Source organism: Tamandua tetradactyla, chromosome 8, assembly GCF_023851605.1.
Source record: "Tamandua tetradactyla isolate mTamTet1 chromosome 8, mTamTet1.pri, whole genome shotgun sequence".
In the NCBI taxonomy this organism is placed as follows: Eukaryota; Metazoa; Chordata; class Mammalia; order Pilosa; family Myrmecophagidae; genus Tamandua; species Tamandua tetradactyla.
In genome coordinates, this window is record NC_135334.1 from 40,650,853 (window position 1) to 40,924,405 (window position 273,553).

Consider the following 273,553-nt stretch of genomic DNA (forward strand, 5'->3'; position numbering starts at 1 on the left):
TACATTTCTCAGGCTGTGAAAATGTCCAAATTAAGTTATCCAGAGAAAGATAACTTAATTCCAAAGAAAGGGCTTATGAAGTTTGGGGTTTCTCTCTCAGCTGGGAGGGCACCTGGTGACGTCTGCTGGCGTTCTTTCGTTTCATAAGGCTTCCAGGGGCATTTTCCTTCTGCATCTCCAAAGGTCTGGCTGTGTGGGCTGTCTGCACTGAGCTTTTTCCAAAAAATGGATCCCTCTTAAAGGACTCCAGTAAGCAACCAACTTTGGATGAGTGGAGGCACATCTCCATGGAAACATCTAATCAAAATTTACAGTTTTGTAATTTTTGGTGTGTTACTTCTCCATGGAAAAAAAAAAAGATCCCACCCAGTAGTATTGAATGAGGATTAAAGCACATGGCTTTTCTGGGGTATATGAGTTTCAAACTGGCATACCTTATAAGGAGAAAATGTTTCCCAGTTAAGAGCAACACCCTCAGCTTCTACTAGGAACCCTTAGCCATGAGCATGGGATTTGGACCTAGAGTTTGAGAAACAGTTAAGAATAATAATCATAATAAATTATAATTCCTACATCTTAAGGTATTTGGTATGGTCAAATAAGGTAACTTGTAGAAATATGATAATTACAGGATATTAGACATTAATATTAAAAACAGCATATTTTTGTAAAATGGGAGGGGTCTGTTTCTTAGGCAGAGCCTCATGTACCCATGACCCAAGTTTGGACAATTCTGAATTATTCAGTAACAATGTAAGTCTCTAAACAAGATGTCACTGAGAAATTTCATGGCAATGTTGCTTTTAAAAAATGCCTGTAGTTTATCATTTGTTGTTATTTTTGTTTTGGCCTTCAAAACCAATTTCTGAGTTTGACGTTGTAAATTGCAATATTTTCACTTTACCCATGATGGAAACAAGTCTCAAAGTCTTCAAGTAATTCCCACAGTAAATGATAACATAGGATATCAACTCGGTTGTAATTCTTTGCTTTTCAAATTTGCCATTTTCTGCAGGATAGAATAATGAAATTATGAGAAGGAACTTGGGAAATATTTCTGCCTTGAGAATTCTGCTTTAATGACTTTGGAAGATTGATAGGGATTTGGTCAGTAGTTAGTTTTTAGCTCATATCAGGGTTAAACTTCCTAAACAATATTCAAACTTGACCAGGGCTTACCATTGCATTCATGATCAATCACAGGTCCTCACATGCTCTGCTCTGGGTAACACACATAGCTCAATGAAGGATTAGGGCTTTTGTTTTTGTTTTTAAATTTTATTGTGGTAAGATATATGTTAACACACAGTTTCCCATTTCACCATTTTGAATATACAATTCAGTGGTCCTAATTACATTCACATTTTCATGCTACTGTCACATCATCCACTGCATCATCAGTTTTTTTACTAGACAGTACATGGGCTCATGTTGGTATTCTGCAAATCTCATTGCAGTCTGTTCCACAGGCTTCCCTTTGGCCTAGAAAATAGAAGAGCTACATGTTGTTCACGGTTTGGATTTTAAAAGAACAACTAAATCTCAATTCCATATTCTTCCCAGTCAGTGCCATTGAGATTATTTTATAAAGGTCAGAAACCTACTAGCGCCCAGAGAGGAAACAGTGTGGTGAATGTCTTCAGAAGATACAGCACACATGCTTGTTTTCCCCAGTGTGGCTTCAAGCTGCTCAGTGAATTAGCTGCTCCTGAACATGAACTTTTTCTCTCTCAAAAAAACCTAAGGTCACCTAGTGATCGAGGTGCTTAATTTGACCATCCACCATTTAGACCTTGGTGATCTACGGCCAATGAGATGCCTAGCTGTAGATATGCTTAGCTGTTAATCATAGAATGAAGAGGTGCTTAAATACAAGTTGCTACAAGACTCATTTAAAGAGGAGGAATGAATGTTAGTCAAGTCCGAATCCATCAATCACTCTGTTGGCTTTGTGCAGCTGTCTTCAGATGCAGCAGTGCTTTTTCCTGACATTCTTCCACTTAACCCACAACCTGAGAAAATTGATTTCTCTTTAAATTGGCCAGATATAGCACCATTGTGCAGAAACACTGTAGCACAAGAGCTCAAGTGTTAACTAAACAGTTCCTTCAAAGGAACTGATATGTGGCTTCTAATAATATCCTGTGGTGAAAAGTATATCCAAAAGGTGATGTTTAAGATATGGAATACTTTATTTTTACATATATTCTAAGAAGGTTGTGGGAACTATAATCTCAACATGAAATGTAGTACTAGACAGGAGAAAATATGTGGAAAAGTGTGTCATAATAGGATAAGTTTTAAATGAAAATTTTCAAAATGGCCATGTTAACCTAAGGGTATCCTCCTGGTTTAGAGCTTATTTTTTCTTTTACTGAGAAGTTCCTTTTATTAAGAATCATACCATGTCTAGTCTCTGAGTGCAAACCAATACCAATTTCATAAAGTAACAATAGCTCTAGTTTTTTAATAACTTAACCTTTTTTTTTTTTTTAAAGTTACAGGTACCAGAGCAGCTGTTTAGGACTTGTATAGAAATAAATCCTTTATTCATAATTCTCCAAATGTTACATGAATAGGACATAGACACCAGTGTTTGATTAACTTCTAACAGGGTCTTCAGCACTTAGAAGCTAGGTCTAGTTTGGGAGTTTTTTTCCTATTAAAATATGGCAGATTTTTAAAAACTTTATTCAGAGTATCTTAGTGTCATCTTGGTTTGCCTTGGTTCCTTGATTCTGTATTGTTTTCATTTGTGGTAGTATTAGCTTTGCCAGTGGGAAGGCTATATTCATGGCTAGGAAATTATCAATTTTACTTACATTGGAGCTTTTTGTATCCAGATATGGCAAAAAAAATATTGTGTTATTTAGAAAGACTAGTTTTAGATGTGACAGAATTCTCATCTGATTTTTAATTCAGATTATGTCAAATTTAAAATAAGAGTTGCATCGAAACAGTTTCTCATGACTGTAATCGTGACCAAATACCAATAGAAACGTGAGATAGAAACAACCTGGTAGATACTATGGCAGCCACACCATCTGCTCCAATGGCACTAGTGTATCTGGAACTCTGGGGCTCAGAGAGCTTATGTGTTTATTTACCCCATGACAGAGAAATTACCTATAGGAAACCCAGGCTTTCAATATAATTAATGGTTGCTAAGGACCAGGGAAGGTCTAACTGCCATTTTAAAGGGTAAAAAAATGGATGGAATCCTTGAAGCTGCTCTTCTTTTGCACTCTGTTACCAAGATGGAAATCAGGGGAGGTTAAACATATCCCATTTTCTGTAGGAACCATCTTGTTTTCCTTTTATTACTAGCTATTATTCTTTCTCCGCCTCTCTCTGGAAGGCCATTTTCTTGTTTATTCCAGATGGGTAATTCATTTATTGAGCTACTAAACTTTAAGTTTGGGCTTTTCTAAGAAAACTATTACATAAATTTACCTTATAGAAGGTTCTAAGTAAGACTACTCAAATTTCTGGAACCTTTCTGTTCCCTTTAGAGGCTATTATTTCCAAATCCAAATTTATACATTTTTTAAGTGTCCTGCTAAATAAGATTACAAAGTTAACTCAAGGTTTTAAAATTTTGGTTCACAGGACCTAAAATAAAGTGCCTTTATATTGCAGGACTTTAAATCATCCAGTATAAAGTACACTGATCCTTAGATTGACTCCATAGTAAGACAGCACCTAATGTTTATCAGTGTAGGATATGTTTTTGAGCTAAGGTATATGACCACATTTGTACTAGATAAAGGAAATGATCACTATCAAGCTCCACAAAATTAGTGTTCTACTAATGTAATTATACATAGCAAAATTTGAAGTTTTGACTTTTGCTTCAACAGAACTGATGTGTGTCAATGTTGAAGATATTATACAGAAATAAATCATCTTCAAAGACAATCAAATCTTATCAAAATTCACTTCATATGAGAATTTTTTTATTTATAACAGTTAAAATTACAGGCATACACTGTTTGATTAATTGTGGGTTTGGTTCCAGACCACTATAATAAAGCAAGTCACCTGAATTTTCTGGTTTCCCATTGCATATAAAAATTATATTTATACTGTAATCTAAGCATGCAATAACATTGTGTAATTTAAAAACATTTTATTGCTAAAAAATGTTAACCATCATCTGAGCCCTTCAGTGTGTCATAATCTTTTTGTTGATGGAGGGTCTTCTCTAGACGTAGATGGTTGCTGAATGATCAGGGTGATGGTTGCTGCAGGATGGGGTGGCTGTGGCAATTTCTCAAAATAAGACAGCAGTGAAGTTTGCTGTACTGGTTGATTCTTCCTTTCATGAAAGATTTCCCTGTAGAATATGATGCTTTTTGATAGCATTTTATTCACAGTAGAACTTCAAAACTGGAGTCAGTTCTCTCAAACCCAGTCACTGCTTTATCAACTAAATTTATGCAATATTCTTAATTCTTTGTTGTCATTTCAACAATTTTGATAGAATCTATTCAAGGTGAAGATGGTATCTCAAGAAACTATTTTCTTTGCTCATCCATAAAAAGCAACTTCTCATCTAAATGGATGAGTTTTACCATGAGATTCTAGCAATTCAGACACAGGTTCAGGTTCCACTTCTAATTCCAGTTCCCTTGCTATTTCTAACACATTTGCAGTTACTTCCTTGACTGAAGTCTTGAACCCCTCAAAGTCATTCATGAGGGCTGGAGTCAACTTCTTCCAAACATCTATTCATGTTGATACTTTGGCCTCCCATGAATCACAGATGTTGTTAATGGCATCTAGAATGGTGAATCCTTTCCAGAAAGTTTTCAATTGAGTTTGCCCAGACCCATGAGAGCAATCACTATTTACATAGCTATAACCTTATGAAATGCTATTTCTTAAGTAGTAAGACTTGAAAATCTAAATGACTCATTGATCCAGATTGTAGAATGGATGTTGCGTTAGCAGACATGAAAATATCAATCTTGTTGTACATTTTCATCAGAGCTCTTGGGTATCCAGGTACATTGTCAATGAGCAGTAATATTTTGAAGGGAATCTTTTTTTCTGAAGTCTTCAAATATTCAGTAAACCATGTTGTAAACAGATGTTCTGCCATCCAGACTTTACTGTTCATTTAACGAGCACAGGCAGAGTAGATTTAGCATAATTTTTAAGGGTCCTAGAACTTTCCAGTTGGTAAATGAACATCAGCTTCAACTTAGTCACCAGCTGCTTTAGTCCCTAACAAGTGTCAGCCTGTTCTTTGAAACTTTGAAGCCAGGCATCTGTTTCTCTCTAGATGTCAAAGTCCTAAGTGGCGTCTTCTTCAACAGAAGGCTGTTTTGTCTACATTGAAAATGTGTTGTTTAGTCACCTTTGTGAATGATTGTAGCTAGATCTTCTGGATAACTTGCTACAGCTTCTATATCATTACTTGCTACTTCACTTTGCACTTTTTGTGTTAAGAAGATGGTTTCTTTACTTAAACCTCATGAACTAACCTCTGCTAGCGTCAAACTTTTTTCTGTGGCTTCCTTGCCGCTCAGCCTTCACAGAATTGAAGAAAGTTATAGCCTTGCTCTGGATCAGGCTTTGGCTTATGGCAGTGTTGTGGTCAGTTTGATCCTATCCAGACCACTGAAACTTTCTCCATATCAGCAGTAAGGCTGTTTGGCTTTCTTATCATTCTTATGTTCACTGGAGTAGCACTTTTAATTTCTTTTAATAACTTTTCTTTTGCATTCATAATTTGGCTGTTTGGTGCAAGAGGACTTTCAGCCTATCTCAACTTTCACTATGTCTTCCTCATTAAATTTAATCATTTCTAGCTTTTGATTTAAAGTGAGAGACATGGCGACTCTTCCTTTCACTTGAACACTTAGTGGCCATGGGAGGGTTATTAATTGGCCTCAATACAAAATTGTTGTGTCTCAGAGACAAGGGAGGCCTGAGGAGAAGGAGAGAGATGGGGGAACAGCCAGTTGGTAGAGGTTGGTGGAGCAGCTAAAACACATGAAACTTAGTTCACCATCTTATATGGCTGTGGTTCATGGTGCTCCAAAACACTTAAAATAGTAACAGCCAAGATCACTGATCACAGATCACCATAACAGATACAATAATAATGAAAAAGTCTGAAATATTTCAAGAACTACCAAAGAATGACTTAGAGAGACACAAAGTGAGCACGTGCTTTTGGGAAAATGGTGCTGACGGATTTGCTTCAAGCAGAATTGCCACAAACCTTCAATTTGTAAAAATTGCACTATCTGCAAAGCTCAGTGAAGCACAATAAAATGAGGTTGGTTGCCTGTGATAATTTTCACTAATTTAAGTGTTATTATCTTAGAGACCATAAGAGGACATTTTGGGAAAATAAAATCAAAGCCTACTTTTAAGTGTGTTGCGTTCTTCCCAGTTTTTTCTGTGCTGTTACATGTGGTAAAATCATTTAAGAATGAGGAAGGCACGGCTGTGCTTACCACACTGATGGCAATGGTGGTTAAAGTGAAGACAGAAAATTCAAAGAATTATATCCATATTTCAAAAATCTCAAATGCGATGCTTAACTTTAAGAAGGAAAACTATTCTTAAACTTAACCTACCAGTAACTACTATAATCACCTTTTATTACTTTTACTTGTTCTACTGGAAGATCATTAGTAAATCAAAACATGTTTTAAATATCCATTGTTAAACACAACCAAAAAGAGTTTCAGGAAAGAATATATTTGTATCACATAAACAAACAAAAAGGTATTACATAAGAAAAAAATGTAACAATTTATGTAAGTACCTAACATATGAGCATGCTCTTACATCTAAAACAAAAAATAAAAAGGTAACATTGGTAATATATATATTACCAAGTGTGCATTAAAGAATTCTCTAATATAAAACATTTAAAGTGTGGAGAATACTTTTTCAAGATACAGAAAACAATTGTTAAGCTAGGCGCACCCACAATTCATATAAAAACATGCTTGTGAAGATAAAATTCATCTGAGCACTCATTTCTCAGATGTGCAAAAGCCACAAAATAGTTAATCACTGGAAACTGCCTCCTTTTTTGCACTGAGTTCCAACACTGGTATGAATTCTGAATTACACAATTAATGTAGATTGCATCTATTTAATATGAATACTTAAAATAGCAATTTATTTGTAGAAAAATCACTTCCTTATGTTCTTTAAGAAAAGGCACTATATTTAGAAAATAGTTATTACAACAAATTGTGCTTTGGAAGATCTGAAACTCTAAATCAATGTGCTCCACCAATCATAAGTAGATCTAAAAAACCATAACTGAAAAGAACACAAATATTAAAAGTTGATAAATTTAATGATTATAAAATTGGTTTATTGTAAAAGCAATTCAAGAATACCCAGTTAAAGTTTTATCCCAATGCTACGCAATACAACCAAGAAGCAGTTAGACACTTTTACATTAGGAACAAGGACATAAAACAAGAAAGACCACATCAAGGCTGTGATTCAGACTTAAAAAGAGAAAAGTACTCCTGGGGTCTCCTTCAGGTCAGTACAGAGGGTATGTGGTAAGATCAAAGCACTGTGTCAGGTACCACAGTGTTGCTACAACATTGAGGTATAACTGGGAAAATTAAAGTTGAGGGGAAATGAAGAGCTGCACGTTCTTGTTTTGTAGGGTACTTAAGTGATTGAAATTTTAGGAACAATTGCCTTTAATGACAGTGAGATGCAAGACTAGTCTTTATTGAAGAGAAAGAAGCTTATTAAAGTTCTCTATCAAGGTCCCACTAAGTCTTCACACCCTCCCTACCTTCCCACCTTTCTCCTAATCTAAAACTACTCTGCTGATATATAAAATGCAAATCTTAATTTGTGGCTTACTGGCAAATTGTAGGCATTCCTTCCAAGTAGCTTTGATCTTCTCCATATTAAAAAAAACAACGTGCTGTACTATCCATATTCTCAATTATGCACTGTAAATAGAATTTCATTATTGTTCACAAACTCAATGCATTTGCACAGTGGCTATTGTCCCCCAAACTTAATTCAAGATTTAATCTCTCTGCTATTTTCTTAATAAAAGTCAGAGTCAATTATCATGAATGACTGACCTATAAATCATTATATACAACACAGTGATTGCATTTTCTGAGTACTGAAAGTATTTAATATAAAACTTCTTACTTTCAACTTTTGCACTCCTTAATCAAAGGGCCAAAATAATTAGATTTTTTAATTAGAAAAAAAAAATCTGTCTTTCCAAGCTGAGGCTTTTCATAGCAGATTTAGCCAGGAAAGAGATTGTATGTCTGTTATAAACCCTTGAAAATAAGGGCTTATCCTAGAAACACTGAAGGACCCTTAATTACAGAGGTGCTAGCTGGTACCACTATAATTCACAACCAACTATTACTTCATAGCTTATACTGAAAAGTTGATTTATGCTCATTTTGTTCCTTTAAAAAATACTCTTTGGAAACCATTATTACTCCTGTAGACACATACTCTAGTTATATCTCTTCCTGTAAAAATAAAAGTATATCATGATTATCTCTATTTCTTTGCTAAATTCAACTACCAATATACAATTATTAATCTGATTACTTTACCGGCTAACTCATAACCTTACTTACAGTATTCAATACACTGTCCAGGGTCAACTCTCAGCATATAGAAGGAGGAACAAGTCTTGTAAGAAGAAAAACCTTGTAGGCAGTTTTTCAACCTAGTCTTTATATGTTCATTATAAATGAGAACTAAAGAAGAATTTGCTTCCAGAGCTAGTATTTACTTCGACGGTAAACTTCCAAAGCTTAATGAAGTAAACTACTATATAAAGCTTACTTCTTTCATGCACATTATGAGCCTACTCAATGATTTCCCATCAAGACTTAAAATTAGTCCAAGGGAGTAAAAAAGGAAAATAAAGCCATTTTTTGTTTGCTCCTTTCAAATTCATCAGATAATATTTATTGTGTGCCCAGAGGATATAAGGTTCTCCTCTAGACACTATCCATAATAATAGCCTTTTCTAGAATACTAAAGTAACTCAAACACCAGCAGACTGCCCCAACCAGATTAAAACTATCTGTGAAATATAGACTACAGTCATGTATTCTAAATGTATACATTCAAAGCTACCATTTTAAAAATAAACTGAAAATTAGGGAAACCTAAAAAAAAAAAGATATATTCTGCTATCACACTATCATAAACATTTTAAGTGTGTGTGGGTAGATATATAGAGAGCTGATAATCAAGATTTAAATAAGACAGTAAAAAAAAAAAAAAAACAGAAATGTAGATTTCACCAAAAGAACTATAATAACCTTCCCAAGCTACAACTATAAAGAGATTCACTAATATGGGAGTTTGCCTAGGTCCTGACAAAACCAGCCCCCCCAAAAACAAAACAAAACAAAAATCCTATACTAGAGTATGTGGCGATAATTAACATATTTCTATGGAAATTGTCTCATGCCTTATAAGCTCCTAAAATAAAACCAAGTCACTATGTGACTAAAAATAGCACTAGGAGAAAAAAAACACTGAAAGTAAAACAGTCTTTAGCCTTGGTTCCAACTATCTCTTCAAATCAGCATTAAGTACTTAATATCAAATGCAACATTTTTGGCTTGTCAGACTAGTAAGTCATGTTTTTCCACTGGCCAAAGGCAGTTGAAGAAACAATTACTTGAACAAACTAAATGCTGTGACAGGAAGCATTTCACTTCCAAGTGTGAGTATTTAGTTAAAATGATTGGTGAACATCTAATGGGCAAAAGGAATGGCATCCATCATCCAAACAGGCTCACTTTCCCCAGCCCCTTCAAAATGAACAGTAGTTATAATAGCAAAAGAAACAAAAGGGTTTTTTTGTTTGTTTTTGATTCTTTAGAGCCAACTGTGAAAGAGGTCAGCAATATATTAACAGCAGCAATGGACAAGGAAGAGCAAAATAGCAGATGAAAAGAATCTTGCTGGATGTTGGTTCATCTTTTTCTATATTAGCCAGAAGACTGCAACGGACTTATTTGGGAATTTCATGTATATATGTATATATATATATGTATATATACACACACACATATATATATGTGTGTATATAATATATATACACATGTCTTATCTCCTTAGATCCTTCACAGATTTAGAATTCAGTCTACCTGAGGACTCTATAACCAGGTAAGAAAGCTTTCTTTATCTAGCTTGGTGGCAGCCAAAACAGATTCCATGTCATTAAGGATGTCAGAACTCAAAGCTTCCTGCAGACTTGGCATCAGTTCCTCTCCTTCTATGTTCATTCCATCTCCTTCCAGTGTTCCAAGGTCCACGTTTGTCCCAGGGATGGCTTCAAGGTAGTCTGGGAAACGGTTCTGCTGTGAGGGTAGGGTACTTTGGTTGATAGTATCACCTAGTTGGAACAGAGAGAAATAATGTCCTCTTTGGAAAGCTAACATCAGAGCTGCATCATATGAGCACAGAGAAATACAAAAAGAAATCACTCCTGACTGACCTCTGGAACTGATGCCCAGAGTTTATCTTAATCAAAAGTAACCCACAGATAAGTTCCCTTTTGTGTCAACTTTTATTCAGATATTCAGTGAACAGCTTGATGGTTTATTACCATGTACTGAGCACCTATGGGTGACATGAAAAAAATAAAAATCCTCTGAAAGATTATATGCAGCAAGGGGAGAAAGAACAAGTACATTGCACAAGAGCATCATTTACCTGACTGTGGTCTAGATCTGTACCACACAAATAAGATAAAATATAAAAATGAATGATATAGACCGGTCTTTCCCATTAGTATACTTGGGGCAATACTAAAATAAAATAAAAGAACTGGGATGAATACACTATTCTACTCTTGGAGATTCATTCATAATAGCAAAACAAGCTTCCCAGAAATCTGAAAAATAAATCTTTCTAGCTTTGCTTCCAGGTTTCCCAAATTTAGAAGTTTTTTTTTACATATGACAATCTTAATATTCTACAAAACTTTCAATGGAACATACTTTAAGAAAAACATAAAACTAATATAAACATGGAATATCTCTTCCCAACCTTTCACTTTCAACCTATGTTTATCTTTGGGTCTAAGATGCTCCTTTTATCTACCATATCAACAGAAGAGTAGAACATATGGAATAAAAATAAATAATAGGGGGAACAAATGTTAAAATAAATTTAGTTTGAAATGCTAGTGGTAAAGAAAGCGAGGGGTAAGGGGTATGGTATGTATAATCTTTTTTTTCTCTGTTATCGTTTTATTTTTTTTTCTGTTATTTTTTTTCTTTTTCTAAATCGATGCAAATGTTCTAAGAAATGATGAATATGCAACTGTGATAACATTAAGAATTACTGATTATATATGTAGAATGGAATGATATCTTAATGTTTTGTTTGTTAATTTTAATTAATAAAAAAAATCTTTATATACCAGCAAAAAAAAAAACTAATATAAACAAACATATAAATATAATATAAAACGAGTATAAAACCATTAAGTGTTATAGGGGGTTGGAGAAGAAATGAGGAATAGAATAAGGAAAAATTTTGCCAAAGAGATGGGTTTGAAGTGGCTCCCAAGGATGATTACGATTTAGATAGTCAGAAAAGAGGGGGTGGTGTCCATTCTAGGAAGCAGCAAAGCCATGAGCTGGCTGAGCACAGACACAAAAGACTTGTCAAATACTTTCAGAAGAGAGGTTTGCAGTTAAAAAACTAACTGCTAGAAAACTGCTTCATTTTCCTGCCAATTCATGAATTCTGTTAAAGTTGACAATCCAGGGCAACAGTCACAAAGCAAGCTAGCTGCAGAAAAAACAGTTACTTCATTATGTCTATGAGGCAGGTATTTCTTTGCTCCTCCCAAGACTCCTGCAACTATTTCAACAACAGTAGGTGAGCCCCATTACCTAGTCTCTCCCACCTGATTTCCTGAGTCTCACAGAACCTTAGCTGGATCACAAACCTTCAGAAAAAAAGAGGGAGGCAGACACTGACTCACACGTAGAAATCCCTCTCTAAAACTAATTGTGCAAATCTGAAAGAGACTTCTAATAGGGTCTTCAATTGCCTTGCCAATTAACTCAATATTTTACATGCAAAAATAAGAAATGGGGAAATGGGGCAACAGTGGCTCAGCGGCAGAGTTCTCGCCTGCCATGCCAGAGACCGGAATTCAATTCCCGGTGCCTGCCCATGTAAAAAAAAAAAAAAAAAAAAAAAAAAAGAAGAAATGTCATTAGTTTAGTTTTTTTCAAATAAAGATATACATGATACTTAAAACTTGAGAAAGACTTAAATTATAAATTGCCCTAAAGAAACACTGCAGGTGCAATCTGAATTGAGGTTTATAGGACTTTGATTTTCTTCTGAATAATCTTTGTTCACAATAGTTTATTTGACCTGGTGATGATATGACTATCTCTGGCTGCAAGTCAAGCTAGCAAGAGTAATAAAGAACACCAACCTGTATCCATTTCATCAACACTGTTCAGGAAGTCATCTGGAGTTCGAGGGACACTGTAGCTGCTCATGCTTAGTCCACTGTCTGTACTTTCATCTCGAGAGTGATACGTGCCACTACAAAGAATAAGAGGTAAAGACCAATACAACAATTTTAAAGATCAATTCAAAGTAAAAACAAACACCCACTGAGCACCAGCATGATTAGAGGAACAAGAAATCTCCCTTCAGAGCCCATATACTGCTCCTGTGCTACGAAGTGAAATAGGCAAGTCAATTCTAATTAAAGCTGGCAGCTTTACAGGACCAAGATCTCCCTTTAGGCTCTGGGCTTGATGGCAGTAGGGGAAAAGAAAATAATCTTCACATTTGTACACCCAGGTAGTATTCCCAGATAACAAAAGATTATCTGCTTAAGTAGTCCCTCTATAAAACCACTTGAATCTGAGGGAATCCACATATTTCTCTTGCTTCAAGGCCTCAATTCCCCAGGTGATCGTAGTCTGCCTAGGCAGAGAGGTAAAACACATACACTGCAGGTGGGGGGCACTGAGACAGGCCTGCACTAGACTCATGTTAAATTCCCACCTCTTGTGCAGAGAACTTAAGCCAAGGAAAAATCAACCCAAAATAACAAACCAGAATTCCTTTTGGAGGGTGCCAGAACAGATGAGTCACTGCTGATAAGATAACTCCAGTGGCTTAATTGCCTTGATTTTGTTTAGGAGAAAAACAAAACAAAACAGAACCCATACACTTCAGCAGAAGATAGGAACCTTATATTCAAGTTGAAGGAAAGATTTTATAAACCTACAAGTATAGGCCTTAAGTAAAACAGAAAAACCTGAGCCAAGACAAATTTTTATTTTAGGCTCAATGAAAAGTTTCCCAGCTTTACATTAAGGCAGGGTAAACAACATCATCAGAACACTATTTTCATAAATAGGAGAGTTTCTCAAGCTAGCAGCATGTAGACACCAGCTGGCATTGATGGTAAGATTTTGGTGTTTCACTAATTCTAGAAAAGACTTATCAAAAAGTTTGAAATTAAAGCAAATGTTATTCTTATTGGTCTCTGAACAATGTAATGGTGATCACACCTGGACATTTATGTACTTGTTCAATTCACACAAAATTAAAAAAACAAAACAACTAAGCTTTAAAAACAAGCTTTATCAGTTACTCAAGGTTAAAAGTTCAGCACTCAAATTTTTTTCCCTAAGTTATTCAATGCACTTGCCTTATCCCTTACTCCTCCCTCATTCTTCGTGTTGCAACTGCTGGTTTACTTTAATGCTTTGGCCAGATTTTGGTAAGATTCAAAAGTTTCACTCAGGACCAAGAAAACACAAATTCGCCTCTGAGGCCATTTGTATACAATGAAGACATGTCTGGGAGGGTTTCAGGATGTGGTTTTGTTTTGTTTTGTTTTGCCTGCCTTGACCTGGAACAAGGGCCTGGTGCTAGTCATCCCCATACCCACTGCTAAGCATGAGGCATAGGTCAAACACTTAAGAGATCGCTGCAGAATAGATCATTGTACAGAGTTGTGCAGAGTTCATTCCAACCCACAGGGGAAGCATATGGGCATTCCTGAGGATGGAGTTTACGGGGCCATCTTCCTGACCCAGACCTGCTCCCTGAAGAACTCCACCTCCTGCAGCCCAAGCCATTTGATAAACATTCAGAGAGTGTTGGCCATTAGGCTCTGAGGACACAGAGGTGAAAAACAAGGAAAACAAAACCTACAACTGATGCTTTTTTTGAGTAGCTCACTTTTCAGGGAAGGAGATGAACAAATACATAATGAATTACATAAAGATATATCTGAGCAGAATGCTTTCAAAAAAGCGAAGGGTTTCAGAGAGGGGGACATCCAAGTTAGCCTTGAAGGATCTCACAGGTAAAAGGGAGATAGGAGATGTGGCACCACTAGAAGTCAACTCCTTGGTCTCTTAGGGGAACAAAAAGTGTTTAGAACTTAAGTAATGTGTATGTATATGAATGGAACAGTAGGCAACGGGGAACCCATTAAGAATTTTTGAAAATAGAAATGTGATAATCAGATGTGTGTTTTAGAAGTTAGGGTAATGGAGAGAATGGGCATATGGTTCTGCCTTTAGATTAATAACCACTACTCCCTAATCTAAACAGAAAACAGAATCTCAAACAGCAACCCAGTTCTCACCAGAAGTTTTAAGAAAGACTCTTCACAAACAACTCTGAGAAGATATGCAGTCTGTCTGTTTTTCTAAATACTCAAATTTTACACCTGGGCCAATATAGGCCTTCAATATGATGGGTACTGGAACTATACTAATCTGAAACTTTGCTTGTGGAAAAAAACAACAACTAAATTCTGTCGCCAGAGCCTTTCCCAACATGCTTCCATTTATGTTCATGTGACTTTAATTTTGCATAAATACACTCAATTTTTAGTAGAACTTTATAAACCATGTATTTATCAGAAGAGTAAATGCAAATTTAAATTATTTTGACTGCTTTCAAAATCAAATTTCCCTTCTATTTTGTGAGGGTGTGTTTACTGGTTATTTTTCTCTTGGGAGTTGTCTAAAATTGAGAGTGTTGATGATTATATAACTGAGAGGATAATGCGAGACATGGATTGTTGACTTTGAACTTTATAAAGGATGGGAGGTGGCTGAAGGATAAACTGACAGAGAAGCAGATGGCGAACTGTGGTGTATACATTTGATTGAATATTGTGCGGCTACAGAAAGGAACAAAGTTCTGAGGCATGCAATGAGGTAAGTGAACCTGGGGGACATTATGTGATGCAAAATAAGCTAGACACAAAAGGCCAAATATTATATGGTCTCTTTTAGAAAATAATGATAAGAAAATTGGGCTAGATTATAAGTTCTATAGTAGTCACATTTAGTCTGAAGCTGTAATTGTTATTTCTAGATCTTGAGATGCTGTGCTATATATGTATAACCTGGTATTTCCCTGGAACTTTGGGTACCTGTGTGATACCTAAGACTCAGAGTAGGAGTTCTGCAGGTTGAAAATCAGCATTACCAACTGTTAAACAAACTGAAAAACAGATCAGCCTTCAATTAGAGATAAAAATGAAGCCGACTGGGTCAGGACTAAGGTAAATCACAATACAGGGGTAAGGAGGACATTGTATTTTAGAACTTCACCTACCCAATGACACCACAGGAAGAGAGGTTTATTTTGTCCAAAACCTAAATTTTCTAAAGCAAATAATTTAACTCAAATTGGATACATCACTTAACCCAAAACAGGGAGTCCAGAAGAAGAATAAGAGCTTGTATTTCTGTAAAGCTTAATGTAATGCCAGGATCCATCCCAGAGTATAATAAGCAGATAATAAAAAAGTATTGGCTGGCAGGCAGGCCATGGCGGCTCAGCAGGCAGAGTTCTCACCTGCCATGTTGGAGACCTGGGTTCATTCCCAGGGCCTGCCCATGAAAAAAAAAAAAAAAGGATTGGCAAAATCCCTTAAGGGAAGGGAGAAAAAAGATGTAACTATTAAACTTTCCCACTGGGACAACCCTGATACTGTCTCAAACATTAGGGACTCCCAAGCTTTGATCTTGTGCAGCTTTTTAATGAAGTGGAGAAGCTAAGCCTAATCTACAGAAAACCTCTTTTCTTGCTCAGATGTGGTCTTTCTCTGTAAGCCCAGCTCTGCAAATAAAATCATGACCCTCCCATGCCATGGGACATGGCATCAAGGGTGAAACTTTCTCTGAAAACATGAGATATGAATCCCAAGGATAAGTCTAGCCTTGGCACCATGGGATCAACAATGCCTTCCTGACCAAACGGGGGGAAAAGATTTATAATAAATAAGGTATCAGTGGCTGAGAGAGTTCAAATAGAGTCAGGTGGCTACTCTGGAAGCTATTCTTACGCAAGCTTCAACTAGATACTGCTTATTTATCATGTTTTGCCAAACCCCAATCAAAACCATTCCTGCCCATGACTCCCACAGGTATAAATCTCTCTGGCAACGTGGGACAGAAATCCCAGGATGAGCCAGGACCTGGCATCAAGCAATTGACAAAGCCTTCTTGACAAAAGGGTGGGAGGGGGGAGAGAGAAATAAGACAAAATAAAATTTCAGTGGCTGAGAGATTTCAGAGTCCAGAGGTTATCCTGGAGGTTATTCTTATGCATTATATAGATATCCCTTCTTAGTTTATGGTGTATTGGAGTGGTTAGAGGGAAGTACCTGAAACTGTTGGGCTGTGTTCCAGTAGCCTTGATTCTTGAAGACAATTGTGTAAAGACAAAACTTTTACAGTGTAACTGTGATTGTGAAAACCTTGTGTCTGGTTCTCCTTTTACCCAAGGAATGGACAGATGAGTAAACAAATATGGATAAAATAAATAAATAATAGTGGGGAGGACAAGAGGTAAAATAAATTGAGTACATGGAAATACTTTGGTCAATGAGAAGGAAGGGTAAGGGGTATGGTATGTATGAGTGTTTTTTTCCTTTTCTGGAGTGATGCAATGTTTGAAAAAATTATCACGGTGATGAATACACAACTGTGAGATGCTACTGTAACCCATTGATTGTACACCACGTATGGGATGTATGTATGTGAAGATTTTCGAATAAAAATATTTAAAAAAACAACAACATTCCTGCCAACCCTAAAGAACACCTAGGGCTTTATCTGAGATTCAACAAAGGTTTTTTTTTTTTTTTTTTTTTTTTTTTTTTTTTACAATAAAATCTTAGCTTTGTTTAAAAAATATATACTTTACATAGGTTCACCCACACGAGAAATAACAAAATGGTAGTTAACTTTTACATGGTTGGCATTTGAAGTCAGAGGGGCACTGACTGTTGGACATAGTTTTTATCTTATTAAACTTTTTCTGTCTTTTCTAAATCTTCTATAATAAACTTGTATTATCTTTAAAATAAGGGAAAAAAGTTATTAAAAAATACACCATATACCATCATGGGAGACTAAGCCCAAAATGTGTAGGCTTATTCATTTTCATCTTCATTATCAAAAGAAAGGAGGCTACTGTTTTTGATTTGCTTTTGTGAGTTCTTTTTAACTAAGTCCTTTTTAATTATTTGATCTTCATTTGTCATCTTCTTTTTTGAGCTTGCTGTTAAACCTGAATATTTTTCATCTGAGGGACGTTTGACTGGTTTTCGATACATGATTCTTCCATCAGCTTGAGCTGGTTCTTCATCTGCTTTGGTAGCCTTTATCTCTGCTTTAATTTTCATGACTTCTTCAGCTGATAGGTCTCCCTTTTTTAAAACCACCACTTGAGGCTGTTCATCTTCTCTGTCGCTGTGATCACCATCTTCATCTGAGAGTTGAGGCTGGACTCTCTTGAAAGCAGACATAAGGCCGAATCGGCATTTTGAAGATCCATTTCTTTGTTCTTCCAGAGCTTGGCACCATACCTTGGTTTAGCACATACTCACTTGGTCTCAACGGTGGGCCCTTCCCTATAGCCGACCCTTTCCTTGAAGCGAGCCAGAAACGTCGGCTCGGCGGGCGGTACATAAGACACTTCTCAACAAAGGTTTCATGTACTGTGATGACTTTCCAGAAACCTACAATCTCCAAATGGGTTCCTAGGCCAGATAAGTCCTGAAACCTAGAGAGCCCAGCCTCTCTAGAACATCAGCTAGTTCCATCCCCCTATCCCATATGATTGGCAGTCCTTTCCAACATCGCAGAGTTAGAATGGGCATAGACCAAATACCCTTAGAAATTGGGAGAAAGGTCAAAGGAGAAGGAGTTGCAACAGAGGAGATAGGATTTAACAAATGAGTATAACTGCTGAATCATATCGATATTTCTTTTAATCTCCAGTGTCTTGGAACAGCTAGAAGGAAAAACCTAAAACTGTGGAACTTTACCATACCAAACTCTAAAATCTGTTCTACAACTACTTGTTATAATGTACTTTGAAATTTATTGCTTTTTGTACATATGCTATATTTCACAATTAAAAAGTGGTAAAAGTACACAAACCTCCCAACTAGGCCAGCAGCATTGAGCAGATGATGTGAAATTCTGTTATACTAAATAATTTTGGCAGGATAAGATATTTTGTTTTTCTTAGGATCATATAGTCTTCAATTCAATTGGTGACTACTGAAATGGCTGCATAATAGCTTTCCTAAACCTTTTAGTATTTTAAAAGTGTGTTGTTTAATAGTGATTAGAAAACAAGCCAAAATAAAAAGACCAGAAAGAATTTGTTTCATATTTTTAAAAAGCAAGACTCCATATATATTTTATAACCTAAAAGAATGAATCAAGTTCTAGGAAAATGGTGGAATAGGATATATCGAGTTCACCCCTGCTCCAAGAAACAGCTAGAGACTCAGCCAATAAGGCAAGCAAACTCACCACCCTCCCCCTCTCTACATGGGACATGACTCCCAGGGGTGTAAACCTCCCTGGCAATTATGGGACAAAAATCCTAGAATAAGCTGGGACTCAGCATCAAGGGATTGAGAAAACTTCTCTACCGAAAGGGGGAAGAAAGAAATGAGACAAAATAGTCTGTGGCTGAGATTCCAAACAGAATCGAGAGGTTATCCTGGAGGTTATTCTCATGCATTATACAGATATCCCCCCTTTTTAGTTTAAGGTGTATTAGAGAGGCTAGAGGGAAGTGCCTGAAACTGTAGAGCTGTGTTCCAGTAGCCATGTTTCTTGAAGATGATTGTATAATGATACAGCTTTCACAATGTGACTGTGATTTTGAAAACCTTGTGTCTGATGCTCCTTTTATCCAAAGTTTGGACTGATAAGTAAAACATATGGATTAAAAATAAGTAATGGGGGAACAAATGTTAAAATAAATTGAGTAGACTGAAATACTAGTAATCAATAAAAGGGAGGGGTAAGGGGTATAGAAACAAAATAGGGAGAACAAAGGATAAAATACATTGGGTAGATGGAAATACTAACGGTCAATGAGAGGGAGAAGTAAGGTGTATGGTATGTATGAGTTTTTTCTTTTTATTTCTTTTTCTGGAGTGATATAAATGTTCTAAGAATGATCATGGTGATGAATATACAACTATGTGATGATACTGTCAGCCATTGATTGTACACCAAGAATGGAATGTCCATATATTAAGAATGTTCGTGTGTGTATGTTGTTATGTTTTGTCAATTAAAAAAAAACAAAAGAAAGCAGCTAGAGAATGGACAGGAGGATGACTGAGATGGTGATTCCAGGGTGTAAGTGACCTGGGAGGGTCTTCTACAGCACATAGGGAGGCCCTGGTTAAAAAGCTGAGGAACTGAGAAGCAGAGAACCACAGACCATCCAGCTAGTACAGACAGCCTAACATGGAAGCCTAGAACCCTCAGGAGTGCATGGACGGGGAGACAGAGACTAGGAAGTAAGCCAAGCTGCATTCTTTGAACACAGTACCTCACCAGCGCAGCCCTGTGACCCGCAACTCACAACACACCCCATGCCTCTGAATCCTGTCACCCACAACCCCTCCTCACACTCCAAGCAACTCTGGAGTGTACCCACCCCCCTATCCCCACCCCAAATGTGCGCACACCTGCCCCAGCTCAACCCACCTCTCCTGGGTAACTGCAGTCCCGCCCCACCCCTCATGAGCCTACCTCCTTGTTCCTGGCCCCTGCAGGTGTTCAATAATGCATAAAGGCTGCAGGTGCTTACCTCCATACCCAGGCTACACCTGCCCCCAGACCATACAGGTGTGCAACCCAACCCTGCCCCTCCTGAGCTCTGCACACGTGACTATCAGTTTCCGCCCTCCCAGATCTGTACATGCACATGGTCCCCAGGCATGCTGCCCCAGCTCTGGGTAAGCGCTGACCTGTGCAGCCAGGCCACATCCACCCCCAGCCCACGCAGGCGCAACAGCAATTCACTGACCTAAGCCCTGCGCATACGCACAAAGGGTCCTGTGCCCTAGACCAGTGCACACCAAGGTCCCGCCCCCCAGACCTGTGCACCCGCACAGCTACATCCTCCCTGCTGCTGGGCACCCTCACAGGCACCAGTGTAGCATCCCCAACTCATGCCTATACCTGTGCTGCAAATATCACTGCACTGTTGTGTCCCACCCTGTGTCCTGCATCCTGGTCCACATCCATCTCACAAATACAAGGCTTTAGACTACTCAAGGAATTCAATTTTCAAAGTAAACCAATCAAGATATTTACATGCCATGAAGACAGCAAAAGATCACTAACATATCATGATGCAGACAGATAAAGCCCAGCCTAATGACCAAATTAAAACACCAAAGGAAACACAGATGTTGGAACTAATTAAAGATGTTCATATAGCTTTACTAAATAAAATAAATGGATGGCTAATGACAAAAAAGGAGATCAAGAAGACCCTAGAAGAGCATAAAGAGGAATTTGAAAGAATGAATAGAAAAATAGCACATATCACAGAGATTAGAGATGCTATAGACCAAATAAAAAACATACTAGAGACACACAACTGCATATTTGAAGAGGCAGAAGAAAGAATAAGTGAACTAGAGGACTGAACAACTGATTTTGAACTCAAAAACTGCAAATAGCAAAAAAGATGGAAAAATCTGAATTGGATCTCAGGGAAATAATGGACAAAACAAAGCACACAAATATGAGAGTCATTAATGTCTCAGAAGGAGAAGAGAGGAGTAAAGGGCTAGGAAGATTTGTTGAGGATACAATGGGGGAAAACTTCCCAACCCTTATAAAGGACATAAAATGCAAGTCAAAGAAGCTCAACAAACTCCAGATAGAATAAATCCAAATAGGCCTTTTGCAAGACAAATACTAATCAGTCTGTCAAATGTTGAAGAGAAACAGAAAATCTTGAAAGCAGCAAGAGAAAAGCGATATACTACATACAAGGGTAACCACATAAAACTGCATTCAGACTACTGTACTAGCACTATGGAGGCGAGAAGGCAAATGGTATGATACATTAAAGATCCTGAAAGAGAAGAATTCTGTACCCAGCCAAATTGTCCTTCAAAACTGAGGGACAGTGGGATCAACAATTCCATCCTAACCAAAAGGGGGAAAGAAGTATAATTAATAAAGTATCAGTGGTAGAGAGAGTTCAAATAGAGTCGAGAGGCTCCCCTGGAGGTTGTTCTTACACAAGCTTCAGGTAGCACTTGTTACCTGTCATAACCTGCCAACCCCCAACCAACCATTCCAGCCAATCCTAAAGAGCATCTAGGGCAATATATATGATCCCACAAGGGTTCCAGGCACTAGAGTAACTTGCCAGAAACCTACAACCTCCAGATGAGTCCCTGGTCCAGATAAGTCCTGAAACCTAGCCCAGCCTCTCCAGAACATCAGATAGTTCCATCTCCCTGCCCCGTATTAGTGACAGACCCCTTCAATATCAAAAATTTAGAATCACCATAACACAAACATTCTTAAAGAGAGGGATGGAAAGATCAAAGATGATGGTGGAAATATACAGAGAAGATCGTACTTAAATGAGTATCAGTGCTGAATCATTTTCCTATAAATATCAATGCTGAATCATTTTCCTATAAAAAACAAACATGAACAGAATCAATCTACTGACTAACAAATTTACTACTGTTTAAAGAAATAATATGCACATTGGGATAATTGTAAACATATAAAGCTGAAGTATTAACATCTATTTGAAAGTCAAAGCATTTTATAATTAAAAAGACCAAGTCCTCTCTCCATTTCAAATGACTGAAAATTAACTGCATAAAGTGAAAGTTTAGTAACATTAATCCAGTATTTTAGAGCAGCTAGAAGTAAAAACCTAAAATTGTGAAATTGTAACCCATTCAAACTCTGAAATATGTTCTACAACTAATTGTGGTGCTGTGCTTTGAAATTTATAGCTTTTTTTTGTATATATGTTATTTTTCATGAAGAAAGAAGGAAAAAAGGTCAATTACGATGATAAAAATTTAAGCCCTCTAGCTACCTATATTCTGGAGCAGCTAGAAGGGAAAATATGAGAGGATAGTATGGTGGCCCATGACAAACTCTGGGATCTGTCCTGTAACTACTTGTTAAAGAGTGCTTTGAAAACTACTGCTTTATTTCTTTGCTTTGTATATATGCTATACTATACAATAAAAAAAGTTTAAAAAAAAAATCTGAGGGAGAGATTAAAATTTTCACAGACAAACAAATCCTGAAAGAATATGTTAATAAGAGACCGGCCCTACAAGAAATACTAAAAGGAGTTCTGCCAGTTGAAAAAAAAAAAAGAATGAATCAGTTTTAGTTAAAGCTTAATTTTAGATGGCTTTCTAGACAAATAATATGACCTATTTCAGCTCACAAAGTTTATATAGTACAATATATAACATTTTTGCAATCTGCCTGAAACCCAAGATTTGTAATATCTCACTAAAACACACCTATAAGCTATTATGGTATTTTCAAACACTGGCAATATAATGCATTTTTGGGAAAAGGCACAACTTTACATTTTATCTCCTGAAACTATGTCCCTTAAGAACATGAGGCCTTATAGTGCTGCTATAGTGAAACCTCTCAAGTTGTACACATATGTAGAATATTCTTCCCGATGATCTTTACAGTACAGCCCTAAAAGGAAGTTTTGGATGCAGTTCATTTGCTTTTCCAGAAAGGCATTCACATGTTCCTTCATGATTCTGTAATTTAAAATTACTGTTAGTCAACAGGACAGGAAGAAGCAAATACATTGTGACTTTGATTTAGTGTCCCCTCTACAAGTCTGAACAGCTCACTTCCTCTCACAGAAGGCTTTTAATCCTTAACATTTATTGTACTTGCCATTTAAGGAGAGACTCATTTACAGGTACAGTTTTTGGTCCACACAGATGTTCAAAACAGCCTATTACAGGTACTAAGCAGAAGGTTTTTAAAGCTTTGTTTTCAGATATTAGCCAGTACCGACTCTCACTAACCTGTTAAGAAAGGGATCCGAGCTATTGGTAGTCATTGTTCTCAGTTCCTGAGACATCCCTGGAGAAGATACTGGATTTTGAGTCCCTCCATCCTGCTCCAGTGTTGGCAACTGGCTTCGGAGTGCTAATTCCTATAAAAAACAAACATCAACAGTCAGTCTACTGACTAACAAATTTACTATTGTTTAAAGAAATAATATGCACATTGGGATAACTGTGAACATATAAAGCTGAAGTATTATCATCTATTTGAAAGTTAAAACATTTTATAATTAAAAAGACCAAGTTCTTCTCTCCATTTCAAATGACTGAAAATTAACTGCATAAAGTGAAAGTTTAGTAATATTAATCCAAAAACCTCTATACCTTACTAGTTTCATTTTACCATTTTCTATACTCTGGCAGATACTCCCAAATCCTCCATTAGGTAGGATGGCAAATGTGAACTTTGAAATGAATCCTTCTTAAAGCCTGTTCTTATTCACCAACCCCCAGATGGTTGTGTGTCCTGCACCAGCAATAAAACAAAGAAATGGGAAGGAAATCATCTTGATGATTTACTCTAATACCAATCACCCCCTTCTCCTCTCCTCCTGGGGCATTGCTTTTACACTTGCTATCAGATGTCTCACTTTGACTCATAGTCATCTATCTTTTTTTTAATTAGAGAAGTTGTAAGTTTATAGACCAATTATGCATAAAATACAGGATTACCATATACTACCTATTATTCTGTCTTGAGCTGGATAGAATATGCTTTATCCTTTAGCAGGGAGAGAGACAAATAAACAAAAAGATGACAGAAGAAAAACATGAACCTACCATCTCTCTACCATGACCTTAATATTAAAGGAGTTGGTAAACCTTGAGGGATACCAAACAATTTCTCACTAGGGTTCTGTCTGGACTCCTAAGCATGGCCACCCTCATGATTCTAAATGGCCTTCCTGCCCTTCAGCAGGTTTCCAGACATCCCAGGCCTCAGCCTGTACTTGCCAGGGCGAACCTCAAAGCCAGTTCATGCCACTCTGGCAGATCCCTGACGCCTTCATCCTGCTATGTCCTTTCTCTCACTTTCTTCCTTTCACTGTACCCTTCCTTCCCAAGAAGTCCCACTGTGCCTCTCAAGTACTCATAAACATCATCTCTGGCTAGAGTATAACCCTCCACTTCTTTGGTCTGACTTATAATATGGCTTTTCATCACACAGGACACTGCCTCCCCTGTCGTCAAGGCTACTCATTAAAGCACAGCCCCACCAGCCTCAGCCCCCTAACTTTCACTATCATGTCTGGGTCCAGAGGCAGTAGAAATTTTCTCCTAGCTCTACACTGCTTCTTAGACACAATTCTTCCCCTGTACAAAAAATGCTTTTATTCAGGTTTATGCCTTCTGTATATACCATCCTTCAAACCAGGGTCTTTTAACTGGAAGATTGTGACACTTTTCAGTGGGGTTGGGGAGGTGTCTCTGAACTTGGATGGGCAAATAAAAATTACATCTTTATTTTCAGTAATATCTAATTGAAATTTAGCATTTCCTTCAATTATGAATGCAGGCAACATGTACAGTAGTATTCACTTTTCATCAATAGATTTTTGAATCACATCATAGTTGCAAATATCTTGAAGTGTTTATGCTCATTACTAGTTCAATACTACAGTACCTCTAAGACACTGCTGCTAGATCTTATTTATACATTGATAAAGAAGTATGTTACTATCACAAACTTTTATTCAACATTTTGCTAACTAAATTCCTTTTTCTTATATTCCTGTGCATTTAAAAGAAAATATTTTCAAAGGGGTCCATTGGTTCAGCAACTGTCAAAGGAATACATACCCTTCCCCACCCAAAGATTATTTCTTGTACTGAATCTACTGAACTCTAACTACTTCATCTTACATATGGGAGAATTTGGATCAGAGCCTTTGGCCGTTCTAAGTATTCTCCATCCCTCCTCTTATCCTTCAATATCAGGATGGATAATTCACTGAATATGAAAGGTTCTTCACCCTCTGGATTCTAGTGGTCTTCATCTTTGCCTACTTCAATCACCCACGATTACGAAGATCTTATTGTTTGAAACCAAACCACCTCTAAAATCTTAAGTCCTTGTTTGATCACAGTGTTTCAGTTTAGACCAAATGGAACTGTCAACACCCATGTAATAACTGATTCTTGTAATTCCTGGATCACCTTTAAAATGCATTGCTAATCATCACTTCACCACTGTACTTCAATCTTTAACTCCTTAGGTCACATTCTAGACCTGGCTGTCATAGAAATTTCTCCTCCAGAAATCTGCTTAAACATGCATTTATCTCACTTTCTGATCTCTTACTCAGTTTCTGCTTGATCTCACTCCCACACTACTAGCCTCCAACCTCAGAGTCCAGACCTTTCTCTCTCCTTACAATCCCAGTCTTTTGACTCCCTCCTGGTTTGTTATTTTTTACTCTTGCCTTACCAGCTTGAAGTCAAGGTTGATCATTTGAAATACCTTTTGAGTTTCTCATGCACACATCGTTTTATCACATCCCAACTAACCTCAACCCTAAATCAATGCTAAAATATGCCTGCTTCATTTTTATACTGAGACTGCTAAGAAATGCTAGTGAAAAATCACACAGCTATGCCAGGCTGGTATTAAAAATTAATGGTCTTCAAGTTTGGCTGGGCTCTTAGCTACCACCATTCAATTATTTTGGTCCCTGGTCAGTTGTTTCTCTCATTCTTATTGTCACTATTCCAAATCTGACAGTCTCTCACTTCCCCATTTTGTCAAGACCATTTCTATCTCTCATATTTAAATAAGAACACTGACACAAATATTGTATATAGACGACAAGGCTGAACAGAGCCACTGCATCCTGGCAGCAAAATGAAAAAAGGTAGGATGGGGAAGAGGGTACAGGGAAAAAAGCTAGGGGGTACAGGGTCCAATGCAAACCGAATTATAGAACATCATGCTCAAGGAATTAATATTCAGCATAGTTTTACAAACTTCTGACTACCACACACACAATAGGTTTAACTAGATATCCTAAGAATTTTTTAACAGCTTCATTGAGATCTGATATACAAAAAAATTATGCTTATTTTAAATGTACAATTTCATGAGTTTTGATATATTTATACACCTGGTGAAACTATCACTACAATAAAGATAATCATATCCCAAAGTTTTTTCCTGCTCCTTACCTCTTGTACTACCTATTCCCAGGCAACTAATGATCTGCTTTTAATCACTATAGTCTGCATTTTCTAGAATTTTATATAAATGGAATCATACAGCATGCACTCTTTGTCACTTAGCATGATTATTCTGAGACTTATTCATGTTGCATCAATAGTTCATTTCCATTTATTACCAATATTCCATTGTAGGTATATACTGCAATTTATCAATTCACCTGTTGACAGACATTTGGGTTTCTTTCTAAATTTTGACTTTGTGCAGACATATGCTTTCATTTCTAAGAAAGAATTCTCTCCAAGAATTTGAAAATCTACAAATATTTTAAATGTTTTCATAGTACCGAGTACTTTCACTGCCTTTCTCCTTAATTTTCTAGATGATATATATCAATGCACTGATTTTATGTAGGGCCAAAATGCTTATATACCATATATATTATATCTTAAAGTGTCTTTTTTATCCTATAGGTAATGATATTAATATTTAAATGAGAAGAGGAACTATACAAAGAGTCAATGGCTTAGAGCTGGGCACTGAGTATATAAAAAGTCCATTCTATAAAACAGTAGGCAAATTCATGTTTTCCTTTTTGAACCACCCTAAAAAGTTCCGTCCAGGCTAAGTTGGAACCATCATTTTTACTTATAGTGTAGATAGCTCTGACTCCAAAAATATCCCAGATTAGCTAAAATTTACAAGCGCAATGGGCAAAGCCACCACATTTTTGTATTATTACAGAAGACAATGAGCTAAAAATATCTGCTTCATTTAGAAAAAGTCAAATACTCTGAAAGAACTATTTGACCTTTGAAAGACAAAACAGAAGCACGATTAAGTTTTGGCTGAATTCTTATAACTTGCTTACTTCCTCATTTCTGAAAGCCTGTCAAACTATTTGTTCTAACTACCTTTGGGAAAAGAGAAACTTAAGAGCTGTATTTTTAGCTCTGTATTCTAATTTTAGGCATAGTGTTTAGGATAAAATAACCCAAAAACTCCTTAAAGATAGACTTAAACTTTCAACATGAAATGTTTCAACTGAAATCAGTCATTTTAGACAATCAAATTAAGTCCCAAGGCTTATTCTTCAAACACTTATGCCAGATTTACCCAGTTACAAAATATTCATATTCATATTCATCCTAAGTGTGTTTTGATAAATTACTTTATTGCAGAATAGGCATAGTCTGCATAGGTGTATATAGATACCTGATTTACTTTTCAATGCAATGCAATGTTAAAAAGAGTTTATAAAGAATACATTGTTTATTTTTTATTTTTTTCAGATGCCAGAGTTTCTTAAATTCTAAATATTAAATACTAACTTAAATATCATTTGATCAGCTGTCAAAACTGAATGTTCTCAAAATTTCAAGAAGAAATTTATTATAAATATCAGCATTGCTATGGTAATAATGACCTATGTTACTAAACATTTTCCTGATTTCAGGAAAATATGAAGTTATAAATGTTTTTACAATACATTTTTAATTTAAAGCATTTAGATTAAGTAACTTCATTTCATACTTTTCCAAATTAAAATAGTAACTTTTTTCTACATTTGCTACCATTACAGCCCTGAACAAATTTTTAATATTTTACTTCCAAAATTCCTTGTTTCATGTAATATGATTACTATTTCACATTTATAATCCCTGGCTAACTCACAATGAAAACCCAAGATTTAACTGTTCCTCCCTGGAACCAGGACAGTTTATGGGAGAAACTCTTTTTCAGTTAGCTCTGACTTCATGGTCACTTGCCTTCAGAATCTTACTAGGTAAAGTATGGAATAGATATACCACCAAATTTCCATTTTTTCCTACAGTCTGCTTTCTTAAAATTATTCGCACATGCATGCGTGTTTATGTGGAAAGTAGAGATTGCTGTTTTTAGACTCAACTAATCTCCAAAGTCATAGGTCAAGAAGGAAGAAAACTGGTTTTTCTACATAAACACATAGAATTTCTTTCCCCCATTTTTGGCCAATTTCTTTAAAAGATTAACAAAAGTTTTTTCATCTTCCTTATTGAGCTCTGTGAAACAAAGTATGTGTTCACAGGAGATGAAAATATAAACATAAGAATTAATGACTTGGGGAAGGGGCTACTAAGTGATTATTAATTACTTTCTTAAAGACATTTTGTCTTTTTCAAATACTGAGCTATGTAAGAAAGTACCATTTTGGAATAATGTTATGTCCTACAAGCAAAGGGTTTGTTGTAACCAATTTGTTCAAGGAAGATTAGTGAACTGGAAACCCAGATTTAGAAATGGAGAATAATTCTAAAAATATACATCTTAAAAATAGTTTGTCTTAGTGATAGAGGTTTATGTCAACATAATTCTAAAAGTAGAAAATATACTGGGTGCCCGGGTAGTTCAGTAGTTAGAATGCCTGCCTTTCATGCGGGAGACCCAGGTTCAATTCCCGGACCATGCACCCCCCAAAATAAATAAATAAATGAAAAATAAAACTAATCTTAAAAAAATAAAAAATAAAAGTAGAAAATAAAGCCAATTCATCTAACTGTTGAAGATAGCCATGCCTTACCCCATTTTCAGCACGGTTTTAAACAGTTACAGAATATTTCACTATCTCTGAATTCATGAAAACGTTTGGTCAATGCTTACAGTGCTTCTTGTTTTTCAATGCTTGTACTGTTTATCAAAGTACCTACAACTTCAGAACAACTTTGACCACCACCACCACCACCCCACCACCCCCACCAAAAAAAAGGTACATATAAGGACTTAGGGATAGTTATGAGACCTACATGATAATCCTAAACTCTGAAAAGTATCATCCAGAACAGAATTGCTGTCTGGTGTTTCCTGCACAATCTTGAGATTCTACATTCTTTTTCACAGATCTTTGGAATTGAGGTTTTGTAATTTATGTTGCATAATTATGGTCTCAGATGAAGTAGTAAAGTTATTATGACACTGTTCAAATAATAGGGAAGAGCTTATTTTAATTAATAAAACAAATGAGGTAACCTATTAAAGTAGTCACCGTGTCTGAGGCTAAATATTCCTCCCTTTTAAAGTTTTCCATATATCCATTAAGAAAATATAAAATAGTCATTAGGAAACATCCAAATAAATCTATGATTTATTCAATATTAGGACTACATGCTAATATGAAGAAAGAAGAGGAAAACAAGCCAAGTCCCTTTCTATTTCTAAATTCAGGGGGAAAAGTTGGTGATTATTGTAAATGTTTTCACATAGCCCTGAACAATGGTATTATTTTTTGTTCTGAACTATGGACAGCTGAACCTCTTCAGCCCTGGGACTAATGGTATAGTACAATATCCTCAACAACATCAATACTGTAGGCTCCATCACTCATTACACGAGTGACTGATCCTGATATAAGTATTACTGCCTATAATATTCATGAGTTGCAAAATATTTGTAGCTCTAATTTCCATGAAAATTGAAGCAATTATTTGCTCAGAAATAAAATTAAATAATCCCATATCTTACCTTTGGCACTCCAACTTTGAATGAAGTACCCTGATGCTGAATGAAAACATTTATATACTGCAGTATTGTTTCTAATTTCTGGATAGTTTTTGAGAATTCTGGTGAGGTTCCTTTGGGATGAGTTTTGAGACAGGCCTTATAAAGGAAATGGAGAATTTAACTAGTAGGAGAGAAGAAGGCATTCAATATAGCGAAAAGATTGTGAGGATCATGGCAGCAAGGCAGAAGGGTGCGATCAGCTGACAGGAGAGTAACTGGCTTGACCACAATCAGTGTAAGAGAAAGCTACTGACCACAGGTCATGAGCCAGGCTGCAGAGTTTAGATTTGAATCTCATGGGTATAAGGGAACCACAGGTATTAAGGACCATATTCCTAAGCAGCAGAGAAGACAAAAGTCTTCACACTGAGAGGGGACTCTTTTTCCTCAAAGCATTAGTCTCAAAAGCCCTTGAAACAGAAGCTGTGATGCATTCCTAACCCACTCTCAAAAGGTTTCTCCAATTTACAAAAGAACAGAGATATGACTAGAAAACTGGGCTCAATCTCACAGAGATATTTCTAGTTTTAAGAGTTTGTAAGTAGCAATTACTTTTGAAGCATAGATGTAGTGAATGGTCCAAATGAAAATAAAAATTTTAAGCTATAAAAGAACAAATTTTTCCACAAACTCTAAAAAATTAAAGTGATAATTATATATATGCACATATACTTATATATAACTAAGATATATTAATGCCTTTAGAGTTATTTTTCAGAAATTTGCATTTGAATATCATTAGTCAAGTCTCTTAGGAGTTTCCATTAAGGTCACCCACATTAACATTACTTTACATGACCAAGAAATCAACAATACAGACATTCAGAAGTATTAAAGACAACTTGAGAAACTAATGATTTGTAAACATTTCCATATCCCACAGCATATGAGGTATAGAATTATAAAATGGTGGCTAATTTCACTTTGCTTACTAACGGAGCAGTGCTAACTTCTACTAGAAAAGTGTGTGTGTGTGTGTGTGTTGGGGGGGTGGAAGGGGAGTATCAGACAGTCCCTGGCATTCAATAAATACTGAATGAATCTGTTCTTTTTTCTCCATTTTGCATATATACGTTCTGTTCTTTGAGACTGGAGAGTCCTTTCTGACTTAACCTTGACTATCCTGGTAGACCCTATTTTAAAGCCATCATCACATAATATATGATTCTTCTTTGGGAAATCTTTCCTGACATCTGCCTTAAGGTCACTTAGAAAATAACTAGTTTGAGGGCGGGCCACAGTGGCTCAGCAGGCAAGAATGCTCGCCTGCCATGCCAGAGGACCCGGGTTCGATTCCTGGTGCCTGCCCATGTAAAAAAATAAATAAATAAAAAATAACTAGTTTGAGAAAAACACGTACAAATGCTTGTGAGATGCTAACATGCCAGATTTCATGTATTTGAACTACTCCAAATTTAACTCTACACTGTAATTTCATAAACATTTTCACAATTGTGTCAGGTAAATGTCTTGACGACTTAAATTTTTAACAAATAAATGTCAGATTTCATGTATTTGAACTACTCCAAATTTAACTCTACACTGTAATTTCATAAACATTTTCACAATTGTGTCAGGTAAATGTCTTGACAACTTAAATTTTTAACAAATAAATGTTTTAATTTTTGACTTTTGTAAGTTGATGTAAAAAAAATAATACCCCAGGGAGTAAATACTGAGTGATATAAAAGTTCTAGGAAGGGAGGGTTGGTGAGGGTAGTGCAACACTGTGAATGTGATTAATCCCACTGAACATCACACCTGGGAGTGACTGAAGTGGGAAAGTTTACATTGTATATATGTTTCCACAATTTTTTTTAAAAGAGCACTAAAAAGACAATGACAATTAAATGCAATTCACAATTTTTGACTGGATCCAATGACAACAAAAAGGCTCCAATGGACACTGGGACATGAAAAAACTGGAAAATAATCTATAAATTTTTTATCAATGTTAAATTTCTTGAACTTGATAATTGCACATAAGATGATTACATAAGCGAATGTCCTTGTCTTTAGAAAATATACATGGAAGTATTGTGTGCTCAAGAAGCACGATGTAGGACAACCTACTCTCAAATGTTTAGAAAATAAATGGATAGAAAGAATGATAATGGCAAATGTGACAAAATGTTAAAATTGGTGGATCTGGATATCTGGGGTAGGTGGTGAGTGCTGGCATTCTCTGTATGGGTTTTGTATTATTTTGTAACTCTACGTTTGACATTATTCCAAATTAAAGAGTTTAACGTTAGAAAAAAAAAAAACACCAACAATCTTTTTCAGGTTTCTTGTTCTGGCCTCGGCAATTCTAAGAAACCAACTCTGGAATTTTAATACCTTAGAATTTTTACTTGTCAAGGCTAACAAGTAATATCTTATCCTAAAAAAGCATTATCTTTAAAAAAGAAGTTTCTAAGAACTCCTGATAATCACTTTAATAACAATAACTATTTACACTTCTACTCTAGGATGAGATAAAGACCTAGAACCATTTAATTTGTCTACCAGATTTAAGGTAAGAATTGAATAGGAAAAAACTGATATCTACTTTTGGCAGAAAGCTTTTGAATAGAAAGCTCATTTGAGTTAATTTTTGCTTCCTATATTATTTTCCATGTCTTTTATCATCAATAAGTCTTCTTTCAGAAGTACTTCAGAGAAAAAGCAAAGAAAATTTTTCATAAAGACCCAATGCTATGTTGCTTTCATAGTCAAATGTGATCTGATGTCCCTCATCATGAGAATATCTATGATCTGCTTTGGAGAAGAGAACCTATGATTTATTTCCTCACTTTGTCTTTTTATTAAATGGAGGTATTTATGAGATAAAGACTAGTTTTTTCTCACAAAGTTAACTGGTTTCTGTGAGGACTATATGTGACTTTATCACAACAGTGCTCCAACAGACAAATGAACAGGGTGGATTCCTGTCAACTCTCACTTCTACAGCTAATACATTGATTGCCCTTACTTAGCCTAGTGCAAAGCTACATAAAATGTGATGTTTCATGGTTGCTTCTGCACACCAGAGAAGTACATGATCCTCTCGTTCCTAATTCCTTCAAATCTTTGGGCCCTAATCATAGATTTGGCTGCAAGAATAAGATTCTTTCTAAGATTCAGATAAGTGTCTGTGCTAGAAAGAAAAATGACCGTAATCTTTCCATCTAAATAAGATGGCTTCACAACCGCTGTTCCTGGGGGAGGGGGTGGAATGGGTTGCATTCATCAGGGGGAAATGTTGATAAAAGCCAAGAAAGAAACCTAAACACTAAACACTCTCCAGGCAGATCCTTCTCTCTCTTGATAATTCTGATACTCTTCCTGTGGAATGTCCACCAGAACAATTTTTCCCTTTCCTTCTAGGATCATTAAGGCTGTCAATAAGATTTCTTAAACCAATCTACCAAAGTAAATAATCTGCACTACCTTTGTTATTATTCAGATTCCTATATCATTAAAAATACCATATTAAAATCTGTACATAAATATTAGGCATAGCTTAAGGCTGACAGGATGTACAATTGAGACATAATACATATCAAATCGGAACTAAAAAGACCTCTGCTGATTCAAAATGAATGCTGTAAGTTTCTTGGTGTGGGAGCATGTAATTGTAGACTTTCTAGGAACAACAATGTTAATTTAAGAATCCTGGTAGAAGCATAGCTCAAAGTTATACTCTGCACTAATCTTCAGTGAGGACAGGCACCTGGAGCACAAGTTTCTCTTTCCTAATTTAATATCTTTTTTTTTTTTTCAAAGCTAAAACATCAGACAAAAGCCTACCTGACATTTTGGAGAATTTGCTGTGCTGGGATTGATATTCCGCATTGCCTAAGAGTAAAAAATAAGACGGATAAAAATTACTTTAAACCACATGGTTTGGCTGTGCAGGCTGACTTACAAATTGCATCCAGTCATATCGACATAGCTCAGAATTCCCAAGCTAGCCCAAGAAGCAGCAGACTGAGGAAGACAGGCGCCGATGGAATCACCACAAAACAAAGCTGACACCTCAGAAATTTTAACAGTATTGAGAATAGGATAGCAAGACTTTAGGCGTCAGGACTAAAATATGGTTTGATATTGGTCAGGTACTTTCTTTGCTTCTAAGTAGTAGATGAAGCAGGAAAAATATACTTGATATTTCAGTGATGAGACAAATTGTCAACAAAAGTTCATAGGAAGTCAAAAGACTTAAGATAGCCTGAATTTATACTGATGGCTAAACAACAACAACAAAAACCCTGAAATATAGACTATTAGTAGGAGAATAGAGCAGGTCCATCACTTCAACATAAGTAAAGCACAAAACAGCAGGTAGTAAAGAAGAACCACAGTGAGAAGTCACCTTAAGGGAACTGAAGTATCCGATCCAGGCCCATCACCCAGAGTAAGAATGAGAAAGATTCAGGAAAATTCGGGGGGGGAGGAAGAGTTTACCACAGCAGCTCTTTGCCCACAAACAAAAACAAAAACAGGCTGCCCTACGGCATGCAACAGTATGGCCCAGTTCTACACTTTGAAATGATCTGTTTTTAACAGCAAGCTTTGTCACTAGCAATTATAGCACTTGTTTCTTATTGAGGTTTTCCGATTTTGACAGTTTTCATTCAGATTTGAAATTGAGACTTGTACTTATTTAAACCACCTAGTATTAACAGCAAAATGAAAGGCGCACCATAAAACAGGCTGTATAAAACATACTCCTAAATTATTTTTTCTTCTAATGGGTAGGTAATTATATTCCTGATGGCACCACCTTGTTCTGATGACAGTTTTCTTTAAATTGAAAATATCATTCCTTTATAGTAATTTGTTACAAAGTCAGAGGTACAGTAAACCGTTAAAATTATTCCTTCCTCTGCCTCCTTAATGGCAGATGAAGAAACATTTCTTTCAAGCCTGCTTCCCGATAACACATGCTGACCCACTCTCCTATTCCCTCCATCTGGGCTCACTTTTGATGCCAACCATACTATGATTACACTGACACTTTATTGACAAAGCACAAATAGTTTTAAAGGTGAATCTGACTGGGATTCCATGGCTTATTTTAATTTCTCAGGTGCCAGTTCCTCAATCCCAAATCAGAATTCAAAGATAGAATCAAATTCATGTCGTTTCACTGACACTCAGGTAACACTGAAAACATATAGCCCAATTAAAAAAAAAGTACTTTGCTTAAATGCCCACATCCTGATAAAAGAAATATATAGTACAATGTTTTCTTAATGTTTACTTACACTTAGCAAGCTACCATCTAGACATGAAAAACAGTATATACATAGGTATTTTATGTCTGTAAATGGAGAGGTTATCTCTGGGGGAGAAAATTACAAAAAAATGATGATAATTATCTACATCCAGGCAAGAGAACCAGGAAAATAGGGGAAAGGAAATTTCATTTCCCTGTACCATTATTTTTTGAACACTTTGTACCATGTGTTTATTACCTAGTCAAAAATATTTTATATAAAAATTTTAAATATATATATATATACTGTTTAAAATCATAAGATCAGATCTATAATATCCTAATTTAGACTTTACACACTCTGACACTAAAAAACCAAATGGGATGAGTGATTACCCATTATTATGGAGCATAAGGACCAACAGTACTTTCTGAAAGAAAACTATTAGAATTGGTGGTAAAGGGGGTCTAGCTCTCCACTTTTGGTCTACACTTCACAACACACACACAAAAACTATCCATAAGCAGGTAATTTTGAGGCACTTTGGCATTTTCTGAACTTGAGGATAATAACTTGCATGATGTGTTAAATAAAATGTCTTAAACTCAGCAATAATGAACATATGTGACATTTGAGATATGATATATTGGCATAAACCCTCCACATGAATAATTCATTTAAAGTAAAAGATGATTTTCCCCAGCTGATGTCCCTGAGCTTCTCCCTTAGTGAAATCCTTGAAATACGGCAATCTGTAATTTTGTGTACATTTGAAGAAGCATCCTTACTTCGATGTTTTGTTTGACTGCAATGATCATGGCCAAAATATCTCTCTGTGATAGAGGTTTATGAGTTTCATCTCATATGATTAAAGGCTAGTCAAGAAACTAAGGTAAGGAGAGAGCTGTACAGAGAGAGCTGTATCACTCTAATTTTAGAAATACAATACTTCTCTGTGAATAATAAATGCCAAAATGAAATATGCCCAGTTTCACGTCTGAAAATAAACCCCAAAAAGTGGAAGGCTGGTTTCTAACCTGTGGCCTCACCTGCCGAAGCAGTTCTTGCTGCTTCAGTCGCAGTCTCTCTTTCTCCATCTGCAGTTGCTGAAGCCTCATCTGTTGCTGTTGGTTGGAGTTGCCGCCACCCATGACTCCTCCCTGTGGGCTCTGGGGAGCCAGGGGTGGGGGCTGTTTCACGGGAGCACTCTGACTGATTCTCTGGTTCATGGCTGAAATGAAACAAAAAATCTGTTCTAAAAAATGAGCTGGAGAAAAGGGTGATTTATTTATTTAAAAACAGTTGGGGACACTCAATATATTTACATTTGTTTATAGAATAAGACTAGAAACAATCTAGAAATCTATCAATTGTACTATGATTTTATTAATTTGTTATTGTTGTTACCATACAAGATGCCAGGCAAGTAAGGGGTGTGGGGTAGGGGGCAGTAATTCTAATATGCAATGATACAAAACAACTTCTAAGACATATTAAGCGAAAAAAGCAAAGTGCTAAAATGCAAGGGTAAAACAAGGGAAATATGTATTGCATATGTAGTGAATATGAACTGAAGAAGAGCCATGAAGCAACTAACATCTGTTGGTTCTGGGACTGGGAAACCAGATAATTGAAGAAATGAGCTGAAAACTCTTGTAATTTGAACTATGTGAATACATTACTTATTACAAAAGTGCATATATTTAATTAAAAATACACCCTCAAAAGGAATGGAGTCAAAGCATTCTCAGCAGTAAAACCCATCAAAACAATCCTTAATTTATCTAAAATAAAAATATAGGGTGGTACGATGGTGGCTCAATGGCAGAATTCTTGCCTGCCACGCTGAAGACCCAGGTTCAATTCCCGTTGCCTGCCCATGCCAAAAAAAAAAAAATATATATATATATATACCTCTAATAAAGCAAGTAGGTTAAAATGATCTGATGCCCACCCCTAAAATCAAGTAAGTCTACATGCTTCTGAACGGCAAGGTCTTGTCCTACTCACTATCATTGTATCCCCAGCAAACTACGCCAGGTAGTCAATTATTTTATTTTATTTGATGATAAATTGACTGGATTCTTTACATTATACCAGAAAAATTCAGTCGCTGACATAAAGTGATCAAATCATGGACTGCAGAACCTTAAGTGAGGAGATGGAAATTTTATGTGAAAATGTTAAGAATGATATATTAGCCATTCAGACATATATTCGACTTTTTCAGTTCAAACTTAAGGTTTTATTTCTAGTAAATGTTTAATATATGCTGACCAGAGAAAAACCCAGGCCCAAATGGCTTCATAAACATTCAAGGAAGAAACAGCAATCTTATGCAACCTCTCCCAAAGAACAGCAATGAAGGAAATACTTCCTAATTCTTCTTACAAGGGCATTAGAAGAAAGGAAAATTACAGACCAATCTCTTTCATGTAACTAGATACAAAAATTCTAAATATTGTAACTTACTGGCACATTAAAAAATCAGTAGATTCCTTGTGCTGTTTTTAACATGCCCCTAACTGTAGCATAGAGGCTGCTCAGTAAATGCCCACTCTTCTCAAGAGACTGAGCTCTCCAAGAGACCAAGCCTTTCCCAAGAAGCATTCATATAAGAACCTTCTTCCCCTCCGACATTGTTTTGGGACTTTTTACATACCTATTGACATTTCTCACCTCATTTTAATTGTTTGTAAATTTGTATCCTCTACTAGCTGAGTGCCATAGAAGTGGGGACCCTATCACAATCATTTATATATATATATATATGGGATTGTTTTATTCTTTTTTGCAAGAAATGAGAATGTACTCACATAGATTATGGTGGTGATTAGATAACTACGTGATTATACTAGAAGCCAGTGATTGCACACTTAGGATGGACTGTATGGTGTCAGTGAATAAAACTGCTTTAAAAATATTAAACAGAAAACTGTAAGGGCTGGAGAAGATGTAGACAAAGAGGTATACTAATTCACTGTTGGTGGGGAAATAGCATTGTGCAGCCACTCAGGAGGGCAGTGTGTCAGTTCTTCAGGAAGCTAAGTATGAAATTGCCACATGAGCCACCAATCCTGTTACTAGTTATATACTCGGAAGAACTGAAAGCAGGGACATGATTAGACATTTGCACACCGATGTTATGATGGCATTATTCACAACTGTCAATGGAGAAGGGTGAAGTGTGGTATAAACATATGATGGAATAAGGCTGCAGTTGCAGGAAGGAGTGAAGTCGTGATGCATGCAACAATGTGAATGAACCTTGAGGACATTGTGTTGAGTGAGTTTAGCTGGAAATAAAAGGACAAATATTGTATGGTCTCACTAATATGAACTAACTATAAGGAGCAAAATCAGAGTTAAATTTGAGAATAAAACTGCTTTTTTAAAAAAAGAAGGGGAAAGGGGTATGGGATGTTTAGGTTTTTCTTATTTTTATTTTTCTGTAGTCATGAAAATGCTCTAAAATGTTTCATGGTTGTGAATGATAAATTATCAACCTATGAGATGATACCATGAACCACTGATTGTATTCTTTGGATGGATTGTATCGTGTGAATACAGCTCATTAACACTGCATTAAAAAATTTAACCTATTTTTTTTTTTTTAAAGTCAAACTTTTGGATTTTGGTCAGTCTAAAAAATGAGAAATGGTATCAGTATAGTTTTGTTTTGCTATCTCTTAAGAGTGCAAGCAATTTACATATTTTAAAGGGTCATTTGTATTTTTTATATGAACTGGTTCCTAATTCTTTTCTCCTTCTATAGGGTTACTGGTCTTTACCATCTCTATTTTAGATACTCTATATATTAGGGATAGGAAATCCGTTTGTAATATATTACAAAAAATTTCCGTCAATTTGTCTTTTTACTTTGCTTTTTTTTTTTCCTGGCCATAGAAGAATATATTTTAAGTAGTCAAATTTATCAGTCGCTTTTGAAATTCAAGTTTCTTCACTCCAAATTTTTTTTTTTTAATACATGGTTTTAGTTTAGTTTTGTTTTGTTTTTAATTACATGGGCAGACACCAGGAACTGAACCCAGGTCACTAGCATGGCAGGCAAGAGTTCTGCCACTGAGCCACCGTTACCCTGCCTCATTTGGAATTTATGCTGGTATACAGCATGAATGGACTGAATTTTTTTATGACTATCCATTAGTCCCAACATCACTATTGTAAAAATTTATCTTTCCCCCAGTCATCTCTATCATAGATTAAATTTCCATAGTTAGGTTGTTTCTCGATTATCTACTTTCTTCATTCATCTAACTGTTCTTGTACTGGTATCAGAGTTTTAAGTATAGTCTTTATATTTTTAATAACTGGTAAGACAAGCTATATATATTTTTAAAGTTAAATTTTTATTTTGGGGTTCTAATTTAATTGCATTAAGGTTAAAATTAAGGTCTGTATGATAAAATTATTGAAAACATGAGACTTTGTGGCTGGACATGTGGTTACTCCTTGGGTCTGCGCTAAGCCTGGACCAGGTCAACCATGTGCCTGGCTTCCACCGTGGAGTCTGCTTCTGCATACCTTCCTTATTCTTCACTCTCGCTCCTCATATCACCAGGCGCGGAATTGCTCCTAAACTTGACAGGCCCCTCGCACTGCCCTCACTCGCTTTGTGTAATTTTATTTTCTGACCCACTAGATATTTTTAATTTATGATCCCAATTATATTTTTCTGGTTATCTTGCTTTGATAGTTTGTCTGTCAGACTCCCAGGGGTGTAAATCTCCTTGGCAATGTGAGACAGGACTCTTGGGATGAGCTGGAATCCCGTATCATCAGATTGAGAAATCCTTCTTGACCAAAAGTGGCAAGAGAGAATGAGACAAAATAAAGTTTCAGTAGCTGAGAGATTTCAGAGCCGAGAAGTTATCCTGGAGGTTATTCTTATGCATTATATAAATATCCCTTTTTAGAATATGTTGTAGTGGAGTGGCTAGAGGGAAGTACCTGAAACTGTTGAACTATCTTCCTGTAGCCTTGATTCTTGAAGATGACTGTATAACTATATAGTGTTTACAATGTGACTGTGTAATTGTGAAAACCTTTTATCTGATGCTCCTTTTATCCAGGGTATGGACAGAGGAGTAAAAAATGGGGACAAAAGATAAATAATGGGGAGGGGGGGAATAAGGGGTAAAAAAATTGGGTAGATTGAATTACTAGTGTTCAGTGAGAGGAAGTGGTAAGGGGTATGGAATATGAGTTATTTCTTTTTTTTTTTGGAATGATGCAAATCTTCTAGAAATGATCATGTTGATAAATACACAACTATGTGATGATATTGTGAGCCACTGATTGTATACTTCTGATGGACTGTGTGTGAAGATATCTCAATAAAAATATATTAAAAAAAAGAATTTGTATGTCAGAGCAGAGAAGCCAAAAACTGAGCCACTGCTCAAAAAGTCTTATAACTTCTTATATGGTCAAATAGAGTACTTATTTATAAAAAGTCTTCATAAAGAGAAAATAGCTAAAACTGTCATACTTATGGTGTATGGTTTAATATTTTATCGGGGACTAAACATGAGAAAAGCCAACAATTTTTTTTCAGCTGGGTTTACTTTATTGATAGTACTTGAAAAGGTAGGGCTCTCAAGCCCTCCTCTTCTTCTGGGGTCTGGGATGGAAGCTGTGGAGGAAGGGCGATTCTCAATACTGGGGGATCGAGTGGGGCCAGGACTCCCCAGCAACAGACGGTCTCTATCGTCCTCTCAACTGTCACAGAATCTGGTGGTCCAGGGGCTCTTACTCCTTGAAGGCCATGTAGACCATAAGGTCCACCACTGTTGCTGTAGACAAATTCACTGTCATACCAGGAAATGTGCTTGAGGAAGTGGTCACTGAGGGCAGCAAGGAGAAGAATGGGTATCACTGTTAAAGTCACAGGGGATAACCTGGTCCTCAGTGTAGCCCAGAATGCCCTTTGGAGGCCCTCAACACCAGCTTCACCACCTTCTTGATGTCATTGTACTTGGCTGCTTTCTACAGTTGGCAGGTCAGATCCACAGTGAACACATTGGGGATGGGACACGGAAGGCCACGCCAGTGAGCTTCCCATTAAGCTCCAGGATGACCTTGACCACCATGGTGACAGTGCCAGCAGATGCAGGGATGATGCTCAGGGCAGCCCAAGGACTGTCTGTCACATTTTCTGTTTTGGATAGCAGTGATGGGGTGGATAGTGACCACGAGTCCCTCCACGATGCCAAAGTTGTCATGGATGATCTTAACCAGGGGGGCCAGGCAGTTGGTGGTGCAGGAAGCATTGCTGATGATCTTGAGTTGTTATACCTCTCATGCTTCATGCCCATCACAAACACAGTGCATCTGCCGAAGGGGCAGAGATGATGACTCTCTTGGCGCCCCCTTTCAAGTGAGCCCCAACCTACACCATGATTGTGAAGACACCAGTGGACTCCACAACATATTCAGCACCATTTTCACCCCATTTGATGTTGATGGTATCTCACTCCTGGCAGATAGTAACGGGCATCTCATTGATGACAAGCTTCCCATTCTCAACCTTGATGGTGCCTGCGAACTTGCCGTGAGTGGAATACACTAGACCCTGTGGTTGAGGTCAGTGAAGGGGTCCTTGATGGTAACAACCTGCTCTTTGCTGGAGTTAACAGCAGTCCTGGTGACCAGGTACCCAATTACAGCCAAATCTGTTTATTCCAACCATCACCATTATGCCTCAGAGATGCTGCTGGCACTGCACAGAGAGAAGAGGCTATCTGTCTAGCGTGAAGGAGCAGAGAGCCAAAACCAATAGTTTTTGAGAGTCCAAGATTTGCCAGGCACTAATAACCTCATTTAATAAAGTTGCTTGTATCTGTTGATTACATTATCAGCACCATTAGATCCAAATCAATGAGCATCATAGTACAGCACACAAAAAAGCATGCCCTTTAGAGTTAGACATATCTGAATTAGTGTTGCGACCACCAATTGGGTAATTCATCTAATTCTCATTTTTCTCATTTGAACCTTGGGATAGTAACATCTTAATTTCTGCATCCTTGTGGGGATTGAGTAATTTATGTAAAGTGTTGACTATAGGCCTGGACTACAGTAGGTGCTCCATAAATGTTAGTCTCGTCTCTCCTTTAGAATAGTTCCTTCTAAACCTTAAAGATTTTCAGCAGGTTTCCACATCAAGGGACCTTTCTCTGGAGTACACTCGCTTAATTTACCTCACTCTTGAATGGCCTTACACAGTACCCCATGGGCAGAAGGCAAACACTAGAGTTCTTTCGCCCCAGGTTTGGTTTCCTTTCCAAATCATGGAGTTGTGCTTTTCATAGAAAAACCTAAATTTATTTCCTAATTCCAGGAGAGAATGTGAAATGACAGGTATACTTTATTCCACTCCCACCTCTACAGATACATCCTGACTTGAATTCCCATACTTCCCTCTTCTTCTAAAGACAACTCCCCTCCTCCCATTTTGCCATGCTACCCAGTTTCCAAGTATTCCTGATTCACAAAGAGATGCATGTGTCTGTCTTTCCTATAAGATCTATATGGGAAAAGATACGTGATGGAGATCAAAAAGAAAGATTGATCTAAGAACATCCTTCTTGTCTGGTGAAACCTTTACTGACATTATGGAAGAAGCACTAATCATATTTCCCCACAGAAATGTTTTATACATTGCTATGTCAGATTCAAAAGCATAAGTTAAATTGGTGCAAACAACAACTGGGAAAAATGTTTTCAGTTCCAAGCAATTAAATTCTTAAAAATAAAAACAAAACTGCTAGAAAATAGCCTAATTAGGAAGCCAAGGAGTGATGGAACTATAAAATATGATTCATTTCAAATCAGATTCTAGAGCTATACACCATTAAATATTTCATCTTTTAAAAAACAGAGTATTTTTTGAGCTTTTCACATTAAATTTTCAAATATAACATTGTATGTTATTATAAAGTTTATATATTCCTTGTGAAAACAAATTGGACAATGGCAGAACTGAATGAAAATAAAGAGGTCCACCAAGTTTCTTAGAATTGGATAATCACTAATGACAATAGCCGGTGCTGACTATAATACAGACAAAATGTGATGCCATGAGAGGTAGTAAAAGAACTGTCAGGGAATTAAAAGATTTTCCCCCATTTCCAATGACTTTTCTTGACCATTTTATCTTCTCACTCCATTTTTATCTACAACAGAACCTCGTGCCTTCTAAATCAGACTTTTCTGTTTCTAGTATAACATTTGTTTTGAAAACATGGAGTTGTTCCAACGTGATTATACTAAGTAACAATTTAAGAGTAATGAATGATTTCACCATATCATACGTAAGAAACACTGGGTGAACGCAGAAAACTCAGCTACCTAAGAATACACAAAACATACAAACTCGTGCCTCAACATATACCTGCTGCCTCATTTCACTTTGTGTATCATAAGCCAGAGCCACACCCATCCGCTTCTTGTGTTAACTTTCTGCTACATTTTGGAAAACTCTCTCCTTCTACCACTTAACAACAGCTTACACACTGCAAACCTTCTGATGTCCACTTCTATATACAAACTTGGGGTCATCTTCAAGGGAAAAAACCTGTAGTATTTATGTATTTCTTAAGGATTTAACATGTAAAATTGTGGTCCCACTTTTATTAGGTTACTAACATATAATATATGTCACTTAAGTTTTTTTGAGTGTCATGTCCCTCAAAACACAATTTTTCCGTAAGCCCTGTGGGCTTTTCTTGCACAGTTTTGGCAGGAATATTATAGCAGAACTGACTACTCAAAAGTCAGCCTCACTTTTATCTAGTCAAAATAATAATAATAAGCATGGCTTTCCTACTGAGAGCTCATATTTTAACTGATTTCATCCTCACAAGAGCTTTGAGGTAGGCTCCATGAAGCCCCCTTTTACAAACAAGTTAAATATTGGTCTAAGGTTCATCTCGCTTGTGAGTGGAGGGCCTAGGACTGATTTTACACAGCTCTTACCACTACTGTCTTATGTGTCTCATCACTTACTTCTCAGTGTGTTCCATGCAGCAAAAGATACGTCTGCTCAGTCCTTTATATAGGGTTACAATAATTTCTACCATGTCTTTGCTAGTGCCCTCTCCTGGTTAAAAAACACCTATCTTTTTTCCCTCATCAGAAATCATGCAGATTCTTCCAGACTACCTACCTCCCTAGTTTACTCTGATTTATACCAAATCATGTAGTATTTTAAATATTTCTCTGTTACTTTAGGTATCTTTTACTTATGTCTCAGTTGATTCTTTACTTACACTGTTGATTAATATTTCCTGTATAAAAATTTTCTCTACAAAAAGAAAATAAGTTCTTCAAAGCAAAGACTGGGTCCTAAATTTCTTTGTGAAAATCTCCTGAACACATAATAGACAAGTAACACATATTAATAACAAAAAAATTTTATGGTAAAGTTAAAATGGTAACAAAAGTAACTCCTCTTATCCTTCTACAACTCATTAGTCTAATTGTTACACTACAATGCCATATTCGAGGCAAAGCAAATGATCCTAACACAAACAATAATTTTTAAATGTTCCAGACCCTGGTTAACTTTAAACTTAACCTCAGGAAAGGGTTTTTGTTCTCATTAACTAAGACAAAGTCCAAGATAAAAGATGAGTTTATAATAGGACATCTATCTACCTATTTTGAAATAGTTTTAGGTTTATAGGTTAAATAGGGAAAGGGAATACCTTTAACTGAACTAAGGTATTGAATTTAGGTAGAACGAAAATTTAACCAATACAACAAAGAGGCAATCTGAAGGTAGAAGAGTCCATGTTGAGTGTTGCTGCAAACAAACAAGTTGAAGTAAATGATGAACAGTTTCCAGATCAAGAAAGGTAGTCCCTACTGCACCCCATACTCATCAGAATAAAGCACATTCAGGAAATTTTCATTAGAAAGAAGGGTTACAGGGACAATGACTGGCATAAGGTATTACACATGGGAAATAATTTGTGGGCCATTTAAATTGGAGTGCACTCTGAGACTACATAACAGCTGCTTTAGATAGTTGTAGACCTGCCATTTAAAGATTTATTCTGTAAAACTTGTGAGCAAATGACAGAAGTTAGAAGGAGTCTGATTTTAGCTCAATATTGAGAGGAATTTCCCAATTCAAACTGTCACATGTAATGGGTAACTGCAAAGAGCAAATATAACGCTCAGACACTAGTCATCACAAATAGAAGAGGTTCTTGAATTGGTTGGTAAAGGTCTTTTTCAAATCTAAGCTTATCTGACTATTCAAAACCACAGAAAAGGAAAAATAGAGTATCAAAAGAGGAAGAACCAGTCTGTAAAATTACTGAAAACAGAGATTTGCACAAAATCTTCAGTAGAAATAGTCTGCCTGGATAATAATGGGGAGCACTTTTGGTTGTTTACCTAAATGTTTTTACCTATGGATACTAGCTGTGCTACAAGGTTTCCATATAATGAGTTCACTTAATAACCAATTCAACCAACCTTGTTTATCTTCCAAAGCTGGGGTTTATTCATCTCCAGAAGCATCCTGTTCTTTACCTTTTGTGTATCTTAAGCACTTCAACAAATCTCAGAGCAGTGCACCCACATGGGGTGCAGCAAAGACCTCACAAGTAGGCAAGAAACAAAACAGGCTTTGTTTCCTGGGGACAGGGGGCAGGGCAACTAGAGAGGAAAGAATAGCATCACCAACTTCTTCCCTTCCTTGATCAACTACTGTAATTCCAATGTTTCCAGTTTAATAAAATTTCTAAAAGGTAAAAAGAAATTCCTCAAAAATGTCAGAATTTTAAAAATTATCATTTGCTATATTTCAAAAATTCAGAGTCTGTGCTGCTTGGACTATGAAACAATAACTGTTTCAAGTTTTACTTAAGAAATCAGTCTTAACAACTTTATGCTAGCAAACCCACTACTCAGCAATAACTGAAAAGAGGAGGCCACCTTTTCAAAGAGAAAAGGAGTTATCATGATGGTCTTTCCCAAGTTTCATTCTAAACATCAGAATTTTCAAATCATGGACAATTTTTAGGCTTACACGATTTGTAACCCTGAAACCGTAGAATATTACAAAGTACTACAGATTTAGTACTCAGCCATAAACTTCGGGATAATAAAGTCTATTCTAGAGGACTTATTAAGTGTAAATTTTAAAAGAAACTATTTTTAAACTTCTTAAATGAGGCCACCTGTGGATCTTAACATAATAAAAACAGAACCCCACCCCACCCCCATTATTAGCTCTGCCAAATGTTTATACCACATGACCTAGGGGATTAAATTGATCTACAAAAAAGTTGCTTCTAATCACAATAATAATTTATGTACTTAAACATAAAATGATAGTTTTTTTCCCAGTGAAAACTACTGTGATCCACACCAAAAATCTCTCTCAAAAGGCTAGGGTCTGGGCAGGCCACGGTGGCTGTGATTTCCGGTGCCTGCCCATGCGAGAGAGAGAGAGAGAGAGAGAGAGAGAGAGAGAGAGAGAGAGAGAGAGAGAGAGAGAGAGAGAGAGAGAGAGAGAGAGAGAGAGAGAGAGAGAGAGAAAAAACAAAAAAGGCTAGGGTCTGAAACCAGTGACTATTCTCGCTATCAACATGCAAAAGAGATTTCCTAATACTTAACTAAGTTAGGCACCTAGCTGACAATTCCATACCCAGGAATGATTTTTTTTTAATAACAGCTTTATTGAGAACATAGCACAAAATTCACTTTTAATGCATATAATTCAATAGTTTTTAGTTGTGATAGTGTGAGAACATTGTACCATCACCACTACTAATATCAGAACATTTTTCATCACCCCCAAAATAACATTCTCCTCAACCATCACATTTCCCATGAGACCTCCCACCCCCCACCCCCAGGCTCTGGCAACCACTAATCTACTTTCTGTCTCTATGGATTTACCTAGTCTGCACATTTAATATAAATGGAATTAATATGTGGCCTTTTGTAGCATAATGTTTTCAAGGTTCATTCATGCTGTAATAAGCATCAGGACTTCATTGTATGGATTTATCACATTTTGTTTTTCCATTCATCAATTGACAAACATTCAGTTGGTTTCCACCTTGTGGCTATTATGAATCAGGCTGCCATGCACATTTGTGCACAGGTTCTGTGTGGACATCTTTTTAATTCTCTTGGGTATACATCTAGGAATCAATGGGTCATATGGTAATTCTATTGAACTTTTTGCTAACTGTTGAACTGTTTTCCAAAGTGGCTGCATCATTTTTTGATTCCACCATCAATTCATGAGCGTTTCAATTTCTCCACATTCTCACCAATACTGTCTCCTTATTTCAGCCATCCTACTGGGTGTAAAGTGGTATCTCATGGCAGTTTTAAATTGCATATTTCTAATGACCAGTATGTGTTACAGTTCACCTATCCTAAGGATTAACTCTAGATCATGTCACAGGCAAAGTAATTCCCCAAGACTGGGTTAGAGTATTTAAATCTTTAAACCGTTCAAAAATAAATGTGATAAATACCACTGCTTAGGTCAATCCATTTCCTTCCTCCTCAACCTTTCATCAAAGCTCAGCATGAAAATTCATTATGATATTTTCTCAAACAATACAACTGTGGATGGAGTTAAAAAAAAAAATCCAACAGAACATTTTCTCATCACCTCATTAAGCAGTTTGAGTCAGGACACAGGAGTTGCTAAATGAGGTGAGAAGAAGGGAGAAAGTATTCTAACTAGCTTTCGGTTCTCTCTGTCTCCAGAGACAACCACGGTTTTCTCCCCTACTAGGAAAATAAGGTTTAACAACTAGTTTGGAAAAGCAAGTCAAATAACAAGACTATTACTCTTAAGAGCTGTATTACATTTTTAAATATACCTGCTATGAATTCATGTTAAATTAATGGGTAAACAGGCCTATTAATAGTTTTATTTCTAATTTCAAATAATTTATTACTATTAAGCTCTTTCATCAAGAGAATTTATGATTTAGAAGAGATGCACGGTTTTTAGTTTTTACTAAGGAGTACAAAAATTGGTTCTTTTATAGTCTGGAGCCTGACTGGCTGCTTCCCATCTTTCAGTGTTCTTCTTAAGAAAATCCTTCCCTGATCACCCAAGCTCAAGTAGGCTACCTTGTTCTTTTTCTTCCCTTTCATAGCACCTTACTTTTTCTCTCTTCATAGTACTTAACACATTTTGAATTTATTTACTTGTTTGGTAGCTTATTCCCTTCCCCCCACCCCCCACCCCCAGTAGTTAGCATAGTGCCTGGCACATAACAGGCACTCAAACATTTGTTGAATGAAAAAGTAAACATCGAAACAGTTTCTACCCCTAACTATCAGGATGTGATTAATAATACACAGAGAACCTCCCAGCTGAAACATCAACTCCAAAATGAATTCTAAAATGACCTCTGCAGCAAAGGTAGCAGAACAAAATGAGTATGAAAGAAAACAAAAAGTATGAACCAACCTCTTTCTAAATGATTCTAATTTATTTCAACAGAAATTTGACATTTCTCTTTAGAATTCAATAATCTTTTTCTGTTTCTTGTATCTGAATCTCTGGCTTGGCACAAAAAGTGACAACACCAAATGGTTTCCTTCTTTAGTACATTTTATGATACTTGCTGTTAATGCAGAGTTTGTACAAATATAACTTGAAACAGTTTTCTTTTAAAAATTAACTAATGTTAGCATTCTCTGCATGGGTTTTGTACTATTTGCAGCTGTCTTATAAGTGAATTATCTCAAAATAAAGTTTAAGAAAAAAAATTGCTGTTTGATATTAGGGGTTTTAATAACACAAATAAACCATTATTTTAAATTATCATTCATTGACTTTGGTGAAATTTAATCACCAAATTCAGTATGAATAACTCATGTAAACAAAGAAAAAATATTTCTTCATTATATAATCATTTGAATTATTAAATCATTTGAATTATTAAAACATCCCTCAAGTAGGAATTACATACTAATTTTACTTCATTAACATGTATCTGCTTACCATGATTGATATAAACTATAACTTTATGGGAGTTTTAAAGTTTAGAAATAAAGCATACCAAAGATGTAACACTTTTAAGGCAGTTAAGATTGTACCTGTTAATACAAGGATGTTTAAATTCCTGTATCCTTACAAGAGTTTGAGAGTATGGACAAAGCTTAACTATTCCACCCAGTTCTTCCCATCCCCCACCATGTCTGTACGCCTGGGCATACTCATCATGAGATAAGGCTTATCTTTAGATTGGAAGTTGAGAGATTTCCCCGTCTCCTTTTCAAAACTAACTCCCCGCTATGACTACTGAACCAAAAACTAAATTTAAATGGTGGAATAAATACCATTTATTCCACCATTTAAATCAAGATCAAGAGTACCTCAGAAACCTCGATGCACTCAAACCAATAAGTCTATGAAGAGGAACCTTAGAATAATTAAGCAAGGGTCCAAAGCAGTCACCAAAGGTTTCATAATCTAGTGTATTTGTACTTAAATTAATGAAGAACTGGAACTATTCTTAGAGCATCCAGTCTAATACACTGGCATTACAGATGAGTCATATTAGGTCAAATGAAGTTAAGTATCTTTGTGGACTAGTTGGTTGCAATGCTGATATCGTACAAACTTGGGTCTCTTGATTCTCCTGAGTAGGTTTTTCTCCTGATAGTGATCATCTCCATTTGAAATTAGAAAAGGTGCTAGCCTCTACTGTAGATTTGAAAAATGAGTAATATATAGGCCATGAAAGCATTCAAAGAACTTCAAAGAAAAGTTAATCAAATCTGTAATTAAAGGAAAAGTAAATGAAATTTCATAAACTAAGTATGATGAAAATGAAAAGAGGTGATGCCTGCTTGGGGAAAAATGGATGAGTGATTTATAAAAAGTACACTTGAGAAAGGGACTGAAAGATCCAACAAGAAGACAGTGACAGGAAGGATATTTCAGGTAAAGAGAACAGCATGAGGAAAAGTTAGGAGGTTGAAACGGGAACTGTCCAGTGCACCCAAAGTATCAGCTGAGCAGACAAAGAGGACAAGGATCTTTGGAGGACTGTATATGCCAGGTCAGAGCAGTGCCGTAACTATTCCCCTCGCTGGTTAATGCACACATAAAACACCCTAAGAGTATCCTACTGAAAGGGAACCGGTAAAATGAAAAGGGAGTGAATTGGGAAAGAACCCAAAACTCCAAATCACACACACGCACACACACACACACAAAAGCTGGAAAAACCACAGTTAAAACCCTTCTGAGTTTACAGACATATTCCCAAATTTGAAGGGAGGTAAAATTCTGAATAAAGGGACGCAAACTCTATGGTCATTAGAACTTCCTGCCAACAGAATGGATTGTCTTGTAGCATAGTTGGTTGCAAGATAGATCAAAGCTGAGATTGGAAGGCAATTTCTTAAGAATATGATAGAGGTGAGGCCTGTATTATGTAGAAAGCTCAACTAGATGGCTTCAAAATCTGTTTCAATCTGCGATCTCTTTATTCTCTACTGTCACTGGAAACACATTACCTCTGGGTAATTTCCTCAAGATAAGCCACAGGATACAAGAGGATTATCTACCATTTCTTCCTCCCTCTAAAATGTCCATGTCGTAGGCATGCTTCTGGAAAATTAAGTGTATGCAACCTAAATTTCTTAAAAATGCTAAGTGTCAAAAGATCAAGTTCAGATTCTAGTCCTGTCACTTAACTATATAATCTTGGGTAGATGACAATTTCACTAGGTCTCAGAGGGGCTCAGATTTTGGGTAATATTCCCCACTTCTAGTATTTGTTTTTATTGGAAATGTGTGTTTATGGTCTCAGGAGTCAGAATGACTGGGTGCAATTCGTATTTACTTGGCAAGGACCAGGAACTTGAATGACCCGCAGGGTCCAAAAAACTAGCCTTGCCTCCGTTGAGAAATGCATATTAGAGGAATTATAAGGTCCTTTTCAGGGACATATTTTGTAAGGTTTACTAGTTCATGATTTTTCAATTTGCAACAGTTCTTACCTAGAACACACTGAATGACATTTTTTCTCCCTAACTAAGCAGTTAATAATATAGTCCACAACCAAAAACACTTGAAGCTCACCAGGGAAGATTTAAAAGAGGGGAAGAAAATAATGCCTTGTTTTTAATGCACAGATATAAAGAAACTTTTCAATAAAATTTACATGATTAGATGTTGACATACTTTCTACCCAAGACTCCATATGAATAGAATTGCAGATTTAATTTCTACAGTCTTTAGTCGTTTCTCCCATCATTAATAAGACAGATTCTAAGGTATTTAGTTGGTTATTAAGTACCCTTTCATCAAAAGAAAAATATTAATTATAATAAGTAACAGAAATATTGAATCTTAAAGGAAAAAGGTTAATGAAAATGTAAATGTCTGAACATTTAAAATTTTTAGTAGATCTGTAGCTATTAATGCAAAATACTTAACTTTGGCTTTGGGCCCTTATTTTAAAAAGTTACATACACATTATTTTATTTATTGTTTATAATTTTTAAAAAATCATACTACACATATACATTGTGTGTGTGTGCGCTGATAGCAAGTTTTGGAAAATTCAAATAAAGAACTAAAATTAACATCTGAGTTTTAATTACCTTTTGGGTTTCCATGTGCAGAATTGTAATAAGTTCTTACAGGATATTATGTTTTTGTCATACTTGATTGTTCATTACTTCCTTTAAGACTCCAAAAATATTAACTTTTTCCTCAAATCTTTGGCTTCAATACTTTTGTTTAAGCAATACATATTTTTATCCCAGGGGTACCACTGGCACTTATTTTTAGAAGCAAAGATTGCTAACACTATTTAATACATTCTTTATATATAAACAATAAAGGCATTAGCATTACATAAAAGATCATTTCACTTATTGTTGCAGTTTTGGCATAGATTTTTCATTTCAAGAACTGTAACTGTAATTTCATTTTGAGTCTATTAGGGCTTTCATTGGAAAATACTCATATGACCATACTATATCGCACAATAAATCTGCAATGTACAAGGAAGTGTTTACTTTGAGACCCTTCATGTTTACTGTGTAAAAAAAAAAAAAACGCCAGGAGAAAAAGAATCTCTAAAAGTGTTTATTGGAAATAGCTTAGTGGCCTGCATAATACTCATGGATCCATTTTCATAAATATCATGGGGAAAATACATTCCCAGTATTCTTTAAAAAAACAACTAAACAAACAAAAAAAAACCTCCAGAATATGAACATGGTCTGAGATCAGATGATAGTACCAAATCACTGTTTAATTTCCTAATTTTGACAAGTTTTGAGGAAATGTTAAGTTAGAATGTCTACTAATGTTAAAAAAAAGTCTTTGTTTTTAGGAAATATCCCCTGGAGTATGTAGGGGTAAAGGGGCAGCTTTATATGTAACTTACTCTCAGCTCAGAAAAATGCATATATATATGTGTGTGTTAACATTTGGGGAATCTGTATGAAGAACATATGAGAATTCTTTGTACTACATTGCAACTTTTCTGTAAGTCTGAAATTATATCAAAATAAATAGTTACTAACAAAAAAAACCCTCCATTTAAAAAAAAAACTCAATTTTTCAAAGCTCAAAAAATATCAGTGAATCCTTACTGCCATTAGATGCCATTTCATGATGTTACAAATTACTAGTAAATTCCCTAAAACAATATTAATGTTTTAAAAAACAAGAACACCAGATAAACAAGAACCAATCCACAACAAATCACTACTTAATTTTCTAAAATTATATGGATAACTTATTAACTTCAAATGGGATGTGTGAACAATCTAAGGCACCTGATAAAGAATAGAATTATAAAAGGGGATGATGTTTGAAGGAGGTGACCAATAAAATTGTTTTATGGAAGCGTATCTTCTATTTCAAAGTGCCAAAAGACATGGCCTGCTGGACTCAAGCTAAGAATTGATAAATACTTTAATATGGATTTTGGAATCATAGGAAAGCAACAACCTATCATTTGTTTTTGTTTGTTTGCTTGGCTCAAAGGATCAGAAATGGGGAGAGTTTGAGATAAAATGCATTCCATTATATAGAACCTTGAATTTCAACGAAAACTCCTTTCAAATTCAGCACCTAACAGCTTGTCTCCATTTGCTGTCACTCTAGATCAGAAAAACCCACACTTTTTTTTTCTTTCCTGTCCCCCTTCACAGTTACACTTGAGCTCTCTGACTGAAAAGATCTGGAACAGATTAAAAGTCGGGCCACAAAATAAAAAGCTTTGGCATGTTGTCAAGCCTGTCTGGAATATACATATACAGTGGGCCCAAAGTGAGAAACTAAGGACAATAAGAGAATTTTATGAAACTTTTTTGGGCACATCTAATTGTATGCCTGTGTATACATATGTTAGATGTGGGGAGTTTGTTTTTCAGTACTTTTCTCCCCTAAAACAAAAGACCAGACTGTGTTTCTAATCAATGGATCTACAAGTTGCTTTATTTCACTGTTTTAACTGAAAACATTTCCTTAAAAAAAAAAAATAAAACTGTGTTCTAATTCCTGACCCCCTGCAGTTAGTTAGTTGATCATCATCTTCATCATATTAGGCTTGGGGGAAGAGGACAGGCATAGCAACACATTTTTAAATTTTCCAAACATGGACAAGTTAAATTATTTTCATTAAAGATGTTCTAAGGAAACATGGCTGTTATCTTTCCAGTCCCTACAAGTGGAAACCTTTATTAAATTCTCTATCTTACTTGGTTTCCTGTTTCAACCACAAAGGGGTTACTCAAGTATTTCAAGTATTAAATATAATCTGATGTTGCAAATTATTAGCATGACATATTACTTTTTCAGCACCCAAACAGGTCTGAAGCTCAAAAGGACAATATTTAAGTCAAACTGGATTATCTGTCAAAATGATCTCTGTCCTGACTCCAACTTTGACTTTACTTGAATAGGGGGGTTTAAATCAGACCAGAAAGCTGACGAGTCAGTCAGTTTGGGGCAAACCCAAATCCTAGTTGTTTTTTTAAGGTATACATAAAGACATAGAAGAATTGTTCACAAATGTCCCTGTCAACCATCAAGGAAATTATTTTTCCTCACCAGCTCTGGGTAGTTTTTCTTTTTCAACCCCACCTCTCTCCTGGGTTATGTTTTGATGGCAATCACATAGTTAATTCCTCTTTCCCGTAAGGGCCCAGCAGTTGTTGTTAGGTCAACCCCTGTAAAGCTTCAAAGGCTCCGCATCCCCTCAGTCTGACCTACTCAGTGATCTGCACACTGTTTTCATTTAGCTGCATCCAGTCCAAGACGAAAGCTTCAAAACCACAATAATCTGCTTCTTTTCAGATTCATTTTTCCATGGCTTTGGAAAAATACCTCAGAAACCCAACTAAAGAAACTGAAAACAGTGAGAAAAAAAAAAAGGCACCAAAGAAGATGTATACCCTTATCAAAACCTGCACATTTGGAGGGGAGAGTTTCCTTTGTGCAAATGGTGATTTAGCCATATGATTTGGAGGGGAATATGGCTTTCCTTTTTTGTTTCCTAGATAAAAAATAAACAAAGAAAATTTTTACTTTAAAACAAAACAAAAAATAGCCAAAAGAAGGGAGAAAAGGGAAAACTACTTGCCATGGACCCTCTCCAGGGTAAAGCAGTCCCCCACCCCCACCCAATGGGAAACACTAAAGAACCAGACACGGGATGGTACTCACTGCTCACAAAGTAAAGCATAAGCAGACACGGGTCACAGACAAAAGCCGGTATCCCAGGTTTTAGATGTAGCATGACAGCTTGATTATTATTGAGGCTCAAAAGATCATTTTAAACAAGATCAGGGTATCTTCCCCAAATGTGAAAGGAACAGTGATGATTCTGGTTAGTTAGCCACAACAACATTCCTCCACCCTCATCCCAAGGGGCCTAGATTAAAACACTGATTTAAATCTGAATTTCTCAAGTTTAAAGTGAGAAGTAGAAAAATAGTACTGGGAAAAGTTAGATGGTCAAAGTAATTTTTAATACTAAGAAGCAATGCAATTTTATTAAAATGTACCTTCCCAATTTCATATACAAAAAAATAGTAATCAAAAAGATCTAAAAGGGTTTTGAGATGAACCTTTACCAAAACGAGGGTCAAGCCTTGGGTCTAGCCAAGAGGTGGTCTTGTTCTTATGGTTTATATAGTAAATTTCTCCATCCTGAGTCATGGCTTGTTCCCATCCATCAGGAAGTGGACCTATAATACAGAAAAAAAATCATGTTTGGTTTTCATTTGGTGCAGCTAAAAAAAGGGGGGGCGGGATGCTAATTTAAAAATAAAAGACACTTTGACATGAAACAGTTCAGTAAAACAGATTAAAGCATTTGTTCAGAGAAGAAAGGTAAATCAATATACCCGTTCTTCTCCACTAAAAAGAAAAACACTATCAAATAAAACTGACATCCCAAAGACACATTGTTTTTTTAAAAGTCAGATTTTCAAAAATTCTTTTGAAAGTCATGACCAAAATAGTTATTATTACTGTTAATTCAAGGCACAGAAGTGCTGTGGCTCAAGGACTACCCCCAAATCAGTTTGGTGACAATACCTTCCACGGGACTTGAACTTTCTTTAATAAGGAATATATGCAAGTGTTTTTAGAAAACCTTAAATATCCTAAGCATTCTATTTAATACAGCACACTTTGCTAACATTGCCAAGTTCCACTTATTTCCTTTATGTATATAACTGGATTACACCAAGAAAACTATAACAGAGAAAACTATAGTTCAAAAAAAGAGCTTATTTAACAGTCCAGAAATTGCTAGGAGGTAGGGCTCTCTTCTAAACTGAGTCTAACAGCCATGTAATATTGAGGCAGGTGTGGAAGCTGGAAATAAAGCTGGTGGAAGGCAAATTTCTCAGGAAAAAAGAGGGACAAGATACCATTTCAAAGTTACGGAATGAGAAAACAACTTATCAGAGATATAACTAAAGAATATAGTATGTCTAACAAGATTTTTCTATTTTTATGAGATAAAGAAGTGAGATAACTGCTTTTGGAAGGTAAGAACAATGAAAAGAGAGGCTTAGAATAAATTCCTAAATTCAAGCATATTTTCTCCTCACCCCATTGCACTTCCCTTCTCACTCCCACACCAGGGTTTAGGAAAGACAAGTATCAATTGGAAAAAGAGTTTGAACACATGCCTAAAATCCGTCCATCTGTGGACTAAGATAAATCGATTACTTATTGTGTGCAAATCACTGTTCTAAGTATATTACGTACATTACTGCATTTAATCCTTATACCAACCAATGATGTAGTCAGTGGTATTCTCTCCATTTTAATGAAAAAATTAAGGCACCGAATGGTTAAGTCTGGTATAAAGATCTGGTTAAGTCAGGTGTAAGATCACAAAACCTAGTTAGTGTCAGAGATAATACCTAAACCCAAACAGCCTAATCCCTGAGCCATTGCTTTTTACAACTATACCACTTAGTTCCCACATCAGACCAGAGATTAAGTATGACTCCTATACAAAAATGGAACAAATTCTTTCTTTCTATATTCGTATTCTTAAGCCAATTTCATGGGTGATGCTCAGCCAGTACTCAACAAAGTTCTATGAGACCCAAAGCTCTAATTCTAGGCCAGTTTTATTTGTACCAAGAACGGACCAATTTGCTACTGTACTGTCAAAGGTCTGCTTTGATCTCTCTCACACACACTCACACACACACACACACACACACACACACACACACACACTTACACAACATCCTCTTAGGAAATGCAGACACATAAAACTGGAGTGCTCTCTATGCCCACAGAGGCCATAGTGGGGGCACCCCCCCTCCACCTGCTGCTTCAGTTTTGGATATACACAATGCTAACCATGTCCAGAAATGAAATTTGCTATACACATCCCAAGTTTACTGAAAGGTGAATGGGAAGCAAACTTGTTTAACACATATAAATCAGTCACTTTTCTTGGTACTATTCACTATCTCTTTGGGCCCCAGGAGGAAGACAGAACTCCAACAACTGAAAGCTAATGATTTGTTTCTAACTTTAATTATAAAGATGGCTCAATTAAAAAAATTTTTTTTAAAAACAAGCAACTAGATTAAAAAATTCTAAGTTCCTAAGATATATGACTTAAAGGTGATGGTGAGGGCAGGCCACGGTGGCTCAGCAGGCAAGAACACTTGCCTGCGGACTTCCGGAGAAGATGGCGGCTTAGTAAGACCTGCGGATCTTAGTTTCTTCTCCAGGACAGCTACTAGGGGAGTAGAAACGATACAGAACAGCTCCCAAAGCCACAACAGAAATAAAAAAGACAGCGTACCCCATCCTGGAACGGCTGGCTGGCTGAGAGAAGCCGCTCGGGTGAGATCGCCGAGGCGCGCGGGCTTAACCGGGAGGGCGGCAAGCGGCCGGAGTCACTCCCTTCCCCCTTCCCGGGCCGGCTGGGAGAATTGGAGAGGCGGTCCCCTGAAACCGCGGCGGCTGGTGCCCACACCACGCGCGGCCCCCCAGACCAACTGAGAGAATTGGATCGGAAACCCCCAGGCCGCGGAGAACGGTGACGGGTGGGGGAGGCCCCTTCCAAACCTGTGACTCCCCGGGAACGTGCACTCTCCCGGGTGGGCCGCTGCCGCTGGCGCCCTCCCGCCACGCTTATCGCCCCGGGCCGACTAGGAAATTCGGACGGGCGCTTTCCTGGGCTGCGGCGGCCAACAACCCTTCCCGCGTTCGGACCCCGGGCCGGCTCGCACTCTTCCAAGCCGCTCTGGCTAGCGAACCTCCCGGACGGCGAGAGTTTTGCAAAGTTAAAGGTCCCACAGCACCTTTTACTGGTGGGACCCACAGAAAAACGTGTGCCACGAGCGCTACCTACTGGGCAGGATAAGAAAAACAGAACCCAGAGATTTCACAGAAAAATCTCCCAAACTTTTGGATCCAATACCCAGGGAAATCTGTCTAAATGCGCAAACGCCAACAGAAGATAACGGATCACGCTCAAATAACTGAAAATATGGCCCAGTCAAAGGAACAAACCAATAGTTCAAATGAGATACAGGAGCTGAGACAACTAATGCTGAATATACGAACAGAAATGGAAAACCTCTTCAAAAACGAAATCGATAAATTGAGGGAGGACATGAAGAAGACATGGGCTGAACATAAAGAAGAAATAGAAAAACTGAAAAAACAAATCACAGAACTTACGGAAGTGAAGGACAAAGTAGAAAAGATAGAAAAAACAATGGATACCTACAATGATAGATTCAAAGAGACAGAAGATAGAATTAGTGATTTGGAGGATGGAACATCTGAATTCCAAAAACAAACAGAAACTATCGGGAAAAGAATGGAAAAATTTGAACAGGGTATCAGGGAACTCAAGGACAATATGAAGCGCACAAATATACGTGTTGTGGGTGTCCCAGAAGGAGAAGAGAAGGGAAAAGGAGGAGAAAAACTAATGGAACAAATTATCACTGAAAATTTCCCAACTCTTATGAAAGACCTAAAATTACAGATCCAAGAAGTGCAGCGCACCCCAAAGAGATTAGACCCAAATAGGCGTTCTCCAAGACACTTACTAGTTAGAATGTCAGAGGTCAAAGAGAAAGAGAGGATCTTGAAAGCAGCAAGAGAAAAACAACCCATCACATACAAGGGAAACCCAATAAGACTATGTGTAGATTTCTCAGCAGAAACCATGGAGGCTAGAAGACAGTGGGATGATATATTTAAATTACTAAAAGAGAAAAACTGCCAACCAAGACTCCTATATCCAGCAAAATTGTCCTTCAAAAATGAGGGAGAAATTAAAACATTCTCAGACAAAAAGTCACTGAGAGAATTTGTGACCAAGAGACCAGCTCTGCAAGAAATACTAATGGGAGCACTAGAGTCAGAACCGAAAAGACAGAAGAGAGAGGTATGGAGAAGAGTGTAGAAAGAAGGAAAGTCAGATATGATATATATAATACAAAAGGCAAAATGGTAGAGGAAAATATTATCCAAACAGTAATAACACTAAATGCTAATGGACTGAATTCCCCAATCAAAAGACATAGATTGGCAGAATGGATTAAAAAACAGGATCCTTCTATATGCTGTCTACAGGAAACACATCTTAGACCCAAAGATAAACATAGGTTGAAAGTGAAAGGTTGGGAAAAGATATTTCATGCAAATAACAACCAGAAAAGAGCAGGAGTGGCTATACTAATATCCAACAAATTAGACTTCAAAGGTAAAACAGTTAAAAGAGACAAAGAAGGACACTATCTACTAATAAAAGGAACAATTAGACAAGAAGACATAACAATCATAAATATTTACGCACTGAACCAGAATGCCCCAAAATATGTGAGGAATACACTGCAAACACTGAAAAGGGAAATAGACACAAATACCATAATAGTTGGAGGCTTCAATTCCCCACTCTCATCAATGGACAGAACATCTAGACAGAGGACCAATAAAGAAATAGAGAATCTGAATATTACTATAAATGAGCTAGACTTAACAGACATTTATAGGACATTACACCCCACAACAGCAGGATACACCTTTTTCTCAAGTGCTCAAGGATCATTCTCAAAGATAGACCATATGCTGGGTCACAAAGCAAGTCTTAACAAATTTAAAAAGATTGAAATCATACACAACACTTTCTTGGATCATAAAGGAATGAAGTTGGAAATCAATAAAAGGTGGAGTGCCAGAAAATTCACAATTACGTGGAGGCTCAACAACACACTCTTAAACAACCAGTGGGTCAAAGAAGAAATTGCAAGAGAAATTAGTAAATACCTCGAGGTGAATGAAAATGAAAACACAACATATCAAAACTTATGGGACGCAGCAAAGGCAGTGCTAAGAGGGAAATTTATTGCCCTAAATGCCTATATCAGAAAAGAAGAAAAGGCAAAAATGCAGGAATTAACTGTTCACTTGGAAGAACTGGAGAAAGAACAGCAAACTAATCCCAAAGCAAGCAAAAGGAAAGAAATAACAAAGATCAGAGCAGAAATAAATGAAATTGAAAACATGAAAAAAATAGAGAAAATCAATAAGACCAGAAGTTGTTCTATGAGAAAATCAATAAGATTGATGGGCCCTTATCAAGATTGACAAAAAGAAGGAGAGGATGCAAATAAATAAGATCAGAAACGGAAGAGGAGACATAACTACTGACCTCACAGAAATAAAGGAGGTAATAACAGGATACTATGAACAACTTTACGCTAATAAATACAACAATTTAGATGAAATGGACGGGTTCCTGGAAAGACATGAACAACCAACTTTGACTCAAGAAGAAATAGATGACCTCAACAAACCAATCACAAGTAAAGAAATTGAATTAGTCATTCAAAAGCTTCCTAAAAAGAAAAATCCAGGACCAGATGGCTTCACATGTGAATTCTACCAAACGTTCCAGAAAGAATTAGTACCAATTCTCCTCAAACTCTTCAAAAAAATCGAATTGGAGGGAAAACTACCTAATTCATTCTATGAAGCGAACATCACCCTCATACCAAAACCAGGAAAAGATATTACAAAAAAAGAAAACTACAGGCCAATCTCTCTAATGAATATAGATGCAAAAATCCTCAATAAAATTCTAGCAAATCGTATCCAACAACACATTAAAAGAATTATACATCATGACCTAGTAGGATTCATCCCAGGTATGCAAGGATGGTTCAACATAAGAAAATCAATTAATGTAATACACCATATCAACAAATCAAAGCAGAAAAATCACATGATCATCTCAATTGATGCAGAGAAGGCATTTTGACAAGATTCAACATCCTTTCCTGTTGAAAACACTTCAAAGGATAGGAATACAAGGGAACTTCCTTAAAATGATAGAGGGAATATATGAAAAACCCACAGCTAATATCATCCTCAATGGGGAAAAATCGAAAACTTTCCCCCTAAGATCAGGAACAAGACAAGGATGTCCACTATCACCACTATTATTCAACATTGTGTTGGAGGTTCTAGCCAGAGCAATTAGACAAGAAAAAGAAATACAAGGCATCAAAATTGGAAAGGAAGAAGTAAAACTATCACTGTTTGCAGACGATATGATACTATACGTCGAAAACCAGGAAAAATCCACAACAAAACTACTAGAGCTAATAAATGAGTACAGCAAAGTAGCAGGTTACAAGATCAACATTCAAAAATCTGTAGCATTCCTATACACTAGCAATGAACAAGCTGAGGGGGAAATCAAGAAACAATCCCATTTACAATCGCAACTCAAAGAATAAAATACCTAGGAATAAATTTAACTAAAGAGACAAAAAACCTATATAAAGAAAACTACAAAAAACTGTTAAAAGAAATCACAGAAGACCTAAATAGATGGAAGGGCATACCATGTTCATGGATTGGAAGACTAAATATAGTTAAGATGTCAATCCTACCTAAATTGATTTACAGATTCAATGCAATACCAATCAAAATCCCAACAACTTATTTTTCAGAAATAGAAAAACCAATAAGCAAATTTATCTGGAAGGGCAGGGTGCCCCGAATTGCTAAAAACATCTTGAGGAAAAAAAAACGAAGCTGGAGGTCTCGCGCTGCCTGACTTTAAGGCATATTATGAAGCCACAGTGGTCAAAACAGCATGGTATTGGCATAAAGATAGATATATCGACCAATGGAATCGAATAGAGTGCTCAGATATAGACCCTCTCATCTATAGACATTTGATCTTTGATAAGGCAGTCAAGCCAACTCACCTGGGACAGAACAGTCTCTTCAATAAATGGTGCCTAGAGAACTGGATATCCATATGCAAAAGAATGAAAGAAGACCCATCTCTCACACCCTATACAAAAGTTAACTCAAAATGGATCAAAGATCTAAACATTAGGTCTAAGACCATAAAACAGTTAGAGGAAAATGTTGGGAGATATCTTATGGATCTTACAACTGGAGGCGGTTTTATGGACCTTAAACCTAAAGCAAGAGCACTGAAGAAGGAAATAAATAAATGGGAGCTCCTCAAAATTAAACACTTTTGTGCATCAAAAAACTTCATCAAGAAAGTAGAAAGACAGCCTTCACAATGGGAGACAATATTTGGAAATGATATATCAGATAAAGGTCTAGTATCCAGAATTTATAAAGAGATTGTTCATCTCAACAACAAAAAGACAGCCAACCCAATTACAAAATGGGAAAAAGACTTGAACAGACACCTATCAGAAGAGGAAATACAAATGGCCAAAAGGCACATGAAGAGATGCTCAATGTCCCTGGCCATTAGAGAAATGCAAATCAAAACCACAATGAGATATCATCTCACACCCACCAGAATGGCCATTATCAACAAAACAGAAAATGACAAGTGCTGGAGAGGATGCGGAGAAAGAGGCACACTTATCCACTGTTGGTGGGAATGTCAAATGGTGCAACCACTGTGGAAGGCAGTTTGGCAGTTCCTCAAAAAGCTGAATATAGAATTGCCATATGACCCAGCAATACCATTGCTGGGAATCTACTCAAAGGACTTAAGGGCAAAGACACAAACGGACATTTGCACACCAATGTTTATAGCAGCGTTATTTACAATTGCAAAGAGATGCAAACAGCCGAAATCTCCATCAACAGAAGAGTGGCTAAACAAACTGTGGTATATACATACGATGGAATACTATGCAGCTTTAAGACAGGATAAACTTATGAAGCATGTAATAACATAGATGGACCTAGAGAACATTATACTGAGTGAGTCTAGTCAAAAACTAAAGGACAAATACTGTATGGTCCCACTGATGTGAACAGACATTCGAGAATAAATTTGGAATATGTCATTGGTAACAGAGTCCAGCAGGAGGTAGAAACAGGGTAAGATAATGGGCAATTGGAGTTGAAGGGATACAGACGGTGTAACAGGACTAGATACAAAAACTCAAAAATGGACAGCACAATAATACCTAATTGTAAAGTAATCATGTTAAAACACTGAATGAAGCTGCATCTGAGCTATAGGTTTTTGTTTTGTTTTGTTTTGTTTTGTTTTATTTTACTATTATTACTTTTATTTTTTTCTATATATTAACATTCTATATCTTTTTCGGTTATGTTGCTAGTTCTTCTAAACCGATGCAAATGTACTAAGTAATGATGATCATGCATCTATGTGATGATGTTAAGAATTACTGATTGCATATGTAGAATGGTATGATTTCTAAATGTTGGGTTAATTTCCTTTTTTCCGTTAATTAAAAAAAAAAAGAGAGAGAAGGGGTAATTGGAGCTGAAGGGATACAGATTTTACAACGGGACTGGATATAAAAACTCAGAAATGGACAGCAGAATACTACCCAATTGTAATGCAATTATGTTAAAACACTGAATGAAGCTGCATGTGAGGTATAGGTTTTTTGTTTTTTTTTTTTTCTTTCTATTATTGTTTTAATTCTTATTCTGTTGTCTTTTTATTTCTTTTTCTAAATCGATGCAAATGTACTAAGAAATGATGAATATGCAACTATGTGATGTTATTAAGAATTACTGATTGTACATGTAGAATGGAATGATTTCTAATTGTTTTGTTAATTCCTTTTTTTAATTAAAAAAAAAAAAAAAAAAAAAAGAACACTTGCCTGCCATGCCAGAGGACCTGGGTTCAATTCCCGGTGCCTGCCCATGTATTTAAAAAAAGATGATGGTGAATAAGCCAACACCAATTACAGGTGTTACAATTCAACAACTCTGAGACTTTATTATTAGCCTCCAACTTCTGGACAACTCATAATGGGCAGTAAACATTTTTATCCCAATTCACTTTAGTCTAAGACATGGAAATGATGTAGGGGCTTTTGAAGGCAGGGCTATCATGCCTGACCACCACACCAATCCTTTGAGGAAGAAAAGAAAGACATGTACAAATAGGTCCTGTATCAAAGTAAAGAGAAAGAGACCAGCATTTTAATGAGATATTAGAAGGATAGGGAAATTTGATTTAGGATAGTAAAAGAGAGTATTAAGTAATTCATAAATTAGAATTACTTATCCTTGGGGAAAATAAACTTTTATGTAGGATTTACTACTACTGGTTGATTATTAAGTTATCTAAGTATAGCAAACAGTAACGTTCTGCAATATTTTAAAAACATAAAACTCCGTGTCATAATACAGAATCTGATGTGATATGAACTTCCTGCTCTTGTCTAAGGACCCTCTGACATTAGTAATGACTAACTAAAACCCTTTGCAATATCTAATTAAACAAGAAAGTCTTGATTAACTATGCCACAAATTAGACGGTCAACCTCTCCCTATGTCCCACAATTTAGGAATTAAAGAAGTTATCCAGGACACCAAAAGTTTACTATACACACCCTGATGAGTGGTTCAAAGTACAATATAAGACTATCAAAAAGCAATTTAAGAGGAGTAAGTGGAAAAGTAGATTCAAATATCTTTTAAAGGAATCTAATTCTAAAATTCTGATCCATTTGGTATGGAAATTCTGGCCTCTTGATTATTTATAATTAATCACAAATTGTGCTTATTATATGCAAGGCACTGTTCTAAGTTCTTTATAAACATTAATTCACTCAACAATCCTATAACATAGGTAGTAGTATTATCCCCATTTTACAGATGTGGAAACTAATACACAGAAAAGTTACTCAGCTTGCCCAAGAACTAGGGTCCAAGCCAAGAAAATCTAGTTTTCCAAAACTCATGCTTTTAATTTTAAGTATTATATGCCAAATATAACAAACAATAATCAAAAGTTTTTGTTTTGTTTTGTTTTTAATTTTCCTTTCCTTGGAATTCCATGAAATCCCATGACTTCAGTAGTATTCATGTAGATGACTCCAACACTCTCCATGCTTCTCTCAGAGTCAACAGTAGTCTCTTCTCCGCCACCTGCACACTGGCACCTCACAAAACATGCTGAGCGGTTTTCATTTTAAAATATTATTTGGAGCGGCCTCCGCCACCGCCGCCAACGGGGCTGTCCCTGTAGCTCCCGATGGAGCTTGAGGTTGTAGAGCCGCCGCAGAGCTCTGCCCCGGCAAGACGAGGCGCCTCAGTCGCCGAGACGTGCCGTCGCGGGGCTCCCGGGAGCGGCCCTTAGCGACCCCACCCGGGCCCCCTCAGCTTACAAAACACTACACAGAAAAATAATGATCTGCTAGACTGTGCATCCAGCTTCCAAAATGCCTGTGCAGGCAGCTCAATGGACAGAATTTCTGTCCTGTCCAATCTGCTATAATGAATTTGATGAGAATGTGCACAAACCCATCAGTTTAGGTTGTTCACACACTGTTTGCAAGACCTGCTTGAATAAACTTCACCGAAAAGTTTGTCCTTTTGATCAGACTGCCATCAACACAGATATTGATGTGCTTCCTGTCAACTTTGCACTTCTCCAGTTAGTTGGAGCCCAGGTACCAGATCATCAGTCACCAGGTACCAGATCATCAGTCAATAAAATTAAGTAATCTAGGTGAGAACAAACACTATGAGGTTGCAAAGAAATGCGTTGAGGATTTGGCACTCTACTTAAAACCACTAAGTGGAGGAAAAGGTGTAGCTAGTTTGAACCAGAGTGCACTGAGCCGTCCAATGCAAAGGAAGCTGGTGACACTTGTAAACTGTCAACTGGTGGAGGAAGAAGGTCGTGTAAGAGCCATGAGAGCAGCCCGTTCACTTGGAGAAAGAACTGTTACAGAACTAATATTACAGCACCAGAACCCTCAGCAATTGTCTGCTAATCTGTGGGCTGCTGTTAGGGCTCGAGGATGCCAGTTTCTAGGGCCAGGTAACAACTAATATTACAGTGACTGTCTGCCTTTGTTATTGTCTGTCAGGACCTGAGAGTGCCAATTTCTAGAGCTAGGTAAGAATTTTCAGACTCAACCCATCTTCTTCATTTATACTTACAAATTTTGGCATAATTAGAGATAAACTAGTTTTTGTTAATCATAATCTGTATAATAGATACTGCTTCAGTGTTTTTAGAACAAATTTCTCAATTAATCCTCAACGGCCTTCAAATAGTTGTTGACCAGCTCCAATTTTACAAATTAGAAACTGAGTCAGAGGGGCCCAAGATTACCAGATAGTAAAGGAAAGGTGAACATTTTTTTGGTCAGAAAAAATTTTTTAACCTCTTGATTTTTTAAAAACTTAAAATATTCTAAAGAAAGTAAAAATTATCAGGAGAAAATTTGTGTGTGTGTGTGTGTGGTTAAGTGCTATGTTCCGTTTTAAATATCTTTACCTATTCCAAATTATGAAGTATTTTCCTGTGTTATCTTCTAGGAGTTTTATTGTTTTACCTTTCTCATTTAGAATTACAGTCCAGGTAGAATTTAATTTTGTAAGGGAAGCCTTTTTAATTAGTGTCATTGGGCAGCTAGATAGTCATGTGGAAAAATATAAAATTGGATATATTCCTTATACTGTATAGCTATATAAATTCCAAATGGGTCAGAAATACTTACGATTAAAAATAATAAAATATGCTAGTAAAAAATAAATAAATAAATATTATTTGCATTTCCCTGAAATGAAACGTTCGTGTAGACTTTCACATTTCCATGACTAAATTTTTAGCAATAGCCTACAAATTGGTCTTAATCTACTCTAATATTAACCACAAGATCATCTTGCTTCATCTTCTTTGAGGAAATAACTCTCTGAATCAGGGCTTTCCGTGGTTCTCAAAAACCCAGAGGAGAAGCTGTTAAATCTTTAGTGCATTACTCAAGGTCTTTATAATCATACCACGTAGCATCACAGTGATCCTGAAAACAACCAGTACTCTAGGTGCAACCTACGTCTTCAAGATCATTTCCCCCCCTCTCCTAACTCAGTCTACTTTCAGTCCCTCAGATTTGTTCTCCCCTTCCCTGTCCAGGACTCTCATAGGTGCAGTGCTTCTTACAGCAACTTTTCTCCCCACTTTCTTTGCTTGGCTAACTCCTATTCATCCCTCCTCAATTTGAATGCCATTTGCTCACAAGGGAAATTCCACTGTATTCTCACACTACGCTTGTGAAGCTATTCTCAATTCTGTCCCATTAGAAGAATCTTTCCCACCTATAAACTGAAATTGCACTTTTTTTTTACTTTCCTGGGTACTTATTGCATATTGTCTTGTATTTGCTCTTTTACACTGAATTTAACTATAGTCCATGTGGTACTGAGAAGAATTCATCATTCTACCCTAGAATATAGAAAAAGAGTTGAGAGAAAGAGAGACACATAGTCAGACTGACCCATAGACAAATCCACTGCAGAACAGAGAGGCCACCATGTGTCTTGCCATGTGACACACTAAGGACCAAGGATTCTGGCAGCCAGCCCCACAATGCCAGAGTCTTGATTTGCACTTTTCCTTACCTCAAAACCATGAGCAAATAAATCCCCATTGTTTAAAATGAACCACTGGATGGTATTTGCCTGAGCAGCTTCAGGAAACCAAAACAGGGGCTAGGGGTGGGAGGGGTGGTATATTTGATTTTGCCAAGTTGCTCAGGACAAAGATGACATTTATTGGAATCCACCACCAGGCTAGTTTGTGATACTTTGGTTTGCACACTTGAATTTGGGGGTTTTCAAAACACACTAGAACTGAGGGTACACAGGTGGTTCAGTGGTAGAATGCTTGCCTTCCATGCGGGAGACCTGGGTTCAATTCCCAGCCTGTGCACCAAAAAAAAAAAAAAACTAGAATTAAAATATATGCCTCTCATTTTTCTGCAGTTTTATTTCCAAAGGAAATCTATCAACATAAACACCTTCAATTCATGTTTGAACCTTATAAACCTAAACAATCCCTAAATAAATTCTCTCCATACTACCAAAATTTTTAAGTAGACACAATGGAAAAGTTTGTCATGTGCAAACTTAAATATTTTATCACTAAGTTTTATGCGATTTCACTAAGCCAAACATAGGGCAAGTGTGTATATACAAAGCAGTCTTAAGTGTTCAAGGAACATGATGTATACAACTAGTGTTTAGAAAATGCATTGATAAATACACAGACAGATGAACAGACAGATAAGCAAAGTAAACCTCTGATATTTCTCTGGTCTTAAGTTTAAACCATTCTAGAATCTTCTATCTGAAGCAACAGTATCAATATCACCTGGAAACACATTAAACACATGCAGTGTCAGGCTCCACTCCAGATCTACTTAATCAGAGTCTGCATTTTAACAAAGCCCCAGGCAATTTCTCCAGACATTACCAATTGAAAACATGAAAGACATTATTAATCTCATCACTTGTTTTATTAAACTTGGATCCAATATTTGTAAGTTTTGCATACTCGAGCAAAAATTCCTTACCGGCTTGATTCTCACTCTCCTCATCTATAAAATGGAGATGGGCCCTCTCTCAATGGATTGTTGAGAGGATTAATGGAGAAAGTGCTTTAACATGTCAGTTCCCCTCCCCCCTTTCCAGGAATAGTTCTATCATTTCGTTCCAATAACATCTTTAACTTATCAAGGAAAATACACACAAAGGGGCAAGCTTAAATATGAGATGAGAAATTTGGGTCTAAAAGATAAATGATCAGACGATAAAAATAGGGAAAGCATTTTATGGAAAGTCCATTAAGACTCCCCTGGGTTACTGCATCTGCTTAACTGACTTCCTACTTCCCATCCATAGCCACACAGCAGTCCGTGTGATATTTCAAATTACTTAGATCATGCCACCCCCCTCTTCAAAACCTAAAAGGCCCTATATAATATGGTTTTCCCTGCATACTCTCTCCCTAGTGCTGTTCCAGCTGCAGAAGCCCCCTTCTAGTTCCTCAAACATGCCTCAGGGCCTTTGAGCTAGCTGCCTGCAATGCATGGAACATTCTTTCCCTTTTCCCAAGATACTCACCCGGCTCTCACCCCCACATCATTCAGTTTCCAATCAAAGGACTTCAGTCACAGAGGCCTGCACTGGAAAGGAATCCAAAATAACCCCTCCCCACAATCCCGAGCCAATCATTCTCTAACCCTTAACGGTTTTATCTTTCTTCTCTGCATTTTTAGTTATCTTTATATTGCATATTTCTTTATATTCTGTATTTTCCTCATCTAGAATGGTGCCTGGCACACAGTAAATACTCAGTATTTGTTGAGGGAATGATGAACTGGTGCCTTAAAGAAGTCTCTCTCCTCCTCCACCTTCCCTGCCGATTCACAAGCTCTTACTCTCTCGGCTTCCTTGGCATTCAGTGCATACCTCTTCCATCATCATTTCTTTCATGGTATGGAAAAAGTTTGTCTTGATTCTCCAATGGCCACCCCAGGGCCTAATATAAGATAGGTCATTTGATATTTGTTGAATGATTTAGGAACCGAAAAATACAGTTGTTTCAAGGAAAAACTATGACATTTTGTTAAAAATCATTTTTTTGTTTCTCATGTTACAGCTGGATGAATACACCAAGTATAAACTCAGAAAACTTTCTAATACGCAATGCATGCTTCAGACTTTCTTCAGTGCAACTGAGTCTTCTTTCATTCGATGAAATAGCTTAGAGTGTTAGTAAATTTATTTACAATTGATTAGCTTTCAAAAAATTTTACTGAAGCAAAAACACCTAACTTCTTTAGACTCCAGACTACTTAAACAAAGCAATCCCATTTTATTTTCTCTTACAGTCTCCTTGCCTTATAACATCAAAAAAAAGTATTATTTTAGAAAACTCTGACAATTGTTGTGGGATTTATGTTTCACTCATACGCTCTATATATGGTAGTCTATGGATGTCATTTTTAGAGATTTAGCATCTCAATCTTTCACACAAATATTCCTCCTATGAGTCATAAAATTATTGCAGCAATTGAGTATCAGAAGGATTTAGAAATCAGTGGGAAAGACAAAAATAATACTCCAGCACTTACTAAGAGAAGCCATAAAACGACATTTGCTTTGGTTCTTAAATGTAAAAATTAAGTCTCTCATTCTCCCTACCCAAAGCTGAGCATTCTCCCCAAATCTACAAATAATCATTGAAGAAATGTTGAACATGGACACTTTTATTTTTTAAGCTGCTATCTAATAACTAATTTTACTGAAAGAGCTGGTGCAATGATACTCAAGTATCTAAAATTTTTTTCTTTATATTCATTAATAATATCCTCTTAGTCCAAATTAGTCTATTGGTTAAAATAGCGGAAATAAATTTAATCCTTTTCTTCTATTTTACTAAGTTCACTGTATACCCTAAAATTCTAGTAAGTTTCAAAATTCAAAAAAAAAAAACTTTACTTTCCCAAACAATTACTTCAGTTACTACTACTAATAGATTTTTAAAAATATTTATTATTTGTGCTAAGATCAAGTGAAATCAACAATCTTGAATTTTATATCTCTTCCTACTTTAGAAGATAACTTTCTAAAATAAAACAGAGAGGACAGAAAGGTATTGGCTTATCTGAAATAACTAGTATATAACTAAAGAAGTTTCAAATCTTTCAGTTTGAGAATCACAATAAAATAAATATAGCATGACAAAAAGAAAACACTGATTTGAAACTACTGAAAAACAAAGTAACACTATATACACCTCAACATGACTAATTTTGACTTCTTCAATAAAGGAATAAAGAAATACTTCATATCAGTGGCACTGAGAGTTCGAATAGAGTCTAGAGGGCTACTCTGGAGGTTGCTCTTATGCAAGCTTTCGTTAGACATTGCTACCTATAATAAATTGCCAAACCACAACAGGACCATTCCAGCCAATCCTAAAGAACACCTAGGGCAATATATAAGATTCCACAAGGGTTCCATGTACCAGAGTAACTTTCTAGAAACCTACAACCTCCAGATGGGTCCCTGGACCAGATAAATCCTGAAACCTAGCGGGCCCAGCTTCTCCAGAACATCAGATAGTTCCATCTCCCTACCCCATATTAGTGGCAGCCCCTTCTAACATGAGAAAGTTAGAATGGGCATAGCCCAAGCACCCCTAAAGAGAGGGGTAGAAAGATCAAAGGTGATGGTAGAGTCATACAGAGAAGATAGGATTCAACAAATGAATATGATTGCTGATATATGTTTTATATATATATATATATATATATATATATATATGTTATTTTTCACAAAAAAGTAAATAAAAAGCTGTTGGATGATGATAAAAAAATATTTATGCCTTCTAGCCTTCTATATTATAGAGCAGCTAGAAGGAAAAATCTGAGAGGATCATATGGTAGCTCATGACAAACTCTGGGATCTGTCCTGTAACTACTTGTTGAAGAGTGCTTTGAAAACTATTGCTTTTTTATTTCTTTGTTTTGCATATATGTTATATTATACAATAAAAGAAGTTAAAAAAAATATTTTAAATGGTATATATTAAACACGCCAATATTAACATATGAAAACATGCCCCAATTTCAAAATGACTACATTAAAAGTCTTTTGTTGCTTATTTTAGAAGCCCAGATGGCTGGGCTCATAACCCAAACAAAAGCCATTTTTCTCAGCCAACATCCATTGTTCTGTCTGCTACATGATGCTGCCTTTCCCAGGTACTCTGAGTTTAAAAACTATTTTACAAATTTTTTTACGTTAATCACGACTGAAACCAGTTATCATAAACAGAGATTCCCCATGAAGAAAGAGTGAAAGGCTCTCACCATTAGAATAAAAGAGGCCAATAGCTGCCCTGACAAGGGCTGTTGAATGCTTGACCATGCAACAAAGTTGAGAAACTATTAAGATGAAAAAATGCTAGCATGGAGCATCACTGGGTTTCACAAAGACTTCAGAACCCCTATACAGGAGAATATATAACTACAAGTTAATGTCATTTGCAACTTGGTTGGACAATATCATTGAATAATTGTGCGTGTCACAAAGAAACATTTTTATATCTTCATATTTCCCATATAGTGTTTATTCTCATCTTTTATTAATTTTATTAATTGAAATGGTCAAAAAAAGAACTGATCTTTGTTTTTTGTGGGGTTTTTCTGGTGCATGGTCTGAGAATTGAACCCAGGTCTCCCATATAAGGCAAGTATTCTGCCACTGAACCACCCGTGCACCCGATCTTTGTTTTTAAATTATAAAAACGATGGTTGTTTCCGTATTACTTTTCCAGGAACTTAATCATCAAATAAATCAAGACACAAACTACATAAAATGAACAGCTTCTTAAGGATTGGTTATACTGATTCTGGATTATTATGCTTTTACTTTTTTACTGTTTTCCCTTTTCCTATGGCTACCTTTTCTTAATTTACCTAAATTTCCAGATGGAAAAAAAGAGCAACAAATTTGGTTAAAATAAAAACAAAAACATATTTGGGATAAGAGCTTAAGAGCAACTAAAAATTGTCTGTTTCTCTTTATTACTTTGACATTTGGCTTTATTTCTTAGTTTTATTCTTGTGTAATTTCATTTTAGTATAATTTTATGCCACATAACTTCAGACTGACAAAACAATTTCCATTAATAATAATCAACAACCTTAGATGAATCAGGAAAATTAACTTTGTCAAAGAAGAAAAATGTACGTATATTTAACACTCTATGATCTAACTAACTAGAGAATCGTTATATGTAAATCTAAAAGCCAGAAGATAGCTCACGATTTCATAGGAGCCAATGATCCATATCTGAGGGTAGAAAGCCTGTAGAGCTAAATATACTCAGTGTGGGTAACAGATTTTAAAAATTATTTCAAATAAATTAACAGTGACTGTACCTGTAACTAATTAAGTTTTAAAATGTGGGAACAAACTATATTTATCTAATATATATATACAAGATAGCTATACCAAGCACCATATATTGTTGTTAATAATCAATAACTATGTGCTATTCATGGTCTAGGGCTTGTGTCATTTATACATCAAAATAGCCCCATCAATTTTGTATTATTATTTTTATTGTTATCCCCATTTTCCAAATGAAGAAACTGAAGCATAGGCAGAAAAAGTAACTTGCCTAAGTTCTCACAGGCAATGAATGATAGAGCTGGGGTTCAAACCCAGGACCATCTGACTCACCCTTGATCTTCCTTTTCTAAATTTTCTCTCTGCCTCAAATGTGAAAAGTAGAACTTCAAAGTTCATGAACTACAATACATGAAGCAGGAATTATCAACTCCTAAAAATCTGTTATTGATCCTACAACTTCTCACACATCCTTACATCTAATCGCTCTTTGTGTTTTTTAATGTTAAAAACCTGATGTCTATATTTTACTTGTCATTTTTACATTTTACATCTATTTTCTAGCTATCATTTTTTTTGGTAACAATCTCTCTTTGCCACTTGGTCTTTCGTGCTATGGCAGAGTACAAAAGCAGGAGTAATAAGCAACATGCATTAATGTAGCTCTCTACCCTGCTCACCTTGCTCGCTTCTGAATATTTTTTCCCCACTGCAATGAGGTCCTTAGCACATTCCTCTAACATGCATCACCTTTTGCCATCAAGAGGGCATTTTCTCCACCCATCTTGAGGCATTTCCTACAAATTCCATGAAGTTTTTCATAACCAGGATATCTGAAAATGCAGCATTGCTAGAGTTAGGCATTAATCAAAGAACTGCCAGTGTACTTCTGACGTTAATGAATCCCTTAAAATACAGCTGCAATAAGACATTTTGTCTTTGGATTGTTTACAAAGGTGCATTTCTTAAAAGCATTTTTAGTGGTCCAAAATAGTCACCAGCCCTCTGATGTGCAGTTATTTCTGGATCATCACAGAGTATACTTTATTGACTTTATTATTTCTTTAACATTCTGCTCTCAAGTGGGTCAGTGTTAACCAGCTACAACTAAAACATTTTATGTATATCGTACAAATAGACCTCTTAAAGAAATATCACTTTTCTCTTCCCCAAGTTATTTTCTAATGTCTAACACAAAAATCACTAATGTTTATTACCTAACTGTATGTATAACGATTTCACATAGCTCTCAATCATGCATTAGAAAGATTTTTAAATCAAGGTACTATAAGCACAATATATTTAATATGACATTTCAAGGCAATTACCTGAAAGCAGCATTAATACAATGTGTTTAAAAATATAGAATAAAGTAAAATAGAACCATTATCTTACTAAATTATTCAAACTTCCCTTTATTTACTTCTTTTCCTCCCCTTTCAGATTTCTTTTTAAAAGTTCTCATTTATTTGCCAATTAAATGGCACAGTTAAAAAAAAAAGTCAGTTAATCTTCATTGGATGGAGTGAATCTTTGCCTCTAAGAATCCTTTCCAGGTACATTTTTGTTTAGGTATTTTCTCAATTGATAAATAAAATTATGCAGAAAACAGGTTTGGAAAGTCTAGAGAAAATGGTAACATTTTATATAAAATGGTCTGTTTAGAAACAATAAGTCAGAGAATACTCAAATGTTTGAATGAGGATAATTTTTAAAATATCAAAACTAGAAAGTTTTTGTTAATATGTGGTAAAGACTTTGAGCTTGATTAACCACAGTGAAGTGTTTTAAAAGAGCTTTATTAAAAAAAAAAGAGCTATACAGCTTTTTCTTTTATCTGAAGGCTTCAGATGAGCAGATTCAGAAGGCATTCCCTTCAGGGTATAAATTTTCTATAGATACCTTGCTTGACTGGTACCATATGCTGCTTTGTTATAATAAATGCCCTCAGAATTTTTGCTGTCTCCAGACTCTAAAAACTTCTAAAATGATCATTTTTCCAAGCAGAGAAGCATCTCTTTTACTGCTTTTCTCAAGGAGATAAAGCCACTTTCACATTCTGTATAATCCTTGAGCAAGAATAAGAACATTTTCTCGTAAAACTACTTGTGAATCTGTGCTATGTTCTCACTGAACAGTGCATTGCCACCAAGCCACGAGGGTGCTTTTCAGATAAGGAGAAGCCCCTAGGTTGAAACCTTATTAACATGGCATTATGGTTATAATTTTAAGTGAACATGAGGTATGTCAAGATTACAGTCTGGGGCATTCAAACCAAAGCATTTCAACACCATGTAGAAGTCCTCTATTTATTCTTAGAGACTCACTGAAATGGAAGAAAGGAAAAGCAAGCAAATACATATAAGAGGCATATTCTAAACAGATGTTATCAACAGCCTCTACACTGATTTGATAAATAAGTCTCCATTCACAGTTGGGATCAAAGTTACACAACCTAGACTTTTTTTTTTTTTTGCCCTATGCTGGGAATTTTCACGTATGCTTAGTCTAACATTTTATTCTCTCTCTCTCTTTTTCTGTATGCTGTATGGCAGGGGTCACATTTCATTCTTTCTCCCTGTGAACATTCTGTTATTGCAACACCATTTGTTGAATTTTTGTTTGTTTGCTTGCTTGTTTGTTTTTTTGTTTGTTTTGGAAAGTACTTGGGTGGGAATCAAACCCGGGTCCACCTCCGTGGCAGGCGAGAATTCTACCACTGAACTACCCTTGCACCCTATTTTGAAACTTCAGATAACTCTCTTTCTCTCCCTTTCCTAACTCATCATACTACCTGACCATCCCCATTAAAGGCAATGACCCCTAAAGGTCTTTTCAAATATTATCGCTTCTTTTAAGGTACAGTATGTATTTTACTAGAAACCAAGTCCCCTTCATCATTCCCACCCATCACCATCAGTAGAAGCAGTTCCCTAGTACCCACTGGAGTATTTTTAAATACCACCACTAGGTATCAGTAGGCCCTATCCACTTCTGCTTTCTCTGAAACTTGACTCTGTCACTTACCCTATTCCTAGTCCACCTACAGATTAAGAGCATGGGATCTGGAATCCCAAATTGGAATTCTGGCTTCTACCACTTCTATCACTACCAAAGCTGTATAATTTGGAGCAAGTTACCTTACATATATAAGGTGAGACTAATAACAATACCTAACATAAATAGCTATTTTGTAGGTTAAATGACACAAAATGATCTTAGCAGAATTCCCAGCATACAGCAGGACTGATGTATTTTTGTTGTTGATGATGATGATGATGATGATCTAATACTTCCTATCATCATTTAAATATGCTTATATCTCTCCAGGGTTAGCAAATTTTTCCATACCCCTCCCTCCTAACCTGCCCTAGTTATGCTTCTTGTGACTCTACTCAAACTATTCTGCCAAAATCACCTCTTTATTAAATACTGTTCTAAGTAAGCATGGCAACTATGTTACATGAAATATATAAAAACATTTTATATTTCACAAAATATATGATTATTCTCCCATTTTCTTAGACCACTACCATCTGAAAAAAAAATTTTTTAAAAAGTGTTCTAAAAAAACAATAATAATCGACCTTATTACATACAAAATCTCCCAAAATAAAATTTGAATGAGGTATTTGTTACTAATTTCCCAGTTTTATACTTTTATAAAGTATAGAATTTTCCCAGTTTTTATACTTTTAGATAGAGCATGAAAACATGAATAATATGAATCATCCCCTTTGGACTATAAATACAAGACAACTTTCACAAATTTTGTCTGGCAATTTGACAGCTGTAAAAAAAATAGTTGCCATGTAAAAATATTTGTCAATAAATAACTTGGAAAATTTTTTGTCTTTAAAATTTTAAGATTTAAATTAAACATCATATAAACCTATACAGATTCTGAGAATAAATATATTCATATTATAAGCTAAGATGGAAGATTTAAGGAATTTTTTTTCTTTGAAAGTTTATGACAAGCCCACTCAAGATTCTTGCTTTGTTTCTCCTTTTCAGCTCTTAACTCTTTAGAATGTAAGTGTTCAATTGCCAAAGGCAAAAGCAGAGAGTTAGGGAACAGAAGAAACATTCCAATATATTGACATCATCTTCTGGGGCAGAGCTCTCCTAGCTCAGGACCCTTCTAGTCCTCACCAGTCCCTTTCCTAACTGCTGCTGTTGAAGAAAATTTAGTGCAGCTACCAGTAGTATTATGTTGGTGAGTCTGTTGGAGAGGTAAGATAAATGGGCTGTGAAGGAGAGTCACCAAGGCCACCAGGACCACCACTTACTGCTATTGCCATCTGTGCCCTGAACCAGGGCACTCAGCAGAGTGGGTAAAATGCAGGGGGCAAAGGAGCAGGCAGAAATTCAATCCAAATGGTCCCAAATCCCTGAGGCCTGGGGTCATGGTCAGGTTCGTGTGTCAACTTGGCCAGGGGCTGGTGTCCGGCTGTCTGGTCAGGCAAGCGCTGGCCTGTCTGCTGTTGTGAGGACATTTCATGGACTTGGATCATGACCACACTGGCTGCATCCACGGCTGATTGCCTCTTCAGTCCACTAAGGGGAGTGTCTTCTACAGTGAGTGCTGCTTCGTCTGAGCGCTGGAGGGCTTTGAAGGAGGATTCAGAAGAGACGATCACTCTTTCTGCTCAGCCTGCCAGCCTCTCCTGAGAGTTTGTTGAGGACCTTAACTGGAGCTGCCAGCTCGCCGCCTGCCCTACAGGTCTGCCCTCACAGTTGCATGAGACGTTTTTAATAAATCTTTTATTTATGGTATCTCCTGCTGATTCTGTTTCTCTAGAGAACCCTGACTAATATACCTGGCATGGGGTTCCATCTTCCCAGAAGAATGGACACATTTTCCTAATACACACAAAGGTGCCCACTGGCTAGCTATGGCCCTGGGCCCACCTAACAAAGGATAAAGAGGTCAGACAGTTCCAAACTAACCAACTAGGATAAAAAGAACTAAAATTTTACTCAGCACCTAATCTATACTATAACCGTAACAAAAGCTTTACACTTACATTTCCTTTGCTATCGTTCCCTTTATGGTTATCCTACATTTTGTAGGTGAAGATAACTGCAGGTTTAAGAAAACTGCCAAATAAAAGGCAGAAAAAAGGATTTATACTCAGATCTATCCTCTGTGAAAAAGGTCGAGATGCGTTTAGTAACACATGCCAGACACGGGCAAGAAAAGCTCTTTAGGGATTTATAAGTTATACTCTTCCAGTTATTCTCAGGGTAAAATGAATTTGCGCTTCAGAAGGTAAGTTAAGAATCCCAGAGTTTGCTTTCCACCCAAACCACAAAGGCAAAGGGAAACTTGAACTGTAACCCTTCAGATACAAACAAATACAAAACAGAAGAAAACACAGGCATATCAAAATTAACCAAACTTCAGAACTAAAATTTTAAATCACTGACACCTTTATGTATTAACGATCAAACAAGGGTCTGGTGCAACATATAATATTTTGAAATAAAATAGGCCTTCCAAATTAAACTAGATAGAAAATAAACATCACCCATGCTTCAGTATCCTGAAAAGAATAATGACTGTTTTCCACAGGAAGTTTTACCAATGCATAAGCACGTCCCCATGTGCTGAAATGACAATGTCTCACTCACCGGAGGCCGAGGTCATCATACTCTGCTGCACTGGTGGGCTGGTGGGAGCTGTGGCATTCAGCTGAGAGAGCATGGCCTTCCTGGGGTCCTGCCATGTCGTTGTCTGATCGATGTGACTAGACGAAACAAACCACTGCATTAGACAGCAAAACACCATGCCCTAAAACCAATGATACCCCTTCTCAAAATAGGTAGATACGGTAATGTGATAAGAAGCAAAGGGGTCTTAGTGATTTTTGTAGAAACAGAAAAAGTCATGTCCTCTCACTGCTCCCACCTTTCCAACGCATCACACATTATTTTTTTCATATATAAATTACCCAATCTTTAACTCTTAGATCTCATAGATCTGATAGCTACAAGATTTGGAAAGTTCCCCCTGGAAATTTAAGTGAAGGGAAAACACCTTCAACTTAGTAGACAATTATTTATCCACTTCTAATTCAAAGATAAGATGTAGTTCTTAAATTAATTGTCTAAAACAAGAGTCACATGACTAAAACCCAAGATTTAGAAAGTAATCACCCAACTTTCTTTGCTTAGAGCCAAGTGTCAATATATAATCATCAGGCCAAAAATGCTTGTATGTAAACTATAAAGGATGAGTCGTCTTATTGTAATATATATTCCAAAGTCAAAACAGAATTTAAAACTTCATCTGTAAAGTTTGCATTTTCTTCTATGACTTTCTGTTGCATAATATAACATGTTCTAACATCTAAAATCCTTTTTCATTTGCTAAACATTTTCTACATATTCTTAGCTTACTGCAAAATATATTATACATATGCATACTGATTTCTTCATCTATAAAAATGGGAATGAAAGCAACTAAAGACTATTAAATATAAGGCTATAAGGCATTTAACACAGTATCTGCTATATGAGCATTCAATGGTAGTTTCTTCCTTCCTTCAACAAAGTCTGTCTCAGGGAAACATAAACTAAAATATCATTATACATGTGAATCTACTTTTAAAATTATCTTTAAGAAATAGCCAGAGAAGTACTCAAAAATGTCTGCATAAAGTTCTCTGCAGTATCATTCATAACAACAAAAAATTGAAAGCCACCTAATATCCAATGATAGGGGATTAGTCATATAAATATGGTTACATATGATGGACTATTATATAGTCACTAAAAATCACTTCAGAAGAATATTAAATAACATGGAAAATATCTGTAATACAGTTTTTAAAAATAGGTTGTAAAACACTGTATACAGTATGAAGTTAACTGTTTAAAAAAGGAATATGTACATATGTGCACAAAAACATATAGCAAGGTTACAAAAAAAGTTTTAACTGTTTATTTCCAGATAATAAAAATCCAGAAGAACTCTGCTTACCTAGGTTTTTCCTATTATTAAAAGATCATGAAGAACCCATATTCAGAAAACTACAAAAGACTGCTCAAAGAAATGAAAGTAGATCGAAATAAATGGAAGGACATTCTATGTTCATGAATTGGAAGATTAGTAAATATGTCAATTCTACCCAAACTGATCTACACATTCAATGCAATACCAACCAAAATCCAACAACCTACTTTGCAGAAATGGAAAAGCTAAAAATCAAATTTATTTATAAGGGTAAGGGGCCTCGAATAGCCAAAAACATTTTGAAAAAATTAGAATGAAGTTGAAGGACTCATGTTTCCAAATTTTAATGCATATTAAGCTAGTGTTCAAACAGCATGGTACTGGCATAAAGGCAGACATTGATCAGTGGACTCAAACTGAGAATTCAGATATAGACCCTCAGATATTTGGTCAGTTGATTTTTTGACAAGGCTCCCAAGTCCACTTAACTGGGACAGAATTGTCTTTTCAATAAATGGTACTGGTAGAACTGGGTATCTATAGCCAAAAGAATGAAAGAGCATCCTTATCCCACACTGTATATAAAAATTAACTCCAAATGGGGCAGGCCCTGGTGGCTCAGCAGGCAGAGTTCTCGCCTGCCATGCCCAGAGACCCAGATTCAATTCCCGGTGCCTGCCCATGAAAAAAAAAAAAAAAAACTCAAAATAGATCAGAGATCTAAATATAAGAGCCAGTATCATAAAACTCCTAGAAGAAAATGTAGACAAGCAGCTTCAAAAATCTAGCGATAGGCAGTAGGTTTCTTAGACCTTACAGCAAAAGCACAAGCAACAAAAGAAAAAACAGATAAAGGGAACCTCCTCAAAATTGAATACTTCTGTGCTTCAAAGGACTTTGTCAAAAGGGTGAAAAGACAGACAACTTAATGGGAGAAAATATTTGGAAATGACATATCTGATAAAGGTTTGATATCCAGAATATATAAACTCAACCATAAAAAGACAAACAACCCAATTAAAAAATGGGCAAGACATGACAGGCATTTTTCCAAAGAGGAAATAAAAATTACTAAAAAGTACATGAAAAGCTGCTCAATTTCACTAGCTATTAGGGAAATGCAAATCAAAACCACAATGAGCTATCACTTCACACCTACTAGAATGGCTACTATTTAAAAAGCAGGAAGTTACAAGTGCTGGAGAGGATGTGGAGAAATTGGAACACCTATTCACTGCTGGTGGGAATATAAAATGGTACAGCTGCTGTGGAAGATGATTTGCTGGTTCCTCAGGAAGCTAAATCCCACCACTAGGTATATACACACGAGAGCTGAAAGCAAGTATGTGAACAGACATTTGCACAGCAGTGTTCAAAGCAGCATTATTCACAATTGCCAAAAGATGGAAGCAACCCAACTGCCCATCAAATGATGAATGGATAACAAAATGTAGTGTGTGTGTGTATATATATATATATATATATATTCTATCATATATATATATATATATATACACACACACACACATATACACGATGGAATATCATTCAGTAGTAAGAAGGAATGAAGTCCTGAAATAATATGGATGAACCTTGAAGACATTAAGTAAAAGGAAATAAATCAGACAAAAAAGGACAAATACGGTATGATCTCACTAATATGAACTAATTATAGTATGTAAACTCAGGAAATAAAACCTAGAATATAGGTTATCAGGAGATAGGATGGGGCTAGTGAATGGGGAGAGTGGCTGATTAATGTGTACAGAATTGTTAACTAGGTTGAATTTAAATGTTTGGAAAGGGATAGAAGCCATGTATATTATAGTGAGTGTAAAAAGCATTACTGAATTATGTGTGTGATTGTGGTTTAAAAAAGTCTAGAGTCATGTATGTCACTAGAAGGAAAGCTGGAGGTTAAAAAATGGAACTGTACCATCGTCTACATCATCACAGTAGTAGATGATGACTGATTAATAGTACAAATACAAAAAAAGTTCTTTCTTGAACTAGAACAAATGTATGACACTATTATGAGGAGTTAATAATAAAGTGGCACATGGGAAAAAATGCACTGATTGCAAACTATGGACTATAGTTAACAGTAATATCTTAATATGCTTTTATCAACAGGAACAAATGTCAATAATGGGAGAGGGATAAAAGGCATAGGATGTTTTGTTTTGGAGTTAAGAAAATGTTCTAAAATTGATTGTGGTGATAATGTACAACTGCGTGATAATGCTCTGAACCACTAATTGTATACTTTGGAGGGATTGTATGGCGTGTGACTATATCTCAATAAAACTGTATTTAAAAAAATTCATGAATTCATATTAGTTTTGAAATGGAGAGAGGGGTAGAAATAAAGAGTTAATTTTAGAAAGAAATCCCAAACCAAAAATAATTTCTGGTATGGCTATTTAAATTTCAAATCAGCTCTCTCAAATCACCCCATAAGTAACCACATAAATGGGAAGGAAATGACACCTTGTCAAAATCTTTCCTGAAATGGAATTAGAACACTATTTTAGAATGATATTATCCTATCAATAACACAATAAGAAAAGATCATAGACAAGGGCTAGAAGAGAACCCAAGATGGGAGAAGCATTTCTAGGCAAGCAGCAAAGGGATTGTGCTGGTCTGAAAGTTTTATGTACCCCAGAAAAGCCATGTTTTAATCCTGATTCAATCTTGTGGGGGCAGCGTTTCCTTTACTCCTGATTCAGTATTGTGGGGTGGAAACTTCTGATGACATGCCCAATTGTGGGTGTGAATTTTTAATTAGATAAGATGTAACTTCCACACATTCAAGGTGGCTTTTGATTAGTTTACTAGAATTTTTTTTAAAAAGGGAACATTTTGGAGAGAGTTCAGAGCCAACAGAGAGAGCCGACATAGACTTTTGGGTGCTAAGCAAGGACTCTCAGAAGTAGCCAGAACCTGAGGAGAAATCTCTGGCCCCAGCAGATGCTAAGCCAAGAGATGAAACCCAAAGTTTTGTCCTGGAGCAGCTAAGTGAAGGCCCACAGTCACTTAGAGAGGAAATCCTGGACATCAGACACTGGGAGCAATGGAACCGGGAACAAGGACCAGTAGACACCAGCCACGTGCCTTCCCAGGTCACCCTTCCTTAGCCAAGATACCTTTCCCTGGATGCCTTAGTTAGGACATATTTACGGCCTCAGAACTGCAAACCTGTAACTTATTAAATTCCCTTTTTAAAAGCTGTTCCATTTCTGGTATATTGGATTCCCAGCAGCTTAACAAACTAATACAGGGATGAAAATAGGGAGACAAGAAAGTGGATGATTAGCAGCCATAGTAATGCACCTTACCTGTCAATTCAGAGCTATTACTGACCAACAAAAAATGATGAGAAAATATTTATTTCTTTAGTAGGATATATTTTCTCTTCTCAAATGTTAACTTACCAATACCTTTTTCCCCCCACCAGATTATTTCTGCTTTTCAGCAGTAGCACTAGCATGTGCTCATATCTAAACAATGTAGGAGTACCTTGTTCAAGTCTTCCTATCACCTCATTCCAAACCCTATTTCAAAAGCTCAAGTCCTCGTCAAGCCCCGTAAGGTCTTATTTCCACATGAACCACTGAACAGAAACAAATAAACCATGAAATGTTCTCTAGGTCTGTATAGTACTTCTTAGGCTTATGGATATTATGCAATTCTCATGTGGTTATTAATACAGTCATCCAAGGAAAGAAGTTTCAACTCTACAAGATGACCAAAAGACAGGAAAAGGTTAAGAAACTTGCAAAGGAAATGGCCATGATTCATTACTATTGCCTCTTAAATTTTAATACAAGCATGTGCCATTATCTACTCCTTGCCTCAAATATATTCTTAAAATCCCTGACATATTTGGGGGAATGAAGGACAAGAGGGAGGTTCAGGATTCTGACTACTGAAGGTTTTCTAAATATCCAACAGTTAAGCGTCTTTGAAAACTAACCCATCACATAAATCATATTAACCGTTTATAACCTTCTGTACTTTAAGCTATAAGTCACAATACATGGGGCTCCACCACTTGGTTTAGACAGAACCCAAATCTGATGACTGAACGTAACAATCATATTGTCCCCAAAACTGGTACCAATCCTTAAATCTTTTCTTAAAGTTTCTTTCTCCTTTCAAAAAATTAGGGCTTTGAACACAAGGTAAAGAATTTGTAGTTTTACTTCTCTCAAAAGATTCATTATTTCACTGAAATTTTACCTAAGTATACAAATGCTCACATTTCTCCTCCTGATAAAGCTGCCAGACATCAGTAAGTTAGTTTAGAGTCTGACTTAGTTTGCTAGGGCGGCCATCACAAAATACCACAGACTGGCAGACTTCACCAACAGGAAGTGATTTTCTCAGAGGATTTAATGTTTATAAAAATAAAAAGAATTTACTGTCGACTAGGAGACTAAAAATAAAAACTCAAGTTGTGGGCAGGATAAGGCATTCTCTGGTGGTGGTTTGGCAGCAATCTGGTGTTCTCGGGTTATGAATGCACATCAGCCTCCATCAGATGGTGATTTGTCCTCTTTCTCCTCTCCTGGCTTCTACTGACTGATGATATCTGAATTTTCTCTACTTATAAGGACTTCAGTCATCTTGGATTAAGGCCCACTCTGATTCCGTTTGGTTTCAACCACAGAGGTTCTCAGAAGACCCTATTTATAAATGAGTTCACACCCACAGACTTGGGGCGATGACTTGAACATATCTTTTTTTTTGGAGGGGTGGGGCCTGATGGGATCTACCACAGTACCCTAGTTAGGCTGTATCATGTTATTTCATCTAATGTTCCACTTAAAAAGATCTACATCCCTTTAAGGAATAAAGATGCCATTATTTAAGTTGTCCAGCCATAAAGGCATGCAATCATTTAAATGCTAAAGGAAAAGTGAAATAAACTCAACTTTAGAACATTTTTGTTTTCACTTACCCTATAAAATTAAATCATAAGAAAGAAATACTATTTTATCCCAATAAGCCCATTTGCAATTGTATACACAAAAAAACATACAGACTTCCTTTTTATCACAATGCAAACAAGAACTTTTATAAAAACATTTCATACCACAAAGAGGAATTTTAGCCAAGATCCAATAAATAGCTTGCTAGGTTCACTTTTCCCCCAGATATGCTAATACCTTCCCTCATCTCTTCCTGCTCTTTGTTCAAATGTCATATTAATGACATCTTCCTTGGCCATGCTGTCTAAAATTTACATTATTGTGAAGGTTTAATTCACGTGCCATCTCACCAAGGTTATGGTATTCAGTTGTTTGGTCAAGCAAGTCCTCGCCTAATTATTACTTGGAGGATGTTTTGCGCATTTAAGATATTGGTCAGTTAACTGCATCTATGGCTGATCTTAGAAAGGAAATTGACTTTAGTAATGAGGAAAGCCCCATCTAATCAGTTGAAGGCCTTAAAGGGAGACCTGATGATTATAGCAGTCAAAAAGAAGAATTTCTATCTCCATCTCAGACAGCCAGCATCTCCTCGGGGATTCAATGAAACTTTTCATCAGTGTTCCTAACTCGTTGCCTGTTTATAGTATTTGGACTTGCCAATCCTCACAGTCACGTGAGCCAATTCCTACTAAAAATCTCTTAATATTTACACTTACACACACATATATCCGTCAGTTCTGTTTCTTTGGAGCAACCTAATACATTATCCGGGTCTTCCTCCACTCCTTAATTTTTGCTTGATAACCCTTTGTATCCGACATATATTTTGTTTGTTTTCTTCAACTAGAATATAAGCTCCAGGAAAAGAAGGACTTCTCTGTCCATTTTGTCCGCTGTTGTACCTTCAATAAACACCCAGGAAATTAATGAAAAGAAAGCTCTCTTTTTTTGCCATAAAAACATCAAACTTTCTCCAAAAGCCCCTGTAACCTTACTGACTTCACAGTCACCCCCATTTCCAAAAATGAAAGTAAGGACTAAACTATCACTAAAATTAATAGGAAGAAGACTGTTGGTGACATTAGCAAGAGGAACTTCAGTGCTGTGGTCAGGGTAGTGAATACAGAAGCATTACAAACTTAGTAGTGCATGGGGAGGAAAGCAAAAATCAACTCAATTGTGACAAGAGTTTTTGTTTTTTCAAGAGGGAGAGATGAGTGTTTAAAAGTGAATAGAAAAACAGAAAATGACAAGTGCTGGAGAGGATGCGGAGAAAGAGGCACACTTATCCACTGTTGGTGGGAATGTCAAATGGTGCAACCACTGTGGAAGGCAGTTTGGCAGTTCCTCAAAAAGCTGAATATAGAATTGCCATACGACCCAGCAATACCATTGCTAGGTATCTACTCAAAGGACTTAAGGGCAAAGACACAAACAGACATTTGCACACCAATGTTTATAGCAGCGTTATTTACAATTGCAAAGAGATGGAAACAGCCAAAATGTCCATCAACAGACAAGTGGCTAAACAAACTGTGGTATATACATACGATGGAATATTATGCAGCTTTAAGACAGAATAAACTTATGAAGCATGTAATAACATGGACGGACCTAGAGAACATTATGCTGAGTGAGTCTAGCCAAAAACTAAAAGACAGATACTGTATGGTCCCACTGATGTGAACCGACATTCGAGAATAAACTTGGAATATGTCATTGGTAACAGAGTCCAGCAGGAGTTAGAAACAGGGTAAGATAATGGGTAATTGGAGCTGAAGGGATACAGACTGTGCAGCAGGACTAGATACAAAAACTCAAAAATGGACAGCACAATAATACCTAATTGTAAAGTAATCATGTTAAAACACTGAATGAAGCTGAAAAAAAAAAAAGTGAATAGACACAAAGTACCTGACAATGTATGAAGAGATAAAACTAATGGGTTGAGTCCTCTCAGAGGGCGGGAAGGGACAGGGGACAGACATTGTAACAGGAGGTAAGAGAAAGGATGGGCAGAAGCAAATAGCCTCACTGGCTCGTAAAAGTTGAGCGAGTTCCCAAGCAATAGCTTCTATTCTCTTAAGAGGAATCACAATAAGATGATTGATGAGGCTGGCATTATTAGTGTTCCTGCTGTGCAAACAGAAATTGAGAGGCTTACCCAGGGTCACACAATCAATAAGCAGAACTGCATTTGGTACCCAGGAATTCTGAAGACACATACATGAAAAGGGCAGTACTCAAAATGTAAATTATTTGTGATATATATACTAAGTAACAAAGATTTACATAAATACTAACAGCTTGGAATAAAAAGACACTGGAGAAAGTTTAATATGACTCAAACTGTTGAAGATGCAATAGAAGATACCAGTATACTCCTAAAAATAACTTCTGTTCCCACTAGAATATAAGCTTTCTAAGGGAGGCACACCTTGGAAAGTAGTTGGCATATAGTCAAGTTCAATAAACATGGGAATTGAATGATTATTTAAGTAGGGTGCAATATGCATGACTGCAGCATATTAAATGTTTACATAAATGATAATTTGAAAAAAGGTTAAAAGAATTTTATCACACAAAATATACTGATTTTTAAGAAATGTCATACTAAACATAACAGAGTCAAAATACACAAACCAAGGAGATAAAATTAAGAAAACAGTATTTGCAGTTTAAAAATACAGGAGTGTTATATATAACATGGAAAAAAATTAGAAAAATTAGTCACTCTAAAGGACCTTGTTCCTCTGTATGGTCTCACTGATATGAACTGACATTAGTGAATAAACTTGGAATATTTCATTGGGTAAGATATTGGGTAATTGGAGCTGAAGGGATACAGACTGTGCAACAGGACTGGATACAAACACTCAGAAATGGACAGCACAATACTACCTAACTGTAATACAATTATGTTAAAACACTGAATGAAGCTGCATGTGAGAATGATAGAGGGGGGAGGGCTGGGGACTTAAATGAAATCAGAAAGAACGATAGATGTTAAAGATTAAGATGGTATAATCTAGGAATGCCTAGAGTGTATAATAATAATGAAATGTGTACAATGTACAAATTTTAAAAATGTTTCTGCATAAGGAAGAACAAAGGAATGTCATTATTGCAGGGTGCTGAAAATAGATGGTAATTAATATTTTAAAATGTCACCTTATGTGTGAGAATAAAGCAAAAAATGTTTATTTGTTACAAAATTTATATTTTGACTAGTGCATTCCCTAATATACCTTATGTAGATAGTTTGATTGAACGCCATAAGTACTTGGAATCTCAGGTAGGACATGAGATTTTGTTGGTTTGTCCTGAGTGATGCCCCGATGAATCCCAGAGTGATTCGATCAGTGAGTGGAAAAGTATTTGCAAAGCCCCCTTCGGGGAATGGTGAGAATGGGGAGAAATTCAACTTCCCCAAGTTGAATTCTTGATATTTTCACAAGCAGTGTGGACAACCAAAGCTATAGGCTGAGCCCCCAGACTTGGGGTTTGTTCATATGAAACTTAACCCCACAAAGGATAGGTCTAGCCTACTTAAAATTAGGCCTAAGAGTCACCCCCAAGAGTGCCTCTTTTGTTGCTCAGATATGGCCTCTCTCTCCAGCCAACACGACGAGCAGTCTCACCACCCTCCCCCTCTCTGCATGGGACATGACTCCCAGGGGTGTGGATCTTCCTGGCAACGTGGGACAGAGATCCTGGAATGAGCTGAGACTCAGCATCAAGGGATTGAGGAAAACCCTAGAATGAGCTGAGACTTAACATCAAGGGATTGAGAGAACCTGCTCGACCAAAAGGGGGAAGAGTGAAATGAGACAAAGTGTCAATGGCTGAGAGATTCCAAACAGAGTCAAGAGGTTATTCTTACGCATTAAGTAGATATCACCTTGTTGTTCAAGAAGTAGTGGAGAAGCTGGAGGGAACTGCCTGAAAATGTAGAGTTGTGTTCCAGTAGCCATGTTTCTTGATGATGACTGAACAATGATATAGCTTTCACAATGTGACTGTGTGATTGTGAAAACCTTGTGTCTGATGCTCCTTTTATCTACCATATCAACAGATGAGTAGAAGATATGGAATAAAAATAAATAATAGGGGGAACAAATGTTAAAATAAATTTAGTTTGAAATGCTAGTGATAAATGAAAGCGAGGGGTAAGGGGTATGGTATGTATAATCTTTTTTTTTCTGTTATCATTTTATTTCTTTTTCTGTTGTCTTTTTATTTCTTTTTCTAAATCAATGCAAATGTTCTATGAAATGATGAATATGCAACTATGTGGTGATATTAAGAACTACTGATTATATATGCAGAATGGAATGATACATTAATGTTCTTGTTTGTTGTTAATTTTTTTTAATTAATAAAAAAAAAAAGGACCTTGTTCCTAAGGATAGCCTAGTTTCTGAACTTCCTAAGGAAAGGAAGAAGTGTGGCATCCTACGTCTCTTCAAGATAGGTAAATAAATTATTGATATTATTTTGAAAAGAAAGGGAGATTGGATTTATTACCAAGATAAACCCTATGATTTCACTCTAAAGCAGCTAAGACTAAGGGGAGCATACTAGAGAGTCACTCTCTAAAATCAGTTGCTGTCAATTGATATAATGCTGCTATTCTTGGGTAAAATCTAGGAATAGTCTCAGTAAAATAAAGCTATTAAAAACTTCTAATATTATATTCCCTCTTCAAAATCCACTTTTTTTTCCTTCTAAAGTAAAAAAACCTTAAAAAAACCTTCTACTTTGCACAAATCCCAGCAGTGAAGTCTGAAGTTGTTTACACCTATGCACAGCTACCTAATAAACATGTCGGTGCCAATACTGCCAAGATTCTGACTTCAGATGACACAAATTAGCTATTTACTCAAAGAAGGCCTACGAGTTAAACAATATAATCTGCAAACCTTACAAACAGAAACTTTTTAAACGCAGCTGTCAAAACACAACTTCAGGCATTTTCATTGTGAAGCAATAGAGAAAAAGCAAAAATCTTTGGTTGGGCAAGAGTGACCCGCTCAAACACTGATAAAATGCATCATTGTGAACTCATTTTTGCTGTGTGGGCTTATAAGACAGCTGTAGTATGAGAACTACTTGAAATTTTTATTTTTTCCCAATAAGGATGACCAATACAGGTATTGGAATGTAAGATGAAATTTGATAGAGATGTGCTCTGATTTTATGGCAAAGACACCTGGCAATCAAATCCCCATCATCTCTGAAGAGAAAAGAAAATTTCATGCTTGAATATATGCAAGAGCAGAAAATCTATTCTAATTTCACCAAGTGACCAAACTAAAGGATTCTTTTTATCAGAAAAGTTGACTTAGGTAACAAGAACAAAATAAAATTGGAAAACAGAGCCTAATATAAAAAGGGTGTAAAGAATATTTTCATTTTAAACTTCTCTTACTGCTGTCAGGCCCTCAAAATATTATGATGGCAGGAATGATTCTAAAATTTAGAAGAATGGGCAGTCAGCCCAGATTTATTGCTCACTTATCAAGCCCAGTGTTATTTATAGAGTCACATGCTAGAGGCTGTTCCCAAGCTAGCTAAACCTACACGCTTAATTGACTCTAGGAACAATGCTACATTGTTCAATCTAATCCTTCTTTGAGCTAAAGTTCCTAAGCCACAACCATATGCTTTTTATATTTGTATATATCTACCATGTACTATTTTTAGAACACTCAAGAATTCAGAGATATGCACATATTATAATTCCTTGATAAGAATGAGAAGACTTACTTGCTAACTTTGCCTCTATGATATTTTGATATTACCAGAAATAAAAATCTTAAATTTAAATTTAAATAACTGGCTACCACAAATGGCTGTTAAAAATGTGTTAAAATTATAAACAAGAAGTATGGGCAGAAAAATAAAAGACATGATGTTCTAAAATTGATTGTGGGATGAATACACAGCTATGTGATGATACCGTGAGCTACTGATTGCATATTTTGGATAGATTGTATGGTGTGTGAATATATCTCAAAACACTGCACTAAAAATAAAAGAAAAAAGAAGTGACATATGATTATAATCTACTCTACAATTGTATACCACATTGAAATCTGACCTTATAAGTCTTAGGTTGAATAAAATAAACATTTGCTCACAAGTATGAAATCAAGTAAAACCCAACTTAACTACATTGCATATAAGGTGACACATTTATATAGGCCTCCCCTCGGAGATGACTATTCTCTAGGAAAGGGCGAAGGCTGATCAGTTAAGAGAATAGTGCCAAAGTGCAGGTAGAGGCTTCTTGAAACACACGGCTCCCTCAGTCTTGATCCCAAATGGCTTTTATCTGTACTTTGCTCAGCAATGTCCTGGAAAATAATGCAATAATGACTAAGAACATTCCCCCCACACAAAGTTTAAGAAGTGCATTTGTTTGTTCTCATTTTATGATCCAGAAAATGGCAGATGTCATCTTTCTGCTTTCAAGAGTATGAATTAAGAGTCATGGTTGTATTAATAGAACAAAGACCAGAATTTAAGTCTCTTGATTCACAGTTATAAGATCTACCTATTTTCTTTCATATAAGGGTTGCCTTAAATAAAAAAAAGAAGTTAATGGCAGAACTGATTCCCCCCACCCACCCCCACACGATAACTGCGAAATTTAAAGTCACAGAAAGTCTCACGTGAATAATTTTCAAAATGTGGTCCACAAACCTTACTGATATTTTAAAGTACAATAAAATTGGAGTAACTGATTCAGCAATTTTACATACTCTTTCATACTTTGAGATCCTTATATAAAACAAGATACTTATTTACACAGAAGGGCTGGATGAAGAATCCAATTTTTTCAAGATGGTTGATGGTTTTCTCATAACTCACTGTTTTGCTGAAACTGAGCTAATACTATTTTAAATGTAACTATTATATGTCAGATGTCATTTAAAAAGTGAACTTTCATATACCCTTTTAAAGACCTTGGCAGTATGATCCTGTCATCTTATTACTGTCAGGCTTGGGGTGGGAAAAAGCCTGTGAAGGAAACAAAGGTGTTGGAGTACCAACTGTGACCTCATTTGCCAGGACATGATTTAAGGCCTGAGGCCCTCAACAGGGACTGGGAAGGAGACGGGTTTAGGCAGTCACACAGAGCCACAATCAGCTTTGTGTGTGTGGCCACTTCAGGCACCAGTCAGTGCCTTCCAAATAAGGATCTGCTCAGTCTGCTGGCACGTGTGTCTGCTATGAGGAAATCACATTTCGAACCGGGAACCATACTCATTGCATACTGACAGTCACATTCAAGTTTTCAACTGCTATCAACACAAAAGGGCTTCCGTGATCCAAAATGTTAATACAGGATGAGTCTAATAGCCGGGGAAACATTTCCCCAACGGTACGACCAGGAGGACAGTCAAGAAAATTCACATTAAACACTGATAAGCAAACTAGGCAAATGACCAAAAAAAATTTTTAAGCATATTGGGAACTTTGAACATAAACTGTGACCTACCCCCCTGGCCGTTTTGATGAAAATAGTATGAATCATGAGAGAATCTTATATATTTTCTCTTTACAACCTACTTTCAATAACAGTTTAGTAACACTATAGGACTGTCTTCAATTGTCTAAAAAGATTCACCTTCAAATTCGCAAAATAACTTGCAGGAAAATTACAAAACTTAAGATAATTAAACATTTGATGCAAATGTTCTAAGAAGTGATCATGATGATGAATATACAACTATGTGATGATACTGTGAGTTATTGATTATATACGTAGAATGGAATGATCATATGGTAAAAAATATTCTGTGTTTGTATGTTGGCATGTTTAATAAATAAAATTAAAAAATAAAATACTGGAGACTAAAAAATTAGTAATAATTAACATTTTACATATTTTACTCTGCATTTACATGATGGTTAGATATAATATGTGTTAAATGAGAGATGGCTCCTACACAAATACATACTAAACAAACATAAGATTCTTAGTAAATTGGCTTTCATTACTTGGTATATAAAATCTATTTTATTTAATTGTTTCAATACTTAAAATGCTACTTCAAGGGATGTTATTTGGATAACTTCAAAATTTCGATAATGCTTTCAAAGGTTCCACAATCAGGAGTGGGAACAGGGCCCTATAGGAAAGGCACTAGATTTACTAACATAGGAGTTAAAAAATCTAATTTTGGTTGGGTCATCCAACCTTTTTGGACTTCTGCTTCAGCAGCTCTGATATGACAGGCCTCAACCAAATGAGACCAAATGTCTAACTTTACTGACTTACTAATGTAAGACAGTTGATAAGCTAAAACCAAGTGTTTATCCACATAACCATTTAAAAATAAATTAAAATCTCATGGCAACACTTGGAAAAATTCACTTAATGAGAATGATGGAACCACTTGGCTAAATTAAATATACTGGTGACAATAACAAAAAATGAATAAATGTGATTTGCCAGGCCTATTTATTTTATATGTGACAGGAAGAAAGATGGAATTCTTTCATTTACAACCAAGTAGTAATCTACCATCTTCCCATCCATTAAGTTCTCTTAGTGTGGTCATTTCATGCTCCTAAATTTTTAATTTGTTTTATTTTTCAGAAAATGAATGCTAGACACTCATCCACCCAACCAGGTTTACCTTATTAGATAGGGCTGTCTTACTTACAATACTCAATAGACAATCTATCAATACTACATTATAAATACAGGTTAAAGGTCTCCCTTCTCTTTCTTCTTGGCTTAACATGTTCATTAAAAAGCAGAGAAAAGTCACTTTGTGAATACCCTAGTTCACCAGAATAAGAACATTAGTTCGGGCTAAAAATTAGGATTCAACTTGTTTTTTCTAAACTGCAACTGAAACACATCCTTACTGTGAAAGTATAGCTTTGAACCCTCAGTACAGTTTTCAACCTTCCAAGCTAAGTGACTACAAAATTCAGTTATACTATGAAATTCTGGAATGGGAGGGGATTTTTTTATGGAGAATGGTAGAAAACTTAAATAATCACAATCATGGCTATTAAAGGAAAATTAATAAAAAGGGTATACTGTAAACACCAGGAAACATGATCATTTCAGGACAGCCTCAATCTATGAGAACCATGCTAGAAGATTATATCCTCAGTTTTACATGAGGCATTTCCCAAGGATAGTTTTATAGGTTTCTAGTTCTCAGGGTTTTGCGTGTGTGTGTGTGTGTTTAAGAGTTTCTATGTAGACCTCTTTTTTTGCTCAGATGTGGCCTCTCTCTAAGTCCAACTCCTCAAGTGAAACCATTGCCCTCCCTACTCCTTGGGATATGACACATCCAGGGATGAAAATCTCCCTGGCAGCTTGGGAGATGACTCACAACGACTAGCCTGGCCCTGGCACTGCAAAATCAACAATGCCATCCTGACCAGAAGAGGGGAAAAGAAGTATAACAAATGAGGTATCAGTGGCTGAGAGAGTTCAAATTGAGTCAAGAATCTATTCTGGAGGTCACTCTTGTGCAAGCTTCATTTAGAAATTGCTACCTTTCATAACTTGCCAAACCCCAAACAAAACCATTCCTGCCTAGGTAAAGAACACCTTGGGCATTATGTAAGATTCTACAAAGTTTCCACGCCCTAGGGTAACTTTTCAGAAACCTACAACCTCCAGATGGGTCCCTGGACCAGTTAAGTCCTGAAATGCAGAGGGCATAGCCTCTTCAGAATATCAACTAGTTGCAACCCCTGTCCCATATTATTGACAGCCCCTTCCAACATGAAAAAGTTAGAACGGGCATAGCCCAAATACCCCTAAAGAGTGAGAGAAAGACCAAAGGTGATGGTAGAGTTTTGCAGAGAAGGTAGGGTTTAACAGATGAGTATGAATGATGAATCATTATACTGACATTTCTTTTAATCTCTAGTACCTTAGAGTAGCTAGAAGTAAAAACCTAAAATTGTGCAATTATAACTCATACCAAACTCTGAAATCTGTCTACAACTAATTGTTGCAATGTGCTTTGAAATTTATTACTTTCTTTTTCTTTTCTTTGTATATATCTTATATTTAACAATAAAAAACTTTTTTAAAAAAAGTTAATAAAAGGATACTAGATTGGAAGAAACATAATTAAGTGGTATAAATATTTAAGAATTTCACTGAAATTCTCTTTAAAATTATTTTATTAGAGAAGTTGTAGGTTTACAGAACAACCATGCATAAAATACAGAATTCCTATATACAACCATTTGTTACAACTGATAAGAGCACATTTTTGTAATTGTGCTATTAACTACAGTCCATGGTTTAACCTAGGTTCTCTGTTTATGTAGTGCAATTTCATGGATTTAAAATTTTTATTCTATTACTACACGCAACCTAACGTTTCCTCTTTCAACCACATTCAGATGTATCTTTCACTGCTATTATGTTCACAGCGTTGAACTATCACCACCACCACTCCTTCCCAAAATATTTCCCTTGTTCCAAACAGAAACTCTCCATTTTAAGTCAATTCCCTATACCCTATCTCTGCCCCATCCCCTGCTAATCTTTATTCTAGATTCTGAGTCTATGAGTTTGCGTATTCTAATTATTTCCTATCAATGAGATCATACAATATTTGTCCTTTTGGTATGGCTTATTTCATTCAACAAGATGTCTTTGAGGCTCATCCACGTCGTCAAAAATTATGAGAACTTCATTCCTTTTAACAGCTGAATATTATTGTACTGCAAACATACACACATACACACCACATTTTGTTATTCAGTCATTGGCTGACGGGCACCTGAGTCACTTCCAACTTCTGGCAATCATGAATAATGCCGAGATCCAGCTCAAGTCCACCCCAGATCTTGGGAAAGTGGATCTGTGTATTCCTTTCTGGTACCAGCGAGCCCTAGGGGCCAGAGCCCATTGTGGCCTCCTGTCAAAGTGGGGTGTGGGAGCAGAGAGTGCAATTTACTAGTATTTGCATCATTTGCCAGTCTCTTTCTCTTGCTCTTCCCTGGATGCTATAGTGTCTATTGGACTCTGAAGTTTCAAAAGTAATTGATTCAGACAAGTCCTGTTTATTTAATAGCTGTTCTGGTGGAGGTTCCTGAAGCTTCCTACTCTGCCAATCTTCCCACAATCCACCCAATAGCTGATTCTTTAATACTGTATTAGAAAATATGACTGGATTTTAAGGTTAGAAGACCTAAAATACGTTAAGAATCAAAAATGATTATTTCTTTGCATTAATTTTAAAAAAATCAAACTTTCCTATATAAGAGCTATCACAAAATATTTTGCCTACTACAATTTTAGGGAGCAGGAGAGGAGTAGCAGTAGAGTGGGCAACAACTTCTGCCTATTATGAATCACTCCTCTCTGTGATACTGTGGAAAGTTTTGGTCACTATTGCTCAAGACTGACAGAATGGAGCTCCTAAGACAAAGACAAACTATTAAATGGCTCAAGAGATGAACAGACTAGAGTCTAATTGGAATGCCTCAGGCTATAAAAATGAAGTTCAAGTAAACATGTAACTGAAATCACAAATGGAAAGGAAGATTCTAAGGTTCTTGAAATACATAAAACATTTCACACCTGGAGGAAAGCCACCAATCAGTACCTCGCACCTTTGCTTACGCTGCATCTTTGCCTTCATTTCCCTTTCCTTCTCAACTGCTCTCCTGTTAAAAGCTGTTGAGGCCAGTTTAAATGTCCACTCTTAGGGAGGCCTCCCTGAGCTCGCCACACCTCCATTTAGCCTCTTTCAAGCCTGAACTGCTCTCTCTTGTGTATTCACAGGAATTCCTTTACAAGGCTACCTTTACATACGTTAGTCCAGGCTAGCTTCAACCCCCACCGGACTATAAGTTCAATAAGGGTCAGGGCTCCTTATACATTATATACATTCATAAATATTTTAAGGAACAACAGAGAAAATGAGTGGAATCTTCATGTAAACTTAGGAAACGCTATAAAATGTGAGGAACTATAGAAAAGAAAGGACTATATTATCATAACAAAATTAAGGCAAAGAATAAGGATCTGACAGTTTTATTAGGCCAAATTCTGATTTCTATAATATGACTCATTTCAGATGCATAAATTAAAGTAGGAACACACCTGTATCATGAGGATTTTTATGTTATCAGCCAAGTGCATTCAGGTAATTGTTAGAGGAGGAATGAAAGATTTCAAAATTATTTAATCCAACGTGACAAAGATATCTGAATAAGCAACATATGGTTATTCCTGTGGCTAGGGAAGGTGAGGAAAGGCAGTAGGGGAAAAAAAGTACTAGTTCAAAGTCAATACAAATCAAAGAAATCTGAAACCAAATTGCAAACTTACATAGAATATAGTACAATGTTAGAAGTAGAGGGAAACCTTGGAGACATCTGACCAAATATTTCCATTTATAAATGATGAAATGGACAGAGAAAGAGTCATTTATCACAGATCTGATTCACACAGTAGCATTGGCTTTCCTTAGGCAACACCCAGACTGACCTGTTAAATCAAGGAGCCTTGTCTACAGAGACTGGAGTAAAAGGCATATATGGATGCTGCCTATCACCTGTCTAACAACTACTAAAATCAAGGTCACTGGTAGAAACAACATCTGTAACTGCTGTAATGCCAATGACTCAGAGTCTGAAAAACAACTCACCACAAAGCCATTTCATCAGCATCTTGCAGCTCTTCATTAGTCAGGTGAGAGATGCTTAACGAAGATTGTTTATCAATCACATTGATATGATAATACTTCTACTTGTCCTGGCCATTAGTGTAAAGAAAAATACATATGGATCCCAAAAGTTCCTTCACAGGTAAGTAAAGTAGACTACTTCATTTGTGCTCCCAGTGCACGAATGTCATTTCTAATCCACTGCCTTATATATTGGGGAAAATATCCAGCAGTTAAATTGAGGCTTCCTCTGTATCCTCTAGAACACATAGCTGTATTCAGTAAAATCATTTGGCCAGAAGGTAAATGAGGTTCTAACACATGGTTTGCAGGCCGAATGCCCCTGGTGACTTTGAGGCCCAATCTTCCCTCACTATGAAGATGACAGAATTGAGACTCGCAATGGTCACTCAACCACCTGCCTGAGGTCATGACACTAGTGGGTGGTAGAGACATAACTGAAACTCAAGTCCCTCCTGACCGCCAATCAGCTTTTCTCCACAACTCTCCCACCTCTTCAATACCCCCCTCCCTCCAGAAACCACTCAGTCTAAACCAAACAATATAATCTGAGCTATAGTTTACATGAAGCATTTACTGAACAGCTACTAAGGGCCAAGCACTGCTGACATCAAAATGAATAAGACACAGTCCCCGGCTGGAGGCAATTACCTTCTAATGGAGATGATCCACAAAGGTAAAATTCTAATTCAAAATGATGGAGGGAGGCACGGGGTGTTTGTGGAAGGGTTTTGGCCTAACCTAGGGATAACAGATAAAGACACATAAAAGAAAAAACTTAGTTCTGAGTTTTGAAGGATCTAAAAATTAGCTAGTTGGAGAGGTTGGAAAAGCATTCCAGAAAGAGGGGAAAACGTGGGCTAAATCACAGAGAGTTATGGTTTTGCACCATTTAAATAAGAGAAACCTATGGAGATTTCAATTAAACTCCTCTTGCTGAAAAGAACACAACATGATTTTAGCAACCAAAAATGTATCCAGATACTGCCAAATGTCCTCAGGAAGGGGAAAAAATGGGAGACAAAATCACCCTTGGCTGAGAACTACTGCTCTAGTCTCGAGAATAAAGACCACATTCTCGTGCCTAAGACAGTCCCTTTCATGTTCAATAATGTTGCTTGAACCGAACCATCGTTCTTAATTGTATAACATGTTATATGGGTATTTTATCATTTAACAAATATTAGGCTAATGGAGATATATAATCAAATGACGAAAATATAAAAGTAAATCTAGAAATACATGAATCAACAAAATCAAGGGTCTCTATATACTCACCTAAAGAGCATACATGAACCATCATAACATATAAGCACAGATACAGTTTCAAATTTCCATTATTCCTGTAAAGATAACACTAAGGATCTTCACACTTGCTTATTAAGATCTAAACACTTCAAAAGTCCAAAGAACTTGCAATACTTTTTTATTCCAAAATTTAAAGCTTCCATAATCTCTTTGTAGCAGAAATATTTAGTGCTCAACAAAATCCGCACAAGCTCCCACATGTTTCCTAGGCCCCTAATGGTTAGGAGGGATCTAATGACAAGTTCTTGTCAGTGGGCTATGAGAAGTGATGTTTCACATTCAGCCTAAAGCAGACGTGAAGTCTCCATATGCATCTTTCTAGGTGATAACGATAGAGGCAATATGATGAACTGGCAAAGTTACGAGAGAGACACATCCTGGATGGCTGAATTACCACTAAGAAGAGAGCACCTTGGAGAATCAGCAGACTCACAAGAAATATTTTGTGAATGAGAAATAAAGTGTTTAGCCACTGAGTTTGGGGGATTATTTGTTATTTACCATAATTTTTAGCCTGTTCTAATACAAAGTACAGAAAAGCGCTGCTAATATCTCATAGCACACCTCTTCAGATGCTTAAGACATTAGCGAGTACTTAGTGAAGAATCTTTGTAGGCTTTAAACTCCTCACATCTCATAGAAAAAAATAATATAAATTCAAAATTTTCACCATGATTACTACCTTAAGTTTAAAAGGCAAGGCAAATGTTTGTATGTTAAGAATATTCGTGTTTTTATGTTGTTTTGGTTTGATAATAAAAAATAAATAACATAAAAGGCAAGGCAGTAATCATGGTAACTCTGATGTTTCTTTTTCCTTCACAGCGTAAAATGTAGTGAAAGTTCTTCTAAATATGCTTCGAAACTACTTTTTGAATCCTGTCTTCCAAAAATTACAACCAACTTGAAAGAAAAGGAAGATCCGTGAACCTGTTTGCACTTATTAAGTATAGGAAAAATTCAAAAAAAATCAAGATCTCTTACAAAATTCCTGTTGATTTCATTAACCCATCTGATACCATTGGCAAATCTGGGCTTTGGCAGCTACAAACAAGTCTGACAAGCAAGACAGGCAGCAGAAATTCTTGACACACTGAAGCAGAGCTATAAACAATGAACTCTAGCCAGGAAACCAGAATGACCAACAGGCTAGACTTGCATACACCCAAGAAGGGGCTATACTCCCTTTAGGTAAAGGCTCATCTCATGTCCTAAGAGGCATAATTTTAAATGATTCTGTAAAGAATGGATATGGGTACAAGTCAAAGTTGAATATTAAGTAGTGCAGGGGGTGGAGGACTTGGTATATTGTTCTATGACACCACCACACAATAATCAAAATCAAATACCAAAACCAAGCCAAGCAAACCCACTGCCCTCCCCATTTCTACATGGGATATGACTTCCAGGGGTGTAAACCTCCCTGGCAATGTGGGACAGAAATCCTAGAATGAGCTGGGACTCAGCATCAAGGGACTGAGAAAACTTTCTCAGCCTAAAAGGGAAAGAGAGAAATGAGAAAAAATAAAGTGTCAGTGGCTGAGAGATTTCAGAGTCGAGAGGTTATCCTAGAGGTTAATTCTTACACATTATATAGATATCCCCTTTGTAGTTTAAGGTGTATTAGACAGGCTACAGGGAAGTACCTGAAACTGTAAAGTTGTGTTTCAGTAGCTGTGTTTCTTTAAGATGATTATATAATGATAAAGCTTTCGCAAAGTGACTGTGTGATTGTGAAAACCTTGTTCTGATGCTCCTTTTATCTACGATATGGACAGATGAGTAAAAAATACGGATTAAAAATAAATAAATAATGGGGGAATAAAGGTTAAAATAAGTTGGGTAGAGGGAAATACTAGTCTAGTGGTCAATGAGAGGGAAGGGTAAGGGGTATGGTATGTATGAGTTTCTTCTTTTTTCTTTTTATTTCTTTTTCTGGAGTGATGCAAATGTTAAGAAATGATCATGGTGATGAATATACAACTATGTGACGATATTGTCAGCTACTGAATGCACACCAAGTATGGAATGTTCATATGTTAAGAATGTTCATGTTTGTATGTTGTTTGGTTTTATCAATAAAAATTTTTTAAAAATCAAGCCAAGTAAACATCTCCTAAATGGAATCTTTTTCACTGATTTTTTATTTTTTTTTTAAATACAAAAAACACCAAATGCAAACATTCTTAACTTTTGATCATTCCGTTCTACATATATAATTAGTAATTCACAACATCATCACAGTCACATATCCATCATCATGATCATTTCTTGAAACATTTGCATCTATTCAGAAAAAGAAATAAAAAGAAAGCAGAAAAAAATTCATACATACCATACCCATCGCCCCTCCCTTTCATTGATCACCAGCATTTCAAATTAAATTCATTCTAACATTTGTTTCCCCTTTTATTTATTTTTATTCCATATGTTTTACTCGTCTGCTGACAAGGCAGACAAAAGGCGCATCAGACACAAGGCCTTCACAATCACACAGCCACACGGCGAAAGCCACATCACCACACAATCATCTTCAAGAAACATGGCTACTGGAACACAGCTCTACATTTTCAGGCAGTTCCCTCCAGCCTCTCCATTACAACTTGACTAACAAGGTGATATCTATTTAACGCATAAGAATAACCTCCAGGATAACCTCTTGACTCCGTCTGGAATCTCTCAGCCATTTTATTTTGTCTCATTTCACTCTTTCCCCTTTTGGTCGAGAAGGTTTTCTCAATCCCTTGATGCTGAGTCTCAACTCATTCTAGGATTTCTGTCCCATGTTGCCAGAAAGGTCCACACTCCTGAGAGTCATGTCCCATGTAGACAGGGGGAGGGTGGTGAGTCTGCTTGTTGTGTTGGCTGCAGAGAGAGGCCACATCTGAGCAACAAAAGAGGTTCTCCTGGGGGTGACTCCTAGGCCCAATTTTAAGTAGGCTTGACCTATCCTTTGTGGGGTTAAGTTTCATATGAACAAACCCCAAGACTGGGGGCTCAGCCTATAGATTTGGTTGTCTGCATTACTTGTGAGAATAGCAAGAATTCAACTTGGGGAAGTTGAATTTTCCCCCTTTCTCACTATTCCCTGAAGGGGACTTTGCAAATACTTTTTTATTCACTGTTCAAATCATTCTGGGATTGATCAGGGCATCACTCTGGACAAACCAACAAAATCTCATGTCCTACTCAAGGTTCCATGTACTTATGGCGCTCAATTAAGCTGTCTACATGTAAGTTATATTAGGAAATGCACTAGTCAAAATACAAATTTTGTACCAAATAAACATTTTTTGCTTTAGTCTCACACATAAGTTAAAATTTTAAAATATTAATTACCATCTATTTTCAGCACCCTGCAGTAATGACATTCCTTTGTTCTTCCTCATGCAAAAACATTTTTCAAATTTGTACATCCTAAATGGAATCTTAAGCTATTCAAAGTGACAAAGACTACTCAAACTGAAAATGTTTGATGATTACATCAAGGTAAAGAAAATGAAATTCCACCATACTATGATTACAACTATATAAAAGAAATAATGAGCGTGGGCCACGGTGGCTCAGCAGGTAAGAGTGCTTGCCTGCCATGCCCGAGGACCCGGGTTCGATTCCCGGTGCCTGCCCATGTAAATAAATAAATAAATAAATAAATAAATAAATAGAAGAGGAAACATTTAATAAATAAATAAATAAAAATAAAAGAAATAATGTTTGGATATATGTATTTTCAGTAAGAAATGTAGGCGGACAAAAGGAGATTTGCATTTCTAAGAATTTCATCATTTAAAGTGTTGTTTACATACTTAGTTTTAAGGATTAAAGCATAAAGCAAACCAATAAACACATTATCACTGCAAGCTGTGCACAATTTATAGGCATTGTAAGAACTACAAAAATACATAGTTTCAAGGTAGAATCCCTACACTTAAAGATACCATGTAAAGGAAGAAAAAGACTTGTGTGAAACTGTTACATAACCAAACACATTATACAACTTAGGCTCAACTTGATAACTAAAGTTGATTTATATTTTATAACTCAACAATTTGCTACGCAAGATCACTAAGTACAAAGCCATCACTTTTAAAGTTTTCAAAATACTGGCCAGCAATACTTACTTCACTTGGTCAAAGATCTAAATAAACTGAAAAAAAAAAAAAAAAAAAAAAAAAACCTGAGACTTTTTGGCAGACCAAAAAAAGGGGAACACTAAAATGATGCTCCTAATTCCTACAGAAGGAAGTGCTCACACTGCTTTTAAGCTCTTTTCTTAGGGAATAACTAAACTGTGCCAGCTACTAAAACAGTAAGGTATCCCTGGTGTGATTCCATCCTGCATGACTGTTCTCTGCCACAGAGGTTGTCTATCTCCATCCATCTTCTCTCCCACCTAACTGCACGCCACCACCCCACGGAAGATTCAATGGACGTGAGCTGAGGCCCCAGAACTATCTTTCTGGTTGTGAACTAAAGGCCAACAAAGATTATCACTTCAGGTGGTACGAAAATGAGCAACAGTTATCTTTAAGAGTGGTCAGTTTAGGGGCTGGTGCAAAGAATTAATTATGAAGGCAGTCCAATTAAAGTAACACCGGCAGCTTTGAAAATGTCTGTACAGCCATTTCTCCGAGGTTCCCCTTGGAGGCTTTGAAATAACACCACCTGTGGTCTTACACTTGAAGTGTGGTTCAGGGCGTGTGCATATTAGTGAACAGCATTTATAACTGTGGAGGGAGAGGCAGAGTCAGAAGATGAAGAGGAGAACGTCAAAATTTTAAGCACATCTGGGAAGCAATCTGCCACTGGAAGTGGTAGTGAGGTTCCACAGAAAAAAGTAAAACTTGCTGCTGATGAAGATGATGATGACGAAAATGAAGATGAAGAAGATGATAAGGAAACAGAAGAAAAAACTCCAGTGAAAAATGTACAGAAATCAAACTAGAATGGAAAAGACCCAAAACCATCAAACACCAAGATCAAAAAGTCAAGAATTATTCAAAAACCAAGAAAAAAACTCCTAAAACACCAAAAGGATCTAGTTCTGTAGAAGACATTAAAGCAAAAATGCAAGCACGTATTTAAAAAATTCACTGCAGAATAGTCCTGGGCACAAATGGTAAATTAAGCCCAATGACGGGGAGAGGAAAAGGAGACAAATACAGTCCATACTGAGTGTCATCACCAATCCAAACTGAATTTTTCTATTTTAATCTCAATCCCCTTTCTTGATTTGCCTCCCATCCATGCCCCCTTCCAGGCTGAAGCAATCTCTTGATTTCCTAAAGCACTTTTCTTTTGACTGCTGTGATTCAATGAACAAGCAGTATTTTTTTAACTTAGATATTCTGCTTGCTAGTGTTCATTCGACTCACCTCTTAGACCATGTTTTAATCACCTTGTATTTCTCTACTTCTTCAATAAATATTCAAATTAAAAAAAAAAAACATTAAGGTAGAAGAGCTAAAACTGAAATGTAAAGAAAACCAGTGTGCAGTCTCTTCCTGTCTGTCTAAATACTGTGGAAAGAGTCGAGGGCTCTGGCATCCCTCAGCCCAGCTTGTCCCATGGCTATCCTCCCACTTCAGTTTTGCCACATAATATCACAGCTTTTCTAGTCTTTAGCCATGGGAAGTTGTGCCCCTTCACAGGATTATCCTGCTGAAATACATCCCCCAGTAATCTGCAGATATTCTTTCATTTATGCAATTAGTAAATTAATGTTACTGAACACCAATTATTGGTAAAATCCTCATGACTGAGGTTTTAGAATACAGAAGAGAGACCCTGCCTTGTAAAAGAATCCGAAGTCTTAACTGAACAAGAGGTAGGAAGGAAAAAAGTGTTTGTCAATCATTTCACAGACACCTTAAAAGACTACCTGCCAAGTAAGTCATCTTCCCTCAAATATAATTCATATTTAGTCTCTCCCATCTTCTTTACAACAATAATTCTGGCTTCTTATTTCATCCATCCCCCTGACTTAACATTTAATTTGACCCCACATCTCATCAGCTTCTTTTTTTTCTTGCAGATATGCTGTCCATTTGCTATACAGGACATAAGTTCATGTAAATCTTATTCCAAGTTCTGCTAAAAAAAAAAATACACCTCCACTCAGTCCTATAGCCTCTTGAAATTCTGGCTTGAAAACATAGCTCCTTCTGGAAACCGTAGCTTGACTCCACTAGCTGGTGATCAACCTATCTGAATATGCTCTGGTTGTTAATCATTAATATACCCTTCATTTGTTACTCTATGGAAATAATCTCAAAAGTTTCCCTGTGTATCCTCCAGTATGGCATTTTTTTTTAATTAATTAAAAAAAGAATTAACAAAACAATTAGAAATCATTCCAATCTACATGTACAATCAGTAATTCTTAATAACATCACATAGTTGCATATTCATCATTTCTTAGTACATTTGCATCAATTTAGAAAAAGAAATAAAAAGACAACAGAATAAGAATTAAAACAATAATAGAAAGAAAAAAAAACAAAAACAAAAAACCTATACCTCACATGCAGCTTCATTCAGTGTTTTAATATAATTGCATTACAATTGGGTAGTATTGTGCTGTCCATTTCTGAGTTTTTATATCCAGTCCCGTTGTACAGTCTGTATCCCTTCATCTCCAATTATTCCTTCTCTTTTTTTTTTTTTTTTAATTAACGGAAAAAAAGAAATTAACCCAACATTTAGAGATCATACCATTCTACACATGCAATCATTAATTCTTAACATCATCACATAGATGCATGATCATCATTTCTTAGTACATTTGCATTGGTTTAGAAGAACTAGCAACATAACCGAAAAAGATATAGAATGTTAATATAGAGAAAAAAATAAAAGTAATAATAGTAAAATCAAAACAAAACAAAACAAAACAAAACAAAAACCTATAGCTCAGATGCAGCTTCATTCAGTGTTTTAACATGATTACTTTACAATTAGGTATTATTGTGCTGTCCATTTTTGAGTTTTTGTATCTAGTCCTGTTGCACAGTCTGTATCCCTTCAGCTTCAATTACCCATTGTCTTACCCTGTTTCTAACTCCTGCTGAACTCTGTTACCAATGACATATTTCAAGTTTATTCTCGAATGTCCGTTCACATCAGTGGGACCATACAGTATTTGTCCTTTAGTTTTTGGCTGGATTCACTCAGCATAATATTCTCTAGGTCCATCCATGTTATTACATGGTTCATAAGTTTATCTTGTCTTAAAGCTGAATCCATTCTGCCATTCTATGTCTTTTGATTGGGAAATTCAGTCCATTAACTTTTAGTGTTATTACTGTTTGGATAATATTTTCCTCTACCATTTTGGCTTTTGTATTATATATATCATATCTGATTTTCCTTCTTTCTACACTTTACTCCATACCTCTCTCTTCTGTCTTTTCGTATCTGACTCTAGTGCTCCCTTTAGTATTTCTTGCAGAGCTGGTCTCTTGGTCACAAATTCTCTCAGTGACTTTTTGTCTATAAATGTTTTAATTTCTCCTTCATTTTTGAAGGACAATTTTGCTGGATATAGGAGTCTTGGTTGGCAGTTTTTCTCTTTTAGTGATTTAAATATATCATCCCACTGTCTTCTAGCTTCCATGGTTTCTGCTGAGAAATCTACACATAGTCTTATTGGGTTTCCCTTGTATGTGACAGATTGTTTTTCTCTTGCTGCTTTCAAGATCCTCTCTTTCTCTTTGACCTCTGACATTCTAACTAGTAAATGTCTTGGAGAACGCCTATTTGGGTCTATTCTCTTTGGGGTGCGCTGCACTTCTTGGATCTGTATATTTAGGTCTTTCATAAGAGTTGGGAAATTTTCAGTGATAATTTCTTCCATTAGTTTTTCTCCTCCTTTTCCCTTCTCTTCTCCTTCTGGGACACCCACAACACGTATATTTGTGCGCTTCATATTGTCATTCAGTTCCCTGATTCCCTGCTCAAGTTTTTCCATTCTTTTCCCTATAGTTTCTGTTTCTTTTTGGAATTCAGTTGTTCCATCCTCCAGTTCACTAATTGTAGCTTCTGTCTCTTTAGATCTACCATTGTAGGTATCCATTGTTTTTTCCATTTTTTCTTCTTTGTCCTTCACTCCCACAAGTTCTGTGATTTGTTTTTTCAGATTTTCTATTTCTTCTTTTTGTTCAGCCCATATCTTCTTCATGTCCTCCCTCAATTTATTGATTTGGTTTTTGAAGAGTTTTTCCATTTCTGTTCGTATATTCAGCATTAGTTGTCTCAGCTCCTGTATCTCATTTGAACTATTGGTTTGTTCCTTTGATTGGGCCATATCTTCAATTTTCCGAGCGTCATCCATTATTTTCTGCTGGTGTCTGGGCATTTGATCAGATCTCCCTGGGTGTGGGACCCAGCTGGTTGAAAGGTTTTTCTGTGGAATCTCTGGGCTCTGTTTTTCTTTTCCTGCCCAGTAGGTGGCGCTCGTGGCGGTCGTTTGTCTGCGGGGCAGTCGGCCCGGGAAACCGCGCGTGGAGGCGGGGGTCGCTGGCCGTGGCTTGGGGGAGTGCCGGTCCAAATTGCCCAGCTGGCCCGAGACGCCAAGCGTGACGGGAGGGCCCCGCTATCCAATGTTCCCAGTCAGACCGGGGAGCCACGTGCGTGGAGGGGACCCCAGACGCCAGCCACCCCAGCCGGGAAAACGTGCACCCCTCGGGTATCTCACAGCAGTGGATTCTCCCTACCCGTTCAGCCGTTCCAGAATGGGGTACGCTGTCTTTTTTGGTCTCTGTCGTGACTCCGGGAGCTGTTTTGTATTGTTTCTGTTTCTTTAGTTGCTTTTCTGGAGGAGGAACTAAGACCCGCGCGTCTTACTAAGCCGCCATCTTCTCCGGAAACTCCAGTATGGCATTTTGCCCAAATTGGCACTTACCTACCATACAACATTTTTTGGACAGATAAAATCAAATCTACTCTCCTTTTGCAGAAACACTTGAATAATCTAAAGGAATTTATACTTCAAAATGTAATTACATAAAAACTATATAACAACATATAATAAATGTGAAGAGGTAAAAGACAGTAACAGCAGAGCACCACAAAGAGCAATAAAAATGTCATATTCTAACAGGCACTATCATATGCAGTTAGTGGGAAGACAAATAGTTAAAACTGCACTGGAGAATTGTTTGGCAATATCCAAAGACTTTAAGTACAGTCAGAAAATATGCAGCCAAAATCTTAACAACAACAGATGGTGGGGTAACAGCATTATTTTTCTTTATGCTTTTCTGCATTTTCCAATTTTTTCCCTATATTAAATCTTTGTTACCTGTGCAATAAAAAACATAACTTGTATTTGTTTTTCAAAGATTGACCTAATGAACAGGAACTGGCAGAAGATGGGCAAAAATACTTGACATTGATGTCTTACCCAGTAAGTTAGCACTTAAAAAGGCATACCAAGCAAATACTTTATAATGGTCCTACTGCTATATGACTAACCCAAAATTGACACTTGCCAATAATATCAACTTTCATTTTATGAGAGTCCTTAAATTTGCCATATTAATGCAATCTAGAAACCAGTATATAGCACTGGGTGAGCACATAGTATTTATTGAACTGAATGAACCACTACTAAACCATACAGGTCTTAAGTCTTGTTTTTTCAGTTCTTATTTACTATACAACATTTTTCAGATAGAGTAAATCAAATCTACTCTCCTTTTGCAGAAACACTGGCTGTCATAAAAGTATACCTATTTCAACTTTCAGATCAGCAGTCTTAGTCTCCCAGAAATCCCTGAAACCAGATATTTACACATAAGTCAGATGTTTATGTGCCGCTTAGAGTAAAGCCACAATCTCTTACAAGCCAACTAAGAAACATCAAAATTTCCCAAGTTTCCAAATGCTGTATCATTTATATATATATTATGAAATGGGCTAGAATTTAAAACACACTAAAAATATTATATAGACAGTACTATGTTAATTATTCTAAATAACCAAGGATAGAGACATAGCTAACATTAACAGACTAATTCACAAAATTGATTTTAAAACCTTGTTACCAGAATAAAATTAAAACACACACACAAAAATCATAGGACTATAGTTAATGTGCAATTATAAAAATACTCTTTCATAACTGTAGCAAATATACCGCACTAATGCAAGGTGTTAATAAGATGGTAATGAAAATTCTGTATTTTGCCTGATTTTTCTGTAAATGCATAATTTCTCTATTAAAAATTTTTATCACCTTTTTAAATGAAATTATTAAAAACAATAATTCTAATTTCTTTTTCTAATATACCAGATTTCAAAAGTCCATGGAATGAAATGTCAGAGAAGTATGTGGCTAAATCTTAAATAAAATCTATTAAAATACGTGGTTTTGAAATTTAGGCTAACTACAATTGTTTATTACAATTAAATTGCATAAGAAAGCAAGAGATAAATAATGATTGGGTTTCAAGATAATTAATTGGTGGAATATAAGAATGGTGGGAAAAGAAGACTTCCTAAAACCCCCCAAATAATAAAATTATACCACAGAGGAATCTAACTGTTAAGAAGCCATTCATGGAGGCAGAAATACAAAACTGAAGTTCAATTATGGCTGTCCTTTTTGTCCAATAAGTTGGGTAAATTATTTAATTTTTTTTTAACTTGTTTCCTCATTTGTAAGTGGAATGATGTCCACCTACCTTAAGTATGAAAGTTGCCCAATGTTAGCTTGCTTCCTTAGGGTCAACAACTGAATTAAAATTTTTCAAAAGATCAAAAATATCTAGAAAGCTCATACTCTACTCTAGCATGTACATTCCTTCAGCGTAGGAAATTACTTTCCCTTGTTTATTTCTTTATAGTGTCAGAACAATGACTAGGACTATGTCTAGAGATGACTACTGGAGTATACTATTATATTACATTATAAATCTTCATTGGTCTATGACGAGGATTAATTAAATGAGAAACGCAAGAAAGCATACAGCACAGTATCTGGTTTAAATAAATATTCAAAAATATTTTAGTTTAGAAAAGTGCTCAAGAGCCAAGACCTTTGTGCCACACTGCCAGAACTGGTATCCTGACCCTGCCATGCTCTCAGTATAAGACCTTGGTTGAAGTGTGCCATAGTTTCTTCACCAATAAAATGGCTATAATGGATTGTTGTGAGGATTGAGTTACTCTACATAAAGAACATAAACCAGTGCCCAGCATATAATAAGCTTTCAATAAATGCTAGTCATTACTGCTACTATTTTCTATATATTTCAGAAATCATACCTTTACATACAGTAAAAGTCAAACGATGTATTTCAATTTCATTCAACAACACTCAAGCATAAACTGCCAGACACAGTGCTGGAAGAGGAGTTAGATACACAGCCTCAAAAACAGCAAAAGTTACAGGAGGGCAATCACAGAACCCGAGTTTTGTATAGTATGTACCAGAAAAGAATTTTAAGATCCCATGAATTACAGAATGTAACTTAATTCTCCCAATTAACTGGGTCTTCAAATATTGTCATATAAGCTACAGAAAAATGTGTAATGACATTTGAGCTGGAGCTTGTCCTTAAATGATAAAGTTGGGGGGTGGGGGTGTTGAGAAGACCCTCTCAGGGAAGGTAGACCAGAAAGTGGGAACACACGGTGCGAAGTTACACATTCAGGAACATCAGGTCTCTACTGTGCAATGATGTGGTGGCTCAGGGGAGGTGGGAGGATGGCAAAGGGCGAGGGGAAGAGGTGGTAAGTAGATCCAGATAATGTTAGATAGGTGATTTGGACCAGGTTATGGACCTTGATCTCTAGGCTAGTAGTTCCATGGACTTGTACAAATATATTATTTATATACGGATTAACTAACTTAACTAACTAAACTAATTCCTTGATGTAACTGACTTAAATAACTTGATATAACTGACTGTCAATTAAGTGGCCTATCTAACCACCGGAGTCAGGTAAGAGGGCTTCTTTTCTGTTCTCGCTGGAGGACCTTGGCGTCACAACCACTTGTGTGCTGGAAGACGCCATACTAGTCAGACATAAATAAAAAAATACATATATAAATAAATAAATAAATAAATAAATAAATAAACCACTACAAGTTTTGAAAAGCTCAAAGAACAAGACAAATGAGTACAGATGTAGGAAAAATCAAAGAACTTACAGGCAACTTAGATCTGAGATCAGGAATCTCAAATATATCAAGTACTATTTATACTATCCATCAAGTGAAGACCTTCGTTTTTCTCCCCACAGTTCAGTATTTACGGCTTATAGGGCTTAAATTTCCAAAGGCTGAGAAACTTACATGGTATATATTTATGACATATATTGCTTCAAATTGGCTATATTTCACATAAAAATGGCCATTTCCATATTCCACATTCCATGACAACTCCTAGGACATAGGGACAAAGGCAGGTCTTATGTTCCTGCAGTAATTCTGATAAACTAGAATTTCCCTCCCAAACTCTTTGAAGAAATTATTCACATTTTATCTCTCTACCTCCCTACAAAGAAATACTTGCTTGTCCATTCAAAACACAAAATCAACATATGTATCTAAGATTCTGACCAACTAATGGTGAACACTGTATCAAGTCGACATTCAATCATTAAGTAGAACACTTCTATTCTTAGGATAAAGCAGTTTGGTTCAGTTGGCAACACTACTGGCTTCCTGATCAACAGATCACAGTCTCATATTTCACACAAGAACTGCAGTTTACAACCCTTACTAACACTCATGCAGAATAATTCAAAAGGCCCTAAAAGACAGTCCTGTCAAAAAAACAATTATCCCAGCCCATGCACCACTCTCAAAAAAAAAAAAAAAAAACTTATCTAGTAAAACTTTCAATCTAGAAATATGAAGAATATGGAAATAAATGTGACATACTAGTACTACTTTAAACAAAAGATTGTGTTCTTGGAAATAGTATGCTCTTTCTCTCTCTCTCTCTCTCTCTCTCTCTCTCTCTGTGTGTGTATTTGTGTGTGCGTGAGTGTTGGTCAAAAGTAGAATAAATGATGTATATTTTGTAATTATATTGACACATGCTTTCAAACACTGCCTTATTCCAAAAAGAGTAAGACAACATCTGCAATAAAGATTTTATTAAAAGTAAGTTTCTGACCTCTACATATTTCTAAAAAGTAATTAACTTCACACTAGAGTGGTGGATTAAAAATATAGGAAAAAATTTTGCAGCAAGGAGATGCCATATCAAGTGATTTCACATAAACAGACTACAAGCACACAACTCAGACAGGATGGCACCAAGTGATTAACAGCCCTTTACAAAAATAGACAAATAATGTTGCAATACACGAGCTCTCATTTGAAATACCATGCTGAATTCCTGAAAGCTGAAGCTTATTCTATATTTCAAAAATGACCATTTCTAGTAAGATTAACATGCTACATTTAAAATTCAGACACAGATGTCTTAAAGAATACCAGAGGTTCTAAACTGTCATAAGGTAATATTCCTTTAAATAAAACTATTTTTCCTTTCTGACATAAAATTGTAAGATTAGCTATTTTACTCCATGGAAATAAATAATTTAGCCTAGAGCATAACAAGAACTATATAACTTGAGTTTCAAGTTCAATTCTGTACATATGCAGGGAAAGACTACTGAGATTTCTCTATGTAGAAGTGGGTGTAAATAATCTTTTTTATAATGCTAAGAATTTTCACTTTTCATTTCAAATGGGCTTGTCCAGAATTATCTGCAGTGTTCAAACAGCTTTAGTTAGAGATACTTAATCACAGACGTGGAGCCGGAAGGCAACCAGGAGGTCACTCTGTCTCTTCTCACAGTATGGATTCCAATACAGCAATGCCCTCTAACACAAACCTGTCAACCTCCACATTTGCTTAGTCTTCTTTACACGTCTTTATGATGACATTTGGTTTATCTTTGTCAGATACTATGAAAAGAATCATACCTGTTGCTTAACATTCCCAGAAGTGGACAACCCCAACTTAGTTCCATTAAGGATGTTATATGAATTATCAATTTGAATTTGTATAACTGTCTTCACAATTATCATATAAAAGCAAAGAAACACCAGTCTAAATGAAATCATTATCAAATTCTAACCTAATGTGTAAGCACTGATGAACTAACATCTAAATCTGTCCAACTAAAACGCTGATTTTCAGATAAAGCAAGATGTGTAAGTAATATCTTCTCCCTAAGTACTTATACCATCACACCAGCTTTTTACAATAAACAAAGCCAGATAATAAAGGACAATATCTATACGGCCTCTTACAGTTTCTTTAGTACTCTCACATAATCACAAAAACATGTAAGATAAAGGGAACAAATTTATCAGAAGCAGTTGGAGGAAGGTCTGTTTCCACATCTCTGCTAAACTTGGTGAATATTTCCACATCCTTAAATAGGAATTCACCCATCTCACAGCCTAAAGTTTGTGTTTAATGACATGAAAGGATGTGTGTGTGTACATAAAGTGTATATAATGTTTGAACAGAAACTTCATATTTAACAGCTATTTACTAAATGGATGTGTATATTTGAATCACCCAGGGAGCTTTTGTACCAGTAGTTAATTCACCTTTGGTGGTGCTATTTCTTTTTAAGGAGCATAGTAAAGAAATTAAAGCACCCCTGTTTAATTCAACAAGTACCTGTTGATCATCAGATGAGTACACAATATTGAATGAGAAACTGTGGGAAATACAGTGTAGATTCAACTGAGTCTACACAAAAACTTGTAGGGGTGGAAAAACTTTAATGGTTTTACAGAGGCAGCCGTAGATTAACAGTTGTTTCCAAGTGATACACACCTAGATGAGTGAACCTGTGTTAGTTTCTTCACCTCTCTAAGGCAGTCATCCAATCTGTAATATAGACATTAACTATATCTGCAAGACTGTAGAAAAGGATTAAATGAGATAAGGCATGGTAAGAGACTAGCATGTACACAGCAAGTATTCAAAAGATGGTTGCCCTTACTTTATATAGTAACATCAAATGCAGTACATAAAACAAATTTTACAGTTCAAAAGGAAGTATAAAACCCAACTGCTTGGAACATGATATCCAGGGATGAAAGTCTGCCTATGGCATGGGAGGTGAATCCCAGGGATGAGCCTGGCTCTAGCACTGTGGGATCAACAATGCCATCCTGACCAAAAAGGGGGAAAGAAGTATAACAAATAAGGTATCAGTGGCTGATAGAGTCAAGACTACTCTGGAGATCACTCTTATGCAAACTTCAGTCAGTCAGCTACCTATCATAGCTTGCCAAAATCATTCCTACTAATCCTACAAAGCACCTAGAGCACTACATAAGGTTCTATCAAGGTTCCATGCACTAGGGTAGCTTTCTAGAAACCTACAACCTCCAGATGTGTCCCTGAACCAGATAAGTCCTGAAACCTAGAGGGCCCAGCCTCTCCAGAACATCAGCTAGTTCCATCCCCTTACCTCATATTATCGACAGCCCCTTCCAATGTAAAAAAGTCAGAATGGGTATAGCCTAAATACCCCTAAAGAGTGGGAGAAGGATCAAAGGTTATGGTAGAGTTATACAGAAAAGGTAGGGGTTAACCAATAAGCATGACTGCTGAATCATTATATTGATACTCCTTTTAGTTCCCAGTATCTTACAGGAGCTAGAAGTAAAAACCTAAAATCGTGGAACTGTAACCCATACCAAACTCTGAAATCTGTTTTACAACTAATTGTTGTGATGTACTCTGAAATTTATTGTTTTTGTATATATGCTGTTTTCATAAAAAAGAAAAAAAAGTCGATTGTGATGATAAAAATAAACAATTGCTAAAGAAGTCTGAAAATATATCTTAACAACTTGAAATTAAATCTAAGTATAAATCACTAATATACTCACAAAATATTATAATACTTCCATTCACATGACTGAATAAAGCAACTAAACAATCATTAGCAACTTGCACTGTGGCCTACAATGGGTTAAAAAAATTTCCAACTCGTACTTGACATTGCTATGAAAATCAAAGCAGTCCACAATTATAATAGAAAATAAAGAACAGATTCCCAGAGCCTGGGGCCACTATCCTATGGCTCTGATGACCAACAGCGTTTCTCTCAGAAGGCTATAAAAAGCCCTTTTTTGGCTCTTAGGGATGCTGTTTCTTGGTTTATGTGGTAGGAGGAGGTTCAAATGAGAAGCTGGAAATTCAAATCTCAATTGTTTTCATATTTTTTTTACAGTTTGATAAATAGTAAACAATAAGTGATATGCTAGTATTTTCTCAAACAGCATAAATATTTCTTAAAATCAGTTTCATTCTTACCAAAATTACACCTGAAACCTGATGATTCCTTTTTTAAAATGTTTTCTTTCATTGTAAAATATAACATATATACAAAAAAAAGAAAGAGAAACAATAGTTTTCAAAGTACATTTTAACAAGCAGTACATACAGCACATGGACTACCATTCCACTGTTTCAGATTTTTCCTTCTAGCTGCTCCAAAACACTGGAGGCTAAAAGAAATATCAATATAGTGATTCAGCAGTCATAGTCATTTGTTAAACTCTGTTTTCTGTTATACCTCCTCCTTCTCCTTTGATCCTTCTCCCAAACTACAGCGATCTTTGAGCAATGCCCATTCTGAATTTCATTTTGAGAAGGGGTGTCACCAATAAAAGATAGAGGGATGTAATTAGTTGGTGCTCTTGGAAAGGCTGGTCCCTCTGGATTTCAGGATTTATCTGGCCTAGGAACCCTCTGGAACTTATAGGTTCCAGGAAAGCATTAACTTAGGATTCTATAATTTTTTATAGTCTCCGGTAGAGCCTTAGGTATTCTTAAGAGTTAATAGGTGTGTGCTGGGGTTTGAATCTGTGCTGTACCCCAAAAAAGTCATGTCCTTTAATCCTCATTCACCATTGCTGGGTGGGAATTAGATTAGATTATCTCCACTGAGATATGACACAGCTAATTGTGGGTATTAACCTTTGATAAGAGGGAGATGTGACACCCATTCCAGGTGGGTCTTGATTAGTTCACTAGAATTCTTTAAAAGAGGAAGCATTTTGGAGAGAGCCATAGAGTCGGAAGAGAGGCACAAGAACCACAGACCTCATACAGCCAGAGACCTTTGGAGATGAAGAAGGAAAATATCCCTAGGGGGGCTTCATGAAACAAGAACCTGCAGAGAAAGCTGGCAGACATTGCCATGTTCATCATGTGTCTTTCCAGTTGAGAGAGAAACCCTGAATGTCACTGGCCTTCTTGAACCACGATATCGTTCCCTAATGCCTCAGACTGGAAATTTTTTTTTAAGTGATACATTCCATTGTTTAATAATTAAAATATTTTACAGTGAAAAGTAGCTTAAAATTTAATTTAAAATATTTTTTAAATTTAATTATTAATTTAAAAAATTTAGCAAATGAAATAGAACATTAACATACATAATCAGTAATTCACAATATCATCACTTAGTTGCATATTCATCATTTCTTAGAACATCTGCATCAATTCAGAAAAAGAAATAAAAAGAAATAGAAAAAGAGATAAAATGAAAACAGAAACAAACAAAAAAGATTATACCTACCATACATACCCCTTACCCCTCGCTTTCATTGATCACTAGCATTTCAAACTAAATTTATTTATTTTTTCCAACATTTTTAAAAATTTATTTATTAATTAAAAAAATAAACTAAATAAAACATCAACATATATAATCAGTAATTCACAATATCATCACTTAGTTGCATATTCATCATTTCTTAGAATATTTATATTAATTCAGAAAAAGAAATAAAGCAAACACAGAAAAGAAAAATAAAAGAGTATACCTACCATACCCCTTACCCCTCGCTTACATTGATAACTAGCATTTCAAACTAAATTTATTTTAGCATTTTTTCCCATTATTTATTTTTATTCCATATGTTCTACTCATTTGTTGACAAGGTAAATAAAAGGAGCATCAGACACAAGGTTTTTACAATCACAGTCACATTGTGAAAGCTATATCATTATTCAATCATCCTCAAGAAACATGGCTACTGGAATACAGCTCTACATTTTCAGGCAGTTCCCTCCAGCCTCTCCTTTACATCTTGGATAACAAGGTGATATCTACTTAATGCGTAAGAATAACCTCCAGGATAACCTCTTGACTCTGTTTGGAATCTCTCAGCCATTGACACTTTGTCTCATGTCACTCCTCCCCCCTTGATGCTGAGTTTCAGCTCATTCTAGGGTTTTTCTCAATCCCTTGATGCTGAGTCTCAGCTCATTCTAGGATTTCTGTCCCACATTGCCAGGAAGGTCCAAACCCCTGGGAGTCATGTCCCACATAGACAGGGGGAGGGTGGTGAGACTGTTTGTTGTGTTGGCTGGAGAGAAAGGGCATATCTGAGCAACAAAAGAGGCTCTCTCGGGGGTGACTCTTAGGCCTAAATTTTAAGTAGACTTGACCTATCCTTTGTGAGGTTAAGTTTCATATGAACAAACCCCAAGACTGGGGGCTCAGCCTATAGCTTTGGTTGTCCACACCGCCTGTGAGAATATCAAGAATTCAACTTGGGGCAGTTGAATTTCTCCCCATTCTCGCCATTCTTTGCAAATACTTTTCCACTCAATGATCGAATCACTCTGGGATTCATCGGGGCATCACTCTGGACAAACCAACAAAATCTCATGTCCTACCTGAGATTCCAAGTACTTATGGTGTTCAATCAGATTATCTACATAAGTTGTATTAGGAAATGCACTAGTCAGATTGGAAATTTTTATAATCTTGCCTTAATTTGGACATTTTCACGGGCTTAGAACTGTAAACTAGCAATTTATTAAATTCCCTGTGCTGGTTTGAAAGGAAGTATGCCCCCTAAGAAAAGCCATGTTTTAATATAAATCCCATTTCATAAAGGTAGAATAATCTCTATTCAATACTGTATGTTTGAAACTGTAATGAGATCATTTCCCTGGATGATGTGATTTAGTCAAGAGTGGTTGTTAAACTGGATTAAGGGATGACATATCTCCACCCATTTGGGTGGGTCTTGATTGGTTTATTGGAGTCCTATAATAGAGGAAATATTTTGGAGAATGAGAGATTCAGAGAGAGCAGAGAATGCTGCAGTGCCACGAAGCACAGAGTCCAGGAGCCAGCGACCCTTGGAGATGAAAAAGGAAAATATCTCCCGGGGAGCTTCATGAAACAGGAAGCCAGGAGAAGAAACTAGCAGATGACTCCGTGTTCGCCATGTGCGCTTCCAGATGAGAGAGGAACCCTGAACTTCATCGGCCTTCTTGAACCAAGGTATCTTTCCCTGGATGCCTTTGATTGGACATTTCTATAGACTTGTTATAATTGGGACATTTTCTCGGCCTTAGAACTGTAAACTAGCAGCTCATTAAATTCCCCTTTTTGAAAGCCATTCTGTGTCTGGTATATTGCATTCCAAGAGCTAGCAAACCAGAACATTCCCCTTTTCAAAAAGCCATTATGTTTCTGGTACATTGCATTCTACAGCTAGCAAAACCAGACTAAGGTGTGCTGTTGGTTGTGGGTTAGTAAACCATAGCAATCAGCAATATCTAGCTGAAGGTTGTGAAAAAGTAGCCTCCAGGATAGCCTCTCAAGTTTATTGGATCTCTCAGAGCCACCGATACCTTATTTTATCACACTTCTTTATCCTCTTTTGGTCAGGAAGGCATTGCGGATCACAGGGTGCCAGGGCCAGATTCCATCAGACTCATCCCTGGGAGTCATGTCCCATGTTGTCAGGGAGGATAATGATTTTTCCTTGTAGAATTGGGCTTAGAGAGAGAAAGAGACCACATCTGAGCAACAAAAGAGCTTTCCTAGAAGCAACTCTTAGGCCTCATTATAGGTAGTCTTAGCTTCTCCACTACAGAAATAAGTTTAATAACAACAAGGATTAAAATATTACGGGCTTGGCCTATTTTCTTGGGAGTCCCTGGCATTTGAGAGAGAACCAGGTGCTTCCCAGAGAGAAAGTTAATAGTTACTTTTTTCTCTTTTGATCTCTCAAGAGACTCAACCAATACTTTTTTTTTTCAACACTTTTTAATTATCAGCCCATCACAGTCTGAGATATATCTGGGTATTACATTAAGCTACACAGAATTACAAGGCCTCATTCTTGTTCTGGGATCCATGAGTTTTGGGTTATTTAAATGAGCTATCAAGACAGGTTGATTTAGATTGTGTGTAACAGAAAACTTATGATCTAGACACACTAGAGTTCTCTGCCTTTGGTCTCATACAGTAGGTGATACTTTAGAACATATACACTATCACCTTTTACGCTACATTCTGATTAACGTTAGTCCCTGCCACATCAGCTTCATTTTTATCTCTAATTAAAACCTGATCTCTTTTTTGGTTACTGTAACTGTTACTGCATGTAGTAATGCTAACTTTCAGGGCTACAGTACTCCAGTTCTGAGGCTTAGGTGTCACAGAGGTTCTCAAAGTTCCAGGGAAATACCAACTTAAACACATATAGCTCAGTGTCTCAGAATCTGGAAATACACTTACAGCTTCGGACTAAGTATGTCTGCTCTAAGAGCTTACATTCTAGTCTCCAATGTTCTTCTAAGTATTTTCTGAAAGAGGCCACAGCATATTTTCCTTTTATTCTTTTGTTTCTGACTTACTTTGCACAACACACTGTCCCCAAGGTTCATTCAGTTCATTGCGTGTGCCACAATGTCCTTCCTTTTTTGTAGCTGCACAATATTCCATGATATATACATGATATGTGAATATATTTATCACAGTTCACCTTTCAGCTTCTTAGTCATTGTACCTTTCAGCCCCCTTCATCCACTGGGCACCGTGGTTAATGTCCGAAATAAACAAACCATGTCTTACAGTGTCCTCATTTCATTGTACAATCAACAGCACTTTCAATTTTAGACAATTTTCACTGGTCCAAAGAGACAACCAATAAAACAAGTCTCACCAAATATCAAATCAAAACTTCCCTTAATCTCTTGTTACTCCCTCTCCAAATACTTATACCTGGTATTGTTGTGGTACTGCTGATGTCCTCCTGTTAACCTTTGGCTGTAGCACACAATTTTAGTTTTCCCCCATATTTCTCTATTAGTGACTCTCAGCACAAGATCAAACTTTGAAGTTGTTCATGTGAGAACTTATTTATAATTGTAGAGTTAATTGGTGGGATACATGGCACTATACATCCCCTTTCACCTTCAGTATGGTAGTGTTACTTATAAGTTACTATCACTTCTATCCATTTCCTTATATTTGAGTTCAGCCTCATTGGGTAACCTTTCTTCCATCTCTAGCCTCTGTGTCATTGGTTCTTTATCTAGAAAGGTAAGTCCTCTCTTTTCTAACTTTTTCAGCCCTAAATATCAATTCTATCTTAATTTCCACCCAAATCTTATAATGTCACTATTACAGCTTCTGTTTTTCTTTTTTTTCCTCTATAATATCAGAAGTGTTCTTTCATGCCTTCCTTTTCAGCTATTTAAGTACCAATTTAAAAAAATCTCTCCTCACAAATGTTAAAATAAATGTAGACTGAAATGCTGGTGATCTGTGAGGGGGAGGGGTGGGGGGTATGATATGTATGAATTTTTTTCTGTTTTCTTTTTACTTCTTTTTCTGAATAGATGCGAATGTTCCAAGAAATGATCATGATGATATGATGAATGTGCAACTATGTGATAATATCGTGAACTACTGATAATATATGTAGAACGGAATGATCAAAAGTTAAGAATGTTTGCATTTGTCTGGTGTTTTTCGGTATTTAAAAAAATTTTTTTTAATTAATTTTAAAAAGTGAAAAAAAAATCCCTCTTCCAAATATACCCCTCCTATTGCCAACAACATTTCTATGTTCTCTGCCTAATGCAGTATTTATATATTAAACTTAATATACTTAGTATTCATTCTAAATTTAAAAAATTACAAATGCAACATTATCATATCAGAAAATACTTGATATTTATATATAGTCTTGGGAATTCAAAGGAAATTTTTCATAAATGTTCACATTTCAGAGCCAAAAAAAGTCCTTAAAAATCATGTACTCCAATCCACTAATTTCACAGATAAGAAAACCAAGGGTCCTGATATTAAATCAGTAAATGAGCCAGCCAGCCACCTTATTAAGCATCTATTGTATGTCAGGCCCTGTGCTAAAAATGCTTGAGATAATGGTCATCAGAAATGGTCTTTGTAATCTACGGGGGAGACAAGCCATGAGCTAAAATTCAAATAAAGAATAAAGAGGGAAAAAAACTTTTATTCAGATGTTTAAAAAAAAGAATACATAAACTAAAATCACATGTGTCTTACATCGAGGGGTGAAAGTGTCCCTGGTAGTGTGGGAGGTGACTTCCAGGGATGAATCTGGCCCTGGCACCACGGGATAATTCCATCCTGACCAAAAGCGGGAGAAGAAGTATAACTAATAGAAGCATCAGTGGCAGAGAGCGTTCAATTAGAGTCAAGTCGAAAGGCTATTCTGGAGGGCACTCTTATACAAGCTTCAGTTAGACATTGCTACCATATCATAACCTGCCAACCCCAAACCAGGATCATTCCAGCCAATCCTAAAGAATCCTTAGGGCAATATATAAGATTCCACAAAGGTTCCATGCACTAGTGTGACTTTCCAGAAACCTACAACCTCCAGGTGGGTACCTGTACCAGATAAGTCCTAAAACCTGGAGGGCCCAGAACATCATATAATTCCATCTCCCTACCCCAGATTATTGACGGACACTTCCAACATGAAAAAGTTAGAATGGCCATTATACCTAAATACCCCTAAAGAGAGGAACAGAAAGTTTAAAGGTGATGGTGGAGTTATACAGAGAAGATAGGATTCAACAAATGAATATGATTGCTGAATCATTAAATTGACATCTCTTTTAGTCTCCAGTATCTTAGGGCAGCTAGAAGTAAAAGCCTAAAATTGTGGAATTTTTGGTAACCCACGTCAAACTCTGAATTGTGGTGTTATGCTTTGAAATTTATAGCTTTTCTGTATATGTGTTATTTTTCACAAAACAGAAAAAAAAAGTCAATTGTGATGATAAAAAAATAAGCCTTCTAGCCTCCTATATTCTGGAGCAGCTAGAAGGAAAAATCTGAGAGGATCATATGGTACCCCATGACAAACTCTGGGATCTGTCCTGTAACTACTTGTTGAAGAATGCTTTGAAAACTATTGCTTTTTTATTTCTTTGCTTTGTATATATGTTATATTATGCAATAAAAAGTTAAAAAGAACCAACCAGCAGATAAAAAGTTAAAGGGTAAAAAAAAAAAATCACATCAAGTTACAAAACCATTTATAAAGAAATCAAAGCTGATGAAAGGGTTCAGAATAAAATCCTATTCTTATGTTACCCATCTTTCAAATATAACCAAGGACCAAACAGCTCCATAGAACCTTCTCCAACAATTCCAGCACAGCAATCTCTTCTTTGTCTAGGTTCCTATGATACAGTACTAGGGCTAACCACATTGTTTAGCAGTCAACTAGATATTTCCTCATCCTAGTTATTTCTCACCATTTCACTCATCTTGCCTTCTGAGACCACATGTGCTCTAAAAGTCTTTATGTTTCATGGCTCTAAGCAAAGTGCTAATGCTTTCTGAAGCCACCAAAACAAGATGAAAATAATTCAGTGTTTCTGAAATAACGAGGAAAAACATTTCAAAGCAGTTCTTGACATTTTTTTTCATGAGCACAGCATATGGTAAACTCGAAGGACACATGAAGTTAAGTGAAAACGTACTCCCAAGGCAGTATGGCTCAGTTCATGGAAGACACGAATAGGAGATTCTAAGGCAGACTTCGGGCTAGGAAAAATCTGGGATGGCTTCCTAAGGGAATTAACACCTGAGCTGAATCTTGAAGGAATCTGAACCTTATTTATGTAGTTCCTGGAAAGGGAGAGGGACCCATACAAAGGTGATGCAAGACATTCAAAGAGCAGTTCCGAAAAGACATTATTTAGCTAAAGAGAAAAGTGACTGAGAATGTCCTGAATCTCAGTTTAAGACATGGAACTAGGAAACCTCTCTCAATTATAATTACCACAGTTAAGAAACTTACTCTTTCACACAACCTGACTGCGAAGCTCAAGAGGATTATTCAGGGATTAGTGTGCCATTTCTAAAAGGACTTGCAACTTGAGGGATATCCTATAATGATACTGTTCTTTTTCTTTTTAGTCTATGTTGGAGTTTCATGGATCGTTTGTGTGTGTATTTTTGGAAGAGATATAATAAGTTAGAAAACACTTGTTCTCTTGTAGATAATGCCCATGTGACTAGAAAATGATTTCAAAGATCAGATTACTGTATCATTGTTTAAATGTCAATACTTTCTCAAAAAATCTGAATTAAAAGCAGATTTCAATTCTTATACTTTTATCACTGATGCTTCCAATTTTATCAACTGGTGCATTACTTTAAAAGTAAAGGTATTGCTAAAAAAGGATTTTCTAATACTTAAAATTTTCCTGAAACTGAATTCAGAAAAGCAGAAATAGATACATTTTTATGGGTAGAGAATACTGTGAAACAATGCCTCAATTTTAAAATTCAGACTATAACATAAAAAAGTTTGAAAAGCTTGACACCAAAGGAAGAGTAGAAAGAAAAATTATAAAAGCCACAGACTAGAAATGTCCTGTTTAAGAGAAAACCCCTGTAAATTTATCCTTGGCAGATTCAAATTAATTGGTATTCAGCTCATCATGTGCTGATACCTAATGAAATATAATTTTCCAATCAAATTCAGTCAAGTAAATTTCATTTCCTTGTGACAAAAAATACAAACGTGACTATTTCATTTTTAATCACTATTTTCTAAACCCCCAAATTAGTGATGTCTTCAGATAGGCAACAAAATTATCTAAAGTCTTAATCAAATTCCCCACAGACTCCAGATCTAAAAGATGCATAATGAAGTCGGAATTTCTTTAACAGACAACTCCCAATATATATTTTTGTGATCTTAAGCAAAACTGTTGCACAGATTCTGCATTTTGATAAGTCCTGATTTTAATTAACTAAAAGGGAGTAGGGGAGGGAAGAATTATGTCCAAGGATGCTGACAACTTTCTGAATTATCAAAACTAGAACATATCCTTCAATTGCTTAATAATCTAGCTGTTAACAATGTGGGTTAAAAATACATGAAACCCTCCCACCCTTTAAAAAGTAAGCAATCAACAAAAACAAACTTTGCACAGCGGTAGTCCTGAGCTCTTGTGCCGCTGGCATAGGGTGGGAGCCTCAGTGACTTTTGGCCTGCAATCACTGACTTGCTCAGCAACTTTGCTGTAATGGCTTCAAATTGCAGGGCTGAGGAAATGTTCCATAAATAGCTGCTCTTTTTTCTTGTAAAGCCTCTTCATAGACCTAATACAACTCCACTACCAAAAATGGAGGAGTCACCATGGCCTTTTTTTTTTTTTTTTAAAGTCAAGGGAACATTAGGGATATCCTGCTAATCATGTTACTCATTATGGGAATATGAATCACAGTGCTGAAATTTGATTCACTTTTTAAATTCAATGTTTGGTAACAAAAATTTACAATGGAGAATGCACAAGTAGTTCAGTGGTAGAATGCTCACCTGCTATGCGGGAGAACCAGGTTCGATTTCCAGCCCATGCACCCCCCCCCCCCAAAAAAATTACAATGGATTAAATCCATTTATTATAATCACTCAATTTTATGGACAGGAAAAAAAACTGCTGCTTGTATAGGCCTTTGGAAATAAAAATACATGTCAGCTTTGTATTAAGTGTCTGAGGATGTCCTCATCACCTTCCAGTTAAGCCATGCTCCGAGTGTTCATGAGCAATCAGGACGCATATTGTGTAGCCACAGAAAACACTTGGGGAAGCAGGAACAACATAAACAATCACTGCAAGTACTCTCCTCCTGCATTACTTCTTACTTATATTTATGTATACACATGCATGGATATATAACTTGATAATTCAGAAAAACTTACTAGTCTGAAAATTAACCCCAAAATTAATGAATAGCAAATTAATATTAAAGTCTAATTTACTAGCAATTAACAATGAATATTTTTCTCAACTTAGTTGAACTCAGGATGGGAGAGAAAGCAAATTAAATGAACCACGGGTAGGCACCAGGAAATCCAGATTCCATTTATGCTACTGTTTTCTACGTGAGGATGAGAAAACTTTGAATTCATGACTAAACTAATTTAATCTAAAGATAAATAACAGGAGAATACAGGAAGCAGTTTTTTTTTGAATACTAGGGTTAAGTTTTAGAGTATAATTAGAACTGAGTCCATTAAAATTCAGTCTTGAACACAAATGCCAAACTGTGACCAAAAACCCAAATTCTATCTAACCTTGGTCTGAAAATAAAGCTTGCCTAATTTGATGACAGCAGGAGGAAACACCTATCAATTTATGTAACACTAACCCTCCAAAAATGACTCTTTACTTCTTAATAATAGTATAGATTGTTTTCCAGTGACATTATGCTCTGCCATCACTTTTTTTTTTTTTGTATGGGCAGGTACTAGGACACGAACCCAGGTCTCCAGTAGGCAGGCGAGAATTCTGCCACTGAGCCACCATCGTACTGCCCTCTGCCATCACTTTCTTAAGCAAGCCCCAGATGAAAATTCATCTATCTTGAACTGTGTAGTCCCAGAAAACAACAAAAGTTAAGAAATCTTCCTCATCCTTTGGATTCTGGAAAACAGCTTACAGCAAAGAGCTTAGATGACTTAGATAAGACTCATGGAAGCCCCTTTGTTTACTTATGATAAGGCCAGAAACAGACCCTCCAAATTCCCATTCTTTGCCTCATAACTGATTAGATGAACTGCTTGTTCCTGTTGATGAGTCAGAAAAAAATGCTTGTTAACCTAAATTTTGATTAAGCTTCTCTCCTTTCTCCAGACCCCTGAACTTTAAAGGTGCATTCCAGAAAATAAGCAGTTTGAGCATGAAGTATTCTCATATCTACTATCTGATCAATCAACCTTTCATTCCACTTCCCTACACCCAGTTCTTAACTCTCTATAAAAGAAAAGCCCTTTTTTGCCTAATTCTTGAGCAGCTCCATTGCAGACCTGATCAGATCGTTTTCCCTATTGCAATACTCCTTTCCCCTTCATAATAATCCTATGGTTTAGTCTTTCCTTATCAAGCCCAGATTTGTTTTTTATTTTACAAACATTATTTGATGAAACTTTCAATCCAGGTGTGGTTGATTCAAAAACATGGTGTGGTTGATTCAAAAACATGGCCACAATCTGCAGCTCCTTCCATTAAGAATTTACTTCCCACCTTTGAATCAGGGCTGACCTCGTCACTTCTTTAGTCCAAGGGAATATTGTAGAAAAAAAACTGTGTACAATGGCTTCAGGCCTTGAAGCTTTCTGTCTGCATCCTCTTGGATCACTCGTGCCAACATGTAAGGAAGCCTGAGCCAGACTGCTGAGACCACATAGTAAAAGAAGCCCAGCCAACGTCCTGGACAACTCTCCAGCCCCCATCCAAGCTACTAGGTGACTGCAGCTGCAGGACGAGTGCCCCCAGGCAATACTAGCAGAAGAACTGCTCAGCCCAAATGGTAGGAACTATTGTGGTTTTAAGCCACTCAATTTTTACCTAGACAACTGATGTGGAAATAGATAACCAATACACCAAGAAAAAATTTGGGCTCTACTTTTTTTACCACCTCTCCAAAAACCAGATGTTAATTATGAGCTGCGTTATCAATACTTTTAGAAGATCCTATAAGGTTAATGATACTGAGAAAAGAAATGTCAAAACTGTAAAGAAGCTCAATGACTCTAATCACCTGTGAAACATTTGGGTCTAGATTAGTCCACAAGAATACATGTACTAATATATCAAGAAAACATTTAATCTAAAAAGTCAAGTTTAACTTGCCTTAATTGTAACTTCACATTAAGGGGGAGAATGGAAAAGGGCAAATTCTTTCGCAAATATATAGTTCATCCCAAAATTTTATTATGAAAACATTCAAATGTAAAGCAAGACCCATCATCTAGAGTCTACCCACACACATTATTTTGATGAACTTATTTAACTAATAAGCTTAACTTTTCAACCACTAGGAAATAATATTAAAATATCATTAAAGCCTGAAAATGTAGAACTGTGTTCCAGTAGCCATGTTTCTTGATGATGATTGAACAATGATATAGCTTTCACAATGAGACTCTGTGAATGTGAAAACCTTGTGTCTGATGCTCCTTTTAGCTACTATATCAACAGAACAGTAGAACATATGGAATAAAAATAAATAATAGGGGGAACAAATGTTAAAATAAATTTAGTTTGAAATGCTAGTGGTAAATGAAAGCAAGGGGTAAGGGGTATGGTATGTATAATCTTTTTTTTCTCTGTTATCGTTTTCTTTTTCTGTTGTCGTTTTATTTCTTTTTCTAAATCGATGCAAATGTTCTAAGAAATGAATATGCAACTATGTGATGATATTAAGAATTACTGATTTTATATGTAGAATGGAATGATATCTTAATGTTTTGTTTGTTAATTTTTTTAATTAATAAAAAAAGTTAAAAATAAAATAAAGTATCATTATAGGGGATGCAAGGATAGTTCAGTGGTAGAATTCTCGCCTGCCCATAAGGGAGATGTAGGTTTGATTCCCAGTCCATGCACTCCCTCACACAAAAAAATTTTTTTTTCAATAGGCGGTGCTACAATTACAGGATAGTCACATGGAAAAAGAATGAAATGTGACCCCCACCATACAGCATACAAAAAAAAAAGCATTTACGGCTACTTAGTTTAAAAATAAAGATTCCATATACTTTAAAGGAGACAGCTATAATGTAATATTACTATATAGCTTCCATTCATTTAGAACTTATTATTCACTAGTTTCCATCATAGGGGTCTTAACATAACTAATCCTCTTAATAACTCTGTTTGGTAGGTATTACCAGTCTGTAATTTTAGATAAGAACACTGCAGCAAAGAGAGTTTAAGTGACTTGCCCAAAGTCACTGCAATGGTTAATTTTATGTGTCAAGTTTGCTAGGCTATGGTACCTGGTTGTTTGGTCAAATACCTGTATAAATATTGCTGTGAAGCTATTTTGTAGATGTGATTAACATCTACAATCAGTTAACTTTAAGTGAAGGAGATTACCGTCAGTGTTGAAGTGGGCTTCATCCAATCAGACGAAGGTCTTAAGAGCAAAAACTGAGATTTTTCTGGAGAAGAAATTCTATCTCAAGACTGAATCATCAGCTTTTGCCTGATTTTCAGCCTGCTGGCCTGCCCTACACATTTTGGGACTTGCCAACCCCACAGTTATGTAAGCCAATTCCTTAAAATAAATTTCTTTATTTGTATACATACACTATAAAAATATATGCACATAAATACCTATCCTATTGAGTCTGTTTCTCTGGAGAACCCTGACTGATACAGTTACCAAGGCAATAAGAAATAGAATTGAGTTTCCAACCCTATCTGTTTATTTCCAAAATCCAAGCTCTTTCCACAATGCCACATCTTTAAATTAATATCTCTTTTATACTGTAGGGACACAGGGTTTAGGGAGCTGCATATAACAACTTCAGACAATGCACTAGTGTAAAGTTCCCAATTATCCCTCAAATTTTTCTATAGATTCACTACAACCTCAAAATTTCAGGAAGTTCTTTTGTAGAACTTGACAGATCAACTCTAGAATTCAATTGGAGTTCAGCAAAGCATAGTGGAGACAGAAGAACTTTCCATAGTTCTATAATAATTAAGACAGAATGGTGCTAGCAAAGGGACAGAAAGGAACCAGAGAGAACAGAGAAACACAGACCTGTAAATATATTGCGGAGACACAACATAACAGATGTGTAGCTGTAAATCAGTGAGAGAAGGGGTGGACTTTTCAGTAAATGGTTTGAGGAAAACTGAACATGTATTTGAGAAAAAAAATTAACCTGGACCCCTACCTCCTACCATTCACAAAAATCAACTCCAAAAGGATTGAAGACTTACACAAGAAAAAATTTTTTAAGTAGAAAAACAGATCCATGACCTCAGAGTAAGGAAGATTAGTAAACAAGACACAAAAAGTACTATTCATACAATGAAAAGGGAAAATAACTACCCAAAGAAACAACTGAGTAGGCACTTTAGAAAGGAGAATAACCAAATGCCCAAAAAAGTATGTAAAAAGGAGCTCAAGATTCATTGATAATCCAAGTAATGTAAGTTAAAATCACAATGGGAGAACAGTATAAACCCAACACTAGCAAAAATACCAAGTGCTGGCTGGAATTGTCAAGTAAAGCTGAAGATGCACATACCCCATGACCCAGCAAGTTCATTCTTAGTATATGGTAGAAAGACACTTGCACTTGTATACATAGAAACTACTACACAGAAAACACGTACAAGGATGGTCACTGCAGTATCATTCATAATAGCCAAACACTGTAACAATCCACAAGTTCCTCAACAATAGAATGAATAAACTGTGCTCTAAGTAAATGATGGAACCATAAAGCTATGAAAATAAAAATAATTAAACTGTAAAGCAATGAACATGAATGATCTATACCGACTGTTTTGATCTGTTAAACACTGCTGGAAGGCAATATACCAGAAATGGGCTGGCTTTTATAAAGGGAATTTATTTAAGTTACAAGTTTACACTTCTACAGCCATAAAAAATGCCCAAACTAAGGCATCCAGAGAAGGATACCTTAACTGAAGAGAGGGCTGATGATGTCCAGGGTTTCTCCGTCAGCTGGGAAGGCACATGAGGACTTCCACTACCTTCCTCTCCCAGCTTCTCCTTTCAAAACTGCTTCCCCAGGGGCATTTTCCTCCTGTATCTCCAAAAGTCTCTGGCTGTGTGAACTCGGAAGTTTTTCCCAAAATGGTTTCCTCTTAAAGGACTCCAGTAAGCAGCCCCCTCTTGAATGAGTAGAGATACATCTCCATGGAAACCACCTCATCAAAACGTCCCACCCCAAAATTAAAAAATAAAAAACAAAGATCCCACCAACAATACTGAATAAAGATTAAAGAATATGGGGGGTTGCAAGGGTAGTTCAATGGTAGAATTCTGGCCTGCTATGTGGGAGAACCAGGTTCGATTCCCAGTCCATGCACTTCCCCCAAAAAACAAAACAATCAGGCAAAACGAACAAAAGCCAAACAAACAAAAATTCAACAAATGGTGCTGCAATAACGGGATACCCACATGGAAAAACAATGAAAAGTGACCCCACTATACAGCATACAAAAAAATAATAATAAAATAAAGAACATGGCTTTTCTGCGGTACACAACAGTCTCAAAGCGGCTCACTAACATTCATGAGTTTTTTTCTTTATTAAAAAAAATTAACTAACACAACATTTAGAAATCATTCCATTCTACATATGCAATCAGTGATTCTTAATATCACATAGATGTATGATAATCATTTCTTAGTACATTTGCATGGATTTAGAAAAAGAAATAGCAAGACAACAGAAAAAGAAATAAAATGATAATATAGAGAAAAAATAAAAATACAAAATACAAAAAATACATAAAAAAACAAAAACAAAACAAACAAAAAAAAAGCTATAGCTCAGATGCAGCTTCATTCAGTGTTTTAACATAATTACATTACAATTAGGTAGTATTGTGCTGTCCATTTTTGAGTTTTCGTATTCAGTCCTGTTGCACAGTCTGTATCCCTTCAGCTCCAATTACCCATCATCTTACCCTATTTCTAACTCCTGATGGTCTCTGTTACCAATGACATGTTCCAAGTTTATTCTCGAATGTCGGTTCACATCAGTGGGACCATACAGTATTTGTCCTTTAGTTTTTGGCTAGTCTCACTCAGCATAATGTTCTCTAGGTCCATCCATGTTATTACATGCTTCTTAAGTTTATTCTGTCTTAAAGCTGCATAATATTCCATCGTATGTATATACCACAGTTTATTTAGCCATTCTTCTGTTGATGGACATTCTGGCTGTTTCCATCTCTTTGCAATTGTAAATAACACTGCTATAAACATTGGTGTGCAAATGTCCGTTCGTGTCTTTGCCCTTAAGTCCTTTGAGTAGATACCTAGCAATGGTATTGCTGGGTCGTATGGCAATTCTATATTCAGCTTTTTGAGGAACCGCCAAACTGCCTTCCACAGTGGTTGCACCATTTGACATTCCCACCAACAGTGGATAAGTGTGCCTCTTTCTCCGCATCCTCTCCAGCACTTGTCATTTTTTGTTTTGTTGATAATGGCCATTCTGGTGGGTGTGAGATGATATCTCATTGTGGTTTTGATTTGCATTTCTCTAAGGGCCAGGGACATTGAGCATCTCTTCATGTGCCTTTTGGCCATTTGTATTTTCTCTTCTGAGAGGTGTCTGGTCAAGTCTTTTTCCCATTTTGTAATTGGGTTGGCTGTCTTTTTGTTGTTGAGTTGAACCATCTCTTGATAAATTCTGGATACTAGACCTTTATCTGATATGTCATTTCCAAATATTGTCTCCCATTGTGTAGGCTGTCTTTCTACTTTCTTGATGAAGTTCTTTGATGCACAAAAGTGTTTAATTTTGAGGAGCTCCCATTTATTTATTTCTTTCTTCAGTGCTCTTGCTTTAGGTTTAAGATTCATAAAACCGCCTTCAATTGTAAGATTCATAGGATATCTCCCTACATTTTCCTCTAACTGTTTTATGGTCTTAGACCTAATGTTTAGATCTTTGATCCATTTTGAGTTAACTTTTGTATAGGGTGTGAGATACGGGTCCTCTTTCATTCTTTAACATTCATGAGTTTTGATCATTGTTGATCAAAGAAAGCAAATCACAAAAATATTTGCAGCATTACCTCATTTATATAAAGTTAAAAATCAGGAGGAACTAAACTACAATTTAGGAGTTGCAGTGGGTTAAAAATGACCACATATTCTTTGCTATTCCTCCCACAGGGAAATAAAGTCTAGTTTTTTTTCTTTGAATCTGTACTGGTCTTAGAGACCAATCTGATCAATGGAAAAGATGTCCAAAACTGGGCCATAACATATTTGGAATGTCTGCTTGGGCCTCTGGAAATCCTCTCTCTAGTAATCCTCAGCCACATTTAAGAAATCTACCCTGTGACCACAGTGCTGTAGAGTCCACGGATAGGCACTCTGGAGGATAATCCCAGCTAAACCCAGCTTTCTAGCTCTTCACATCAACACACCAGGCCATCAATAGACTCTGGTCTAGACAGACCCATCTGTCAGGTGAATGGCACTGAGTGACTTCCATCATTATTACAAGGAACAGCTATTCCCTGGCTGAATTCCTGACCCACACAATTTTATGATGTAAAAAAAAAAAACTGTTGTTTCAACCCATCATGTCTTGGAGAACTTTGTTATGCAGTGATAGGAACTACACATGAAAGAGATAGATATGTAGGTGGTAAAACTAAAAAGAAAAGTCGAAGCAAAAGTTAGGAGGTTGGACTTCCGGAGAAGATGGCGGCTTAGTAAGACGCGCGGGTCTTAGTTCCTCCTCCAGAAAAGCAACTAAAGAAACAGAAACAATACGAAACAGCTCCCGGAGTCACGACAGAGACCAAAAAGACAGCGTACCCCATTCTGGAACAGCTGAACGGGCAGGGAGAATCTGCTGCGGTGAGCTACCCGAGGGGCGCGCGTTTTCCCGGCCGGGTCGGCTGGCGACTGGGGTCCCCTCCACGCACGTGGCTCCCCGGTCTGACTGGGAACGTTGGATAGCGGGGCCCTCCCGTCACGCTTGGCGTTTCGGGCCAGCTGGGCAATTAGGACCGGCACTCTCCCAAGCTGTGGCGGCCAACGACCCCCACCTGCACGCGCGGTTTCCCGGGCCGACTGCTGTGCAGACAGACGAGCGCCACGAGCGCCACCTACTGGGCAGGAAAAGAAAAACAGAGCCCAGAGATTTCACAGAAAAAGCTTTCAACCAGCTGGGTCCCACACCCAGGGAAATCTGATCAAATGCCCAGACACCAGCAGAAAATAATGGATGACGCTCGGAAAATTGAAGATATGGCCCAGTCAAAGGAACAAACCAATAGTTCAAATGAGATACAGGAGCTGAGACAACTAATGCTGAATATACGAACAGAAATGGAAAAATTCTTCAAAAACCAAATCAATAAATTGAGGGAGGACATGAAGAAGACATGGGCTGAACAAAAAGAAGAAATAGAAAATCTGAAAAAACAAATCACAGAACTTATGGGAGAGAAGGACAAAGAAGAAAAAATGGAAAAAACAATGGATACCTACAATGGTAGATCTAAAGAGACAGAAGCTACAATTAGTGAACTGGAGGATGGAACATCTGAATTCCAAAAAGAAACAGAAACTATAGGGAAAAGAATGGAAAAACTTGAGCAGGGGATCAGGGAACTGAATGACAATATGAAGCGCACAAATATACGTGTTGTGGGCGTCCCAGAAGGAGAAGAGAAGGGAAAAGGAGGAGAAAAACTAATGGAAGAAATCATCACTGAAAATTTCCCAACTCTTATGAAAGACCTAAATTTACAGATCCAAGAAGTGCAGCGCACCCCAAAGAGAATAGACCCAAATAGGCGTTCTCCAAGACACTTACTAGTTAGAATGTCAGAGGTCAAAGAGAAAGAGAGGATCTTGAAAGCAGCAAGAGAAAAACAATCTGTCACATACAAGGGAAACCCAATAAGACTATGTGTAGATTTCTCAGCAGAAACCATGGAAGCTAGAAGACAGTGGGATGATATATTTAAATTACTAAAAGAGAAAAACTGCCAACCAAGACTCCTATATCCAGCAAAATTGTCCTTCAAAAATGAAGGAGAAATTAAAACATTTATAGACAAAAAGTCACTGAGAGAATTTGTGACCAAGAGACCAGCTCTGCAAGAAATACTAAAGGGAGCACTAGAGTCAGATACGGAAAAACAGAAGAGAGAGGTATGGAGTAAAATGTAGAAAGAAGGAAAATCAGATATGATATATATAATACAAAAGCCAAAATGGTAGAGGAAAATATTATCCAAACAGTAATAATACTAAAAGTTAATGGACTGAATTTCCCAATCAAAAGACATAGAATGGCAGAATGGATTACGACCCAGCAATACCACTGCTAGGTATCTACTCAAGGGACTTAAGGGCAAAGACACAGACGGACATTTGCACACCAGTGTTTATAGCAGCATTATCTACAATTGCAAAGAGATGGAAACAGCCAAAATGTTCATCAACAGACGAGTGGCTAAACAAACTGTGGCGTATACCTACGATGGAATATTATGCAGCTTTAAGACAGACTAAACTTATGAAGCATGTAATAACATGGATGGACCTAGAGAACATTATGCTGAGTGAGTCTAGCCAAAAACTAAAGGACAAATACTGTAAGGTCCCACTGATGTGAACCGACATTCGAGAATCAACTTGGAATATATCATTGGTAACAGAGACCAGCAGGAGTTAGAAACAGGGTAAGATAATGGGTAATTGAAGCTGAAGGGATACAGACTGTGCAACAGGACTAGATACAAAAACTCAAAAATGGACAGCACAATAATACCTAAGTGTAATGTAACTATGTTGGAACACTGAATGAAGCTGCACCTGAAATATGGTTTTTTGTTTGTTTGTGTGTTTGTATCTTTTGTTTTTGTTTTTTTTCTTTTTCCTTTTTATATATATATATATTATTAGTATTATTATTTTAATTCTCTTCTCTATATTAACATTCTATATTTTTTTCTGCTGTTTTGCTAGTTCTTTTCCTAAATCGATGCAAATGTACTAAGAAATGATGATCATACATCTATGTGATGATACTAAGAATTACTGAGTGCATTTGTAGAATGGAATGATTTCTAAATGTTGCGGTAATTTCTTTTCTTTTTTTTGATTAATAAAAAAATTAAAAAAAAAAAAAAAGTCAGGAGGTTGACTCTAGACATAGGGAAAGGGATGTGATAAGCAAGAGAAGTACATGGGAGGCTTCCAAGAAACTAGCAATGTTCTCTTTATTAGGGCTACGTGGATGTTTGCTTCCTACTCGTTCTTCAGAATTAGTATGTTTTATACATTCTTCTCTAAGTTTAAGTTTTTCATAGATTAAAAAAGAGGTTCATACAGACGGTTTATAGCATATTAGGACAAAATACATATCTCTAAAGCATAGTAGGGAGAGACAATATTGAGATGGAAAAATTGAACTCCCACACCATACAACTGCACATAATGTACATACTGTTTATAATATTTTGATATTTCAAAAATCGGAGTAGCAACATATCAGTATGGCAAAAGGCGCTATTCTGACACCTTAACTGTGAAAATAAAAGGTTTCCCTAACAAGTCAAAGCCAAAGAAGGTGAGACCTCTGATAATATCACCTAAAGAGCTGACGTTTTTATTTTTTATTTTTTTGGCATGGGCAGCTCCAGGAACCGAACCTGTGTCTCCAGCATGGCAGGTGAGAATTCTGCCAAATCACTGCTGCCCGCCCTAATAGCTGACTTTTTAAACACAATTTTTCACAATGCAACTCTCTTTAATTAAACCAATAATGATGAATGGCCTCCATGTGGCTTACTTTAAGACAGTACAATTGAAATCTTAGCTTAGTATGTTGTTGCTGACTAGATTAATTCCTTAACCACTAGCATTCCTGAAACTCCTCCTTCCTTCCAAAATCATATTAAACTGAGTTTAGGTAGGTAGGTAGATAAATAATCTGACTGCTGTGTCCCACAAAATTTTTGTTAATAAAGTTAAAATCCCAGAAGGTTTTAGAGACAAAATGTGGTAATGATGATAGACATTATTAGACAGTTTTACAATTTATTTGAATAAAGTTAACTAATAAGTAAGTACTCAAATATTTACCTGGCTTTGGCATTTAAAATAAGTTAAACCATTTGATTGTACTTTTTCTAAAACAAATTTTAAAGCTTAATTTTAAAAAGCTTTGTAAATCTCTGAAAGTAGATGTTTTAGTCATCAGTAGCTTTCCTAATGCAACTTTAAAAAGCAAAGCATTGAAACCTTTTTACACCAGTTTCAATATGTGCAGTGATAATTACTAAAACGGAGTCATCAATATATGAAAACGTTTATAGTCACATCACATAATTCTAGTAAATAAGTTTACTCTAAACAAACATGTAGCTAAATTTGAAAAGTACAAGAAATTGAAATGAAAACCCCTTTAAGAAGCACTTTCTAACAAATAATAGTCACAAAGTAGCCAAACAAATATTTTAGAAAGAGTCTAATATCAAAATAAACCTTTTAAAAAAATGTATATGGGAACAATTATATTTAACAATCTTCACATTCAAGCTTTTTAAAACAACAGAATTTTATTTCTTATTCATTAAAGACTAAAATAGTTAAGTATTTACCATCCAGGAAATGAACTTGTAACACTCTGGAGTAGAACTATTGTTATTTTATATCCAGAAAACAAACAGTATCTTTTAAAAATAGTTCCAGTTAAATGAGTTTAATAGTCTCAAACTCATAAAATTATAACACAAAAGTAACACTCTAGCTAGCATGCTTTTTAGCAGAGTAAGCATACGTAACTTTCATCCAAACCAATATTTTTCAGACTGAAAGGGACAACACTAATTACATGCAGACTACAGGCATAAATCTGGGAAACTATCAAACAAAACTAACTCTGAAATTAGTGAGAGGTAGAACGGACGTCATCTCCCAATAAATACATTAGGAGCTAGATGACACTGAATAAAGAGGGTGTCTCGGTTTGCTAAAATTGCTGGAATGCAACTTGCCAGAAATGGATTGGCTTTTATAAAGGAGATTTATTAGGTTAAAATTTACAATTCTAAGACCATGAAAACATCCAAACTAAGGCATCAACAAGAGTTTACCTTCACTCTAGAAAGGCTGATCACTTTTGGGGTTTCTCTGTCACATGAGAAGGTAGATGGTGATGTCCACTGGCACTTTGTACCCAGGTTTTACCATTTTCCTAGTTCCAGTGATCTCCTCTCTGAGTTTCTGTTGGTTTTGCTGGGGCAAACTCTCTATTTCATCTCTTGGCTTGGCATTTCCAAACGTCTGTGTCTTAGTTTCATGTCTCTGCTTTCCTGGTTGGTTCTCCAAGCATCTTTAAATGTCTGTGTCTAGGCACCTGCTCTCGGTGTTGGCACTGAGCTCTCTTTCCAAGAGCTCCTCTAAGAATTCCAGTGAACTAATTAAGACCCACCCTGAATGGGTGGGGTCACAACTCTATGGAAACAACCTAATCAAAAGACCCTACCCTAAAATAGGTCTGCCCCCACAAGCCTGGATTAGGATTAAAAGAACGCAACTTTTCTGTGGTACAATACCATTTCAAACCAATGCAGAGGGCAAGATCTATCTTTACTGAGCCTATAGCTAGCCTCAACAGTTTCTCCAGTAAGAGATAGTTAATAACAAAAAGGCAAACAAAACGACTTACAACTGAGTCTTGAGACTAAATCAATCCATCAAGATTGACAGATTAATTTTGTTCCAATTCCACAGAGTGGGGCTTAGGGAAACCTTTAAACAATGCCTGCTACATAAAACCACTAAGTCAAGAGACCAGTAAGCACAGATAGTGAGTTCACAGAAAATAGCAGAACGCAGGGAGAAAAACCCTATTATTAACCATCATCAAAGCACCATCAAAGTACCATCAAAGCAAGCAACTAAACACAAATCATCCAGAACCACATGAGTCTTTTTTTGAGGAAAATCAACCTTTTTGAAGGGGGGAAGTTTATCTAGCGACAAACTGAGCAATATATCCTATCTGTAGTATGATGGGTACTAACTCAGAGTTGAAGAATATATTTTCTACAGGTATAAAAAGGGCACGCATTCTCCTCAAATACAGAGGATAGTAACATTAATGTTATTTATCATTGTTGAGAAATAGCAATTTTTTTTTCACTCATAAGAAGAGGTTTGTACCAGTCCTAACAGGAAAGTCTCCAGCTGGGAGGGGTTAAAAGTGATCCTATTACATCACCTGGAGCCCATCCAAACTATGTGATTTCGGAAACATAACCTATATCAGTCTGAACATGTGTAGAGGAAAAACAGAAACATCTGTATTTTAGCCAACTCTTTCCTAGAATTTTTTTATCTTAAAAAAAGAAAAGTAGTTATCCAAAGGAGCTTGGTAAATTTTAATGTGACATAATCACGGGTAAGGATTTGTCCTAGGAAGGGTCTCAGAAATCTCCCATTTATTCAGCTCATTTCTAACCTCAGCATGCGACTGTTATGACATGCTGTTTTACTTTACATGTTTAAATAAGATTCACTGACTCTATTCCATTCCTCCCTATACCATTAAACATTTTAATACTTTGTGGAAATATCCATGCTTTTTAATATTATCTAACCCTCATCTCTGATGGCAATAGAATGCTCTGGTCTGGTTTTACATTGGCCACTAAAGATTTTATGTTTTTTCTTTTAAAGGTTTGCTTCCTCTTTTTTCACAAAAGATTTTCATGTGACCATTTTCTAGGCAGAGGTTGCTGAAAAAGTAAACAGAGAGATTCATTTGAAATCAATAGCAAAGGGTCCTAAAACATCTCAGTCAGCAACTATGGATGAATCTATTTAACCCAGACACAACCAATCTTCATGAAATTCTAACTTAGCCCCTAAAAATGCTAATGTTTCCATAGGATATTATACAGGTTTAAACAACAACAACAAATCCACAATAGTCTATTGAAGACTGAATATAGTCTACTTTTCTAAGCTATCTACTAAAAGAATACTTGGTGAAGGAAAGCAAAACCTAAACTAAGATAAAACCCAGGTTAGGCCCAAATAACCATGCTAATATTCATTCAAACAATGTAGATATGAAAACATAATTTATTTTTACTACCCCCTCTGTTTGAGAAAAAACTAATCCAAAAAGAAAAAGAAAGGGAGCCATTACTAATTCCATAAGGTTGATTACTTTAAAGCCCCAGTTTTTAAAGTCAGGTACACTGACAAAGAACTTGGAAATGACATACAGATGGAATTATCTCCACTAACATATATAAGAATAGGAATTAAGAGTCTTTCACATTTTCAGAATCCAAACCCTCTTCACACACTGCCCAATGCCAACAATTTAGTGTCAAAGTCGATGGTCCTCCCTTTATTTAAGAAAATTCAAAACATGAAAATATAAACTAGCAAAACTGCCACTTTCAGGGGCCAAGCTTCACACACAATGTAATTGAATTACCTATTTTTGCTTGATAAAAGCATTCACTGAAAGATTCATTTTTAAAAATCATCTTGTTGCTCCTGTCTAACTCTGTATTATACCTTTTTGATGAAAGGTGACATTTTAAGAATTATTCATGTTACTCAGTAACCATCTAATATTTTGCCTTGCCTGCTAAAAATTACTGCATGGTTTGCATCTACCACAATTTATCACTCCAGTCTTTCATGACAGACACCCAACTTGCCTTCCAATTACTGCCACCAAAAATAAACCTTAAACATGTTCTTTAAAAAGAACAAATATCCTTCGTAATATTTAAGTCAAAAATCACATGAAGGTGGTGTGGTGGTGGCTCAGTGGCAGAATTCCTGCCTGCCATGGCAGAGACCCGGGCTCGATTCCCAGTGCCTGCCCATGCAAAAAAAAAAAAATCACGTGAAATTGTCAATAGTAATTGCTTGGGGCTTATAAAACCAGCAACTTTATAGGGTCATTTTACAATTATAAATTGAATTCACAAGAATCCAGTTTATATACAACTTTTTAAAAATATACTGCACACTCCTCCATGGCCTGAGAAGGAGATAGGACATTTCTGTTCCAGAGAAATGGACCCAGAGAGACTCTAGATTTAGCCACCCGACACAGTGCTGAGCAGGGGGTAGGCCGTCACCATTCAGCCCTAGTACAAAGACAACCAGTCTTAATACCCATGGCCATCCAGGCTCTCTAGAGAAGAGACTGACATTTTTCTGAGAAACTGGCCCCTAAAAGAGAAAATAACTAAGGTATTGACATGTGGGGGCTCCCACAACTTTCAGGTCTGGTCCCTATTGTGTCACTATTCAGTGAAGCTCACTTTAGACAATGAAGGGAACAGAAGAAAATTTTAAAAGACACATTGTTCTAGTTCACTAGCAGCCAGAATGCAATATACCAGAATCAGAATGGCTTTTAAAAGGGGGAATTTAATATGTTACTAGTTTACAGTTCTAAGGCCAAGAACTTAGACCCGTCCAATTAAAACAGGTCTATAGAAATGGCCAATCAAAGGAATCCAGGGAAAGACACCTTGGTTCAAGAAGACCAGTGACGCTCAGGGTTTCTCTCTCAAGTGAGAAGGCACATGGCGAACACAGTTAGGGCTTCTCTCTCGGCTGGAAAGGCACATGATGAACATGACATCATCTGCTAGTTTCCTCTCCTGGCTTCCTGTTTCATGAAGCTCCCCAGGAGGCATTTTCCTTCTTTATCTCCAGGGGTTGCTGGCTGATTCTCTCTGCTTTTCACGGCTATGTTGTTCTCTGTTCTTTCTGAATCTCTCTCATTCTCCAAAATGTTTCCTCTTTTATAGGACTTCAGAAACTAATCACCACCTACTCAAATGGGTTGAGACACACCTCAGCCTAATCCGGCTTAACAACCACTGTTGATTAAATCACTTCTCCAGGGAGATGATCTAATTACAATTCTAAACATACAATGCTGAATAGGGATTAAAAGAAATGGCTGCCTTTACAAAATGAGATTAGGATTAAAACATGGCTTTTCTAGGGTACATACATCTTTTCAGACCAGCACACACATCAAATATAATAACCCCAGAGGCATGTTATATTACTATATCCATGAAATAAGAACTGCACATTTTTTAGAAACAATGAACTCAGGAAAGAGCTGTTGGAAATTAAGAAGGATGAATAGTTACCTGAAAAACCTGAAAATAAAGTTGAAGAATCTCCCAGAAAGTAAAATAAAAGGGTGGTGGTGCACAAGTGGTTCAGTGGTTGAATGCTCACCTTTCATTCGGGAGATTGGGTTCGTTTCCTGGACCACGCACTCAAATTAAAATTAAAAAAAAAAAGAAAAAAGAAAAAAACTAACTGAAGGAAAATGGAGGAGGGGGGAGTTATGAAAATTAAAGTTATTCTGACTAATAGGAGTTCTAGAAAATAAGAACAGATAAAACAGACTGAAAGAAATTATCAAGGAATGAATAAAAGATCTTTCCCAGGACTGAAGGGACAGTTAGGGTCACTGTACAGTACACTGACATTGAAGACTGAATTTCCAGATCATGCATTCTTCACTGTGAAGTTTAAAAGACCCACACCAAGGCATAACTCAAGCTTAAATTCTACAACCAAACTCTCCATCAAATATAAAAAGAGTAAAAATCTTTTTTTGTTCCAGAAATAAAAGATCTCAACACAGTTACCTACCATGCATGCTTTGTCTCAGCAAATTCCTGGAGGATAAGCAAACTCTAAAAGAAGTGAGTATATCAAGAGAAAAACAGTAAATAGGGTAAACAACCAAGAGGATGAAGGGACTTTCCAGATGAGTGAAGGAAAGTTCTACTAGAACTTCACTTCTCTTTACCAAATGCCTACTCAAAATTAGTCACTTCGGGTTACATGAAAAATTAGATCTCAAACAACTTTCTAATAACACACTGAATTTTTTTCACTCTGAAGAAAGCTGTCTTCACTCCAAACCCTAAATCAAATAGTCTTGGTAAAAAGTTTTCAAGCAAGTTGTCAGAAAGCACACCTTCATTGGTCAAATAAAGACGTTACTTAAAACAAAAAAAACTTATTTTAGGTTAAGTAAGCAGTTGCAACAGCAAGGAAGGAGCTTTTTACAAAATGTCCCTTCCTCTCACCTTCCCCAAATCAGAACCCAACTGAAGTTGATAGTCTAATGACTAACCTATGAAGAGATAGAGGACACAAAAGTGAAGGCAGATAAGTAATAGCACTAACCACAAACAAAACATTGAAAATATTCACTTGAAGAAAACCCAGAATTGATAAGCCATTTGCATCATTTTGTTAATTTGTAACATTATTCAGAGCTACAAATGCTTCTTCATTTATCACTTAATGTGTTAAACATTATGATGCTTCTCATTCTAAGAGCCAAATGAGGATTAAACTACTGATCGCTTTTCTGGTCTAAAATATTAAAGAAAAGAAAGAAGAAAAAAAGGACTGTTGTGATTTATACTAAACTTTGTTTGCTTTTAGAAGGGGTCAAGCCCTGCACAAATAAAAGTGCTTCCACGGTGGCAGTACTTGTTCCCAGGAAACTTAGTGCTACAGTACTTGAGCGATCAGAGCCATGAAGCAATTCTTCTTCTTCATAAAAACTGCAACGTCTCTTTCATGGCTTGAAGTTGTGATTAATCCTGGAATCAGAAGCCCTTTTTGTAAGAACTGCATTGCTTAGCAACCACAGTTGCTTAAAGAACCACAGGGCTCTTTAAGACTTCTCTTTATACGATGTTACCCAACTATTATTAAACTTTCGAGCCATAATTAATGGCTAAATTATGCCATTACAGAAGATAGCAAATTAAGTTTGAATATTCTTAAACCTTAACAACTGATTTTTAAAAGGGCTTCACTTTGATTTGTACTAAGCTTAAACTTCAGTCTACATTTTGGCAACTCAAATGTTATTGGTTTAAAATGTCTCCCCACCAGCCTTAAGAGAAACAATAATTGAGTGTCATCGTGGCATTACTGTTTTAAGATATTAATTTATATTAATTTTCTAACTATAAAATAAAATTTATTTTTCTGCATTCATAATGAGGACTGATCTTAGGTTTAAAAAACCTTTTTTTTTTTTAGTTTCAACAATATATGCAAATGCTACCTGGGTTGTTTTTTTGTTTGTTTTTTTTTTAACAATTAACATGAAGCTCTTAGGGGGAAGAGATTTTTTTATGGTTTTTAAAGAAACTATATTTGCCATCTTGCAGCCAACTGAGTTCACTGCACTTAAATAACTAGTTCCCTAATTAAATATCTTGCTTAGTTCACAATAAAAGTAACTCAATATTTTTCCCAGTGAATAAGTTAATCTCTGTGTTCTATTTACTCTGTCACATCCATTATCTTCCAACTGTTTTTCTTCTGCCACTGTAGTCAACAGTTTCGCCAGAGTTTTTCTGCCTAAATCACTGTGGCACTGCAGGCCATTCTTCCCGGGGGTGCCACCCACCGAGCTGAAGCAAGTGTGTTTTCAGAGCGCTAAGGGCGTGCTTTCATCTCTCTCCCCACTTAGTCTCAACAGCAAGACAAACAGGCAGAGACTGGCCCTCCCCTTAGATATGGAAATACTTTGTGAGTGCAATTTGAGTTGTGTTTTTGCTTTTTTGTTTTTTTTCAGCTTAATCAACATTTAATGGCACAATTACAAGTTTTTCATTTTTACAGGGAAATCATTCCGGTTACAATCACTTGATATTGCAAGAAACCAAGAAAAAGAATAGCATTCTTTCATGAAACTGTTCCTTTTTGAAACATTTACTTCTTTATTATAGCAACAATAAACACTTTATGTGTTTATAGTCTTCTACTGAGCAAGTGCTTGCAAAGGGAAGCATGAGATCAGATTATAATAAAGTTTACTTCATCTCCTTTACTTGATACATTTCTGAGGTAGCCTTAATTAGGACAGAGGAACATTCATTTCTGATATACTCTAATGGAGCAGAAAAGGAATTAATCTAGTTATAGAGATCAATTACATCTGCAAGACAACTTCATTTAATGTGGGAATATGGCTTATGGCTAAGTTATAAACTGTACAAAGTTGAAAATCTTTGAAAAAAATTCCTTTTTAAACTGTGGATTAAGTTACCCAATTAACTTTTAATCAAATCACAACAACAAAAGCCTTGAATCTTCAAGGACCAAGAACACTGTGGTCAGCGATTCAAAAAATGATAAAAGAATGGAAATGAAACAAAACTATCTTTTAAAAATGTATTAGCAGCACATTATTAAAATAATGCAAATCTATAAACCTTTAAAATCATTGGCTCCTATTTCTTAAATCAAATTAAGAAAGGTTCTACATGGTACAATATGTACAAAAACTTCTTTGTACATGGTACTAGTTACAAGGTTTCCAATTCAATAAAATAAATTTGTGAAGTAAAAGCACTCCTTGTAACCAGAGATATTATAGAAAACTAATTCAGGAAGTTATTCAGCAGCTTATAAAGAAATAGGAAGTTGTTGACCAACTACTTGAAGAACTATTTCCTGTAGGAAAACTATAAGACAGCTGAAGAAGGCAATAATTTTCAGAGTAGTAAAAAGAATTAGTTTAAAGTAAAAGCTCAGTGTACTATGTTGAACAACTTGGTTTCAAACAGTAAATTCAGTAGAATATATGACATAATATACAGATTAAGCCCTTTTTATATGCTTCACAATCACTCCCAAGTTTGAATAAGTATCACTGATAAATGTAGCTAATATACTTCCATCACATCTCTTGCCAAGATGAGGTACAGGACTTCTCCAAAAGAGATCTCACTAAGCTAGGGAGAGCTTTAAAAATATCAATACTTGCCTGCATATAATTCTTCAGTTATTATGTTGCATAGAAACCAGAGGACAGGCCAAATGACTTTAAAATCTCCTTCATCTATAGCCACAAGACAATTAGTTGTTTCCAAAGTTGACATTTCTAATTTTTCCATCAATTACATTATCTTAAATGTCTAGACCATTTATAGTCAGATTTCTTCATGCCTAAATCTCAATAAATTATATACTTTGTAACTTAAAACTTCTAAGACGTATCCAACAAGATATATATAGTAAGATATACTTTTTCACTGTTACAATGAGTATAGGGTATGCCTATATGTCATTCTGTAAATTTTCATTCTACTTCTGGTAATAAGAATCATCTTTAGACAAGAAGAAAATACATAAATATTGATTTCAAAGATAATCTAACTTTAAAACATCAAATCTAGTATAAAAAATGAGCTTTAACAAGAACAACTTGGCTCCAAAATCTTAGTTTATCATCATCTTAGATTCATAGCCAGAAGATATTATTCTCACTTATCTGTCCAGTACACAAAATGTATTATGACAACTCACATAGCTGATGATCGTTTAAGAATCATAACATCCAGTAGCTAACAATTGGAAAAAGTGAACTAATCTTGTTTTATAACATTTCCCCAAATTGCATATCCTATTTATAAAGCAGATAATCTTCAAAATATGAAATTTTATAAGTCCACAGCACCCATCCTCCACATGCAATGTTTAGGAAACTTCTAAGCAACCACTGAGAGCTACCAACCAATCATTTTGTAGCCAGTTAAGTTTACTACCAAGTTTCCTACTTAAATATCTTGCTTAGATCACACTAAAAATACTTAATACTCAATCCATGGTTTCACCTATCTTACTGACCTCTCAGGGAAACCCCTTCTCTTTCTGAAAAGTTTGATTTGAAGAACTTCTTCCATGAAGTTAAAAATCTTCATGTAAATCCGGTTTTATTTCCACACAAGTCTCTCAAAAATCCAGAGAGAACAATCATATCTTCTCTATTTTCTTCCATTTTTTTCTTTTCCAGGTAAATTTCTCTCCACTCCTGCAACCACTCTTTATATGACATAATTTTTGTACCATTCCCTGTAAGCATACTCAAGCATTGTGGTATGCTATATATGTGTATGTGTGTGTACATTATTCATTAATCCAGCTATATCAATACCTTTAAGAGAAACATTTGCTCCCAAAGGAAGAAACATCGAAATTTTCTTTTTAAAATAAATGTCTAGAATATTTATTTCAGCTCAAAACAAAAAGTTCATTCATTCAAAATAAAAATGAAAATATAGGGAGATGTTACCTATAAGCTATTATTACATGATACAAAGTCAAAAAGAAGAGGATAAATGTAGCTCTTTAAGTTTATACTTTCAGCCACAGCATCAACCAAAGAAAGCAGAAGGCAAGCAGGCTATTAAGCTGTTTAGAAATCTCTCCAGGTCAGCATGTGACCCAGCAGGGAGAAGTTCAAAAAAGTACAGCCTTTCTTTTGCTTCCTAACAACCTGGTTTGTTTCCACTCCTTTCCCCTTCAAGACACATCCCTCACAGCGAGCAGCTCTTTCAATCATTTACTTTGGATGTCTGCTTGAGAACAAATGATCTTGCTCATGCAGATGAGTTTGCCAGACTTGTGTGTACTTTCCAGTCTCAGGCCCTTTATTGTTCTAGCTGAAACCTGACCCTTTGAAATGGATACCAGGACACCAGAAAACTAACTTTAAAAAAAGGTAAAAAGTTTCAGTAAAAACTGCAAAAAGTTTCAAGATCAAACCTTTTCCTCTCCTCTTCCTCTAAATAAGCCTGTCACAAAACTTTGTATCTTAAAAAGACAGTCAATACAAAAATTACATTAAGACATACATCAAAAACAAAATCATTAATTATGTTCTTTAATCTACTATATACATTTTATATTTGCCTTAGGAATAGATCAAGACAAATCTAATCAAAACTAGGATTGTTTTTCACTTTATCGCCACCTGATTAAATATTGTTAAGTGAGCAACTTCTTTAAAGATCAATTTCAGTCTTAATAACTAGTTTTAGACAACATTTTGTATGCACTTGATCCAAAAAAATCAAACAAAAATATTAACATCTCATCTATAACTTCAAAATTACAAATGTTTATCTTTAGATCTTTTCTGTTTTAATGCAATTGTCATTTTTTAAGACAAAAAGCTGATAATAACCTAAAGATCTTGTTTTAATTTTCCAAAAGAAGAAAGTTATATTTTTCAGGACTGTCGGCTCAAAAAAGGCTTGTCACTGAATGACTGTAGATCAAACTTGAAAATTTCTATTTCTTGTTATGTTTTGAAAACAAAAACAAAACACTAATAAACCACAAACTACTGCTAAAGTGTTTGTTGTTCCAGAATTTAACAGACTTATTTTTGTAGTTATCCACTGACAAAATGCTTATTTAAAAAGATATCAGTACTGTATATATTTTATAATCCTAAACCACTCTTGTATTTCTCACAATATGAATAATTTCATGGTATTCTTTCAGTTTTGCTATAGCCTAATTAACAGGTTTGGCACAAGCTTAAAATGGGAATATTCAAACTGCCACAAAAGAAAAGACTGTAAAAAGACTGTGAACCAAGAATCAATCAAGCTTTCAAAATTCTACCCAAGCTCTGGGAGGTATTTAGCTAATACCTATGCGGGGGGGGGCGGGGGAAGAATAAATGGCCTTTTATACTTTCATACCACTTTACTGTGTTTTCCAAATTATGTTTTTCTGAGGTAACTGTTCCCCACCATTATTTTCACTTACTTTAAGAAGTATCTCTGTCCAGAAGATGTCTTTGCCATCTCCCAACCCGCTGGCAGAGGTACATCATCAGGTATCTCAAAAGACGACTGTCGAAGATGTTGAGCAGTAGGTGCCGTTGCTGGACCAGAGACTACTCCAGTGGAGGTCAGTGTCCCAGGAGAAACAGCTCCCAGCTGCAGGGAAGCTGGGGAGGAATGAGCTCGAACATGCTGGGGAGTCAGGGCTCCTGCAGTGCCTGCATCAGTACTGGCCTATTAGGAATATTAAAATGAAAATTTTTTAAAAATAAAAAACTTTTAAAAGAGAGTTCCTTTAAATTTCATTGTAACCAAATATCTAAGTACCAAAGGCAGATATTTCAACATTTATTACTTGACACTGAGGAATATCGTTTTGCAAATGGATATTTTTAAACTGTTAATTTTGTTTTAATAAAGCACTTGTACAAACATTTACGGTTTTATTGATGAGCAACCTATCTAAATGTTTATGTCTACATTTTAGACATACCGATACGTCTTTTAGAGGCAATTAATAAAGAATGAATGAAACTCCTAAAATAGTACATATTGAATTTTTAAACCTAGTTTCTAAAAGGTCAAGGTAATGTAGGTGCTTTTTCAAGTTCTAAAATGTTTAGATATAAATGCAACCCAAGAAATATAAAATAGGTTTTTTTTAAAATGAGCTTTAATTAATTAATGTTTTTTCTAGGCCAAATCTTAAACCATGTCAAATGTCATTTATACTCACTATAAACAAATGCCATCAATAAAGTAATCATCACAAGTTATACAACTTTTAAAGAATGCAAAAAGATCCAGAACCACCCCAAAGTTGTCTTTTTAAAGCTATCTTAATGAATGAAATGAAAAACCAACCACATCTTTTTACCTACATGACAAAGATACTAACAGTTTAACTATTTCTTATATAACTTAAGAGCTAACACACTTACATATTTATAACCGTGTAATAGCAAAAACTTTTCTGCACTCTGACCCCTAAATAGCTGGGTTCCAGTCCAAGCTACTCTAACTTGCTGACTGTATGACAATGAACAATGTCTTAACCTGCAAACCTCAGTTTTCTCTATTTGTAAAACGGTTTTTTTCATGATGGAAAAATGTGGTAATAAATGAAATATACACAAGAATTTACATTAAGTAGTTTGTGGACAAGAGTATTTACAGCTCAGGTTCAATCTATTCATAATTTAGTAGTTGTTTAAAATCCACTGATTAGAAAGAGGGTTTGATTATTAAAAAGTCTCAACTACCTAAATTCATAAAGGCAAAGAAGGGAGACTGGGAGGAATCTGCAAAATCATTTATACCTTAAAACTAGAGTCAAGTTTCCAAGAAAAAATAAAAGTTAAACTTACAGATGCACAACAGTTCAGAAATTTTTAAAAACAAACAAAACTATAGATTATAAATAGTAGGAATCTGCCAGGTAAATACTATTATCCACAAACTGATGGGTATAAGTTCTTGTGTAAATATTTTTAGAAGAATAAGTATACTTTTCAGTTGAAATTTTTTTTACTTTTAGTGTATTATGCTTTCAAAACTTATTAAGTAACCAGCAGCATAGCTGTGTGCTCTGTAGGATGCATGCCAACATGCATTTACCCATGAGTCCAGATGCCAATTTGCAGGTGTGAGAGAAAAAAGTTTACTTGAGTCCACTACCTCTTACAAATTGAGTATTTATGCAAGCAGATAAATTGTTTTTCCTTCCTCGTCCTTAACCCCGGTTTTTGTCAGCAGGTTGAGTGAACTTTTCTGAGTTCCAAAATCTCTTAAGTCTGCCGCAAGAGAATATATAACAGGCCTGCAAACAGGAGAGGGAAGGAAAATGGGGGCGTAACTCTTCTTTCCACTCAAGTTACAGCCCGAGTGGACTAACTACAGTGCAGTATTTGGAAAACCAATTAACTTTTGGACAAAGTTTCTATGCTGAAGTTTAGCCTGAAGCAAGTTCTTAAAAAAAATAAAATCTCCACAAATAAATCTGAGACGTATCGGAACGTTAACACTGTCAAAATAAAATAATTTCACTTCAATATTAAATCAAGTTGACAAAATAATCGAACGTTGTCTAGGTGGGAAAGCAGCCATGTTCACATCCTCAAGAACTAAAAAGCAATGGCAATAAAAATAAAAACTTAAAAAAAAAAAAAAACAGAAAGCAATGGCGATCCTAGAATTAGTCATAGCTTCCCAAACATTAACTTTTAATCACAGTTGAACTAGGCAGGACTCTGCCTATGAGTCAACCTGCAGAGTATTATTTAAGGCTGTGTTAAAACCTCGAGACGGGTAATGCGCAACTCAGTGCCTGGGTAACGTGCAGATGTGGCTAATTTAAAAGCATTTCAGCAGAATGTAAATAGTTTACAACTAGGAAACCAACACGTGAACCTACTAGGTTTAATAAGAGAGGGCCTGCCCGAGTTCCAGGTCTCAAGGGAAGCCAGGGGTGAAAGATCTAACTCCATAAACAACTTCCAGGAAAGCCTGGGCAGGGGAAGCCCGGATCCTGTATTCTAAAACCTCCGGGGCAGTGAGGGAAATAAATGCCTTCGGCCGGGGGAGGGGGAAAAAGAGCAAGAAACTAAATGGACTGGTTCAACCCCCACCCTCTAATCAACACTGGAAAACAAGAGAACAATTATTTGACTCCCCAGGAGACTGAAGTGAACCAGGAGGCCCAAAGGAAAGGGGGCCCAGGGCTCAACTTCACAAACTCGGCCGCCGCTGGCAACTCACCCACACACAAATGCCAGAGGCCCCCCTCCCCCTCCCCAGGCGCGGCGGGAGCGAAGGTGCGGAGCGCGCGGAGGCGCGCGCATTGTGCAAGCCCACCGCGGCCCGGGCGGCGATTCTCCCCACCCCCTTCCTTCCTCCCCACCTCCCCCTCCACTCCCGCCAACCTCCTGGGAACCCCGGGAAGAAAGAAAGAAAGGAAGAAGGGGAAAAGCACACTCCCCGGGGCTGCAGCCGCAGAGAGAAACTCCAAGGGGAAAAACAAATCTCGGCCCCCGACTCCCGGACTCGGTAACGGCGGCCGCGCGGGCGCCTGGAGTTGGCACACCTCACCGGGGAGAGTCCCCCTAGCCCCCGACAGACACCCCGGAACACCCTCGCCCCGGCCCGGGCTACGATCCCGATCCCCCGACCCCGGCCCAGGCCTGGGGCCCGCCCGACGGGGATGTGGGGAGAGGCGGCTAGGTTACCTGTCGGGAGTGGGATTTGGGCTCCGGCGGCTTGAAAAAGGAGTCGGGCAGTTTTCGGAGCCTCATGGGTACGGTTTGGGGCACGTTGGCTGTCTTGGGGTTCATGACGGCGTTGAAGAGCGCCTCCAGATCGGTCTCTGAGTCCCCCCGGACGTGCACGATCTGGTGCCCAGCGGGAGGGGCCTGCGGCGCCGCCTGGGACCCCGGGGGCGCCGGCTGCCCGGGCCCCGGCTGCGGTCCCTGCCCCTGGGGGGTCTGCGCGGGCGGCTGCCCTTGGCCCTGGGGGGCCGGCTGAGACGGCGGCTGCTGCCCGGGATCCATAGCTTCTGCCTCCCCCGACGCACACCCCCTAACCCGGCGGACGAGGGCTCCGCCCGGACGCCCCGGCTCGACGGGCCGAGACGCGAGAAGCGGCAAGAGCTGCGGGCCGGGCGGCGCTGGGCGTCGGGAGCGGCGCTCTCCTCGTTCTCAGGGCCGGGGGGCTGCGCGGCGGCCCCGCATCCCCCGCCCGGCGCCTCCGCCCCCGCCCTGCGCCCCGGCTGCACTGGTCTGGCGGCTGCGCTTCGGGAGGGGCTGAGAAGGACCCGGACCTGCGGCGCCTGAGAACTTTTTTTTCCTTCACCTCCCTTGACGGAGGCCGAACAGCTAGCTGCTTATCCCCTCCCCCTTTCTCTTTTATTTCCTTTTCTTGTTCCTTCCTTCCTCCCTTTCTTTTCCCCGGCGGCGACTGCGCCCGACTGAGACAGAAACTCGGCTCAGACGCCAAAACTAAAGTTGAGAGAACTGCCCGCCCGAGCCACTCGCCGGCTCCGCCTCCTCCCGGCTCTTCCTTCCTCTGCGCGCCCGCCCGCGCCGAATCCGCGACCAGCCGCGGAGGGAAACTTTCCCCTGCAAGTTACTACATTCCTGCAAGTTACTACATTCCTGCAAACTCCCGGCCGCACGTGACTAATTTGCCCTCAGTCTGGTCCTCCGCTGTGTATCCAGGGGCAGAAGCCGGGACGCAGAGGGCTGCCGGCCGGATGGAAACACTGGGCCCTCCTGGATCCGAACTGTGGTTGGTCTCTCTGGAGAACGCGGCCCGCCCCGCAGTCCTCGGGAAAAAGCTGCTTCCTCTTGCCTGGAGATACGAAATGGAAGGCCGAAAAAAGTTGGTATAGAACGTGGAAATCCATTTAAACCCGCCCCGCGTTAGCTCGATTTAACCCCACCAGTACTGCCAATTCTGGGTTAAAGCCGCAAGAATAGGTTGGAGTTAAAACAGATACCAGTAGCAAGCGCCGCTTTTAATAAAAATCTGTTTTTTAACACTAAGTTGGATTTGGTATTTTTTCACTCAGCTTTTAGCATGTGAGTATCCACTAGAAAGGGATATATGATTGCAGTGTTTAGATACTTCGGGGCATTGTGACTGCCTGCCTCTCATCCTGTCCGGTGAATTAAAGTACACGAGTTTCATTGTGTTTTTAAGTGACATCAACTATTGTAGCACTCAAACTTGCAACATAGTCACTGAAAACCTCAAAGCGAAAAATCAGTGCTACCTTTGGTTACAAACTTTCCTCGGTGTACCTGCCTTTCTTTCATCCTAGAGGGGGTGGGAGTCTACCCCTTTTTATCACTGTTGCTGGTACAATGCAGGATTCGGTGGATGTTGACTGAATGAGAAATGAATGGGCCAGGAGTACACCACTGGTCCTCAATATGGCAGTGCCATATATGCCTGGAAGTCACTTGAAAGCACCCAGGAGCAATCAAAATTTGTTTTCAATTTGTACTACCACTCTTCATTTTTTAAGAAACAGCTTGAGATATAATTCACATACCATACAATTCAGTCCATATAAATCAATGTTTTTTTTTTAGTTTACTCACAGGGTTGTGCAACATCACTCTTTAAATCTACTACCCTTTCTAAAGAAATCTGGCTGCTGCTTTTCATGATTTTATCTGCAATGCTAGTGAAACAAAGAAAGATGTATAAACAAGGAAAGAGCCCTTGACAAAAAAAAGATAATCTCTTCCTCCAGGATGTGCCCACAGAAATTCTGAGGGATCTGGTGGTGGAGCCGTGCCAGAGGATGATATTTCAGACTGCCAAGCTTCTAATGCCCTATGTTAATCAAGTGCTCTGGACCCCAATTTCCCATCTGAAGAAGAATCCCAGCATAAATGATGCCCACGACCCCTTCTTGGATTTTACCCCCTCTCCAAATGTCAGGTGCATTTAATCACAAGTTTGTGGGTTATGGAGTTATAGATATTTGGCTTCAGGTCCCAATTACACCATTACTAGCTGAGACATTAGACAAGTTACTATTTCCTCATCTTTAAAACTGGGGAGGAGAAGGATAATAATACCTACCTCATAGGTTGTTGGAGTATTAAATGAGTCAATGGGGATAAAGTGCTTAGCCCAGTGTTTAGTGTATGATGAATAATGTCAGCTATTAACACTGTCACATGTTCATACATTACTTCTCTCTCTCTCTCTCTCTCTCTCTCTCTCTTTCTCTCTCTCTCTCTCTCTCTCTCTCTCTCTCTCTCACACACACACACACACACACATACACACACACACACACACACACACACACACACTCCATGATATGGCCTCTTCTTTAGAGAGGAGTAAGGGTCCCTCTCTAAGCACAGCGTTATTAGCTGTCCTTGCTGGGATCTTGGCAGACCATTCCTCTCACATTCAACCATCCATCCATAGATCATTTGGGTAGAAACTATGCATTTAAAACTTTGAATGAAAATATTTTAAGAAGTAAAGTGATTGAAAATCTGAAATTGTAATGGAAGCTGTCCCTTAACTACAGCATCTACTACTGTGAACACTACAATTAAAGGGCTTAGGATAGGTACAGCAGAGGTTGCTTTGTTCAATATTGTTTCACCTGCCATTGAAATTGTGACAAAATTACTTGGATAAGTGGATTGGAAAGTTGTTTGGAGTGATTTTATGTTCTCTAAGTACCTTTGTACCATCAACCAGGATTTTTTAACTTGGTATTCCTCACCTATAAAATTTCAATCAGGTTAGAAAGGGATAAAAATAACATGTATTCAACACATTGTCCCCTCTCTCCATCCCCTTTTGGAATAATTACCAGTTTACGAACCTTAAAATGGAGAGACACCTTCTTCATATAAAGACTTACCAGGATAATTTCCAACGTCCATGTAGGTTATCCTCTCAAAACACTACTCTTAGAATTACTTGACCTCTCAACTCCACTGAATCCTCACCTCCACCCCACTTCAGCCACCTTCTCCTGTGTCTGCACCCTAACATCATCCCAAAATAACTCAGTCTTGAAATCAAACTCTTTTCTTAATTGTGAAAAATAACCTATATACAAAAAAAGCAATAAATTTCAAAGCACACCCCAACAATTAAAGAACAAATTCAGAGTTTGGCATGGATTATAGTTCCACAGTTTCAGGTTTTTCCTTATAGTTGCTCCAGATACTGGAGACTAAAAGAAGTATCAATATAATTCAACAGTAATACTCATTAGACAATTCCTATATTCTCTGTTATAACTCCACCTTCTCCTTTGATCTTTCTCCCAATCTTTAAGGGTATTTGGACTGTGCTCATTCTAACTCTTTCATGTTGGAAAGGGCTATTGATAATATGGGATGGGGGGTGGAATTACTTGATGTTCTGGAGAGGCTGGCCCCTCTGAGTTTCAGGACCCCATCTAGAAGTTGTAGGTTTCTGAAAGTAATTATAGTGCACAGAACCTTTGTAGAATCTCAGATAGAGCCCTAGGTGTTCTTTAGGATTGGCAGGAATAGTTTTGGTTGGGGGTTGGCAAACCATGGTAAACAGCAATATCTAGCTGAAGCTTGTGTAAAAATAGCCTCCTCTCGACTCTATTTGAACTCTCTAGTTACTGATACCTTATTTGTCACAATTCTTTCCCCCCTTTTGGTCAGGAAGGCATTGTCAATCCCACTGTGCCAGGGCCAGGCTCATCCCTGGGAGTGAAATCCCATGTTACCAGGGAGACACCCCTGGATGTCATGTCCCATGTAGGGAGGATATATCATTCTCTTAATATCCAAATGATCTTGTTTCATTACTCACACTGCATTTACAATGACTTCTCTCCTTTCTCCCAATCTATCACTCTCTCCTGTTTTCACTTCCTTTTCTATTCGTTTAGAGATAATAATCCATTGCTTCAACCTCTCATAAATATCTATGCTCTCAATTCCATTGCCTCATGTTTTCAATGAGCAGGATCTACTAAGCTGGATTAATCCAATTATCAGTCTTTTCCACTTCAACGTCCAAGGACTAGGGGACCCAAGCCGCTCTTTCATTAATAGCATCAATTGAAGCTTTTGACATTTTGTCCAGAAGAGATTATGCTATCATCTCAGAGATATACCTACACCATTACAAGAAGGCATTTCTTGTAGAACTTTAAACTTTGTCCCATAACCAAAGGACACTATCTGTAATAGATTATGGATTAATATTTTAAGTAAATTCTGTAATTATCTGGTGAGTAGCACAATTATATTACCTTGTAATTATTTGCAAAGTGTAGGCATTTAAAACATTCTCTGCTTCTGCAGTCCTCTCTTGGCATTTCTGACATGCTTGAATATACTGGGAACTTGAAAAGAGGAAGTGGCCAGCCCTCTTTCAGACCCTGGGAGCCTGGCTAACACCCAGGTTCCTGGGAACCGCTGAAGGGAACCTCACAGCTGAGTAGACTGGTCCCCTCCACAGGTATAGTCTTTAACAATGTTTCTATGGGTCCACAGTCAACTTGTCCTCCCTCATATCATATGGCTACTCAAAACTTCATCGCTCTCCTCATTATATGCATCCATCACCCCTTACCCTTCAGAAAATGATGTCATCTCCAACTGCTCAGAGAAAAGGAGGCCATCACAACAAAGACTCTGTATGTCATCCCCTGACCTCACAGAAACAGGTATACATGCTGACAGGCCCATCCCTCCACAGGTATGTTTTTAGGAAAAGCAGTCCACGTCTGTTCTTCATTTTCTCACCTTTTGTTTATTTACCCTGTGACTAACATCCGAAACAGAACTCTTTATCCTTACCCTCCCCTCTTCCAACCACATACATGCCCTTCCAGCCACACCCTCCTTCTGATTCATCATCTCAGTTAATGGCATCATGATTCACCCACTTTTTCATGCCCCCAAATTGGGTGCCCTCTTCAACACCCTGCTCTTGGTATCACTAATTTGCCTTAATGCTTTTTTTTACATCTCTGAAAATCTGTCTCCTTGTTCATTTCCATTTCTTTTTCAACTCTGCTTTCCTGTAGAGCCTCCAAAATCATGTTCATACTTTTAATTTGACCCAACTCCATGAAACTTTTATTCTGATATTAGAGTGATCTTTGCAAGATGCGATTCTGATCAGTGTTACCATTCAGAAAAAATTCAAACTCCTTGGCATGGAATATGTGCTGGTTTGAAAGGATGTTTGGACCCTAGAAAAGCCATGTTTTAATCAAAATCCCATTTTGTAAAGGCAGAATAATCCCTATTCAATACTGTAGGTTTGAAATTGTAATCAGATCATCTCCCTGGAGATGTGATTTAATCAAGAGTGGTTGTTAAACTGGATTAGGTGATGACATGTCTCCACCCATTTGGGTGGGTCTTGATAAATTTCTGGAGTCCTATAAAAGAGGAAACATTTTGGAGAATGAAGGAGATTCAGAGAGAGCAGAGAATGCTGCAGCATCATGAAGCAGAGAGTCCATTAGCCAGCGCCTTGGAGATGAAAACGGAAAATGCCTCCCGGGGAGCTTCATGAAACAGGAAGCCAGAAATAAAAACTAGCAGATGACACTGTGCTTGCCACGTGCCCTTCCAGCCGAGGGAGAAACCATGACTGTGTTTATCATGTGCCTTCTAACTTGAGAGAGAAACCCTGAACTTCATTGGCCTTCTTGAACCAAGGTATCTTTCCCTGATGCTGTTGATTGGACATTTCTATAGACTTGTTTTAATTGGGACATTTTCTCGGCCTTAGAACTGTAAACTAGCAACTTATCAAATTCCCCCTTTTAAAAGCCATTCCGTTTCTGGTATATTGCATTCTGGCAGCTAGTAAACTAGAATAGAATATAAGGCCCTTAACCACTCTCATCCTTGCTTCTTTCCTCAACCTATCTCTTGCACTCACTGATATGTGCTCTGTTTTCTGGGCACATCGAACCACCTAAGTCTCCTTAAATAAGTCATTTTCCCTCCCCCCCACCCCCACTTTTGCCTCTGCTATCTAGAACTCCTTTATCCCCTTATCTACCTGGTTCCCCTTGATCCTCAATCATTGAGACTTAACGCATGTGTCACCTCTTCCAGGATGCCCCTCTTTGATTCTCCCTTTCTCATTGTTCCCTAGTCCACAGTAGGGCAAATCCTTCAGCATAGCTTGTTGTAATTATTTATGTGCCTGAATTCCCAATACCACTCTGAGGGTTTCTGCAACAATGCCTCCCATCTCTATATCCCTGTGCTGTCAATGCTTAGCAAAGAATGAATATTTTTTAAATGTAGGAAATGTAGTAAAGGACATACTTAGTTTACCTCAGTTGATGAGGATCTATCTTAAGAATTTTCAGGGAGAAAGGTAGAAACAGTTCTAGCAACTGGACCTTATGGAACTCTGTCTTGCTGAGGATTCAATGTAACTCTAGCTACAATGGGAGTGACTGCATCATCCCCCAGAATCAGTCACTTTTTATTTGTGAGTTCCCCCATTATGGTGATCCCCTACTTGGACTGATTCCCTTTCTGCCAAAACTGAAGAATTCTCTCCCCTTCCCTCTTTCCCAATGATTTCTGTCCCTATTGTACTATACCATCTGCTACCTTAAAAAAAAATGCCAATTACCATAGCTTACTTATCCAGTTTACAAACATTTATTAAGTTTAGGAACTAAGCACTTTACTAGTAGCCATGGATGCTAACCTTGCGAAGTTACTTTGGGTAGGATTGCTGCCTAATAGAAAATGGCAGATGGATTGGTTATTTTTTCCCTTCTGGCCTTCAGCTAATTAATTCATATATATATGTAATTGTATTTGTTTTTTTACTGAAATCTCTCCAGTCCCTTTGACCTTCCCAGAAACATCAGGCACTTCTCAGCTCACACTTTAATTCCTTCAGCCAATTCCTGGCTGGTCTCCCAGGCTCCGTACAGTCTTTCCTGCTCCCATCAATTCTCTGTGACTCTATACACATTTCCCTCAAGTACCATTTTCACCCTCACTTCCCCTATTGCATATTAACAGCTATTGTATTTTGTACACTAACAACAACTGCAATGAGGTCAACAATATCAAAGGCTTACATTTCCATGTTACCAAAGCTTCCCTATACATTATCCTGTTTCATCTCGTTCCCATCTTTCTTTCCAAATTTCAAGACCTTCCATCAACTGCTGCTCTTTTATTTCACAAAATTGTTTCTTACTAAGGATTCTAAGTGGAGATGGTTCAAAAGTTCCAAAACCAGGAAACTGAGAATCATCACTGCTTCTCTAATTCTCACTACTCCCCTCCACTTCAGTACATTAATAAAAACCTCGGTTACAGGTCCAAAAATGGATCTGGAATTCTTTTTCCTTCAGTGTCCACTGATACCATCCTTGCCCAAGCCACCCTCATTTATCACTAGACCATGGTGATAGTTTCCATATTTTTATGTATCATCTCAAATCCATTTTGCCACACAATAGTCACAATGATCTTTTGGAAATGTACACCACTCCCTAGCTTAAAACATTATAGTATCCATATGCAAAAGAATGAATGAGAATCCATATCTCACACCCTATACAAAATGAACTCAAAATGGATCAAAGACCTAAACACTAGATCTAAGACCATAAAACTGTTACAAGAAAATGTAGGGAAATATCTTATAAATCTTATAATAGGAGGCAGTTTCCTAGACCTTACACCCAAAGCACAAGCATTGAAGAAAGAAAGAAAGAAATGGGAACTCCTCAAAATTAAACACTTTTGTGCATCAAAGAACTTCATCAAGAAAGTAAAAAGACAGCCTACACAATGGGAGACAATATTTGGAAATGACATATCAGATAACAGTCTAGTATGCAGAATTTATAAAGAGATTGCTCAACTCAACAACAAAAAGACAGCCAAACCAATTACAAAATGGGAAAAAAGACTTGAACAGACACTTCTCAGAAGAGGAAATACAAATGGCCAAAAGGCACATGATAAAGATGCTCATCTTCCCTGGCTATTAGGGAAATGCAAATCAAAACCACAATAAGATATCATCTCACACCCACCAGAATGGCCATTATCAGTAAAACTGAAAATGACAAGTGCTGTAGAGGATGTGGAGAAAGAGGCACACTTATCCGCTGTGGTGGAAATGTCAAATGGTACAACTGCTGTGGAAGGCAGAGTGGTCGTTCCTCAGGAAGCTAAGTATAGAATTGTCATATGACTGGGCAATATCATTGCTAGGTATTTACTCAGAGGACATGAGGGCAAGGACATAAACGGACATTTGCACACCGATGTTTATAGCAGTATTATTTACAATTGCCAAGAGATGGAAACAGCCCAAATAGCCATCAACAGACGTGGCTAAACAAAATGTGGTATATACATACGATGGAATATCATGCAGCTGTAAGACAGAATAAGATTATGAAGTATGTAAAAACATGGATGGACCTTAAGGACATTATGCTGAGTGAGATTAGCCTGAAACAAAAGGACAAATATTGTATGATCTCACTGATATGAAGTGACATTAGTGAATGAACTTGGAGAATTTCAGTTGGTAACAGAGACCATCAGCAGATAGAAATAGGGTAAGATATTGGGTAATTGGAGCTGAAGAGATACAGATTGTATCTCTTGATTGTAAAAATTCAGAAATGGATAGCACAATACTACCTACCTGGAATACAATAATGTTAGAACAGTGAATGAAGTTGAATGTGAGAATGATAGAGGAAGGAGGGCTGGGGGCACAAATAAAATAAAAGAAAGATAGACAATAAAGACTGAGATGGTATAATCTAGGAATGCCTAGAGTGTGTAATGATAGTAACTAAATGTACCAATTTAAAAATATTTTTGCATGAGGAAGAACAAAGGAATGTCAATACTGCATGGTGTTGAAAATAGATGGTAATTAATATTTTAAAATTTTAACTTATGTGTGAGACTAAAGCACAAAATGTTTATTTGGTACAAAATTTGTATTTTGACTAGTGCAGTTCCTAATATAACTTATGTGAACAGCTTAATTAAAAACCATAAGTACATGGAACCTTGAGTAGGGCATAAGATTTTGTAGGTTTGTCCAGAGTGATGCCTCAAAGAATCCCAGAGTGGAGACTTCCGGAGAAGATGGCGGCTTAGTAAGACGCGCGGGTCTTAGTTCCTCCTCCAGAAAAGCAACTAAAGAAACAGAAACAATACGAAACAGCTCCCGGAGTCACGACAGAGACCAAAAAGACAGCGTACCCCACTCTGGAACAGCTGAACAGGCAGGGAGAATCCGCTGTGGTGAGATACTCGAGGGGCGCGCGTTTTCCCGGCCGGGGCGGCTGGCGACTGGGGTCCCCTCCACGCACGTGGCTCCCCGGTCTGACTGGGAACGTTGGATAGCGGGGCCCTCCCGTCACGCTTGGCGTTTCGGGCCAGCTGGGCAATTAGGACCGGCACTCTCCCAAGCTGCAGCGGCCAGCGACCCCCGCCTTCACGCGCGGTTTCCCGGGCCGACTGCCGTGCAGACAGACGAGCGCCACGAGCGCCACCTACTGGGCAGGAAAAGAAAAACAGAGCCCAGAGATTCCACAGAAAAACCTTTCAACCAGCTGGGTCCCACACCCAGGGAAATCTGATCAAATGCCCAGACACCAGCAGAAAATAATGGATCACGCTCAGAAAATTGAAGATATGGCCCAGTCAAAGGAACAAACCAATAGTTCAAATGAGATACAGGAGCTGAGACAACTAATGCTGAATATACGAACAGAAATGGAAGAAGTCTTCAAAAACCAAATCAATAAATTGAGGGAGGACATGAAGAAGACATGGGCTGAACAAAAAGAAGGAATAGAAAATCTGAAAAAACAAATCACAGAACTTATGGGAGTGAAGGACAAAGAAGAAAAAATGGAAAAAACAATGAATACCTACAATGGTAGATCTAAAGAGACAGAAGCTACAATTAGTGAACTGGAGGATGGAACATCTGAATTCCAAAAAGAAACAGAAACTATAGGGAAAAGAATGGAAAAACTTGAGCAGGGGATCAGGGAACTGAATGACAATATGAAGCGCACAAATATACGTGTTGTGGGCGTCCCAGAAGGAGAAGAGAAGGGAAAAGGAGGAGAAAAACTAATGGAAGAAATTATCACTGAAAATTTCCCAACTCTTATGAAAGACCTAAATTTGCAGATCCAAGAAGTGCAGCGCACCCCAAAGAGAATAGACCCAAATAGGCGTTCTCCAAGACACTTACTAGTTAGAATGTCAGAGGTCAAAGAGAAAGAGAGGATCTTGAAAGCAGCAAGAGAAAAACAATCTGTCACATACAAGGGAAACCCAATAAGACTGTGTGTAGATTTCTCAGCAGAAACCATGGAAGCTAGAAGACAGTGGGATGATATATTTAAATTACTAAAAGAGAAAAACTGCCAACCAAGACTCCTATATCCAGCAAAATTGTCCTTCAAAAATGAAGGAGAAATTAAAACATTTATAGACAAAAAGTCACTGAGAGAATTTGTGACCAAGAGACCAGCTCTGCAAGAAATACTAAAGGGAGCACTAGAGTCAGATACGAAAAGACAGAAAAGAGAGGTGTGGAGTAAAGTGTAGAAAGAAGGAAAATCAGATATGATATATATAATACAAAAGCCAAAATGGTAGAGGAAAATATTATCCAAACAGTAATAATACTAAAAGTTAATGGACTGAATTTCCCAATCAAAAGACGTAGAATGGCAGAATGGATTACGACCCAGCAATACCACTGCTAGGTATCTACTCAAAGGACTTAAGGACAAAGACACAGACGGACATTTGCACACCAGTGTTTATAGCAGCATTATCTACAATTGCAAAGAGATGGAAACAGCCAAAATGTTCATCAACAGACGAGTGGCTAAACAAACTGTGGCGTATACCTACGATGGAATATTATGTAGCTTTAAGACTAAACTTATGAAACATGTAGTAACATGGATGGACCTAGAGAACATTATGCTGAGTGAGTCTAGCCCAAAACTAAAGGACAAATACTGTAAGGTCCCACTGATGTGAACCGACATTCGAGAATCAGCTTGGAATATATCATTGGTAACAGAGACCAGCAGGAGTTAGAAACAGGGTAAGATAATGGGTAATTGGAGCTGAAGGGATACAGACTGTGCAACAGGACTAGATACAAAAACTCAAAAATGGACAGCACAATAATACCTAGGTGTAATGTAACTAGGTTGGAACACTGAATGAAGCTGCACCTGAAATATGGTTTTTTGTTTGTTTGTGTGTTGGTATCTTTTGTTTTTGTTTTTTTCTTTTTCCTTTTTATATATATATATGTATTTTATTAGTATTATTATTTTAATTCTCTTCTCTATATTAACATTCTATATCTTTTTCTGCTGTTTTGCTAGTTCTTTTCCTAAAGCGATGCAAATGTACTAAGAAATGATGATCATACATCTATGTGATGATACTAAGAATTATTGAGTGCATTTGTAGAATGGAATGATTTCTAAATGTTGCGCTAATTTCTTTTCTTTTTTTTGATTAATTAAAAAAATTAAAAAAAAAAAAAAAAAAAAAAAGAATCCCAGAGTGATTTGAACAGTGAATACAAAAGTATTTGCAAAGTCCCCTTGGGGGTATGGTGAGAAGAGGGGGAAATTCAACTTTCCCAAGTGGAGAATTCTTGATATTCTTTCAAGCATTGGGGACAACCAAAGCAATAGGCTGAGCCCCCAATCCTGGAGTTTGTTCATATGAAACTTAACCCCGCAAAGGATAGATTAAGCCTACTTAAAATTAGGCCCAAGAGTCACCTCCAAGAGGATCTCTTTTGTTGCTCAGATGTGGCCCCTCTCTCTCTCCCAGTCACCACAACAAGCAAACTCACTGCCCTCTGCCACTCTACATGGGCTGTGACTCCCAGAGGTGTGGACCTTCCTGGCAATGTGGAACAGAAATCCTAGAATAAGCTGGAACTCAGCATCAAGGGATTGAGAAAATCTTCTTGATCAAAAAAGGGGAAGAGCGAAATGAGACAAAATAAAGTGTCAATGGCTGAGAGATTCCAGAGTCGAGAGGTTATCCTGGAGGTTATTCTTACACATTAAATAGATATCACCTTGTTAATTAAGAATATAATGGAGAGGCTGGAGGAACTGGAAAATGTAGAGCTGTGTTCCAGTAGCCATGTTTCTTGAAGATGATTCTATAATGATAAAGCTTTCGTAACATGACTGTATGATTGTAAAAACCTTGTGTCTGATGCTCCTTTTATCTACCTTATTGACAGACAAGTAAAACATACGTATATACCCCAGTGTCCCTAAGCTTAGCAATGTGTTTGATTCTCAGTAGAAATTGGTTAAAAGATCTACTCTTATATGGTGGAGTTATTACAGAGAAGTTAGGATTTAACAAATGAATATGAATGCTGAATCATTACATTGATATCTGTTTTATTCTCCAGTATTTTAGAACAGCTAGAAGTAAAAACCTAAAATTGTGGAATGGTAATTCATGTCAAACTCTGAAATATGTTCTACAACTACTTGTGCCACTGTGCTTTGATATTTGTAGCTTTTTTGTATATATGTTATTTTTCACAAGAAAAGAAGGAAAAAAAGTTAATTGTGATGATAAAAAAATATTTAAGCCTTCTAGCCTCCTATATTATGGAGCAGCTAGAAGGAAAATTATGAGAAGATTATATGGTAGTCCATGACAAATTCTGGGATCTGACTTGTAACTATTTGTTGAAGAGTGCTTTGAAAACTATTGCTTTTTTATTTCTTTGCTTTGTATATATGTTATACTATACAATAAAAAAAAGTTAAAATAAAAAAAGGTCTAGTCTTATAAGCATATGTATTTATCTATTCAAGGAAGTTTTAAATCCAAACTTCTAATAATTAAAAATTTCAGGAAAGTAATTTACAAATTCTTTGTCAAAGTCCAGTGAAGTGGAAGAAAAGAAGGAAGGGAGGGAAGGAGAGAGGGAGGGAGGGAGGAACGGAGGGAGGGAGGAAGAAAGGGAGGGAGGAAGGAAGGAGGGAAGGAAAAATTGTAACCTTATTTCAACCCAGTTTACCTTGTCTAGCCCAAAGAACTTTAACAAGTGCCCAGTCAGAAGATTGAACACCTACATTAGGAGATATCAGGTATACCAACTGATAAAATTTCTCTACTGGGACAGTGTTAAATACTGCACTAAATATAGCTAATGGTGCTAATTAATACATCTTTTGCTGTTAAGAGGCAGCATATTTCCCTGTCTTTGTCTTTTGTTTGTTGCTTTGTTTTCAGCTATTTGTTCTTTTGCTTTCTTTAAACTAGAGAAGACAGAGATTAAAGGTAGTTGATTCCCAACCCTGAGGATTGTCCACAAAATCACTTGTTCCAAGAAAGATACAAAATAATGTTTTACCCCTCATTAAAAAACAAAACAAAACAGGGCAATAAAATTAAGGAATACCATTTCACACCTATGAATTTTTTTTTTTTTAATTACAGCTTTGATGTATACTAAGTTTGGCTAGAAAGTGATGAAGTGGTAGTTCTCATACCAGTGGTAAGAGCATAAATTGCCACAACCATTTTGGAGAGCATCAGCAATTTGGCAATATCTAGCAAGGCTGAATACACTCTATAACCCACCAATTCCAAAAGGTATAACTTTAGAGAGCACTTTGCAGGGAAACATGTACAAGGGTATTCATTTCAGCATTGTTCATACAACCAAAATATCTAGTAATGGGGGGGGATGGGTAAACCTGGCTTTAAAGTCATAAAATGGAGTATAGCAGTTAAAATGTTTGAACAAAAGCTATATGAATCAATGTGGATAAAAGGCTGTTGCATAAAAAAAGTAAGTTTGCAAAAAGCTTTGTATAAAGTGTTTCCAATTATGTAAAGTTTTAAAACCCAGAGAAGATACATCGCTAATGGAAACACACATACATTGTAAAAGTATAAAACATACAGGGGAACGAAGAACACCACTTTAGCATGTTGGTTATTTCTAGAAAAGGAAAGAGAGAAATGGTTTGGGATTAGAAGTTTTACCTATACTCATAACATTTAATTTCTTTAAGCAAATCCAAAGTAGGGGTGGGAGGAAGGCAAGTGTACTTATAAAAAGGCAACAGGGGGAATCTCTGTGTTGGTGGAACTGCTCAATAATTTGACTTTGGTGGCAGACATAGGAGCCTACATAGGCGATAAAATTGTATAGAAAATACAAACATAGTGTATTAGTTGGGGTTCTCTAGAGAAACAGAATCAACAGGAAATATTCGTAAACATAAAATTTATTAAAGTGTCTCATGTAACCGTGGGAATGTAGAGGCCAAAATCTGTAGGGCAGGCTGTGAAGCTGATGATTCTGATGGAGGGTCTGGACAAACTCCACAGGGGAGGCTGGCCAGCCAAAGCAGGTAAAGAGCCTGACTCTTCTGAATCCTCCTTAAAAGGCTTCCGGTGATTAGATTAAGCATCACTCATTAAAGAAGACCCTCACCTTGGCTGATTACAAATGGAATCAGCTGTGGATGTAGCCTACATGCTCATGATTCAATTCTGTGAAATGTCCTCATAGCAAAAGACAAGCCAGTACTTGCCCAACCAGACAAACAGGTACCACCACCTGGCCAAGTTGACACATGAACCTGACCATGACAATAGTACAAGTAAAACTGGGGACATCTGAGTAAGACTGAAGGGTATTTATCACATTTGCTTGTGATAGTTCTGCAAATTCTACCACTAGGGAAAACTGTGAAGTATACAAGAGATCTTTCTGTTTTATTTCTTAAAATGGCATGTGACCCAGGGATGTGGACTTTCCTGGCAACGTGGGACAGAAATCCTAAAATGAGCTGGGACTCAGCATCAAGGGATTGAGAAAACCTTCTTGACCAAAAGGGGGAAGAGAGAAATGAGACAAAATAAAGTGTCAATGGCTGAGAGATTCCAAACAGAGTCAAGAGGTTATCCTGGAGGTTATTCTTATCCATTACATAGATATGACCTTTTTTGTTAAGAATGTAATGGAGAGGCTGGAGGGAACTGCCTGAAAATGTAGAGCTGTGTTCCAGTAGCCATGTTTCTTAAAGATGATTGTATAATGATGTAGCGATCGCAATGTTACTGTATGATTGTGAAAACCTTGTGTCTGATGCTCCTTTAATCTACCTTATCGACAGACAAGTAAAACATATGGGCTAAAAATAAATAAATAATAGGGGGAACAAATGTTAAAATAAATTTAGTAGACTGAAATGCTAGTGATCAATGAGAGGGAGGGCTAAGGGGTATGATATATATGAATTTTTTTCAGTTTTCTATTTCTTTTTCAAAATTGATGCAAAAGTTCTAAGAAAAGATCATGATGATGAATACACAACTATGTGATGATATTGTGAGTTATTGATTATACATCAAGAACGTAATGACCATATGGTAAGAATGTTGGTGTTTGCATGTTATGTTTAATAAATAAAGAAAAAAGAAAAAAATTGCATGTGAATCTAATTTTAATTAAAAACGAACTAAAGGTGGCAAAATATTGTGTGTCAAATCGGTTGGAGTGTATATTATAGCATTTTCTGTACTTTAAAATATTTCATAATTTAAAAGATAAAAAAAAATGCTTGGGACACACTGGGGAAGTGATGCAATCACCAGAGGTAGAGATCAGTCAGCTATATTTGTGAAAAGCTTCACTGTAATTCTGAGGCAAAGCCAGGTTTGAAAAGCATTTCTTACTTGCTTTGGAGTCAGACTGATTGAGGTTTAAATCCTGGACCCATCAATTACTTGCTTGCAACCTTCGGCAAACAGCTTAACTTCATTAAGTCTTACTTTTCTCATATAGAAAGTGGAGCTATAATAGTAATCCAGTTCTTTGAACATCTAGCATATCTTCTGCTTCCAAAATTACAACCACATCCTATGATTGATAAGGATGCTAGTCTGCTCCTGGTATTTTCTTAATGTCAGATAATGCTGTTCATCTTACTCTGGTAACTGCTCCTCAGTCAAATTTAAGGTTCTTTCAACTCCCTCATTTCTCCCCATCCGGGTAGAACTGATTCTGGCTCTGGAACAAAGCAGTATCTCAGGTCTAGCCAATCAAAATGTAGCATTTCTAAGGCTGTAAGGATGGGTTAAGGAATAAGCACAGAACCCCATCTAAGCCAATGTGACAAGCTGGGACTTTTGTTGACTGTTGGGATAATGATTAGTGTTATTTTCTCACTGACACTGAAGTCGAAAAGATGTTTGCTGGGTATGTGACATTTATGCTTCATGTAGAAAATAAATAATCTCAGAAAGGAGTCAACAAAGAGAAAATGGACTGAGAGAGAAACTAGGTCCTTGCGCTAAAACAGGCCGAAAATCAGGCCAAACTTGCCAATGGACCTTTTAGTTAGTGACTTTTTGCTTAAGATGATTTTGGTAAAATTTTATATTGCTTGTAACCCAAAAGATTCTACTGACTTAACCTACCTCAAAAAGGTTGTTGGGAGAATTAAATTTTAAAAAAAGATATGTAAAGCACTAACTTCAGTGACTGAACCAAAGTAAGGAAATAATAATGATGATGATAACAGTACTGCCATTCTGCTTCCAGAATTACAAGTACATCCTTTGACTAATGAAGGATGCTGATTTGTTCTCATTATGTTCTTGATCTCACACAATGCTGCTACTATAAAAAATAGAAATAAATGGGTAATCTAACTTCTTGCTAAAAAATATTTTAATCATACAGTTAACATAGAGAAGACTAGGAAACCCTACAAAATGTAAAATTATAGACTTCTTTGGTTATATACCCATGCATGAAAGTTCAATCTTTCTTACTCTTTCTTCAATGTGCTCTTCCCTATTCTGTGGTTTTTTCTAAACTTTATATAACTGAACTCCCAGATCCTCTTTGAAGAATTTCCTATCCATACCATGCAGATGTGATTTCTTCTGCAGAATATTTGAGCAATTACAGTACGCTAGGTATCTGATATTTATATTCTGTCTTGTACTATTAACAATATTTATGTTTATGAGTGTTATGTCTTCAACAAGGTTTCAAGTTTCTTGAGAGTAATTGAATAGTTCTTTCTATCTCTCATTGCACCTGAAAGTTATAGATACTGTTTGTTGCTATACCTGTAGGGTCTGGCATTTATTAGACAATCAGTAAACATTTGTGGCAAGAATGAATGGGTGTTAATTCTTCATAAATACTTGATTGACTGATTAGATAACTAAAATGCCTAATTTTAGATAGATTTCCTAAGCCTCCAGTCAGTTTTAGAGCCCTCAGATCTACCTATGTTTTCAAAATTTTAAGTATCAGAGGTGACTGAGACTAGCTCAGGACAAGAATGACCCGCTTGTGAATCTGAATACAAAAGGACAAGGGATTTCCCCTATCTGACCACAGTTTCCTACCACAGTTCCCACTTCCCAACTCTCAGGACCTCAAATACCCAACACTTCATAATTTACCCAATCTGTTAACTCTTTTGGGGTTTTTTCCTAACAAGCATTTCATTGTCATATTCTGTGATGCCCACAGAGGTTTCCATTGCTTTAACTCAGACTAGTCAATTTTGTAACTTGACAACTGTTATAATCTTCTATTTGATCTTTGAACTCTGGACTTTCTTCACTCTAATTAATCACTGCCAGATGGATATTCCCAGAATATCACTTTCACGATGTTACCATCCTGCTCAGAAGTCTTTAATGCCTGCTATATATCACCTATTTAAAATATTTAAATTTCTTAGCTTTGCACAGAGCTCTCAGTGACTAAGTCGCCATTAATCTGTCTTCACCATGTTATCACCCTGACTCCTGGACAGGACTCCTCAGTTCTAAATAGTCAGGTATACTCATATCCCCCCAAACCACCTTATGTCATTATGCCTCTGGATTTTTGCTCTTGGAACCTAAATGTCCCCAAGTTGTTCAGCCTTCGGCATAAGTCCCTTTTTTAACACACAAATCACAATTCTGCAAGCTCATTCTCCTTAAGTAACTTTCAGAATTTCTGAAGACAAATTCTCCACTCTGAGTTGATCACAGATTGATCTTTCAAAGCTGGCTGCTACAGGATGCTACTGCGCTCCAGGGACAATTTTGCCCCAGGCATGTTTCCCAAACCACATATCTAATCCCGCACAGTACAGCCAAATCCAGACTATAATCGTTTGCAAAATTTTACAGAAGAGAGAGTGCAGACACAAAATGGTAGAGTAGGAAGTTTTACAGATCACTCCCCTCACCAGAAAAAATGAATGAGCTGGGGAAAGAGATTAGAATTGACTAAGTGGTAACCGTGGAACTAGACAGGACATTTAGAACAACCATGGGAATGCTGGATGAAGGGAGAGGCTGCCAAGGATTCAGCTTTTGTAAGTGAAAGCATGAACCTGTGATCAGCCCTCATTACTTAGCCTCCAGCAGTGGCTATGGAAATGGCAGCAGCTGTGAAAAGGCAGTCTCGATTCAGGGAGCAGCTAGCTGGAGCCAGGACAGGCAGAGGACTTTTGGCCTCCAAAAGTTAATGTTGAAGGTTGAGGTCAGCGTGGATGCTGGCTTAAGTGGCTTCTGGGCAGCAGTGGCTTCCAGCCTCCCACCAACAACCACTAGGATGTAAAAAGCCAGTGCACTTTGTTTTTTTTTTATTTTAATCTTCTGTGTGTGGGTGTTATTTGGAGTGACAGATCCATGAGGGGCAGCATGGACACTAGCCTAAGTTTCAGCCCTCTTGGTAGCAGCAGCTTCCAGCCTCAAACCAGTATTAGAAATGATAGAGCCAGTGAACTTTTTTTTTTTTAATGGTTTTCTTTGCTGTTTCATTTTTGCTTTTCTTTTGGTCTATAGTGACTGGCACAGACGCTAGCCTAGACAGCAGTAGCTTCAGGGTCTCCACAGGCATCTATCAAGAGACTTGGAGAAGCAGTACACAATTTTTTAATGGGTGTTTTAGCTATGTATTAATATTTATATTTATCTTCTCCCTCTCTCCCTCTCTCTTTCTGTTTCTCTCAATCTCTGTTTTTCTTTTTTCTTTCTTGTTCTTGTCTTGGTGGCCTAAAGAGTGGGAGAACCAGATTTCCAAATTTACTACAACATAATACACAGAATCCAGTTCTCAATTTAAAAAATTACAAAACATACAAGGAGGTAGGAAAGTATGACTCTGTTACAAGGGGAAAAAAAAGAATTCAAGAGAACTATTCTGGAAGGAATAGTCTCTGGAATTACTAATGAAAGATCTTAGATCAACACTCTTTAATAAGATCACTGAACCAAAGGAAAACATGGACAAAGAATTAAAGGGAAACAATATAGGAATAAAATGAGAATTTTGATAATGAGATAGAAATTGTAAAGCAGAAAGAAATGGAAATTCTGGAGTTGAAAAATACAATAAGTGAAATGAAAAATTCAACAGAGCAGTTCAACAGCAGATTGGAGAAAGCAGAAGAAAGGATGTTCAAATTTGAATAAAGGACAATTGAAACTGTCCATTCTAAGGAGTAGAAGGAAAAAAAGAAGTGAAAAAAATGTACAGAGTCTGAGGGACTTGTAGGACATCATGATGTGCACTAATATCTACATCATAGGAGTCCCAGAAGAAGACTGAGATAAAGGGGCAGAAAAAATATTCAAAACAATTACTGACTTAGCATAATGTTTTCAATATTCTTTCATGTTACAGCATGTCTCAGAGCTTCTTTCTTATGGCTGAATAATATTCCACTGTGTGTATGTACCACATTTTGTTTATCTCCACATGGAGAAGCTGGAATTCAGCAGAAACCATAAAAGCAGACTTTTTACAGAAATAGAATAGCCAAACCTCAAATTCGTATAGAACTGCAAGGGACCCTGAATAGCCAAAACAATTCTGAAAAAGAAGAACAAGTTTGGAGGACTCACACTTCCCAACTGCAAATTGTAATACAAAGCTACAATAATCAAAACAGTATGGTATAGGTATAAAAATAGATGTATTGACCAATGGAAGAGAATTGAAAGTTCAGAAATAGACCCACATATCCCTGGCTATCTGATTTTCAACAATGGTATTAAGTATATGCAATGGGGAAAGAAGTCTTTTCAACAAATGATTTTGGGGAAATTGGATATCCAAGTACAAAAGAATGAAATTAGACCCCTATCTTATACCATATTTATAAATTAACTCAAAATGGATCAAGGAGGCAAACATACTAACAAAAACTTTTAAACTCTTAGAAGATAGCATAGGGGAAAGTTTTCATGACCTGGAATTTGGTAACAGATTCTTAAATATACCATCAAAAGCATAAGCAACCAAAGGAACAATAGATAAATTTGACTTCATCAAAATTATACATGTTTGTGCATCAAAGGACATTATCAAGAAAGTGAAAAGATAATCTACAGACAACCTACATTGGCAAAGTATATATTGGATAAGGATATATCCAGAATATATAAAGAACTTTTACAATGCAACAACAAAAAAGACAAACAATCCAATTAAAAAATGGCAAAGGGCTTGAATAGACACTTTCCCAGAGAAGATTTACAAATGGCCAATAAGTATATGAAAAGATGCTCCACAAAATTAGCCATTAGGGAAATGCAAAGCAAACCCACAAGGATGGCTATTTAGCAAAAACAACAACAAAACAGAAAATAATAAGCGTTGTAAAGAAATTGGAATTTTAGCATGTTGCTGATGGTAATATAAAATGGTGTAGCCACTATGGAAAACGAATTAGGGGTTCTTCAAAAAGTTAAATATAGAATTAGCATATGACCCAGAAATTCCACTTCTAGGTATAAACCCAAAGAAAGTGAAAATGGGGTCTCAAACAGATACTTGCACACTAATGTTTATAGCAGCAATAATCACAATAGTCAAAAGGTGAAGACAACTTGAGTTTGCATCAGCAAATGAATGGATAAACAAAACATGGTACATACACACAATGGAATATTATTCAGTCATAAGAAAGAAGTCCAGAGAGTTGCTGCAACACGAAAGAACCCTGAAAACATTAACCTGAGTAAGATAAAGCCAGGTACAAAAGGACAAACATCGTATGATTTCACTTATAAGAGATGTCTAGAAACAGCAAAATCATAATTTATCAGGGAATGGGATGGAAGCGGGATTGTGGGGTGTTTGGTGGATATGAAGCATTTGTAAATAAAGATAATTTTATAAAAGGTCCTTTCCATGTAAATAATGTGCGTTCATTTCAGAAATATTGGAAAACAGAATAAACTATTTACGAAAGGGAATAAACTCGAGAGAATATTGCACAGATATCGCAAGATGGCTTCTAAATATGAAGGCTGCTGGAGTCAACTGCCTATGTTCTTGCAGAGGAAGTTTCAACACTGGTACTTTCTAATCTTGGTCACCCACTCTCCCGTTGTCCTCTCCACACCTGTAGTTACTTGTTAAGGCCAGCTTTTCAACATCAAATGGACTCAGTCAGAAATGGGTATTTACTGAGAGCTTTTCAAGTGCCAGGCACTGTGCTAGGTATTGGGGATACAAAGATGAACAAAACAGATATGGTCCATGTTTCATAACAGGCATTAAACACATTATTACAAATAATTCCAAGTGTACAAAGTGTTACCAAAGAAATACCTGGAATCTACGTTAAGGTCTTCTACATTCTCTGGGGCCCTGAGAGAGAGGAAAAACCAGTTTTCTCACCTCTTATATTCTATCTAGTAGAATTAATAATAACACTGGTCTGTAGAAAAGCAATTGTCACTAAAAGGAAGACAGTTTTTTACCATATAATACTGACAGTTTAGGTACTCATTTTTTTCACATTTCCTTAGTAGACAACAAAAACAGTCAAAATTCATCAGCACTTAAACTATGTGCTCAAAAACACTCTAAACCCAAAAAAAAGTAATAACTCATATAGTTTTTATAACAACCTACAAGGGAATCCTATTATTTTCCCCATTTTATAAATGATGCAACTAAAGCACAGAAAGGTTAAGTAACTTGCTCAAGGACACACAGCAAATAATGGCAGAACTAAGAATCTAGGTAGTCTGATTGCCCAGCCCAATTTCAGTAAGCTATTATGCTTCTTAATACAGAGAATTTGCACAATCACAGAAGGGTCATGAAAATGATTTTCGTAAAAGAATCAAACCATCTTTCTTCAAAAGGTGTATTCTACCTACCTCAACTTTTAGAGCAAGAAGAAAAACAAAACAAAACAAAAAAATTCGAAGCTCCTCAGTATTAGTTTCCCAACCTTTGTCTGTGGACTTTGGTCCTAGGCTAGGCTCAGAGCACCCTGCCACAAGATAATTTTCCACTCTCTTGGAATATTGTCTTCTTCAGCTGCTGAAACCCTACCAGACTTCCATGGCAGCAAGACCAAGCCCTTCCTAAGCAAGGTGATCTCTTCCACCTCTGAATTCATGTAACAATCACTGTCTATAGTCACAGTCCTATAGATTACCTTCCTAACTAGGTTACACACAGAGTGCATTTCTCTTAAATAAATAGCATAATGCTTTGCATGGAATTGATAACTCAAAAAGAATTGCTGATTGACTTATTGACTGATTAAGGGAGGGCAACCAGATCATAGGACCCTATACGGTAGGCAATAGACTGGTTAATGGACATTTTACTCCTTGATTTATATGGCTATTTAAAAATAAGTTTTAAAAATTTCATGGATATTATGAAAAGTAATTACTCATTCAAAAAATACTTAATATGCCAAGGCATTGTGCTAGTTACCAAGAATAAAACAAAATCTCTCTCTGAGCTTTATATTCAAATTATCAGCTGCCTTCCGGATTTACCCACAGGTTCAAATCCAAAATTATTCTTATTCCTATGACACAGAAACACATATTTCAAACTTGTTCCTGCTGTAAATTTTAGCATTTCTTGCAGCTTCCATTGCCTACAGGATACATGTAAATTACTTTTTCTAGTAAAAAAAAAAAATTGTTAGGCAGGTCATGGTAGCTCAGCAGGCAGAGTTCTCACCTGCCATGCCGGAAATCTGGGTTCGATTCCCGGTGCCTGTCCATGCAAACAAAACAAAACAAAACAAAACAAAAATTGTTATACAGGGCCACGGTGGCTCAGCAGGCAAGGACGCTTGCCTGCCATGCCAGAGGACCCGGGTTCGTTTCCTGGTGCCTGCCCATGTAAAAAAAAAAAAAAAAATTGTTATACATTCATTCTATGAATATAATGAGGGGACAGTACTAGAAGACCCCATTCCTCATTTTCTTGTCAACTTAGTACCAGTGGACAGCTCTCTCGGTTTACACCTAGCTCGTCTATGAACTGTGAGGCAGTTGCAATTTTAACTTATAATGCAATGAAAGAGTTTACAGTTATTTCAGGCCATTTTTTTTACTTGAGGATGTAAGTAGAACAATGAATCCAAAGGAATTGCTCTGCTTTTCAGAGCTCTATAGATAGAAATCCTTATGCAATGTAGGAATGTAATTAAATTGAAATACAAGTTTAAAAAACTAACAACTTATATTATCAGTCTTCTGCTAAAACTTCAATCCAGAATTAATTAGCTTCTAAAATAAAATACATGGAAAATTGAGGAATTGCTTGAATTTTAATGCTATGAATATGAACTAGATTTTTAGTAGTTTTTAATTTTCTGTAAAGTGTCCACAACTGGTAATGGTATACATTATATTAAAGATGGTGTTAGTTCCTGAGTTAGTATTCCAGGCAAATTTAAAGAAAGGCATCTTTATGTTTGCTTTCTTTGGCTCTAAGAAGGCTCTTTGCCTGTTACTCAAGGTAACAATTTGCACAGTAAATGTTTACCTATGAATTAGTAATGAATTTAAAGACTGATAATTAAAAAAAAGAATAGTAGATATGGATAATCTGAAAGTACTGTTAAGGCATTTCCCCCACACCGTAACAATGGTATAAAACATGAACATGACGCTTGATAGGATCCACAATAAAGTATGAAAATGTCTGTTCGTGACTCTTTGTTGAAGGGTAGCACATACCAGCAGAATCCTGAAAAAGATAAATCTAATTATTTCTATAAAATTACATTTAAATGATAATCAACTTATTTTACTATTACAGTATAAATATATTTTGTCAAAACATCATGAAACATAAAATCTTTGGTGATAAATTGGTGGTTAACAAATATTAATTTTCAGCACAGTCTACCAACAAAATGTATGACTATACATATATGCATAATTCTTTTCCTTAAGGAATTTAAAGTCCAAAAGGAATCTCATCATTTAAAACAGTGATTTTAAAGTGCTAACACTGCAAAGATTTCTATTTTGTAATTTTCTTCTATTTTTGCTTTCTTTATAGAACACGGTCCATACACACCATGAAGGCAGGGACTCTTAGGTGTTTCTCTCTTTCTTAGCTTTTGCTTTATTTATTGCACACTTTTTATGATCATGGAAGAAATGGCCCTTATGAGGATCTGTTGTGATGGAAACTGTCTCATTTATTTGTCACCATGTTCTAGCACAGCACAGTAGTAGCAAATATTGAGTGAGTGAATGAAGATGCTTAGAAACTGCTTCATATGTGATAATATCTTGTGTGTGACATTAAAATTCAAGTATTGGACTCAGTGACATAAGGATATTTATGACATTCTCATTTTACTTGTTCCATAAGTTATGGTTTGACAGATTAAAGAACAGTGTTCTCTTCCATCTAAGTCACAGATTTAGCTCTAAAATAAACAGGGAATATCATGAGAAACAGAAGACAGAAAGGAAGCTGAGAAAAAGACTCCATACTTTTCCCCCAAAGAAAACATAACCTATCAATTTATAATTTCAACAAAACTAAATAACATCTTAATCTTTTCTCCTACACATAATATTATCCTAGTTGCTAACTCCAGTTGCAAAAACCCTATAGCAAGTAATTAAATTGATTGGTTGGCAAATTTCCCCTCAATACTTACATATGCCGTAACTTTAAAGACAGAAGAGGTAATTTGTATTTTCTTGGTTTGAGGATGCTTTCGAACGCTAAAATAGGAAAAAAATGGTGTATTTCAAATGTAACAAGCACTGGCATAATACATTTTAAATATGGATCCCTTTTAGGGTTTAGGTGTACTTATTCATGGAGGGATATTGTATCTAATTAAAGTGTTTTGAAAAGAAAGACATTTGAGGTTTCATTAAAGGATAGAGCAAGGTCAACTGAAATGAAACTGGAAGAAACTGAGTTTTACAGTTTGAAGTTTGATATCACTCTGAGATTCAGGTGATGAAATGACTCCCAGGTCCAGAGAAAAGCATCGGTAACGTAAGAATTGGTTAAAGTCAGATTGAGGTGCAGACAGCTGTAAGGAATAGATGAAAGCATACTAGACTAAGGAATTAAACAATATATTTGAATGCCAGCTCTGCCACTGATTTGTTATTTCATTCTGGGCAAGATTAACCTCTCTGAACCTAATTTTCTCATATATAAACTGGACATAATATGATTCCTTACAGGATTATATTACAATTGAGATATATATATGAAAACTACTCATTAAATTATATATTATATCATATTAAGAATAAGTATCCTTTAGCAGCTCTCTTTCAGTTGCTGTAGACACAGAAGATTACCTGTGGCAATACATAATGAGGAAGCAAATCGATGATTGAGGGAAATAAGCAAGCAATATACTTATATTCTTATTATCTACATATATACACACACACACACATATTGCATTTATACTGTTTTACAGATTTGCAAAACACCTTTAAATACATTATCTCATTTAAAGATTGAAGAATTCAGTGAGGTGAGCATTATTTTACCAATTTTATAGACAATAAAACTACAGAAGCTAAACGATCTATTTATTTAAGACTGTGCTGGTTTGAAAGGATGTATGTACCCTAGAAAAACCATGTTTTAATCCTAATCCCATTTTGTAAAGGCAGTCATTTCTTCTAATCCCTATTCAGCACTGTATGTTTGAAACTGTAATTAGATCATCCCCCTGGAGATGTGACTCAAGGAGTTACATTTTGATGTGATCTTGATGTGATATTGAGTGATCAAGAGTGATTGTTAAAATGGATTAGGTGGAGACGTGTCTCCACCCATTCTGGTGGGTCTTGATTAGTTTACTGGAATCGTATAAAAGAGGTAACATTTTGGAGAATGAGAGAGATTCAAAGAGAGCAGAATGACATAGCCATGAGAAGCAGAGTCCATCAGTCAGCGACCTTTGGAAATGAAGAAGGAAAAGGCCTCCTGGGGAGCTTTGTGAAGGGACGCCAGGAGAGAACGCTAGCAGATGATGCTGTGTTCCCTATGTGCCCTTCCAGTCGAAAGAGAAACCCTGACCCTGTTTACCATGTGCCTTCTCACTTTGACAGAGAGACCCTGAATTTCATCAGTTTTCTTGAACCAAGGTATTTTCCCTGGATGTCTTAGATTGGACATTTCTATAGACTTGCTTTAATTGGGACATTTTCTCAGCCTTAGAACTGTAAACTTGCAATTTATTAAATTCCCCTTTTTAAAAGCCATTCCATTTCTGGTGTATTGCATTCTGGCAGCTAGCAAAACTAGAACAAAGACTACCCAGCTAAGAGTGATATCTGGTAATGGAATCCAAGGACTCAGTGACCAGTTATTCTAGCTCTCAGCCATTTACCCAACACCTACACTCCATATGTATACATGTAACAGAGATATTATTCACATATGACACATATAAGTTAAATTCTCCTCTTTATCAGGTAAAAGTGTCACTTCCTCCTTCTACTACAATTATAAAAGTAATGTGGAAAGAAGAGGAGGAAGAGGAGGGAGGTGGACTCCAAGGGAGGTGTGGTGACATGGTCGTGCAAGCATGTGTATGTGTGTGCTTTTGCATTTAGGCATCTACAGGGGATGACCAGCCTTAAGACTTCCAGATTCTTGGGTAGTTTTCATCTCTACTAGAGATTTAATCCAGGCTTAAATCAAGAAGTCACAAGATTAAATTGATTTTTTTATAATTCTATGACATGGGAAGAGGTCATTTTTATATATTTATCTATTGTCCCTCTGCTTAAAAATTGAAAATGACATTTGAGATTATGCAAGTGATGATGATAAGCACTCCATTTAGAACATTTGTTTACAACTAGATAGCCGCTTCTAGATCAAAATATCAAACATACTTATGGTTACTTATGAAAGTGGTTACATGGTTATAAAACATATACAAAAATTCACTGAGCTATATATTATGACTTATGCAATTAAGTATACGTAAATTATCCATCAATTTAAAAATCCAAAAATAAAACTTTGTAAAAGTTTGTGCTTATCAATAATTTAAAAGGGAATTTTTAGACTGCTGGAACATAATTTACATATTGTTCTTTCAAAAAGTGATTGTTTCTACAATTTTTCAATGATCAGTTTTGCTAATTTTTGAGGATCAACCACACTACCTCTAAACATCAGAATACATGTACCATACCAGCTAACTCTACTATTTTTAAGAATCAAGGTCATGTCATCAACATGGTGATGTAAGACAATCCCTGAAAAAAAACCTCAGAAATTCATCAAATAAAAGGACAAATCCTATTTGCTTAGAACTCTAGAGGAAGGTAGAGACTGGAGAATACTCCACAAATGCTGAATCAAAGAAAGAGAAAAATATCAGGGAGGAAACTTCTGTCCTGACCTGCCAATTCCCTTCTCTCCTGTCCCCTCCCCCTCCCCGCCACTCCCTCCCCACCCCAAACTGCAGAGCAAGAGTGGCTCAGAAGCAGTGGCCCGGGTCCCTCTCTCCCAACAGGGAGAGAAACCATACAGTCACTTAGATAAGTGAGTGAGAACTCCATGCATAACCAAACACAGGCACCCAAGTCAACCACAGATCAAGAAGGGAACACAAGCTGCTGAGGAATGCTGCATACCAAAGGGCCCTCAGAAGGGGGGACATAAAGAGATAGACCACAGTAGAACAGTGGCTGCAAGTGGTGTGCTCACTCAATCCGCTTACTGCCACCTGGATACCTAAACAAAATGGACTTTTCTGGATTGACCTACTTTTCTGGATTGAACCCACCTTTCTGGATTGAACCTATCTGGTCTGCTGGGGAAGGATATCATAACAGGAAAAAAACAGAGGTAGAAAAGCATCATAGAGGGGGAAAAAAAGGAGGTGGGTGGGGTTAAACTGAACTGCTGTTAAAACAGGAGGGTTCCAAAACTGAAAAGCTTAAGGAAAATGGGGCACTGACTGAGGGAGAGAATTTAAACAAATCAAAACATGGAGAAAATTCTGCACAAAAACAAGCAGTGTAGATCAAGATTTCTGGAAAAGGAAAAGAGGAAAGGAAGCTTTTGTCCTGGAGGTGAAACAACTGCACATAAAGTGCAATTTTAAAAATTCTACCACATATCCAGGGCAAGAATCAGATGAAGAGCTGAGAAAATCTGATCAGTTAAACTTGAGCTATTCTAAAGGTCCAGAATAAATTAGATCAAGCATCAAAGAAGAGCCTTAACATAAAGCCAGTTAACAATAAAACCCTAGATAAGAGGGAGAAACTGATCTTCAGAGATAACTCATCAAGGTAATCAGTGTGCATGGGTGGTTCAATGGTAGAATGCTCGCCTGCCATGAGGGAGAACTGTGCTCAATTCCCGGCCCATGCACCCCCACCCCCACCCCCCAAAAAAGTATACTAGAGACTTCCAACAGCAAATTTTAACAGGCAGTAAAAAGAATCAGTGAGTGAGAAGACAGGACAATCAAAATCAGACAGGCAGAAGTAAAAATAGAGAAAAGCATAGAAAAAATTAAGGACTTTCTCAAGGATTTTTTTTTTTAACTTTTTTTATTAATTAAAAAAATTAACAAACAAAACATTTAGAAATCATTCCATTCTACATATATAATCAGTAATTCTTAATATCATCACATAGTTGGATATTCATCATTTCTTAGTACATTTGAAAAAGAAAAAAGACAACAGAAAAAGAAATAAAATGATAATAGAGAAAAAAAAACTATACGTACCATACCCCTTACCCCTCGCTTTCATTCACCACTATTTCAAACTGAATTTATTTTAACATTTGTTCCCCCTATTATTTATTTTTATCCCATATGTTCTACTCTTCTGTTGATATAGTAGCTAAAAGGAGCATCATACATAAGGTTTTCACATTCACAGAGTCTCATTGTGAAAGCTATATCATTGTTCAATCATCATCAAGAAACATGGCTACTGGAACACAGCACTACATTTTCAGGCAATTCCCTCCAGCCTCTCCACTACATCTTGAACAACAAGGTGATATCTACTTAATGCGTAAGAATAACCTCCAGGATAACCTCTCCACTCTGTTTGGAATCTCTCAGCCATTGACACTTTGTCTCATTTTACTCTTCCCCCTTTTGGTCAAGAAGGTTCTCTCAGTCTCTTGATGTTAATTCTCAGTTCATTCTAGGGTTTTTCTCAGTCCTTTGATGCTAAGTCTCAGCTCATTCCAGGATTTTCTCAGGGATTTTGAGTGACGCCGTGAAGCATGCAAACATATGCATCATGGGCATCCCAAAAGGAGAAGAACAAAGAAAAGGGGCAGAAAGAATATCTGAAGAAACGATGGCTAAAAATTTCCCAACTTTTATGAAAATATATGTACATGTCCAAGAAGCACAGCATACTACAAATACAGTAAATTCTAAGAAACCTACTCCAAGGCACATACTAATCAGCATGTCAGATGTCAAAGACAGAATTCTGAAAGTAGTAAGAGAAAACAGATTTGTCACATATAAGGGAACCATAATAAGATTAAATGCCAATTTCTCATTAGAAACCATGTAGGTAAGAAGGCAGTGATGGTATACTTAAGGTACTAAAAGAGAAAAACTGCCAACCAATAGTTATTTATCTGGCAAAAGTGTCCTTCAAAAATCAGGGAGAGTTTAAAATATTCACAGACAAACAGAGAGTTCATCAACAAGAGACTAGCCCTGCAAGAAATACTATAGGGAGTTCTGCAGGCTGAAAGGAACGGATAGAGAGAGAAGCTTGGAAGAGAGTATAGAAATGAAGATTATCAGTAAGGATAACTAAAGGGGTAAAAAAAGAGACAAAATAAGATATGACTAATTAAAACCAAAGGGTAAAACAGATGAAGAAAATACTGCCTTTACAGCAATAACGTTGAATGTTAATAGATTAAACTCTTCAGTCAAAAGACACAGATTGGTAGAATGGATAAAAAAGTAGATTCACCTATATGCTGTCTAAAAGAGACTCACTGTAGACCCAAGGACACAAGAAAGTTGAAAGTGAAAGGTTGAAAACAGATATTCCATGCCAACAGTAAGCAAAAAAGAGCTTGGAGACCTATACTAATATCAGACAAATAAATTTTAAATGCAAAACTGTTATAAGAGACAAAGAAGGAAATTATATATTAATATAAAGGGCAATCCACCAAGAAAAGATAATAATCATAAATATTTATGTACCTACTTAGGGTGCACCAAAATATATGAGGTAAGCACTGGCAAAACTAAAGCGAGAAATAGATGTCTCTACAATAACAGTTGGAGATTTCAATACGCCACTTTCATCAACAGAGCATGGAGAGTGTAGATCAATAAGGAAACAGAGAACTAGAATAATACGATACATGAACTAGACATAACAGATACATATAGAACACTGCACCCACAAGAGCAGGATATACATTTTCTCAAGTACCCATGGACATTCTCTAGGGTACATCACATGTTGGGTCACAAAACAAGTTGCAGTAAATTTAGAAAGGTCAAAATTATACCAAGCACTTTCTCTAACCATAACGGAATGAAGACGGAGATTAATAACAGGTGGAGAACTGGAAAATTCACAAATATATGGAGGTTAAACAACACACTCTTTCAACAATCAGTGGGTCAAAGAAGAAACTGCCAGAGAAACAAATATCTTGAAACAAATGAAAAGGAGAAGACAACATATTAAAAGTTATGGGACGCACAGGCGTGTAACTCTCCCTGGCAATGTGAGACATGACTCCCAGGCATGAGCCTGGCCCGGCCATGGTAGGAGTCAGAAAGCCTTCTTCACCAAAAGGAGGGAAGAGAAATGAAACAAAATGAAGTTTCAGTGGCTGAGAGATTTCAAATAGAGTGGAGAGGTCTTTCTGGAGGTTATTCTTATGCAATATATAAATATCTCTTTTTAGTTTTTGGTGTTTTGGAGGTAGCGCGAAGGAAATACCTGAAACTGTTGAACTGTAAACCAATAGCCTTGATTCTTGAAGATGAATGAATAATTATAAACCTTCTAAAGTCTGTCCATGTGATTGTGAAAACCTTGTGACTAACACTCCCTTTTACCAATGTAAGGGTAGATGAATAAGAAAAAAGACAAAAAATAAAAAAACATAGGGAAGAATGGGGAGATGGGATGTAAAAAAATAAAGGGACCATGGTGATGGATGCACAACCGTGTGAATATACTAAAAGCCACTGAATTGTAAATTTTTTTTTTTTTTTTTTTACATGGGCAGGCACTGGAATCGAACCCGGGTCCTCGGGCATGGCAGGCAAGCATTCTTACCTGCTGAGCCACCGTGACCCGCCCCTGAATTGTAAATTTTAAATGAGTGAATTGAATGGCATATGAATTATGTATCAATAAAGTGTTTATTAAAAAGTTACAGATGCAAATTACTGATTATATATGTAGAATGGAATGAGCATATATTAAGGATGTTTGCATTTCTTTCTTGTAATTTTTTTTAATTAATAAAAAATTATTTCATGGTGATGAACACACAATCATGTGATGATATCATGAGCCATTGATTGTATACCATGTACTGACCATCCACGTGTGAAAATTTGTCAATAAAAATATTTTTAAAAACAAAAAAGAAATTATTTAAAAAAAATGTAAAAAAAAAAAATATATTAGACCCAATAAGAGAAGCCAGTTACACATGAAAAAAAAAAGTTACAGATGCAGCAAAGTAAATGTTACAGGAAAATTTATAGTGCTAAATGCCTACAATAAAAAAGAAGAAAGCTAAAATGAAAGACCTAACTGCACACCTGGAAGAATTAGAATAAAATACAGCAAGCTAATCCCAAAGCAACTAGAAGGAAAGAAATAACAAAGATTATAGCAGATAAATGAAATTGATTAAAAAAACAGAATTAACAAAACCAAAAGTTGGTTCTTTGAGAGGGTCAATAAAATTGATAAACCCTTAGCAAGACGTATAACATCAAAAGGAGAGAAGATGCAAATAAATGAAATTGAAATGAGAACAGGGATATTATTACTGATCCCATAGAAATAAAATAGGAGAATAAGAGGATATATGAAGAACAGTAGGCCAACAAATGAGACAACCTAGATGAAATGGACAAATTACTAGAAACCCACAAACTAAACTGACTCTAGAAAAAACAGGGGATCTAAACAGACCTATTACAAGAGATTGAATTAGTCATCAGAAACTTCCCAACCAAGAAAAGGACTAGATGGCGTCACTGGTGAATTCTACCAATCATTCCAAGGAGAATTAATACCAATTCTGCTCAAACTCTTTAAAAAAACTGAACAGGAGGGAATGCTACCTAACTTATTCTATGAAAGCAACATCACTCTAATATCAAAGCCAAATAAAGATACTACAAGAAAAGAAAATTACAGATCAATTTGTCTTATGAGCGTAGATGCAAAAATCTCAACAAAAATTTGCAAATGAAATCCAAAAGCACATTTAAAGAATTTTATACCATGATCAAGTATGTATGCAAGGGCAGTTCAATATAAGAAAATTTATTACTATAATAGCACATTAATAAAATGAAGGGAAAAAAAACACAATCATCTCAATGACACAGAAAATGTATTTGACAGAATCTAGCATCCTTTCCCGAGAAAAACATGAACAGATGGGAACTTCTTCAACATATTGTATTTTAAAGGTATATATATTTTATTTGATATAAATGAGCATTTATAAAAGATTTTAAACAATTACTTGGCTATTTTTTATTATCTTACTTTCTTCTAATTTCCTTAAGGAAATTAGGAAGTTGTTGTTTCTCATGTAGCCTCTTTAGAGCTACAATATTAATAATTACTGGTTGCCTGATTAAGTGATTCTACAGAGACAATTCCTATTCTTTCTGTAAGGTGTTAGGCATTTTGCCCACTTTTTCCTCGAATGTCTACTACTCTGAGAATCACATCTTTTTCTTAGCACCCAAAAGGTGTAGGTGAGAATCCAGGGACAGGAATGTTGGACAAAGCAGTTTCTTCACGCTTGGGTCCTAAAAGTTGATTCTATTTCAAATAATTAACAGAATCTCCTATACCACCTCCTCTTTCTCCCCCAGAACAACACATGGTAATGAGGAATTCTACAGTTTCACGTAGCTGAGGGGCACAACACTCCGTAGTAGGGATGGGCTGGGGTGGGCTCTGTGTGAGTGCACACACATATGTGTGCGTAAGTCTAGGGTAAAAGGAGCATTTACTGGTAGTGCTAGAATTTTACTGGTTAATCTTCCTGAGCTGTAAATGATACAGACAACTATACATATATATGTATGTTTTTTAAATAAAATTCAGTTTCTAACACATCTCTTCTAATAATCTTTATGCATTAACACAACTTTTCATTAAAATAAAAAAGATTATAGAAATATTTTTCTTCAGAATGTCAGAAATTAACCAAATAAAATAGTAATACAATGCAGTTTCTTGTGTACCTATCTGATGCACAGACGAGAACTGAGGGGCTGAATATAAGTAAAGCAATAATCAAGGGTCAGATAAGCAGCTAATTCTGTTGCTTTCCTATTAAGACATATAATCTAAGCTCTAGGACCCTTTGCTTGCTCTTGTTTCCTCCCCCTTTACCTACAAAGATAATCAAATATCTTTATCATTGAAAAACACAACCAATGAATATCCACTTCAGTTAAAAAGTGTAAATAAGAGATTTGTAAAGTTTTTATCCTCCTTTAATCTTCAAAAAGAAAAAAGAAAACTAACCGAATAACTAAAACATACCGCATAGCTTTAGAATTAATCTGAAAAGATAAATATTAAGCCTATATGAAAATTCTTTCACCTCTTTGGAGCGAAGGTAATTTTTTATTGTTCCTCTAGCAAATTCAAATATCCTGAGAGAGTTCTTGTGCTCTCTTGAGATCGAAAAGGAGGCTGGGGGAAAAAAGGAGGCCAGGAAGATGGCAGTTGCTAACAGAGATGGAGTGGGTGACTGGTCTGAATATGGAAATAAGGAGAAAAGGTAGATGAAAAATGAGGAGACTGAGCACTAAGAATGAAAGGGAAATTTAGAAACCTCCTAGCCAGGAAGAGAAGGAGAAGTTACAACAGCGGTTAGGGAGGAGCTGCTTTTTATATACTTTGGTTGTTGTTATGACTGGAAGCAAGGGCAGTATAATCCCACCATGGTTAAACAAACAACTCACTCAATTAACCAGAGATTTAACTGTTATCAACATTACCTCACCAGATCCTTATAGATAAGCTTTGTAGTTTCCAGATATGGATTAAGCTCATCTTCATATTGACAAAGGGCTCCACCAAGGCAAAGATGTTTGAAAAGACAAAACAGGAACTCTTCTCTATCTGGTTGGCTGAACACTTCATATTTTTCTGAGTCTTCCACTAGCAAAACCTATGTTAAGATGATAAAATTTATCTTAATACAACATAATTTGAGGTTCTAATTTACATGTTTTCAAAAGAGTTTCAATTTATATATTTAAAAATAATCTTAAAGGTATTTTGAGAACCAGTCCTGAGGCAATTGGAGACAGTGATCTGGGAGATTTGCACCTTTTTCCACTCCATTTTATCATTAGATACCAATGTTCAATGAAAGGAATAAACAAAAATTTAAAGCACAGCTACTAAATCTTTCCTTCTTCCACTTTATTTCTGTGTTCAAGTTTTTTTTTTTTTTTAACTAATTGTTTTAGAGATATTGTGTTTTTGGTGTCATCTCAAGCCTTATTTGAAGATAAGAATGTATAAGTATAAATAAATGGAGAAACTTCTCCATCTCATAAGGTTTCTCTTCTTTGCTTCAAAACACAAATTTAAACAGAGGCTAAATCCAAGGCTAAAGAAAAATGATCACTGTCTAAGCCCTCTTAGCTTATAGAGTTTGAATCACTACTTTCCTTACTCCCATAGTTATGCCATTTTGAACCATTCAGGTAACCGGAGCCAATACCCACCTCTCTTCTTCCTGCTCCACTCCAATAACATACTTCTCCTGTCTACCCTGACTCTTGCTCTCCTAAGACCTTGCTACCTCTTTCAGAAAACAGTGCAACTGGATTTGACATGAGAAATTTTCTTATACCAGTGGGCATTACAGAAAAAATTGATTAATTTGTGAATGGACATGGACAAGTTGATGAATGCAATTATAATACATATTTCTTTTATTGATGCTTTTATACCCTACCTACTTTTAAAAAGAATGTAAAATAATTAACAATAAAAATAGAGCTGCAATTTAAGATAAAAATAATTAGTAAAAGACAAAAAATTGTAACCAATAAATAAGGGGAAAGAGAAAATAAACACGCATAAGGAACTCTAGATGGCAAAGACCTACACAAATTGTATATGATCCTTAATGCTACCATACAGGGAAAATAGGAAAATATGAGTTATATGATAATCACTGCCTAGTGTAAGAAGTACATTTAGTTAGAAAAACTGATTAAGCTAAATATTTTGTTTACTCCAATCTCTAAGAAAAACATCACAAGGTCACTATATAAAAGGCATTATAAAAAAAATACTGTTTTATGTCTTTTTCTGAATTGATGCAATTGTGTGGGAAATGATCATGATGATGAATATGCAACTATGTGATGATATCGTGAATTGCTGAGTATATGTGTTGGGAATGTTGGTGCTTCTTGTAATTTTTTTTTAATTAATAAAAAATAAAAAATACTCTGGGCCACTGTGGCTCAGTAGGCAGAGTTCTTGCCTGCCATGCCGGAGACCTGGATTCTATTTCCGGTGCCTGCCCATGCAAAACAAAAACAAAAACAAAAACTCTACAATGTCCAAATACAGCTTGCTTGTGATTTCATAAAAGCCAAGATTATAGGTTATATAGTTACAGCTTATACCCTTACCAAAGGATAGGTGAGGGTAAGTGATGTAAAGTTTATTGCCCTCTGGATTGCTACATGTAACACATCTGTACATCTTCCCTTCCCCAATTTCCCTCTCTTCCTTCCCTCCCTCCACATCCTTCTCTGTAACAAAATAATGTGATACTGAAGCAAAAGTTTGCAGTTACCTGGAGATCTGGCTTAATATGAAGGTGAATAAAGACTTAAGGAATGAAAAATTAACACATTCCTTACACAAGTACCCTCATATGTTGAATTGATTAGACTGCATATTTAAATATTACAATAATTTTAAAAAGGCTTTGGAATGAATTTTAAGTCAATAACATTTTATGGCTGTTATTTCTCTTCATTCATATACAGATCTATAGGCATAAAATGGTTAATAAATCAAACTTCTGAGATATGGCAGTCAGGAAGGAGGTTATTAACAGTACTTATATTACATAGTGCGCCAACAGAATCTTTGTTGCTGCACGGTGGGAGAGCCCCCTTTTAATTCACGCTAAACCTGGAAGTTGATTTTTTGTGTGTTTTGTATTTTTTTCTTTTTTCAACCAGAAAGCAAATAAGTTAAACCCTCCCTGTTGAAACAGGATGGCAAAGCACATGAGAGTAAAACATACAGGCAACAAACAGAAAAACACTGAATCATGGTGCTTCATAAATAGAGATGCTATTCATGCCTATAAATAAGAGGCAGCAGGCAGTTTTGCAAAATATTCTGCTGGAAAGTAAATCCTCCATAAAAGAAAAAAAAGAATCGATTTAAAGACAGAGATTTCAAAACATGTGGGAATCAAGTAGATATCAAGGTGGCATTTCAATTCAATGGAGACAAGGTAGCTGGTTTTAGGACAACTGACTACACATTCAAAAAAATAATCAGTTGATGAGGCACTCTCTGTAGAAGTGAAGGTGAATTCTCTGAAATTAGAGATTATTTGAGACAAAGAAGTAAATATGCCAGTAGAGATCAGAGAGAAAGAACTGAGATTAGCAGTGCTCAAAAGGACAGAAACCCAGAATAGAACTATCCTGAACTATTCATTTCCAATCCTCGGTGAGAAGTAATAGAAATTAATAGCAGATCCCTACTGTTTAGTATTTGTATTGTCTTGTGTAATACATAATTATACTTCCTTAACTGAAGAGCAAACCATATGCAGTCTCATTCAATTATGTGTTTGATTATTCTCATTAGCTCATTTTCTTTTCTTTTAAACTAAGTTAGTCTTTTTAAGTATTGCCCTAGTATACACCAATGTATAGACAGACTAGATGTTTCTGTTTCCTGCAGTAAGATTCCTATGCCCAGAGTGGTAGTTGAGAAGCTTACTAAATTAATTCCTATCTGTAATTACAATTCATTAGACTTGTACATCTCTCCTCCCTTTTAATGTAGAATAATAATAACAGTAGTAATTGCTAACATTATTGAAAGCTTACTAGTAGCCAGGCATTGTTCTAAGCACTTTAAATGCATTATTGTACATCATTCTCAGGTTATTCTTATTTTATAGATGAAGAAACTGAGGCTTAGAGAGGTTAAATATCATAGCTATTAATTGCAGAGCCTGTATTTGAATCTATGTCTAGATTCTCTCTCAATAATTATAATAATGATATATTAATGCATTTTAACTGCATTACACATATTTTTAAAAATTCATTTAAATGTGCTTTCAATTCATGTTCTCAATGAGGCTCAAGAGATCGAATGATTTGCCTAAAGTCACTATTATTTTGTAAAGAATAAATAGGAATCAGGTAAATAATCCGTATCTTCTGATTCTAGTTCTGTGTACCTCTCACTAAAACATTTAATTCAGCTACTCAAATGGCTTTGTTGATCACAGCAATGAGATAAAAAGATTCTTCTTTTATTCCAAGGATGTTTTAACCATTCATTTGATATAAATAGGGCTGCATATCAGGTAGACAGGGATTTTCTTCCTTGTCACCACTGACATTTTGGGTCAGATTGCTGTTTATGTGAGATGCTGTCCAGTGCACTGCATGATGATTAGCAGCACCCTGGTCTCCTAACTCACTGGAAATGCCAACAGCATCTCCTCCAGTTATAACAACTAAAAATGTCTCATGGGGGGCAAAATCATCCCAGGGGAGGACAACTAAAACAAACAAATAATTAAATTGTGAGGAAAAGTGCCCGCCAAGAAGAAATCTACCCATGAAATATTTTATCATTAATCATTATTCATCAGCAAGGGTCTTTTGTGGGCTTTAGGCAGGCAAAAGTTTTGACATTTTACATTTCCTGAAAAAAAATTTCACAGTGAAATTTTAAAATTCTCTACTTACTTTTCGTAACTCATCAGAAATGAGAAAGGGATCACAAAAAGAATCTAAACATTTAACAATATGCCCATTGTCTCGTACAATATCTTCATCGTATAAACGATTAAAAAATGACATTGAAAGCTGTGTGCAAGGAACGTTTATTGCTTCAATTTTTTCCACTTCAGTTCCTGAAAAAAGAAAGTTTCATATATAATGGTGATAAAAAATTAAACATTCTTAATTACTTTCAAAATAAATATTACTATGCAGAGATTCTAAGAAGTACTCAAATATGATGTTTTTATATATTTAAAAGAAAATTAGAGATTTTATTAAATTCTTATTTTGCCACTTGCTCATATTTATTAATCATTAAGAGTTTTAAACAAAATCCACCATTTCAGGACTAGATGAAGGGATATATGAATTAGAGAATACTTAAAAATGAAATGCATTTTTTTATGTACATAGGGGGGTTCTAAGCCCAGTTTTATTTAACATTCTTATTTTCATTTTTTATTAATTAAAAAAAATTACAAGAATGAAACACAAACATTCTTAATATATGCTCATTCCGTTCTACATATATAATCAGTAATTTACAATATCATCACATATTCATCATCATGATCATTTCTTAGAACATTTGCATCAATTCAGAAAAGGAAATAAAAAGAACAGAAAAATAAAATGAGAATAGAAAAAAAAAATTTACATATCATACCCCTTACCCCTCCCTTTCATTGATCACTAGCATTTCAAACTAAATTTATTTTAACATTTGTTCCCCCTATTATTTATTTTTATTCCATATGTTCTACTCATCTGTTGACAAGGTAGATAAAAGGAGCATCAGACACAAGGTTTTCACAATCACACAGTCACATTGTGAAAGCTGTATCAATATACAATCATCATCAAGAAGCATGGCTACTGGAACACAGCTCTACATTTTCAGGCAGTTCCCTCCAGCCTCTCCATTACATCTTGAATAACAAGGTGATATCTACTTAATGCACAAGAATAACCTCCAGGATAACCTCTCCACTCTGGAATCTCTCAGCCATTGAAACTTTGTCTCATTTCACACTTCCCCCTTTTGGTCGAGAAGGTTTTCTCAATCCCTTGATGCTGAGTCTCAGCTCATTCTAGGGTTTTTCTCAATCCCTTTCTCAATCTCAGCTCGTTTTCTGTCCCAAATTGCCAGGAAGGTCCACACCCCTGGGAGTTATGTCCCACTAAGCCCAGTTTTAATGCATACATCAGAATTATCTATAAAAGGAAGGATTGCTTTTGGACTTGCAACATGCTTAATACTTTAAAATTCACTATTACAAAAATTATTTTAATTGCTGTAAGTAACAAGTATTTCTAAAGTCCTTGAAGGTATCTTGAAAACAGCTCTCCATTTAAAAATGTCTCCATTTAAAAATGATCTCATTTACAGGGTTTATTAAAAATGTGTAAAAATAATAAAAACTTTCCAAGTCAAAGTAAATTTCAAACCAAGCCGTAATCAAGGTATCTTGGATTAGAGAAATTTGACACATTTTATATGTGTCAAATATAATGACATTTTGTCTACTTTTCTCTTGTAGCTCTAGCTTTTGCCTCCCTCTGATATCTGCCTTCCTCATTCCATACCTATTTCTTGACTGTGTCTTTCAGGAATGGATTTTCTATTAAATGTATCCTCTCCCTGTAAATAGTTGCTGAATCTTTGACCTGACAAGCTGCCTGCCCCTAAGTAGAGTTCAGTAGTACCTGCGACTGCTTCCTCTCTCTGGAAGACCACCTGGAATCATGCCAGGACCTGTTGCTCTAAGTCATGCTCTTGAGAAAAGTTAGTTAGGAGGCAAGAAAGAACGCCTCAAGCCAGGAACTGCGTAAACCTCAGCAAATTCAAAAGCTATGCGCTAAAAGAAGCTCCTTTTGTTACAGAGCACAGTCCTTTGAGGGATTAGATAAGGTGAAAAGAAAACCACGGAAAATGATAGAATAGTTGTGAGCAATACTGGAAGACCAGAGAAATGAGCTGAGAGCCATGGAGAGTCCATCTGTCCCAAAAGAGGTGGCCACAGGATGAGGGAATGGCATTGGCCCTTCTAATAAATCGTCCCCACCTATGTTTTGGGGAGTGGCAGAAAGATTTGGATGGTGAGAGAAGGTAGTTAAATTCAAACCACTGAATCCAAGGCATGAGGATAGCATTCCTTTAGGAAAGAAAAGTGTTTCTCAAGGAAAAAGACTTGTATATTAATTTTAAAATTGTATTAAGAAGTTTACTTACCTATTATTGCTGTCAGTTATAACATCTAGCTGTTAATTATCAGCATAAATAAATAATACAGCCACAGGGCAGGACGTGATAACAGGGGTTTTCTTTTCTCTTTCCCTTATTTTGATACTTGATAGTGTTTTCAAAATCCTTTCTGAAAGACTTGTATTAATTTAGTAATCTACTTTTCTCTATTACTGTGATCACTTCTTATTGGATGTTAATATAGCTAATCCAGACTTCAGTCAGTTGGGGAATTTAATTATTTAAAGGTACTAAAAAGTTCAGTTACTCTCATCAATGATAGCGAGCAATTATCTGCCAAAAAAGGGAGAAGAGGAAACTAAAACATGAGGTTCTATATATTTTTTGAATCATGCTTTAAGTCTGCTCTAGATAGGTTAAATTAATTAGGACATTTCTTGAATATAACTGGATAAATAGAAATTTTTAACACAGGTATGCAGAAATACATTTATTTCTGAATAAACCTACATAAAAAATACACTATTAAAATAAAAAGTAAATACATGGTTTAACTGATCAATATTAAATGTAGTGATTATTAATATTATTATTTGCTGTTGTATTTGCAAGTTTGTTCTTTACTCAGGAATGGTTATATAAATTTAGTTTGGTTCAAAACAATGATAATATTATCAGTTGTGCTTTTATCAGTGGATGTATGCTCAATCCATAAAGGTATGTCTAAATGTAAAACATAACCTTTTAGTTCTGGTATCGAATGAATGTGAATAATCCCTCTGAATGATATGCTTGGGAGTGGTTGAGATGGTAAAATTTACATTGTATATGTTTCCACAATTAAAAAAAATAGACTGACTGAAGAGACAATGACAAACACAATACATGATCCAGGACTGGATTAATAATGGGGGAGAAAAGGCCCAAAAGGACAGCATTAGGACATATGAAAAAATGGAATATAGACTTTAAGCTTTATATCAATGCTAAATTTCGTGAACTTGGTAACTGTAGGTAAGGTGGTTGGTTATATATGTGAATATCCTGGTCCTTAGGAAATCAGGAAATGTTCATAGAAATATCAAGGAGTATGATATATACAACCTACTCTCAAATGTTTAGAAAGTAATTAGAAAGATGAACAGGCAGATAGATATAGAATGATACGGCAAATATGGCAAAATGTTAAAAGTTGGTGGATCTGGGTGTCAGAATGGGGAGCTGTGTTAGAGTTCTGTATGGGTTTTGTATTATTTTTGTGTCCTGAAAGTTTGAAATTATTTCAAAATAAAAAGTTTATAAAACACACAAAAACCAAAAACTATCGTGCTACTTATAAGGTGTCTAGATTTGGGAAAACCCTACGTAGTTTAAGGAAAAGCCAGGTTTAAAGATTAAATGGCTTGTTGTTCCTGCTAAACAGACATGGCTCCCAATTGGGGGAACAGAAATTTTTTTCTCTAGATATTAGTTTTTTTGTTTGTTTGTTTTATCCCGGATACAGTAATGTCCAAAGTAGAAAGATGCTACAACTTCTGTAATAAAAAAAAGAGTAGAAAGACTAAATTATCTTTTAGGGCCTTTTCAAGTTAAAATTCCAAAAAAGTATTTATTAAATTCTCATATGATTTGATACAGCTTCCATAACTGTAACAAAAACATTAACCATAACTTTTTATTAAAATTAAATTATGGCTCTTTACCAGAAAAATGCTGAAGACAATTTTTCCCCACTGAATAAATTCAAGCTTATATAAGTTTAATTTTAATATGAAAATGATATTTTATTCTGGACATCACTAAGGGATCCCATTCTTCAATGTTTAGATATCATCAAGCTGACCAGAACATGAAAGGGAGTTTGCTATGAAATGGCATAAAAAGCAGTTACTGTACCAGGTCCACTGATAAAACCTGTATACTTTTATTGGGTGGTAGGAAAGATAACTTATCTAATTCAAGAAAAAAAAAAAGTTCAAGCCTCCACTACAAGGTAAGAATCATGAGACATGGAATAAGATAAACATTTTTATAATCACAGTAGGTAACTGACAGCAATAAATGCAAACAGGGTATAAAGCAGTGAGACTGGGAGATCTGGCACTGAATATAAGCTTGAAGAAAGGGTAAGATTTTTAAATGCAGTTGTGTGGAGAAGAAAGCCCTTTCCAGGCCTTTTTGTTTGTTTGTTTTTGACTAATACCTCTCTGCAAAGGCAGAGAAACACCTAGGCAAGGAAAATGTCAGCTACGCTAAGGCTTACTGAATTTAAGCTAGAACCGAAAGATGAAGAAACAGGTATTTAGATATTCATTAACTGGAATCCGAATAATAACTTTATTAAGTATAATCACGAAGCTGTGAATTTTTAGTTACACTTGGAAGATATGTTTACAGATGGAGTTCAATGAACTCAACTTTGCAGTGTTTCTTGAAGTAGGATTTCTAAGGGGCAGCATAAGAACCAACAGAGGTCATTATTCAAATACAATGTGGTATCTTGTGCTGAGCCCCATCTCAGAGTTACTGGATCAAAATTTCTGGGCAAGGAACATTTTAGTGAACCTCCCAGGTGACTCCGAGATATCTTAAAATATAAGAAAAATCTTTATTTCTAGAAGTCTGAGTCATTTCTATGAGCCTTTACATCAACATTTCAGTAACAGGAAACCCTTTGCTTGTCATTCATTAATGTCAGTGATTTTCTTCCTTTTTATCAATTCACAAATGATAATAAAAAATATTATTACATAGTATCTTTTTAATGTAGGAATTTGGTTAAATTATGTCTCCAGCACTTATACAATGCATCTCTATGGTCACACGCAGAAAATTAAGAATGCATTGCAGTATTATTTTAGTATCTTGATACAAGCATTAAAATGGAATGGGCATCTACTTTTTCATTTAGTGTCCAAATTGGTGCCTTTTGGCAACCCCCATCAATTTGAAAGTGGCAGAGGCAATCTAGTGTAGTGGTTAGGGACCTGAATTCTAGATCCTGGATTTGAATATCAGTGCCACCCCTTAAGTTGCAAGAAACTTCACAACTTACTAAGCCTATGCCTCTGACTCATCGTTTATAAAATAAGATAAGGCCTATCTCAGGGTTGTTTTGAGAATTAAAGGGGGGTAATACGTGCACTGTCTTTAGCCAGACACACAAGAAGCACCCTAATATGTTAGCCAAAAAAGAACAAAGTGCATCAAAATGGAAACTCCTGAGAGGCTGAAGGAGTACTAACAACCAGCAACCTAGGCAGTGCAGTCAGTGGTGGAGGTTTCATGATCACTTCCTTTAAAATGGGTTCATTTGCTAAGACACTATGTTCTGTCCCATTTTTAAAAAATCTTAGTTATTTTGCTTATAAAGTTCCCCAGAGAAAAACAGAGAGAAGATGGCCTATGTATCAGAAAAAGAAGAAAAGCAGGAGATAAAACAAGATAACGGAAGAGAATCAGAGAGCCACTAAAAATGTCCACTTCTGAAACGGATTGCTATTTCTTTGATTTGTTTTTCAGGGGACTTCCAATTGATCCTATCAGGCCTACGTGGAATTTCAGAACCTCTCTTTTTGCAATGCCTTCTTCAAAAATTAGGAAAAAAAGGCAGTGTAATTTTGTGAAGTAACACTTATTTCAGTATACTTTATTTTTCTTTTTTAAAGAATTGACTGAAGTTACTTAACAGTAACACTTTACTGTATAAACACTGCTATATATGGTTCTGATTATTTACTCTGGAAAACATTCAGTTAGTAAATATATTTGCTAAGTTTAACTTTGTTAGTCTGAAATCACACTGTACCTGCTTTTTGCTCTATAAATTTTTCAGTGGTCTTTAGCCAAAAGCAGTATAATTTGACCTAATTTAAAAATTGTGACCTGTTTGTAATCCTGTTTTGACTAATATTTAAGTTATTTTTTGTGCAGGGCTATTAGAATTCCAGGTAAGTACAATGTAAGAATTTACAAAAAATAAAACCTATTATCTAGTATTTTAAATTAATTTGCATTTTCTAAAGCATAAGTCTGTATTACTACCCAGATTTTCCTTCTAAGTGAAATAAAAGCTTTTACTTACCCTATTAAGAGGCCTCAACCTTAAATTTACAATATAGTGTTCATGTTTTTGTTTTCAAAATAGTCTTCTATTAGTTCTATGATTCGTTCACTGACCTAATAGCTATTTAAGAGATTTAAGTGAGCGTTGTTTAAGTCTTTAAATGGTTGGGTATTTTTCTTTTAAAGTTTCTAGCTGTATTTCAATGTATTATGAAAATATTTTCTAAACAAAGCTCTCATTTTGAAAATTTAAGATTCTCTTCTCCTTGATTTAATATATGATTATTTAAAAAAAACTCCATGGCAGTTACTTCCTATCAGAAATCCATGACCCACTCCAATCAAGACTTAGCCCAAGCATCCCCGGGTCAGTGGATCTTTTCCTGATCCTTTCCTCCTCTTGCTAACACTTCTATGGTAGCATCTGTGATATATTACTGTACATATTTTTTTACCTAGCAATGGAGTTCCCTAAGTGCAGGTTTTCTCTTATTCATTTTAATACTCCTGGCATCTAGCAGAGTACATAGAAGGTATAAAGAAATACTTTTCAAACAAATACAGAGAAAAAGTGCTCGTGTGCTAAACCAGAAGAACAGCAGCGAACTCCCCAAAGGGAAGCCCAGGACAGGCTGGTCACACCTAACCTTGATGTTACAAATAGATGAGTCATGATTCACAATTTGCATTTTAATAAGTAAAATACCTGAGATAAGATTTTGTTATAATAGTAAAATAGTCACCTGAAAAATTAAAATAAATCTTATTTACCTAATGTAATCCACTGTCCAGAAGAATCTGAAAGTAACTTCAAATTGGGAATAACTTTGGGGTCTTTGAAAAAAGCCTAAAATACAAATTTTAGGGGAGCAAGTTAGTACTTTGTTATAAATGGTAATAAAAATTAACTTTAAAAATTGACTATAGTATGATTGTGATGATAAAAAAATATTTATGTCTTCTAGCCTCCTATATTCTGGAGCAGCTAGAAGGAAAAATCTGAGAGGATTATATGATAGCCCATGACAAACTCCGGGATCTGTCCTGTAACTTCTTATTGAAGAGTGCTTCTTTCTTTGCTTTGTATTTATGTTACATTACACAATTAAAAAGTTAAAAAAGTAAAAATTTTAAAAATTGACTACAGTAGAATCTCATTTGCTTCAAACTAGGGAGGATGATTTTAAATTGCCTGGGTTTTAAAAAAAGAAACAAAGCATCATTACCTTCAAGCTAGAACAGTGCGAACAACCTAAAGATACCTGTTGGCAAATTCAGATATCTTTAGGACTTAATAACTAAAAATAATGCTTTTTAGTGAAAAGTAGGAGGTTATAAAATGTTTGAAAACTGTTTTCCCTCAATCTTGTTTTCCCAATTAGTTGTCTCAACACTCTCTTACTAGATCTAAGTTGAAAAGTAACCATCAATTTAATTCTACCCAAGGGGCACAGAGAAAAGTGATATATTTGACTTTCTAAAAATGAAAATTTTCTTTATCAAAAAAGACAAAAAAGGGCGGGCCGCGGTGGCTCAGCGGGCAAAGTGCTTGCCTGCCATGCCGGAGGACCTCGGTTCGATTCCCGGCCCCAGCCCATGTAAAAAACAAACAAACAAACAAAATACAATAAAACAAGAAAATGTTTAAAGATGTTTCCCTTTCTTCCTCCCTTCCTTCCTTCTCTCTGTCTTTCCTTCCCTTCCTCCCTCTCTAAAAAAAAAAAAAAAAGAAAAAAAAAAAAGACAAAAAAGCAGTCAAAACGTTTAGTTCCAAACACCAGCAGCTGACTCTAGCTGAAAAAGCAGAAAAGAAATTAATTAAAAGGATCTCAAGTAGTCCACAGAATTTTCAGGTGGAGAGAATCAGGCTCAAAGTTGGGCACCCACAGCACTCTGAAATCAAAGGTATAACTGTCCTGGTGAGGAAACTGCCACCTCTACAGCAGCTCCATCAAGCACTAGAAGATGGCTACTGGAGTGCCAGGACTGCTCTATCTGAAAATTGGACATCTCTGCCACCACCTTTGTCCGAGAAACGGATTATGTGTGCCTTCTCCCTTAAATTGCTCACTTCAAAATCCCAGTCTTGCACTAATCAGTTGATAAGTCTAGGTTACAGGTCCATGCCCTGAGTACATGGGAGTCAACTGTTTTAGGTTCCACTTTAGATTTTCAAGGCTGGAAATAACCCAAAAAACACACGAGGTTCAAAAGAGCTGGTCGGCCAGAAAACATGATGTCTGTGACAAGCATTAAGACAACAATAGATTAGGAAAAATATTTGCAAGAAATGTGATGTTAAAAGGGCGAGGGTGGTGGTGGTGTCTGACATCCTCAACGGTAAGAAGAAAAAAAAGCACAATATTTATAGTAAGAAAAAAACAACAGCCCAGTTTAAACATGGCCAAAGGATTTAAACAGGCAAGTAAAAAATACAAATGACCAATGAACTTAGGAAAAGGTGCTCAACTTCAAAAGGAGTGAGAAAATTAAAACAAAAACCATAAGATAAAACTTTTTATGCATTAAATTGGCAAGCTTTTAAAAGGTTGATAATTTTTAGTGAGAATACCAGAAAATATACACTTTCACCTGCTGCTGGTGGGAATGTGGCTCTCTAGTCTTTTGGGGAAGTAATCTGTTATTATCTAGGAACGTTAAAAACCTAAGTATCTTATAATCCAAAAAATTCCACATTTTGGGAGGTGAGAAGAAGGAGCTCAAAGGAGTAGAGGGTAGGAACAGACTGGGATAGAGAAAAATTGTTGACTTTTTCTATGAATTGTTATTTAGATTGTGGTAATAAATATTTCCCTTAATTTGTCATTCCTTTCGGGTGATCATACTCTTTCTTTTTAAAAAAATTTTTATTGATAAATCTTAACACAGACATTCCATACATGGTATATAAACAATGGCTCACAATATCATCACGTAGTTGTATATTCAACACTATCATCATTTTTTAGAACATTTGCATCACTCCAGAAAAAGAAAAAACTCATACATACCACACTCTTTACTCTTTAGCCTTGTTTCTTGGAGATTATTGTATAATGATATATTTTTTATATCAATTTTTTAATTTTTTTAATACCAAAAAACACCAAACGCAAACATTTGTAGCTTTTGATCATTCCATTCTATATATATAATCAGTAATTCACAATATCATCACATAGTTGCATATTCATCATCATGATCATTTCTTGGAACATTTGCATCTATTCAAAAACAGAAATAAAAAGAAAACAGAAAAAATTCATACATACCGTACCTCCCACGCCTCCCCCTCACCGATCACCAGCATTTCACTCTAAATTTATTTTAACATTTGTTCCCCCTATTGTTCATCTTTATTCCATGTTTTACTCGTCTGTTAATAAGGTAGATAAAAGGAGCATCAGACACAAGATTTTCACAATCACACAGTCACGCTGTGTGTAAAAGCTTTCACAATGTGACTGTGTGATTGTGAAAACCTTGTATCTGATGATCCTTTTACCTAGGGTTTGGACAGAGGAGTAAAAAATGCGGATAAAAAATAAATAAAAGCGGGACAAAGGTTAAAATAAATTGGGGAGCTAGAAATACTAGTGGTCAATGAGAGGGTGGGGTAAGGGTATATGTATGAGTTTTTTCTTTTTTCTTTTAATTTATTTTTCCCGAGTGATGCTAATGTTCAAAAAATGATCATGGTAATGAATGCACAACTATGTGACGATATTGTGAGTCACTGATTGTACACCATGTATGGAATGTTTATATGTGACGAATGTCTGTCTGTTAAGATTATCAATAAAAATATTAAAAGACTTTATGAGTTAATATCCTTTTTTCTGAATAATAATTTGGGCGAAAATTATCTTTTTTGTATTTGAGTATATATGGTACCTTCCTCTTTTATTTTTGGTTTGTTTTTCTTAAAATCTGTTTATCATTATCCCTACACTAGAAGGTAAACTCCGTGAAAACAGAGGCACTTACTATGTGCCAATCACTGTGACTATTTTGCAGAATTTTATTTTGAAGGTTAAGTACTTCGCCCAATGCCACATCACTTGTAAGTGTACAGGTCTCTTTATCTTTTAAATACTCCCAGCAGGGACATAAAGTATTCAACAAATATTTATTGAACAAATGACTTTTATTAAACAACTGTACAGTATTTGCAGTGAATTAATCCTGATCTTCCTCTTGTTTGTAAAACAGTTATATTAATTTGAGAACTAGCATAGTATAAATGAAAAATATTTTTTAAAATATATAAAAATCTAACCATGAATGTTCGAGAAATGTCATTAATATTATTAAAAGTAGCATTATAATAGTATTATGCAATCTTTGGGAAAGGGAAATAGACATTTAATCCATTTACCTTCATATCAAATATTTTGGTTTATTAATTAGGTTGAGAAACCTGACAATTCTATCTAATGTTCCCTGTTCTCCACTCACTCATTTTCTTCACTGCCTTTATCACTATATGAAATTATCTGATTTTATTTATTTATTGGCAGTCTTGTAAGATTCTTGAAAAGCTGGCCCTTGCCTGTCCATTCCTCCTATCTCCAGCAATTGGCAGAATGCCTAGCACATGGTAAGGCTTCAGGAAATGTTTGTGAATGAGGTAATAAACTGCGCCAATTAAAAATTAAAGTTAACGCCTAAAGGACAAGAATGGGAAAGAATGAAGATAATTTCGAAAACCATAACTGTGTTTTCCACTTGATAGAGGAGAACAAAAAAAACAAACCAGTAAATGAGCAGTGTCAATTAAAATAATGTGACTGAATTTTAACAAAACAGTAAAACTTAAGTGAGTTCTTCCATTTTCAAACTAGTCACCTCTAGCACCTAAAGACTTAGGCTAACAACTGTACCATTGCTTAGTACATTTTTTTTTTTTTTGGAATTCCTTATTTGGAATTAATGTTAGATCTTGAACCCAGTTCTCAAAGGATGAATCTGATTTTGAGAAACAACTGCAACTTATTTGGAGATAAATTAAACCTGGTGAATAAAGCTGGTCATAAAGCTGGGTAATAGCATTAAATTATGAGGTGAGCCTATTTTAAAAGGAGAAAAAAAGGATTTTCCAGTACTAGCCAGAATTGGAAAGTTCTCTCAGGTAGGACACTGAAGATACCGAAAGAGTGTGCTAATTGTGGTGATGGTAAGGTAAAAGTTCCTTTTACAAAATATTACTTGCTACTTTTATTATTCCCAAACTCCAAGCAAAGGACGTCACTAAGAAATGGCGACTTTACAAGAATCCACCGCGAAGTAGGGGGAAATTAAAAATCAACAGACATAAATTTAAAAAAAAAATCAATAGAGGCTGAAAAACTCTCCAACTCCTATACCAACCATAACGAAATCATCCTTCCGATAAGCCTGAAAGGTCTGATCAAACCCAAATGCCTGCGCCTGGATTCTGCCCAGCATGGACCTGGGGCAGAGAAGGAAAGTCAAGTTAGCTTGGGGTTGGTACCCACTCAGTGCCCATTCAACCAGATCCACCCACGGAATTCACCCCCGCCCCGCTGCATTTCAGAAGCTTCGGATTTCACTCAGGAGGACCTAGAGATCCCCGGGGCCGCGGGCTGACCCGGCCCCAGCGGGCTGACCCGGCCCCAGCCGCCTGGACGCTCCGGCCCGCGCAGGGTCTCGCGCTTCAACTACGCGAAGGCCAAGGGGCTCTTCTCTCCCTGCCCCTCGGCGCCTCACCACTGGCGGAGTCGGCTGGTGGTCTCCTGCACGCTCAGAGACTGGAAGGTTTTCTGAGGCAGGAACCTGAAGTAGTAGCCGCCCAAATCCCCCGGCTCCCCGGCAGCCATGGTCGTCCCGGCTGTGCGGAACCCCGGGACGTTTCCATAGAGACGCGGCGGCGGCGGGCGGGGCTAGGCCACGTGGGTACCGGGAACTCTGCCGGGTCTCGCAGTCTGCCGTGGGGGGGGGGGGGGGGGGGGGAGGGGGCGCGAAGGGGAAGCTCAGACCCGTTTCCAGGCAGATACGACTGTCTGCCCCTCGGCCCCTACACTCCTACCCATGCTGTTATGGAAACTCGAATTGGGAACAGAGAATAATTGCTAGTCGATGCTCGTTGAAATCAACTCTTAATCAGAATTACTCAGCATGGGTTAATTTCCTAGGCTCAAGCGCTGTAAGCGCTGTGATTTTGTATCTGAATGTGATGACTCAAAAGTTTCTGAGGAAAAATTACTCTGATTTAATTAGCTTTATCTGTTTTGGACAACCAATATTTATGTGACGAGAATGGAAACTATTCTCTTTTACCATGTTTCATTTTACTCTTTAAAAGTTAAATCTGAAGGTTAAACAAATTTTCCATACATCATACTGCACAACATGCTGTTTAATAAAGACAAATGTCTTTTTTTTCTGCTGAACATTACTTTTTTTTCTTTTTTGGCATGGGCAGGCTCCAGGAATCGAACCCGGGTCTCTGGCTCGGCAGGTCACCGTTGCACCACCCTGAACATTACCTTTTAAATCTATAGTTTTTGTTATTACTTCATTTTAACTCGGTTTCGGAATGGGGGTAATAGTTCTCTTTCCTTTTCCCTAATCAACTTGCTAACTCCCTTTCCTTTTTCCTAATCAACAAAAACTGATCTTGAGTGTCCCTCAGCCAGCAGCAGCAACAGAGATCTTTCTTCCTTATTGTTGTTTAGCATTTCATTACATTACTAAACCACAGTTTAACATTTTGGTCTTTTGTTTGTTTGTTTTCAGTGTAAAGCTATTATGAAAGCAATTATAAAGATTCTTGTGCGTGTCTTTTAATGGATTTATGCACTCATTTCTGTTGGATATATAGCTAGGATTGAAATTGTTCAGTCATATGGAATAGTTATGTCTAGTGTTGGTATGCCAAAAAATTCTCCAAAGCAGATCAGTTTACACCCCAACTCTCACTATATGAAGTTTCCATTACTCTACATTCTTGCCAAAACATAGTTACAGTCATTCTTTTTAAATTTTAGCCATTCTTGTGGGGTTGACTTTATTTCCCATTGTGATTTTAAATTTGCATTTCCTTGATAGTTAGTGTTCTCATTGAACAACTTTTTATATGCCTATTGGCCGTTTGAATATCTTCTTAGGTGCCCTGCTTAATCAAATATTTTGCCCATTAGGAGGAGAGTTTGTCATTTCTCTTATTTTTAGATTTTTAGATAGTCTGATTGTGAGTTCTTTGTCAGAATAAATATTGCAAATTTTGTCTGTTGCTTACTAGTCACTTTGATGCTCAGAAAGTCTTAATTGTAATGTTTCCAATTCATTAATTTTCTCTTTTAGGTGTCATGTTTAATTTTTCCTTGCACAAAGCCACGAAGATTTCTCACATTAATGTCCATGATCTATCTCCAAAAAAATTTTTATAGGTTCAAAATTCATTTTTCCATATGGTTTTTCTATTGGTAAGAACATTTATAATCCGCTGGACTGCAGTAGCACCTTTTTTCTAAAAAATAAATTAGGTGGCTGTTTCTGAGCTCTCTATTCTGTTCCAGTTGTCTACTGGATTCTCCTTGCACCAATGCCACACTGTCTTAACTACTGTATGTTTATAAAAAGACAATATCTAGTGGTGTGTAAGCTGTCCAGTTTCGTTATGCTTTTCTTTCAAGATTGCCCGTGCCATCCTAGGTCTTTTGCATTTCTCTATAATTTTTAAACTGAACTTGTCATTTTCCACCAAAGAAACCTAATGGAAATTTGACTGGGATGGCATCGAATCTATTGATAAATTTAGGGAATATTATTGTGATAACAATAATGAGTCTCCCAATCCATAACCAAATATAACTCTTCATTTCTTAGGTCTTTAATTCCTCTCAGCAATGTTTTGTAGTATTCGGTGGAAGACGCTTCACATCTTTCATTAGATTAGTGGTTCTCAACTGGGATTGATTTTGCTTCCCAGGGGACATTTGCCAGTGACTGAAAATATTTTTATTTGTCCCAAATAGCACAACTAGCAAAATAAAAACTGCAGTGGGTACTTCAACAGAGAAAACCTAATGTAGGAATGGTTACAAGGGCGTTACAGGGCTGAAAAACAAATGGGCAATACTGGGATAGCTCAGAGATAATCTAGGACTGGAGATAAAAAGGGAAGCGGTCGAGTTATCAGAATCTAGAAGCTCTGAGTAGGCTGAGATTCTGATCTTTGAGGAGGGAATTACGCCCTTTAGAATGAGGGCTTTGGCTTCTGAGGGATGGGCCACAGCATGCCTGCTGCTGCTATCTCTAAACGGTACTCTGGGAGGGCTGAAAGAAATTGGAGGCTGGAACCAATCTCCCTCGAGGGCCCACTGTTTTTTTTAAACCAAAAAGAAAGGCGATTTTTAAAGAAAAAGGGTAATTTGCTGAGCCCTACCCCCAGCACCACAATAGAGTACAGAAGTATGAATTTGGAGCTGAGAGACAATAGTTTAATACTGGCACGCAGACCACAGCACTGGATTTGCTGTTATAATAGTGTAATATATGTACTATTACATTTGCTTACTGTTAAAGCCAGTTTTGTTTTTTGTTTTTAGTTTTGTATGCCGCAAGCATCCTGATAAATATGTTAATAAAAGCAACCCTTGGGTTGGGCCACGGTGGCTCAGCAGGCAGAGTTCTCGCCTGCCCATGGGAAAAAAAAAACACCTGGTTTTGATTACCGGTGCCTGCCCATGGGAAAAAAAAAAAAGAAAAAATGATCCTTGACTTTAGGTGGTCCTACTTGCAACCCTTCTGCTATAAAGGGACATATTCTTATTGTGAGTAATTACCACCCCCAATCCCCAACCCCACCCTTTTCACTATCAAATTAGCTTCTAAGAACAGAATATCAGTATATTAATATGCTTTGTGTACACAGGAAATAAAATTTGACTTGATATATCTCAATTTGTGTCTATCCTCTAGCTACCAATTGGGTTGGAAATGATTGTTTTCTTTCCATGAGTTTTTTCTGATTTTTTCATTACGTAATTTCTATGAACCTCAGTTTTCCATCCTTACGTAACATAGACAATAATACCCGCCCTCACTGCCTCATTGTCACTACAAGATAAAAGATTTAATTATTACTGCTGACTTCGTTCACTTCATTTAACTGTAAAATATCAAGTGAAACATCATTATTGTTCCAATATTTCGTCATTTGCTGTTATTATTCTTTCAGGTTTTACATTCCTTTAGTAGATATTTTGCACAATTCCCTGTGGGAATTTCATAATGTATTAAATATTAACCCTGCCTGCAAGGCCCTTACAAATTTGTTGGAAATTATTGAACGCTATTCATCACCTTGCTATTTCATGTATTTAATCTCTACTTGTTTCTTCTCATTTTTCTAAAATTCAATACTCCTATTCTCACTGACCACACTTGCCCTCTAGTCACTGTTTAAAACTACCAAGCTACTGTTTTTATCAGATAACCTAGAATACACATATATCTGACCTGAAGTAAGTTACGATAAAAAAATTTCAATGACGTGTAGATGCAGGCCTTTATATTATTACCTCAACTTATGCTAAAGCCAAACCAGCACTTAATTTCTTTTTGTGATTCTGCTAGGTGTAAATTGTCTAGGAATTTAATGATTTGAAAAAGACATACTTAGAAGCCATGGACAAATACTAGGTAGAATTTTGTCTTTAATAGAGGAGTGAAAGAGTGACCATGACTACAACCAGTTGAAATTTAAAACTTGTTGGTCATTCATAAGAAGTTCTGACTAGATCAGCTGCTATTCAAAGTCAGTGTATGATAAAATTTTCACTTCATCTGTGCCCAAGTGAGAAAAACAAGGGTGATATACATTTTTCACGGAATTAAATCTATTCAGTTTTTAAGTTATGCTCTCTTTTGGTAATTAAAATATAGTTTCCTTTATGAAATCATGGCGATTAAATTAAAATTTTCTTATTTGGCAAAAAAAGTTTGCAATCCTACATGTATAGAAGAGCTCTGCTACTCAAAATGTGGTCCACGGACAAGCACATTGACATCATCTGGAAGTTGTGGACATGCAGAATCTCTGATCCCACCCCAAACCTACTGAATCAGAATTTGCATTTAACAAGATCCCTCAGGTACACAGTAAAATGAGAAGTGCTGATCTGGACACCACGCATCCATTGCACCCACCAGTTCTCCTCTCTTTCCCACCACCCCATACTCTTCTTTCAAGCTCTTGTATACCTCTCCATCCACCCAGTTGCTCAATTCAGAAACCTGGGAGTTATCTCTGACCTAACCTTGTTCCACCGCTCCCCATCCTTCCTCATATCAAATTTATCAGTAAGTTTTATAATCTTCTAAATGTGTATGAAATTTGTCCACTACTCTCCAAGTTTCACTGTTATCACTTTAGTCCAAGCTACCACCATCTTCATCTTACTCCTAGATGACAGTAAGTAAAACTTCCTTACTGGTTTTCCCGCTTTCACTCTTGCCCTTCTTTTTTCCATTTTGTATACAGCAACCAGATTGAGTTCCAAAAAAAGGATGCATCAGATTATGAAACTTTACTGTTGAGAATCCTTCAATGGCTTTCTACTGCGTTTAAGGAAAAATCCAGAATCCTTAAGATCCACACTGTCTTCCTCTCCAACGTCATTTCCTCTCTCTTTTCCCTGACACCTACTCAAGGCTCATTGTCTGGAAGCTTGTGGACATGCCCAGCAATTTTCTTGCCCAAGGCCTTGGCACCGGGTCTGCCCTCTGTTTGGAATACCTCTCTCCCTCACTCTTAGCCTAACTGTCTTCTACATCCTTCAAGTTTCAAGGTAAGGAGTCATTTCCATCAGCGGGATCTCCCTGACCCTCCCTTTCCCCTACATTCTCCCCTTCCTCAATCAATATTAGTTTCCTGGTTATTCTCTCATTGCACAGTATTTGTCCCTTACAGCACTCATGACAATTTGCAAGTCTTATCTATTTGTGTGCTTATTTATTTAATGTTTATCTCCTTCACTAGCCAATAAACTGCAAAAGATCAGATATGGACAACGTTGTATTCTTAGTGGCTGGCGCACACGGAGGGATTAAAAAAAAAACTGAGTGAATGAATCACTGATTCCAATTTTACTGGTAGATATTACATATTTATATTTAAAAATACAAATGATTGAACTAGGTTGATGAGTTACATTTTTGTTTTAAGCATTAACTTTAGCCACATTCGCTGCCTAGATATATTTAAAACAATTTGCAGTTTTAAGGATTAAGAATGCTATTTTAAGGATAACATTCTATAAATTTAATTTATAGGTGATTTTGAAGTGTGGTTAAAACATAGATTTTATTGTCAAGCAGGTCTGTTCTTTACCCTTTTTTGTTTGTTTGTTTCCTTTTATTAGAGAAGTTGTAGGTTTATGAAACAATCATTCATAAGATACGGGATTCCCATCTATCATCCCTCACCAACACCTTGCATTGCTAAGGAACATTTCTTACAATTGATGATAGAACATTTTTATAATTGTATTGTTAATAAAAGTCCACGGTTTAACTTAGGGTTCACTGTTTGTTTCCTGTAGTTCCATGGATTTTGTTTTAAAATTGTATTATGTTACCATATATACAAATCTAACATTTTCCCTTTTAACATTTAAGCCTTAACTTCTTTTTTGGTTGTTTGTTTTTTCATTTTTATTTTTTTTAACATTCTCAACTTTTGATCATTCCGTTCTACATATATAATCAGTAATTCACAATATCATCACATGATTGCATATTCATCATCATGATCATTTCATCAATTCAGAAAAAGAAATAAAAAGAAAACAGAAAAATATTCATACATACCCTACCCCTTACCCCTCCCTTTCATTGATCACTAGCATTTCAATCTAAATTTATTTTAACATTTGTTCCCCCTATTATTTATTTTTATTCCATATGTTTTACTCATCTATTGATAACGTAGATAAAAGGAGCATCCTGTTCTTTACTCTTGACCCTGCACTTACTAATTGTGTGATTTTGTGCAAGTTACCTTCTCTAAGGCTCAGTTTTCTCATCTATTTGGGGTTGTTAGAAGAATTAATTGAGGAAATGTATGTATGTGCTTAGCCCAGGGTCTGGGCTATAATATGTGCTGAACAAATGAGCGCTATTATTATTTGCATATTAACTTTGGCCAAGTAAAGCACAGCGGCAGCTTGCGGCAGCTAAAAGGGCCTAGGGAAAGGAAAGGGTTAAACCTCACTGTCTTTTGTTTCTGGAAGGCTTCCAGCTCCGGGGATGGGGCAGAGGGGGGCCAGAGTAGGGACGGAGGGGGATGGGGTGGGGGAGGAACTATGGCCACAGGAAGATATAAACATGTAGGGACTGGAATGCATCTCTGTTTTGTGACAGGACTCCAGTCTTTGACGTTAATTTAAACCTTTTTAGGGCCATCGAGAAAAGTAGTTCCTTTGCCTTCCTACTGGTTGGGTGCAACTCATGTTAGTTTTTGTTTTGTTCCTCTAAAAATGCTGTTTATTGCAAAATACTGTTTTGTTGTTTACACTTGTATAACAAAAGTTTATAAAATGTTATAAAGTGAGCCCCTTCAATTTCCTGCTCAAATCAATCTGCCACGCCTCCAGGACTGCGGTGATAAGGCCCAGCGAGAGGCCTTAACCATTTCGGGTGAGGCAGAAGAGCTCTCACAAGACAAAGCCTAGGAGAGAGTCGGGATGGGCGGTTAGTCTTAGGGAAATTGGTGTGCCGAAGTAAAGGTCCAACAGGTCAGTTTGATAACGGGTTATCATTATTTACAAGGTTTTCATTATGGGTAAGCCTACAGATACATTTATACTTAATCCAAGAAGACTGCTTAGAGCGCTTGAAGGAAAGGATCGCTGAGCTGCTTCACACTTGTTTTGTATTAAAATGGAATTCTCCATATGAACAGCGATAGTCACTGCATTAAACAGCTCATCCTCACTCTGTTATCTGCTTTTCCCCATCTTCTAAGATTGCCATGCCTCATTGTGTTCTCATTTGGATATATGAACATACCTCTAAGGATCAGTCAGTGACCTTTCTTTGGTGCTTCTTCCTAAGGATAATATTTATCTAGTCTTCCCATCAAGGAGACACAGCCACTCTGTCAGATCACAAGGGGGACTTTTTCCTTTATGTTGCAATGTCAGAGCTGCCAAGGATCTCCCAAACTGCCAAGGTTTTCCTTGCAGATTTCTGGAGACAAGGTACTGAAATTTTTAATTTAAATTTTTTTCAGAGAGGGGTACTGTTGATACTTTTGAGGGTTGTTATTATCATAAACAGCTCCTCAAAAAGCACAGTGACTGGTAAACCAGTTCATCACGTTCTTTAGACACACACTTAAATAGTTATCAATACGGATGACAGGATAAGGGTCCATGAGATGTGCAAATGTGCACGCTTGCCTTTTATGACCACAGCAGCACACGGTTTTCACGCCCATGTATTTCTTTTAAATTTATTTTATTTATTAAACATATCAACATACATGTATTTCTTAGCTTTGTAGCTCACCAAGAATGTTTTTAAATGATCTGGTTTAAATAAGATTGCAAAAGCATGTGGGGCTGTATGTGTGGTATTTTGATGTTTTGTTTTTTCCTCACTCACTGTTCCCCCTCTCTCTCTCACACTGTACACATAAGAGTAATATCTGTAGACCCTCAGGTGTCTGCAAGTTCCTATTCTCCAAATGAGTAGCTAAAATACGTCTTTTCTTTCGGCCAGCCAACTGAGGTGGTGGGTTGTGAGGATTAATGAATTAACACATGGAACACTTAGAACAATGTCCAGCACATAGAGAGAGAGCACTTAAATCTTGGCCGTTATTATTATTTATTGGCTGCCTAATATATGCAAAGGGTCTTATGTGCTGGAACATAAATTTGCTACAGAGCAGCCTTCCTAAAAGTTTATGATACAGGAGGGAGACACTACAGCCAAGGTGATTGCTTAAAAATTTTTCTAATCATGGCTTTTGATATTGAAAGCGTCAAATCTTTATTAGGATGTCATTGCTTTGGCCTCTGACTACAGGTATTCAGCCGCTGCTGCTCTTGCTGCTTCTTTTTGAGTTTTTATTTTAGTAACATATATACAACCTAAAATTTACCCTTCTAAACTTCATTCAGATACATGAATAGGTAGCATTAATTACATTCACAATTTTGTGCTACCATCACTGTCATCCCAGCCTGCTCTTGTACCACCCTCCCCTTTGCTCTCTAAACTAGCTAATCGGGTTCCTTTCATTTCCTAGAGCGTAAATTCTGTGAAGGAAGGGATTTTCTTCTGTTTCATTTAGTGATGGAATCCCAGCAAATACAATGATGTCTGGGACATAGGAGGGCCTCAGTGTTTATTTGTTAAATAAAAGTTAACTTCACCCAGTGCCTGTTCATGAAAAAAAAAAGATTAAAAAAAAGTTAAATTCACGATTTGCTGTTCCTTCTTACTTGAACACGCCCTTCTCCTTATCCCTACCACTTCCCTTCACTAAGCTACTCCCTACTTAGGCTTTTGGTCTGAGTATAAAATATCACTTCTTTAGGGAGTCAGTCTCGAGCCCCTTTTTTGAATTAAACTCCCTTTCTACATTTTCTTTACTACTGTGAACTCTTTAACTTCCAATTATTTATTTAAGGTACAAAAAGGATTAAATTTCTTTTGTTTACTTTATACCCCAGGTCCTAGTTCCTTGTCTGGATCACTGTAAGTGTTCAATTTATTGACGTGAAAAATAGCTCTAATGGAAGGTAAAGCAAGGTAAGTGCCATAAAGGAATACAATTGCCTGAAATTTAGAGGAGAAAAATATTATTTATAATGTCAAGAATCAGGGAATGTTTAATGGAGGATGTGGTCATTTGAGCTGGGTTTAAACGATGGATGGGATTTGGAGATGGTGAGAAACGTCATCCTAGACAAAGCAAATAGCGTGGGTAAATGCATAGAAGTGGTGTAGATGCTGTGGCATGCCTCCCAGAGCTCCCTTCAGTACTGAGGCAGCTACTGCAGAACTATCTCATTCTCCCAGCTACTGCAATTGTGGGCTTCACATGGCTCACAGCTGAGTTTCTCCAGGAAGTGCCCACTGCCAAAGGCAGCCCCTCACACAAGGTTCCACTTCTTCCCTCAGGCAGCCTAAATCCTTGCAATTTGGGACATCTCATCTGAGTTCCCTCTAGGATTGACTGGGATCTTCACAGTTTAATATCTTCCTTTGCCCAATGCTGGTACCGTCACTCTGAACAGGACAGCATGCTTCAAACCTCTTGCACACTGATCTTTGTCTCAAAGTCTATTTCCCCATAAGATCCAATCTATTACAAGCAGACGTTATGAGACTTGAGACTGGTACAGGGGGACTATACATAACTAATTTTTTATTATATTGTTAAACAGTAGAATCTCTTTAATGAAAATTCTTACCCAGAAGTATCAACAAATAAATCAGGTAAAAGACAAGTTTCTTTGTTTGAAGGGGGCTCAGTGCGAGGATCTTTTTCAGTTTGTCTCTCTTTTTCTTGCTAAGAGTGCTCTACGAGAGCATTGTAGCCCCATAGATTTCATCTGAGGAGAGTTTGAACACCAGTAGAAAAACCGGAGAATCCATGAAATAGGGTAGGAAAGGCATATTGATTACTGACTGCTTTGAACACTACAACAAGAAGCCTGGAGACTATTCTGGAGGTGAGGGTGGAGAGGTGAGATGAAGAGTATGCTATTTCCTTGATAGTATTTAATCAAGAGAATAAGATGATCAGAACTGCATTGATCAATAAACAATCTTGAGGCAAATGGTTAACTTTATGGGAAAAATTAAAATCTCTATCTCTTACTGTAAAACAGATTCCAGATAAATTAAAGATATTCATATAAATAATGAAACTATAAAAATATGAAAAAATATAAAAATATTCATAAAATCTTTGGGTTTTCCTTTTAAGCATAGGAGTTACCTGGGGATATTCTTTTTAAGCATGATATTTAGAAATTTAAAAAAAGTTAGACTGACATATTTGGATGAAAAACAAGAAACATGTACTCATTTAAAATGAAAGCTGGGAAAATATTTTGAAATAAAGATTAGTCATTAATAAATAATGCATAGAGACCAATTATAAAGTAGAAAAAACTGGTAAAGACGATTCACAAAGGAAAAATATAAATGACCAACCAAAATTAAAAAAAATTAAACATTTCTAATAATCAAAGAAATTAGTATAAATTAAAATAGTTATGTTTCTTTTGTTCACCTATCAACTTGGCAAAGTATAGCAGACATTTCTGGTTGTCTATGGAAGAGCCAGCTTCCTACCTTCTTCCTCACTAATGGAATCATAGCTTTGTTTTCAGATTGGGTTAAGGGATTACTGGATTCTCAATAAAGGCAGTTCCTGTCCCTGATTTAGGGGTGGATGTGAGGTCTAGCTCATACCGATGATATTAAAGAATAAGTTAGTTGGAGGTCTTCTAGAGAAGACTTTCCTCCCTCAACTCTCAACATTTCTGGACAACACTATGAGATTTCTCTAGTTTGTTCACTTTCTCAATTCTAAAACAACTATATCAAAACCTTCTCCTCTAGCCACTAACTTCTACATCCCCATCCCATTTCTACCTTTGCTGGTAAAGTTCCCTCATATTTGAATGAGAAAAATAGAAGCAATGAGAGAGAACACCTTATTTCCATACCATCAACTCTGTCATTCCATTTGAAATACTCTTCCAGTCTTCTATCAAACATCAACTCTATCATTTGTGTATCATCTTTATCTCCTCAAGGGCTTTTCTTCTGTATTTTCCCCTCCTTCCTCTGGCCTTAGCTCTTTCTCTCTATTGGATTGCTCTCATCATCACACGAACATGCACTATTATCTCCCATTCTGAAAATGAAACAAAGAAAAATTTCTTTGGACTCTGTTTCCCCTTCTGGCTACCACCCAGTGTCTTTTGCTCTCTTCGCACAATCTCTCCTCTAACTGCTCCTGTCAAGCTTCTGTCTGCACTAATCTGCTAAGACTGTTCTCATGAAGGTCACCAGTGACCTTCATATTGCCAAATATTACTGTTTATTCTTTTCTTCTTAGTTGACATTTTCGCAGTTGTGAACTCTTTCCTTATTGAATCTCATCTCTTGTCTTCTGTAACATCACACACTTCTGGTTTCCCTCCTATTGCACTAGCTCTTCCTTCTCAGTTTCATTTGCTAACTTCTTTTCCTTCAGTAGAGGTTCTGTCCTGGGCTCTTTCTTTTTCTTTATTTAAATTCTCTCCCTTGGTAATTTTCGATATTCTAGCTTTAAATACCATTTACATGCCTTTTTTTTTTCTTATACCTGGCTCTGACCTCTCTTTGAAACTCCAGACTTGATTCTTGAAATGCCTCCTTGACATCTCACATAGATATCTAACAATCACCCAAACTGAACATGTCACTCCTGCTTTTCCACCTCTTCTAGTCTTTTTTGTCCGTGTAAACTGGACCTCCATATCTTTCATTGTTTGAACCAAAATATAAGAATTATCCTAACTTCTTTCTCTTATCCTCACAGCTAACCTTCCAGAAAACTTTTGAACTCTACCTCTGAAGTATATTCCAAACCTTTCTATTTCTCTTCCTCTTTCTCACTCCTATTCTAATACAGGCCTCCATTATTTCTCACTTGGACTACAGTCTTCTAATGGATCACTCTGATTTCCACTTTTGCTTCATTATAATCCATTCTCTTCATTGCAGGAGCATGACCATGTTAAAAGATCCAGTTGCTCCTCTGATTAAAATGCTTTAATGGGTCATAAACCTCAAGGTAGGTTGAATTATGTACCTCAACAAATACATGTTCTAAGTCTTAATTCGTGCATCCATGTGAGTGTATACTCATTGTAAATAGGTCCTTTTGAAGATGTTATTTTTAGTTAAAGTGTAATGAACTGAACCAGGGTGGGCCTTAATATGGATTATAGAATGGTTTATGAAGAGAACCTGGAAGCCACAGAAGCCAGAAAGAAGAGACCAGGATGGATGAGAGGCAAAGATAAAAGTCATGGAACTCTAAGGATTGCCACAGCTAGCAACAGGACATTATGGGTTTTGAGGAGAAAGCAAGCCTTGCTGATATCTTGATATTAGGCTTCTAACCTCAAAGCTGTGAGCCAATTAATTTCTACTGTTTCAACCAACTCATTGTGCGGTATTTGTGATAGCAGCTCTGGCAAACTAAGACAGATCTCAATGAAACTGAAAGGGCAATTTAGTGGAGAAAGCATAGTGTTTTCAGCAAATGGTGTTAGAAAGTTGACTATCTACATGGGGAAAAAAAGATCTTATTTGTGATAGATTGTGATATATTCAAGTCCTAATCATCCCCAGTCCTGTGGGCTCGAGCCCATTTGTAAATAAGATCTTTGAGTATGTTATTAGTTAAGATGAGTCAGTATGGATGTACACTCACTTGTAAATAGGACCTTCAAAGATATTTTTAGTTAAGGTGTGGCCAAACTGAATGAGGATGGGTCTTGATTCAATATAGCTGAAGTCCTTAGAGGACTTTCAGTCACAGTTATCAGAAGCCAGAAAAGGAAAGAGAGATCATCAGGTGACAGAGCCAAGAAATTGAGCCACCACTTGTAAGCTACAGACTCCAGGAAAAAACATGGTCTGCAGATACCCTGATGTAACTCCTGTTGCTTAAGCTAACCAATTCTGTGACATTTGTCACAGCAGCCCTGGCAGACTAAGACATTATCCTATATCATATACAAAAGCTAACTCAAAATTGATCAAAGATCTAAATGTAAAACCTAAAATTTTGAAACTGCTGAAAGAAAATGGGAGAAAATATTTGTTAGGCAATGTTTTCTTAGATAGAATGTAAGAAGCATGGATCAGAAAAAACAAACATTGATAAATTGGACTTCATCAAATTAAAAACCTTTGCTCTTCAAAAGACAACTCACAAAGACTTGAATGGTCCTAGCAGCTTTATTTATAACAGCTCCAAACTGGAAACCACACAAATGTTCATGAGTTGGTGAATAGGTAAATGAATTTTAGTACAATTGCACACTACTCAAGAATAAAAAGGGACAAACTACAGATACACACAATAACATGGATCAATCTCCATGCTAAATGAAAGGAGCCAAACACAAAGAAACTATATACTGCATGTAAGTGGCTTTATGCATATGTGACCTGTGATTTATACAACCTGAGCTCAAAAGGCCCCTGTACTTGATTTAATGCTCTGCTGTTGCTGTCCTGTGATTCTTAACAATGTTTGAACAAGGGTCCCGTATTCCACATTTTCGTTTTGCTCTGGGCTCTGAAAATTATGTAGCCTTTCCTGATTGCATGACTCCCTTGATATGACACTTTAGAAAAGTAAAAATTAAAGTGATAGCAATCAGTGGTTGTTGGGAGCCGGGTTTGGGGGAGAGGATTGACTGCAAAGACACAAGAAGAAACTTTTTGGAGTAGTGGAAATGTTTTACATCATGATTATGGTGTTGATTACATGACTGTGTACATTTATTAGAAATAACTAGATTGTAGACTTAAAATTTGGAAATTGTAGTGTATATAAATGTTTCGGTTTGCTGAAGCTGCCAGAATGCAATATACCAGAAATGGGATGGCTTTTAAAAGGGGGAATTTATTGAGTTGCAGGTTTACAGTTCTTAGGCCAGGAAAATGTCCAAATTGAGGAATCAACAAGAGGCTACCTTTATTCAGGAAGGGCTGATGCTGTCTGGAATACCTCTATCAGCTGGGAAGGCATGTGGCTGGCATCTGCTGGTATGTTGTTTCTGGGTTCTGTTGCTTTCAGGTCTCTGTTTTTCGTGTGTGTGTGGGGTTCCATACTTGGCTTCTCTGGGGCTGGGTTTCATCTCCTGGCTTCCCTTGGCTCTCTCCAGATTCTGCTTTGCTTAACATTTCATGGGAAGTTACATGGCAATGTCTGCTGGGCTCTGCCCATGTCTAGGTATTTACTGTCTGTTGGCACTCCATGCAACTCCAAACATCCATGTCTCTGGCAGCTCTGAAGCAAACTGTTCTCCAAGCATTTGAATCTGAGGTTTCTCCAAAATGTTTTCCCTTTTAATGGACCCTAGTAAACTAATCAAGACCCATCTTGAATGGGGAGAGTCATATCTCCATCTAATAAAAAAGCCATATAACCCACAATTATGTATGTCATATCTCCATGGAAGTAATCTAACCAAAAGGCACACCAACAACTGAGTGTCTCACATCTCCATGGAAACAATCCAGTCAAAGTTCCCTACCCTAAATAACAGGTCTGGCCCCATAAGATTGGATCAAGATTAAAATATGGCTTTTCTGGGGTGTATAATAGTTTCAAACCAGCACAATAAAGTATTCCTCAATAAAACTGCGTGTGTGTATGATATATAAAATAACCTCCAATGGCTTCCCTTCTTATATGGAATAAAACTCCAGACTCACTTCCCCTTTGTTGAGAGATCCAGACTTTCCTAACCTCTGTGACCTCATCTTCTTCACTCAGTTGCCCTGGGCTTCTCCTTATATGGGTTGAGCTTGTTACTAGCTATTTTAGTTTGTAAGCTGCCAGAATGCAATATACCAGAAATGGAATGGCTTTTAAAAAGAGGAATTTACTAAGCTGCAAGTTTACAGTTCTAAGGCCATGAAAATGTCCAAAGTAAGGCATCGACAGAAAGATAACTTAACTCTAAAGAAAGGAATGATGAAGTTTGGAGTTTATCTCTTAGCTGGAATGGCACATGACAATGTCTGCTAGCTTTCTCTACTCATGTCATAAGGCTTCCCTGAGGGTATTTTCTTTCTGCTCCAAAGGTCTCTGGCTATGTGGTCTCTCTTGGTTCTGGTGGCTCTAAAGCTTTTTCCAAAATGGTTCCCTCTTAAAGGGCTCCAGTAAGCAATCAGACCTTGAATGGGTAGAGACACATTTCCATGGAAACCATCTAATCAAAAGTTACCACCACAATTGGGTGGTCTCATCTTCACTGAAACAACCAAAAAGATTCCCCCCAGCAATACAGAATGAGGATTAAAGGACATGGTTTTTCTGGGGTACATAATAGCTTCAAACCAGCACACTGACTTAGGCCTTTGCACTAGCTATTCTATCCACTTGGAATGTTCTTAACCCACTCTTTGTATAGCTGGTTCTTTCTCAGCACTCCAATTGCAATTTCTTCTTCACTGAGGCTCTTTCTGACCATCCAATTGAAAGTGGTTTCACACACTCAATCACATCACCCTACTTTATTTCTTTGTATAGCACCTATTAGTCCCGGCATTTTCTTTTCTTTTTTTTACATGGGCAGGCACCAGGAATCGAACCTGGGTCCTCTGGCATGGCAGGCAAGCATTCTTGCCTGCTGAGCCACCGTGGCACGCCCAGTCCTGGCATTTTCTTTTTTTTTTTATTTTTTTTTATTTTTTTTATTTTTTTTATTTTTTTTTTAAGAGAGAGGGAGGAAGGGAAGGAAAGACAGAGAAGGAAGGAAGGATGGAAGGAAGGAAGGGAGGAAGAAAGGGAAACATCTTTAAACATTTTCTTGTTTTATTATATTTTGTTTGTTTGTTTGTTTTTTACATGGGCTGGGGCCGGGAATCGAACCGGGGTCCTCCGGCATAGCAGGCAAGCACTCTTGCCCGCTGAGCCACCGCGGCCCGCCTGTCCTGGCATTTTCAATCTCCATTTATTTTCTCCTTCCCTAGACTGAAATCTCCCTGAGAGTGGGAACTTAATCTGTCATATTCATCACCATATCTTTGGTGCCTAGAATGGCACCTGACCCCTAGTGTATGCTCAGTGAATATTTACTGAATGAATGAAACACTGGATAAAACACTATTTGATGATATGGAAATAGCTTCTTGATACATTATTAAGCAGAAAAAGAGAGCTAAGAAAAACTTCATAAAGATGATAATGTCATTTATAAAACACATATATATACAAGAAAAAAGATTAAAAATACTGCAGGTGCTGGTCCACTGCTCATCAAACTCAAATCTGCTCTAGAAGGGATGGACTTTGCTGGTGCACACTTCTGCAGAGAACCATGGTGATCTGTAAAATTGTCCCTGTGTTAAATGCAGGATTAGATTCTGAGGGCTGATAGTTTTCCTCATATGTTGTACATGTTTCTTTCTAGTTCTCAGTCTCTTTTCCTGTAAAGCTATACTCTGTATTTCCTTTATTGCTGAGTTCTGCCAATAGCATTAGCTGCAGACTCCCAACTGTCATAAAACTTCCCCTACAAGCCAACTTCCCATCCTACATGGTCCTTGAATCCTGAGCAAAGATCACCCACCAGAGGATATTTTAAGATTCTGCCTGGGAGATGGAAAAGATGTCCTAAATTGGGGTCACTTCAAAATAGAGGTGGTGAGCTGCATGTTTCCTATCCAGGCCAAACTGAGTTTCTTCATACTTCCATAGTTGGAAACTTGCAGAGAGAATTCATCAGACACTCTACCTCCCCCATGCTATATTTGTGCCACCGTTACTGAGACATCAGTTTAATGAGCATTCTAGATCATCACTCACTCTTAATTATTCTGATTAGAATAATTAAAACACCCCAGACAAACTTCCCAGAGCCTAGGCCTTTTCTGTGGAAAGCAATTAATGGAAGATACACCTTAGGCAGTTTTTTTTTAATTTTTTATTAATTAACAGAAAAAAAGGAATTAACCCAACATTTAGAAATCATACCATTCTACATATGCAATCAGTAATTTTTTTTATTAATTAATAGAAAAAAAGAAATTAACCCAACATTTAGAAATCATACCATTCTACATATGCAATCAGTAATTCTTAACATCATCACATAGATGCATGATCATCGTTTCTTAGTACATTTACATCGGTTTAGAAGAACTAGCAACACAACAGAAAAAGATATAGAATGTTAATATAGAGAAAAAAATAAAAGTAATAATAATAGCAAAAAAAAAAGACAAACAAACAACCAGACAGACAAAAACAAAAACAAAAAACAAAACAAAACAAAACAAAAAACAACAACAAAAAAACCTATAGCTCAGATGCAGCTTCATTCAGTGTTTTAACATGATTACTTTACAATTAGGTATTATTGTGTTGTCCATTTTTGAGTTTTTGTATCTAGTCCTGTTGCATAGTCTGTATCCCTTCAGCTCCAATTACCCATTATCTTACCCTGTTTCTAACTCCTGCTGAACTCTGTTACCAATGACATATTCCAAGTTTATTCTCGAATGTCCGTTCACATCAGTGGGACCATACAGTATTTGTCCTTTAGTTTTTGGCTAGACTCACTCAGCATAATGTTCTCTAGGTCCATCCATGTTATTACATGCTTCATAAGTTTATCCTGTCTTAAAGCTGCATAATATTCCATCGTATGTATATACCACAGTTTGTTTAGCCACTCGTCTGTTGATGGACATTTTGCTGTTTCCATCTCTTTGCAATTGTAAATAATGCTGCTATAAACATTGGTGTGCAAATGTCCGTTTGTGTCTTTGCCCTTAAGTCCTTTGAGTAGATACCCAGCAATGGTATTGCTGGGTCGTATGGCAATTCTGTATTCAGCTTTTTGAGGAATCGCCAAACTGCCTTCCACAGTGGTTGCACCATTTGATATTCCCACCAACAGTGGATAAGTGTGCCTCTTTCTCCGCATCCTCTCCAGCACTTGTCATTTTCTGTTTTGTTGATAATGGCCATTCTGGTGGGTGTGAGATGATATCTCATTGTGGTTTTGATTTGCATTTCTCTAATGGCCAGGGACATTGAGCATCTCTTCATGTGCCTTTTGGCCATTTGTATTTCCTCTTCTGATAGGTGTCTGTTCAAGTCTTTTTCCCATTTTGTAATTGGGTTGGCTGTCTTTTTGTTGTTGAGTTGAACAATCTCTTTATAAATTCTGGATACTAGACCTTTATCTGATATGTCATTTCCAAATATTGTCTCCCATTGTGTAGGCTGTCTTTCTACTTTCTTGATGAAGTTCTTTGATGCACAAAAGTGTTTAATTTTGAGGAGCTCTCATTTATTTATTTCCTTCTTCAGTGCTCTTGCTTTAGGTTTAAGGTCCATAAAAGCGCCTCCAATTGTAAGTTTCATAAGATATCTCCCAACATTTTCCTCTAACTGTTTTATGGTCTTAGACCTAATGTTTAGATCTTTGATCCATTTTGAGTTAACTTTTGTAAAGGGTGTGAGATATAGGTCTTCTTTCATTCTTTTGCATATGGATATCCAGTTCTCTAGGCACCATTTATTGAAGAGACTGTTCTGTCCCAGGTGAGTTGGCTTGACTGCCTTATCAAAGATCAAATGTCCATAGATGAGAGGGTCTATATCTGAGCACTCTATTCGATTCTATTGGTTGATATATCTATCTTTATGCCAATACCAAGCTGTTTTGACCACTGTGGCTTCATAATATGCCTTAAAGTCCGGCAGCGTGAGACCTCCAGCTTCGTTTTTTTTCCTCAAGATACTTTTAGCAATTCGGGGCACCCTGCCCTTCCGGATAAATTTGCTTATTGGTTTTTCTATTTCTGAAAAATAAGTTGTTGGGATTTTGATTGGTATTGCATTGAATCTGTAGATCAATTTAGGTAGGATTGACATCTTAACTATATTTAGTCTTCCAATCCATGAACACGGTATGCCCTTCCATCTATTTAGGTCTTCTGTGATTTCTTTTAACAGTTTTTTGTAGTTTTCTTTATATAGGGTTTTTGTCTCTTTAGTTAAATTTATTCCTAGGTATTTTATTCTTTTAGTTGCGATTGTAAATGGGATTCGTTTCTTGATTTCCCCCTCAGCTTGTTCATTACTAGTGTATAGAAATGCTACAGAGTTTTGAATGTTGATCTTGTAACCTGCTACTTTGCTGTACTCATTTATTAGCTCTAGTAGTTTTGTTGTGGATTTTTCCGGGTTTTCAACGTATAGTATCATATTGTTTGCAAACAGTGATAGTTTTACTTCTTCCTTTCCAATTTTGATGCCTTGTATTTCTTTTTCTACCTTAGGCAGTTTTAAATCAATTTTTATGATGGCATCCATATACTCTCTAGACCTAGCTTTACCTTTATTCCAGACCTGGGCTGAAATACTCTCATTTCATGGCACCTTATTTCTCCATATGATCCCTTTCCCCCAAGTAGTTGGCCTGCACTTGGACGATGTACAGTTTGCGGAAGAGGTTGGATAGGTGCCAAGATGATGTTAATTACCATATTATAATAATAAAATAATAGCTAACTCTGAGCGTTTTGGAACAGGCACTGTTCCAAACATTTCTCATGGATTATCATTTAATCCTCTCAGAAACACTGTTATGTGGCTATTAACTAATAGTACAAAGCATAGACCTCCTACTACTGAGTATGAGGGAGACACTGATTATTCAGCTTTCCTTCCAACAAATATGCCTTGTCTTCCCATAAAAACAACAGTACAACAACAACAATGAAAGATTGGATCTTTCATCTTTGTGAAATTCGCCAGCCCTGTGATGTTCTCACTATAAGAATTATCTTCCATGGTTATTTATTCCATCTTCCACCACTCCCTTCTTCACCTGACCAGCTAACATCCTGCCACTTTACCCACACTCTCATATCTGGCTGTAACCAATCTGGAAAACTGAATACAGAGTGGAAAAGCATCACATTGCTTTTGACAATAAGGTCAGTTCAAATATTCAGTGTATTTGGAAGAGCATCTGGAAGTTGGAAGAGAAGTTATGTAAATATGCATTTACCTCAATACAATATCTGGAATAAACAAACTCATAGACATAGCAAGTAGATTTGAGACTACTACAAGGTAAGAGGTATAAGGAATGGGGAGTTATTGTTTAGTAGGTACAGAGTTTTGGTTTGGAGGCATGAAAAAGTTAAGTAATAGAAAGTGATGATGGTGGCACAACATTGTGTAATTAACTGAAATGAAATCACTGAAGTGTACAATAAAAAATGGATAAAATGGCCCAGAATAAGAAAGAGGGCCTCTAATCTTGCATAGCTTAATGTAATGCCTGGATACATCCTTGAACATATTAAACAGATAATCGAAAAGTATTGTCAAAGTCCGCTGAGGGATGGGAGAAAAAATATGGAACTATTAAACTTTACCACCAGGAAATCCCCTGATACCATGATATTATGTAGGTAGTGGAGACACTTAGTCTACCTATAGGTATGCCAAAGAGTTACTTCTGGAGGACCTCTTTTGTTGCTCAGATGTGACCTAACTCTCACTAAACTCAACTCTGCAAGTGAAATCATTGCCCTCCCTCCTACGTGGGACATGACATCCAGGGGTGAAAGTCTCCCTGGTGGCATGGGATATGACTCCCAGGATGAGTCTGGCCCTGGCCCATGGGATCAATTCCATCCTGACTAAACAGGGGAAAAGAAGTGTAACTAATAAAGCATCAGTGGCAGAGAGAGTTCAAATAAAGTCAAGAGGCTACACTGGAGGTTGCTTTTATGCAAGTTTCAGTTAGACATTGCTACCTATGATAACGTGCCAACCCCCAACCAAAACCATTCCAGCTAATCCTAAAGAACACCTAGGGCAATATATAAGGTTCTACAAAGTTTCCATGCACTAGAGTACCTTTCCAGAGACGTACAATCCCCATATGGGTCTCTGGACCAGATAAGTCCTGAAACCTAGAGGGCTCAGCCTCTCCAGGACATCAGTTAGTTCCATCTTCCTACCCTATATTATTGACAGCCTCTTCAAACATGAAATGACCATAGCCCAACACTTTAAGAAAATAAGAATCATTGGGTCTACAGAAATCCTTTTGTTTACTTTAGTGACTTTCAGGCTGTCTTCCCCAGAATGCTGAGTTTTTTTTTTTTTTAATATATAATTTTTTTTATTAATTAATGGAAAAAAAAGAAATTAACCCAACATTTAGGAATCATACCATTCTACATATGCAATCAGTAATTCTTAACATCATCACATAGATGCATGATCATCATTTCTTAGTACATTTGCATCGGTTTAGAAGAACTAGCAACACAACCGAAAAAGATATAGAATGTTAATACAGAGAAAAAAATAAAAGTAATAATAGTAAAAACAAAACAAAACAAAACAAAAACCTATAGCTCGGATGCAGCTTCATTCAGTGTTTTAACATGATTACTTTACAATTAGGTATTATTGTGCTGTCCATTTTTGAGTTTTTGTATCTAGTCCTGTTGAATGCTGAGTTTTTGGAAGTATCTCAGAGGGTCTATTTTGGGGAATGCGGGAAGGAATGGATGGCTTTTCCATTCCCAGTTCAATTGGGGCAGCTCCACATCTTTTTATAAATTGGAACACAGGATAAGATCTCACTCACAAACAGGATTCTTTAGCTTTAAAATGTTTGAAAATCTTTTTGCAAGGTAATAACCTGGGCTAAAAATTGAGATAAAACACCCTTTCTTCTACCATTTCCTCCTATGTCTGAATTAGCCCATTAGTTATTACAGGCAAGGTATGTGTCTATAGTCTAAACTTTAGACGTTTCCAGGCTTTTATGGACTAGTTTGTGAAACTAATCACAGTTACAATATGGTTCCAAAGGAAAATTCTTTATGAATTTATAGAAGTAGCAGAGTAGTTACGAGTGTGGATTCTGGAGGCAGATTAAATGGATTAGAATTCCAGTCTGTCAGAATTTCTAGCTGTGTGACTTTGGGTAAATTTCTTAAACCTCTCTATGCTTCAGTATTCTCCTCTGTTAGAAGTAAACAAAAATTCTACTTACATTATAAGGCTTTGAGATCATTAAATGAGATTATTGTGTACTGTGCCTCGCAGAGTGGCTGGCATATGGTAAGCACTCAATCAATCGTGGTTATTTTTACTGTTCAAATGCTGCCCATGACTGCACACTAGCAGATCAGGCCCTACTGTTTGCTTTTGAGAAATGATCTAGAGTATTTAATTTATGAGGACTTGACATAAAGTGGGTGCTTAGTAAAAGCTGACTGAAGATTTAGCTGGGGATTTCTTCCTTATCCTTATACGGCACATAAATCCATTGTGGGATTCATATATGTTAAATCACCTGCCATTTTAATAATTTTTGACTCCTTTAATTTAAAAAAGATGGACATCAAAATATTTCATTAACAGGAAGTTTGAAAGTTTACCTTAAAATTAAATTAAATGTATTCTGGATATTGTGGGACATAAAAATGATATATATTTTTGAAAGTGAGAAATTCTCAAAGTAGTACATCTGAATAGAAATATTAAAATTTATTTTAAGATTATTTAACAAGGTGTAGACATAATATGTAGATTGTTATATTGCTATAGTGTTTTTGACTCATGACAATAAAAAATAGACTCAGGAGAGAGATATATTAGATAGATTTAAGAGGCTTACACACACACTCCTGCCTTCCACATGTCAGAATATGGTGCTTGAATACCCTACTCCTGTAAGGCAGGACTGTATAACACAGTGAACCCTATTATAGACAATGAAATACAGTTAATAGTACAAGTATAAAAATGTTCTTTCATGTATTATAATAAATGCATAACATTAATACAATTTGTTAATAATAGCGTGGTATATGGGGGGGAATACACCTAATATGAACTATGGACTATTGTTAATGGTACAATTTTAATATTTGTTCTTCAATTGTAATAAAGGTACCACACTAATGCAAACTGTCAACAATAGAGGGTATATGGAAACAGAATTTTTACATGTTTTTGTAAAGCTAAAACTTCTCTAATAAAAAATAACATTTGAAAAAAAACAACTTTAGAAATTTTAAGGACAATAAAAACCAAACATTTGGAGGTTGCTCTTACGCAAGCTTCAGTGAGACCTTGCTACCTTACCTGTCATAACCTGCCAGCCCCCAACCAGGACCATCCCAGCCAATCCTAAAGAACACCTAGGACAATACATAAGATTCCACAAGGGTTCCAGGCACTAGAGTAACTTGCCAGAAACCTACAACCTCCAGATGAGTCCCTGTCCAGATAAGTCCTGAAACCTGGGATTCGTTTCTTGATTTCCCCCTCCGCTTGTTCATTGCTAGTGTATAGAAATGCTACAGATTTTTGAATGTTGATCTTGTAACCTGCTACTTTGCTGTACTCATTTATTAGCTCTAGTAGTTTTGTTGTGGATTTTTCCGGGTTTTCGACGTATAGTATCATATCATCTGCAAACAGTGATAGTTTTACTTCTTCCTTTCCAATTTTGATGCCTTGTATTTCTTTTTCTTGTCTAATTGCTCTGGCTAGAACCTCCAACACAATGTTGAATAATAGTGGTGATAGTGGACATCCTTGTCTTGTTCCTGATCTTAGGGGGAAAGTTTTCAATTTTTCCCCATTGAGGATGATATTAGCTGTGGGTTTTTCATATATTCCCTCTATCATTTTAAGGAAGTTCCCTTGTATTCCTATCTTTTGAAGTGTTTTCAACAGGAAAGGATGTTGAATCTTGTCAAATGCCTTCTCTGCATCAATTGAGATGATCATGTGATTTCTCTGCTTTGATTTGTTGATATGGTGTATTACATTAATTGATTTTCTTATGTTGAACCATCCTTGCATACCTGGGATGAATCCTACTTGGTCATGATGTATAATTCTTTTAATGTGTTGTTGGATACGATTTGCTAGAATTTTATTGAGGATTTTTGCATCTATATTCATTAGAGAGATTGGCCTGTAGTTTTCTTTTTTTGTAATATCTTTGCCTGGTTTTGGTATGAGGGTGATGTTGGCTTCATAGAATGAATTAGGTAGTTTTCCCTCCGCTTCGATTTTTTTGAAGAGTTTGAGGAGAGTTGGTACTAATTCTTTCTGGAATGTTTGATAGAATTCACATGTGAAGCCGTCTGGTGCTGGACTTTTCTTTTTAGGAAGCTTTTGAATGACTAATTCAATTTCTTTACTTGTGATTGGTTTGTTGAGGTCATCTATGTCTTCTTGAGTCAAAGTTGGTTGTTCATGTCTTTCCAGGAACCCGTCCATTTCCTCTAAATTGTTGTATTTTTTAGCGTAAAGTTGTTCATTGTATCCTGTTATTACCTCCTTTATTTCTGTGAGGTCAGTAGTTATGTCTCCTCTCCCATTTCTGATCTTATTTATTTGCATCCTCTCTCTTCTTCTTTTTGTCAATCTTGCTAAGGGCCCATCAATCTTATTGATTTTCTCATAGAACCAACTTCTGGTCTTATTGATTTTCTCTATTGTTTTCATGTTTTCAATTTCATTTATTTCTGCTCTAATCTTTGTTATTTCTTTCCTTTTGCTTGCTTTGGGATCAGTTTGCTGTTCTTTCTCCAGTTCTTCCAAGTGGACAGTTAATTCCTGCATTTTTGCCTTTTCTTCTTTTCTGATATAGGCATTTAGGGCAATAAATTTCCCTCTTAGCACTGCCTTTGCTGCGTCCCATAAGTTTTGATATGTTGTGTTTTCATTTTCATTTGCCTCGAGGTATTTGCTAATTTCTCTAGCAATTTCTTCTTTGACCCACTCGTTGTTTAGGAGTGTGTTGTTGAGCCTCCACGTATTGTGAATTTTCTGGCACTCTGCCTATTATTGATTTCCAACTTCATTCCTTTATGGTCTGAGAACGTGTTGTGTATGACTTCAATCTTTTAAAATTTTTTAAGACTTGCTTTGTGACCCAGCATATGGTGTATCTTTGAGAATGATCCATGAGCACTTGAAAAAAAGGTGTATCCTGCTGTTGTGGGATGTAATGTCCTATAAATGCCTGTTAAGTCTAGCTCATTTATAGTAATATTCAGATTCTCTATTTCTTTATTGATCCTCTGTCTAGATGTTCTGTCCATTGATGAGAGTGGTGAATTGAAGTCTCCAACTATTATGGTATATGTGTCTATTTCCCTTTTCAGTGTTTGCAGTGTATTCCTCACGTATTTTGGGGCATTCTGGTTCAGTGCATAAATATTTATGATTGTTATGTCTTCTTGTTTAATTGTTCCTTTTATTAGTATATAGTGTCCTTCTTTGTCTCTTTTAACTGTTTTACATTTGAAGTCTAATTTGTTGGATATTAGTATAGCCACTCCTGCTCTTTTCTGGTTGTTATTTGCATGAAATATCTTTTCCCAACCTTTCACTTTCAACCTATGTTTATCTTTGGGTCTAAGATGTGTTTCCTGTAGACAGCATATAGAAGGATCCTGTTTTTTAATCCATTCTGCCAGTCTATGTCTTTTGATTGGGGAATTCAGTCTATTTACATCTAGAGTTATTACTGTTTGGATAATATTTTCCTCTAACATTTTGCCTTTTGTATTATGTATATCATATCTGACTTTCCTTCTTTCTACACTCTTCTCCATACCTCTCTCTTCTGTCTTTTTGTATCTGACTCTAGTGCTCCCTTTAGTATTTCTTGCAGAGCTGGTGTCTTGATCACAAATTCTCTCAGTGATTTTTTGTCTGAGAATGTTTTAATTTCTCCCTCATTTTTGAAGGACAATTTTGCTGGATATAGGAGTCTTGGTTGGCAGTTTTTCTCTTTTAGTATTTTAAATATATCATCCCACTGTCTTCTAGCTTCCATGGTTTCTGCTGAGAAATCTACACATAGTCTTATTGGGTTTCCCTTGTATGTGATGGATTGCTTCTCTCTCGCTGCTTTCAAAATCCTCTCTTTCTCTTTGACCTCTGACATTCTAACTAGTAAGTGTCTTGGAGAATGCCTATTTGGGTCTAATCTCTTTGGGGTGCGCTGCACTTCTTGGATCTGTAATTTTAGGTCTTTCATAAGAGTTGGGAAATTTTCAGTGATAATTTCTTCCATTAGTTTTTCTCCTCCTTTTCCCTTCTCTTCTCCTTCTGGGACACCCACAACACGTATATTTGTGCGCTTCATATTGTCCTTGAGTTCCCTGATACCCTGTTCAAATTTTTCCTTTCTTTTCTGGATAGTTTCTGTTTCTTTTTGGAATTCAGATGTTCCATCCTCCAAATCACTAATTCTATCTTCTGTCTCTTTAAATCTATCATTGTAGGTATCCATCGTTTTTTCCATCTTTTCTACTTTATCCTTCACTTCCATAAGCTCTGTGATTTGTTTTTTCAGTTTTTCTATTTCTTCTTTTTGTTCAGCCCATGTCTTCTTCATGTCCTCCCTCAATTTATCGATTTCGGTTTTGAAGAGGTTTTCCATTTCTGTTCGTATATTCAGCATTAGTTGTTTCAGCTCCTGCATCTTATTTGAACTATTGGTTTGTTCCTTTGACTGGGCCATATTTTCAATTTTCTGAGCATGATCCGTTATCTTCTGCTGGCGTCTGGGCATTTAGTCAGATTTCCCTTGGTGTTGGACCCTACAGGTTGAAAGATTTTTCTGTGAGATCTCTGGGTTCTGTTTTTCTTATCCTGCCCAGTAGGTGGCGCTCGTGGCACATGTTTGTCTACGGGTTCCACCAGTAAAAGTTGCTGTGGGTTCTTTAACTTTGGAAAACTCTCACCGTGGGGGAGGTTCTGCAGCCAAAGCGGCTTGGAAGAGTGCCAGCCGGCCCGGGGGTCTGAACGCGGGGAGGGTCGCCGGCCACCGCAGCCCGGGAGAGCGCCCGACCGAATTTCCTAGTTGACCCGGGGCGCCAAGTGTGGCGGGAGGGTGCCAGCTGCCGCAGCCCGGGAGAGTGCACTGTTCCCAGCCGGACCGGGGAGTCACGTGTTTGGAAGGGACCCCCCCGGTCACCGTTCTCCACGGTCTGGGGATCTCCGACCCAACTCTCTCAGTTGGTCCGGGGGCCCTCACGTGGTGGGGGTGCCAGCCGCCGTGGCCTGAGGGGACCACCTGCCCAATTATACCAGCTGACCTGGGAAGGAGAAAGGGAGGGACTCCGGCTGCTTGCCGTCCCGCCCGGGAAAGCCCGCGCCCCTCGGCGATCATGACGGAGCTGGTTCTCCCAGGCAGTCAGCCGTTCCAGGATGGGGTACGCTGTCCCTTTGATCTCTGTCGTGGCTCCAGGAGCTGCTCTGCATCATCTCCACTCCCCCAGTAGCTGTTCTGGAGGAGGAAAGGTGAGGGTGGCAAGGCTGTCGAGGATGGTGGCGGAGGAGCTGGTGAAGGCGGAAGAGGGCACGGTGGTGGTTGGAGAGCTGCCGGAGCAGGAGGAGAAAGGGAAGGATAAGATGGCAGATGGAGCGCTGCCGGAGCACAAGGGGGAAGAGGGAGAGGAGGGCGGGCTGGCTGGTGGGGCATGAGCGCCGCGCTGGGCCGGCGGACAAAGAGGGAGAGGAGGGCAGGCTGGCTGGCGGGGCGTGAGCGCCGCGCCGGGCCGGCGGATAAAGAGGGCACAAGTATTTTTTTAATTATTATTAATTTTTTAATTTCTTTAAAAAATATTGCAACAAATAAACACAAACGTTCTTAACTTATGATCATTCCATTCTATATACATAATCAGCAATTCACAATATCAGCACATAGTTGCATATTCATCATCATGATCATTTCTTAGAACATTTGCATCAATTCAGAAAAAGAAATAAAAAGACAACAGAAAGAAATTCATACCTGCCATACCCCTTACTCCTGCCTTTCATTGATCAGTAGCATTTCAATCTAAATTTATTTTAACATTTGTTCCCTCTATTATTTATTTTTATTCCATATGTTTTACTCATCTGTTGATAAGGTAGATAAAAGGAGCACCAGACACAAGGTTTTCACAATCTCACAGTCACATTGTAAAACCTGCACCATTATACAATCATCCTCAAGAAACATGGCTACTGGAACACAGATCTACATTTTCAGGCAGTTCCCTCCAGCCTCTCCATTACATCTTTATAAGGTGATATCTATTTAATGTGTAAGAATAACCTCCAGGATAACCTCTCGACTCCATCTGGAATCTCTCAGCCATTGACACTTTATTTTGTCTCATTTCACTCTTCCCTCTTTTGGTTGAGAAGGTTTTCTCAATCCCTTGATGCTGAATCTCAGCTCATTCTAGGATTTCTGTCCCATGTTGCCAGGAAGGTCCAAACCCCTGGGAGTCATGTCCCACGTAAACAGGGAGAGGGCTGTGAGTTTACTTGTTGTGTTGGCTGGAGAGAGAGACCACATCTGAGCAACAAAAGAGGTTCTCTTGGGGGTGACTCTTAGGCCTAATTTTAAATAGTCTTGACCTATCCTTTGTGGGGTTAAGTTTCATACAAACAAACCCCAAGACTGGGGGCTCAGCCTATAGCTTTGGTTGTTCCCACTGCTTGTGAGAATATTAAGAATTCAACTTGGGGAAGTTGAATTTTCCCCCTTTCTCACTATTACCCCAAGGAGTCTTTGCAGATAGTTTTTTATTGACTGTTCAAATCACTCTGGGAATTATTGGGGCATCACTGTGGACAAACCAACAAAATCTCATGCCCTACTCAAGGTTCCATGTACTTATGGTGTTAAGTTGTCTACATAAGTTATATTTGGAAATGCACTAGTCAAAATATAAATTTTGTAGCAAATAAACATTTTTTGCTTTAGCCTCACACATAAATTAAGATTTTAAAATATTAATACCATCTATTCTCAACATCCTGCAGTTAATTATGTTCCTTTGTTCTTCCTCATCTTTGCAATGTTTAGTTCTGTCCAGCCTGAAAAGAAACCTCTGTTTTTGGTTTTTTTTTTTAATTTTTCCATCAGCCATGTCCCCTCTGCACCAGTGCAAAAACCAGCAACCTCAGCTTTTACTTGAGGTTTTGCTGAGCGGGGGGTCTATTTTTTTTAGTCAGAATTTGTTAATTAATTCCACAACTGGAGCTTGGTTGAGCTCAGCCCTTTGCTGTGAGTAGAGTCTCTTTCCTTTCCCCTCTGGGAATCAGCTTGTGGTGGTGGTGGGGGCACCGGCTCCGCAGCTTGGGGGACTCAGGGTTCTGGGTGGGATTGCAGCTGGTCCAGCTAGTCCAGATTGGTTTACACTGTGTATCTGGTTACTGATATGACCCCAGCAGTTATTCTGTACTGTTCCTGACTATTTACTAGCTGCTCTGGAGGATGAGCTAAACTCCACATCTCACTAAGCCACCATCTTTTCCTTCTCTTACCCATTTTTTATCGCAGGTGTTAAGTAGTACTCTTGTAGGGTACCAGTCTATTTTGCAAATAAGGCAATCATCTTTACAGTTCCAGCTGGTCAAACTTCCTTGGCTGCCTCTGTAACCTTGCTAGTTGTTATAGTAACTGTGGCCTCCTGGCTTCTGAAGTACTGCCACCTGACCTTTGTCACTTTGGGCACACATGACACCCATCACCATAAACCAGTCCAATTCTGTAATCTACTCTCATATCTTCAGTTTCATCTACAGAAGGAGCCACTTGAGTTCTTAGTGATACTGGTGCCCATCTTACCACCCGCCCTGTTAAGAGTATGCACTTACCCCATGTGAGAAGATGCTGCAAAGAACTCTCCACCATGAGGCAATAGGTGTCTCCTCAGAGTTGCTCTCACCTCTTTTCCTGGCTGATGGGCAGATAACCAGTGCATTTCAAGCACAGTACAGCTGGGAAAATGTTGGGCTCAAAGGATCTGCAAGAAGTATCTGCATGGTGAGAAGGTTACCAAAAATCACTAACAGCTTCAGGGGTCACTCTCCTCTGCAGGTCAGGGCTGATGGTAGAGGCCCCAACACATAGCGGGGAGTTAGTTCAACCAAAATCATTGATGTCATCCACTTAGATGTCCCCACCTCATTTTTCAGGGTCCTGACTCTGCATATTAGACTTGCTTTACTGGAGCATTTAAATCCCCCTGCAGCTCCCCACTCTAATTATTACATCCTGTATTTGCCCCTCAGTGTGTGCTTTCTTTGGCTGTAATACCACCACAAGTATTTATTAGCTGTCACACTTAGCCTTTGTTTAACTGCCCTCAGGTTCTTATTATCCCTCCTGAGTGCTTCAATTCACTTTAGTAATAACCAGACAGTGTCCTTGCAGGCCTTGTTCTCCCCATATCTTTCAAATCAATTATTGTATGGACAAACCTGTTTTTTCTTCACTGGGAATGTTGTTCTAGCTTGCAAGTGGCCAGAATGTGATATACCCCAAATGTATGAATGACTTTTTAAAAAGGGGAATTTATTAAGCTGCAAGAGTACAGTTCTAAGGCCATGGAAATGTCCAAATTAAGGCACCAACAAGTGGTTACCTTCACTCTAGAAAGATTGATGAAGTTCAGGGTTTCTCTTTTAGCTGGAAGGCACATGGTGAAGTCTGCTAGCTTTCTCTCCAAGCTTCTTATTTCATAAAGCTCTCTGAGGGGCATTTTCCTTCTTCATCTCCAAAGGTCTCTGGCTACATGGGCTTTTCCAAGATGGATCCCTCTTAAAGGGCTCCAGTAAGCAACTCCACCTTGACTGGGTGGAGACAAAACTCCATGGAAGCCATCTAATCAAAAGTTACCACCTACAATTGGGTGGGTCACATCTCCATGGGAATAATCAAAAGCTCCCACCCAGCAATATTGAAAGAGGATTAAAGGACATGGCTTTTCTGGGGCCCACAACAGATTCAAACTGGCACAGACATTTTCTGAGCCCCCATCTCTGATTTAGCAGTTGAGTAACTATTGTGCCAGGAACAATATTTGACCAACACTGTACTCAAGATAAGGTTCTCCTTGCCAACCAGTGAGAGCTCTAGTCCCCAAACCCTGTTTTATGACCTGCTTTCTTGGACCATTTCTGGTATCAACTATGTCAGTTCAGTTCCTCTGAGAAGCAGATATCAAGATGGAATTGGAGGTATAAGAGATTTGTCAGGGGAAATAATCTGTGGAAGATAAAGCAGAGAGGGAGCAGGATTTGGCTAGTAAAGTCTTGAGGTTGTGATGTGAGTGACACCTGTGAAAGGAAAGCAGGAAGGAAGAAGTGTGAGAAAGTCTCACTTGGGCTAGTAGGGCACTCCTGAGCAAAGACTGTTACCCATTAGGCAAGAAATGTCCATTGCTACAACACCCACTTTACTCAGTCACTTGGGACAGTCTGGGGAGCATGTGGCATTGGTGTAAACACTGTGATGGAGGCTGAAGGTACAGCAGCTGGAGGTTGTTGGATGATATCTTTGTTGGGGTAGTTTACCTAGACTCTGCGGCTACCGCATCTATACTTTCCAGTTGATACACAATGCCTGCTTTGTCATAAATCAGGATTCCTTATTTGCCGTGGTTTATTTTTGGATTCTCTATTCTGTTCCATTGATCTTTATGTGCCAACACTACATACATTCTTAATTACAAGAGCTTTTATTGTCTTGTTATTTGATATTTATTGTTTTTCATTCTCAGGGGTATTTGGACTATTTTTGTTCCTCTCCTCTTCCATTTACATTTTCTGACTTTCTTGTCAAGTTTCATAAACAGTCCTTCATTGTTTTGAATGGGATTGCATCCAATACTTAGTTTAATGGGAAGAAATGACATCTTTATGGCCAGTTTTCAAATCCAAGGATGTGGTATAGACTTCCATTTATTTAAGTCTTTTTTTAAAAGTGAGGAGGCATTATCTTAAAGAAAAAGAAAGGAGATTGTGTTAGTTAGATTCAGTTGTCAACTTGGCCAAGTGAGCATACCTAATCTTGTTGCTGCGGACATAAGCCAAGGGTACATGAAGCTCATCTGTTGCCAATTACATCTGCAGTCAGCTAGGAGGCGTGTCTGCTGCAATGAGTGACGTTTGACTTAATTGGCTGGTGTTTAAATGAGAGAATGCAATGTAGCGCAGCCTAGCAGCTCGGCATTCCTCATCTCAGCACTAGCAGCTCAGCCCAGGCCTTTGGAGATGCAGAAAGAAGTCACCCCGGGGGAAGTTGTTGGAACCCAGGGGCCTGGAGAGAAGACCAGCAGAGACCATCTTGTGCCTTCCACATAAGAAAGAACCTCAGTGGAAAGTTAGCTGCCTTTCCTCTGAAGAACCAACAAAATAAATCCCCTTTTATTAAAAGCCAATCCGTCTCTGGTGTGTTGCATGCTGGCAGCTAGCAAACTAGAACAGAGATGGTCAACATACATATCAATAAGTATATTGGTCTGATAAGACCTAGAATCTTCATCATCTAGGTCTATTACTCAGATGGTTAAAAACCTTTTATAGCTTCTAAGAGCAAACAAATAATCCAATAAAACATTGTCATTTTAACAGAATGAAAACCAAATTCCTGTTTTACATGAAGGTACATCTGATAAAACTATTAAAAATCTTATAAAACTATAAAATCTTAGCCTACCTTAACCACAACCAATAAAATTCACTTCCTCAAGACTTCTGCAACTTTCTACATCCATTCATTTTGTCTTACACACTCCTGTTTCTCATTCTGCAACAATCAGTTATTTTACTTTAGGGAATATTTAAGTATTTTTTAAATGTCTTTATATAATATGTGTATTTTCTCCTAGAAAGGCTTGGATATCTTTTAAAAGATTTATCATTGGACTTTTAACTTTTGTCATTATTGCAAATGGCATCTTTTCTTTTAAAAAGTTAGTTGTTTGTTTTTTTGCTGGTATGTGGTCATGCTTTCCAAAATTTTTCCTACCTTGAGGGAAACAGTCTTTATACCTCATAGCAACAAGATACTGAATAAGACCTTACTTCAGGAAATGGTGTGACAGTGTGTAAGGAGTCTCTTTGGCTGAGGGCAATGCCTGGGGAGTGACTCTGATGAGAGCTGTTGGCTGCCGACATTCCTAAGGGTCCTCAGTCCTGAAAGGAGGATCTGAACAGTTTTACCACAGTGCCCTTCAACAGGGTAAAGAAGCTCTGTTTTATTCTTAGTTTTGTTTGGGGCTCCTGATTTGGTAAAAGAATGGGAAATACTCAGCTCTATGGTGTGGGGGATTAATCTAGAGTTTAACAGCTTCTTAAATAGACTTTCAACTAATCTTATTTCAGCCTCACCTTTGCCCCCAAATTTCAGGACTGCCTGTTGTCTCTCAGACCTGAGTTTTTCTATGGATCTTCAAGACAGACTGGCTTGCTTTTAGGTTTCCCCCATTGCCAGCATGGTTTCAGCTTTCGTTGGTCGCCTAAGTCAGTAACCAATCGACTACGTGCTTTCTAACCTCTGCTATTTTCTATGCAATTCTCTTTGTTCCTGTACTTGGGGTTTTGGGAAGGAGCAGAGGTAAAAGTGCTTGTTTAACTGCTCTTATTACTTGGAAGTTCTGTCAGTTCTTTTTCATTTGGAGATTTATGAAGCAATGGAGAAGCAAGCTGACTTTGACATATGCTATTTCTGCGACCTGAAATTGTCCTTCTGTCTTCTATCTTCAGTCATTTAACCCATTTGTCAGGTCTCAGTTTTGCAGTCAGATTCTCCAGAAAACTTACCCTATAGCCCAAGTCTATGTTAGATGCTTTTTATATGTGACCCCATTATAATATGTGTTTATTTCTATTATAATATTTACCACACTTGGCTGTAATTACTTGTTTGCTGGAGAGTAAGATCTTATAGATTACAAATTTCTTGACAATAGGACCATATTTGAACTTTACTGGAGTGCCAATCTCAAGTACAGAGCAGATTTAGAAGGCAAAAATTCATTGTTTTGAATGAACGCATCAATAAATCCAAAGCTTTGAATTGATTTCCAATAAATGCAGTAACTTATAAAAATCGTACTTTTCTGTAGACAAGTTGTTCTTTTTCTTTTCTTTCTTTGCCTAACTGTAGAAACCAAAAAGGCAAAACACTAGTTTTATTCCCATGGATATTAGATTCACAGATGTTAAAGTCATTTAAAAGGTACTTGGATTTCATCTCTAATATCAGGAGTTTGAAGTAGATGATGTACAAAGTTCTTTCTTTAAGATTCCTTGAAAGTGTATCTGTAAAATTAAATAAATAAATACATCCAAGCATTATAAATATCTTTAGAAAAAGGTATTATGAAATACAATTACTATATGACCAATAAAATATGAGAATAAAATATTAAAAATTGGAAAAACAATTTTGAAGTAAAAATCTTTTAGATGTTTCAGAATATTATTTGGCTATAATCCAATTTTTAGGAAGTGTAAGCAATAATGATCATTAAGGCAACACTTAATAGTATATTTTATTTACTTTACCATTCTGTCATGCAAAACTCTAGTAGTGTGTTACTATCTTTTTCTCTCCCCCCCTCAGACTGATGTAACTTTTCCAAAGAAAGTTCTTGGAGAATTTATTTTCACTGATACTCATATACAGGAGGAGGTAAAACAAGTTCATGCTTGTTTATTTCCTGATGTTTGAATACGGGAAAGCTTTTTCAGGAATATTTGTGTAGAAGGAATGCCGCAGAAGATGCTTTTGTGACAACCAAAGTCATTACCCAATATGGAAAATTGGAAAAGTCATTACCAATTTGTGGGACCTAAATTTCAAGTTCAGAGGAAATCTGGAGAGGCAAACTTTAAGGGGCATTCTTTCTCCTCTCATGTGTACATTTTGAATCAATGGGGACAATCTTATTTGTTCATATGTATATATGCATATATATTATCTTCTCTAATTAAAAAGTAATATATGCTCAACATAGTGTGAAAAATATGGAAAAATTCATTAACAAAAATTTAAAATCACCCAAAATTCTACCACCAAGAAACTACCACTGCTCATATTCCATTGCATTTAATTTTCTGGCTTTTCTTTCTCCCTGTTTATTTCTTTCCATAGTGGAGACACTGTAAGTATAGCTCCATGCCCTTCTTTTTTCACTTAACACTGAATCATTGCTATTTCTTTCATTAAATATTCTTCAAAAATAAAATTTTAATTACATTATATACATCATATGGATGTACTGATAGTTTAATAATTTTCTTATTATTTATCAGTGTTTTATTAATTTTCTACTATAAACAATAAGCTTTATTGTATCTTTCTTTCAAGTCTTATTATTCTTGAGGAAATGCAGTCTTTAACTCTGAAAAATTAAACAGAGGTTTGTAGTAGAAACTTGTTTAAGATAATGCATGTGAAATGTAAATTACAAAATATATTTGTTAGGTATAACAAATAGTGTCGGTGCTAGTGTATAGGGGATTTTATTTGTATTATTTGTGTTATTAGGCTAACTTGACTTGCTACTTGAGAAAAAGTTAGATCATATCTACTTTTTTTTCTTTTTGCTTGGTCAGGCACTGGGAATCAAACCCAGGTCTCTGGCATGGCAGGTGAGAAGTCTGCCTGCTGAGCCACCGTGGCCTGCCCCATACCTACTTTTAAAGTGAATCAAATTCATGACAGTGTATATAACATATTTACAACAATACATTAAAATAAAACAAGAGTTGTCAGAGACCACTGATTTTCAAACTGGGTGGCAAGCTATTAGTGTATGCTATCTTATTGGGCTATAGAAAAATATGAGAGTTTATGTATCCTTTAGGTAAGTTAAGTATTGTTATTAAAATGTATGAAAGCTACTGGCATTCACTGCAATAGGTAGAAAAGGCCATTGTTATATAACCACTAGAGGGCAGTATATACATTAATCGTTTTTAAAAAATCTTCACAAGTTGAAAAAAATAATCTCCACTAGTTGACCTAGTTTTACAACTGATGATGTTAAAATTACACTTAACCTTGTTGGAACATTAATTTGATACATGTTATTTATGTGTTATACACTTATTTAGGGATTATATTAAGACATGGTCTATAATGTAGTAAGAAGACAACATGATAATACAAGGTGGTCCTTAACCATATTGTTTTGGCTTCTACTTTTCCAGCTTCATATTCAGCCACTTCTCAACATACATTCTGAGCCACGGTCATGCTGAGCAATTTGTGCTTGCCTTGCACATGCCATTCTCTTTTCCTAGAATATTACTTGTGCCCCTCTCTGCCTGATGAACTCCAATTTACACATCAAGCGCCAATATCCTGACTTTTCTAAGCAGAGTTAGGGGCAAGTATGTGCTTTCTTCACTCTACTACTTTGGGACCTAGTTTAGCCCTATTACAACTGATTGCCTTTTTTTCCCCAGGAGGGCAGATGATGATACATTTTTGTTTCTCTAGCTGTGGTACAGTGCCTGGCACATTTGGCTAAAATTCATATTTAATAAATGATTGAATAAAACTTAATGAAATAATTTCCTACATGATCTCTCTATTGATAATTCTACCTTTTCCTTCCATACATATCACTAAAGTGCAGCTATCCAACCTCCAAAACAAATGAAAGACAGACTGTTTGGATTTGCTAATGTCAGGGAGGATCAAGCTCTGACAATTCTGAAAGGGAAAGGGAATTTCTGAGGATAATTTAGGGTAACCTAATATTTCTGCCATGATATCTTGGGGCATGATGTTCACTTTAGAAATACAGTGGTTCAGAGTAAATACTTTCGTTTTTCCATCCTTCCCTGACAGTGGCAATGTTTACTGGCCAAGTAGTTAAAGCGATTTTGTTGGCCATTTGAGTAGCAGGTAATGACTCTGATATTTTTGATATTAAGAAAATATTTTGCTATTCTGGTCAGGGCATGTGTGTCTGTGACCAGGCTTGTGACCATGAGGAGCTTGGCAATGAAGCCTCCCTATGAAGGAGGCTTACATTTGCCCACCTTTACTGCCAGTGCAGATGTCTCTTGAGGCTTTTTCAAAATTTGACAAGGGTGAGATTTCCATTCCTCAGTATCACTGATATTGGGCCTGCAACATGGCTTTGAAACAGACCTCACTAAATTATCAATTCCTTCTGGGGTGGAACATTAATCTGTATAATCTGTTACAAAATGACATATATACATAAATGCTTGATATATATATATATTTTTGGTATGGACAGGCACCAGGAATTGAACCTGCGTTTTCAGCATGGTAGGTGAAAACTTTGCCTGCTGAGCCACTATGGTCCACCTCTGATAAGTTTTTAAATAAACTGTAAACGTATGCTTTATATAATTCTGGTAACATTTGTCCTGAACCAAAAAGACAGGGCATGTGGTACAAATATTTTTTAAAAAGGGTTTTAAATATTTTGAGAATTTAACAATTTTTAACTTTTTATTTTGAAATAATTTTAGACTTAAAGAGTTGCTATAATAGTACAGAGTAAGCCTATTACTCAGAACATTAGTCAGGATTCTCTAGAGAAACAGAATCAAGAGGAGATAGCTGTACATGTGAGATTTATTAAAGTGTCTCACACAACTGTGGGCGTGCAGGAGTCCAAAATCTGTAGAGCAGACTGCGAGGCTGGAACTCCAATGAAGGGTCTCCATGAACTTCACTTCTTCACTGGCTGAAGAAGTGAAAATTATCTCTTCTTTCTTAAAAATCTTCAGCTGATTGGATCAAATCCAACTGTTTGTATTCTCTTATTTGTGGAAGACACATCTTTTGTTGATCTTATTTGCAATCAGCCACAGATGCAACTGACTGGTGATATAATAAACTAGCCTTCTGGTTCATCACCAATGCCATGAAATATCCTTGCAGTAACTGTTAGGTCAGTGCTTGCCTGACTAGACAACTGGGCACCATCACCTGGCCAAGTTAACACCTGAACCTAACCATCATGTCCAGCTTTCTCTAATGTTAACATCTCACATAACCACTGTCAAATTATCAAAACTAAGAAATTAACATTTGTACAGTATTATTAACTAAATCATAGACTTTATTAGGATTTTACCATGTTTTTCCACCAATGTCCTTTTTTTCTGTTTCACGGTCCAACCCAGGATATCATGTTCCATTTTTATTGTATTTCTTCAGTCTCCTCTGATAGGTGACAGTTCCTCTGCCTTTCTTTTTCTTTCACAAATTTGACACTTTTTGAAGAGTATAGGTCAGGTATTTTGCAGAATGTCCCTCAATTTGAGTTTGTGTGATGTCTTCTCATGATTAGTATGAGGTTATGAATTTGGGAGAAGAATAGCATATAGGTGCTGAGCGCCTTCAGAGAGCAATTTATCATGGGGTGCAAGATATTGATAGGTCTTCTTACTGGTGACATTAACATGATCACTTGGTTAAGGTGATGTTTGCCAGGTTTCTCTTCTGTAAAATAACTGTTCTTGAATGTAAATAATAAATATTTGGGGAAGGGACAGAGAAATACTTTAAGACTATTTAAATATCCTATTTCTCTTTGAATTTTTCCAATTAATTTTAGTGTTCATTCATGGACCTTGCCTGCAGCAATGATTACTGTGTTTCTTATATTTCCCTCATTTCTTCTACAGTTATTGGAATTCTTCTGTAAAGAATAAATGATTCAATCATTTGTTTATATCAGTATGGACTCAGGAATATTTATTTTATTCTTTGGGTTAAATACAATACTACCATTATTTATTTCGTTGCTTAAATTGTTCTAGGTTGGGCCATTGGGAGTTGTTTGGATTGGTTCCTGAGTCCTTTTTTTTTTTTTAATTAATAAAACCAATCAACATACAAACACCAACATTCTTAACATATGAACATTCCATACTTGGTGTGCAATCGATGGCTCACAATATCATCACATAGTTGTATATTCATCACCATGATCATTTCTCAGAGCATTTACATCACTCCAGAAAAATAAATAAAAAGAAAAAAGGAAAAACTCATACATACCATACCCCTTACTCCTCCCTCTAATTGACCACTAGTATTTCCCTCTATGCAATTTATTTTAACATTTGTTTCCCCATTACTTAACTATTTTTTAAAATTTGTTAATTAAAAAATTAAGAAACCAAATAAAACATCCACATATATAATCAGTAATTCACAGTATCATCACTTAGTTGCATATTCATCATTTCTTAGAACATTTGCATTAATTCAGAAAAAGAAAAAGACAATAGAAAAAGAAATAAAATGAACACAGGAAAGAAAAAAAAAAATTATACCTACCATACCCCTTACCCCTCGCTTTCATTGATCACTAGCATTTCAAACTAAATTTATTTTAGCATTTGTTCTCCCTATACTTAACTATTTTCAATCCATAGTTTTTACTCATCTGTCCATACCATAGATAAAAGGAGCACCAGACTGAAGTTTTCACAATCACACAGTCACTTTGTGAAAGCTATATCATTATACAATCATCTTCAAGAAGCATGGCTACTGGAACACAGCTCTACAGTTTCAGGCACTTCCCTCTAGCCTCTCTAATACATCTTAAACTAAAAAAGGGCTATCTATATAATGCTAAGAATAACCTCCAAGATAACCTCTCGATTCTATTTGAAATCTCTCAGCCACTGACACTTTATTTAGTCTCATTTCTCTCTTTCCCCTTTCAGCTGAGAAGGTTTTCTCAATCCCTTGATGCTGAGTCCCAGCTCATTCTAGGATTTCTGTCCCATGTTGCCAGGAAGGAGTCATGTCCCATGTCGAGAGGGGGAGGGTAGTGAGTTTGTTTGTCACGTTGGCTGAGAGAGAGAGGCCACATCTAAGCAACAAAAGAGGTTCTCTAGAGGTAACTCTTAGACCTAATTTTAAGTAGGCTTAGCCTTTCCTTTGCAGGGATAAGTTTACATGAACAAACTGCAAGATTGCGCATTCAGCCTATTGATTAAAAAATTTTTTTAAAAAATTTTAAAAATATTTTTATTGACAGAACATAACAACATACAAGCATGAACATTCTTAAAATATAAACATTCCATTCATGGTATATAATCAATGACTCACAATGAATAGTAGTATATTCATCACCATGATCATTCTTAGAACATTTGCATCTCTCCAGAGAAAGAAATAAAAAGAAAAACTCATACATACCACACCCCTTACCCCTCCCTTTCATTGACTGCTATTATTTCCATCTACCCAATATATTTTAACATTTGTTCCCCTTATATTTTTTATACCCCTTACCACTCCCTTTCATTGATCACTAGTGTTTTAATCTACTCAATTTATTTTAACACCAAATAGTATTTTTAAAAATTTATTTTGTATTATCAAACCAAAACAACACACAGACACGAACATTCTTACCATTAACATTCTGTGTATGGAGTACACTCAATGGCTCACAATTTTATCCCATAGTACTATATTCACCATGATTATTTTCCGAACATTTGTATCACTCCAGAAAAAGAAATAAAAGGAAAAAAAGAAAAAACTCACCCTTACCCCTCCCCCTCATTGACCACCAGTATTTCCATCTACTCAATAGATTTTAATCTTTGTTCCCCTATTTTTTTCTATACCTCTTAGCACTCCCTTTCATTGTTTACTAGTATTTCAGTGTACTCGGTTTATTTTAATATTTGTTCCCCATATTATTTATTTATTTTAATCCATATTTTTTACTCATCTGTCAATATTGTAGATAAAAGGAGCATCAGACACAAGGTTTTCACAATCACACAGTCACATTGTGAAAGCTATATCATTATACATTCATCTTCAAGAAACATGGCTTCTGGAAGACAGTGCTACAGTTTCCGGCACTAGCCTCTCTCACACATCTTAAACTAAAAAGGAGATATCTATAAAATGTGTAAAAATAACCTCCAGGATAACCTCTCTACTCTGTTTGAAATCTCTCAGCCACTGACACTTTATTTTGTCTCATTTCTCTCTTCCTCCTTTTGGTTGAGAAGATTTCCTCAATCCCTTGATGCTGAGTCCCCAGCTCATTCTAGGATTTCTGTCCATGTCGCCAGGGAGGTCCAGACCCCTGGGAGTTATGTCTCACATAGAGAGGGGAGGGCAGTGAGTTTGCTTGCCATGTTGGATGAGAGAGAGATAGGCCACATCTGAGCAACAAAAGAGGTTTTCTGGGGGTGACTCTTAGGCCTAATTTTAAGTAGGTTTAGCCTATCCTTTGTTGGGATAAATTTCATGTGAACAAACCCCAAGACTGAGGGCTCAGCCTATTGATTTGGTTGTCCCCACTGCTTCGAGAATATCAGGGATCCAAATGGGGAAGTTGAATTTTCTCCCTTTCTCACCATTCCCCCAAGGAGACTTTGCAAATACTTTTCAGTCACTGTTCAAATCACTCTGTGGTTTATTGGGGCATCACTCTGGACAAACCTACAAAATCTCATTCCCTACTCGAGGCTCCATGTACTTATAGCGTTCGATTAAACTGTCCATATAAGTTATATTAGGAGACACAGTAGTCAAAATATAAATTTTATACCAAATAAACATTTTTTGCTTTAGTCTCATGCATAAGTTAAAGTTTTAAAATCTGGATCACCATCTGTTTTCAACACCCTGCAATATTGACATTTCTTTGTTCTTCCTTATGCAAAAACATTTTTTAATTTGTACATTTAATCACTATCATTGTACACTCTAGGCATTTCTAAATTATACCATCTCAGTCTTATCATTTATCTTTCCTTCTGGTTTCATTTGTGCCCCAGCCCTCATCCGTCTATCATTCTCAGATTCAGCTTCATTCAGTGTTTTAACATAATTGTATTACAATTAGGTAGTGTGCTGGTTTGAAAGGATGCATGCCCCCTAGAAAAGTCATGTTTTAATCAAAATCCCATTTCATAAAGGTAGAATAATTCCTATTCAATACTGTCTCTTTGAAACTGTAATCAGATCATCTCCCTGGATGATGTGATTTAGTCAAGAGTGGTTGTTAAACTGGATTAGGTGACAACATGTCTCCACCCATTTGGGTGGGTCTTGATTGGTTTACTGCAGTCTTGTAAAAGAGGAAACATTTTGGAGAATGGGAGATTCAGAGAGAGCAGAGAACGCTGCAGCACCACGAAGCAGAATCCACGAACCAGTGACCTTTGGAGATGAAGAAGGAAAATGCCTCCCAGGGAACTTCATGAAAAAAGAAGCCAGGAGAGAAAGCTAGTAGATGATGTCATGTTCACAATGTGCCCTTCCAGCTGAGAGAGAAATCCTGAATTTCATCAGCCTTCTTGAACCAAGGTATCTTTACCTGGATGCCTTAGATTGAACATTTTTATAGACTTGTTTTAATTGGGACATTCTCTCGGCCTTAGAACTGTAAACTAGCAACTTATTAAATACCCTTTTTTAAAAGCCATTCTGTTTCTGGCATATTGCATTCTGGCAGCTAGCAAACTAGAGCAGATTTTGGTACCAGAGCATGGGGTGCTGTTGCTGCGGTTTGCAAATACCAAACAGGTTGGAATGGCTTTTTAAATGGATAAGGGGAAGATTCTGGAAGAGTTGTGAGAAGCTTGATAGAAAAGTCCTAGAATGCTTTGGAGAGACTGTTGGTAGAAATGTGGACTCTAAAGACACTTCTGATAAAGTCTTAGACAGAAATGAGACATGCGTCATTACAGACTGGAAGGAAAGTGATCCTTGTTTTAAAATGGCAGATAATCTGGCAAAGTTGACTATCGATCTGTGGAAGGCAGATTTTAAAAGCCATGAACTTGAATATTTAGCAGAAGATAACTCCAAATAAATGTCAAATGGGTAGCCTGGTTTCTCCTCACAGCTTACAGCAAAATGCGATAGGAGAGAGATAAGCTGAAAACTGAACGCTTGAGTAAAAAGAAACCAGAAATTGAGCTCCTGGAAAATTCTGGGCTTCCAGAAAGGGAGATCCCAGAGAACAGTGCCCCACATGAGGACTTGGCCAAATGTGAAACCAGTCAGCCATTTCAGAGAAAGCCAGGATTGGACATGGAGTTATCCAGGAAGGATTTATGGAAACTCCTTAAGTCTGATGGGCATGATCTAAGGCTACTGCATAGAAAGCCAATGAGAGTGCTGTGGGACCTGTGTAAACAGAGCTATTGCCAGTCTAGACTGGGGGGTTCAGAGAAGGGACACATTGGAGGAAAAATAACTTCAGAGTCTAAACCATGGAGGCCAGGGCCTGAAGTAAAGAAGCCTCAGGCCAGGAGAGCGGACCCACCCAAGCCCATCGAGAGGGTGAGTTTGCCCCAAAGGCAGAGGATGAGCCTTCTGCCTGGTTGCAGTGGAAGAGTCATGCCGCCTCAGACCTTGGTGAGAGTGAAGCACATTCCTTGGGGTTTGGGAAGAGCCTGGCTGCCACCATATGGAGGGGTTGAGTGTGTGCCCAGAAGATGGCAGAGAGCCCAGGTGCAGCCCCGATGCTTGGAGAGGGTGGAGCCTAGATAAAGGTGGTCTCCCCAATGTCCCCCAAGGCTGCATTCGAAGAGAGGCAGGCCTCTGTGTAGGCCCTTGGAAAGGGTGGGACTGCAGCTTTCAGAAGCCCCGAGGATAAATGACTCTCAGACTTTGAAATCTAATGGACTTTGCCCTGAAGGTTTTCAAAACTGTATGGGTCCGGTGACCCCTGTGTTCCTTTCTCCCTGTGGAAATGTGTATATGTGGCCTATGACTGTTTCTCCTTTGTATGTCGACAGCAAATAACTTGTTATGTGTTTTCAAAGGTCCAGAGCAAATGGAAAAAATTTTGCCTTAGGACTGTCCATGCCTTTAACTAACTTTGATGAGACTTTTGTTCTGATTTTTTTTTTTTTGAGTTCATCCAACAAGAAGCCATAACTTTATTAATGATAGAAACAGTACAAATTTCAAACCATGCTGCAGGTTACTCTTTTGAAACACCAAAAAAATTTCCTCATTTTCAGATGGTTACATTGTTAATTCCATAATAGCATTTACAATATCATTACTGTTGTTCTTCAAGGCTCGGACTGCCTTAGCTCTTGACACATTTGCTTGTGACATGACCAATTCTATGTCCTTAACTTCCACACCTGTTTCATCAACCTCCTCCTCTTCACTCTCCTCTTGTATAGTTGGAGTCTGTGTGTTTTCCTGAATGTTCGAGACAGCTTCACCTTGTACTTTGAATTTCTCAGCAGCTGCTAGTTGTGCTTGTTGAGATAAATCCTCGATCTTGGCTTCCCCCAAAACTATGCAAGTATCCGAAGCTGGGCTCTTGTAGACATCTGGCTTTGTGATGACAAAAAGGATGTTCTTAGATTTCTGAATAGTGACTCTAGTAACTCCTGTAACCTGTCGAAGACCCAGTTTGGACATAGCCTTTCGTGCCTTCTTTTCACTCCGACTCTGTTTTGCTTTACTGACTGGTTCTTCATCAATTTCAGCTGCTGCTGCCAGCTGAGCCTGTTGTGTGGTTGCTTGTGTAGAATCCTGTTCCTCCAGCTCTGGTACTGATTCATCACTGTCAGATTCTGTTCCAGACCCTGTCTCAGCCTGGGGCTGTGGCAATTCCTGCTCTGTAGCAGGGAAGGTTTCTGTGGCTTCACCGGGCATTTTGTGCGATGAACGCGGAACCAAGATGGCGGCAGAAAGAGCTTTGTTCTGATTTTAATCTTGTATTAATCTTGTTTGAAATGTTACTGGAATGGCTTAAGGATTTCTGATATTGTTATGAAATTAATGTATTTTGTATATGGGAAAAACATGTCTTTTTTAGGGGCCAGAGGGTGGAATGTGCTGGTTTGAAAGGATGCATGCCTCCTAGAAAAGCTATGTTTTAATCAAAATCCCATTTCATAAAGGTAGAATAATCCTTATTCAATACTGTATGTTTGAAACTGTAATCAGATCATCTCCCTGGATGATGTGATTTAGTCAAGAGTGGTTGTTAAACTGGATTAGGTGACAACATGTCTCCACCCAATTGGGTGGATCTTGATTGGTTTCCTGGAGTCCTGTAAAAGGGAAAACATTTTGGAGAATGGGAGATTCAGAGAGAGCAGAGAGAGCACCACGAAGCAGAGAGTCCATGAGCCAGCGACCTTTGGAGATGAAGAAGGAAAATGCCTCCCAGGGAGCTTCATGAAACAGGAAGCCAGGAGAGAAAGCTAGCAGATGATGCCATGTTCATGATATGCCCTTCCAGCTGAGAGAGAAGTCCTGAACTTCATCGGCCCTCTTGAACCAAGGTATCTTTCTCTGGATGCCTTAGATTGGACATTTTTATAGACTTGTTTTAATTGGGACATTTTCTCGGCCTTGGAACTGTAAACTAGCAACTTATTAAATACCCCCTTTTAAAAAGCCATTCTGTTTCTGGCATATTGCATTCTGGCAGCTAGCAAACTAGAACAGGTAGTATTGTGCTATCCACTTCTGAGTTTTTAGAAACAGTCCTGTTGCACAATCTGTATCCCTTCAGCTCCAATGACCCAATATCTTACCTTATTTCTATGTCCAGATGGTCTCTGTTACCCACAAAATTCTCCAAGTTTATTCACTAATGTCAGTTCATATCAGTGAGACCTTACAGTATTTGTCCTTTTGTTTCTGACTAGTCTCACTCAGCATAACGTCCTTAAGGTCCATCCATGTTGTTACATACTTCATAACTTTATTCTGTCTTACAGCTGCATAATATTCCATCGTATGTGTACACCACATTTTGTTTAGCCACTCATCTGTTGATGGACATTTGGGCTGTTTCCATCTCTTGGCAATTGTAAATAATGCTGCTATAAACATTGGTGTGCAAATATCCACTTGTGTCCTTGCCCTCATGTCCTCCAAGTATATACCTAACAATGGTATTGCTGGGTCATATGGCAATTCTATATTTAGCTTCCTGAGGAACCAGCAAACTGCTTTCCGCAGCGATTATACCATTTGATATTCCCACCAACAATGGATAAGTGTGCCTCTTTCTCCACATCCTTTCTAGCACTTGTCATTTTCTGTTTTATTGATAATGGCCATTCTGGTGGGTGTGAGATGATATCTCATTGAGGTTTTGATTTGCATTTCCCTAATAGCCAGGGAAGTTGAGTATCTTTTCATGTGCCTTTTGGCCATTTGTATTTCCTCTTCTGAGAAATGTCTGTTCAAGTCTTTTGCCCATTTTGTAATTGGGTTGTGTGTTTTTTTGTTATTGAGTTGAACAATATCTTTATATATTCTGGATACTAGATCTTTATCTGATATATTGTTTCCAAATATTGTCTCCCATTGTATAGGCTGTTTTTTCACTTTCTTGACGAAGTTCTTTGATGCACAGAAGTGTTTAATTTTGAGGAGTTCCCATTTCTTTCTTTCTTTCTTCGGTGCTCGTGCTTTGGGTGTAAGGTCTAGGAAACCACCTCCTATTTTAAGATTTATAAAATCTTTTCTCCTGACAGTTTTATGGCCTTAGATCTAATGTTTAGGTCTTTGATCTATTTTGAGTTAATTTTTGCATAGGGTGTGAGATATGGATCCTCTTTCATTCTTTTGCATATGGATATCCAGTTCTCTAGGCACCACTTATTGAAGAGACTGTTCTGTTCCAGGTGAGTTGGTTTGACTGCCTTATCAAAGATCAATGGTCCATAGATGAGAGGGTCTATACCTGAGCACTCTATTCAATTCCATTGGTCAGTATATCTATCTTTATGTCAGTACTATGCTCTTTTGACCACTGTAGCTTCATAAAATGCCTTAAAGTCAGGTAGCATGAGGCCTCCAACTTCATTTTTCTTTCTCAGGATATTTTTAGCTATTCAGGGCACCCTGCCCTTCCAGATAAATTTGATTATTTGATTATTTCTATTTTTCTAAATAGAAAAAATATAGATTATTTTTTCTATTTCTGAAAAGTAAGTTTTTGGGATTTTAATTGATATTGCATTGAATCTGTAAATCAATTTAGGTTGAAATGACATCTTAGTTATATCTAGTCTTCCAATCCATGAACGCGGTATACCCTTCCATTATTTAGGTCTTCTGTGATTTCTTTTGACAATTTCTTGTAGTTTTCTTTGCATAGGTCTTTTGTCTCTTTAATTAAGTTTATTCCTAAATATTTTATTCTTTTGTTTGAAATTGTAAATGGAATTTGTTTCTTGATTCCCCCTCAGGTTGCTCATTATAAAACACTACAGATTTTTTTGTGTTGATCTTGTAACCTGCCACTTTGCTGTACTCATTTATTACCTCTAGTAGTTTTGCTGTGGATTTTTCAGGGTTTTCAACATATAGTATCATATCATCTGCAAACAGTGAGAGTTTTACTTCTTCCTTTCCAATTTTGATGCCTTGTATTTCTTTTTCTTGTCTAATTGCTCTGGCTAGAACTTCCAACATAATGTTGAATAACAATGGTGATAGTGGACATTCTTGTCTTGCTCTTGATCTTAGGGGGGGGGAAGTTTTCAGTTTTTCCCCATTGAAGATGATGTTAGCTGTGGGCTTTTCATATATTCTCTTTATTGTGTTGAGGAAGTTCCCTTCTATTCCTATCTTTTGAAGTGTTTTCAACAGGAAAGGATGTTGAATTTTGCCAAATGCCTTTTCTGCATCAATCGAGATCATCATGTGGTTCTTCTGCTTTGATTTGTTGATATGGTGTATTACATTAATTGATTTTCTTTTGTTGAACCATCCTTGCATACCTGGGATGAAACCTACTTGGTCATGATGTATAATTTTTTTGATGTGCTGCTGGATTCGATTTGCAAGAATTTTGTTGAGGATTTTTGCATCAATATTCATTAGAGAGATTGGCCTGTAGTTTTCTTTTCTTGCAATATCTTTGTCTAGCTTTGGTATGAGGGTGATGTTGTCTTCATAGAATGAGTTAGGTAGTTTTCCCTCCTCTACAATTTTTTTGAAGAGTTTGAGTAGGATTCGTACTAATTCTTTCTTGATTGTTTGGTAGAATTCACATGTGAAGCCATCTGGTCCTGGACTTTTCTTTTTGGGGAACTTTTTAATGACTGATTCAATTTCTTTATTTGTGATTGGTTTGTTGAGGTCGAATATTTCTTCTCAAGTCAATACTGGTTGTTCATGCCCTTCTAGAAAGTTGTCCATTTCATCAACATTGTCAAATTTATTAGCATAAAGTTGTTCATAGTATCCTCTCATTACTTCCTTTATTTCTTTGGGGTCAGTGGTTATGTCTCCTATTCCATTTCTGATTTTATTTATTTGCATCCTCTCTCTTCTTTTTTTGGCAACATCGCTAAGGGTCCATCAATCTTATTGATTTTCTCATAGAACCAACTTCTGGTTTTGTTGATTTTCTTGAATGTTTTCATGTTCACAATTTCATTTATTTCTGCTCTAATCTTCATTATTTCTTTCCTTTTGCTTGCTTTGGGGTTAATTTGCTGTTCATTATCTTGCTTGTCCAAGTGGACAGTTAATTTCTCTATTTTTCCTCTTTCTTCTTTTTTTGATATAGGCATTTAGGGCAATAAATTTCCCTCTTAGCACTGCCTTTGCTGCATTCCATAAATTTTGATATGTTGTGTTTTCATTTTCATTTGCCTCGAGATATTTACTGATTAATCTTGTAATTTCGTCCTTGACCCACTGGTTGTTTAAGAGTGCATTGTTGAGCCTCCATATATTTGTTAATTTTCTGGCACTCTGCCTATTACTGACTTCCAGTTTCATTCTTTTATGATCTGAGAAAGTGTTTTGCATGATTTCAATCTTTTTAAATTTATTGAGACTTGCTTTGTGACCCAGTATATGGTCTACCTTGAGAATGATCCATGAGCACTTGACAAAAAGGTGTATCCTGCTGTTGCAGGGTGTAATGGTCTATAAATGTCTGTTAAGTCAAGCTCATTTATTGTATTATTCAAACTCTCTGTTTCTTTATTGATCCTCTGTCTAGATGGTCTGTCCATTGCTGAGAGTGGTCTTCAACTATTATGATAGATGTGTCTATTTCCCTTTCAGTGTTTGCCTCATGTATTTTGGAGCATTCTGGCTCAGTACATAAATATTTATGATTGTTATGTCTTCTTGTTGATTTGTTCCTTTTATTAATCATAGTGTCCTTCTTTGTCTGTTTAGTATAGCTACTCCTGCTCCTTTCTGATTGTTATTTGCATGGAATATCTTTTCCCAACATTTCACTTTCAACCTATGTTTATCTTTGGGTCTAAGATGAGTTTCCTGTAGACAGCATATAGATGGGTCCTGTTTTTTTAACCCATTCTGCCAGTCTATGTCTTTTTATTGGGGCATTTAATCCATTAACATTTAATGTTATTACTGTATGGGCAATACTTTCTTCTACCATTTTGCCTTTTGGATTTTATATGTCATATCTCATTTTTCTTCTTTTTACCTTTACTGACAGTCTTCATTTCTATATTCTTCTCCACACCTCTCTCTCCTGTCTTTTCTTATCTGTCTCTAGTGCTCCCTTTAGTATTTCTTGCATAACCAGTCTCTTGGTCACCAATTCTCTCAGTGAATTTTTGTCTGCAAATATTTTAATTTCCCCCTCATTTTTAGAGGGCAGTTTTGCTGGATATAGAATTCTTGTTTGGCAGTTTTTCTCATTTAGTATTTTAAATATATAATCCCACAGTGATCTTGCCTCTATAGTTACTGCTGAGAAATCTACACATAGTCTTATTGGGCTTCCCTTGTATGTGATGGATAGTTTTTCTCTTCCTGCTTTCAAGATTCTCTCTTTCTCTTTGACATCTGATATTCTTATTAGTAAGTGTCTTGGAGTACATCTGTTTGTATCTATTCTGTTTGGGGTATGCTGCACTTCTTGGATCTGTAATTTTAAGTCTTTCATAAGAGTTGGGAAATTTTCAGTGATAATTTCCTCCATTAGTTTTTCTCCTCCTTTTTCCTTCTCTTCTCCTTCTGGGATACCCACAACATGTATATTTGTGTACTTCATGTTGTCATTCAATTCCCTAAGTCCCTGCTCATATCTTTCCATTCTTTTCCCTATATTTTCTTTTGCTTGTCGGCTTTCAGATGTCACATCCTCCAGCTCAGTAATCCTATCTTCTGCCTCTTGAAATCTAACATTGTAGGTTTCCATTGTTTTCTTCATCTCTTCTACTGTGCCTTTTATTCCCATAAGTTCTGTGATTTTTTTCAGACTTTCTATTTTTTCTTTTGGTTCATTCCTTGCCTTCTTTATATCCTCCCTCAATTCATTGATTTGATTTTTGATGAGGTTTTCCATGTCTGTTCATATATTCTGAATTAATTGTTTCAACTCCTGTATCTCATTGGAATTGTTGATGTGTCCCTTTGACTGGGCCATATCTTCAATTTTCCTACTGTGATTCATTATTTTTTGCTGGCATCTGGGCATTTAATTACCTTTATTAGTTTATTCTGGAGATTGTTTTCACTTTTTTTTCCCTAGGATTTTCTTGCTGGATGACTTTGTTGTCTATCTGTTCTTTGACAATTAGTTCAGCTTATTCTAGTCCTCCAACTTAGGTTTTGTTTAATAGATCAGAAAATTTCAGTTCTTGTTCTTTTGTTTGTTTCTTGCCTTGCCTGTATGGTGCCTTTACCCCAACCCTTAGGAGGGTCTACTTAGGTATTATAGACCCCAGTCAGATTTTCCCAGAACAAACTGGTCTCCTCTCATGAGGAAAGAGTCATCTGTGTCAGTTTTCCCTGAGGGTGAGACCCAGCAGATTAAAAAGTTTTCCTGTGCATTTTTCTTACCCTGCCTAGTATATGGTGCTTTTCTGCCTGTAGGTCCCTCCAGCACAAGGTGATGTGGTACCTTTAACTGCAGGAGACTTTTTCTGCTCAGGGCATGGTGAAGACAGAGGACAGGTTGTAGGCTGGCTTTAATCCCTTCTCTTTTCCAAACCCTGGGGTCTGAATTCCTTGAGGGAGGGATTCCACCTGAGCTGGGCCACACCCCTCTCCTGGGGAAGGCCTAGGCCCCAGATACGCTCTCAAACAAACTTATTTCTGCCTATGCCTGGGGCAGTGGAGCCCGAGAAGCCTTGCAGCTATATCCAAAGAGTAATCAAGCCATAGCAACACAGCCATAAGAGAAAAAGAAAAATTCTTTTCAGAGCAGGACCCCGTTCTTCAGGTTTGCCAATCAAGAGCTTAAGTTGGTATGTTGCTTTGTGTATCTCCTGGTCCTATGTACCCCCTCCTTTCCTACAGGGCCCAGACCTTTTCAGATCCAAAAAAGCTTGTTTTTTTTTTTCTATTTCTGTCAGCCCTGCCCCCTCTGTGCTAGGGCCAAAATCAGTGACCTCTGCTTTTACTCAAGTTTCCGCTGAGCTGGGGGCCTATTTTTAGTAGTCAGAATTTGTTAATTAATTCCGCAATTGGTGTTTGGTTGTGCTCAGCCCCTGCTGCTAGTAAAGTCTCTTTCTTTTCCCCTCTGGGAAGCAACCTGTGGGCGAGGGGCACCTGCCAATGTGGCTTGGGGAACTCACCATTCTGGGCGGGCTCGCAGCTGGTCCAGCTGGTCCAGACTGGGGATATGCTGTGTGTCCGGTCACTGACATGGCCCCAACAGATGTTCTGTACTGTTTCTCACTATTTACTAGTTGCTCTGGAGGACGAACTAAATCCCACACCTCATTAAGCCATCATCTTGGCTTCTCCCTCCTATTTATTTTTAATCCATATGTTTACTCATCTGTCCATAAGCCACATAAAAGAAGTATCAGACACAAGGTTTTCACAATTACACAGTCATATTGAGAAAGCTATATCATTATACAATCATCTTTAAGAAACATGGCTACTGGTGCACAGCTCTACAGTTTCAGGAAGTTCCCTCAAGCCTCTCTGTTACACCTTAACTAAAAAGGTGATATCTATTTAATGCATAAGAATAACCTCCAGGATAACCTCTCGACTCTGTTTGGAATCTCTCAGCCATTGACACTTTATTTTGTCTCATTTTGCTCTTCCCCTTTCGGTCGAGAAAGTTTTCTCAATCCCTTGGTGCTGAGTTCCAGCCCATTCTAGGATTTCTGTCCCACGTTGCCAGGAAGGTTTATACCCCTCGGAGTCATGGCCCATGTAGAGAGGAGGAGGGAAGTGAGTTTGCTTGTCATGTTGGCTGAGAGAGAGAGGCTATATCTGAGTGACAAAAGAGGTTCTCTGGGGGTGACTCTCTGGGAGTGGCCTAATTTTAAGTAGGTTTAGCCTATCCTTTTGGGGGTTAACTTTCATATTTGTGGGGTTAAGTTTCATACATCCTTGTCTTTTTTAAAAAAGTGAGCTTTCATCTGAGGAGCTTGAAATGCTTTCAAACTTCATGGCACACCCTTTGGCCTGCTTAACCTATTGGAATATCATTTTATAAATTACATCTCAATTCACAAATTGTATCTTGATGGTGTTAACAAAAAGTTACCAAAATATTGAGTAGTAGGGGCATGCAACTCTAGTTTTAAAATGTGAGCTCTAAATTTTCTTTAACCTTCCTAAATCCTATTTTTATACCCATAAAATAGGAAAGTACAAAGTTTTGAGTCAGACAGAGCTGAGTTTAAATATTGATTCTGCCACTGACTAGGTAAGTGCTCTTGGGTAAGTTTAACTTCTCTGAGCCTCTGATTTCTCATCTGTAAAATGGGGATGAAATCACCCATGTTTTGACAGGATGGTTAGATTAAGAAATAAACATACATACATACATATACACACACACACATATATATACACACACATACATGTACAGTATCAGGCATGTGGTAAGTATGCAGTATAAATTCATTCATTTCTGACTTCATCAAGCCTATAAACCTAACTATGAAAAAGAGCCAGAATTTAGCAGTGTCATTAACAAGTGACCCTTACCTCTTAATGAAAAATTTCATGTTATTTTCCTGTATGACAAAGTGTCATATATTAAATTTGAAAGAGCCGATGTGGTCTTAGGGTGGTAGTAGGGTCTCCCTTCACTATACAGAAATGCAACCTCCACTCTTTCGCTGCCACCTGGGACCATTTTGTGGAATGTGGTAACTTTAGGAGTATTTATTACTATATTGAAATGAGCAATTATACAAACAAAAAACTCAAATGTTATTCTTTATAAAAATTTTATCATAAAGTTAGGTTTACTAAACTTTGTATTTAACATAGATTTCAACCATTAAATATATCTACTACAAAGGAGCACTGTGAATTCTTGGGAAAAATGCATATTTACTCTACTCAAAAGCCTCATTATTGGATTCTTATCCCTGATTTGAATTCAGAGCTAGATTGTATTTTTTTTTCCACTCAGGCAGGCATAACATATTTCATGGTATTCTCAGAACACTGCTAAACTGCACTGCTCTCCCAGTATTCAGGGAGCATGTTGTTCACTCAGTTTCCTATGGCTGATTCCTGTAAAGAGTAGGCATCTAGTCCTAGAGGAGTACACGAAAAGTCCTCTTTATTATTATTTTGTAATAATAATATTACAAAAAAATAAAAGTTAATTATTTTGTGACTAGTATTTCTTGTCTTTGCAGTTGCTAGTACTGTCTTCTCTCTCCCCCCTTCTATAAACTGTAAGGAAGAAATAAAACATGTAAACACATGCAAAACCCTTTGGCTACAAACTAAGCTGACATGTCAAATAATGACATAGTCAGTGAGTCCTGCCATAATCCTCCCAGGTTTGATGGGACTTGACAGACCCTTTATTTCAACTCCAGTGTTATTTTCATTAGCAACTTTCTACTAGAAAAGGTAAAAGTCTCATTTTGAAATTGTGGTTTTACAATTTTAGTTAAAATTCTGGTTTGAGAGCAAAGTTATAGATTCCAATTTATTTATGTTGGCATTTAAAGTTCTTTATTTAATAATTCTCTCTAGTTTCTGAGTACCCAGACATTTCTACAGTATTATAAAGCTGACAGGGAAGTTCTGAGGGCGAACTTGTGAAAACTGTCAGATGGACTTAAGAAAGGGCCTGGAACTCACGTAGTAAGGGCACTTCAGAAGCAAACCAGGGGAGTACTTTTGCCCTTGCTTCCCTCTCCAGCTTTCTCATTCTTTCATGGCTCCCTGTGTCATTTGGGACTTGAAGGCTTTTCTCTCCTTTCTCTGAAATGGTATTCATTTGGCTAACTCTGAAGATTTTTTTTTAGAATTCAGAATGTCATTTATCTCTGGTGTATTCATATAGCTTGCGATTTAGAATTTTTTACCCTACTATATAATTGCGTGCTTATTTGTGCATCTTCTTCATCGAACTGGCTATCAATCAAGAAAACAAAGCCTTTGTAAGAAGTATGAAGCTAAGCGATTTGTTATAGAAATTAAATTTGACCAAATATAGGAGGTACTGGAAAATGAAGGTCTGGAAGGGCAGAATTGGAGAATCAGAGAAATAGTTACTAATCAGGCTGTTTGAAGCACTGGTGTAGGTAGATAAGTGGAAGTATGCAAGAAAATCTGAGAATCTAAACACACCTAGCAGCCATAGCAGATTCATGAAGAGGGAACATGATGGAAAAATCTGTGGAACAGCCACTGGGGAAACTGAGCTGCTGTGAGTTACTATCTCTGTCGGCCTATAGCATAGAGCCTGGTAGTGGGCCTGGGGCTACTTCCTGTTGGACAGCAGAGACCATGGCAAAAAGATGCTGTACAGTGGAGAAGAGTGAGGGCAAACTGGTACCTAAAGGGCACCTCTATGTCTGTCCATCACTATGATTGATCTTGATAATCTCCCAAGACTAATGGCTTTGCTCACTTCTGCTTTCCTCTTTTAGCTAACTCTATCCTGGAAGCAGACAGGGAAGGTTTCAGGAAAACATAGATCCGAGCCTTAGCAAAGTTGATAAAACAAGGGCTATTTCATGCTCATGATGCATTCTGAGAATGTAGCAAAGTTTTTGGTACATAGACAGTACTTATACATATTTAATAAATGAAAGAAGGGATGACAAGAACATTCATATATTGTAAATGAAGAGAAGCAAAACAAAATTTGTTCTTAACATGTAGATGTGCTGGTTTGAAACTATTATGTACCCCAGAAAAGTCCATTTTTAATCCTGATTCAATATTGTACTGTGGAAACTTTTGATTAGATTATCTCCATGGTGATGTGCCATGCCCAATTGTGGGGGTGGCCTTTTGATTAGATGGAGATGTGACTCCACAAATTTAGGTGGGTCTTAATGCATTTACTAGAGTCCTTTAAAAGGGGAAACATTTTGGAGAAACCTCAGATGCAAATTCTTGGAGAAAAGTTGCTTCAGAGCTGACAGAGTCACTGATGTTTGGAGATGCTTAGAATGCCGACAGAGAGAGCAGATGCTAGACATGGGCAAAGGCCAGCAGATATCATCATCATGTGCTTTCCCATGAGCTGCCAAGCAAGCCAGAACCCGGAATTGTGTCCTGGAGAAGCTAAATAGGTTGATTGCCCATAGATGCATAGAGAAGAAACCACTGGCATCAGAAGCTGGAAGCAACAGAACCAGGAACAAGGACCAGCAGATGCCAGCCATATGCCTTCCCAGCTAACAGAGGTGTTCCAGACAGCATCAGCCATTCTTGAGTGAAGGTAACCTCTTTTTGGTGCCATAATTTGGACATTTTCATGACTTTAGAACTGTAAACTTGTAATTTATTTAATTCTCTTTTTAAAATGGTATATAGTATTCTGGCAGCATAAAAACACTAGAATATTTCATAATTTTCCCCAATATACTTGAATTTAACTAACAGTTAATTCAGAGTTTATATGGTATTGTTCTTTTATTGATAGATTGGTGATTAAGGGAAGTCCAGAAAAAGAATAGCTAAAGAAGAATTTTTCATATAGTTCCAGTACTATCAAAGGAAGAGACTACCCAGATTGACTGCTTCAGTGGCATTACTCACTAGTGCAGGCTAGATTCCCTGCCCTATATATTTACTAAATTTGGAGGAAGGGTAGATGACCTTCCTGTTTCTCTTTGCTGCTTTGAGACCAGTGGCTCTCAACCTTGGTCACATGTTTGAATTCCTTGGGGAACTTAAAACAGTTCAGATACCCAAGCTGCATTCAGGTTTTAAAAGTTTCCCATGTGTTTCCAATGTGCAGCTAAGGTTATATTATAGACCCTTGTTCAAAGTGTGGTCCATGGGCCAACAACATTTGCTATTACTTAGGTATTATCTCAGACCTATTGAGTTAGAAAATGTATTTTACCAAAATCCTTAGGTGATCTGAAAATACATCAAAGTTTGAGAAACACTTTCCTGGACCATTGCTCCTCTTTTCTTCCCCAAAAGCCCCATTCCCTTTGAAACGAGTGCCATAAGAATATTCCACTTGTTTACCCATCTGGCTGGATTCTTCAAGCTTTGTCCTAGAACTTCTCCACAATTCACTGAAGATTTTAGCATCTGACTTATTTTCTTTCTTTACACTGCTATGCTCATTATCATTTCTGGTGATTTCAACATCTACACAGATAATCTGGCCAGTATTCTGACAACTCAGTTTCTTGGCCTCCTCACAGATAAGATTATTGACTATCCATCCTTCCCTTCTTCACTCCCGTGTCCCTCTAATAATAGTGCATACATCTTCTGCCTCAAGCTGCTTTCTGGGGAACCTAGTGAAAACTCTTGGTAAAAACCCAGCCCTGATCAAATCCAACACCTATTCTAGATGAACTGACAAAGGTTGGTGCAAAACACAACCATGATGAATAATCACCCTTTTATGACCCAAGCAGTCTCTGTACTGCCTGGAAGTCCTACTACATTTATGTATTACAATTCACTCTCTAACTCTGTGAGAAAACTATTTCACATCTTCTTCCTCCTCAAATTTTCAAACCCTCTTTTCTCTCCTCACTCAGCTGATGACTAAATAAGCATTTAGTTGAAAGTAAAAGCTACAAGAAGAGAACTCCTCACTTTTTAAACACCATATCTACTTATCTACCTGCATCTGTACCCATCTTTCCTCCTAAACAATGTATAGGAGCAATGCTCTTATACAAGGCCAACTGCTCCCCTTGCACTAGAACCTAATCCTCATTACTTTCACAAGGACTTGATCTTATAATTATCCTTTTCTTTCTTGTCTCATTCTCAACTACATACAATTATGCTATATGTAATAAAGAATCTGCCTCCATTTTTGGTTTGACTTGGCAGTTATTAAACTTCATCCCTCTGCCCCACATGTAGAGAAGCTGATGCCAATCTCCTTTCCTTGTTCTCTTAAGTCATTTTGGTCCTGCTTGAGAGGCCTGTCCTGCTCTCCCCAGAGACTCAACCATTTTCATACCTTCTTGATGTATATGTGACATTATCAGTCTCAAGGACTGTTCTAGTTTGCTAGCTGCCGGAATGCAATATACCAGAAATGAAATGGCTTTTAAAAAGGGGAATTTAATAGATTGCTAGTTTACAGTTCTAAGGCTGAGAAAATGTCCCAGTTAAAGCAAGTCTGAAGAAATGTCCAATCTAAGGCATCCAGGGAAAGATGCCTTGAGTCAAGAATGCTGATGAACGTCAGGGTTTCTCTCTCAAGTGGAAAGGCACATGGCGAACACAGTCAGAGTTTCTCTCTCATCTGTAAAGGCACATGTTGAACACAGTCAGGGTTCCTCTCTCTTCTGGAAGGGCACATGGAAAACACAGTGTCATCTGCTAACTTCTCCTGGCTTTCTGTTTCATGAAGCAACCCAGGAGGCATTTTCCTTCTTCATCTCCAAAGGTCGCTGCCAAGAGGACTCTGCTTCTTGTGGCTATGTCGTTCTCCTCTGCTTTCTCTGAATTGATCTTTGAGTCTCTTTCATTCTCCAAAATGTTTGCTCTCTTATAGGACTACAGAAGCTTATCAAGACCCACCCAAATGGGTGGAGACATGTCATCACCTAATCCAGCTTAACAACCACTCTTGATTAAATCACATCTCCAGGGAGATGATCTGATTACAGTTTCAAACATACAGTATTGAATATGGATTGTTCTACTTTTATGAAATGGGACTTTGATAAAAACATGGCTTTCCTAGGGCACATGCATCCTTTCAAACCAGCACAAGGACCAAATCACATTTTTGGTGGGAGCCTATCCTGTCTCCACAGAGTGATAACACTATAACATCTGCCACATGAAAGTTCCAACTGATGTGATGACTTTGCTCTGTAAAATCATCAGGGGTCCAAGTTTCTTCTAGTTGGCTTCTTCAACATCTCTAGCTTATGAGATAAGTCTGCATGGTACAATCTTTTTTTAATTTTACATAAACGTTCTTACCATATAATCATTCTATTCTTGGCATATAATCAGTAACTCACAATATCATCACATAGTTGTATATTCATCACCATGATAATTTCTTAGAACATTTGCATCAATTCAGAAAAAGAAATAAAAAGAAAAAAAATCTCATACATACCGTAGCTCTTACTCCTCTCATTGATTGCTAGTATTTCTATCTACCCAATATATTTTAGCCTTTGTTTCCCCTATTCTATGCCCCTTACTACTCCCTTTCATTGATCACTAGCATTTCAATCCACTAAACTTATTTTAACATTTGTCATCCCTATTTATTTATTTATTTTTAATCCATATGTTTTACTCATCTGTCCACACTGTAGATAAAAGGAGCATCAGACACAAGGTTTTCACAATCACATAGTCACATTGTGAAAGCTTTATCATTATACAGTCATCCTCAAGAAACATGGCTACTGGAACACAGCTCTACATTTTCAGGCACTTCCCTCCAGCCTCTCCAATGTACCTTAACTAAAAATGTGATATCTATATAATGCGTAAGAATAACCTCCAGGATAACCCCTTGACTCTGTTTGAAATCTCTCAGCCATTGACACTTTATTTTGTCTCATTTCTCTCTTCCCCCTTTTGGTTAAGAAGGTTTTCTCAATCCCTTAATGCTGAGTCCCAGCTCATTCTAGGATTTCTGTCCCACGTTGCCGGGAAGGTTTATACCCCTCAGAGTCATGGCCCATGTAGAGAGGGGGAGGGCAGTGAGTTTGCTTGTGTTGGCTGAGAGAGAGAGGCTACATCTGAGCAACAAAGAGGTTCTTTGGGGATGACTCTCTGGAAGTGGTCTAATTTTAAGTAGGCTTAGCCTATCCTTTGCGGGGATGAGTTTCATATGAATAAACCACAAGATTGAGGGTTCAGCCTATTGATTTGGTTGTCCCCACTGCTTGTGAGGATATCAGGAATCCTCCACGTGGGGAAGTTGAATTTTCCACCTTTCTCGTCATTCTCCTAAGGGGACTTTGCAAATGCTTTTTAATTCACTGCTCAGATCATTCTGGGATTTATCGGGGCATCACTCTGGACAAACCTACAGAATCTCATTCCCTACTCAAGGTTCCATGTACTTATGGTGTTCAATTAAACTGTACACATAATTTATATTAGGAAATGTACTAGTCAAATTATAAATTTTGTACCAAATAAACAGTTTTTGCTTTAGACTTACACATAAATTAAAGTTCTAAAATATGAATTACCACCTATTTTCAACACCCTGCAATATTGACATTCCTTTGTTCTTCCTAATGTAAAAACATGTTTTAATTTGTACATTTAGTCACATCATCGTACACTCTAGGCATCCCTAGATTAATACCATCTCAGTCTTTATCATCTATCTTTCCTTCTGATTTCATTTTTGTCCCCAGCCCTCCTCCCTCTATCATTCTCACATTCAGCTTCATTCAATGTTCTAACATTATTGTATTACAGTTAAGTAGTATTGTGCTATCCATTTCAGAATTTTTACAATCAGTCCTATTGCACATTCTGTATCCCTTCAGCTCCAATTACCCAATATCTACCTTATTTCTATTTCCTGATGGTCTCTGTTCTTAGTTGAAATTCTCCAGGTTCATTCACTAATGTTCGTTCATATCAGTGAGACCATATAGTATTTGTCCTTTTGTTTCTGGCTAATCTCACTCAGCATAATGTCCTCAAGGTCCATCTGTGTTGTCAAATACTTATGACTTTATTCTTTTTTCCAGCTGCAGAATATTCCATATACTACAGCTTGTTTAGCCACTCGTCTGTTGATGGACATTTGGGCTGTTTCCATCTCTTGGCAAGTGTAAATAATGCTGCTATAAACATTGGTGTCTGTTTTTGTCCTTGCCCTCATGTCCTCTGAGTAGATACCTAGCAATGGTATTGTTAGAGCATATGGCAATTCTATACTTAGTTTCCCGAGAAACTGCCAACTTGCCTTCCACAGTAGTTGTACCTGTATTGTACAATCTTAAATCTGCATTCCAGGCAATATGGAGAAGGAAAAAGCAGAAAGAGAAAAGGAGAGCTTGTCCTTTCCCTTTAAAGTCACAGATCCAAATTAGTGATATGGCCATTCTTAGCTTCAAGGGAGGCTGGGAAACATAGCTTTTATTTTGGTGGATAGGTACTTGTCAAACAAATGTTAACTAAGGGGAAAAAAAGTGGGGGGATATGATATAAGAGAATGGATACTAGATTAGCAGTCTCTGTCCCCCAAATCTTTCCTTGAAGGCAGAATAATGACCTCCCAAAGATATATCCTGCACTTACAAAAACAGGCAGAACTTGTAAATGAGGACAACTGTGAATATGTTATGGCAAAGAGGAATTAAGGTTTCAAATGGAATTAAGTTTGCTAATCAGATGACCTTAAGAAAGAGAGACAATCTTGGGGTTATCCAGATCAGCCTAATGTAATCAGAAGGGGTCTTAAAAGTGGGCGATTCAATGGTGGCTCAGTGGCAGAATTCTCACCTGCCGTGCCAGAGACCTGGGTTCAATTTTTGGGTGCCTGTCCATGCAAAAAAAAAAAAAAAAAAAAAAAAAAGAGTGGAAGAGGAGGTCAAAATGAAGTGATATGAGAAGAATTTGACCTACAATTGCTGAAGGTGGAGGAAGTGGGCACGAGCCAAAGGCTACATGTGGGTAGCCTTTAAACTAAAACAGCATGGAAATGATCTTTAACCAGAGCCTCCAGAAAGGAACATAGTTATAAAGACACCTTGATTTTAGCTTAGTGAGACCTGGGTCAGACTTGAAACCTACAAAATTGTAAGATAATAAATTGTGCTGTTTTAAGCCACAAAGTTTGTGGTAATTTGTTACAGGAGTAATAGAAAAATAAATGCAGATTTTGTACTGAAAGTGGGGTACTCTATAACATACCTAAAAGTGTGAAGTGACTTTGAAATTGGGCAGTGGGTAGAGGCTGGAAGAATTTTGAAGAACATGATAGGAAAAGCCTAGATTGCCCCAAACAGACTGTTATTAAAAATATGGGTGTTAGTGACTCTGCTAGTGAGGACTCAGAAGGAAGTGAGGAGCACGGTAGAGAAAATAAATGTCATCTTAGAGTATATCTAAATCGTCATGAACAGACTGTTGGTAGAAATATGGACATTAAAAATGTTAAATGTGCTACTGCTGAAGGCTTAGAAGGAAATGAAGAACATATTATTAGAAACTTGAATAAAGGGGATCCTTATTATATAGGCAGAAATCTTAGTGGAATTGTCCTGCAGTTTTGAGGAAGGCAGAACTTGTAAATGAGGAAAGAGGACATTTAGCTGAGGATAGTTTCAAGCAAAATGCTGAAGGCGCAGTCTGGTTTCTTCTTGCTACTTATAGTCAAATGACAGAGGAAAGAGATGGATTGAGGGAAGAACTTTTGAAAAAGGAATTTAGACTTGACAATTTGGAAAATTGTCAGCCTATTTAGATTGCAAAAGACACTAAAATTAAGAGTTTTACTATCAGTAGAGAAAAACCAGAGAGTGTGGCTGTACAACATTTTGCTAATATTCTGAAAGATCAAAAGGTTAGAGGAGTTAGTCACAAAAAAGGCTTTTGAAAGAAATTAAATCTGTGAATCATAGACTACGTTAACCATCTCAGCAGAAGCCAAAAAAAAAGAGGATAATCTAGGAGGAGCCTCTTGTCTTATGGAGTAAATTCCTATACCATATACAGGAGATTCACAATATTTCTTGAGAATCTTATATTAGCAGAAACACTGTTATCTTGGACAGAAAAGGACAGAGAGACTCTGAAAGAAGGTTGTCAGATACCCTAAATTCTACGGTAAGAATCAGGCTTATACAACTGTTCAGTTACAAACATGTACTATGTTTTTGTTTTTAACTTTTTTTATTGTATACTATAATATATACACAAAACAAAGAAACAAAAAAGCAATAGTTTTCAAAGTACTCTTCAATAAGTGGTTATAGGACAGATCCTAGAGTTTGTCATGGGCTACTATTCGATCCTCTCAGATTTTTCCTTCTAGCTGCTCCAGAATATAGGCGACTAGAAGGCTTAAATACTGTTTTATCATCACAATTGACTTTTTTTCCTTCTTTATTTGTGAACAATAACATATATACAAAAAAAGTTATAAATTTCAAAGCACAGCATCACACTTAGTTGTAGAACGTATTTCAGACTTTGACATGGGTTACAATTTCACAATTTTAGGTTTTTACTTCTAGTTGCTCTAAAATACTGAAAACTAAAAGGTATAAATTTAATGATTCAGCATTCATATTCATTTGTTAAGTCCTATCTTCTATGTATAATTCCACCATCAACTTTTATCTTTCCATATCTCTCTTTGGGGTTGTTTAGGCTAAGGTAATTCTAAATTTTTGAAATTGGAAGGGTCTGACACCAATATGGGGTAGGGAGATGGAATTATATGATGCTCTGAGAGGCTGGGCCCTTTAGGTTTCTGGACTTATCTTAACCAGGGACCCATCTGGAGGTTGTAGGTTTCTGGAAAGTTACTCTAGCACATGGAACCCTTATGGAATCTTATATATTGCCCTAGGTGTTCTTTAGGATTGGTTGGACTGATCCTGGTTGAGGATTGGCAGGTTATGATAGGTAGCCAGGTCTGCCTGAAGCTTGCGTAAGAACAACGTCCCAAGTAGGCCTCTCGACTCTATTTGAAGTCTCTCTGCCACTGATACTTTATTAATTACACTTCTTTTCCCCCTTTTGTTTAGGATAGAACTGTTGGCCCCCTGGTGCCAGGTCTGGATTCATCCCTGGGAGTCATCTCCCACATCGCCAGGGAGACTTTCACCCCTGGATGTCATGTCCCATGTAGTGGGGAGGGAAATGATTTCACTTGCGGAGTTGGGCTTAGAGAGACTGAGGCCACGTCTGAGCAACAACGGAGGTCCTCCAGAAGTTAACTATTAAGCATGCCTACAGGTACTCTAAGCTTCTCCACTACCTACATAAGCTTCACAAGAGTAAGCTTCAGGATTAAGGGCATGGCCTATTGATTTGGGTGTCCCTGAAGTTTGACACAGAATCAGGGGATTCCCTGATTGTAAGGCTTAATAGTTCCATACTCTTTCTCCCCTCCCTCAGGGGACTTTTACAATACTTTTTGATCATCTGCTGAATATACTCTGGGATATTTCCAGGCATTACAATAATTTATACAGGATTAAAGGATCTCTTTCTTATTCTGTGTTTCCTGTATCTCAATTGTTCAAATGAACTATACAAATAGGTTGAGTTAGATTATGCACTACAGAAAATTTTAGTTCTAGATCAAATAAACCTTTTTTCCATTGGTCTCAAAGGGTATGTGTGGTTCTAAAATATAGACACTGTCTTCCTTAACCCTATGTTCTGAATTACTTTACCCCCAACCTGTTCGGCTTTGTTCTTGTCTCTAAATATCAGATTATACATATAAAACAGCCTCTCAAAATCCAGAAATAATCACCACTCTGGACTTAATCTGTCTGCTCTAAAAGCTTACAGACTAGGCCCCTGCTTTCTTATGAGCGTTTTCTAAAGGTGACCATATCATTGTTGTTTTTTTTGTTTCTGGCTTATTTTGTCTCACAAATGTAACATGCTATTTTTGAAGAAAAACAAAGGGTGACTCAGAGTGTAGAGCCCGGAACTAGAGGGTGGAGCCTTGAACCACATATGATTACTCCCAGATCTTGAAACCTACTGAAATTTGTTCAGATGGGTTTTGAAATTTCTTGGGACCAGTAGGTTCTTTTTTTTCAGTTTTTTGCATAGACAGGCACCGGGAATTGAACCTGGGTCTCCGACATGGCAGGAGAGAACTCTGCCTGTTGAGCCACCGTGCCCCACCCTAGTGTCTCTGTTTTTGAATGAGAATGTCTGAAACTGTTATCCTACTCCCTTTCTCACTATTGTATTTTGGGCAGAAGTTCTTCAGCTGAACAGATTCACAGATGGAGAGGATTTGTTCCCCATGATAGATTATATTCAGAACCTCACCCACACCTGATTTTGGTGATGAGATGTGGGGCTTTTGATCTGATGAGAATTAGATAGATTTTTGACTTTGAGTTAATGCTATAATGGGATGAGACATTTGGGGACCTAGGAATGGGGTGGATTATTTTGCATGTGAGGCAGACACGTATGTTTCAGGGGCCAGAGGGCAGATTACAGTAGACAGTATAATGAGCCCCTAAAGATGCCTAGGTGCTTATTCCCAGAACCTCTGAATAAGTTATTTAAATGGTGTGTATTTTTCTATTTCTGCTGCAACAAATTACTTCAAATTTAGTGGCTTACAATAACACAAACATTATTTTATAGTTCTGGAGTTCAGAAGTCTGAAATGGGTTTAAGTGGGCTAAATCAAGGGGTTGACAAGACTCTGTTCCTTCAGTAGGCTTTAGGAGGTAATCTGTTTTGCTTCTAGAAACCATCTAAATAATCCAGGATAATCTCTCAAGATCCTTAATCACACTTCTGGGAGGGTGGCGGAATAGAATAAGTCAAGTTCATCCCTGCTCCAAGGAACAGCTAGAGAAGTGACAGAAAAATATCTGAGACAGCAATTCCAGGGTGTAAGTGGTGTATGTGATCTGAGAGAATCTTCAACACCTGGTTGCAAAAGCTAAGGAATTGAGATGCAGAGAACCACAGACCATCCAGCTAGTACAAAGAGACTAACGTGTCTCTTTCCAAATGGAGGCCTGGAGCCCTCAGGATGGGGAGACTGGGACTAGAAAGTAAGCCAAGGCACATTTCTTGAACATGCCATACCCACGCATGCCACCACACCCCACAACCTGTGTCCTGCCCTTGCACATGCACACACCTGCATCCTGGTTTCCCTCAGATCCCCTTACCTCCTATGACGTGTGACTCCCCCCATGTATATGCACATATGCATCCCGGCCTCCCTGGACCCCTTTCCCCCACACAGCCCCCCTACACCCGGCCCCCACCTGCCCACCCCAGCAACCCTACCCCCTGCCAACTGTGCATGTGTTCACTTGTGCCTCACCCCCCATACCCTGATCTCTGTGCCCCGAACCCTGATACTCATGACCCCCATGCTTCATGTGTACATCTGCAACCTGCCCGCACATTTGACCCCGCACATCTGCATAGCCCCCCCTTCTACCTTCTGCTGCACTTTGCCTCTGCGTCCACTACACTGTGTCCTGCCTCTGTGCTCCAAGACCTCCCCAAGCTGCACCCTGCCCCCACTTTCCTGTGCCACCCCCTCACAGCCCCACACCCTGCACCCCATGCTCTGGGCATGAGTGTAGCAACCTCGACCTGTGCCTATTCCTGAACCACAACCCATCACCACCCTGCTGTGCCCCACCCCATCCCCACATCCTGCCCAACACCTGTCCTGCAAAATGAACTCCCAAAGTAATCCTATCAAGATAATTACATGCATCAAGGCAACAGAAAATCACAAAGCATATGAAGATGCAGAGAGATGTAACCCTGCCTAATGATCACTTGGAGGAGACTTTGGAATAACTAATCAAAGATGATCATATAACTCTACTAAATAAAATCAATGAGTTGGCTAATGCATAAAGGAGATCAAGAAGACTAGAAGAACACAAAGAAAAATTTGAAAGAATAAATAGAAAAATAGCAGATATCAAAGAGATTAAAGATGCTGTAGATGAAGTAAAAAATACACTAAAGACATAAAAAAGCAGATTTGAAGAGTCAGAAGAAAGAATAAGTGAACTAGAGGACAGGACAATTGATTTCCACACATGTTCTAGTTTGCTAGCTGCTGGAATGCAATATACCAGAAACGGAATGGCTTTTAACAAGGGGAATTTAATGAGTTGCTAGTTTACAGTTCTAAGGCCGAGAATTAAAACAAGTCTATAGAAAAGTCCAATCAAAGGCATCCAGGGAAAGATACCTTGGTTCAAGAAGGCCGATGAAGTTCAGGGTTTCTCTCTCATCTGGAAAGGCACATGGCGAACGCAGTCAGGGCTTCTCTCTCGGCTGGAAGGGCACATGGCAGACACGGCGTCATCTGCTAGCTTACTCTCCTGGCTTCTGGTTTCATAAAGCTCCCCGGGAGGCATTTCCCTTCTTCATCTCCAAAGGTCGCTGGCTGGTGGACTCTCTGCTTCGTGGTGTTGCAGCATTCTCTGCTCTCTCCGAGTCTCTCATTCTCCAAAATGTTTCCTCTTTTATAGGACTTCAGAAACTAATCAAGACCCACTCAGATGGGTGGAGACATGTCATCCCCTAATCCAGTTTAACAACCGTTCTTAACTAAATCTCATCAACCAGGGAGATGATCCCATCACAGTCCCAAATACACAGCATTGAATAGAGACTCTTCTACCTTTAAGAAATGGGATCCATATTAAAACATGGCTTTTCTTAGGGGGCATACTTCCCTTCAAACCAGCACAACACACAAAAGAGCAAATGGCAAAAAATATGGGAAAATTTGAATTGGATCTCTGGGAAATGATGGACAAAATGAAGCACACAAATGTAAGAATCATCAGTGTCTCAGAAGGACAAGAGAAGAGTAAAGGGCTAGGAAGATTAGTTGAGGACAAAATGGGGAAAAACTTCCCAACCCTTATAAGAGACATAACTATGCAAAATCCCAACAAACCCCAACTGGGCCTACTCCAAGACACATACTAATCAGTCTGCCAAATGTTGAAGAGAAGCAGAAAATCTCGAAAGCAATGAGAAAAAGGATCAACTATATACAAGGGAAACCACATAAGACTGAGTTTGAACTACTCAACAGGCACACTGGAGGCAAGGAAGTGGTGGTATGATATATTTAAGATCCTGAAAGAGAAAGACTGTCACCCAAGAATTCTGTACTCAGCTAAATTGTCCTTCAAAAATGAGGGAGAGATTAAAATTCTCACAGACAAATGCTGAGAGAATGTGTCAACAAGAGACCAACCCTATTAGAAATACTAAAGGGATTTCTGTCAGCTGAAAGAAAAAGACAGGAAAGGAAGGTCTGGAGGAGGGCACAGAATTGAAGAGTACTAGTAAGGGTAACATAAAGGATAAAAAGAAAAAGAGGAAAAATAATATATAGATCTGACAAATAAAATCCAAAGGCTAAGATGGTAGACTCAAGAAATGCCTTTACAGTAATAACTTTGAATATTAATGGACTAAACTCACCAATTAAAAGATACAGATTGGCAGAATGGAAATATGATCCATCTATATGCTGCTTACAAGAGACTCATCTTAGACTCAAGGATGCAGATAGACTGAAAGAGAAAGGACAGAAAAAAAATGTTCCATTCAAGCTAAAACCAAAAGAAGGCAGGAGTAGCTATACTAATATCAGACAAAATAGACTTTAAATGTAAAGCCATCATAATAGACAAAGGACACTACACATTAATAAAAGAAGAAATTCACCAAGAAGAAATAACAATCATAAATGCTTATGCTCCCAATCAAGGAACTCCAAAGGACATGAGGCAAACATTGGCAAAAATGAAGGGAGCAATAGACATTTCAAGAATAATAGTGGGAAACTTCAATACACCACCTTTCATAGATAGAACAACTGGACAGAGGACCAACAAGGAAATACAGAATTTAAACAATTTGATAAATGAATTATACCTAACAGACATATATAGATCATTATACACCCTAACACCAGGATATACATTCTTTTTAATGTGCATGGAACATTCTCTAGGATATATCATATGCTGGGGCACAAAACAAGTCTTTATAAATTTAAAAAGATTGAAATTATTCAAAGCACTTTCTCCCATCACCATGGAATAAAACTGGAAATCAATAACCACCAAAGAACCAGAACTTTCACAAATATATGGAAATTAAATAATGCATTCTAAAACAATCAGTGGGTCAAAGAAGAAATTGTTAGAGAAATAGGTTAACTATCCGGAGACTAATGAAAATGAGAATACAACATATAAGAACTTATGGGATACAGCAAACACAATGCTGAGAGGGAAATTCATTGCCCTAAATGCCTATATTAAAAAAAGAAGAAAGAGCAAAAATTGAGGACTTAAATGCTCACCTGGAGGAACTAGAGAAAGAACAGCAAACTAGCTCCAAAGCAAATGGAAGATAAATAACAAAGATTAAAGCAGAATTAAATTAATTGGAGAACAAAAGAACAATAGAAAGAATGAATAAAACCAAAAGTTGGTTCTTTGAGAAAACCAGTAAAGCAAGGCTGACAAAGAAAAAAAAAGAGAGAGTATGCAAATAAAATCAGAAAAGAGAGGAGGGTCATTACCATGGACCCTGAAGAAAAAATAATAAAAAACAAATCATAAAAGGATACAAGGAACAACTATACATTAACAAACTAGACAACTTAGATGAAATGGACAAATTCCTGGAAACGCAAACAAGCTACACTGACTTGAGAAGAAATAGAAGACCTCAACAAACTAATCACAAATAGAGAGATTCAATAAGTCATCAAAAATCTTCCTACAAAGAAAAGCCCAGGGTCAGATGGCTTCACAGGGGAATTTTATCAAACATTCCAAAAAGAAGTAACACAAATTCTGCTGAAAAGCTTCAAAAATTTGAGGAAAAGAGAACACTACCTAACTCATTTTATGATGCTAACATCACTCCAAAACCCGGTAAAGATGCTTTAAGAAAGGAAAACTACAGGCCAATCTCCCTATAATGAATATAGATGCAAAATTTTTCAACAAAATACTAGCAAATGGAATCAAATGACAAATTAAAAGAATTATACACCATGACAAAGTGGACTTTATGCCAGGAATGCAAGGGTGGTTCAACACAAGAAAATTAATTAATGTAATACAGCACATTAACAAATCAAAAGGGAAAAATCACATGATCACCTTGACTGATACTGAAGAAGCATTCAACAAAATTCAACATCATTTTCTGATAAAAAACTACAAAAGGTAGGAGTAAAAGGTAACTTCCTCAATATGATAAAAAGCATATATGGAAAACCCATAGCCAGCATCATACTCAATGTGAGAGACTGAAAGCCTTCCCCCTAAAATCAAGAATTAGACAAGAATACCCTCTGCCACCACTATTATTCACAATTGTACTAGAAGCAATCAGGCAGGAAAAAGACATGTGCTAGAGCAATCAGGCAGGAAAAAGAAACAAAAGGCATCCAAATCAGAAAGGAAGAAGTAAAACTTTCATTATTTGCAGATGACATGATACTAAATTTGGAAAATCCTGAGAAATCTATGACAAAGTTACTTGAGATAATAAACAAATTCAGCAAAGTGGCAGGATATAAATTAATGTGCAAAAGTCAATAATGTTTCCATACACAAGCAATGACCTAAATGAGGGGTAAATTAAGGGAAAAATCCCATTCAAAATAGGAAGTAGAAGAATGAACTATCTAGGAATGAACTTAACTAGGGATGTAAAGGACCTGTATACAGAAAACTACATGACATTGTTAAAACAAATCAGAGAAGATCTAAATAGACAGAAAGACATTTCCTGCTCATGGATAGGAAGGTTAAATATGGTTAAGATGTCATTTCCACCCAAATTGATCTACACGTTAAATGCAGTATCAATAAAAATTGTAATAACCTACTTTGAAGACTTGGAAAAGCTAGTTACCAAGTTCAGTTGGAAGGGAAAGAGACCTCGAATAACTAAACATATCCTAAAAAGAAGAAAAAAGTGGGAAAATTAACACTTCCTGATTTCAAAGTGTATTATAAAGCTACAGTGGTCAAAACAGCATGGTATGGGGACAAGGACAGAAGTATTGACCAGTGGAGTCAAATCAAGAGTACAGAAATAGACCACCAAATAAATCTATGGTCAACTGATCTTTGACAAGACCCCCAAATCTACTGAACTGGGGCAAAATAGTCTTTTCAATAAATAGGCATGGGAGACCTGATTATCAGTAGTTCAGAGAATGAAAGAAGACCCTTACCTTACACTGTTTATAAAAGTTAACTCAAAGTGGATCAAAGACCTAAATATAAGAACCAGTACCATAAAATGTCTAGAGGAAAATGTAGGGAAACATCTTCTAGACCTAGTAATAGTAGGTAGCTTCTTAAACTTTACAAAGCATATGAAGAGATTCTTATTTTCATTAGCTATAAGGGAAATGTAGATCAAGACTACAGTGAGATACTACCTCATACCTATAAGTAAGGCTGCTACTAAACAAACAGGAAACTACAAATGTTGGAGAGAATTTGGAGAAATAGGGACACTGATGCCCTGCTGGTAGGAATGTATAATGGTACAGCAACTATGGAAGACTATCTGGTGATTCCTCAGAAAACTAAATATCGAACTGCCCTATGACCCAGCAATACCACCACTTAGTATATACCCAGGAGCGTTGAAAGCAGTGACACAAACAGAAATTTGCACACCAATGTTCATAGCAGCATTGTTCATAATTGCTAAAAGATGGAAACAATCCAAGTACCCATCAACAGATGAGTAGATTAATAAAATGTGATATATACATATGATGGAATATTATGCAGCAGTAAGATGAAATGTTTTTCTGCATTGAGATTGATGTTAGCTGTGGGTTTTTCATATATTCCCATTATCATATTGAGGAAGTTCCCTTCTTTTCCACACATAGTCTTATTGAGGTTGGCTAGTATGTGATGGATCACTTTTTTCTTGCTGCTTTCAGAATTCTTTTTTGTCTTTGACATTTGAAAATCTGATTAGTAAGTGTCTTGGAGTTGGTTTATTAGGATCTGTTCTGTTTGGGGTAATGTGTGTTTCTTGGATCTATAATTTTATGTCTTTCATAAGAAATGGGAAATTTTCAGTGATTATTTCCTCCATTATTCTTTCTTCTCCATATTTCTTCCCTTCTCCTCCTGGGACACCCATAAGGAGAATAAGCATATTCATACTTCATATTGTCATTCAGTTCCCTGAGATCTTGCTCATATTTTTTCATTTTTTCCCCTAGCTGTTCTTTTGTATATAGCATTTTGGATGTCCTGTCTTCTATTTCACTAATCCTTTTGGCTGCTTCTTCAAATCTTCTGTTGTAAATCTCCATTGTGCTTTTCATCTCTTCTATTGTGCCTTTCATTCCCATAAGTTCTGTGTGCTGGATGGAAATTGTTATGTATCCCAGAAAAGCCATATTTTCTTTCTCAATCCAATCTTGTGGGGGTAGATTTATTGTTTAAGGTGGAAACTCTGCATCGTTTGCATGGAGATGTGACACACCCAGTTGTGTGTGTGGGGTGACATTTGATGGGATTGTTTCCATGGAGATGGGACACACTCAACTGTGGGTGTGACGTTTTGATTAGATGGAGGTGTGTACCCACCCATTCAAGTTAGGTCTTGATTAGTTTACCGGAGTCCTTTAAAAGGGGAATCAGTTTGGAAATAGCCCAGAGCTGACAGAGATGTAGACATTTGGAGATGCTTGGAGTGCCAGCAGATGCCTAGATATGAATGTATGGGGAGACAGAGCCAGCATATGTTGCCATGTGCCTTCCCATGAGATGCTGTGTAAGCCAGAACCCAGAATTGTGTCCCAGAAGAGCTAAGTGAAAGCCCACAGATATGTAGAGAGGCATCAGAAGCTGCAAACAATGGAACTGGGAATAAGGACCAGCAGATCCCAGCCCCATGCCTTCCCATGTGACAGACATCAGCCTTTCTTGAATTGAGGTATATTTCTTTCTCTGGATGTCTTAGTGTGAATATTTTATATGGATCTAGAACTGTAAA

At 36.9% G+C, this 273,553-nt stretch overlaps 2 protein-coding genes, 1 non-coding gene and 2 pseudogenes across 14 annotated transcripts; 2 read left to right on the forward strand and 3 right to left on the reverse strand.

Annotated features, from left to right (window-relative positions):
* Positions 1-6,701: 6,701 nt before the first annotated feature.
* YAP1 (Yes1 associated transcriptional regulator) lies at positions 6,702-151,127 on the reverse strand. 9 transcript variants are annotated; one of them, XM_077113143.1, is made up of 9 exons: positions 150,657-151,127; positions 147,416-147,666; positions 78,678-78,793; positions 55,454-55,573; positions 36,370-36,563; positions 33,921-33,968; positions 23,396-23,526; positions 12,461-12,573; positions 6,702-10,393 (listed from the first exon to the last, which is right to left on the reverse strand). In XM_077113143.1, the coding sequence occupies exons 1-9, from the start codon at positions 150,975-150,977 to the stop codon at positions 10,155-10,157; spliced, it is 1,533 nt and encodes a 510-aa protein (XP_076969258.1). In that variant the 5' UTR covers positions 150,978-151,127; the 3' UTR covers positions 6,702-10,154. The 9 variants fall into 9 exon arrangements, with proteins under 9 accessions (XP_076969258.1, XP_076969259.1, XP_076969260.1 ...); XM_077113144.1 differs by having other exon boundaries at positions 55,460-55,573; positions 150,657-151,124; XM_077113145.1 differs by having other exon boundaries at positions 36,382-36,563; positions 55,460-55,573; positions 150,657-151,122.
* TRNAG-UCC (transfer RNA glycine (anticodon UCC)) lies at positions 67,976-68,046 on the forward strand. The gene has a single exon. It is a non-coding gene; the product is annotated as a tRNA-Gly (tRNA).
* Positions 102,410-104,026, forward strand: LOC143643856 (nucleophosmin pseudogene; annotated as a pseudogene).
* A 23,449-nt stretch (positions 151,128-174,576) lies between the features above and the next one.
* Positions 174,577-201,707, reverse strand: CFAP300 (cilia and flagella associated protein 300). Of its 4 annotated transcripts, none has more exons than XM_077113153.1 (7): positions 201,546-201,706; positions 201,186-201,267; positions 196,587-196,662; positions 189,509-189,675; positions 185,525-185,697; positions 175,949-176,015; positions 174,577-175,017 (listed from the first exon to the last, which is right to left on the reverse strand). In XM_077113153.1, the coding sequence occupies exons 1-7, from the start codon at positions 201,653-201,655 to the stop codon at positions 174,889-174,891; spliced, it is 804 nt and encodes a 267-aa protein (XP_076969268.1). In that variant the 5' UTR covers positions 201,656-201,706; the 3' UTR covers positions 174,577-174,888. The 4 variants fall into 4 exon arrangements, with proteins under 4 accessions (XP_076969268.1, XP_076969269.1, XP_076969270.1 ...); XM_077113154.1 differs by lacking the exon at positions 201,546-201,706 and adding an exon at positions 201,399-201,437; XM_077113155.1 differs by lacking the exon at positions 175,949-176,015 and having other exon boundaries at positions 201,546-201,707.
* Positions 201,708-245,334: 43,627 nt separating this feature from the next.
* On the reverse strand, positions 245,335-246,153 carry LOC143643360 (nascent polypeptide-associated complex subunit alpha pseudogene; annotated as a pseudogene).
* Between the last annotated feature and the right edge of the window lie 27,400 nt (positions 246,154-273,553).

Excerpts from the sequence above, each read along its gene's own strand:
- CFAP300 (XM_077113155.1), bottom strand. The coding sequence starts at position 201,655 with ATGGCTGCCGGGGAGCCGGGGGATTTGGGCGGCTACTACTTCAGGTTC. Across the intron at positions 196,663-201,185 it reads GGAAGGATGATTTCGTTATG|GCTTTTTTCAAAGACCCCAA; the intron begins GTTGGTATAGGA and ends TTTGTATTTTAG. Across the intron at positions 175,018-185,524 it reads ATCTATAAGGATCTGGTGAG|GATTCTGCTGGTATGTGCTA; the intron begins GTAATGTTGATA and ends TATCTTTTTCAG.
- YAP1 (XM_077113143.1), bottom strand. The coding sequence starts at position 150,977 with ATGGATCCCGGGCAGCAGCCGCCGTCTCAGCCGGCCCCCCAGGGCCAA. Across the intron at positions 147,667-150,656 it reads CCAAATCCCACTCCCGACAG|GCCAGTACTGATGCAGGCAC; the intron begins GTAACCTAGCCG and ends TATTCCTAATAG. Across the intron at positions 10,394-12,460 it reads TGTTGATGAAATGGATACAG|GTGATACTATCAACCAAAGT; the intron begins GTTGGTGTTCTT and ends TGTTCCAACTAG.